The sequence below is a fragment of the Mytilus californianus genome, unplaced genomic scaffold (assembly GCF_021869535.1).
Source record: "Mytilus californianus isolate M0D057914Y unplaced genomic scaffold, xbMytCali1.0.p SCAF_10, whole genome shotgun sequence".
NCBI classification, from domain to species: Eukaryota; Metazoa; Mollusca; class Bivalvia; order Mytilida; family Mytilidae; genus Mytilus; species Mytilus californianus.
In genome coordinates this window covers 9,181,636-9,468,637 of record NW_026262582.1, presented here as the reverse complement: position 1 = coordinate 9,468,637, position 287,002 = coordinate 9,181,636, and the positions used below count along the sequence as shown (strand labels likewise).

The 287,002-nt window shown below is 32.3% G+C and overlaps 3 protein-coding genes across 4 annotated transcripts; all 3 read right to left on the bottom strand.

Moving 5' to 3' along the window:
* Positions 1–46,213: 46,213 nt before the first annotated feature.
* On the bottom strand, positions 46,214–189,413 carry LOC127717568 (titin-like). Of its 2 annotated transcripts, XM_052223255.1 has the most exons (61): positions 189,288–189,413; positions 187,565–187,711; positions 186,829–186,953; positions 185,883–186,119; positions 184,587–184,656; positions 181,452–181,544; positions 180,314–180,409; positions 179,362–179,526; positions 177,822–177,965; positions 172,990–173,167; positions 158,781–158,918; positions 155,357–155,479; positions 153,917–154,153; positions 152,753–152,912; positions 151,516–151,691; positions 150,478–150,941; positions 149,920–150,107; positions 148,841–148,981; positions 146,680–146,855; positions 146,224–146,295; positions 144,324–144,626; positions 143,200–143,250; positions 141,116–141,418; positions 138,462–138,767; positions 135,160–135,477; positions 134,514–134,804; positions 133,763–134,053; positions 133,092–133,394; positions 132,334–132,633; positions 131,209–131,511; positions 130,192–130,491; positions 129,360–129,659; positions 128,407–128,688; positions 125,726–126,028; positions 94,472–94,774; positions 89,887–89,988; positions 88,082–88,384; positions 87,643–87,714; positions 86,738–86,755; positions 83,930–84,229; positions 78,608–78,694; positions 77,910–78,209; positions 77,390–77,533; positions 75,434–75,721; positions 72,613–72,894; positions 71,602–71,619; positions 69,873–70,158; positions 68,225–68,363; positions 67,702–67,901; positions 66,273–66,425; positions 65,410–65,530; positions 63,426–63,885; positions 62,472–62,753; positions 60,368–60,499; positions 59,608–59,766; positions 57,972–58,125; positions 56,251–56,705; positions 55,572–55,647; positions 54,579–54,728; positions 49,292–49,505; positions 46,214–48,742 (listed from the first exon to the last, which is right to left on the bottom strand). In XM_052223255.1, exons 1-61 carry the CDS (start codon positions 189,366–189,368, stop codon positions 48,506–48,508), a joined length of 12,600 nt encoding a protein of 4,199 aa, XP_052079215.1. In that variant the 5' UTR covers positions 189,369–189,413; the 3' UTR covers positions 46,214–48,505. The 2 variants fall into 2 exon arrangements, with proteins under 2 accessions (XP_052079215.1, XP_052079216.1); XM_052223256.1 differs by lacking the exons at positions 177,822–177,965; positions 179,362–179,526; positions 180,314–180,409; ... (4 more) ...; positions 187,565–187,711; positions 189,288–189,413 and adding exons at positions 119,829–119,861; positions 173,295–173,339.
* Positions 189,414–191,714: 2,301 nt separating this feature from the next.
* LOC127718669 (uncharacterized protein MAL13P1.304-like) lies at positions 191,715–214,691 on the bottom strand. The gene is made up of 6 exons (XM_052224721.1): positions 214,589–214,691; positions 205,565–210,070; positions 202,929–203,175; positions 194,991–195,085; positions 191,952–192,155; positions 191,715–191,719 (listed from the first exon to the last, which is right to left on the bottom strand). Exons 1-6 carry the CDS (start codon positions 214,689–214,691, stop codon positions 191,715–191,717), a joined length of 5,160 nt encoding a protein of 1,719 aa, XP_052080681.1.
* A 35,422-nt stretch (positions 214,692–250,113) lies between these two features.
* LOC127718668 (uncharacterized) lies at positions 250,114–253,695 on the bottom strand. Its single transcript, XM_052224720.1, has 4 exons — positions 253,128–253,695; positions 252,065–252,442; positions 250,621–250,727; positions 250,114–250,158 (listed from the first exon to the last, which is right to left on the bottom strand). The coding sequence occupies exons 1-4, from the start codon at positions 253,693–253,695 to the stop codon at positions 250,114–250,116; spliced, it is 1,098 nt and encodes a 365-aa protein (XP_052080680.1).
* Positions 253,696–287,002: the final 33,307 nt, after the last annotated feature.

Genomic DNA, 287,002 nt, shown 5'->3' with positions numbered 1-287,002 from the left:
CTAGCCCCTCTTGTGATCATCTGGTACATCTATTCACATTTTGTGTTATAGATTTCCTGATGAAGGTAAATCCAAGAAAGCGAGTCGAACGCACCAAATCTATATTTTCATGGTGGTTTAAGGCCCTTCATGCCGTGTGGTTGTTTCTCATACTATGTGGGCGCATGTTATACAGTATGGATGTTTTCTATTAAGAAGACTATAGATTAGTGAGTTCCAATTTCTTTACTTGTGGTCTTTAGATGCTGTCTCATTGACCTTTATCCAAATTAATCTTGACATTTTGAATAGTGAAATGATGCAAGGACCCATTTAATTCTTTAGGATCGAAACTAAACGATTAAACTAAGCAATTTTTAGAGAAGGATATATTACCAGTACATCGTCTAAAAATACTGTTTATGGTTCACTATCTGGTTAGAGCTCATTAATATGTGGTTGTAGTACTATGTTTAGAGAAAGAGATACAGCATGTATAAAAATACCATTTAAAGTACATTTTCTGATTAGAAGACAGCAGGACTGGTTGCACTGGTTGCGGCTACTTTTTCCAAAGATAAGCTTAAAGAATTTACATTGTCCATAAGATGTCTGTGAACTAACAAGTGTCAACTCCCTTCAAGTTTCAAGTTCAAAAATGTCTAATCCATTGCTGCGCTTTTAAGGGGTTCCTTTTGCCTGAGTTTTTGATGTTGTATTTTGTACATTTTATCTTTTCAATGGATGAGGTGTCTGTATCCGTAAACGTTTTATCTAGTCACTTTCCTTGAAAATCCTGTTTCTATTCCAAACTTTCATACTTGGTCAAGTTTAAAGAGTTTAAGAATGTATATGTACCGATTCATCTGAATTTGGTTTCCTCTTCAAAGAAGGTGGACATTATGTTTAAGTTGTGTTTCTTTTACTTCAAGTTTTTCTCATACAATCTTGTCAAGGTCATAACTCTTTTTTTATGTTTTTAAACTGGCTTATGATGTTTTACATGAAGGAGTATTACCTAAAATTGAGAATTTGAACTTTGTAATAACATATTTTTTCTATTCTTTGAAATAAGCTTTTTGATATTTGGCACATGTATGCCCTACCTCAAGACGATGTGTCGCGTAATAGGCAGATAACGTATGGCGTTAACCTTCAAGGTCATTTAATTCATTTTTTTTTTTATATCCACCCACAAACCATTTACATTCTTGCTTACCATGGGAAGACCCTTTCAATGAAACTAAGGGTTTGTCGAGGGGGAGAGAAAAAGCCCCGACCCCTCAAATTATAAATTGTTGAATACATAAAAATGGTTCAGGTCCACACCCCTTAACGACATAGTTTTCATTGGCTTATTAAGAACATTCAAGATTACCATAGTTTTGTTCCTGATGGACATGCCCTGCCCCATACTTGTCTTATCATAATCTATTATATGGAAAACATATAAGATTCCCACTCATAAACCATATATGTGTATTTTTATTTGCCATAACAAGACCTTTTACATGCACTTTAGATTTATAACTGCAGCAGAGACATTATTTACATGATAGATAAAACAACTGTCCAGTTACCACTGCCAAAGTGAGCAAAAAGAAAACAAGAAGACTATGGATTGGTTATTTTTTAATTAAAAATACTGATCACTAATTAAAACAAACATGATAATCATAGAAATATGGCGGTTGTTTAGAGAAGGACATACAGCATGTCTAAAATTACCATCGAAAATTCATTTTCTGATCTCAGTTTAATAGGTTCAATTGTACTTGTTTCTACTTGAGAAATAAGATGAACCAGTTTGCATTGCCATTTTTTAAAATTTTTTTATGGAGCTCCATTCTATGTGGTGCCTCATATTACCAGCCATGGTGACTCGGATGACTTGTCAATAAAATATTACCAAAGAAATCTGATTCAATCTATCCATAAAAATTCCGGAAAAAGTGAACATTCTATTTATACTGACCTTTGTTAAAAAGGGGAACTGGTATCTTTACATATAGTGTAGCATTCTTAAAGACTGGTCAATTGGTTCTAAGTTCAAAATATAGTTCCATCAAACACATTTGCACAAAATTGTTACACAATTACCAGTACCATTAAATATCTTTATACATGTACTTCGGCAAATTGTCGATCAGACTTATTTTATTTTTAGATGCTTTTTTATACAATTAATGAGAGAGTGTGAAAAATGACAAAGGACCACAAAACTGTAAACCAAATAAGCACTGATATAGATATCTAAAATTTTTCATCATTTCAATATCCGAAAAAAAACATTGAATATGTTTTCTTAGAAATGATTAAAAATCAAATAAAGGAAAAAAGTAGAACAGAGCAATAGACAAATATGTGAATTAGTCTGTCAGGGTCAGACAAAAATTGTTATTTTCCAAGCTATTTATAATTTAACACATTTATTAGAAATTAATTCAAAGATTTTCAAATAAGAATTGTTTACTGTAATATATCAGAAATATATTTCGACAAAATTAAGTTGGCTTTATGACATCACATAACCTCTGTAGAAATCCTTAAATTCATCTAATGAAAAGATAAAATGAATAAAATCTTTCCTTTTAAATATTACAAGCTTGTATGATCCCCAAAAATGTTATCGAAAAGAACAGCATAGTGTTATATATAAATCAATAGTAATCTAAAAATATTATTCCTGAGTCATACACAGAATTCTTTCAGAAATTAATGTTTATAGGAGTTATGTCCCTTTGATTGTCAGTCAAAATAGGTGTAGTTGAAGCACAATATAAATGATTCATTAATCTTCAAAATCTGTCAGAATAGTTAGCATCATACATAGAGCAGTGTATCAATTATGCATATATTTCAAAGCATAACTTATCCATAATCTTATAACTGATCATTTTAGTATCAAAAATAATGCCAAAGTCACTTGCCTTGTGCCAAATATTTATGAAAAAAAATTCACAAAAACATTGGTTGACATTATATAATTGGGATGAATACAAAACAATAAAAATAAATGTTTGTTTAGAAATTATTCTTGCACCACATATGGAAAACATTGATTTGTATATATTTCTTGTACTTGCAAGTAAAGGATCTGATGACAAAAAATTTAGTTTTTTGAAACAGAACAAGAATGTCATCATAGTACACGGATGCCCCACTCGCACTATCATTGTCTATGTTCAGTGGACCATGAAATTCGGATCAAAACTCTAATTTGGCATTAAAATTAGAAAGATCATATAATAGCGAACATGTGTACTAAGTTTCAAGTTGATTAGACTTGAACTTCATCAAACACTACCTTGACCAAAAACTTTAACCTGAAGCGGGACAGACGGACGAACTCACAGACCGAAACACATAATGTCCCTCTACTATTGTAGGTGGGGCCTTAAAAAAATACAATATGACATGGTACTAAAAAGGCCTTTTTTTGCAACAGGTAATTGAAATTAAACATTTGTTCTTAATGGAGTCTTTATAATTTTTATAATAAACAAAAAAAGCATTCTGCGTTGCGTTCATTGTTGAAGATAGATGACTCATCATCTTCAGTACCGGAAGTTTCATCGTTCATGTCATAGGACATAAATTACTCATCATTTCGAGTATCTGCAGTTTCAACGTTATTTTCATTGATGAACACAAAAGACTCATCCACTTTATTACCCGAAGTATCATTGTTGCTTCCGTTATCATGGTGGAACGAAGACTCTTCATCAACTGGCATTTCATGGGTAGTATATTCTATATTTGGTATTTCAGTCTCGTAGTCAGTGGATACTGATGTATTAGACGCCTGGACGTCTCCAACTACACCAGAGTCGACCACTCTTAGTTTAGAATTAATAAGGGGTGTTATCTCAAACTGTGATTCAGCGACTCGGTCTGCGATCGATTTGTTTGAATCTTTGATATATGATATCAAGCTTGAACACAAGGCAAATGACAGTACAACAGCTTTACCGGATGGAACACATAGTCCTATGACATTGCGACTGTGTGAATCAATACAATAAAGTATCCCTTGAGCCTTTTTTAAACCGATAGTTGAACCAGGGTGTAAATGAAAGAGGTTTCACTCTGTGCTAATGATTGATGTATTGCAGACTCTAAAGTAAATGTTAAAGCGTCAGAATTGTCCCTTTCCTGTTCCACAAGTCCACTCATCGGATCTTTCAATGTAATAGCGTAACTTTCGTTTTCAATACAAATATTCTCCGGAAACTCCGTTATTAGCATGTAGCCATCGGTAGTACAAACTTTATGGTACAAGTCAGTAACTCTTAGAAGAATATTATCTACTTCATCTCTAGTCTTTGGAAAAGTATTATCCAACATGAAAGCCAATGAAATGCACGTACATTGTCGTCCACCGCCGCCTATATCACCTTCATGCATTGACCCTTTGCAAACCGGCCTAGAATGCAAGCACAAAAATGGCTAACAAGATGAACAACACGGACACGGATGATACACTTGGCAATTTTTAACGGAACTTCCCCATTTTTGCATTCTTGTTAAAGTTCATGTCATTGCTATACACGTATCCAAATGTCGCTCCTCCGACGCGTGGCGATGGAAAGACAATGGAGGGGAGATATACTTGAATTTCTCTAGTGTAGCAGGGGTTGCGGATATAAAGACTGAAAAGGGTTCAAGGGTAATCGTATATACTTACAAACATATACAAGTGATACCATGCCACGCATAAGGGGATGGCAAATAGTGTATAAAACTGCAATTTCTCACAAAAATATTTCGTTGATTTTGCTAAACATTGATTTAATTTTATAACACTAAACAACTGCAAATATACCTTTTCACTGTTTTGGTCTTTTGAAAAATGTTGTTTGTGCTGTATTTAGACCCCTCTACCAAGAAATTTGTTTTGCATGCACACGTATAAGAATTGCGGTTTTTATCCAACGCAATCATAGGTTTGAACGCTGTTTTTAATTTAGACTTGCATTTATAATACTCCGTTCTAGATAGTCAAATCTGACCCCTTCCAAGACAAGGCTAAAAAACATAACCACATTTCAGACAATTTAGCTGAAAATGCAACTCCGTTTATCGGAACATACCCGGTATCATATATATAGTGAGTGCCCCCTACCACCCACCCCATGTAGATGTAGAATGGCCATTGGGGAAGTGTCACACAAAACGACCATTTCATGTATAGATTTACTTACCGTTTTTGTTGTTTAAAAAAGGTTTCCAAGACACCTTGAGATGATTTAAAGGTATTTTGACGCTTTTGTTTTGACGTCGACATCTTTGACGATTTCACTATATCACGTCAACAACAATGGATACTAATCGCAGAGTCGAATACGGAGGAGAAACGAAATTTTACGGATCACCCATCGGATGGGGGAATCAGTATAAAAAGAAATCTGAGTATGTGTTTAATTAATGAATATGATAAATTTCCATATTCAATACAATATCAGCAGATTACGATATTTTTTTAATGAAAAGGGGGGGCGGGGGCGTACGCCCATTACGCCCTCACCTGGACCCGTTCCTGAATGCAAAAGTTTAAAAATCAATAGACTAAGACTGAGGGGACGGGGCCAAATAATCTCCATGGAATGAGAAATACTTGGATGTGCCAATACTAATACAACTGCATACCAAGTAGCACGGACCTACTACTACAAATCATTCTCCATAAACATGACCTAAACACAAACTACTACATTGTTGGTCCTGACACCATCTACGGAAACAGCAGGCCGGGAAAAAAACTCATCTATGCCGTGCCGATCAGCATCCATGTTTAGCATTCTGTGCGAGTCCTTAAGATCAAAGTTACAACACTTCTGAGGTTTCTAAAGGAGCTTTCCTGTTAAGTGAATTAAATTCTGTTGTTGACTCATTAATTGTTGGAACAACCCTTGTATAAATAAATGGGGAATGTGCCCGTTGGACACAGATGATGCCCCGGCTTGCATATCATATAAAGTTATAAAGGGACATAACTGAAAAACAGTAAGAGTGATGCTACCCAAATTTGTACTTTGTCTGAGTTTAATTGTAATAAGTATTGTGTTTAAGTTTCATAACATTTGGTTGAGGCAAACCTATTTTAGAGGACGGAAACAAACAATTCAGCTATTTTTTTCATGTATAAGGGGGAATAACTCTAGAACAGTCAAAGTAACGCTACTCAAATTCAAGCTTGATCTGCATTTTGTAGTATGAAGCATTGTGTATAAGTTTCATGACAATTGGTAAAGGTAAACTTAACTTGGAGAACGGAAACGAAAAATTCAGCATTTCAATTGTAAACGATCATAACTCTGGAACGGTTAAAGTCACACCACCAAAATTCAAATTTGATCTGTGTGTTGTGATAATAAGCACTGTGTATAAGTTTTATAACATTTGGTTGAGGCAAACTAAAGTTGGAGAACGGAAACCAACTTTGGGACGTACGGACAGACATACAGACGGACTAGGGTAAAACTTAATGCCCCACCGCTATGGTGGGGGCATAAAAATGTGACAATAAGAAATTAACATTTCCTTTTGGATATAAGAATACTTGCATTCAATTTCCCTGGTGGGTCTTTCTTCAGCAGAAATAAACTGTTAACACAGATATGTCTCCCCTTTTTGTTATTTCGATAATGCAAATGTTGAAATTAAAATAGCAATACTTTTAACATGTAAGTAATGCATAAATTCAAAGTCAATGAACCATGACTGAAGGTAAAGTGCTGAACAACATAAGTCATTCCCTTTGAATAAACAAACCTAAACACAAACATTAACTTGTTATCTATGTAAAAGTGTCAAAGTCAATGGACCATGACTGAGGGGTCAGGATCAAATTTTCTCCATGGAAATGACATGTGCTAATGCTGATACAACTGCATACCAAATATCATTGACCTACACCTATTGGGTCCCCTTAAACTAGACCTAATCACTAACTTGTTCATTGTTGACGCCGGAAACAGCATACCTATGTCTCGCTTTGTGACTCCCGTCAAGGCGAGACAATGAAAGAGTGTGAAAAATAACAAAGGACCACAAAACTGTAAACCAAATAAGCACTGATATAGATATCTAAAATTTTTCATCATTTCAATATCCGAAAAATAACATTGAATAGGTTTTCTTAGAAATGATTAAAAATCAAATAAAGGAAAGTAGTAGAACATAACAACAGACAAATACGTGAATTAGTCTGTCAGGGTCAGACAAAATTGTTATTTTCCAAGCTATTTATAATTTAACACATTAATTAGAAATTAATTCAAAGATTTTAAAATAAGAATTCTTTACTGTAGTATATCAGAAATATATTTAGACAAAATTAAAGTTGGCTTTATGACATCACATAACCTCTGTAGAAATCCTTAAATTCATCTAATGAAAAGATAAAATGAATAAAATCTTTCTTTTTAAATATTACAAGCTTGTATGATTCCAAAAAAAGTTATTGAAAAGAACAACATAGTGTTATATATAAATCAATAGTAATCTAAAAATATTATTCCTGAGTCATACACAGAATTCATTCAGAAATTAATGTTTATAGGAGTTATGTCCCTTTGATTGTCAGTCAAAATAGGTGTAGTTGAAGCACATTATAAATGATTCATTAATCTTCAAAATCTGTCAGAATAGTTAGCATCATATATAGAGCAGTGTATCAATTATGCATATATTTCAAAGCATAACTTATCTTATAACTGATCATTTTAGTATACAAAATAATGCCAAAGTCACGTGCCCTGTGCCAAATATTTATGAAAAAAAAATCACAAAAACATTGATTGACATTATATATTTGGGATGAATACAAAACAATAAAAATAAATGTTTGCTTAGAAATTATTCTTGCACCACATAAGGAAAACATTGATTTGTATATATTTCTTGTACTTGCAAGTAAAGGATCTGATGACAAATAGTTTTTTGAAACAGAACAAGAATGTGTCCATAGTGCACGGATGCCCCACTCTCACTATCATTGTCTATGTTCAGTGGACCGTGAAATTTAGATCGAAACTTTTATTTTGGCATTAAAATTAGAAAGATCATATAATAGGGAACATGTGTACTAAGTTTCAAGTTGATTGGACTTCAACTTCATCAAAAACTACCTTGACCAAAAACTTTAACTTGAAGCGGGATAAACGGACGGACGCACAGACCGAAACATATATTGTCCCTCTACTATTGTAGGTGGGGCCTAAAAAAATACAATAGGACATGGTACTAAAAAGGCTTGCATTTGCAACAGGTAATTGAAATTAAACATTTGTTCTTAATGGAGTCTTTTGATTTTTTACAATAAATAAAACAAGCATTCTTTGAGTATTGCCTGGCAATACCTATTCCCCTACCGGTTAAAAATTCATTGTACTGGAACAAAATGCTTACTTGATCTATAACTTGTCATGATAAAACTATATACCAATTATCAAATCAATATCTTCAAGCGGGACGAAAAAAAGTGAGGAAAACTGATTATTTTTGTGAATTTTCAAAGTCCAAGGACCATAACTCTGCACAAATAATTAGACCGGACTAAAATTCGAACTTGATCTGTAACTTGTCATAATAAAAATATATATCAATCATCAAATCAATATCTTCAAGCATGACAAAAAAAAGTGCGGAAAACTTATTATTTGAGTGAATTTTCTAAGTTCAAGGACCATAACTCTGCACAAAATCGTTATACTGGAACAAAATTCTAACTTGAACTGTAACTTGTCATGATAAAACAATACACCAAATATAAAAATCAATATATTCAAGCACGAAGAAAAAAAGTGTGGAAAACTGATTTGCGGGACTGACGGATGGACAGACAGACAGACAGACAGACAGACGTAGTGCAAACCTAAAGTCCCCTGCGACTTCGTCGGTAGGGGACTAATTACAAGGAATTTAGATGAGAAAATTTGCATCTTTTCCAGACATTGTCAATTATGACTCATATCTAATGATTAAAAGTAGTATTTGATTTTGTACCCCTATTTAAAATAATTTATACTCAATTTAGAAGATAAAAAGTAGCTGTTAAAATGAACAACCAATGTATTCACTCATTTGTTGGTATTATTTTTTAAGCAACCATAAATTATTAACAGCAAAAAGTGATAATTTAGAATTCATTTCTTATACAGTTTCAAGTATTGACTGGTTTCAGATGTTTATATCACTGTAATACTCTCTCATGATTTCCAGGTTTAAGTGAAAAAACAATGGCGTCACACCAGTTCTGGAGACCATGATGCTGTCAGGATGTTATCCAGTCTCTTCATGAGAGTGCTGTGAAAAAGAAGGTGTGGTGAGGAGGACAAGAAGAAACAGATGGTAACAATGCCTAAACTCCTGCAAGCTTTCAAGCGCACTGAAAGAGAGATATTGATGTTTCTTTATCTACCGTGCAAAGAACAGTTAAACGGCTGAAATTCTGGTAACTATTTTAATATAGATATTTTGATACTATTTTCATTTTTTTTTGTATTTTTTTGGGGGAAAGAGGGGATGTACAATTGTTGAAATGTCGTAAAGGTGCTGCACGGAAGGGTGATATGTGTTTTCTCTGTCATTGCATTCTTCGTCACAAGGATCTCAGTATGCAGCAGTTTCTTGAACTGATGGACACAGAAACATGAATTGTACTTCAATAGCATTGCTTGCTGTAATTGACTTGTCGCTTAAGTTGATTCTTTTCGATCTGGAGAAATCTTGTCAACATTTTCTCATCTAATCTTCTGTTACTGCAGGACTAGTCTGATTCTTATGGCACTGCATGGAGAGACTGCCAAGCTGTTTAACACAGAACAGAAATAAAATAAATCTGAACAATCCTGCATTTCAAAATTTTATATACTTTAAGTTAATTGATTATGAATTGTAATCAAGAAATAATTTTATAAATTTGTTAACTGTGATAATCAAAGCAATTTTAGGAGTAACTGTTTGCTTTCTGAAATTAGGAATAATTAGGTAAATTTGACCTCTAAATGCCATTAAAGTACATTGCTATGTACACACTCATTTATCTGAAAAAGAAAACAAATATATTAGATAAATTGTATTGTAAACAATGATGTTAAATTAAAACATGAAAAGGATATGTCTGAAAGACGCCCCCCCCTTTTTCCCCCTATAAAAAAAATCCCAACCATTATGTACAGTGACCTTTTGTAGTTCTATGTCATTTGGTCTGTGCCGGAGAGTTGTCTCATTGGCAATCATATCACATCTTCTTAGGCCAAAAAAAATAATACATGTGTTTTCTCTAGCCCTACCTACCCTAACACTTTTTATGCCATTTTGGAACAAGCACTGTTAAAGTCAGAATGATTCCCTAGTAGTAACCAACTAAAAAATGTTTGTAAAATAAAATTATATTGCCTACCTACCTACCCTATTTTTGTTTGGCGAAAACACATGTATTTTTTTTGGGGGCCTTATTTTTATATGTAGTCATGTGTCAGATTTCCTTTATTTCTGGCTTCAGAACTCAATATACATGTATGAAACTTTACCCTTAAACAAACTTAATTTCGTAACTTGGAATTACCTTAAGCAATCCAATTATGAATAAAGATTACAATGAAACATTCAAGGATACAAGGATAAGGCTTAACATACAAAAAATGTATGTTCTCGGTAAATACATGTTAGCATACCGTCAACATTTCACTTTAGACTAGAAGAAGTCTCTTCATCACATAAACAGGTCGTGTAAAGTTAAACACAGTTCATCTTCCGTTACGAACCAGAACATTAATAGGTAAAAATTAAAGAGGTGACTGAGTAAAATGAAATTTGGATTTAATTACCATTAAAGACTCTAAGAGTATTAACAAATTACAAAACTGTATAAAACTTTCAAAATCAATCATAATAGTGATAGTTTTATGATTTTTTCAGGACAGGATGCGTTTTAAATGCTTTATAGAATTTTTATTTGTGCGATTGGCTTCTAACCTTTCAGATAATTATTAATTTGTATCAAAACTTAAATACTAGTCTGTTGAGGGATTCTGAATTACACAGTTCAGTGGCGAATCAAGAGGGTGGGGTCTGGTGGGTGGAAACCCCCCTTTTTGTAGATCAATGCTCTTGTGAATGCCATAATTAGGACATATGGACCCCCCCCCCCCTCCCCTTTTAAAAATGGCAGGATCGGCCCCTGCTGTTATCCTATGTGTATCTTATTTTAATTAAGGCATCAATAGATTCAAGACTCCACACATTGAATCTACATGTATGTGAAGTGAACTGAAGGAAAATGAAATATTGACAACAGGAAAACAGTATTGCTCGGTCTAGTTCGCAACGTGTTACCTATTGGAAAAGCAAGTGTTGTGTTTATGAACATCCATGGATTTCATGTATTTGCAATATTAAAGCTTAATCTTTTCCCTGTACATGTAACGCAATTTTGCAGCTTTTATGAAGAACAAAAGTTAATGAAAATGATTCTAGTAGACATGTTTTTTGGAGACACGAGACCAACTCTACACTCTTAATTTCAGTTGACATCACAATTGAGCGTGTATATAGAAAACGGGGCAAGTGCGTTTTAATTGGGCATGTCTGCAGGTCTTGTTTGAGTTGAATGAACTCTTTTTTTTTTGTTCAGTCACATCAGAGATTTAACTAATATTTCAATGGAGTGATTTAGTCAAATAGGAGTCTGAAAGGTGGTGCAGTTCTGTTGTAGAGGTTTTTCTAGAGAGCTATCAAAAGCAAAAAAGTTATTTCATTGATAGTTTCTAAAATATTTGAACTATGAATAGTTTGACATGGACTGCTCATCTTCTTGGATCCATGTCAAATCGTACCCAATTTTTACCGACTCAAAAGAAGTGTACATTTTATCGTCATGCACCTTAAATTAGCATTAACGACATTTGGAAAGATTTTTTACCGTTATATGTGATGAAGGTACCCCATCTCTGGTCTTTAGACTTAATCTCGTGTGATAACCTTGTTTGCCCCTCCCCCTTCTACTTTTTCCACAAAAAATATTCGCTAAAACAAAAACAGGTCGATACCCAACTCGCAGGTACGTTGTTGATTCTTCGGATACAATATTTTGTGTATAATTAAATTTTGATACTTAAAATATATCCGTGCAGACTGAGACTTATGGTCAAGATTTTTTTCATGGACAGAGCACGTGGTTCCATGAGATATGGGTATAGTTCAATATGTTCTCATTGTATATCATATTCGCTAACATCAGTTAAGAATAACTTATATGTTTATAATTGACCAGAGAGAAAACACTATATCAAAATAGTTTTTACAAATGCTCGTTTTGTGAACATGTCTTCTGTTCCGATATTGTGATGGGCGTGTCTGCTACATAAACCGCGCGAAGAAGACGGAAGTTAACGGATATCTGATTGGTTGACGGAATGACTCGGAAAGGGCGGGCACTGTTGAAGTTACAAAAAACAACAACGACTCCCTGTTGTTACCAGGAGACGGAAAATGGCCGACATGACAATGTTAAACCTCCGTAAGGATCGGAAAGTGGGCGGTACATGATGATCAATGGAGCGGTTAGTAAATAAATAAGGTTAAAATGAATGAATGGACAGTTATCGAATGTAATTTCTTGGTCAAATACTTTAAATGATAGCGGTAAAACAGTTGTATTGTTTTTTAGGCGGACAGGACCCCTTGAGTCAGATATAAATTCATCAACAGATATTTAAAAACATGTATGGCATGAAAGACATATTTGTCTATTGTCGTAGACAGTATGTTGACTCCTACGTGTTCCCTGTTGGCTTTATTGTGTTACTTAATTGATTCCTTGTTTTTACGTTTACACACACCCTTTAATACAAACGTATAAAAGACCTTTCTTTCGGCACTATCAAAGCAAATTTGTCTGCCCGAATGTTCGTACAACAATATAACACCGGGAATTTTTAACTTTATCAAAATAAAAGCAGCAACTGCATACGGAATTTATGTTTCGAAGTTTAACCGATATTCAAGGATCAGCGTTTCTAATTAGATTTTCTTGATAGGGTACTGGTTCTGCTCACAAGGAATTAAAAAAAAACTGAAAAATGAGTACGTACATTTTAATTGAAAGTGGCCTAATAAGTCGTGTAGACGCAGCCATGACTTATTCGACCATTTTAAATCTGTGTCACAGAGGACCATTGATACGTTCAACATGTAGCCACAATCCCGTACTCCTTTTCTTGTTAATGACTTACATCAGATTTTCACTCGTTATGAGCAACTAGACAGGTTAACTGATGGAATAAGAGCAGCTTATCCATCCGGATCACATGAGTTCACACCAGATTTTCACTCGTCATGAACAAAAAGACGAGATAACTACTGAAACAAGAACAGCTTATTCATCCGGATCAACTGAGTTCAAATCGAACTTTGTTGCGTTTGTAATATGCAATCATCAGTTTTTCTGAGTTGTATTTAATGACTTTTATTTTGTTTTCGTTCATTAATTTGGTGATGCTGTAGTCCATACTTATTCGATTTAAGAATTGATTACCTCCTTACATACTTTTTGTTTCTGTTAAACAAGCAGTTTTTTTTTCGAAACGAACTTGCGATTACTCAATACATTTGGTTAACAAATATAATTTGTATAATCCATACATACCACAGAACAATTGTGGTGTTTAGTAACGTGGTTAATAGAAAAGTTTTGTCGATATTTTACAATTAAATCGAGATGCCACTAACCCGATGACATTAATTGAAATTATTATACCCGTGTTTTTAATTATAAAGTATTTTGAAACTTTAAATTAAACTATAGTTCCGCCAGGTGTTCATTACTAGAATTTTATCAACTTAAAGGATGATTTTACTGGTAAAAAAAAGATCAAATTATGCTTTGATTGACATTTTTTTTTATCTCAAACTAAATAGATGTAAAAATTAATTTACACGGAACAAAAATAGCTAAATACGAAGCTTTGTTGTAGAGGGAATATCAGAGAGACATATAATAATATATGTCTCTGATGATATCTATAGGTAAAACAAATGTTGGTCAATAAGAATAACAATGTTTTCTGTTATAAACGTCATTGTTTCCTTCCATTTGAAACAGATGTATTTAGTCAAATATTTAGTTAAATAAATTATATACACGTATATTTCAACAATATATACACGTATCATAGCAAACATACACGTAAATATTTACTAAACGCGCATGTTATCCCGAGGTTGACACGAATGGCCTGTACCTAGTCAAAATAATTATGACGCCTTAAAAGGCTATTTAAATGTTATGTTGTGACGCCTTCCTGCGACGTCAGAACTCCGAAGCCATTTTTCCGGTCTGACTTTGAGAGAGAAATTTGCTCCTAACTTTAAGACCCAATTTTGACATGAAATCTTCACTGACGGCTAGAAATGTTTATACATATACAAATTCATACATTTTTGTGTGCTTGTTGGTGCAAATAATTTCCAGATATATCCAAAAGTAATGATAAAATAAGTTGCATTCAATCCGAGATGGCGATGACCTACTTCTTTTTTCAAATGGTTTCCCAGATTTTAAAAGATCCTTCACCTTCGGAGAGCATAAAAAAATTTTCAAACGGAACTCCGTAAAATTTGATGGACCCAAATTTTTGGAATATTCAATTTACATTATCCGGTAATTTAGCGTGTCAAGTTTTACGGAGTTTGATTGAAAATTTATTTGATGTGAAGTTTTATGTAATCAATAGCGTCCTTGCAGACAATGTGCACCATATTGATGAGTTCAGTTTGTAGGTGTTTGCTGGAGAGGTAACTTGAACAACTTAATTTTCCAATGTAAACATGGACTTCGAAGAGGGCCCCAAAAATGAACTGTGGAGTAATATGTACATGTATGTCCAAAACGATACATAATTTCTGAAACCTACTGATCAACCACAAACTGTATTTTCTATCATTCTTGACGTGAAATAATAAACACATTTCTCATTTTGTCCGGCACGGTGACCATGACATTTTATGAATATACAACAATTGATGAATTCCAATATCGTTCAATCTCCAGAAAAAAATCGTTTGCTTTCTGTACGCAAACACGTCCACTTAATAAAAACTGTGTCCAGTCACTGGCATTGCAGAATATCTAAGAATAGCAAATAACATAGTTAGTAGACAAGAAATTGATCCCTGCATTGCATAACAATTCTGCACTACTGTAAATATGTCTACGCCTGTCCCAAGTCAGGATGAGCCTCTGGCCTTTGTTAGTCTTATGTGTCTTTAATTTTAGTTCATTTATATGTTTTGGAGTTTAGTGTGACGTCTATTTTCATTGAACTAGTACACATTTTTGTTTAGGAGCCAGCAGAAGCCCGCTTCCAGGTGCGGGATTTTCTAGCTGTGTTGAAGACCCATTGGTGGCCTTATGCTGTTTCCTGCTTTTTGGTCGGGTTGTTGTCGCTTTGACACATCCCCCATTTCCATTTTCAATTTGCATTTGTAATAAACGTGGTCCTCGCAAAATCGCAACCACTGAAAAAACGTGATCTTTTTTTTTATATACTACCCGCGAAATTCAAATCGGTTCTATCCGATATAAACAACGTAACTAAAAATTACTACGTGTAGAGCACATAAATATATTAACAGGACACACATCGATCGCACATTTTAAACTTTGACAGCACGAATTATGATCAAGTAAGAAAATCGCGAAAAGGCAGCGCGAAAATATTGCGGTTTACAGTAGTTACATATTTCTCGACACGAATATTTTGTTCATTTCAACAGCTTCCAAGAACAACCATCTGGTTATTTTATTGATGTAATAAAAAAGACTTGATATCTGAACTGATCTTTTGTAAGCTCATATTATAAAGCCTTCTTAATATTATAAGATTAATTTAAACGACCAGTTTATTTATTTGATTAATTTAAAGATAAGGTTATGCTTTGAATTTTGGGATATCATAAAACAAAGCTTCCAGCTGATCATTAATTACAGATAGGCTAAAGATACACATTTGATATGCAAACTCATAAGTCGAAAATAAAATAACAATGCCATGGCAAAAAACGAAAAACGACAAAAAGATCAGCAACAGTACACAAAACATAACGAAAAAACCTAAGGCCTGAGCAACACGAACCTCACAAAAACTGGGAGTGATCTCAGGTGCTACAGAAGGGTAAGCAGATCCTGCTCCACATGTAGCATCCGTAAAGGTAAAACGGTAAACACCTTTCTTGTTTTCACTAAGAAATTTCAATAAATTGGAGATGGGCGAAAGATACCAAAGGGACATTCAAACTCATCAATCGAAAATCAACTGACAACGCCATGGCGAAAAAAAAAAGACAAATAGACAAACAGTGTACACAACACAACGTAGAAAACTTAAGATTGCTCAACAGGAACCCCACCAAAATTCGGGATAGATCTCAGATCATGCTCCACATGTGGCACCCGTCGTTTTGCTCATGATAAGTCTCATTCGGTAGGTCAAATTCGGGGAAAAGGAGGACGGGATTGTGGTAAAGACGATTGGAACATATCTGTCGTCATCGGGGAAACAGATATTCCAAAAGGCCAACCAACTCGTAATGGTGTCTGTAACATTTTCGAAGGGATGATTTCAAAGTCACCACTTGGAACTCTTGGTCTAATAGCTTCCATGTGAGCAGGAATCCTCTATCAAGGAAATCATGATAGGAAATGCAAGCCCTAGAATATTGTATCATCTAGGAAATATGTATTCAATATGCAGGCCCTGCTGGAATGTTGCTACATAGAAATGGAAAGTTCGCAATTGGAAAGCTGAAATCATCTCTTCTGTCGTAAAGTTTTGTTCTCAACCTACCTTCATTGTCAATTTCGAGATGTTAGTCAAGATATGAGGCAGAAATAACTGTATCTGTTCTATCCTTTAGTTCGATGGGATAGATGCGTTCAACATAGTCACCCAACTTTGAATTATTTGGTTTGAGGGCATTATCTATATAGCGAAATTAAAGTTAAAGGATAATGCTAGCTTCTTTTCATTCTTCCTTAGAAGCTTCTGTATGAAGTCAGCCTCATATGAGTAAAAGAACAAGTCGACAAGAAGAGGAGCACAGTTGGATTCCATGGGAATGCCGATTGTTTGTTGAAAAACACGTCCTCCAAACGATGATTATGTCAGTTTCAGAGAAATGTTTGTTTGAATCAGAGTTATTTGTTTACAAAGTACGATAAATCCCTACCTAAAACAAGATACTTGTATCTACTGAGATTTTGTAAAACGTCAAGTGTTAATTTTTGAAAGATATATCAGTCCTGATATATTTCCAACACAGAAACTTTTAATCAAAATGAGTTAAATTTTACCTTAGAGGAATTAGATATTGAAATGCAGAAAAAAACTGCTGGTTCCGCTACTCTATCTGTAAGATTTGACCAGCATTGGTATTCCTGGAAATAATTTTGTGATAATAATTTTCTAATGATACAGGAACGATGTATTCTTAACTATAATCCTTAGTGTTGCAATAGTATACCTTGTCTTCAGTGTTATATGAATACTGTTAAATATCGTAAGAATTTTATATCATTACACGTTTAAAATAACTTGGATCTACCAAACGTTTGCTGGAATTCTGGACTTTGGTATTATGTTCTCTACACATTTATCAATGATGCTTTCATCACACATATTCAGACAAAATTGTACGCCACTTAAATCTCAGTTACCACAAACAAGTGTAAAATACTTTGTCTCTTGTTGCAGCTCATAGAATTGATTTTACCCGCTCCGCAAATTGAGGTTTTGCAACCACTATAGAAGGTTCAGTTGGAGAACAATATATACAAGATGAATATGTGCAGTAACTTGGAAAGATTCCCAACCATATTAGAGGCACACAACTTTTTTTACTGGATGTTTCTGTCTTATGCATCAATTTTGTTTGTTAATTTACACCCTTATTGGCATGAAAGGTATCATTATACAACGTGCAAGACCAAAAACATCAGCCGGTATTTCAGCCATTGAAACATTCTCAAATAAAATAACGAAAATTTCAGTTAGTATTGTGTTCGGTTTCAACTATTTACCACTGTTTATAAATGAGCTAGTACCAAAAGGGCCTATCCAATCTAAACTAACGCCTTCACACTTTGCGACTTAAACGATAACAGAACGGTCGTATCACATTTACCATGTAACCAATCCATTTATATATGCTGTATTTGACCATTGTATCAAACATCATTTAAACACATTCTGTCGGTGCACAAAAATGCTAATCAGAATACCAAGTAATCGAAACACAGATTCTAATAATATATATGTTGTTAATCTTTCAAACTGCATGTATTTCTTCGTTACTCAATGGTGAATAATATATACGTTGTTTTACATCATGTTTATCTGTACACTAGTCTTTATATCTTTTATATTTAACATTGCCATTAAAGCGGGAGGTTTGGCTAGCCACAAAACCAGGTTCAACCCACCATTTTTTCTTAAAATGTCCTGTACCAAGTCAGGAAAATGGCTATTGTTATCTTATAGTTCGTTTTTGTGTGTGTTCCATTTTAGTGTTTCTGTTGTGTCTTTTTTCTCCTCTTATATTTGATGTGTTTCCCTCAGTTTTAGTTTGTATCCAGGATTTGTTTTTTTTCAATCGATTTATGAATTTCGAACAGCGGTATACTAATTTTGCCTTTATTTATACTAATTGAACTTGCACCTTTTGTACATGTTTTAGTCGTTAGACAATTCGTTTATTTCCCTCAACGATCAAGTAAGTCTCTATAGCTTATCATAAAATGCAATGTGAATGAAATATATTTAAAATTTATTACATGTTTTATCCAAATTCCTGAATAAAGGTTTAATATTAATTCTCTTGCGTTACAGAAGCATGACTTAATTTCTGAGTCTGGTATTAAATTTTTTTGCCCACAGTATGAGAGATAAAGAAAACAGCGAAGTTTTTGTATAACAATAACATGTTATCCACACTTATATCTCACGGAAACCAACTTATAAAATATAAGAACACAATTCAATTTGTTTTTACCAATTTTAGAATTAATCTTATCGGATTTAAGCTATTCATTAACCATAAAATTCACATAGCTCTAAAACGACAGAGGTTGAAATCTTTAGAATAAAAAAGATAATCTAAGCTTACAATTTTATAATTTAGTACGCCAGACACGCGTTTTGTTTGCATAAGACTCATGAATGGTAATGAACCTATCTTCATAGAACCACGTATATTATTTCGAATCGTGTTAAAAATATAGTCCAGCAAACTTGAGTCATCATGAAAATTATTCAAAAAGTCAGATTCTCAACGGTTTAAGTCTCATAACGACAAATCTATAAGAAATAGAACATCTAAAGGAGCTTTGTAAAATGTTCGTACATATCTAACAAACCAAACTTGAGTTATTTAGAGACATGATCTAGTTAGACCTTCACTTTGGTATTAATACTTTCACTTTAGGCTTTCGACTTTAACACTTCACAATGCAATCCCTCGTTTTATTTTTTTTTTAAACTGGGATATTATTGTGATTCGTTTGAAGTTAGAGAAGGTCGGTGTGCATATGTAGCTACATGAAGATATACACTTTGATTCAAAGAAAAGTAATTATCAAGATATCTTCAATAAGCATGATTGAGGTTTTATTTGATAACGTTTAAGTTGAAATTAGGGGAAACATTTTCAAACACACGACTAGATTTCCAATGCAAACACCGGCTCCCTATGGGTGTATATAATACGTTCTTGTTTGTATTATTATTTGTATATGACAAATTCAGTAATAAGATATATGTTTCAGTGGAAAAATCTGTGCACTTTGTCTGTTGAACTCAGTAAAGTACTGCTGAAATTAATTCATAGCTTACACGAAGAATTCGAACAAAGCATTCATTATGATATTAGAATTGATGAACATACATTGAAATGACTGTTTTGATGTTATACCTTTTAAATAATTCTATCAATTTAAGGTATTTTTTACATGTATTTTTTGGCAAGTGAATAATAAATGAATATCATCTTCTTATATAATGCAAACTTTCACAACGCCTGCCTTTTTCCATTGAAAAGGTGTTTATCAAATTAATTTTCTAAAATCAAAATTGTTTATACTTACAACATTAAACATGATTTAACAAATGTTTAAGATGATCTTTAGGACTTATTCTAAATAAAATTCAGGCAATTTATTATTTCTCTATTGAATAAATACATTTCTCTAATTCTTCGTCAATTTATCCTTTTCTGCACCCATTGTATAAAAAAAAATTTAATCAACGTGTGGTTCGTTTGATCTCAGTTCTTCATTGGTTAAAATCCGATTATGACGTCGAATTTTCTTGCTTTCCTCAGAATTTCCTATTGTGACGGCATGAAAAAAGGCGACCATGCCTGATGACGTCACATAGAAAGAACACACCTTTTTGCAGATCATTCGAAAAGAAGGAATAAATTTGCCTGCGTATTGTTTGAAAATCATTAGAGAAACAGATTCCACCACCAAATCTCGTGTAATACGATATTTATCCACTCTCGACAGTTAAATTTTAAATATTTAAAACGCTCGGCGAGCCTCGCGTTTTAAATTTGAAAATTTAACTGTCTCGAGTGGATAAATATCGTATAACACTCGATGCAGTGGTAGAATCTATATGTATATTCAAAATATTCATTACAGAAAAATTTGATAATATTTTTGTTGTCATATAAACATATAACAATTTAATCAAGTTTCTGACAAAAAAAAACAATCATTATAATGCAAAGAAATAACAATTTTATAAGAAATCAAATACATGGAAAAAATTATTAGGTTTTACCCTCAGTTCTAAAATTTTTTTTTTATAAAGGAGCCAGCATTTTAAACCTTGTTATAGAGGTTTATTCATTTCTTTTACTTTTTGTTCTTGGTTTAGATTTTATTCTAGTCAAGGATAAAGGGAAATCATGACTGCATTGAAGTGTTAAAATTATATCACTCACAGGTAAAGTGTCTCAGGTAAAATATATTTGTTTGTCAAATTTAATAACTGTGATTATGACAAGAAAATTCTAAAATAAAATGAAATGATAAAACTAGTTGAACATATAGCTTCCTATCTTTTTTTTTTGTAAAAATTTTCTCATGACTGTTTTGATGTTATACCTTTTAAATAATTCTATCAATTTAAGTTATTTTTTACATGTATTTTTTAGCAAGTGAATAATAAATGAATATCATCTTCTAATATAATGCAAACTTTCACAACGCCTGCCTTTTTCCATTGAAAAGGTGTTTCTCAAATTAATTTTCTAAAATCAAAATCGTTTAAACTTACTGCATTAAACATGATTTAACAAATGTTTAAGATGATCTTTAGGACTTATTCTACATAAAATTAAGGCAATTCAGTATTTCTCTATTGAATAAATACATGTATATTCAAAATATTCATTACAGAAAAATTTGATAATATTTTTGTTGTCATATAAACATATAACAATTTAATCAAGTTTCTGACAAAAAAAAACAAAAACAATCATTATAATGCAAAGAAATAACAATTTTATAAGAAATTAAAACACATGGAATAAAATTATTAGGGTTTACCCTCAGTTCTAATGACTTTTTTTTATAAAGGAGCCAATATTTTAAACCTTGTTATAGAGGTTTATTCATTTCTTTTACTTTTTGTTCTTGGTTAAGATTTTATTCATAAACTGGTCAGAGACATAATTATGAGAAAGTACACAATTTTCAAATAGATTATCTCTAAGTTGTTATGTCAATTTTACAAACAATTCTATCCTTTTTAGGAATTTTTATCCACCATTTTCTATTTCTAAATTATGACCACTAATACTTTACTGATTTAAGCATTTAAGTTTACTATTTTCCTCATAAGTTTTTATTTCATTTTCAAAAATATTCTTATTTTTTTTCTTAAAATTCATTTTTAATCAAGGGCTTTAAAGAATCTAATTCATTCAAGTCCCTGCAATTATTAACTTTATCTAAAAGGCCTGAGTTGAGTGAAATATTCTTTGCAAATGTATACCAAGAATATGTATCATGCATATGCCAGTCCTGCAGTTTCGACAATATAATACACAGAACAAAAAAGTGATTTAATTAATAGACCATAAAAATGTCACAATCTATATAGGAGTGTACTTTTTTTTTTCTGGAGACAAATTTTGCCTGTTAACTGACAAAATTAGCAAAACTGAAGATAACATATTTGATAAGTTTACAATTATTTCAAAAATCAAGACAATTTTTTCTTTAAATAATTTCTTTTCATAAGATTTACTTTATTCAGATCAATATAGAGATAAGAACATTTTTCATTATGATTAGCATATATCAAAATTTGATAATAACTAGGTAGCCATTTGGAAAATTTAAGTCTCCAGTGATTCTTCATGCACAACTCCAGTTTTGAGATTTGGAAAAATATAAAAGATAAACAAAAATAGTTTATTCCTATACCAGATAATGATATTTTTAGATTCTTTTTTATATAAAAGATAAACAAAAATAGTTTATTCCTATACCATATAATGATATTTTTAGTTTTCCTGAATAATAATCATGAAAATAGATTGTACAATTTTTTTTAACAAAAATTTATTGTAAAAGGATTGATATTCATGATATTGATAATTTTAATTAGTTCAGAAACAGGCTTGTTAAATTACTTGCTTCATGGTTCCTTTAAACATATCATTTGCATGAGTTATAAGTTATAATTAATTATAATTCATTTAGTAATGCAAACAAACAATTGAATACCATGTACATCACGTACAATAACTTTTTTTTACTGTAAAAATAATTATTAAAGCATTCTCTGTTTTGTTTTCAAATGCTAGTCAATAACTTTACTTATCTTTGAATTTTTGTCATTTCTACTCAAGATTCTTTCGAAGAAGAAATTAAAAGAATAAGAAGCAAAAAAACAAATAAAAATAACATTATAAAAAAAGGAAAATATGTAAATTTAAAGACAGAAAAATCAACAATTGATATGAATTAACAAAGACTAAAACAACATTCTATTCTACATTTTAAAGAAAAGGTGATATGTCAATTTGAGAAGAAACCTGAGTTACCTGTACAGGTAAATTTTAATGAAACATACAAGCTGAAAACTTTAACCCTGATTGATTTCAACGGGTAACATAATTAGATAAAACATTAACCTTTGTTTTATGACCCCAATAAATGGCCAACATCTCAAGATTGAATACCCCAATAAATGGCCAACATTCGATGGTGACCATACAAGAGGGTGGACATAACTAAGAGGAAGTCACAGGTTGTACTGTAGGTTTGGTCTGAATAGGTCTTATTTTGAATTAGCCATTGTTTTGGTCGTTCTACAATGATGTAGCTGACAACAAAAATGTTGCTAAATCATTTATTACTATTGATTCTTGTTTTAACGAGGATGCTGATGAGCGACAAGAATTCTATTTTGTAATCTTTCTAATTCTACCTGTGCTGTTACTTGAGCAATTAATGGGGAGTTATTCCAAGAGAAGATGTTACTTGAATAAGGTAATCCTGTATATAAGATAGAGACCATAATTTTGAATTTCATGAAATTCTTTTTTCTAAATTAAATTGTTTAGAAAAAGGTCTATCAACTGATGATGATATATGTGTCACTAAGGGATTCTTTAACAACAGAGACAGAATCATAGTAGAACAGGAGAACCATCCTGATCATTTTCTCCATAGTTCAAAACCACTATGAGGCATCGATTTAAGGAAAGTTATTGCAAAACAGATCTTTCAATAAATCTAGGATTGATTTCGTCTAGCTTAGATTCATAGGTGGCACTCAAAATAAAACAGCTGCAGGACTTATCAAATACGAATGTAAAGAGTATTAAACACCTTATGTTTTTTCAAACTATAGTCGAGGGCAGAAGAAAAATTGATAACACCAAAATTATGTTTTTAAACATTTATGTATTCGGTAAACATGAAGCCATACATGACCAATTCAAATTTAATTAAGGAAATACCAATAAATATCTGCATCCAGCTTCATGTTCCAACGAATTTGTACTATCCTCGGCATCTACACGTCTATGATCAGTAATACAGATCTAAATGAATAAAAATCTACTTAGAACATGAATACAATGAAAACAAGTACGACAGAACAGACGTATTAATACTTAATAAGTTTTAAATTGAAGTTTTGATTTTCATTGATAAATTGTGTTTTAATGACGTCGTTGAACACGAATACAAAGCTTTTTAAACTATAAACGTTTTTGGCTGTACATGTAAAAAAACTGATTTCATAAGGAATATCCTCAATTTTACGGTGATGTTGTTTACCGAACCAACAAATTTATATACGATCCGTGTAAACTTATCAATCCTTTAAATCAACTTATTCTAAAAGGTTACCAATTCACACTGTAATGACATATTTGAATATTATTTTTATTGGTATCAATATTGATTTTGTTATCAGTAAACTAAAATCATACGAATAGTTTTGTTATACACATATGCACTTAAACGGTACTACAATCTGTCGATCCTTTATTTTGGCATTGCACAATGTCATCTTTTTCTCTGAATGTTATTGACGTATTTAGACTAAATCCATTGGATGTTGGATGTTTACTGATTAATATTTTTGTCTTAGATACACGACTTTTTTTATTAGTTGTTATTGGCTTTGAACTAGCTGTCAGTAACTGCGAGTACTCTGAGATCTGTACTTAGTGTCCTTTTTGTTGTTAGGGATGAGCGATGGATATATACCCTGCCACGTCTGGTCTGTGTTTAAGTTTGACGTTTGTCTGCTTTGTATCGATCTAATAAGTTAAGCCTTTTTCAACTGATTTTTATGGTTTGTTCTTATGTTGTGCAGTTACACCACTGTCCCAGGTTAGGGGTAGGGTTGAGCGCTCACAAACATGTTTAACCCCGCCACATTCTGTATGTGCCTGTCACAAGTCCGGAGCATGTAGTTCGGTGGTTGTCGTTGGTTTATGTCTTGTCATATTTGTTCTTCGTATATTGTTTTGTTATAAATTAGGCCGTTAGTTTTTCTCAATTGAATTGTTTTATAATTTTCATGTTAGGGCCTTTTATAGCCGACTATACGGTATGGGTTTTTCTCATTGTAGAAGGCTGTACGGTTGCCTATAATTGCTTACATCCACTTTATTGAACGTTGGTGGATAGTTGTCTTAATGTTAATCATACCTCATCTCCTTATTTTTATATTTATTTTGAATAACCAAATCGCTATGCAATCTTAACTGAGTCACTTAATAGAAAGGATTTAGCAGATTTTTGTTAGAAGTGGTTTTGAGAAATTATTCTATTTTATACGATAAATCCCATTCAATAATTATCATCATCGGATGGAAAACATTACAGCACTAGTAGCATATAATTTCGATGGAAATCTTCTTTTTATCTGAAACTAATTGACTAATTTGAACCAAACATGGCGGAAACAATAAATGTGATGTCATGGCTGCCTCAGTCAGATTTGATTCTAATTGATCGGTTTAAAATCTTAAAACTTACAACTCCCGTTTAAACTTTGTGAGGCAAACGATCTGTTTCTAGGGGCCCCAAAATTCAATACAAATGTTTTTCTTTATTAATTAATCGTGGATCTGGCAGACATTCAGTTTACCTTCTGGCTATAGCCATTTGTCCAGTGGTACCTTGGTTGTTATTATCAGAAAGGCGACTCTTCAAAGTTTCTGTGTCTGTAACATTTCGGTTTAACGAGTATAGGTTGTTTGCCTGTTGTTCAATCTTCTACCTGTAGAGTCACAGAAATTTTTATAAAGGTTTAAACAAATCCTTTCATCTAAAACTACATGACAAAATTCAAATGTTTAATTACTGATGCCCGACAGACTAATATCTTATGAACCTCTGAAGGATGTTATTTTAATCTTTTCATCTAAAACTACATGACAAAATTCTAATATTTAAGTATTGATGCCCGACAGACTAATGTCTTTTGAACCTCTGAAGGATGTTATTTGGAATATTTGAAATACTTTTTGATTTTCGTATTTAAATGGCCTTGTCATACCTCCTCCTTTGTTAAACTTTGATGCCGATAGGAATTTTAAAAATGCAGCGAATAAAGATTAAAGTTTTCCTGGAAACCGTATGGGAAATCAGATCTTGATTTAACTTTTAATGATATGTTTCAATAAAGGCAACAGTAGTATACCGTTGTTCGAAATTCATAAATCGATTGAGAAAAAAACAAATCCGGGTTACAAACTAAAACTGAGGGAAACACATCAAATGTATATGACATACAGTAATTCTCTTTAGATAGAACTTATTAAGTCTTATAACGTTGAACAAGCAAAAAGTTGCTTCTCTCATGATTTATGAATTAAGCATACATTTTACAATTTTAACATTTGGGACTTAAATTCATTGTATCAAACAAAGTTTGGTCTCTATTGTCATTACACATCCAGGACTTTTAATCAACACGTTTTGATGTATACTTTTGTTAATCTCAGTTTGGACATTAAATGACATGTTTTAATCTGTAATGTTGGGTCCTCAATGGTTTTTAACTTCGTACCTTTGCTAGTTTTTTTTTACCATTTAACTGATGGGTCTTTTGTATACGAAACGCGCGTGTGGCGTCCAAATCATATGTCTGGTAACTTTGATGAGGTTTTTTACCTAGTTATGGACAATTTCTATTTGTCATGTCTTCTATAATCTCAAGTGTTAGTTTGTACCAGAGTTCCAGTCTCCAACTCGGTCAGTTAAACAGCCTGTTATCATACTTTAATGCTTTCGCATGATGTATGATCAGAGGCATCGCTCTACGCAGTGACATGAAGCCACCCAGTCCGGCCCTTGTTGCACACTGTCTACCTACTAGTATCATCAGTTCCCCAGTGACAGCTACTTTGGTCCTGATGAAAAAGGGGCAAAAAGATATAAGATAAGGATTCATTTCTTAACCAATTATAACCACACTTGACAGATATTTTCCTTTCAATGTCCCTAACAAGCGTGGTCTTAAGCAGGGTTTAAAGTTTACTTACTGTTGTTAGTTTGGTCATGATGAAAAGTATTATATGGTTATTATATAAAATTTCGCAAACCATTTCAAATAAAGGAAAATATATCCCTTAAGCAAATCTCTCATTCCTTCCCATTTCTCAGCATTATATACCATATGTCCATTCATATCGCCTTTACATTCAAATTTGGCTAAACTTTGGTTCTTTTTGGTTTAATCAGCTCATAAACGTTCAAGTAAGGTTTTGAATTTTGAAATATTTTGGTCTCGAACATGTTTCAATTATGACTCGTAGTTTCGCCAACTGAGAGACGAAGTCCCTAGGGGTTCTTTGTTTTCTAAAGAAATTAGAATGAATATATTTTCTATAATTATGTTCAATATGATAAATCTTATTTTCATTAAATGTACGGCTGAAATTTTTTTAAATGTTGTTCTTTTTCGATCTAAATTATATTGAATATCTATATTCCCAACCTGATTAGTAAGGTTAGAGCAGTTAAGGTTAGGGTTGTTTTCTGTTCTTTGGTCGGGTTGTTGACTCTTTGACATATTTCCCGTTTCCATTCTCAATTCTATTAAGAATGTCAAAACAGTGTTCCACTCTTTTATTTCTAGGATTCCACTTTATACTGCAAACTCATGATGTTTTGTATAAGAATCAACGATCTGTCTATAAAACAATGTGTGATTTGCTAAAAAGTTTACTTTCTATTGACAGGTTTAGTCTTTTGAAGATAATTTTCTAGTGTGCGCTTGTATCTCATATATCCCAGTGAACTTGAGATGAAGGATACTACCATGACTACAAGGTATACTTGTATTTTTTTTTTTTTGGTACTGATGACACAGACAGGAGGACGAATTCAAGTTAGAATCTATGACAGCATGACTGTTTCAATTTTCCAATTTTCAGCTTCTCATTTCTCAGCACTAATAAACCCTCTGACCCATTATATTGCGTTTATATATCACAACTAATACAGACTTTATTAACAAGGGCGTGCTCCTTACACAAAAACTGCTTGAACAGAGTTACGAGGAAGAACAACTGAAATCGACACGAAATAAGTTTTACAGTCACCATGACGAATTGGTTGATCGATACGATGTGTCAGTGTCTCAACTCACTAGCGACATGTTTTCGTTGTCTTGGATATTTAGATACCAACAGAGTCGTCTGATCTGTAATTTTACCGATTGTTTCCTTTTCTTGATTGTGACATTGTGACTGAGTGTGAACTCGCATTGCGGGTGATGCATGCATAGCAGGAGACACTTTACCTGTTGACACACCTGGTCTTGGTCTATTTGGAGTTTATGCAGATCAATCCGTTTTAGTTTGTTACCTTGATTTTTTATCTGTTTAATCCATTTGCAGAAAGTTGATGAGCCAAGATTATGTCAAAGAACGTCTCGTCCTTTTTCTAAAATAATTCATTGGAAGATACCAAGATCTTGTTGATAAATATTCCGTATTAACTTCACAAATAATACATGATGGTCTTGAAGTATAGATTCTAGGTACTGACGTTGTTTATCATCTTAAATACGTGTTATAGTACATTTTTATCTTTACTGTTTAGGCCATTTTTTGTTAATATACTTTAGGTGTGGCTAAGTACTTATACATCCCGCCATTGTGTTATTTTTATAGTTAATTTTGTTTTATTGTGCTATGGTCAATTTAGTACTCTTGTCTTTCATTTTAGCTATATACTTTGTCTATAGAGTGTCTACATACCTTTTTTTTTTTGTTGAAACAGTTTTTTGTTTTATAGTGATTAAAATTATATTACAATGTTGACTGCTGTACCCCAATTTTTGACTTTTTTACCTAGTATGACTGTTTGTTTTGCTCACACATCGTTGTCAATATAATGGAATTATATGCGACTGTCATACAAGTGAGAGGTTAAGCTAGCTATAAAACCAGGTTTAATCCACCATTTTCGACATAAGGAAACGCCTGTTACAAGTCAGGAATATGGCAGTTGTTTTCCATTCGTTTGGTGTGTTCGAGCTTTTGATTTTGCCATTTGATAAAGGACTTTCCGTTTTGAATTTTCCTTGGAGTTCTGTATTTTTGCTATTTTACTTTTTAATTGCATACAAGCGGTAACTGGTTCCCGGAAGTTTGGTAGTACATAAACAGGTACTTCTGATCCTAACAATATGCTAAATATGCCATCCTACTTCAATTTCATATAGAGTTTTTTATTTTCATTCTAAAAAAAAAAAATCAACAAGGGTTCTTAAGTGATCACAAGTCCTAAAACTTTCATTTGATACCAATATGATCGAGATATTTTACTTGTTTAAAAAGTTTTACGATTATGCAACTGAAGTGTTTTGATTAAAATATGAACTACTTTCTGATGTGTTTGAGCTTTTGATTTTGCCATTTGATAAGGGACTTTCCGTATTGAATTTTCCTTGAAGTTCGTTTTTTTTTTTGTAATTTACTTTTTATGAGATTTGGAGATTTGAGCATCGGTGAACTGTTGCCTAAATTTTAAACATGACAATTTTGAAATGGCATATTATTGACTTGAAAGAAATATCAATGCTTGTAATAACTAAGATTTTTTTACTATTTTGCCCGACTGTAAAAGCTATGAATTATCCTACCTCATATATCTAATAAAAAGCTATAACAAGGGTTTACGTTTTCATGATATGTACAGATATTGTTAATTCTAATAAATCGTAAAGCAGATAACTTCTGGTATCCAGTTACATCATTAGGGATACGAAGTTATCGAAATCATCCTTTGTTATATTATGAACATACAATACGTGAATGGTTACTTTAGTTATTGCTATTCCAGGTAAATAATAGGTGGAATACAACCCAATAGTCAATACATATGTGTTATAATGGCTTACTGATTATAAAATCTGAATAATTAAACATCACATTACTGTCATTGTAAACATAAAAGTCAGAAAACGTACAGCATTTCGATTTCTAACTTCAAATAAACACTTTCAACATTTGGTGAAAATTGGTATATGTATCGTTTAAAGAGTTCAATGTGAAAAAGACATTGTGGCATAGATGGAAAATGAAACGATAAGAACTTTGAATGAATTTAATAATGAAGTAAGGATAAAACTGTTAGCTCCATTGACCTATCTCCTTATACTAACAATTATTGGAATTCCGGGTAACATCTTTGTCATAGTCATTTTTCGGACGTACAAGAACAATGTTCACAGGACAATCATTTTGAATATAGCAATCATAGATTTTTTATTCTGTCTTATTGGAATACCATTTAACATTTGTAGAATTTTATTTTATTATACGTTCAAAATAACATGGATCTGCCAAATATTAGCGGGAGTTCTTGATTTTGGAATTATGTATTCTACACATTTATTGATGTTGATTGCATTCCATAGATACAGACAACTCTTCATGATGTTTAAACCACAAATAAACACAAGAAATGTCAAGTACTTCATCGTCTGTTGTTTTATCATAGGAATAGCTGTAGCAACTTTTCAGATTGCAGTTTTACAACCTCTGGAAGAAATTCAGCTTAGAAATAATATAACAGGAACTATTTGCGCCGTAACTTGGAAGCATTCCCCATTTTACTGGAAGGTGTACAATTTCTTTCTCACAGGTCTGTTTCTTTCTTACTCTGTTATTTTGTTTGTAATTTATGGTCGGATCGGAAGGAAAATTATCGTTCGACGTATTCGCGGATCAAAACAAAACTCTGGAATGAACGTTAATTCAATGCCAAGTGGTTTGTCGAATAAAATGACAAAGATTTCTTTTGCAGTCAGTATTGTCTTTATTCTAAGCTACTTGCCATTGTATATCAATGAACTTCTTTCAAAAGCAATAAATGAACCTGAACTTAAACCAATAGAATTAAGCGTTTTGAAGATAGTGGAAAGATCGTATATTCTAAACCATGTTGCAAATCCATTTATATATGCCTATTTTGACAAACGTTTCAGACAGAAACTGTTCAAAGTTCTCAAATCATGTTGTCTGGTGTGTGAAACCCGACATGAACATCAATGGAGAAACGATAGCGAAAACAATGTATATTCAGTTCAGACTTCAGAGATAATAGGCACAAAATTATGATGTATGTTTTCCGTATCTTTGGCAAGCACAAATGAATTATGTATTATTTTTTTCCGTATCTCTGGCAAGCACAAATTTATGATTTATGATCATTTTTCAGTATCGTTGGCAGGCACAAATTTATATTGTATGATATTTTTTCCGCATCTGTGGCAGGCACAAATTTATATTGTATGATATTTTTTCCGCATCTGTGGCAAGCACAAATTTATGATGTTTGATAGTTTTGCCGTTTATGTGGCTCGGAATATATCAACTTGTACATATTCAGACCCATCCGTTTGTATTTGTATTATATTTATTGTTTTATGATAATTGTATGATCTGCTGGACACATAGAAAAGCCAAGTAGTGAAATTCTATTTATAGTTTCGCATATTTTATCCAGCGATAACTCTAACGCTTTCTGAAGAAAACGGTAACAAGATAAACAGCATACGGGGAGATGATTCACATATGGGAAAGTGCTTGGTTATAAAAAGCAAAATAACTGTTCTATATTATACCAAATATCTTATCGACATGTAGCGAAAAAAGCTAAAATTAGAAACACAAGAAGGGGAAGAAAAATATCATCACAACAAATTTTAAAAGTCTTTCCACGGACAGGTGTCAAAAATCTAATTATATGATTTCAGGCCATATTGTTTTCAATCTGTATGGCTGAAATGCTTGAATCGTACTATTAACTGTAAATCAAACGTATGTAAAGATAACAGATGGTTAATCGTTTGTTTTGACTGGGAGTTGGTGACAAAAGACGACGTAACATATCGTTAAATACTGAAGTACTCCATATCCTGTTTGAATCGAATAGTTTAGTGAAATGCCTTTTGATTTGCTTTGATATTATGCTGAAATGTTTTTGAAATAAATAATGATTCACATCGGCAATCTATATCTTTATAAGGAACTCAAAAGAATTATATGTAAATATCAAAATAATCAGATAAATTCTAGCTCTTATTGATAGACAGTAATGTCAATATAGATTCTACCACTGCATCGAGTGTGATACGATATTCATCAACTCGAGACATTTAAATTTTAAAATTTAAAACGCGAGACTCGCCATGCGTTTTTTAAAAATAATTAAAATTTAACTGTCTAGAGTGAATAAACATCGTATTGCACTAGAATTTGTGGTTGAATCTTTTTCTCTAATTTTCATGCTTTTTTAACATTTCTCGATCGGTGTGAGAAAAACATTTCTTATCTCTAGAGAAAATTTTGTTTTCTACAAACTATTGATTGAAATTTAATTATAACGTCAAATTTTCTTGGTTTCTTATAAACTTCTTTTTGTGACGTCATGAAAAAGGTGACCATGCCTGATGAAGTCACATATAAAGAACACAACTTTCTGCAAATCTTGAAAACAAAAAGGATAAACTTTGTTTAGATATCGTCTAAAAGTCATTAGAGAATCAGATTTCACCACTATAACTCGTGTATAACGATATTTCTCCACTCTAAACAGTTAAATTTAAATAATTCAAAAAGCATGGCAAGCCTCGCGCTTTAAATATAAAAATTTAACTGTCACGGGTGGAGAAATATCGTAACACGCATGATGCAGTGGTGGAATATATATTTCTCTGATGATTTGAAGATGATATGCAGAAAACTTAATCCTTCTTTTCGAATGTTTGTAAAAAAAAGTGTTCTTTCTATGTGACGTCATCAGGCATGGACTTCTTTTTTCGTGACGTCACATAGGAATTTCAGAGAAAAGCAAGAAAATCTGACGTCATAATTGAATTTCGACCAATAAAGAACTGAGATCAAACGAACCATACGCTGATTATATAAAAATAATCAACAAGTCAGGAAAAGGATAAATCGGGTAAGATAAACTCATCATAAATGCAAGGATTGAAACCTTGTACGCCAGACGGGTGTTTCGACAACTAAAGACTCATCTGTAACTCTCGAATCAAAAAAAAGTTAAAAAGGCTAAATAAAGTACGAAGTTGAAGAGCATTGAGGACCCACTAATAAAAGAAACAGGTTTACCCGATTTTTTAAATTTTAGAATGTTTTAGGTTATCTTTGTTTTATATATTTGGCGCTCAAATTCCGATATTGTGAAGACATGTAATTGTCACAACCCTTGCACTTATGGTAATTTCCGAACTTTATAAAAAGGCTAATTGGATATTATACACAGACACAAAAAGGATATTAAAAAAAATGTATCAAACTTTAAAAAAATCGCAAAAGTACGATATTCCCCGAGTTCAATAGTGCAACTTATGGAATACTGGTCAAAATTATGGTACCAAGTTCTTGATGTCCATGGATGATACTCATTTGACAGTTTCCTTCTAGGAGTTCAACATTGACATCGTAGATAGAACGAGAGCAACGATTTTACCATTAAAGTCATGTACAGTGGCGTTTTCAACATGCATTTGAAATTATGCCACCAAGTTAATGGTATATTGAAAGAAAATTCCACCAATCAGAATTGAGGTCTCCGCACAGAGATTTAAAACTGACGAAGACGTAATTGAAAAAAATAATTATGATGTCAATGCGTTTAAAAAGCTAGGGACCGGTAGTTACTAAATATGTAGCAGGAATTGCATACCTAGGTTAAGTTAACCTTTGGTTTTTGGCATGTCGTTTAATATTTAGTTTTCTGTGATGTTTTGTATAATGTATTTTCTCCGTTTGTCATGGCGATGTATATCCTTCTACAGCATTTGATTATATATTGCTTTCTCGTTTGGAATGATGTTTTAGTAAACATTTCCAATTATTCGTTAGGTATGAACATACTACCGCCAATTATATCAAATCTAAGTTCATGATACTTTGGCACATCAATATCTTAATCAATTCATAACTAAATCGAACAAGTAAATGTCAATTCATGTCAAAACTATACCTTATCCTGACGTGTCCTAAAAAATCAACATACCTCTAATTGCAAATGAAAGCGCACTAGTTCCATGAAGTGTGGATCTATAAACACTGGTACTTCTGATCTGAGCAACAGGAGAAATATGTCCTTCTATTCTAACTTTATATATTTTATTTATTATTCAATAGAATCTTTTAACAAGGGTTCAACAGTGATCCAACGTCCTTAAACTTTCATTTGATACCAAGATTATCTAAATATTTTACTTATTGACAAAGTTACACGTATGAACTAGTTTGTTTAAAATGTGCAAGTTTTTTTAATGACCGGTCCCGGATAAGTGGTACTTTACCTGCTGTGGAGATTGAATAGATATAGATTTTTCCACTTTATTCTATCAAGCCACGCCTTTGATAGTTAAACCCCCTCTTCTGCCTGTTTTGCTGCCTTTTATTCTTGTTTGCTAATGCATGGTTGTACTCTGTTGCTTTTGTTTATGAAAATAAGGAGATGTGGTACATATTATAGGAATCTACTGTTGCGTGTAAAATCAATAATTGATTGCATCTACTGTGTAACTAGAGAAAGATTTAGAATTTGCGTTACTAATTTATTTAAATTGGAAAGTATGTTTGAGTTGTTATCATAATCAATAGTCATTTTCCTGGACCATTGTTTTAGAATTTTATGTTTTATTTCAGGGTTATACATGAGGTCTGTCAGCAGGCAATATACATATAAGCACTGTTCCATGTAAAGGGGAAGGTTAGCCGCCTGCAAACATGTTTAACCCCGCCTTATTCTGTTTGTATCTGTCCCGAGTAAGGTCACATATATTTGCTAACTTCTACGTTATTTTGTCTGTGGTAGATAGTTGTCTCATTGGCAATCATACCACATCTTCTTTTTTTATATTGATGTCCCTGAGAGAGCACAATGACTTAAAAAAATACTCTGCCTTAAGATATCACTACGATCTTACACAAACCAGTGAGACGCTTACATACTACAGAGACAACAATATCATCATTTGCCTCACTGCCTACTTTGGGTCCTCAATGCTCTTCAACGTCGTACATAATTTGACCTTTTTAACGTTTTTGATTCGAGAGTCACTGATGAGTCTTTTGTAGACGAAACGCGCATCTGGTGTACAAATTTCTAATACGGGTGTCTGTGTTGATTTTATTGTAAACATGCATGTTTAAAAAAAACATCATGGTGATGACTCGAACCCATCGAATGAAAAAATAAAAGGCTATAAGATATGTTAACCCAAACCACTTCAAGATATGTATACAAAGTCAGGAATAGGACAATTATATTCATGTGTTTAATTATGCTTTCCTGTTTTTGTAGGAATTTTGAATTTTAATTTTTATGATGACCTTTAGTTGAGTTATATGGTTATTTCCTTTCCTAGTCAAGTAATACTATTGCTTTATCAAAATATGAAATGCCAGACAACTTTCAAAATAAATCGTAAAAGAATATATAAAAGAATATACGTTAATAGCAAATCTGTCATATTACAAAGTTCTGAAAATTCTTCCATTCACTTGTTTTATGAAATTACAAGTTGATTAATTGATACAATATTAAAGGTATAATTTTTCCTATGATAGTTATGAGAATGATTCTATTTAACGTAAGGGGGTATTGCAGAATGATATAATATTGCTTTTGAACCATGCATTCAAGAACCAAAAACGTGAACTGTGAATAATGGGAAATAACACGACAGAAGTAAACACGTTAGAATAATTGATTAGTGAAATAAGGAGAAAGTCATTAATTTACCTATTGCTATTACCGTTATTGGAATTCTGCGAAATTTCTTTGTGATTATCATTTTAGCACTCACAAACGGGATGTTTACAGGACACTTATTGCTAATATGACATTTATTGACTTTTCAGGCAGTCTTATTGGAGTTCCTTTCAATATACTTAGAATTTTGTATCATTATACATTCAAAGCCACCTGTGTGTGTAAAATATTTGCTGGAGTGCTTGACTTTGGTATTCTACACATCCGTTGACGCTAATAGCATTGCATATATACAGACAAATTTATATGCATTTGAAATCACTTCTTTGAAGGAAAATTATATTCGGTGCAGTTTCAGGAAAAAAATTACTTTTTTTTGTTTGTTTTTGTATTGTTTTTGTTTTTTCTTCAGTTTTAAAAATATTTCATTATTAATCACCTGTTACATAAACCCTAACTTGTTCAGGGAAGAAACTAAGGTGGCCCTGCATTTTTACAGAATCTCAATTGTCGAGGAAAATGCAAACGAAAAAAAAAACAACTCCCATTATGAATAATCATATTGTATCTATATATTTATACATCACGCCATATGTAATCATTTGGAAAAAGTATCTATTCTATCTGTGTATATACATTTTTTTCTCATTAAAATTGCCTGTATATTTAACGATGTTTAACAGTGTTTCGATTTTAGTTGCGATTCATTTTGTAGCGGTTATATGTTTTATACACACGACATTTCATCGGAAAATCTTTATTTTCCCTCAAATTGCACCGATTGTAAGCTTGATTTTACCTGTTTTAGTCCTTCTTGACCCAGTACCAGAATATCCTACCTCAGATTAGGTAACATGTCGCAAAAATTATATACTCCGGAGTCAAAAGTCGGTTAGTAATTTCTTCATAGATACCAGGATTAAAATTTTGTACCACAGACGCGCGTTTCGTCTAGAAAAGAATCATCGGTGACGCTCAAATCAAAAAAATTAAAAAGGACAAATAAAGTGCGAAGTTGAAGAGCATTGAGTACCCGAAATTCCTTAAGGTTTAACCAAATACAGCTAAGGTAATCTATTCCTGGGGTAGAAAATCCTTAGTATTTCGAAAAATTCAAAGTATTGTAAACAGTTGATTTATAAAAATGACCATATCAATGATAATTCATGTCAACACAGAAGTGTCGACTATTGGGCTAGTGATACCCACGGGCAGGAAAGTCCACCTGTAGTGGCATTAACCCAGTGGTTGTAGATACCAGGATTGAAATAGACCCTCGTCCTTTTCAAATGGACATTATACGGCTATAAAACTATCAAAATTTAATCGCAAAACCGGTATAATCTATGACATATTTTTGTAATTTTATTTTCTTGAATTCAACACAATGCATGTTTAAACACCAACATCGAACAAATTGTCAAGCAATGACAACCTATTTGCTTAAATCATTTCTTCACATGCTCCGTTGGTGTACAATATTTACAATCTACACTCAGATTTTTAATTGAGTAGGAAAAAAATAAGACGTAGTATGATATTTTAGCACACATTATAGTGAAAATTAGTTACAAGATTAAAATTTGCCCTCGCAGGAACTTAACAAAAATTAACCTAATCAAAAGTTTCGTTTAATGATACTAACGTTTTTACAGTAAATATAAAGGTCCAGCTTTCTCGAAAATAAAGATTTTGTTTAAAATTTGCAACTTGAAGTTAATTACGGTAATACGTGTTGAGTGCTTCTAAATATGTATCGTATCATTGAACATTAACTTTTTAATGTAACTATTTATTTAACAATTGCAAATTATCGTTTTATTTAATTAGACTTTTTTTATGAATTAGCTGAATATCAGATTCTTTTCTTGTATTCTGTATGAATATATGAAATTGCTGCTCCACAATGTAGACGCAAGAATAATAAACGTATACCTTCTTTTTTCGTGTAACCTCGGAAACTTTCCCAATGCTTTGCAATAAGTTTAATTTTTTCCCTCGGTTTTGGTTTGTCACCCAGATTTGTTTCAGTTAAATCGATTTATGACTATTGAATAACGGTATACTACTGTTGCATTTATTTATGTTATTGATTGTAACTATAGTAAATTAAAGCTTTAAATTCATATATGAAAATACTTGATGACATGTTTATTGTTTTAATATTATAAAAATACAAACAGGCGATTAAGTTACCTAGCACGATCATTGATGCTACAATGTTCAATACAGCTGGGAATAACTACTTAATAAAAATTAAAATAACAAAAATACCGAACTCCGAGTAACATTCTAAACGGAAAGTCCCTAAGCAAATGGCAAAATCAAAAGCTCAAACACATCAAACGAATGGATAAAAACTTTCATATTCCTGACTTGGTACAGGTATTTTCTTATGTAGAAAATGGTGGATTAAATCTGGTTTTATAGCTAGCTAAACCTCTCACTTGTATGATGTTTCTAAAGCTTTTCATAAACTCATCTATAGAACTGAAATCAACACAATTGTTGTCACTAAAACGTAGGTAAAAATAGAATAGACACAATGAAAATTTTTATATCTTGGAGAATATAACAAATACACAAAAGAAAATTATGGACTTCACTCATATATGTTATGCTTCATTGATATTATTGGAAGCTATCTTCATTTATTTATCAAAAGTATGTTTATAGGAATAATCCTATACATTGAAATGATCATAGAACTGACATTTTGTTTTATTTTTTTTTTTTTATTTACAATATGTTTCTTAGTTCCCGAATTGCCTGAAATATTTTCTATTGCACTTTAGGAATCTATCATAATTAATCAAATTCTACCGGGAAAGTCTTAGACTTCGAATGATAATCAAACGTTTAACATGTTTACAGCCTTTGAAATGTGCCTAGGATAATTTATTGCCTTTTTATCATAAATATGAAAGAATATGGTATGCCCCTTAATTACTATGATATCACATAAGTTGTTGACGTAGTTCTATGCGACAAATATCAAATGATACAAATGGCCCCTTTTTTGGGTAAATAATACGATCTTCAGTTTAAAAGTTATTTTGAAAATTTGATTAAGATAGCCGTTAATTTGTTGTTTTCTTTGAAATTATGTATATACCAATTCTGTATACGTACATTGTGTAATATTCTGTGTGAGTTGATTTGGCTGAGATAGTCACCCTTTTTTTTTTTTTTTTTTTTAAAGTTTTGTAAATTTTAGATTTCTGGTATGGTCGTACATCATTTCTTCATCTATATTGTAATGGTGACACTTTACTGGTAACACCTTTGGTAGAATTAATTCTGTATGTGGGTCCTTCATTTCTGCATTCTTTATATTCTGAGATCATTTTTCTCCATTCTTTATATTGTTTTCCCATTGTTCTGTATTCTAGCCATTTCAATTGATATTTTATTGTATGTCTTTTTATGTTGTAATCTTATACCACTGTTTCAGGTTATGATGAAGGTTGGCGCCTGTTCAAACGTTTAAAGCCGCTGCATTTTTATGCATCTGTCAGGAGCCTGTTGTTCAGTGGTTGTCGTTTGTTGGTGTGGTTCATAAGTGTGTCTCGTTTCTCGTTTTTTATATAGTTTAGACCGTTGGTTTTCCTGTTTGAATTGTTTTACACTGGTCTTTTTAGAGCCCTTTAGATTGCTTTTCGGTGTGAGCCAAGGCATCGTGTTGAAGACCGTTCTTTGAGCTAAAATTGTTTACTTTTTACACATTGTGACTTGGATGGAGAGTTGTCTCATTGGCACTCATACCACATCTTCTTATTTATATTTATATTCTAACACATACCGGAGAAACCAGGCATTACATTAATCTGTGTCTATACAAAATGTTCAACCTTTAAACAATTACCATAGCGGCGCTTCTACGATACTTGTGTAATTTAGGTATCCCGTAGAGGGATTTCAACTGTTAAATAAATTTCAAATTATCATAAACAAGGTTCATACACAACTACGTGCTATCTTTAATACACCACTTTTATTAGAATTTGATATTTTCCCTTTATAGTGGAACAACACATAAAAACTACAAAGACTGTAAAGAGGAAAATATATCTTTTGAAGAAAATAATTTATGACTCGGATTTATTTCAAACTACAAATCCTAAAGACTTTGTAGCAATTAAAAAAAAAATCATTGTGATGAAAACCGAATAACAATGGTACTTTGCGAATCAAATGAAACAAGATATTTCTATCTAATTAATGTAATTTTGACATATTGACTTTTAACAATGGTGTTAAATTGAGATTTACTGTTGCTGTTACATCATGATATCTATTTGTTATTAGGTCGTCCCCTCTTTCCATGGAAAAATCTTCTAATTTCATTCTGATTATTTGTTTTTTTTATTCCGCCACTTTTGTGTCTGAAATGTTGCCATTGTTTCGCAACATGTCGATGAGATATTTGGTACATGTGTATATGATATCAAACAGTTATTGTGATTTTGAAACTTTTTAACCGAACACTTTTCCATAAAAGAGTTATTTCCTCGTATTTCTTGTTTGGTTTTCTTGTTAAAGCGTGAAGGTAAATTCAGAAAAGCGCTTCGGAAGCATGAAGGTATTAAACGTGTTGTTTTCAATTTTTTACATCACTGGGTCGATACCTCTGCTGGTGGACTATCAGTCACCGAGGGTATCATCAGCTCAGTAGTCAGTACTTTGGTACTGACATGATTTATAACAAACTTTTCTAAAATTGTCCGTTTATAAATTTTGAAATTATAAAGAAACTAAGGTTTCAACTCCCCCAGGCAAAGTTGACCTTAGATAAATTTGGCTATTTGTTTTAGGTATTTTTGTTACATAGCTCTTCAACTGTTTCGGTACTTATACATCCCTCGGATTTCAAATGCTGTCATTGAGCGTTCCTGATGAAGGTAAATCCAGAAAAGCGCTTCGGACGCATGAAGTTATTAAACGTGTTGTTTTCAATTTTTTATAGCTTGAAGCGGTATTAAAAGGCAAATTTATAAATTTTAAAAATGTTTAATGTAAATGATCATCCTCAATTTCCATTCAGAAGGTGTGAAACGACTGACAAAAACGTAACGTCCATTAAAACTAGATTAAAACGTAAATTTTCGACTCGTTGAGTTTTTGTGTGTATGACAAAAATCATATTCTGATGAACTTACCGCTAAGTTTATTCCAATACGTCTCTCACATGTGCAGCATCGGTTGATGACGAAAATGGCGGTCACGTCAAACCATTATAGCAGTTGAAGGCCAACACTGACAGATTCCGTCCGCAAGAGAAATAAACAGCAAGTATCAAGCAATTATAACAAGACAAGGATAGCATTAGGAAATCAGTGGAACCTTTGGAATAGAATTAAAGACTCTCCGAACTTCCAGAATCACGCCGATGTGGCACGAGTTCTACTGGGTAGGTAATTATTAAGAAAAACGTGTTAATTCAATCTTAAATACATGAAAAGACGCATTTGCGGTAAATTTTAAGTTAAGTTTCAATGTTTAACAAATTGAGATGGTGTTATTCAATGATTACATTATAAGATGCAAGACAAGATAAATGTAAACAAACGATGATTTTGTAAGGACTCAAGAAGGAGAAAACGAGTAGCAAAATGAATTTTATCAGTGAATTAACTAAGTATCCAATACTTTTATCATTTTATGACTTTCTCTGAACATGTATATGAACATAATTGCAATTTCAAAATCTGATAAGGAGAAAATAATCCATATGGCAAATTGATCTGATTGGACTTAAGTTATAGTTACATGTGTTGAACAGTGGAGTTGAACGAGCTTTGCAGTATAAATAACATATATACCGATTTATTACATTATTTTGTATGCCAACAACATTGTCAATCAATAGCTCTTTGAAACGTTCTCTTGTATATATAGAGAGCCCTTATAGAAGTTATAAGTTTGTTACTTTTAACTTACAAAACTTTCCTCTTTCCAGGCGTCACGCTATTTGGGTTTTAATGGTAGATCTTTGAATGTTTCTGTTTTAAATCTATTAATTTTTTTTTCACAAATGTTCGTTTTTTCAGGATGATCTGTTAAATTTGGACTGAATCTGTTCGGTTACATATTATAATTATAAGAGTTTTGTAATCCTTTTTTTGTGTTTGACATGAGTGGTATTTTAGGTAACTCATAAACCGTACGTCATAGAGACCTAGGGGCTTTCAATATACGATCCTTGGTTAAGAAGCAGAAATTGAAGTGAAGATGATCTTATAGATTTTAAACTTGTTATCGTAAATCCTCAGACACCGTTACAGTTATCGACAACAGGTTTTTGTCAAATTGTAAGTTACGACATGACGCTACGTCAATACATTTGGGTCGAGGTGCTCTGCTGATTTTTTTAATAGTACTGTTCTCCCCTTATATATTCAAAATCACCTTTTGGTAGTATAACTTCTTAACCATACAAATTATGTACCTTGGGTCTTTTGGGATTAAAGACATGACATTTGACCTTGAAATTGAAGTCAAGGTTAAAATTATATGGTCTATCTAGATTTGATCTTTGCTATAACTTTATACTGGTATATCAAAAAAGTAAGGTCTTTCACATCAACTGGATGACATATGACCTGAAAACAGATCAAGCGGAAGCGACCTTGTGTAAACTGGGAGTGGCAATTTTTTCACTAATTTCATGTTAAACAACATAGAAACCATATATATTTCAGAATCAGTGTGAATCAATCTTTCACATGAACAGAAGTGACATTTTGTAAACCAGAATTAGCAAATTTTATTGGAAGAAGTATATGGAAATCAAATTATTTTTATCGAATCAGCTATTATATGACAACAGAAGTGGCATTTTGTACACCGGAAGTAGCCAAATATATCACCATTATCTCAAGAAAAAGTATATAGAAACCATATATTTTTCGAAGCATTGTAATAAAAGCCATCATATGACATCAGAAGTGACATTTTGTGCTCCAGAAGTAGTCAATTATCTCCCTCTTTTTAAAGGGAAATTTATAAGAAGCCATTTATTTTTGGAATCAGTGAAAAGTGAAAAGCTATTAGATGACACCGGAAGTGACTGATGTATACCGGAAGTAGCTGATCATTTCCCTTATTTTAAAGAATAGACTATATTTTTCCCATCTGTGTAATCTTCGGGCACCGTCGTTTTTGTTTCAAAGATTATTTTTCATAATTAAAAAACGTTTTTACATATCTGTATAAAAGTTTTTGAAAAGGAATTATTAACATGGGCGCTGAAAAGACCTTCAACTATTCTCTGAAAATGTTTTTATTCTAATTTCATTTTTGTTTTGTCATTAATATAACTCAGTTCTACAAATTGCAGATCTAACCTTATTGGGGAACTTCACACGAAGAATATGTAGTGAGTATGTGAAACCACGATGGAGAAAGTTTCCACATCTTCAGACGTACATATAGACAATATTTTTTATAATAATTTGTTTTTAAATGATGCGAATGTTTGATACAACCAAGGAAATGTACAACGACGGAAATTGAATTAAAAGTAGCCTCAGGAGTCCCACAAGGGACTGCACTTATGTCACATAAATGATCTCCAGGACACTGTAAATTCTTCAGTACGGTTGTTCGCTGATGACCGTTTGCTATATAGAACCATCAAAATAGAAAAAAGACAACAAACTACTGCAAGAGGATCCAGCAACCCTAGAGGAATGGGCAAATAAATGGGGAATGCAATTTAATGTCAAAAATACAACATCTTAAGCATTTAAGACAAAATCCAGAGATTTTATACATTCAATGGTCATATTCTCCAACAAGTCCAGAAAAACCTATACCTAGTAGTGCAAATGTCAAAAGATTCGAAGTTGACCACACACATAACAAATGTAGCAAAAAAAGCAAATTCAACCCTGGGTTTTCTGAGAATGTACCTAAGATACTGTCCACAGGAATGTAAGAAAACTGCTTACATTTTACTAGTATGTCCAACGATGGAATATACAGCTACAGTATGGAACCATACAGTGCAGCAGATGCCATTAAGCTAGAAAGAATACAACGACAAGCAGCAAGGTCCATAACAGGCGACTACAATACAAGAGAAAATGGATGCATATAAAACATGCTTGTCATACTAGGACTACAAGAACTACAACATAGAAGTACGAGCCAAAAGCTTATATTTTTGTACAAGGTGGTTGAAGGGCTAGTTCCTGCTACTAATCTAGACGAATTCTTAAAATCAACAAGACCAAGAAGAACCATCACAGCCAAAAGGTCCAATAACTATTGTAGAAAAATAAGTGAGAAACAATACTAGGTGTTTTGACACACAAACTAGTAGAACACCACAATATGCCAACTCATTCTTTGTGTCTACGATAATCGACTGGAACCATCTAGAAGACAAAGTTGTGCGCGCAACAAGCGTAGAGCTTTAAATCTGCTCTCATGAACTGTCAATACATAGACGGCGCCTTCATCCCATTGTATAAAAGCCAGTATTGGTTCCTACGACGTTGAAATACAGATAAAGATTTTTAACAGAGGTTTCCAAACATAACTTTTACACAGAATGAAGTTTCGAAAGGAGTAGTTAATAAAGCTTCTTGCAGATGTGATGAATACCCAACGGCTTTTGTATAAATAGGTCTTTAATAGAGACATCATGTAGAGTAGGTGATGTAAAATAACGACGTGTGTTTGCCGAGAAGGAGAGTTAAAAAAGTATTCTTTTTCACCGAGCTGCATAAAAATATCAATTCATTACGGATATACAATGGATAAACAACATTTATAACAAAAATATGTGTCAAAAGGATATTACGCCCTGCTCGCATATTATCTTCTTTCCATATTCAGTGTTCCGTTAAATCTTGGTCACAACCCTAATTTGGTATATCTGAGATTACTATATGGACATATCTACTAAAAGTTTCACTTAATAATGAAGTTTCAAGATGATATGATCATTAACTACCTAAATCCAAAACTAAATCTGCCTTGAACCAAAACTTTGACCCATCACATTACTATGTTCAGTGAACAACTGTAAAATCTGGTCCAAAACCCTAATTTGACATATGTGTTAAACAGTGGTTCACTTCATAATGAACATATGTACTAAGTTTCAAGTTGATGTGACCAGAAACTACCATTAACCAAAACTTAAATCTACCTTCAACCTAGACTTTTACCTATGTTTGTATGTTCAGTAACCATAAAATCTGCGTAAAAAACCTCAATTGACATATATTTTTAACATTACACATGATAATGAGCATGTGTAATGTGTTTCAAGTTAATGTGACTACAAACTGTCTTCAACTGAAACTATAACCTACCTAAAACCAGATAATTAACCAGTTCTTACAAAATTCCAGGTTATTTGGTAGTTGGTTCATTGCTGTGAAATTAAAGAAATTAATTAATAGGTAAAAAAAGCAAGATTTTTCAGTTTTTATTAAATTCAGATAGTCATCTTTAATTATTTCTATAACTTTTTCAAATCAACTTGGATTTTCATAAAACTATACAGCTATCTCAATTATACATTGATCTTACTGAATCCCAGGTCGTTATGTATTTTGGTGTATTGCTATCAAATTTAAGGATTTAATCAATAGGTAAAAAAAATGCAAGAATTTTCAGTTTTGATTAAATTCAGATAGTCATCTTTAAATTTTTTTATAAATATTTCAAAGCAACTTGGGTTTTCATCAAAATCTACAGCTATCTCCATTATATAAATATCTTAAAAAATACCAGGTTATTTGTCAATTTGGTTTATTACTGTCAAATAAATTAAACTACATAGGTTTCATGGTTATATACAATAGTTATATAACTATCTTTTTAATGAGGTTACAACAGCCAACAAAATCACTGAAATTGTTTAATAAAATTGAGAATGGAAATGGGGAATATGTCAAAGAGACAGCAACCTGACCAAAGAGCAGGCAACACACAAAGGCCACCAAAGGGTCTTCAACGCAGTGAGAAAATCCTGTACCCGTAACCTTATATTAGAAATATATCTATTATTATAATTTGGGATGTAGTATATATAACATACATCAAAAGCGGATAAAAAAATTAAAGAAATGAATAAAATTGTTCTGATTAGTGGTGAAGTATAAAGTAATACCTCCTGCTTGGGGCAAACTCATTAAAAACATCACAACCTGGTCAGAGAGTATTAAATTCTAAATAACATTCATTCAAAATTGCAACATTAAATCGCAAGGCCTTTTGCATTCACTAGATAAGTAATACACGAGTTAAAGAAAAATAGGGCTTTCTTTTTACCTGTAAAACACATGTATACTGATGTAATTATTCTACATGTACAAAAGCTGCAGTGACATTATTTTCAATTATATAACAACTGTCCAGTTACCTTGGTCAAAGTGAGCAAAAAGAAAACAAGAAAACTATGGTTTGGTTGTGTTTTAATAAATAATAGTATCACTAATTAAAACAAACATGATAATCATAGAAATACGGCGGTGTAAGCGCTACTACAATGTTCAGAGAAGGACAAACAGCATGTCTAAATATACCAATGAAAGTTCAAATGGTATGGTTGTACTTAAGAATACTTTAGAAAGAGGCTAGGCCAGTTGGCATTGTCATTTTTCATTGTTTTAAGGAGCTCTGTTTATGTGGTGCCATAGACTATATGTCACTCAAATATGATCAATAAAGTCTTAATCAAACTATCCAAATAAATATGGGACGAATTGGACATGCAACTTATATTGATCTTGGAAAAAAATTAATTTCAATGGTATATCTAAATACAGTGTTTAATTCTTCAAGACTTGACAACAAGTTCTAAGATCTTAAAGCCTAGTTCCATCAAAAACATTTGCACAAAATTGTCACACATTTATCAGTACCACAAAGTATCTTTATACTCAGGTAAATTGTATTTAAGACCAGCTTATTTTAAGATGTTTTTTTTTACATTAGGTAAACCTTTTTTTAAATTCTTTTCACCTGTCCAAATGGGGATCTCCTCATGTCCTTCTCTATAACGTCCTGAGGAAATCTTCATAATTTTTTACACTTCAAGTCAAGGAAATTAAAGCAAAACAGGACATAAAAGTATTAACATTGTTTTGGGATAACACTTTTAACACTGTAAAGTAAACCTTTCTGAAATGATTGTTACATATTATGGCAAATGATGTACAAATACAATAATGTCACATCAAATAATGTAATTAAAATGGACAGTCCAGTTACATTGCAAACACTGGTGTTACATCAGAACTTTTTTCCAGAGCAATGATACAATGCCAAAGATACAGATCTTATATCATACACGGTATATCAACAAAGACGCTGGTGCAATATGTTTCCGTGCAATAATGTCGCACAAAAGGAACGACTGTCATATCATGCAATTATGTAACACCAGAAATATTGGTGAAACAATACAAACGATGATCATTTATGAATATGTTTTGCAAGTCATAAGTTCTCCAGTAATAATAATTAACCAATACACTAACTAACTCGTAACAATAAATAATTAAGTAATATACATTTTAAAATACACACATATTGTGGATTATAAATATAAATTAAGTTTTCTTAATCCTAGATCACAGACAAAACTTTCCAAATTCTAATGACAGAATAAGAAATCACAGAATTAAATCGTAAAATTTGTATTACTAATGTTTTATAAAAAACACAGCTACCTTAAGTTAGTAATACATGTAATAAATACCTTAAACAACCAACCTTACAATTTGATTTTATAATAATTAAACATACAGAGTTACTTTAAAGTTAGTTGTACCTCTCTTATAATCACTCCTAAAACAAGGCAGATTTGTTTTTAGAGCTTGTCAAGTAATCACTGGTAGATTAAAACCATATTTTGTTCTTAATTTACTTGGATGATTTTCCTACTTCATGTCCTCTTTTTAATTTTAAATCCCTCCCTTCCATTAACGAGAGGAAAACAAGAAAATTTTAGTGATAGTCGTAGGCTGTGTTTTTGACGAAAATATTAGCAATACACAGAGATATATAAATACATGAAAAGTAACAATTGAGATGATATTAATTTTCTAGTGACATGATTGTGTCTAAGAATCTTGTTTCTACATCATATTCAGACTAAGTGTGTATAAAATGAGATGAATGAGCCTAAAAACTTTCTACAGCAAACTTCTAAAAAAGCAGGGTATTAAGGAATCCATACCATAACTGTTCACATGATCACTGTTAAGTCCAGGACATAAAATCCATATCTATTATCAACCCCTTCACTCCTATAAACTTCATATTTCCCTGGTAAACTTCAGATACAGTATGTAATTAAAATACTTTGATAAAATGTTTTAATATGCATTATTACATATAGACGTACTATTGAATGTAAACGATTCTAAAAATTAAGTAAACACAAAAAAAAAATTCGCCCTGAAGTATCTATTTGTCAACATGGTGTTTAATATTTGCACTTTCTCATCTCCACAAACATGTATCAGACCCACAGGACAAATCTTGTAATAAGCAAGCCAATAATAATTAACATGTAATTTAATTAGATTAACCCTGTCTAAAGTGGAAAAATTTATCTCAAGAAACATAAATTAATTTTAGATGCTTGTTCTTGGGCAGTAGGTTTGCAGAGACAAGAACATACATATTTAAACCATTTGTTCTATGACACTTTAATGTCAATATCTAATGTCAGAAGTGCTTTTAATTTAATTCTTTGCTTTTAAATGCATCTTCAAGGGCTTCTGTTACCATGGTTTCAGCTACTTTATCAATAGCATTTTGTTGTGACTCAATTATGTCATCATTTTTTTCTGACATCACAGGGCTATTGTTCTCTTGTGATATCACTTGGCTGTCATCTTTTTGTGTTTCAGTTTTGATATTTTCCTTCGCCTCTGATGTTTGCTCTGTTTCGGTCTTTGTAGGTACTTCGGTTTTCTACAAAATTATAAAACAGAAGAAAGTTAGTCTAAAATTAAAATCCAATCTTCATATAATCACCTTTTTACCTTTGCTGAAGGGGGCAGGACCTTCCGTACAAATATTCCAGCTCTTTATACCCAAACCACCCCCCCCCCCCCCTTCTTTTTGAAGAAACCTCAAACCTTAATTTTTAAGTGAACAAAAACTAAAATAAAGAAATATTTAAAGGCATTTTTATGAAATATGAATATACTCAGATCATACAAATGTGCTATTTGCAAAAATCTTAATCTCATGTATGCTGTAAAAGAACAACACATTGTCATAGCAGCTACTGCACATGTCTTTTTTTTTGTAACAAAGCGCAGGTTTTTTTCTGCAGACCATCACATTATTCAACATTTTTGTCTATAATACATTTTTTTTTTCAAGAAAATTTTCACATGTTTAACAGACAGAGCAAAAATTATAAATTTGAATTGTTCAAATAAATTGTTAATTCTCTCTTTCTCCCTGATTTAACACAGATAAAACCACAGGGATTTATCCTTTCAAAGTATGCACCTTTTCTTTTTTAACTGTAAATTCATCAATTTCTTTTTCCGTTTCTGGTAGCTCCTCTGGCATCCATATTCCTAGAATTCCTCTCTCTCTGTAAAGGTCAGCAAATGACCTCAGTTTAGCAGTGGTGAATACAGCTTCCTGTCTAGCCTTTACTGTTGTGTCTGCAACCTGTAACCATTTGTCTTCTAAACAATCTTCCACAGACATACGATTACTGTAAAAACCAATAAACCAATCAGCCTTTTGTTGTTCAATAACAGATTTTTTTGTATGCATTACTTTTCCTATAAGTGATGTTAATGTCATAAGGGCCAAACTAGGTTCAATTACCAATGAGTAAAGGAAGAAGGGATGTGATATTATTTTTTAAAGAGCCTCAAAAAATGAACCTTTGCAATTTTTCAATAATTTAATAATTATTTGTATATTTGATATAAAAATGAGGAGATGTGGTATGATTGCAAATGAGACAACTATCCACCAAAGTACAAATGAAGTGGATTAAGCAATTATAGGCAACCATATGGCCTTCAACCATGAGAAAAAAAACCATAAAGTATAGTCTGCTATAAAAGGCCCCGACATGAAAAAAATGAACAATCCAATTGAGAAAACTGACGGCCTAATTTATCACAAAACAATTTACGAAAAAAAAGAAAGAACGGCCATGAATCGACAATAACGACTGAATTACAGGTTCCTGACTTAGGACAGGCACATATAGAATGTGGTGATGTTAAACATGTTTGAAGGGTGCAAACCCTTCCCCCTAACCTGGGACAGTGGTGTAGTAGTACAACATAAGAAAAAAACTATAACAAACTGTTATCACAGAGATATGTCTCGCCTTTTTGTAATTTGATAATGCAAATGTTGAAATCAAAATAGCAATACTTTAACATGTAAGTTATGCAAATATTCAAAGTCCATGAACCATGACTGAAGGTACATGGCTAAACAATCTCCATGGAATGAGATGTGCCAATGCTAATACAACTGCATACCAAATACCATTGACTTATTATAAGTCGTTCCCTTTAAACAAACATTAACTTGTAAACTATGTAAAAGTTTCAAAGTTAATGAACCATGATCAGGGGTGGGGCTATATAATCTCCATGGAAACGATACTTGCAAATGCCAATAAATTTGCATACCAAATATCATTCACTTAACATTAGCAGTTCATCTTAAACTGATCTAATCACAAACTAATACATGTAAACTAAGCAAAAGTTTCAAAGTAAATATTGCCACTGGACGTTAATCAACCAACAATCAATCATCAAAGTAAATAGACCATGACTGAGGGGGCAGGGCCAAATATTCTCCATGGAAATGAGATGTGCTAATGCTTATACAACTGAACACCAAGTAACATTGGCCTACCACTAATGGTTCCCCTTGAACTGACCTAATCACAAACTAATACATGTTAACTTAGCAAAATTTTCAAAGTCTATAGACCATGACTAAGGGGGTGGAGCCAAATAATCTCCATGGAAATGAGATATGCCAATGCTTATACAACTGCATACCAAGTATCATTGACTTACCACTAGTGGTTCTCCATAAATTGACCTAATCACAAACTAATACATGTAAACTATGAAAAGTTTCAAAGTCAATAGACCTTGACTGAGGGGGCGGGGCCAAATAATCTCCATGGTAATGAGATGTGCCAATGCTAATACAACTGCATACCAAATATCATTGACCTATCACTAGTGGTTCGCCATGAACTAGACCTAATTACAAACTAATACATTGTTGACGCCGCCGCCGCCTTCGCCAACGCTGGAAACAGCATACCTATGTCTCGCTTTTTTACTATGTCAAGGCGAGACAAAAATGAGGCCATAAAAAAGAATATGTTTGTTTGTCCTAACCCTACCTACCTAGAAAATAGCTGCCTTCTCAAAATCTTTTATTGTCCTGATGTGAAAAAGTTTTTTATTTTTATCAGATAGGCATTAAGAATAAAAAATATCTGACACTTCAATTTCTCTTTGCCGAAAAAAAAAGAAAATGTCTACCTACCTACCCACTGTCTCTACCTTTGGGTTGGGTTTGGGCAAACCAAAATTTTGTTAAGGGATCATAGATTTATTCTAACGAGGAAGCTCCAAGCATGCTCGGAGGATGCTCAGAGCTTTTTCAGTAGGCTCTTCTCTGCAGTTTATGTGAAAATAATTATCATGATCCATTAAGATGTCAATCAAATCTACACCACTTCTATAATAAGGAAAGTAGAGCATTATAGAGGAAGCTCAATTAACACCTGTGTAAACATCTAATCTATTCAAATACATTTTGCCTGAAATTTTACAAAACTATAGAATAGATTAGAAATTCTTCAACAGTACTGTGTAATGCTTGGAAAGAAATCTCATGTCTCCACAAAAAGTGAAAGCCATTTAACAAAAAATATACAATTATTATATTTTTAAAATAATCATTTCTTTTTTTATAATAAAAAAAAATCTCAAATTTTATAATTAGATGATATGATTTAAAAATAGTTTATATTATATAATATGCTACATAAAAGTTATCAAGACACAAACAACAGTCAGTGGGCGATACTAAACGAGTTATTTTTTTTAGTTACTTATATTAATAGGTATTTTTTGTTTTTTTTTAATTATTTGATATAATCTCAATTGTTATTTTAAATGTCAAAAGTGGACTAAATGTAGTTTTTAAGAATTTTTATATCATTTCATTAAGTGAAATTAAGTATTTATCCAACTTGAGATGAGTATAGAGAGATTACTTTAAAAATAATGACAAAAATATTACTTTTATAAATTATTTTATACATCTTCGAAAAACTAAGCATACTTACAATTATTTAAGGAACATATGTAATTGTTTTTGATAAATATTTCAAATTGTAAATAACTTCAAGTCTTAATTAAATCACAAGGTTCCATCCATTTATATTTGTTCATCTCTAAGATTTTGAAGGAAAATGTTATTTTAATAGCCCAAAGAGACCAATCTATGACCAAGAAGTGTGGCATCAGAAAGGCAATTAGTGTTTCAGGAGGATTTAAATAGTTTTATACTGCATGGGGAAAATAACCAGACGTGAAAATTTGTTAAAGCTTGTAAAACCTGTATGAATGGACACCTATAGAAATAATATTAACAGAAGTTACTTATTCATGATATATAAGTAATATTTGAAACAACCTTGTTTTCAATATAACTTGTATAGGTTATTTTGAAAATTACTAGTTTAAGTAATGCCCTTAACTAAACAATGGTATTTTTTTTATAAAATAGCAAAGTTAGTTTTTTATATAAAATATTTTTGCAATTTTAGGGGACATGACTACTAAAGCTTGTAAACAGAGAAAAAAAAAGGGGATAGAATTTGGTTGGTTAATTCTGGTGATGTCTTCTTTCTTATATGCACTGAAAAATTATGTTGTTTTATTACTATAGTACAGGACAAGAAAAAACTTTACTCATGTCAAGTATTTCTTTATTTAAAACATAGATAAATTCTGCACATATTTTTGGAAAAATACCAATTAAACAAAGACTGATAGGGGGAAACAATTTTATATTAGATTTTCATTCAAGTACAGGTCAGGATAAAACTTCACTTATATAATTATGCTAAGTATTTCTTTATTTAAAATAAAACCAAATCTGCACAATTATAAAAAAAATGACAATTAAAGTGAGACGTACTAGAGGGAAAACAATGGTGGTATTACCTCCTCAACTTTTCTTAGAGTAGCCATAATTTTTTTTATAAAAAACTAACTTTGCTATTTTATAAAAAAAAAAAAAATGTCATTGTTTTAATAGTTAGGGGCATTACTTAAACAAGTAATTTTCAGAATTACTTATACAAGTTACATTGAAAACAAGGTTGTTTCAAATATTACTTATATATCATGAATAAGTAACTTCTGTTAATATTATTTCTATAGGTCTCCATTCATACAGGTTTTACAAGCTTTACCAAATTTTCACATCTGGTTATTTTCCCCATGCAGTATAAAACTATTTAAATCCTCCTGAAACACTAATTGCCTTTCTGATGCCACACTTCTTGGTCATAGATTGGTCTCTTGGGGCTATTAAAATAACATTTTCCTTTAAAATCTTAGATATGAACAAATATAAATGGATGGAACTTTGTGATTTAATTAAGACGAAGTTATTTATAATTTGAAATCTTTATCAAAAAAATTTACATATGTTCCTTAAATAATTGTAAGTATGCTTAGTTTTTCGAAGATGTATAAAATAATTTATAAAAGTAATATTTTTGTCATTATTTTTAAAGTAATCTCTCTATACTCATCTCAAGTTGGATAAATACTTAATTTTACTTAATGAAATGATGACAAAATTCTTAAAAACTACATTTAGTCCACTTTTGACATTTAAAATAACTATTGAGTTTATATCAAATAATTAAAAAAAAACAAAAAATACCTATTAATATATATTAAGTAACTAAAAAAAATAACTTGTTTAGTATCGCCCCCTGACTGTTGTTTGTGTCTTGATAACTTTTATGTAGCATATTATATAATATAAACTATATTTAAATCATATCATCTAATTATAAGATTTGAGAATTTTTTTTATTATAAAAAAAGAAATGATTAATAAATATAATAATTGTATATTTTTTGTAATATGACTTTCACTTTTTTTGTGGAGACTTGAGATTTCTTTCCAAGCATTACACAGTACTGTTGAAGAATTTCTTATCTTTTCTATAATTTGTAAAATGTCATGCAAAATGTATTTGAATAGATCAGTTGTTTACACAGGTGTTAATTGAGCTTCCTCTATAATGCTCTACTTTCCTTATTATAGAAGTGGTGTAGATTTGATTGACATCTTAATGGATCATGATAATTATTTTCACATAAACTGCAGAGAAGAGCCTACTGAAAAAGCTCCGAGCATCCTCGGAGCATGCTCGGAGCTTCCTCGTAAGAATAAATCTATGATCCCTAAGTGTGTCCTGAGTCAATTTAAGAATTCCTACAATAGCTTTACTGTTGAACTACATGTATGGACATCAATGAATCTGTTTTGTCATATTCTTGCTGGAAATCACAAAACTTTCAATAAATATAACAGTTTGACACAAAAATACAAACTACTTAGAAATAAATTTATCGTAAGATACACATACAATGAACAGTCATACCCATCACTATGATGGTCAAAATTTACACAAGTTTGATGTATGAGGACAATATTTTTCTTCATAGGGGGTTATGTTAACCTTGTTTATAGTTCTTACTTTGGTATTCTTTTCATTATCCTGTTCATAAACCTAAGAGCATCTCTTGTTATATTGTCATACAATGAATGGGCATCATATCGACTGTATGCTATGTTAAAATATGTCTCTTCTACACTTGAGGCTCTGAAGGGTGAGTCGCCACTAAGTCTGTAATAAAAACAACACAAAATGCTGAAAAAATTATTCAAAGTACAGAAATGAAAATGAACTTTTGCAGTTAGTGATGATGGTGGTTCAAAATCTGTTGGTTGAATGTCTGAGGCATTTTAAAGTTCTGTAAGGGTCAATATTGGCCTTTCATATTTTTACAAATTGAAAAATATTGAGTTTGGTTTATTGATAAACAATTTAATTCTGGATGCAACACGTCTTCTGATTGGCTGAAAGTTTTCTGTCTATCAGCTCATTGACATAATTTTGTCATGTGACCGTGACGTCATTAACGTTTTTTTTATGATTAACTCCTTAAAAATGGAATTTAGAATTAAATTATAAGGACTAACTGTAATATTTTTTCTGTCTATTCAAAATAACCTAAAAAATGTGGTGCACACTTTTAAATAACGTGCTACGCGGATTATTCAGTGTGCACCACATTTTTGATGTTATTTTGAATAGACAGAAAAATATTACAGTCAGTCCTTATAATTTAATTCTAAATTCCATTTAAAGAATAAAGCATTACAATTCACATTGAAACCAAAATTTTATACTTCACTGGATTTTAATGACAAACAAAGGAACTGTAAAAAAAAAAGCATTTTTTTCATTGTTTGACCACAATTCTTCATATATTTCATTGAAAAATTCTACCAATTTTTTCAAATGCTTGTGATTGAAAAAACAAACACACAGATCTTTCTTTATTCTCCCATAATTTGATTGCATTCTACATTACCTATAAAAGAAAATACTTCATTTAGGAACAATATATTTTGATATTCAACAGCCAGCATCCTTAAGGCTATGCATAGCTTATGTTTTACTTACAGAAGAAAACTGAGGACACCAACAGTCCAAATATCAGCTGAATATGAAGTTATCTTCCTTGTCACAACTTCAGGAGCTAAAAATAAAAATGAAGAAAAATATGCATTACCTGTTACTGACTCGGTCATATAGCTTTCAAGAATGCAACTCTTGCAATATTTTGGACACAAAAATTCATGTATTCTTTGGGTACTGCAGAGGATACTTTAACATTTCAGCAAATCAAATGTTATTTTTCTATTTTCTTTTGATGAATGGAAACTGCTTAATAACAACGGACTATGACGACAATGACTGAAACCAAGTGATGAGAAAAGCTCACTTGGTCTTTTGGCCAGGTGAGTTAAAAAAAGAAATGTTTTTATATTCTCAATAATGCAGAAAATTTCTATATTAAGTTATGTAAGACAATATTGTTTGCCCAAGCTTAATTTCGTTTCTTATTTCTATTGTATTTACAACCAAATATTATAACTATGTCTTATTTAAGTCTCCATTGTTTTGTGGAGTTGCTGTCTCATAAGGACATATCCCACATCTATAATTCATACCATAAAAACAGAAATAAAATCAAAAGTACATAATGAAAAAGGGTACCAATAACTTAAATTTTGATTACACTGATGTTTATACAACCAACTTATTAATTTTAAACCTTCTAACTTTTTGAAATATTTACCAATGAAATCGGGATATCCCTCACAAGGGACAACTTCTCCATTGCCAGACACTTTCCTTGCATGACTGAACCCGCATATCTTCACATCCAAATGCTGTCTGCTTCTCATAACCACACTGCTTGGTTGTAGATTCAAATGAACCACACCCACATGATGTAAATATTGCACACCTTCCAAAATCTGACGTATCACTATGGCAACCATGTCTTCTGAATATTTTGACTTGAAAGCAAAATGCTGCAAAACATTTACACCACACAAATATTCAGTGATGATATAAAGCTTCTCACTGAATAAGAATCCATCATACAATCTGATGACTTTTTCATGGTTCATTAATTTCAATATTTCAAATTCTGTTGAACTTTTGTCTTTGTCACATGGAATTATTTTTGCAGCATAGGATCTCTTTGTTGAAGTATTCTCTGCAATTTTAATTTCAGAAAATTTTCCACTGAAATGAAACAAAATGCAAAAATACAGTATGAGTTTAGCCATTACGGAGCAACATATAAATTTTTGAACATTTTAACATCCCAAAATTAATAACTTTGTTTTTTCAGACTGAGATTGACTAGTATTCAATTGCAATACAGTAATGTAATTTAACAGATAGTTCGGCTAAAAAGGTCTTATAAGAGTTTTATGGACGTTTTCAATTAAAACATAAGATTGAGACTAAGAGTCTGGCATCAATATATTCAAGGTGCACTTCTAAAAATTTTCAGTTCATCCAGCTTTACAGTGAAGAACATCCATCACAAGTGAATCATAATATACTTACCTATCATACCATCTGAATTATCTCCCTTGGTAGGCATTAATACTGCCCAAAGCTTTGTTGTTCATATGTATCTTTGTTACCAGTCTCATTGCATTTATCTATGTTGATAGGGTATTGTCCATTGACAGATGGGGATCCACAATTTTTAAAAAGGGGAGGGGGCCACCAATGTAAGGAGTGGGATGTGTAAAAAGTCTATGCATTAACAACAGATGTAGCTTTATAAGGGGGTCATGCACTGAGGGGGTGTCAACATGGGATGTTGTGTACACCTGTAGCCGGGCTTTGAAAAACACTCCCATTCATATATTGAAGTTTTGTGAAATACATTTCATGGAAAATCATAACACATTCACATACTTCTCAGTTATCACATATACAATTTTTGACATCTAAACTTGATTTATACAAAAATCTAGTCGAAAGATGAAAATTACTGACCCATTGATGTTTTACCTTGGTGAAATTACAACCCATTGCTATATTTGACGTATCAATAAAGGGTCTAATCCCAGCACGTCTGTGTATACCTTCATGTAGGAAGAGACCCCTTGTGGGCCCAGGACTTTTTTCATAAATATATTCCAAGCTTCAATGTAACACAGATTATTCTACTTCTGTTTCATGTGAGCGCTTTCTAAAACTGACATTTACAAAGGTATTACAGATTAAACAATTTATCTCACCTTACCAAGGTCCCTCCTTTTAAAATGTTCAAGCCTTGTATTGGGATTTCTGTTCAATATAAGAAATAGGTTCTTTAAGCTTGGCTATTTTTATGAAAAGGTGTGAGCCAGCAACTTTCTTTCCAATGAATGTTTTAACCCACTTATCATATTCTCTGTTGTTTGTGTTTTCTTACTTCAGACCATCTCTTCCTCTCTCTCCTAAATATTCATACAATATTTTCTCTTATGTGATGTTATGAAGCGTTACCTATAAACTGTTTCTGTAAGCTGGTATTTTTCACTGAAGGATCCCTCGGTTAGTTGTACTGGACCAATAGATGGCAGTGATGGCATCAGATGCACACCACTTTGTCTTGCCAGGATTGCACTGGTGTACTCATCCAATACAATTTTATCCCCATCTGAAAATTTAAACAATATTCTGTAAAAACAGATATTTAGACAACTGTCAGTTTTTAAAGTCTGGTGAAATGAGTTACATAATTTTATGAGGATCTTTTTAAGGAATGTTGTGAAAAATCATTTAAATCTAAGATACAGTTAAGGTGGTACCAAACACCTTGACTTAAATTAATTTGGCTTGTTTAATTTTCATAAAATTTCGACAAAATATTTACTTTGACTCTTTGATAAAAATGTAAAAATTTGAAAAAACTTGAACCACACACTTTATCGGAAAAATTTCATTGGATATATAGCAGTTTGACAAACACTAATTTTGATCATTTAGAAGCTTAATATTTTCTTAACAATAAAGCGTGATTAAAACGTTCTAATAGGTCCCAGACCACAATTAATGATCCCACTTTTCATTGTCCACGAATATAAATCCTTTTAATTAGTGTATTTTTTCTTAATTTTTTATCTTTCCCTTCCTCACTCATTTCTTAGGTTTTTTTTGGGATGGAAATGAAAGAAGAGAGGTGAAATAAACTTTTGGATGTTGTATTTTAACTGATTTTGATATGGAAAGAGTGATTAGGCCAGGTACAAAAAGGTGATATTTACAGTTTTCGGAACATCTCTTGACTTGTCCATAGGGGTATGGATGTGTATTGGCTAAATTTGTAAGATACTGGGGTGCAATCTTTCTGAATGTTGGATATATGTTTGGACTAGTACTGTACTTTACACACACAAAATATTTGACAAAAAGAATCGGTGCAATTATTTTAATGAAACAAAACGTTATAAAGAACTAATAGAGAATTTAATTGTGGTCTGTGGCCAGCTGATTTTTACAGAGTTATCTCCCTGTAGTGTTATGTACCACCTTAAGGTTAATACTCTTCAACTTGATACTTGATTCAGCCTTCCATCTGTTTTGTTTCAAGCACCACTTATGAGTATTATATAAATGAAACACACATCTGGCGTGTTTTAATACTTAACAGATTTTTAAAAAGCTGTGAGTAAAATTGAAATTGAAATGACTAGCTGCATGATAATTTTAATTTTTTTCCTATTTCAAATTTCACTAACATATTGGATATTAACACTAGGGTTTTTCTTTTCTAAATAGCTTCTCTTCCATGGTATTTGCTAAAAAGTATTTGTCCTTAAAAATCTTGATTTTTTGTTTATTTAGTTAAATGTTGCGGTTTTTGCTCTGATTTTGAATGCTCGAATTAACCTTCTAGATTGGTTTTGGTATTTGTAATTTACAGAGATGTCATATTCAGGAGTGGTATTTGTAAAAGATACCAGTCTTGAAAAGAAATTTCATTTCCCTAGTTACTTATAAAATGTTATCTTCTCTCCATTGGTATTTCTTGCAAATTACCCCCTGAACATGATGCATCAGTTCAAAATTTCAGTATTTTTTCATTTGCAAATCACAACTTGAACAGGATGCAAGTAGAATAAATTTATAGATGCTTTACCTTCAGCTGTTACAATTTCAGGGGAAGCAACACTGTAAGCACTGAAACCAAACTGGTTTAAAGCACAAACTCTGAATCTGTAAGATGTATTGGGCACCATATCTTTTACAATTGTACACTCATCAATGGGGTGTGCAACAGTCAACCAAGAATTTTCATCTGTAAAGAAAACAAATGTAAAATATCTAAACAAGGTTCAAAATTCAAATAAAGGTTAAAGAAATAACTTTTCTATAGATTTCGTAGCTGAGACTACTTATTGTGGCTCAAAACTTTCTGAATTTTCCAAAAGGATAGTGTGGGCTAAATAAATACAAATCTCAAAGAAAGGAGTATATCCAATATGTGTAATTTTGGATGAATATAAACTTATTTCTTCCACGTAATTTCCTGACCAATGGATTACAGACAATACTTTCCATGCATTATGAAGACATTCTATACTTACAAGTGTGACATTTGTTGACACATAATTACCAAAGGGAGATCACCTCACATAACTTATCTTAGTTTACTGATTTATACCATAAGTTAAGGGAAATAACTCTTACAAATCACTGGCATGTTGTGCCAACTATTTTACATGAATATATTCTAAGCTTCGAAGTAACATAGATTATTTTAACTTATGTCACAAGAATGCTTAAAAAGCATTAATGAAACTAACCATTGAAAATGCGTAACTGATTCAAATATCTATCTCAACCCAGGTTTAAGTTATTAAAATGGTCATACATGAAAAAATACTCAATAAAATTACTTGTTTTTCTGCAGTCAACTCTGTATCCTGTGATGTAAGAGTTTCCATTGGTTGTTGGAGGTTCCCATAGCAACAAAGCTTGTGTTGATGATACTTGTGTTGCCACTGGTCTGCTTGGCTGACTAGGAACATCTTCAATGTGAAAATATTGTGCTTGTATAATACAACTTCTTAATCAAACTCTTTTAAAGTGTTTCATTAGATTCAAACTATTAATGTATGAAAATTGAAGTCATAAATGTACAAGTAACACAAATCTATATCCTATATCCTCATATTAAAGGGACATTGTTACAATTTGGACCAAAAAATAAAGTATGATTTTTGTTTGTTTCAAACATTAATAAAAGCAGAATATTGAAATAAGAGTTAACTAACAGCACCAGTTTGGTTGAATTTTTTTAAAATAAGCTGAAAAAACATCTTTGATATATCATTTTCTTGCAAGACAAATACTACCACATTTGGGCCCATATGCATGCAATCTTTAATTTGAGTTAAAGATTGGTTGTACATGTGTTCAGCATGTTCAGTGATTAAATAGAACAAAATATCAAAATTGATTTGAAACAAATGAGCAACAAGGAAAGACAATCTTGTTGACTGATTCTGCTAAAAAACTAGAGGCTCACCTAGGTCTATGTGCATCTTCAACAATAGTTACTCTTCATCATATTAGACTAGAACATAATTCATGACTAAAGTCTCTTTTTTTTTTTGTTGAACATGTAGTGCTGTTCTTTTGTTTCTGTTTAGAGTTTCTATCTAACTTCTTTAGTTTTTGCCAAAAACACAAAAAGGCTAAAAATTACATTTAAGAGCAATTACTCCTATAAGGAGAGAACTGACAATATTATCTATACTGATCTTTTTGCTTTTTAAAAATTCTATCTATACACATGTATATTAGTTTTCAAAATAATAGCAGTGAGAAGGCAAAGTAAAAAAAATGGTAAATATCGTCTTTAAGGACCAATAACATCAACAACTGTTTGACTGATGATTTCTGCCATGATGGCTTATTTGTAGATCTTGTCTTGCTGATCATTTTTGCAATTTAAAGTTTCTGTCTATCTATAATAATTTTCAAGATAATAGTCAAAAATGAAATAAATTGGTAAAATTTGTTAAAATAAAGCAATTACTCTTATAAGAGGTCATCTGACAGGTTTGATGTAAATAAACAGTGGGTAGATCTCATCATTCTGAACAATTTTGTCTCTGTCAGATTTTCTTTATCTATAGTTTTCAAGACATTAAACAAAACTTGTATTTTACCCCTGTGCTCTATTTTTAGCCATGTTGGTTGGTAGGCAGGGTCATCAGAAACAATTCTTAAACTAGATGATGATTGTGGCAAAAGGAGTAGAGCTACTAACCCCAATAAACAGCCTTGTAAATAAAGTTAACTGACAACAACAGACAACGGACACCAAGTGATGGCTAAAGTTCATACTGGCCCTTTGAGCTAAAAATGAAGATGGCTCCTTTAATACAACCATCAAGAGTTCTTTGATCCCTATAGAACTGATTTTCTATCTAGAAAACTGATTACGAAATTAACCAATATCCAGCTAAAAAACAGCACTGAAAGTATCATTGTCAATATAGAATGTGTTCAATTATTATTGAAATTTACAAACTGACAACAGTGTGACATTAATCAATGTGATTTATGTACATTAAAAATGTACTATAACACAATGTTGACTGCTGTAACCCTATTTTTGACATTTTTACCTATTGTGTCTGTTACTTTTGTTCACGCATCGTTGTCAATATAATGGAACTTGATGCGACTGTCATACAAGTGAGTGGTTTAGCTAGCTATAAAACCAGGTTCAATCCACCATTTTCGACATAAGAAAATGCCTGTACCAAGTCAGGAATATGACAGTTGTTATCCATTCTTTTGATGTGTTTGAGCTTTTGATTTTGCCATTTGATTAGGGACTTTCCTTTTGAGTTTTCCTCGGAGTTCAGTATTTTTGTGATTTTACATGTAACTAGTAACAATTAAAATGCAAAAAAAATATTATTGCCTGCTTCATTAAAAATGCATAATACTAATATCTTAGTTTGAAGTATTAAATATTAAAGTTACCTCCAACCAAGACTCTAGCAGCTGCAGTAGCTTTTCCTCCTTTACTTCTCACAACACATTTGTATATTCCAGAATCATATGGTTTAGCAGAGACAACTGTCAGCAAAGTGCCATTGTCTGTTACTTTAATATAAATACGACTACTCTCAGATACTAGTTCTTCATTCCTGTACCACGTTACTGCTGGAGGTTCGTCAATATCCAAAGTGCACCTTAGGACAATATTTTCTCCAGGAGTAAAAGCAAGATCATGGAACTTGGTCACAATCTGTGGATTTTCATCTGAAATCAAATTTCATTCAATATCAAATATTTTGAAGTTTCAAATACATGTATTCGGTGTGAGCCAAGGCTCCGTGTTGAAGACCGTAATTTGACCTATAATGGTTTACTTTTATAAATTTTGACTTGGATGGAGAGTTGTCTCATTGGCAGTCATACCACATCTTCTTATATCTATCAGTCAGACTCTTAAGAAATTCACATTGTGAGCAGGAAAATATACCACAAATACAATGCTCTTTATCAAGTAAGTACTCTGGATTCTTTATAATTAGTAGACTACATTTTCAATATAATGTAGAGAGAATTGCCAATCATACCACATCTTTTTATTTTTATTTTGACAATTTGTTATAGGATGTGGCATAAGCAGATGAAGCTGGGTGCAAAATATCAATTAACTATGACTTTTAGTTGCTGAGAAAATTTGTGACAGTAAGTGTAATGCACAGATGAATGGAAAAACAGATAGAAGTTAACCAGTATAACCTCACTTAGTGGAGCAGGGATATAAAAATTGTTTACAACTAAAGAATAGCAGGATCAATTTCTTATTTTGTTTTATAACATGACTTTTGTATTACTTAGAGACATTGAATAACTTTTTGTATTTCCATAATAATATAAAATTGTCAACAATTTAGAAAACAACCAATCAAAAAGCATCAATACCTTTCGTATCATCTTTAGGAAATAGATCTTTTGAAGCCTTCTTCCTCTGCTTTACATCATCAGCTACTACCCCATATTGTAATTCTTTACGTAAACACGGATCCTCATGGATATCCCGATCTGCTTCCATCACTGATGTTTTTCGTCTGACTGTTGCCTCCACGTCCTCATCATCCACATCTGTCATCCTGCGTGTGGTCCTCAATCCAGGGACTCTTGCTAAGTACTCAGCCTCCGTCAGTGGCACAACTTTAGCCCCTGGACCTCTGTGGTATCTGTTTTGCCAGTCATACCAGGATTCCTCGTCTACATATTCACCAAAGTATTCACAATCAGGGTATGTTTGACTTCCTGATTCATTATCTTTGGATGTTGTGAATGGGGTTACAGGGACTGTTTGCTCAAGAACAGATGTCAGACAGTGTAACTGTGGTATGCTTCTTAAACTTGATACTTTTCTCTGCAAAAAGATAAAACAAATTCACTTACAGCATGTTCAGTTATTTTTACGGTGTATAGTTTTTTCACTATTTTCATATGAAAGCACCACAAGAATATGTGTCAAATAGACACCATGCCCCACTCATACTTTTACATTTCCATGTTCACTGAACCCTGATATCTTTGTTGAAACCTTAATTTGGCAAGATTCTATTTAAGAATTGAATGCTTTTTTTTGTTATTTAATTGGGGTGTAGCAATAGCACTTCAGACTAAAAGTGTGTTTACTGCGAATCAACGCTTTTACAACCCTATATCAAAGTACTGAAGTACTGAACATCGGATGACTGCAAGTTCTTGTGGATGGCCACAAGCACTTGTCTCAGAAAAAAAAATCACATCTTTATACCTGAAAGTGAGGTTAATGTACAGATATAATTTCTTTTTCTTAGACAAGTTCCTACGTGGATGATGAATAAATGACAGGGAATTCAACCTCACCGTAATAAATATGATATTGAAGTATACTCTGGTTTGTTGTTCTATATTATATTAATATTTTTATATTACAGTTACATGTATATATAATTTTCATCCATTTGTATATCATTCTATTCTACTATATTAATAATAGTGCAGTGCAAGTGCATGGTGGACACTCTTCTGTAATGATTCGATTTTTCTAATAGATTGGATTTGAGTAGGCATTCATATTTTCCTGCCAAACTTTCAATCTCCCATGCAGAGTTATCAGTCCTCGCTCTCTCATTTTTGAGATATTCTTCCGCAATTTTCTGTACGTGTGCATAGATACTAAAGATTTTTTACTTATATATATATTTTTAACGACAAAACATTTTCATATTATTAATTTATGTTCTAAAAAAAATATTTTTAGGAGTATCCATTGAAAAAATGAAATTATAACAAGCGATAAGGAATGTTATTTTGCACTCGATAATGTCCGCGTATTTATCATGTTTATAGATCGGTTACAATCCCAACACGAAAGTTACGTAATGGAAATCTATGCGACAGCAATACACCGGAATGCCCTCACGGTCATTCGATGTAAAAATTACAAAAAAAAAATCATTTGATTATTACAATTACATTTATATTCTACAATCATTAAATTACCAGTAATATCAAAATTTCATTTGTTTACTCTGCATTTTTGTGATGTTGTTATGGGAAGAGCATGCTGTCATGAATGTTGCATTTTATTAGAAATAAAATATAATTTTACAATGCCTGGCAATTGTTTTCAGTATTAAAGTATAAAAGTATAAATTCTTATGAAACATATTAGTAATGTAATAATATGTATTTAGAAACAGTTCACATCATAATGAATATGTGTACAAACTTTCTAGTTGATGTGGCCAAAACTTCAAGGTGTGCTACCTTCAACCAAAACTATAGTTTACATAAACTTAACTTTTTCATAAAAATCAATTCGCATGTCTGAAAATCTATGAAAAACTGGAAGTCAAGTAAACAAATAAATTTAAGATTCGGTGTATCCTTGACCATTACATACCTGTGCTAAATCACTAGCTTGGAATGAAACAAGTGGGCCAAGGTCAAGTGGACTGTTGCTCTTCTCTGCTGACTCTTTTATCCAAGAATGTTGTAAACATTCAGCAGCTGTTAATCTATCACTGTAAACAGGAAAAATATCTTAGTTATACCAAGTCTAAAAATAGCATTTATTGTTAATACTGAAATTGAATACATTCATTTGTTTTCGTAATTAACAATTTTTGTGAATTGAGGGAATATTTCACTTTGAAATCGTGGATATTTGATTTTGTGGTTTTGCCAAAATCTGCCCACAAGCTTATAGAAAATTTGTTCCTTGGTTAAAGAGTTAAATTCCCAGTTAACCTTTACCAATGAAATCCATGAAAATTGAGATAACTAAAATGTACTATTGACTACCAATTCTCTTGTACTATAAAATTTGAAATTATTGAGTGCATTTTTATTTTGATTGTTGATTCTACGATTCTGTTGGAATTATAGACAAAATATATGTGTTCAATCTAAACCTAATAGTGAGAGGTGAAAACTATAATCACATGCACTGACCAGTGATCATATAAATTTATTTCAATGATATTTTAAAATGCAGAATAAATATTTCTCAGACAAGTTCATTTATTGGTAATTTTCATGAGCAATTCATTTACACATCTTTTACAAAAATAATGTAAATAGAAATCATAAAAATATGTAAGCTTATATGAGTACATACAAAAATGCCGCAAAGTTGGATGGAAAGGGCTCAACATGACAATAAGTAACTTGGAAAATAAACATTCATAAGACAGTAAGCTGATCTGACTCTCAAATCACAACGAGGCACTTATAGAGCTATACACTGAACACTTTCATCCTTACCATGGATCAACTACTAAAAGTTCTGCTAAGAAGTCTATAGCATCCTCTGACACATGTTTGAAATTCTCCTCCAATGGGTTTATTTTGCCTTCCATCACTTTCTTCAATGTTTCAGAATAATTGTCTCCCCTTAATGGAGATACACCACTCAATCTGAAATGAACACAATTACAAACATTTATATTTTGGGAATTTCATGTATAACAAGAAACATATAATACAAAGGAAAGTATTCGATAAAAAAGCATGCTGATTAAAATGTGGACTCTCTAAGCATCTTTATTCATAAAAGAGAGTCAGTTCAGGGACAGTTTATATATCCACAAAATTTTTAAATGCTTTCTATCAGAAGTTGAATTCTTGATTAAATGTTAAACTGTGAAGGGAAGGGAAGTTTTATATTCTGAACTATTAATAAGATGTCACAATGTTAACAAATAAATAAACTGTTGACACAGAGATATGTCTCCCTGGTCAGCAGAAACTCGAAATAAGATAATCTGATAGACAGCATCACTGCTAATCAATTCAAAATTGCTGGACCATGACCTAGGGAGCATGGCCTCGAAATAGTCGCCAAACTGATATGTACTGATAGTAATGCAACTTTATAGAAATCATACCTGCCAACTTTACAAAATCTCCATGGGGGATTTTAAGCGCAATAGGACATAATACTCCTCTTATATTGTCATAAGTGTTCTTAATTTACTACAGTATTGATTGAATGAGTATATATGTGCTTGAATACCCTTTTAACTCATTTGAATGCCTGTTTTGAGGTGTTCAGCTTATATATTAAAAAATTTAAAAATTCAGGTCAACACCTCTCATGGGGGATATCCCCATAAATCGGGATAGTTGGCAGGTCTGAGAAATTTCATTGATCTATCACAAAAAGTTCATATCCAACTAACTTAAGCAGAAAACTTAGCATTGAAAATTACTTATCGATTGAAAGTCTCTTGACATTGACCAGGGGGCATGGCCTTTAAATAGTTGTCAAACTGATATGTACTGATTGTAATGCAACTGTATACAAATTATCATTGATCTATCACAAGTAGTTCCTATCAAACTGACTTAAGCAGAAAACTTAACAATTGTTGATGCATCCTTTGCAAGCAATGCTGCCAGAAAAGCAACACCTATGTCTCGCTTTCAACGGCTTTCATCCCAGGCTAGACAAAAAAAGAGGCTTGATACTCTAATTATCATCTGCTGAAGTTGCAGCAATATTCTTCAACAGGGGACACAACTTCATAACTTTGAATCATCAAGGGGAGATAACCATACCCAGAAAATATCAAAATATTGCATAACAACATAGTAAATGGTCATGATATGATTCAAAGGTTTGTTTTATTTGGGGCAGATAATTACAGGTAACCAAATGCTTATTGCTAAAGTGATCTTTAGCTTTACTTACAAAATATAAGTCAGAATGCCAACACTCCACATATCTGATGCTGAGGAAACAGTTTCATTTTTAATCTGTTCAGGGGAGGTAAATTCTTCTGTGCCATAGTTTAACTTGACATCATAATCCACAGACATGTGACGAGACAGTCCGAAGTCTATCAGTTTGATCTGATCTGAATCGGGGGTTGAGAGGAAAATATTTGATGGCTGGAAAAAATATTATATAAGTTATTTTAGATTTCTTAAAGTTTTAGGGAAAAAATGATGTAAAATTTTCATTTCAAAATTTTAAATGTCAATTCAAGACTGATAAAATGGATAAATGGTCCTACTCCGTCTTTATCCTTAAATATTATGGAAACAACAAAATCAGCTGCAAAACTAAACAATATTAAAAAGATATTTATACAGTATTACTCTATTTTCAGTGCATCAGGAAATGTTCACGTGTGTCTAATGTTCACTTAAAATTTGTTAATGGTAGGAATTTTAGAAATTCCCTATAAAAACTACTTGAAAATATTTTTTACCTTGATATCAAGATGAGCAATGCTTGATGCATGGATATTTCTGAGCACTTCCAAGAGCTGCTTGACATACTTCACAGCCTCACTTTCAGTCCATTTGTCCTGGGACAAGATGTGGTCTATCAGTGATCTCCCTTTGACACTGATGAAATTGGTTAAGGAAATATGTAAGCGTCCTATTTTTCTCTTTTCTTGATCTTTTTTGCCTACTTATTTTCTAATCTTTCTCTTTTTATTTTTAATTATCTTTATTTTGGCCATTAATCTCTATTCTGTAAACTCATTTAAAACTAAATCTTTCCTGGGAGAGTGACTAATTTTTTTCCTGAAGACCAAAGAAGGCAAGTGAGAAGTCCAAATGGGTTCTTAAAATTGCATAGAAATATATTTACTACTGATAAGAAAAGGGCTATAAAATCTTTATTAAAGTTATGTGCACCAAATTTATTTAATATGGAAAAAAATCTGAATTTTGGCATTTTGACTGAATCAGCTATTCACAGACTTCTAAAGAGAATTGTTTCTTTTTTATGATAGCACTTTAATAGGTGGTCAGATTAATAACTAAGGCCTACCCTCTACACAATCTACATAAAACTTTACACTCTGACATCCTGCTGGTCAATGAATGAGTCAAGAAATCTGGCAAAAACAATGGTCTTTCCAAGAAAGTACCCATTGTTTTGGGCATGAAAACAAAACTCGGACAATCTTACTGTGAAAGTCTGTGCCTATTGTATTTGTACTCGTGTGATGTAAATATAAATAAACTAAGTTTTAGAAAAAATCAAACTCAAAACAATCTAACAAAATAATTAAAATTAGAAGTCTGTGAACATCAAATCTAAATTGTTAGTTTTAGAGAGGATACTGCACACATCATAACATAGGATAGGATAGGATACTGCACACATCATAACATAGGATAGGATAGGATACTACACATGTAATTACAATCAGTACTACACACTCCATGCTTCTGTACTACCATTTAAGTATCATGCACTTAGCTGCAATTAAAAATCAAACATTTTTTTAAAAAGATTGATAAAGCACAATTACACATCAGATCATAAAAATGCATGTTAATTAAGAAGAAGTTTAATGACACATACATTGTAGACATTGGTAATTATATACCACATCTTTATTTTTACATAACTAGGTAAAGCAGTGCTACAATATTCCCCTTTGTACTAATGATGTAATGTAAGAGTTTATCCTTTAATATTGATGAAAGGAGTCAAACTATTTTGATAAACCATCAAAGGAAATAACTACATTGAAAAGAGAATTTCTCCATAAAATTTGTCTTCATTTCATGAAGATATTGTGCTTTCCAGGCTAAATATTTGTTATTACACAGGATTAGAGATACTTATCAACAGAAATTGAACAAAAATAAATAAGAGTTCTCTGCAATTTCATTTTTTTGAAAACTACCTAACATACCTTTCGACAGAAACTTGTCTTTATTCAGTAAAGGATACTTTCCAAACCAAGGCATACCTTTTTAAAAAATTTAAAAACGCAGCAACATATACAGAAATAATCACCATTCACCTTTTCAAATCTATTCTGCATCTTCAAAGGTCATGCATAAATCACTCAACCATGCAATCTCAAACCATTCATGCAGATCGTAGGATACAGTTCCATTACAATGACCAACTGTCTCTCCGACTGGAAAGCATCAATTACGGATGGAACACGTTGGTTATTAATATGACGTAAATTGTTCAATTCATGTCCAAAGAAAAATTTCAGTTCCTCATTGCATGCTGGGATCATTTTAGCTGCATATTCCTTTCCAGATGATTTCTGTATTACTCTTCTGACAATTCCATGCCGACCTCGGCCTAACTCCTCAAGTGGATAGTAATAATCTTCAAACACAGCCTCACGGAAAGATATTTGTTTGGTTGTTGTCTCAAGTTCTACAAATTAAAGTATATATTTGACAACCTTGGCCGCTGTGGCTTGGTAAATAACATAATTCTACCTATATGGTTCAGCTTATCATGAAAAAATTAAGGATCATCTATGTGGTAACTCTTAAAACCTCCAAAGTGGGAGATTCCCTTTGCAGAATTATTTTTTAAGTGGGAGATAACATGTAATCAAGATTTGCTGATGAGCAATTTTTATGAAAGAAAATAAAGCCACCAACATCAGATTTCTTTAGAGGGTAGACATGCTTCTTGTTATTGATGATATTTTATTTTACTCTTCACAATTTCATGTTCCGGTATTTTGATTCAATTTTTAATATTAACTTTCAAATAAATCCAATCATTAAAGAATGCCAGGTAGCCATGATACTCTTTATTATGTGAACAAATAAGGTTTCCATGACAGTATGCTAATGTTTTGATATTGTTGTTTGTCTTTTCATTGCTTTTCTTTTTTGGCCATGATATATTGCCTTTTAATTCACCTTATCATTTTTGATTGTACTCTTGAAATTGTTTCTCTCTTTCTACAAGATAGATAACTAAATAATGTCAAATAATATTGAAAAAAAGAAACACTTTTTTTTTAAAAGTCAGAGAACTGAACTCCCTTTCATGAAGACAGGTTATGAAGCAATTTCCTTTTTTTTTTTTTTATTTGCAATAAATTTCAAAAAGTCATTACATGTAATGATGTTAAAGTGTCTAAGGAACCTTCTACATATGAATATATCAATAAAATAAAAAAAAATACATATAAATCATGTCGTTTGTTTTCAGCTAAAAACTAGAAAACATTAGAATACAACAGAATAAAGAAGGAAAATTACTTAATTCACTGGAAACTAAATCAAATATCTCACACATTAGTGGAATAGATACTATTCAAGTGACCATATCTAAATAATTATTGACTGAACCATTTCATGTGCCAACCAAATTTTCTGCAAGTAGTCAAATCTATTTTAATTTAGCAAAACATGCAAACTTGGATGGAGAGTTGTCTCATTGGCACTCATACCATATCTTCTTATATCTATAAAAGGTGTATTAAAAAAATGTTAGTTAACTTAAATCCTGCTGTTTCACTACCAAATACTGATTTAATTATCTAACAATCTTTTTAATAGCTCAAAAAAAAAATAAAGTAAATTAAATTTGCAGAAAAAATGGTTAAGACTGATATGGTTTTTGGTATGATGGGAGAAATAATTAATCTACCCAGCATAGCCATGATAATGTAATGGAAAACAAAGAGATATGAAAGGATTTTCTAATGGGGAATACAAAATATTTTAAATTGAGTTCAATGGATCTTGAATATGTCTTAAAATGTGATATAATATTAACATGCTGGCACACAGAATGAGGTCATTATGGAAAAGGGATGTTGCTATGGAAACTGATTTTCTTCTACAGGATTTTTACCTTCATTATCACTATCATCTGAAAATTTCAATAATTTTTGTCAGTAAATTTTCCTAATACTAGACAGACAATAACTAGCATTCTCAATATTTCTGGTGTTTTTTTACAAAACTGAGAAATAATCAAACAAATCAGTCTGTATTTACAACATAATTTTGCTATATGAGAAGAAAATAAAATTTCAAAAAATATATCTTATAAATGATATTTCACTTAATGGCTTATTCTATGATAAAAACAGTTACACTCTGATACATCATCATTTATAATCAACACATTTAAATACAAAGACTGAGAATAATGTTTTTTATTGTGGAAGAAAAATTTATTCAAACTTGAAGAATTGATCAGCAATGTTAACATTGCATCTTTTATTTTTTTGTTATTTTCTTATACTAGAAACCAACTTACTTTCAAGGTTATAATTATTTGCATTTTTACTCTGTAGACCTTTTAATATATCCATAGGTCTAGTAATTTTGCAACCAAAAACTAAAACATAAAGTATCTCATGAATTCAGCTGATGTCATAAAAAGCTCAGTTACTGAAAAATCTGTTTGAAATTGCAAATTCTATGTTACGGGTTTTTGTTTTGTTTTCATGAAATCTTACAAACCATCAATTTAGACACTTCTTGATATAAGAGATCATTATTTATGAATGTATTTTCAATAAAAGTTACCGGTATATGAATGCTTATACCTCAGAAAAAATAAGATAGATAATCAGCTGTAACACTGAACATACAAAGTGACGTCAGATAGCATAGTGACTTACTGTGGATTCATTATTATTCATTGGATACCAATTTTCGTGGATTTCGTGGGTACAGGTAAACCACGAAATTAATTTTTCAAACGATTTACAAATATAAGGTTATACGCAGACTTTGGCAAAACCACGAAATCAAATATCCATAAAATTTTCCTCAATCCACAAGATTGGTACCCAGGAAAGTAAATGAATCCACAGTAGCAAACATGCCATTCCGATTGATTAATTTCACCTACCATCAACAAACAGATTTGAAGAAGATATGGATTTTCCTGCCACATTTTCAGCCACACATGTGTACAAGCCACTATCCAATGAAATGACATCATTCAGACTTAAAGACCATTGGTTTGGTTTGGTATGTTGTATCTTCAATCGGCTGGTTTCAGTTATTGGTCGGGTATCTTTCATCCAACGTATCTTGGGATATGGAATGCCATCTACTTTACAGTCAAACCTACCACTCTTGTGGCTGTCTAGGTACATGTCTTCTGTCGGTTCAATAAATGTTGGTGCATCTAGAAATAAAAAATAAAAATATAGATTACTGAGGATCCATTATCATTCGTGGGATATCAATTTTTTTTTATTTCTTAGATACAGGTTAAGTATGAATTTAAATGTTCAACTATTAACAAGTTTTCAAAAGAGATGTATGCTGACTTTGGAAAAAACCATGAAATAAAACATTTACAATCATAAATATCTCAATCAACGGAAATAGATAAATCCATAGAACCATCAAACATTACATTGCTTTTTTACAGGCATTAATTATATATAGATTCTACCACTGCATCGAGTGTGATACGATATTTATCCACTCGAGACAGTTAAATTTTCAAATTTAAAACGCGAGGCGCACCGAGCGTTTTAAATATTTAAAATTTAACTGTCGAGAGTGGATAAATATCGTATTACACGAGATTTGGTGGTGGAATCTGTTTCTCTAATGATTTTCAAACAATACGCAGGTAAATTTATTCCTTCTTTTCGAATGATCTGCAAAAAGATGTGTTCTTTCTATGTGACGTCATCAGGCATGGTCCCCTTTTTTCATGCCATCACAATAGGAAATTCAGAGGAAAGCAAGAAAATTCGACGTCACAATCGTATTTTAACCAATGAAGAACTGAGATCAAACGAACCACATGTTGATTAAATTTTTTTATACAATCGGTGCAGAAAGGGATAAATTGATGAAGAATTAGAGAAAATATGTAATCACACAGATATGTCTCACCACTGTAACCTAATCACAAAATTTAACAATTGTTGATGCTATCAATCCATCAACACCTTTAACAGAACACATACGTTAGGTTTCAATATCTATGAGAAGAAATCTGCTCTATCTCAAATAGACAGCAATTCAGATATGATAGGCAACAAGCTAGAAGAAATCAAATATGACAGGTAACAAGCTAAATGACATCTGATATGATATGCAAACAAGTTAGAAGACATCTGATATGATAGGCAACAATCTAGAAGACGTCTGATATAAAAGGCAACAAGCTAGATGACATCAGATATGAAAGGTAACAAGCTAGATGACATCAGATATGAAAGGTAACAAGCTAAAAGACATCACATATGACTGCCAAAAAGCTAGATGACATCAGATATGACAAGCAACAAGCTAGAAGACATTAGATATGAAAAGCAACAAGCTAGAAGACATCAGATATGAAAAGCAACAAGCTAGAAGACATCAGATATGATAGGCAACAAGCTAAAAGACATCAGATATGACAAGCAATAAATTTGAAGACATCAGATATGAAAAGCAACAAGCTAGAAGACATCAGATATGAAAGGTAACAAGCTAAAAGACATCAGATATGATAGGCAACAAGCTAAAAGACATCAGATATGACAAGCAATAAATTTGAAGACATCAGATATGAAAAGCAACAAGCTAGAAGACATCAGACATGAAAGGAAACAAGCTAGAAGACATCTGATATGATAGGCAACAAGCTAGAAGACATCAGATATGATAGGCAACAAGCTAGAAGACATCAGATATGAAAGACAACAAGCTAGATGACATCTGATATGATAGTCAACAAGCTAGAAGACAGTGATAGTCAACAAGCTAGAAGTCATCAGATATGATAGGAAACAAGCTAGAAGACATCAGATATGAAAGGCAACAAGCTAGAAGACATCTGATATGATAGGCAACAAGCTAGAAGACATCAGATATGATAGGCAACAAACTAGAAGACATCAGATATGATAGGCAACAAGCTAGAAGACATCAGATATGAAAGACAACAAGCTAGATGACATCTGATATGATAGTCAACAAGCTAGAAGACAGTGATAGTCAACAAGCTAGAAGACATCAGATATGATAGGAAACAAGCTAGAAGACATCAGATATGAAAGGCAACAAGCTAGAAGACATCAGATATGAAAGACAGCAAGCTAGAAGACATCAGATATGATAGTCAACAAGCTAGAAGACATCAGATATGATAGGCAACAAGCTAGAAGACATCAGATATGATAGTCAACAAGCTAAAAGACATCAGATATGATAGGCAACAAGCTAGAAGACATCTGATATGATCGGCAACAAGCTAGAAGACATCAGATATGATAGGCAACAAGCTAGAAGACATCAGATATGAAAGACAACAAGCTAGAAGACATCAGATATGAAAGACAACAAGCTAGAAGACATCAGATATGATAGGCAACAAGCTAGAAGACATCAGATATGAAAGGCAACAAGATAAAAGACATTAACATTGAGAAGTCACTATTGTTAATCACAATAACTCCAACTTTTATAAATGAGAATTGTGTAAGAACATGTATTGTAAAAAAGTATACTTACAATAATTGTGTAAATATATAAAAAATGCATTGTGTCGAAAATGGAAAAAAAGTTCATGAACTTGGAATTTTTGGTTAAGTGATATCACTATGGTACACAAACACACAGATCTATTTATTTATTTAATCTAATCTATTTATAACCTTTCTTTCCTACATATTTTTGACATAGCTTGGCATCATTTTTGAACACCAATAATTACTAACCTGCATATTCTAGTTGTACAATTATAATTTTAATGCCATTGTCGTTTTCCACTGTACATTTATATTCTCCAATGTCATCCAAACAGAGGTTAAATATGTCAAGGGTGATAACTCCACTTGGTGTTATGATAGATTTATATTTGTTTTTATCAGACAAGTTATTTCCCTTGAATGTCCATTCTATAACAGGAAGTGGGAAACCCCTGACAGCTAGGTTGATTCTGGCTGTTTTCCCTAATACACCATACTGTAACTCCTCCACTGTTGATTTAAATTCTGGTGGCATACCTGTAAAAATAACAATCAAGAAAATGAACACAATTCTATAGTTGCTAGCATCTATGTCATTTAGTCTCTGGTGGATAGTTGTTTCATTGGCAATCATACCACATCTCCATATTTTTTATTTGGTTAATTTTTTGGTAGATTTTAAATGAGGATGATAGGTACAATAAATCATTGTAGTAATAAAGGCTATCTTAAATAGAGAATATCACATGACTTTTTCAGTATCACACTGGAATCAAACTGAGACACCATAATGATCCCCAGAGTGCTGCTGAGGGTTGATATGGTGTGTGACATTGAAAAAGCCATATATCTTATACATTTTATGATATACTTCATGTAGACGTTATTCACACAATATTATGTAATAAAGATTAGGGGTTTGATAAAGCTTTTGCAGCCTTGACTGATATTGATATCATCAGGAATGCCTGATACATCAGGATTGACATTGATAATATTACACATACAATTTACTTGTACAATGTATTTACTACTAAGTTTAGTAAATATAAAAGAAGTTTATACATCAACTTACTCTGTAAAAATAATCTTTATTAATTATTATTCCAATAAAATGAAATTTTTCTTGTTTTATCAAAATGAATATAATACTCAATGTTAATCATGAAAGTATAGCAAATGGTAAAATTAAAATTACCCAAATTCCAAATACTATGAACACTGTACAGAATATAAAATTTAGAAAACTAAACACATCTTTGCATGCATCGGAAATAAACACATTTATTCTAAAACCAGTTGTTGGCATGATACGGGTTATGTTCTTCTCATATATTTTATGATGGTATGATACTAAACCCCTAACGGGAGGGATTGTACTTGATTTTCATATGATGAAGACAGTTTAATTGAGGTCTGGAGCTGGCATGTCAGTAACTGTTAGTAGTCATTTGTTCATTTATGTATCATTGTCATTTTGCTAAGTTTCTTTTGTTACCTATTCTGACATCGGACTTGGACTTCTTTTAAACTGAGTTTTACTGTGCGTATTGCTATATGTTTCTTTTCTACATTGGCTAGAGGTATAGGGGGAGGGTTGAGATCTCACAAAACATGTTTAACCCTGCCGCATTTTTGCGCCTGTCCCAAGTCAGGAGCCTCTGGCCTTTGTTAGTCTAGTATGTTTTTTAATTTTAGTTCTTTTATATGTTTTGGAGTTTAGTGTGACGTCCATTTTCACTGAACTAGCACACAATTTTAGTTAGGGGCCAGCTGAGGACCACCTCCGGGTGCGGGATTTTCTCATTGCAATGAAGACCCATTGGTGGCCTTTGGCTGTTGTCTGCTCTTTGGTCGGGTTGTTGTCTCTTTGACATATTCCCCATTTCCATTCTCAATTTTACAAATTAGTAATAGAGAGAAAACTGAAGAAAAGCGGTCTCTACACACAATAGCTCCAAAGGAGCTTTGTTTGTTGAAGCTATATTAATTATGTGTATCAGCAGGAAGATATGACAACTGAAAAGTACCAAAACACATAAATAATTGTGCCTGGTGTCAATTCATAGCCTAGAATGCTGCTAATTAGGAGTTTTGGCATTACCTACTTTTTATTAAACATAATCAAATAGCTGAACAAACTTTGCAAAAGGGAGATATAAACCTAGTAAAACCTGATGATTTTAAAGTGTGAATAATACATACCACTTCTGTACATGTCATCACTTTCATCAAGTGATATCTGCCTGCTGAGGACAAGTGGACTCTCTATAGAGGATCTTCGAGACATCCTTGGTGTTCCACTGTCCCGGGACTGTGATCTGCTGAATACTGGGGGTACATAGTCATCTATAAAATCAAGGAAATTTTAAGCTTTATAATTATAATTCATCCAATGGAATGAATGAATGAACGGATATGGTATATTAATTCCCAACAGAAAATCTTGACACTCTTAAAAGTAAAGGAACAGGGTTTTTATTCTATTTCTAAAAACACTCATTAGTCTTTTAAACAAAGATGAAAACAACTTTTTTAAGTATCCTGTAAAATATTTCAGCATCTGAATACCATAAAATAAGAAATATAATGGAACAAATGTACAATGCCTGACTAATTCCCTGCCATGTAAAATCAATGCAGAAAGAATTAATTTGTTTCTGTACATAATCATTCAAATTTTAAGTTTCCTCATGAAAATAAAATTAATATTTAAACAGCATACCTCTGACATTGATTACACTGCAAGGCATTGTGGGATCACTAGCACCAAACTGGTTTTTGGCTCGGATTCTAAACATGTAATCACGTTCTGGGTTCAATCCAGTCACATCATATTCATTGTCTACTAAATTATCAGCGAGAACTGTCCAAGTTGAATGTGGTGGCTCCCGTTTTTCTACCATATATTTTAATGAAGAACCTTTAACATAGGATGGCACACGTGCAGGACCCCACGTCAATAGCAAGTTTCCTCCGTAGTGATTGGTAATTAGAGGTCGGGAGGACGACATCCTAGGTGGCACTGAAACAGGGATGAGATCATAAGAAACAGTTTAGTTGGAAAAAAATGTAATAAACACCAACTACATTTTTAAATATTCACAATCTTCATTCCCTTGAAGAAAAAGAAACAATAGAACAAAATCACTTTAAAAATGCATAAAAAAAACCTCAATTCAAAACTCATTATATTATCAAAATAAATAAGTCCTGTATCAAATACTTTATGCGAAGCTTCACATTACCTTTAATTGTAAGTCCCAACCATCCTACCTATGACCTTCAATCTTTACTTTTCATTGGCCTTAGTACTAACCTCCTTGAGGAGGAGTTTCTCTGATTTTTGCCTATGGAATATCAAGGTGTGTAACCTCTGACCTTTAACCTTTACCTGAACGGTTCTTTGACCTTAATACTAACCTCCTTTAGGAGCAGCATCTCTGATTTTTGCCTGTGGAATTTCAAGGTCCTCTCTTTTTAAGTCTATCAGTGGTCTTTTTACTTTGTCTGGAAAATACCAAAACCATATTTTTTAACTACAACAATTAGTTCTCTATCTCTGCCCTGTGGTAAAGTGAACAATTAGTTCTCTACCTCTGCCCTGTGGTAAAGTGAACAATTAGTTCTCTACCTCTGCCCTGTGGCAAAGTGAACAATTAGTTCTCTACCTCTGCCCTGTGGTAAAGTGAACAGTTAGTTCTCTACCTCTGCCCTGTGACAAAGTGAACAATTAGTTCTCAACCTCTGCCCTGTGACAAAGTGAACAGTTAGTTCTTTACCGCTGCCCTGTGGTAAAGTGAACAATTAGTTCTCTACATCTGCCCTGTGGCAAAGTGAATAAAATGCTCCGCAGGGCGCAGCTTGATACGACCGCAGAGGTCGAACCCTGAACAGTTGGGGGAAGTATGGACACAACATTCAAGCTTGATACAGCTTTGGATTTGGATTGTGATTAAATATTTGACACAGCATAGGTTTCTAACACAGATTGAATGTGGTCTAAGAACTTAAAAATTTTAAATTGGACATTCACCTATTATGGTCCAATATCCAAAATCTAAATACATGGATAGATTCAGCATATCAAAGAACCCCAATAATTCAATTTTTGATGAAATCAAACAAAGTTTAATTTTGGACCCTTTTGACCACAATGTGAACAAAGTTGATAACGGGGCCCAAAAATCAAAAATCTAAATACATGGTTAGATTCAGCATATCAAAGAACCCCATATATTCAATTTTTGTTGAAATCAAACAAAGTTTAATTTTGGACCCCGATTTGGACCAACTTGAAAACTGGGCCCATAATCAAAAATATAAATACATGTTTAGATTCAGCATATCAAAGAACCCTAAGAATTCAATTTTTGTTAAAATCAAACTAAGTTTAATTTTGGACCCTTTGGACCTAAATGTAGACCAATTTGAAAACGGAACCAAAAATTAAGAATCTAAATACACGGTTAGATTCGGCATATCAAAGAACCCCAATAATTCAATTTTTGATGAAATCAAACAAAGTTTAATTTTGGACCCTTTTGACCTCAATGTGGACAAAGTTGAAAACGGAACCAAAAATTAAGAATCTAAATAAACGGTTAGATTCAGCATATCAAAGAACCCCATATATTCAATTTTTGTTGAAATCAAACAAAGTTTAATTTTGGACCCCGATTTGGACCAACTTGAAAACTGGGCCCATAATCAAAAATCTAAATACATGTTTAGATTCAGCATATCAAAGAACCCTAAGAATTCAATTTTTGTTAAAATCAAACTAAGTTTAATTTTGGACCCTTTGGACCTTAATGTAGACCAATTTGAAAACGGAACCAAAAATTAAGAATCTAAATAAACGGTTAGATTCGGCATATCAAAGAACCCCAATAATTCAATTTTTGATGAAATCAAACAAAGTTTAATTTTGGACCCTTTTGACCTCAATGTGGACAAAGTTGATAGGGGGGCCCAAAAATCAAAAATCTAAATACATGGTTAGATTCAGCATATCAAAGAACCCCATATATTCAATTTTTGTTGAAATCAAACAAAGTTTAATTTTGGACCCCGATTTGGACCAACTTGAAAACTGGGCCCATAATCAAAAATATAAATACATGTTTAGATTCAGCATATCAAAGAACCCTAAGAATTCAATTTTTGTTAAAATCAAACTAAGTTTAATTTTGGACCCTTTGGACCTTAATGTAGACCAATTTGAAAACGGAACCAAAAATTAAGAATCTAAATACACGGTTAGATTCGGCATATCAAAGAACCCCAATAATTCAATTTTTGATGAAATCAAACAAAGTTTAATTTTGGACCCTTTTGACCTCAATGTGGACAAAGTTGATAACGGGGCCCAAAAATCAAAAATCTAAATACATGGTTTGATTCAGCATATCAAAGAACCCCATATATTCAATTTTTGTTGAAATCAAACAAAGTTTAATTTTGGACCCCGATTTGGACCAACTTGAAAACTGGGCCCATAATCAAAAATCTAAATACATGTTTAGATTCAGCATATCAAAGAACCCTAAGAATTCAATTTTTGTTAAAATCAAACTAAGTTTAATTTTGGACCCTTTGGACCTTAATGTAGACCAATTTGAAAACGGAACCAAAATTTAAGAATCTAAATACACAGTTAGATTGGGCATATCAAAGAACCCCAATAATTCAATTTTTGATGAAATCAAACAAAGTTTAATTTTGGACCCTTTGGACCTCAATGTGGACCAATTTAAAAACGGGGCCCAAAATCCAAAAACTAAATACACGGTTAGATTCAGCATATTAAAGAACCCCATGAAATCAAGAATAAAACCCCATTGAAATTGGTCAAGAAATAAGCAATTTATAGGAAGTATCTTCTTTTGCACAATCCTGTGCTATTAAATATTTCTTGCTATTGCGCAATACTGTACAATTGACAATTTCTTGCTATTGCGCAATATTGTGCTATTGGATATTTCTTGCTATTGCGCAATACTGTGCAATTGAAGATTTCTTGCTATTGCGCAATACTGTGCAATTGACAATTTCTTGCTATTGCGCAATACTGTGCAATTGACAATTTCTTGCTATTGCGCAATACTGTGCAATTGAAGATTTCTTGCTATTGCGCAATACTGTGCAATTGAAGATTTCTTGCTATTGTGCAATACTGTGCAATTGAAAATTTCTTGCTATTGCACAATACTTATTATATAATAATTTACACATCCTGTTTGGTGTGTATCTCCTACCATATCATTATTATTTGATTTTAAATATAAATCAGAAATAACCAACTTATAATGGAAAATTTTAAAAGAAACAAAAAAGGAAAAAAAGAAAAAAAAGGAAAAAAAAATAAATCCCCCCCCAAAATTTTTTGAACCCCCATTATGATTCATCACCCCCAAACTCAATCCCAGCCTTCCCTTTGTGATATGGAACCTTGTAGTACAATTTCAGAAAGATCCATACACTTACACACAAGTTATTGTCATGAAACTAGAAAAATGCTTGTTTTTTGCCCCTTTTTTGGCCCCTAATTCCTAAAATTTGGAGGCAATTACCCCCAAAATCAATCCCAGCATTCCTTTAGTGATATGGAACCTTGTGGTACAATGTCAGAGAGATCCATACACTAACACACAAGTTATGTCTGGAAGTTACAAAAATGCTTATTTTTGGCCCCTTTTTGGCCCCTAATTCCTTTACTGTTATTACCATAACCCCCAAAATCAATCCCAACCTTCCTTTTGTGGTATTGAACCTTGTGGTAAAATTTCATAAAGATCCATTCACTTAAACTAAAGTTAGAGTGCGAAAACCAATGTGTCTTCGGACGACGCCAGACGACGCCGGACGACGACGACGACGACGACGACGCCGGACGACGACACGCCGGACGACGACGACGCTAACGTCATACCAATATACGACCACAAAAAATTTTTTGCGGTCGTATAACAATTAGTTCTTAACCTCTGCCCTGTGACAAAGTGAACAGTTAGTTCTTTACCGCTGCCCTGTGGCAAAGTGAAGGCATGTTCTTGTAACAACCTCAGATAATCTGATGAAAGATTAAAAAAAAAGAAAAGGATTACTGTAAAGGAGTAGGTCCGGTAAGGGCCGATTTTGGCCTCAAAATTCAGGTTTATCTGATGAAAGATTTTGGACACTTTTTAAACACTTAAGTGTCTACTTCAGTCGATTCAATTAGTTTATGTGAAAGATTTGAACTGATTTAGTCATTAAAGACGTTCAAATTCAAGCTTAAATATGAAAAATCTATTAAATATGCCATAATATGTCACTTTTCAGATGGTTTTTGTCTTCTTTCCAATAAATAGCTAAAAATTTACAATTTAACAATTTTGTAAAACTGCCATATTTTGGGGCCAAAAAGGGCTCTTACTGGGCCTAGTCCTTTAGAAATTTTTTCTAAAGTTTTTATATTTGCAAAAAATGTGATGGGATAAATTTCGTAATAATAAAAACTCATATTTCAAATTTTGAAAGCATTATTAGTGTGCAGCATTTCTTGAAATCTCAATAATCAATCTTACATATCTGTCAACACTTCAACATTTACAATAATAAATCCACACAAATAATTAAAAATTTACAGTTATTGATTGATAATGGTTTAACGCTGTGTCGACACACCTGTGATATGTTAAGATTAGGGAAAATGGAGATGTGGATTGACCGAGGTATTGGCTTTGGAAAAATTGAAGGCCAGTTTTTGGAGGAAAAAAACAATACAAACAGTATATAAGAAGGCGTCAGCTGTGTTTTCAAGGAGTGCAAGAATTGAGGGATTGTGTTGTTACCATGGATACAGAGAGGCACACTTTACATACCCTGTAATGTTTGTATTAGATTTCGTACATCCTCAAGTTTTAGTTCTGACTCCTCCTCCTCTGTAAACATATACATTCTCAAATATTTGTACCTTTTCATTGGTATTTTTATTTTCATACATTTCATAATTGTTTTTTTTTTTAAGAAAACAAGTAAAACACAATTACAGTTAACCAATATGGTTTCTGGTATACCCTCTTTTTATCCACCAAGTTTTAAAAGAGTTAGGGCTATTCCATTAAAATGTATGTGGGAGGGTAGAAAGGGAAGTTTAATTATTGAATGTGGGTCATGGTTTTTTTTTCAGTATGCGTCCATTACCGTTATGCAAAATTATTAGAAAAAATGGTTCTTTGTTGTAGGGATATTTTGAAAGTCCCTTCCTACCCTCCCACATACATTTTAATGGAATAGCCCTTATATCCTATCTGGCATTTGTCTGGGTACATTTTTTCATATAAAAATTGAAAACTTCTTATTCAACCTTTGAAAATCGTGAAAGTCAAAATGCCAGTTTTTCGAAACTTTTTATATAATTTTTTTAAACCTAAATTAACCTCAGTTGTTCAGTGATACTCAGATCTGAAGTTTACTTTTGCTCTATTTTTAGCAGCTGTCAAACAGTATTAACTTGCTTTAATCCTTCAAAACTATATGATTTTTTACAAAGGAAACTTCCAGTGAATACATACCCTGGTGTAAGTCTTGCACAAATGGGAGACAACTCATTTTTATATGTATATAATACATACTAATTCCTATCAAAATTTGAATGCATAACTGCTTTGTTTCTAAATTTGTAATTTCTTCAGGGAAATTAACGATTCAACATTTCCCCCATAATTCATTAACCGTTGCCATGAATTCAGACAATACCTTTATTTCTATCCAGAGAAATAGCCAATGTAGGATCACTGCAACCAAACTGGGTTTCTGCCTTTACTCTAAACTGGTAACTCATATTAGGATTAAGTCCCTCAAGAAGGAATTTGGTATCAATAATTCCACTCTGGAAGTGTGAGAAACCTGGCATATTGTCTTCTTTAATCTCCACAATGTATGTGATGGGAACTTTTTTGGCATAGGCTGGTATCCTGGCAGACAACCAGTGTAACATTGCTCTCTCCCCTGTCACGCTTGTCAGTCGCGGTGTTTCCATTGGTAATTTAGGTGGGACTGTAAATCAGAGTAGATTTTGTCAGACAATATTTATTCCAAGAGGTATTCCAAAAATAACTGTATTGATTTTTTATCTTAACACTCAGAATTAAGTCACTATTTTGTAACCCAAAATGTTTTTTTGTAAAAAAAAAATGTGCTGTACCTTTTTGTTATTTTATTTGTTATAGTAGCATATGGTTACTTCTGGATATCTTTTAATGGATTGTACCTTTCGAAAAACTGTAAACCAACTAATGTTCACAAGCCCTTTTCAAGTGACTTGAAGTAGAAAAAAATTGTGCATGTCCCACTTAGATCTTTTCTAGCATAACTGCATCATTGAATTTAGAAAAATCATGAAAATAGGTCACTAAAAGTATGCTAATCACAAAATAAAGTATCCACACAGAAATAAATTGGTTTACAGTATACAACTATGATGTCATGTATAACTTAAAATAACAATAACAGCAGAACAAGACAAAAGTTTTGAAATGAATGCTTAAAACCTTGCATCTTGTGCTAACAGCTTTGAAATTTTGCATGAATATTTTTTTCAAAGCACAGAATAGGCACATAAGTACACAAGCAACATTTATGAGTAAAATTTGAATGAAATTAATCTTATACACATACAAGATTTGCTACAATTATTAACAAAATGGTTTAACCTAAAATTTTCTTTTAATGAACTTCTGCATGAATATAAAAACTTGAAATAAATAGTGTAGGGGGCAATCATATTTTTTTTAAACTTCAAAAGTATGATGAAATGAAATTAGATAAAAAAAAAAAAAAAGATATTTTCAAAGTTTATTATTTATAATTTATCCTGTCTAAAATCATTAAAAAATTAGTGGATTTAGTTTCAAAATTATCTATAACTTCAAAAGCAAATAATCAAACTTTTCTATTTTATATTAATGATTAAATGCTATCATCTGCTATGACCAATTTAATATGATATGGTTAATCATGATAGTTATAAATTATGTATTACTTCTGTATATTTACAGAATCTAGGTTTTTCTAAAACTATTATAATTTATTAGTACAAATTTTTATCAAAAAGTGGAAAAATACTTCCTTGAATATCAAAATTAAACATTCTTTTACACCAAGTGAAAATATTAGTTATAATAATTTCTATAAACCTAGTTTAGTTAAGATCAATCTTAACATTAATTATCTCCCCTGAGTTTAAAGGGGAATTTATCCACTTACATTTTTTTCAAATTGTTTAATTTTACAACAAATACAGAAAGGATACAATAGATTGTTTACTGCAACAATACAAAACAGAAAGGCAGAGAGAATACAACAATAAACATCTCTTATACATTTTCTTATAAATTAGGTACAACAAAGAAGAAATATTTGGAAGGATATTTTTTTTATAAATGGAACATATTTCAACGTGAGTTGTCAGTATGGTTCATGCTCCGATGTTATTCTAACTCCAAAAAAGTAGTCCATGTAAACTGCAATATAAGAATTAGCGGCTCACACCATGCTGGCAAATTGTGATTAAAAAAGTGCTGAAATAGTTATAAAGAAATGAAGCACCTCTACTGAATAAAGCAGATTCTATAGACTCCATATCAGTTTTGAAAATCAATCAATAAAAAATTATCCAAAATACATCTTTTCTTTGCTAAAGAATTCAATTTACTTCAAATGTTTTCAAATAATTAAATCCCTAAATGTTGATTTTTATTCCATACATTTAAATGGTTTTATCCCTCAATCTGTATACTAATCTTTGTGGTTATATCAAAGTCTGTTGTTAGCTATTCATCACCATGTCTAACATAGGGGGATCCAGGGGGGGGGGAAGTGGGGGCCTGGGCCCCCCTTTTGTGGGAAAATTTGGTTGATTATATAGGGAATTACTGAAGCATGACTGGAGTGGCCCCCCTTAGGTCAGTCAGCTGGCCCCTCCTTATAAAAAGTTCTGGATCCGCCACTGTCTAATGATTTAAAAGTCCAGCATATACTTCCCACTAAACAGTATGTAAGTACTTTGATTTAGATCTGCTTTACCAGATAGAGGCAATGTATTAGCCAATCAGATGGATGAATTGTATAAAATTCAAGTAAGTTGACATTTGAATCAGTAATTATTCCTACATAAAAGAGTTAACAGATAAATCATATAGGAAGCATTAGTACAACTTCCAATACATTTTTTCCCAATTCTTTAATTTGTGTAAAAGGAAAAGTTACTAGAAATAAACTGATTCAAATATGTTAGACTTTGGAAAATCTGACAGCATATAATTTAACAAGAACAAGGCACAAACTTAAGTTCTTAACTATATTTCTTAAATTGGTTTTCACAAAATACCAAAATCATTTGAATCTTTGATTTTCATTTCTTTGCTTATTTTTGAACTGACAAGTTGCAAAGAAATAAGTGAATACAGCCTTGACATGATATAAATATTTTTTTTAATAATTCTATAAATATTTTGTGCCTTGTTATAAGTTTAAAGTCATTCTGGAATGTCAGTACCACTGTACCTTCTTCAATAGGAGCTTCTGAAATACAATTTAATTATCTTTGTCAATCTATTAATTTCTACAGTCAACCATCTCAGAAAGCAAAAATATTTTCTCAAAAAACAGCGACTTATTTGTGTCACTATAAATATAAAATTACAGCATCAAAAGTAACCCTTGTATTCATGAAAATTTAAATCGCCATCAGTTTTATCTGCATCCTATTTCAAATCATAAGCCATTTTCCTCTATTCTTCATTGCTTTTTGCCCATTATTCTGTATTCTTTAGATTTTAGCACTGTAATATTCTCTATTCTTAATGATTGCTAATTTTTCTCTTTTCTTATTATTTTTTTTTTTTTGCTCATCATTCTTTATTCTGTAAACTTCATTCAGACTCTCATACTGTACTGTTCAGACATTGCTAAAGCATATATATTTTGAAATCATAATCTAGATCTACTTGAAATTTTTTTACGCATCAATACTGCAACTATTATATCAATATTTAAGATACTTAAAATTGCAATATGGTAGACGTCCTTTTAGACCCTCTGCAGATGAAAAAGCATAGACATCCAAGAAAAGTAGTTGAAGAGGAGTTTTGTCTCCTAATCACCATATTCTTTTTCTAAATTTATTAACAATTGCATGACTCTGAAACCATGGAAACAAAGCAAACAAAAAAGGTTGCCCTATCCACATATTTTCCCCATTTACCAAGTATGCTTGTTTTGCTCTCCCTGTGTGTATATAGTTTCATTCACCGGTTGCCATGAGCATGCAAAAATTTAAAAAAAAAATGAATTTCATAATTGACACATTCTGATAACTTCAAATTAATATAACTGTACATGTAAATTATATATTATGTCACATGTCACTTTGAACAGTTGACATAGAGCATGGTGAACTTTGACCTTACCACAATCTCCAAGGGTAACAAATGGAACTTCATAGTCAGAGTCATATTCATCATCATAAAACTGTTCTACCTCTGAAAATATAAATAAATCAATATAAGGGACTTAAGTGAATACAAAATATAATGTAAACTGGTACTTTTCATTCCAATCTTGTTTGCATACATTAAAATCTGGTATCTTGTCAAACTATTATCTATGAATGCTGTAATTGACACATACATTTATATTCAAATTGATATAAGCAGCCACATGGTACAATTTTTGGCAGAGCTGTTTGATTTAAACTTGAACTTGCTCTGGAAAGGAAGAAAAAATAGCATTGTAATTCAAAATTAAACAATGGTATCTGATGCATTGGTCCTTACTATTGTATTCAGCCCTAATTCTGAACGTACAATTCATGCACCCTTAGTCATGTATAAGAAGAAAAATTCTTACCTATAGGTCTGTATAGAGAAACAGGAAGTGTTGCCTCACTACTTCCAAATTCATTGTGGGCCCTGATTCTGAACATATAATCAATCTCAGGATGTATATCTTTTAATGTATGTGAAAGACCAGTAAGACCAGCTTCAACATCCCTCCATTCAAAATTTGGTGGATTCTTCACTTCAATACTGTATGTGATTGGGTACTTTTCTCTGGTTCTTTCTGGTACCTGTGCAGGTTTCCATCGCAGGGATACAGTTGATGGACCATTCTCTGTCATATCTGGTTTATCTAATGGCAGTCTTGGTGGAACTAGATAGTAATTAACAAGGAAGTTAATATTAGTTTTATTTTTTACCCCTGTCTTTTTACAAATTTCTTATATCAATTTTGAGAGCATGCAAACATGTTTTTCCATGCCACATTCTGTATGTGCCTATCCAAAGTCAGGAGCCTGAAATTCAGGGGTTGTTGTCAGTTGTTGTCTATCATATTTGTTTTTACGGTTCAGAAATCAGGCAGTTGGTTTTCTTGTTTGAATTGTTCTACATTTTGTCAATATGGCTTTGTATAGATTAATGTACAGTATGGGTTTTGCCCATTGTTGGTATGGGTTTTGCCCATTGTTGGTATGGGTTTTGCTCATTGTTGGTATGGGTTTTGCTCATTGTTGGTATTGGTTTTGCCCATTGTTGGTATGGGTTTTGCTCATTGTTGGTATGGGTTTTGCCCATTGTTGGTATGGGTTTTGCCCATTGTTGGTATGGGTTTTGCTCATTGTTGGTATGGGTTTTGCTCATTGTTGGTATGGGTTTTGCTCATTGTTGGTATGAGTTTTGCTTATTGTTGAAGTCTGTACTGTGATTGTTTACCATTATGTCATTTGGTATCTGGAGGATAGTTGTCTCATTGGAAATCAAACCACATCTTATTATTTGTATATTTGAATGTCCTCAATTTGTAATAGAAGTAACTTAAACATTAGACATATTCCAGTTGTATCTATCCTGTGCAAATCATTTCATCTCATGTTTTGAGTCAAGCTCTTGTTGCTAAATCTGAAGTAATGTTTGTACAACAGGTGTAACATGATCAGAAGGATTTGCTTACCTTTTGAGGGCACCAGATATCACCCAAAGTTTTTGACAGGGTTAGTGTTGCTCAGTCTTAAAAAGTTTGCTGTTTGTGTTGGTTGTTTTACCCCCTTCAACTTAGTCTTTTGATTTTTTAAAGCAGTTCTATATATCTTTTGTTTTATTAATTACTTGAAGTAAATTTTGGTCATAAAAACATGCTGAACTAAAGCTTAAAAAATAATTATTATAATTTGGGGTGTAATGACTGTAATCAGATAATCTTAATTAGCTACTAAGATATCATTTATAATACAGATGATCATTCTGTATGTGCCTATCCAAAGTCTGAAGCCTGTAAGTCAGTGGTTCTTCTGTATGTGCCTGTCCAAAGTCTGGAGCCTTAAGTCAGTGGTTGTTGTTTGTATATCATTTTTGTATCTCGTTTATTGTTTTGTACATAAATCAGGCAGTTAGTTTTCTCATTTAAATTTTTACATTTGTCATTTTAGGCATTTATAGCTCATGTATTTTTATACAAATCAGAAACCAGATGATGGATCTCTTAAATATAATAGCCCTTATTTTGAAAAAAAGAAAGTCAAGTTGCTCTACTGTTAAATCATATTCTGGTATTTAATTCATTTTAGAAATTCTCTCTAGTTTTTGCCAGGGGTCTGTGGGGCATATCCAGAATTCGAAAATTCCCTCTACATCCCCTAAATCAACCACTGTACTTACTGAATGTCGTTAGGTGGTCAACATAGCATCTGGACGGTACAGAATAATCCTGCTCAAACAATTTATAATCCACAGTCTTCCTAGGAGTTCTGGGTGATGGTGCTGTAAACATCAATGATTTATATTTTTAATTATTATGTGATTGATGATACAATGAACTACCCATTCAAGCTTGGTATATTCATAATATCATGTACACTTAAATTTCTTAAATATAATTCAACTTCCGTAGCAAGATCGTATGTCTTGTAATTCTTAAAGTTCTATGTTTAACGATCTGTTGTCCAGTTTTGAGCTTCTGTCCTTGTTTGGAAGTTGAAATATCACCATGACGAAATTTCCACTATAATTTCTTAAATAATCATTCAACTTTCGAAGCAAGATCGTAGACTCTCAGAAAATTCTTGAAGTTCTGTGTTTCACGATTAGTTGTCCAGATTCGAGGTTTGGTTCTTGCTGTTCAAGCTCTAAGGTTAATATTAAATTTCATCAAGATGCCAGATAACTGTTAAAAGCCAATCAGATGATTACATCATAACAATACTATATCTACAGTGATTCCAAAAATGTCAGATTTTCAGTTTCCAAACATGTTTTTTGTTTTGGCCATATTTTACTAGACTTTTGTTCCCATAAAAAGTAAAATTGCTGAAACACCAATTTTTAGTTGTCCCAACTACCGATATCTGACAATTCTTCAAAATGACTGCATTTAATATCTTCTATTTCATAAACTGAATGTTCAAAGGATCACACTGATAAGATATAAGCATTACCGCCAATGAATATATAAAGAATGCATGCAACGTTCAATGTACATCAAAACTAAAAATTCAATAATTAAAAAGTTTTCAAATGCAATTTTTGTATATTACTATATACTGTTAACCAACTTATTTTCACAATTAGCCCTTTCTAGTCAAATTTCCGACGATTTATTTTTTAGTTTTTCTTTCTATCCATATTATATGTTGATGTATTCATACAGGAGAAGCACCTCAATTTAAATGATTAATGCTACAAATTATATTTTGCTTCATTTTTCAAAAAAAGTCACACAAATAAATCACCTGTGAAAATTTGTTGGTTTACAGTAAGAAGTTACATTAAAAAATTGTCTAAACTGAACTTTTTGGAACTGAAAATTTTGTCCATATTGGACAGGTGTTTTGTTTACACAGGTTTAAGTATTAAAGAATGTTCTTTCCAATCCTGTTACAAGAGTGCAGTTTAGACTGATTTTTGGTTTAAGCATGTTTCTGTTATGCAGGTTTCACTGTATATACAAATGCAGATTCTTAATGTTATAACATTACATCATTAGTTAAGTGACAGCTGTTCATTCATTAACAACATTGCAACAACCAAAATGTGTCTATTCCAAGCCAGGAGCCTCTAGTAAAACAAACAAACTGTGTCTATTCCAAGCCAGGAGCCTCTAGTCAACAAACAAACTGTGTCTATTTCAAGCCAGGAGCCTCTAGTCAACAAACAAACTGTGTCTATTCCAAGCCAGCAGCCTCTAGTCAACAAACAAAATGTTTCTTTTCCAAGCTAGGAGCCTCTAGTCAACAAACAAACTGTCTACTAGTATTCCAAGCCAGGAGCCTCTAGTCAACAAACAAACCGTCTATTTCAAGCCAGAAGCCTCTAGTCAACAAACAAACTGTGTCTATTCCAAGCCAGGAGCCTCTAGTCAACAAACAAACTGTCTATTCAAAGCCAGGAGCCTCTAGTCAACAAACAAACTGTGTCTATTCCATGCCAGGAGCCTCTAGTCAACAAACAAACTGTGTCTATTCCAAGCAAGGAGCCTCTAGTCAACAAACAAACTGTGTCTATTCCAAGCCAGGAGCCTCTAGTCAACAAACAAACTGTCTATTCCAAGCAAGGAGCCTCTAGTCAACAAACAAACTGTGTCTATTCCAAGCAAGGAGCCTCTAGTCAACAAACAAACTGTGTCTATTCCAAGCAAGGAGCCTCTAGTCTAGTTGTTATAATGGTCTCCCTAGTGAATAAATCTTTTTCTTGACTGAACACAGTCAGGTTAAACCAATCAAAAAACAGGAACATAAGCATTGCATCTCACTAGGCAAATTAAGTAGCATTAACAATTCATGGGTTAACTTTTTTGACCAATTGGTTAGTTCAATTTTATTTTGTAAAACTAAAGGTTGACCTAAAAATTTCTAATGATCAGAAATAAGTATACAGTCAAACCTGCTATAAAGGTCACATTTTTTTTAGCCGAAACCTGTCTTGTCAAGTCATCTTTTTCTTGTCCCACTGTTCTAATACCTATGTATTATAAACCTGAATTCAAAAGTCACTCTCACCCTGAACATGCATGAAATATTTGCCAATGGACATTTAGCAACCAACAATCAATCAATCAAAAGTCACTCCTCTTATAAGGTCAATTTTGTTTGGTCCTAAGGATGACCTTTACAATTTATATACAGGTTTGACTGTACATGTGAAAAAAATTAAAACAGGTGAAATCACTCTATATCTATCAAAATTCCACCAGACTAATTAGGATTCAATGTCAATGTCAATATTTTGTTAAACATGTTAAATGTCTCACTAAAATAAAAACACAACCAATCACCAGTATAAAGGAAAAGCATTTATGGCTGATGTTAAATCTGTAAATAAAAGTAATACTTATAATACTGAACCAAAAGTGCAGAAATAAATAAAATGAAAGCATGCAAAAAGGAAAGAAAAATAATGATGTCAAAAATAATTAGTCGACTTAAAAATAGAAACTTTATGTATGAGAAATTCATGCATCATGAGGAGATGTGGAAGACGTCATTAAAATAACTCAGATCAATCATTAAGATTGCGAGGTCAAACACGTTTAGGGTGTGATTGAGGTCACAAGTCATAAATTTATTGGAAATGGACAGGAAAAAAGTTATAAATTTCAATGCTAGGATCTTTTACTCATTAAGACTGTAAGGTCAAAAACTTTTAGATTGAAATCAAAAGTTCAGAAATTTTTTTTGGTAATAGACAGGGAAAGAAGTGATAAATTTCAAGGTCGAAGGTCAAAGATCAACCAGAGATTAATCAAGGTTTATTTTGGTGTCAAAGATCAGGAGTTCAGGATGGGAGATTTTTTTTACCTTGAAAATCATTTTCATCAGTATCAGAATCATCATTATCATTTTTGTAAGAGTTAGAAGAATAATCATGTGACAATTCTGGATCATCATTGAGTTTAACTTTATCTTCTTTCATATCAGTCTCAATTGCTTCATTATTATTTTGATTATCAGCGTCATGTGACTTAACACTCTTGGTGTTTTCAAGGTCAAGACTCTGGGTGGTTCTAAGGTCATCTTTGACACATATGCCGTTTTTGTTTGAATCTAAGCAGTCATCTATTTCCCTCAGATTAGTAAATATTTTGTTTTCTAATTTCAGTGGTAAATTGTTCAAATCAACATTTTTGTTTTCAATATCAACTTCATTTGCTGAAAGAAAACAAATACACAAATATATTTAAACACAATATGATATAATTGAACAAAAGCATTAAAATCAACAGCCAAGTTAGATAAAAATATCAAATAGCTAGATTAGTAGTAAAGAATATTCTGTTACTAATCCCTAATATAACAATCAATTGTAACAAAAGTCCTCTTACAATGTTTTATACTGCTACAATATTACATTTCTTTGATATAAAATGTACATTTAAAATGTAAAAATAGAAAAAATACAGAGTACAGTTAATTCAGAAATTATTGCGTGCATTTATTTTTGCAATTTTTGAAGAATGGACATAAATGCGAGATAAATTATTGCGATTTCAGTAAAAGCTGCATACAGATATATGCATCAGATATCAGAATGCGAGTTCTTATTATTGCGATAATCACCCAGTCACATTATTCACATTAATAAAAACCTCGCTATAATTTCTTAATTCACAGTAATCTATCATAAAAGTTTTTCTTTCAATCATATTTACTTAAATAAGGTCATAATTAAGTTGTCTCTTTTGAATTATTTCACTTTTTTCTTCAACAATCAATAATTGAAGGATTTTGCTGAAATAAATGCTAAAACCACAGCTACCTTAAAAGGTCTATCAGATTCATTTATTTTCGTCGGTACCAATTTCTGTGATTGAGTAAAATTTTAAGGATATTGATTTTGTGATTTTGCAAAAAGCCAAGGCTCCCTGTTGAAGACCATACTTTGACCTATATTGGTTTACTTTTATATATTTTGACTTGGATGGAGAGTTGTCTCATTGGCACTCATACCACATCTTCTTATATCTATATATAGAAAATTTGTTCTTTGTTGACAGTGGCGGATCAAAAGGGGGTGGTTCCAGCGGTTGGAAACCCCCCTTTTTTTTGGACGATCAATGCATTTGAATGGGGACATATAGTTGGAATCCCCCCTTCATCCTGGGTTGGGAACCCCCCCTTTTTAAAATGGGTGGATCTGCCCCTCGTTGAACATTTAAATGTGTGGTGTACCTATACCTTCTACCCACAAAATCAACACAAAGTTGTACCCCGCCAATAATAATAATAAATCTCCCGTAATAAAAACCTACTTGGTGATTTGTAGTATGATATTGGTGGTGTTGGTGCACTGACGTCACCATTTTGTGACTCTGCCCTAATTCTGAACAGGTAATCCTTCTTGGGCATGAGGTCAGTAATTGTATGTTCAGTCATGGTTATTCCCCTTGCTAGAGGGCGCCAGTTTCTGTAAGGAGCTTCCTGTTGCTCTATCTGGTAGCTGATGGGATCACTATGACGATATGGTGGTGTGTAAACTCTCTGCCAACGTAGTCTGGCACTAGTTGAGTCTTCATCAATAATCTCGGGTCTTGTAATAGGTACTCCAGGGCGAACTGTAAAAAAAATAATTTTAAAATAATTTAATGAGATTTTAGATAATTTTTCATCAAATCTTACTTTTGAACAGTCACTTTTTGAGGAAAAGTTTTGATGAACTTACTTCAGTAATTTGTAAATAAGTTAAATGTTTCATGTATAGATTTGATGCTGAACAAATCTGGCTTAAGTGTCAGTATAACAAATAAATTACTTTTTCTGACACCAGTGTTTGTACAGGCTAAAAGAATTAAAATCTTTCCTGAAATTCAAAGAACCTTGAAAGTACATGTATCAAACACTACAAAAAATATAATACACATATCCATTAGACCAACATCATTGACAAGATAGATATAATGTCCCTGGAAAAATGGTTCCTCAATTCATTTATGTTCGTTATATCGAACTCATTCAAGGTCTTTATCACAACGAGACCTTCAATGACATTTAAAATGAATCTGAAAATACCTGCACATTTCCCTACCAAAAAAAATTGTGCAAAATATTTTATTTTAATGATAATCATCTCATGCTTAAAGGCTTCAGATGCACCGAATTTTAAAAATGTTTTTTTTCATTATCATGCAAGTTATTGATGAGAAAATTCATTCATTAAGATTCAGAGTGAATACAAAATCATGAAGATGTTTTCCAGTTGATATTCCCCATACTTACATGTGAAAGTGCAAAGAGAGATGACATATATATATATCAGATGTGTCAATCATTTTCAATCTCAAGATTTCTTTTCCTTTTCCTATTCCATTCTCATTCAAAATCTTACTGTAGATAACTTACCTTTGTTTTCCTGATTCTACATCAAGCTAAAAGTTCTTTTATCTTTAAATAATTTGAACTTTCCAATTTCCTCATTCATATTCGTTGCCAAAACATCACTTAATCTTTCAAATTAATTTAAAACAATCTTTGAGATGTCCGGTTACTAGAAGTATCCAAAATATACACTAAACAGCTTTTATCATTTCAGCAATCTGTAAGGGGGTGGGACAATGTTAATGCAAGAACATAAAAAAGAATTGAATTTCAAAGCCAGTATTACATGCTAAAATAAAACTTTAAAGCTTGTTGGTGGGGATTGGATAAACACAATATTGAAAACTAAAGATTGAGCTACAAAAAGCTCCTGAAGGGTAAACCAGGTCCTGTTCCTTTAGTTTCGGGAAAAGGGGGGGGGGGGGGGGGGGGGGAATAAAAAACCAGAAGTCTGATTCTCAGACAACACCATGAAATAGAAGTTTCTTCATAATATAAGTTCCACTCATTATAAATGTTCTGGAATACTATTTCCACTGGAACAAATATTAAAGCATTTGTTTCTCACAGAATAAATGATATAGAATATTTGTTCCACCAGGAACAGATGTTATGGCATTGTTTATAACAAAGTTTCCAGGGGGACATCTGTTAGGCCGAATATGTAAATGTTGACACTATGACCAAAACTAAAATAGACATACAACAGCCGACATAAAATTATACTGGAAACTAAAAATTGAGCAACACAAACCCAGGAGTGAACTCAGGTGCTATGTAAGGGTGAAATAAACAGTTCCTATTCTATTAGTGGCACATGTCATTTTTCTCCTTACAAGCAAAAATCTGGTGATATTGATGTCACATTCTGTGATGTCATAAACATTAAACAAGGAAAGAAGGTGGCTATGATAATTGGTCACTTTTTTCTAAGATCATCCAACATAACATTGGTATGGTATATTTGTCAATATTTTGTCATTTTTGGTCACCTAATCAGTTGCTAAAGACTTTATGTAAAATCTAGATGTCTTTTGAAGTTTTCCATGTTTTTAGTTGCTGATTCATTAAATGTAAAACAAAGAAAAAAAAAGCTTTGGCATGAATATGAAAAGCACAATAATTTGGTTATCCTGAGTCTGTATGACAGATAAAAACAATAGATAAAGGTTAAGCACATGGTGATAATTATCAATAAATAGTAGCTCCACTTGTGTTCTACCGTCAATACACATTACACTGTAATACAACCCCTCTAGCTTGACTATTTACTCAAGAAAACAGCTGTATACATTGTGTACAACAATAGGCATTAATTTTTAAAGACTGCAAAACAAAACAGGGGTTCCCTCTGATGGACATTTTCAAGTGAAAGATTTGATGTAAAGATACACAATAACTTTGTCAAATATCATTTTGGTTCTCCATTATTTTTCAAACTTATTTTTCACATATTATGTTACGGGTCTCTAATTATTTTTCAAACTTATTTTTCACATATTTAATAACTTTATTAAAGTCTGATGACCTCTTGAAAGAGTATTTCTTTGCATAATTTTCTCCATCATAAATTTAAGTAACATCTCGACTGAATTTCATAAACATACATTTTCAGAACTTCAACACCTAAATTTGTAGAAGATGAAGAATTGCCCAACAAAGCAAAGACTTTTGATTTTGGGAAAATATGTTTAGGTATGCATATCTATTTAGTAATTATATAAGAGTAAAACATTTTCTTTCTAGTCTGCTTTATGACTGACGACGTTATACACATTATTGGATCGATAGGGGGGGTTTCTAGGGGTACAGAACCCACTTTTTATGATTTTTTAAAATCATTTTAAAAGTGCAGTAAAAATTTTTTAAACATGTACTTCAATATACCGGTAACAAAAATTTACTGCCATAAGGGGATCATCTGCCAAAGAAAATGACAAGAGGCCAATCAATATTTTCTATTCAATGTTTATATCATTTCCAATGATTCCTACATCAACATCAGCAAAATATTTATTGTTCCTGGCTGTACAATGTATATGCTATATTTATAACTCACTTTGATGTGGGAGAGATAGATAAATGCAATCTTTGATACTTATAATGACTCTGATGAGGTAGAGAGAATGAAGTGTAAAAGTATTGTAACAATCAGAACAGTAAATTACAATCAAACATAATAAACCACTTTCAATAGATGAGAGGATCTAGGAAAGCAGGTACAAGTGCACTACATGTACTATACCATTATCATTAATACATGTGCAAAAATGTAATACAATAAAAGATTGATAGATTTCTTATGTCCAGAGTCAAATATTACATGAATATTCAGGATGACTACACTTTAATGTCATTTTGAATATAAATGGATAGTAAATGTTTAACGTCCAGTGATAAATACTTCATGAATATTCAGAATGAGCATAATTCAAGTTAGCGTGTTTTGGAAATACACACTGCATGCGCCGAGAGAGCCAAATGTTTAGCGTGTATTTAAAGATAATATTGTAACCTATTTGAATTTGATAAAAAGCTTTGAAAATAGCTATAACATGAGAACTATGAGAGGAATATCTTTCCAATGAAGTAAAGCAAGATGAGGAAAAAGTGAAATTTGAAGTAAAAAAGATTGTTGGTTTGGTGGAGTTAGAGATCATGTTCAGAACTTTCTGGAATAATTGAGCCATTTGCTTTAACAAAATAAACACAGTTTAAATATTCACACCCAGATCAAAATGTGAGGATCTAAATCACCTGTATATCCTATTGGCAATTTCAGAAAATATTATCATAGATGTTCCAGATCCTATCGTATAAGGAAAATTAATTTAGACTACTAAGTCTTACTATAGAAAGCCAGTAATTCAAAAATCTTCTGCAATGCGTTTGACGAATCATGTCTAACCAAAATATAACACTTCCATACTACAACTTCTGATTCAAGTGTTTTTGAAGATGAAAACTTGGTGCAATTCTAACTTTTCCTTGTTTTTGTATGCTTAATTGAAAATGAACTCATCATGAGTCATGCTATACAAATTTTTGCTTTATGATTAATCAACAGACTTTTCCTACATTTAAAAAAGAAAGCTTGTTTTTGCTTGCTTTTATTTCTTCAAACTTTCTATGTTGTAAAAGATTTAATTCAAAGTAAAAAATATTATTGATATTTCATTAGGTCACAATTAGCCTATACTAAACTTTGGGTAATGATTGACATTCCGCTCATCTGTTTGTAAAAAAAATCTTTACTTTTAGCAGAAAATTCTTATAATTTATCTCATGAAAAGTTAAATCATTCATGCATCTTTACTTCATTATAGACATGATAAAGGGAGTAGGAGAGGGTATCATCCACAATTCCCAAAATATTTAAGGTTGAATCCCAAATTTCTGAGAAAAAAAATAAAGCATTCTTTCCCAGATTCAAAAAAAATTAAGGTGGTACATAACACTACAGGGAGATAACTCTGTAAATATCAGCTGAATGTTTTAATTACGTTCTATTGTTAAGGAAACATTAAGCTTCTCAATGATCAAAATTAGTGTTTGTCAAACTGCTATATATCCAATGAAATGTTTCCGATAAAGTGTGTGGTTCAAGTTCTTTTGAAAATATTATATAAACGAGCCAATTTAATTTTAGTCAAGGTGTTTGGTACCACCTTAATCATTAATTCAAGAGTCCTGATACCTTTCAATCACGAATTCCCACAAAAATAAAGGCAAAACTCCAACATTCTGAAAAATTTTGTCACTCCGCCCTCATTGTATAATGAAGAAAGTAAACTGTGAGACTTTTCATCACAGGGGCATACAAATGACCATGTTCAACATCCAGAAAATATGGAAGAACAACGACAGATGGATGGTAGGACAGATATGGGTTTAACATATGCTTCATCCCCCCTTAACTTTTCAATGGAGAGGCTTATAAAGATCCCATGTAAAATAAATATGAAAAATATGAAAATTTGTATACCAAGCCTTTTGTGAGGTTTTAGAAATACAGGATATTCATACCTCGTATTATCATTATTATTAGAATATAGAATGCATTAGTCTTCTAGCAATATCCTAACGTTTTTGTCTACGAAATATTCAGATTGCTGATCTTTGATAGTCTCGGTTAAATTTATTCATAACTTTAGTAGATTGTTGGCGATTTAGAGCCTGAAATATTGTACAGACATATTTTAATTGTTCAAGATCTTAATTTACCTCTAAATGATTAAATTATTTTACGGTATTTTGTGTTGTTCGTTGCTGTTTCATTGATCCTACACAACATCTCTCCATATACTTTTATATATTTTTTTTTCTATATTTAATTTCTTTTCGAAATACTTAAAAATTATTTCAATGGGAAAGAAAATAATTAACTTCGTTTTCAGGGATTACCTGAATGCAAAAACTTTAAGGATATTAGATTGTTGACCCATCCAAACCAGGAATGGCCAGTAGTAAAAATATTTCTGTTCTTTAAACTACTCAGTGCAACAAGTACAAAATTAAGGAGATGCTTGACAATGAGACAACTCTCCACCAGAGTCCAAATGACGTGGATATTTTAAGCAATTATACTATACAGCTTATATAACAAGGTCTGTCTTACCTTATATAACATTTGTCCATTAACCATAACAAACTTTAAGATTTTACAGAACTGCCAAAATTATTTACTGGTAGGTAATTAAAGCAATAAGCAAGATATACATGTACCATAAGCACAACTTGACCAATTTGCTTACGATTAATGGGTCAGTTTGCCAAAAATCAATTAGCCATGCAGTAAAAAACATTTATCACAAAACATAAAAATCATAAAAACTGTGGGATAATGAGACAAAACACACTGAATTTGTACTTTTATGCCTTGATGATGAGACCATAAGATGTTCTCCATTACGTACATGCAATCAATCTGTCAACTTGTATATCAGTCATAGGTTAAAAACAATTAGATGAAAGAGCATTGTTATCATCCAAATATAAGATACTGTTATGACGCAATTAAAACATGTGGAAAAGCATGTCTTAAGATAAATTGTTGACAGGTGTGTTTCATAAAGACTTTCATTCTTTAACTGTTTTACCTGATGCCTTCCTTCAGGTGTATATAACAAACAGTACAGGGGTGTTTAACGACCTTTAGTAACATGTCATGGTTGGAGATGACACTTTTAACTGGACAGCAGGCAGTCAAATCGATCATATTAAAGCATGTTTCATTAAAAAATGTCTCTGCATTGGATTTTTTAGTTATTTCTAAAAATACAAAAATTCTACAAAATGGATTATCTCCCTTATACAATAAAAAAACTCAAATAATGGCAGTAAATAAGGAGCTTCCCTGCTTACTAAGTTCCACAGAAAAATGCATGTTTCACACCATTTCAAATATGAAGTATCATGTAGTTTCTACCAATATTTAGATTTCAACAACGGAAGATGTTTTCATAGATATTCTTACTCCAGTAAAAACAGATTACTAGTATTTTTTTGCACTAATGCGCTATATATAAAACTTGTATACTAATGCCTTCCAATTTTTACAAGTAATTTCTTGCCACACATCAGGATTGAAATTTTCAATTGATACCTGGTAAATGCACAATGATAAATGAAGGGTCAATCACAAGCATTAATTGGAGAATATGCAATCAAAAAAATATGATGTTTGGTTTGGAAATTGGCCCTAAAATTTCACCAAAATTTATGGAAAGAAATTATTACCAAAAGTACTTGATTGGGAAAGTAGGTATTAAAAAATACATAATAAGCTATGAATAAAAAAAACATGACCTCCCCCCCCCCCCCCCCCCCCCCCCCCCCCCCCCCAAAGATGATTCTTTGGAAGAAGTGGGGTCTGCATTTCAATTTCAATGTAACAAGTACCTGTGATACAGAAAACTTCTGGAGTACTTATGTATACATTAAAATAAATACTTCCATCCCAACCCCCTAAATCTCATTACTTAATTTCTCTAGATCAACAATTACTTTGAGAACCAAAGGATGCTTCATAACCATGATAACCACTTGTTTTATGTCTTATCTAAAAACTTTATATACACATAAAGATATAAATTCAAATATTCTTTTAAACTAAAGATATTTAAAAAATAAATAATGGTTTTAAAAGTTAAAAGGAGAGGAAACACACTTTTTACCGAATCTTCAGAAAATCAAATCCCAATCAGAAGTCAGCCATATTTCTGTGTAGCACATGTTTCACATCTAAATAAAGTGTGTGATTCCATAGTAATAACAAAGTTCATCTGATACAGAGGCTCACCAGGGGGTATTGTGTAATCACCAAGGCTTGACATGTGGGGTGTAATAATGATTCCATCAATATTGCTAATTAAAACATGATTTTTGTATCATGTAAACAATCATTTATTGTCACCTACATTTTTCACTATATATCTTACACCAAGACATTTGTATTGGCATTTGCATTTGGATCTTTACAAACAAAATTGTGAAGTGTAATTGAAAGATATTCAGAATTGTCTAAAATTTATATTTGTTTATCTAGTGATAGTTTTGTCTAAAGTCATTTTTGTTGTCTTCTGATGTAAACATACCTACAATTCTTTAAAATCTTATTTCATTTCATTTTAAATCTATAATATATCATACCTCATAAGTTCGGAGATCTTTGTTTTACCGTTTCCAATTTCATTTTACAAACAAACGTCACATGATAACGTCAGAAATCTATGCCGTGTTGAGATCAGTACAACATCGTCATATGGATGATGCCACCTTACAGTAGGTTTTCATCAGGGTGAGGAAGTAAAACTAGAACAGCATGGTTGACTTTAATAGGTGGAAATCTAATTAAATCATAACATTTGCTTAATTCGCCTGTGTAATATTATAATCTAGGCATGTGCATAAAAAAAATGTCAAGTGATACGACTTTTTCAATCTCCACATTGAAACAACTACTAACCTGGAAATCTATTGAATTACCTGACAATAAATAAAACTGATTGAATCATTCGAAAATAAAAACCTCTTTTATAAAAGTTTTAACCAAACATTCTGGCTAACAATAATTCTTCAACATAAAAACCCAAGTATTTGTTTTCCTATTAAAATCCTTTTAAAAATATAATGTTGACATGACGAACAAATTCAGTAGTTCAGTGGTTGTAGTTGGTTCATGTCTGTCATATTTGTTTTTCATAAATTGTTTTGTTATTAATTAAGCCGTTAGTTTTCTCAATTGAATTGTTTCATATTTTTCATGTCAGGGCCTTTTATAGGCGACTATACAGTAAGGGTTTTTTTCCTTGTTGAAGGCCATACTGTTGCCTTTTATAATTGCTTAAATCCACTTCATTTGAACTTAGGGGGATAGTTGTCTCATTGGTAATCATACCACATCTCCTTATTTTTATAAAGAAGATGACGAGTATATGTCCATGAGACACCAACCCAACACCACAAATAACCTAAAGATAAATTAAGGGAGCTACCATTTGATTTTTATGGAGGGGGAGGGGGGCTAGGATGAAAAATTTTGTTCTGCATTTTTTTTTTAGTTGTAATCCCTGTCCTGCCTTCTTATTTTTCACTCTCTTCGGTCCTGCCCTTTTTTTTTTTATTAGTTTATCATGACTTTTTTACATAAATTGTCATTCTGTCTTTTTTTTTTTGCCAAGTTGCTCATCCTGCCTTCATTTTTTACTCACAACTCCTGTCCTGCTTTTTTTCAAATTTCATCCTAGCCCCCCACCACTATAAAAATCAAATGGTAGCTCCCTAAGTCAACATAAAGTTTTCGACAACTGAAAATATGTCAAGCTCTACATTATCTTAAGCCTAAACTATATCATTTCAATCAACAAGAAATTGGTGTATTGCATGTATAAGAGTTTTACAAGATTTACAAAAACGTACAGTAATTTGTAAAGATTTGGCCACCACTTCTCCCTTCCCCCTAAAATTGCCTTTCAGCATCTAAATTGAGAAATCAAAAGAAAAAAACCATTCTAATATAAATTATTACCCTGGGGTATTTCATAACCATGATAACTTTGGTTAAAAACAACTTAATCCCAGACATGTAATTATACAATTATTTACACAGAACAGATGTGAAACACATCATATACTAATTATAATGTAGATAAATCATATTTGACCTTATCTGACCTTGAGAAATCTCATCAGACTAACCTGTTTAATTGGAAGGAGATTATATAACATGGAAAATATTTATGAGACAACTGTAAATGCTTTAAAAATAAGATATTATGATTGCAACATTGTATTTATGTTGAAACTTGCCAAAAAAATTGCAAGTATGTTAGAAGTTATTTTCTGCAAACCTTAACAGATCCAGTAATTAGGTTTTGTAAAGAAATTAAAAAGGCCTGTAACCAAGAACTCTGTTGAATTAAAAAGGTACTTTATATAATAATAATAAGGTGTCAACTCTCTATATATGAACAGAAGCCTCAACATATTAAATAAACTGTTATCACAGAGATATGTCTCGCCTTTTTGTATAAATTTTGATAATGCAAATGTTGAAATTAAAATAGCAATACTTTAACATGTAAGTAATGCAAATATTCAAAGTCGATGAACCATGACTGAATGTACATGGCTAAACAATCTCCATGGAATGAGATGTGCCAATGCTAATACAACTGCATACCAAATACCATTGACTTATTATAAGTCGTTCCCTTTAAACAAACCTAAACACAAACATTAACTTGTAAACTATGTAAAAGTTTCAAAGTTAATGAACCATGATCAGGGGTGGGGCTATATAATCTCCATGGAAAGGATACTTGCAAATGCCAATAAATTTGCATACCAAATATCAATGACTTAACATTAGCAGTTCATCTTAAACTGATCTAATCACAAACTAATACATGTAAACTAAGCAAAAGTTTCAAAGTAAATAGACCATGACTGAGGGGCGGGGCCAAATATTCTCCATGGAAATGAGATGTGCTAATGCTTATACAACTGAACACCAATTAACATTGGCCTACCACTAATGATTCCCCTTGAACTGACCTAATCATCAACTAATACATGTAAACTTAGCAAAATTTTCAAAATCTATAGACCATGATTAAGGGGGCGGAGCCAAATAATCTCCATGGAAATGAGATATGCCCATGCTTATACAACTGCATACCAAATATCATTGACCTACCACTAATGGTTCCCCATAAATTGACCTAATCACAAACTAATACATGTTAACAATGAAAAGTTTCAAAGTCAATAGACCTTGACTGAGGGGGTAGGGCCAAATAATCTCCATGGTAATGAGATGTGCCAATGCTAATACAACTGCATACCAAATATCATTGACCTTCCACTCCTGGTTCACAATGAACTAGACCTAATCACAAACTAATACATTGTTGACGCCGCTGTCGCCGTCACAGCCGCCGCTGCCAGAAACAGCATACCTATGTCTTGCTTTTTGACTCCGTCAAGGCGAGACAAAAACTGAAACCTCTCTATGAAGATCGTCTCATGAAAGGTCAAGGTTAAATACTTCCAAAATTGTTCCCCATGAAGAAATGACATTTCAATCTTTGTCTCAATGAGGAAAAAAATACCAATTTCTCAAATTTTCAATACTTTTTACTTCTTAGTACTCTCTCCTGTAAAAATTGACAAAAATTTGTCAAACATTGTTTTTTGGTATAGTAAAGCCTCAGAGAGTAAATCGTATCAAACTGTTTTAAAGAATCTAAATTTTCAAATTGATTCACTAATCTGATTTAAAAAAAATAAAACTTAATGCCGGCTCCGCTACGGTAGGTGCATAAAAATAAGCATTAATACTTTAATTGCAAGGTAGATAAAGTATAATAGAAAAGAATGCCATTTTTAGTTAAGGTTCTGCCACAAATCTTCTGCCAAATGTAATTATCCTCAAGAGGAAGATCTCTCACTTTTAAAACTTGAAAAGTTCAAACCATAATGTTTTAAAAACAGAACTACTTCCATTGGAGTAATACAATCTTATATTAAATATACCTATTTTTGTGAAAGAAATACCAAGGTACATTCACGTCACTTTCATGACCTTCTAGCACCTGCAGATTTCAACTTAAGAAAAGGAACCAAGATGAAGAACTAGAATATTTTGATATTCTGGGAGGGGAGATAACTTAAAGTTTCATGTTTCTAAAGATAATATACAGTGAGCATCATTCTCCTCTGTGTACAACAGACTTTAATATAATAAAAGTTTTGCGCTTTGGTGTAAGAATGTAACCTGAATAAATCAGTCCCTCCCGTGATCGACTCTCCCACTCACATTATTGCAGCCATCTTAAAGCAGTGGAATATAACATCTGAATTATTCGGGTTAGTAAGAATGTTGGATAATCATTTTACCACAATGTATAAAGGAAGACAAGACTGAAAGGACTTACCCCTAAATTTGAAAGGAAAAAAATTGGGTTGATTAAAGATCAAGCTTATTGTTTAGGATATTTGAAGCTTGAGATGACAATCAAATCCACCAAAAACACAAATTAGTTCTGTTAAAGTGGTACATAACACTACAGGGAGATAACTCTGTAAAAATCAGCTGAACGTTTTAATCACATTCTATTGTAAAGGAAAGATTAAGCTTCTCAATGATCAAAACTAGTGTTTTTCAAACTGCTAAATATCCAATGAAAGTTTTTCGATAAAGTGTGTAGTTCAAATTTTTTGAAATTTTTATATTTTTGTCAAAGGGTCAAAGTAAATATTTTGTCAAAATTTTATGAAAATTAAACGAGCCAAATTAATTTTAGTCAAGATGTTTGGTACCACCTTAAAAGTATAATTAAACTCTTGTCAAAACACAATTAAACTCTGTCAAAACACAATCTCTTTCTTGACGGTTTTATATGAATGTATCTAATTCAGAGGAAGACTTCAAAGCAAATATGTTTTAAAAGTAAAAAGCACACCCAGCATAATCACGTTTCTTTCTAACAGTATAGAATGTTAGTGTTAGCAGAACCTTCTAATGAATGATTCATTAATTAATTGATTGGTTTTAACACCATTTTCAGCACCGTTTGCTATTTCTTGGTGGTCAGTTTTTATTGGAGCAGGAAGCTGCAGTGCCTGGAGAGAATCACCCACCTTGGGTTGGAAAACTGACAATCCTAGTCAATTAAGATTGGAGTCAAGAGCACCTGCCACATGCGGATTCAAACTGACAACCTTAGTGTTGACTGGCTAGTGATACAGAAGTTCAACTATTTTGACTACTCAGCCACTGAGGTCCCCTAAACTGTTTATGACAACAAATCCATAAACTAAAAGCAAAGGAAAACACTTTTATCAATGTTCATCATCTCAAAGTCACAGTTAGGACGTCTATAAGAAGCAAAGCTCACATGAAATACATAACCAAATACCTTAAGGGAAATCAAGATATTTGTTACAGGTAAGTATGCAGAGCTCTTCCAAGTTGTTATGGGAACAAAGTCTGCTACAGAAAAGGAAATTCAACCACCCTAAAAATACCAAATGTAACATTACATTATAAAAAAGACAATACTTGTGTTCAATGTTGTTTAACGTATGAGGTGAAAACACATATTAAGATACCACATCTTCTTATTTTCATAAGTTACTGGAGTTGGAAAACTACTCAGGAAATATAAGTAATATTTTCTTCCTGTCAACAAAAGAATTGCAGATTATGTTTTCAAGGTAAAATGGTGTAAGAAAACTGCAGCAATTTGGGATGCTACTGAACCACCATGAAAAAATACAAGATAATATTTCTTCCTGTCAAAAAAGAATGTCAATACATGTAGAGTATGTTAATATAATCATCAAGGTAGACAAAAGGATAACTTTCCATGCTGATATCTAATCATCAGTATGTGTGATCTTGTCTGTTAATCGCATGAGTAGAAAAAAATGAGGATAGAATAACTGGATGTGAAATTAGATAGGAACCAACACTGTGAACCCCCTACCCCATTAAATAAAAACTAGAGCCTCACTCTGACATGAGTCTATAGCTATGTGTATCTTCAGCAATAGCCACTTTCCAAATTTATAAAACTAGAATAAAATTCTTTTTTTGCTGATCATATTTGTTGTTTAACTCTACTATAGTTTTTGTCACAATTAACAAAAATGGGTAAAAATTATCATCATTTAAGGGTAATAACTCCTTTATTGAATGGACTAACTCTTTCAGCTGTGTAACTTATTTGTAGATCTTGTCTTGCTGATCATTTTTGCTGTTTGAAGTTTCATTTTTTCGCTACTATAGTTTTTGCTTGGGCAATAATAAACTCCTTTCAGTACCGGTAATTGTCTAAAGATTTCAGCCATGTTGACTTAAAAATAGATCTAGTCTTGCTATTAAATTTTCTTACTTAAAAGTTTCTTTATATCTATTATAGTTTTCAAGGTAACAGGCAAAATTGAAACAAAAGGTCATATAAGGGCAAATATTCCTAAAAGGAGCCAACTGACAATATCTACTTTGTTGACCTTCTAGTAGATCATCTTGCAGATCATTTTTGTTATTTAAAGTTTCTCTTTATCTATTATTGTTTTCAAGATAATAGGCAAACATGCAAAAAATAGGCATAAAATGAATACATATTTTCTACATTTTGTAAAGTAATGATTGAATTGTCTGGGGATTTTAAGCCAAAACAGATTAGCTTTCAAATGAAACATATAATTTTTAAACCCTGTATCATTAAGGAGTCCCACGCTATTTTATATTGAGTACCACCTTCAGGTAAAAATGTTGATGGTAAAATGTAAACAAAAAAGTAAAATAACAAAAATACCGAACTCCAAGGAAAATTCAAAACGGAAAGTACTTTAACAAATAGCAAAATCAAAAGCTCAAACACATCAAACACCTGTCATATTTAGAAAATGGTGGATCAAACCTGATTTTACTTTTATAGCTAGCTAAACCTCTCACTTTTATGACAGTCACATAGAATTCCATTATATTGACAATAATGAGTGAGCAAAACAAACAGACATAATTATAGGTAAAAATGTCAAAATTTGGGGTACATGGCAGTCAACATTGTGTTATAATCTAAAGCACTATTAAAACAAATAACTGTAGCAACAAAGAAAAACAAAATGGCATAATATTAGACACTAATATTGCACTTCTGTAACTTGATGTCAAATATTTTAGTGTCAAAATAATTTACCTGGTTAATAAACTAAATCCTATGCTGTATAAACATTTCAAATGGAAGCAAAAACTGGACAGAAGTAGCCTGCATCCTACACACAAGATTTTATGGACAAATGTCATATCATTTACAGATGTTAAGGTGATAACTGACCATGGTTATACTGATAATCTTTAATTAATCCTGATTAATAAGTCAAGGTCAGGACTGTAAGTCTGTTGTTATGTTGATCTTTTGTGTAACATTATTGGTCAGATGAAGTTGATCATGTTCTTTGCAATAGCTGAGTGAATGCCAAAAATTGCTATATCAGCAAATATCAAACTATTGCTAGAATAATTAATTACTCTTGTTCTTATCTGTTTGATTTTTACAGATATACTAAGTACCAAAAGAAATGTGGCACATCATATTTCAAACCCCTATGGACACTTTTTGAAAACAATATATACAACATTTTTCTTGGCATTCCTTAATTGAAAACTGGTTATACACTTCTCAGAGTGCATGGTCTCACATCAACTTTTTACAGTTCCCAAATTTTCAAGTATCTACATAGTAATTGAAATTAAAACTCACAGGTTCCATGCATAAATTTGATCAAATGGAAAGGATATAATTGTTTAACTGCATCGCTTTTTTTTTTACAATATTTGCAAGAGTGGTTAATTTTTGTAAAAAAAATAATATTCAAATGGTAAATATTAACATTTGGTAAAAATATGCACAACAGAAATTGGTCAAGTTCATATATATGCTTCTGAAAATGTTAGAAATGTTTTGCAAAACTAAATCCAAAAAAAAAATGAATAGCAAATATTTGTGTCAAGCTTTTACTAGTGAGGAACTGACATTTATAACACAAAAAGTCCAAAAAAGAGATGTAAGTGGAAGTTGGAAAAAACAGCCAGGATTTCATTTGGGTCTAGAAAACAGAGTGTGTTGTTCAACAAACTAAGTATTCAAGTCAGTTAGATGAGGTGGAATTGATAAGGCCAATTTTTCAACCCCTTGAATTCATATTCAAATAGTGTTATAAATATACAATTGAAAAACATCCTTCAGATGTTCATAAGACATTATTTCAGTCTGTCTGACATCAGTAATTATATATTTGAAATTTGTTTTACATTTTGTCATTAGAGGTTCAAACTTCTCACATTTACTGCAAACAACAATAAGAGTGTACGCGTTGAAATGTCTCTACTATGAAGGTTTGACAACAAGTATTACATAAACTTAGTATTATCAATGATCCATGTAAATGTGTCAAGGTCAGATGATCCCTGCTAGACAGACATGTATACCTTACAATCATTCAATACACCACATATAGTTGACCTTATAGTACCTGAGAAACAGATACAACCATGAAAACTTAACATTGACCAATGAACCATGAAAATGAGGTCCAGGTCATATGAAACCTGCAAAAAAGACATGTATGCCTTACAGTCATTCCATTCACCAAATATAGTGGTTATGTTGCTAATAGTATCTGAAAAATAGACCAAATCACAAAGACTAATTGTCCAATGAACCATGAAAACAGGTCAAAGTCAGATGAAACCTGCCAGACATGTACACCTTACAATCATATCTTACAAAACAAGAGGCTCTCAAGAGCCTGAATCGCTCACCTGTAATTTTTTGTTTAAATCTTTCATCAATGATTATTTTTGCTTTTTAATATATATTAATGAGTGGCTTAAAAATGCCATTTAAATGTTCTTTGTATTTATCATTTTCTCCAAAAGCCAAAAAGGGGCCTCGGTGGCCGAGTGGTCTAATTTGTTACTACTGTAATCACTAGCCAGTCAACAATGAGGTTGTGAGTTCGAACACTGCTCGTGAGGGTGCACTCGACTCCAATCTTAATTGACTAGGATTGTCAGTTTTCCTATCGAAGGTTGGTGGTTTTCTCCGGGCGCTCCAGCTTCCTCCACCAATAAAAACTGACCCCCACGAAATAGCCCAAAAGCAGTGCTTAAAAGTGGCGTTAAAACACCAAAAATCAAATCAAATCAAATCAAAAGCCAAAAAATGCACTTTACCCCTATGTTCCATTTTAGCCATAGTGGCTATGTTTCTTGATGTACATGGAAATAAAATACAAAATTTATACTAGATACTCTGAAACACATTCAGCCCAAGTTTGGCTGAAATTGATTCAGCAGTTTCAAAGGAGAAGATTTTTTAAATTAAGCAAACTAGATGAACAAATTGTGAAAAATTGTCTTTAAAGGACAATAACTCCTTAAGGGGTCAATTGACAATTTTGGTTATAAAACTTATTAGTAGATCTTACTTTGCTGAACATTTTTGCTGTTTACAGTTTATCTTTATCTATAATAATATTCAAGATAATAACCAATAAACTGCTTCGCTGAGCGCAGCTGGATACGCCCGCAGAGGTCTAACCCTGAACAGTTGGGGCAAAAATGGACACAATATTCAAGTTTGATACAGGTCTGAATTTGGATTGTAATTAAATATTTGACATACATCTATTATAGGTTTCTGAATAAATGTAGTCAAAGAACTTGAAGTTGGTTATATGAATTGAATTTATATTCAATTAAAGATTTCTTGCTGTTGTGCAATACACTGTGCTGTTGCGCAATACTTAGTAAATCTGTTGTCAGACTATAAACAAATAAAATTTATAAAATTCTAAAGGAAGCTTACATCAATAGATATAAACATTTCCCCAAAGTTTCATACGAATTGCTGAAAGTATTTTTGAGTTTTTGTCTGAAAACTGGAAAATCCCCCTTTTTTAATGAATAAAACCCATAATTCGGAAATGTAAAATCTAAAATTTATAAAATTCTAAAGGGAGCTTACATCAATAGATATCAACAATTCATCAAAGTTTCATGAGAACTGCTGAAAGAATTTTTGAGTTACTGTCCGAAAACTGGAAAATCCCCCTTTTTTTTATGAATAAAACCCCATAACTCGGAAACGTAAAATTTAAAATTTATAAAAATCCAAAGGGAGCTCATGTCAATAGATATAAACAATTAACCAAAATTTCTTGCAAGTTGGTGAAAGCATTCTTGAGTTATTGTCCGAAAACTGGAAAAATCCCCCTTTTTTTAATGAATAAAACCCCATAACTCGGAAACGTAAAATCTAAAATTTATAAAAAATGAAAGGGAGCTCACGTCAATAGATATAAACAATTCACCAAAGTTTTAATCAAATTGGTTAAAGCGTTTTTGAGTTAATGTCCGACATGTTGACGACGGACGGACGGACAGACGGACGGACAGACGGACGTACAACGGTATACCATAATAAAAATTTCCTTATAATCATCAATTCAGGGGCAATAACCTAAAAATCAGATACCCGATTTGGCTGATAATTTCAGGGCTTTAATTTCTTGTCTGATTTGCTCTAAATGCTTTAGTTTTTGAGATACATTAGTCAAAAACTGCATTTTACCCTATGTTCTATTTTTAGCCATGGTGGCCATGTTTTCTGAGGAAACAGAAAATAAAACTCAAACTTTATTCTAGATAACCTAAGAATCATTCAGCTTAAGTTTGGTTTAATTTGGTTCAGTAGTTTCAGAGGTGAAGATTTTTTAAAGTTAGAAAACATGATAAACACATTGTGTAAAATTGTCCTTAAAAGGCAATAACTCCTTAAGGGGTCAATTGACAATTTTGGTCGTATAAACTTATTTGTAGATCTTACTTTGCTAAACATTTTTGCTGTGTACAGTTTATCTTTATCTATAATATTCAAGATAATAACCAATAAAATGCTCCGCAGGGCGCAGCTTGATACGACCGCAGAGGTCGAACCCTGAACAGTTGGGCCAAGTATGGACACAACATTCAAGCTTGATACAGCTTTGCATTTGGATTGTGATTAAATATTTGACACAGCATAGGTTTCTGACACAGAATGAATGTGGTCTAAGAACTTAAAAATTTTAAATTGGACATTCACCTATTATGGTCCAATATCCAAAATCTAAATACATGGTTAGATTCAGCATATCAAAGAACCCCAAGAATTCAATTTTTGATGAAATCAAACAAAGTTTAATTTTGGACCCTTTTGACCTCAATGTGGACAAAGTTGATAACGGGGCCCAAAAATCAAAAATCTAAATACATGGTTAGATTCAGCATATCAAACAACCTCATATATTCAATTTTTGTTGAAATCAAACAAAGTTTAATTTTGGACCCCGATTTGGACCAACTTGAAAACTGGGCCCATAATCAAAAATCTAAATACATGTTTAGATTCAGCATATCAAAGAACCCTAAGAATTCATTTTTTGTTAAAATCAAACTAAGTTTAATTTTGGACCCTTTGGACCTTAATGTAGACCAATTTGAAAATGGAACCAAAAATTAAGAATCTAAATACACGGTTAGATTCGGCATATCAAAGAACCCCAATAATTCAATTTTTGATGAAATCAAACAAAGTTTAATTTTGGACCCTTTGGACCTCAATGTGGACCAATTTAAAAACGGGGCCCAAAATCCAAAAACTAAATACACGGTTAGATTCAGCATTATTATCAGATATTATAGAACCCCAAGAATTCAAGAATAAAACCCCATTGAAATTGGTCAAGAAATAAGCAATTATACGAAGTTCTTTTGCACAATACTGTGCAATTAAATATTTCTTGCTATTGCGCAATACTGTACAATTGACAATTTCTTGCTATTGCGCAATATTGTGCTATTGAATATTTCTTGCTATTGCGCAATACTGTGCAATTGAAAATTTCTTGCTATTGTGCAATACTGTGCAATTGAAGATTTCTTGCTATTGTGCAATACTGTGCAATTGAAAATTTCTTGCTATTGCACAATACTTACTATATAATAATTTACACATCCTGTTTGGTGTGTATCTCCTACCATATTATTATTATTTGCTTTTAAATATAAATCAGAAATAACCAATTTTAAAGGAAAATTTTAAAAGAAAAAAAAAAGGAAAAAAAGAAAAAAAAGGAAAAAAAAAAAATCCCCCCCCAAATTTTTTGAATCCCCTTATGATTCATCACCCCCAAACTCAATCCCAGCCTTCCCTTTGTGGTATGGTACCTTGCAGTACAATTTCAGAGAGATCCATACACTTGAACACAAGTTATTGTCTGGAATTTAGAAAAATGTGTTTTTTGGGCCCTTTTTGGCCCCAAATTCCTAAACATTTAGGGCAATTACCCCCAAACTCAAACCCAGCTTTCCCTTTGTGATATGAAACCTTGCAGTACAATTTCAGAAAGATCCATACACTTACACACAAGTTATTGTCCTGAAACTAGAAAAATGCTTATTTTTGGCCCCTTTTTGGCCCCCAATTCCTAAACGTTTCGGCAATTACCCCCAAACTCAATTCCAGCTTTCCTTTTGTGATATGGAACCTTGTAGTACAATTTCAGAAAGATCCATATACTTACACACAAGTTATTGTCATGAAACTAGAAAAATGCTTGTTTTTTGCCCCTTTTTTTGCCCCTAATTCCTAAAATGTTGAGGCAATTACCCCCAAAATCAATCCCAGCATTCCTTTTGTGATATGGAACCTTGTGGTACAATGTCAGAGAGATCCATACACTAACACACAAGTTATGTCTGGAAGTTACAAAAATGCTTATTTTTGGCCCCTTTTTGGCCCCTAATTCCTTTACTGTTAGTACCATAACCCCCAAAATCAATCCCAACCTTCCTTTTGTGGTATTGAACCTTGTGGTAAAATTTCATAGAGATCCATTCACTTAAACTAAAGTTAGAGTGCGAAAACCAATGTGTCTTCGGACGACGCCGGACGACGACGACTACGACGCCAACGTCATACCAATATACGACCACAAAAATTTTTTTGCGGTCGTATAAAAACTGCAAAATTTCCTTAAAATTACCAATTTAGTGGCAGCAACCCAAATATGGGTTGTTAGATTCATCTGAAAATTTCAGGGCTGATAGAACTTGACCTAATGCACATTTTTACCCCATGTCAGATTTGCTTTAGTATTTGAGATATAAGCCAAACTGCATTTTACCCCTATGTTCTATTTTTAGCCATGACGGTCATGTTTTTTCGAAGAAACAGAAAATAAAACACAAACTTTATTCTAGATACCCTTAAGGATCATTCAGCTTAAGTTTGGTTGGAATTGGTTCATTAGTTTCAGAGTAGAAGATGTTTGAAATAGTTTACACCAGACGGACGACAACGACGGACGCCAAGTGATGGCAAAAGCTCACATTTCCTTTGGAAAGGTGAGCTAAAAATACAGCCATTCTGTTGCTTATATTATCTGAGAAACAGACCAAACATTAAATCTAATATTGACCATGAAAATAAGGTCAAGGTTAGATGAAACCTGCCAGTCAGACATGTACACCTAGGTTACATTCATTCCATACACCAAATAAAGTTGACATATTGCTGTAAGTGTCAGAGATACAGACTTGATCGCAAACCTTAACCTTGATCATTGTTCCATGAAATGAGGTCAAGGTCACGTGAACCCTGTCTAACAGACATGTAGACTTTTTTGTAATGATCCCATTTACCAAATATAATTATCCTATTACTCATAATGTGATGAATGGTATGTATTGTATAGTCTTTTTTATGTAATTCTTTATTAAATGTAGTTTACTAAATAAAATTGAGAATGGAAATGGGGAATGTGTCAAAGAGACAACAACCAGACCGAAGAGCAGAAAACAGCAGAAGGCCGTCAATGGGTCTTCAACACAGCGAGAAAATCTTGCACCCGGGATACTGTATGTTTAAAGATGTTTTGTCTCCTGTTGTGCATTTCAAAAGCTATTGTGAGCTAACAAAGTTACAAGATCAAACATCAACAGTATGATGAAAGATTGAATATATAAAAATATGCAGATGTGGTATGATTGACAATGAGACAACTATCCACCAGAATCCAAATGATGTGGATGTTAGCAATTATAGGTCACCATATGGCTTTCAACAACAAGCAAAACCAATACTGAATAGTCATGCATGCAGCTATAAAAGTCCACACCATAACAAAATGTGAAACAATTCAAACAAGAAAACCAGCAGCCTGATTTATGCTGAAACAATACAGCCTGATTTATGATAAAACAATGAACCAAAACAAATACCACAGAGATTAAACAAAGACAACCACTGGTTTACAGGCTCCTGACTTAGGACAGGCTCATAAATGTGGCCCGGTTAAATATGTTTGTCATTCAATAGAAAGCATCAATGTGACACATCTCAATTGAATTTTGTAATCAAACCCTTCAAGGTCATCCAGAATTTAACCTGGCAAGGTCATTCTTTTACATGATACTCAACTGAGCAGCAATTGTACTGAATGATAAATTGGGTCCTAAGCCCTGTCAATACGGAAAATCTACACAATATGCAAACCACTGAATATAAAGCAAACAAAATTCCAGTCTAATTAAATTAGTCTTGGATGAACTAGTATACTCAATTCTCTTTTTGAAGTATGGTAAATTATGACCCTTTCATGAAACAAACATTTATTATCTAAATGATATTGACTTCATCAACCCATCTCTTGTATCATAAATATATATTCTATATAGAAGAGAAAGGAGATGTTTTATGAATGCCAATGAGACAAATATCTACCAGAGGCTAAAGGATGAGGATAATCACAACCATAGGGCACAGAGTACTGCCTTCAACATGGATTTAATTATGATTTGTATCATACCTGCTCCTTAAATGTCAAACATGTAATACTGGCTGATACAGCAATTTTTTGAAATTTCTTATTTTATTTGTTTCTTTATCATTATACAAATACAACATATTGTTATGTTTCAGCTACTTGCAGAAAGTGCAAAATTTTGTCTTACCTAGGACTTTTATAGATTATTATTTGGTATGGATTTTGCTCATTGTTAAAGGCCATACAGTGTGAGTTATATTTGTGAACATCCTGGTCCTTAGGTCTCTGGTGGATAGTTATCTCACAAAAAAAAAATCACATAATTACAGACAGGAATTGATGACAGCAACATCATACGTAAACAGCAAGATTTCCTAAATGGCAATTGTTAAGCTAATTTTTTGTGCTGTAAAATTAGATGCTTGTTTTCATGGATTTTATAATTCTGTACTATAACTCATCAAGATGAATTATTAAAAGTATGTTATTCGCTTAAACTTAGATTATACCCTACAAATTCAAATGCTTGTTATATAGTTTTTACTCAAACTTCACCATAACAAACAACAGTTGACACAATAAAACATCTTACCTTTTGCAATAACTCAAAATTGTTGTCATTTTCAAATGAAACATGCCGGATGATGCACATGTATTTAAAAAAAAAAATATTGTAACCTAAAATATATTATTTCTGAGATACAGACGTAATAAAAAAACTTAAACCTATTACCACTGAAATATGAAAATGAGGCTAACCAGTTCTCAAAACACACAAATTTGGTTAACCTAGTGGAAAGTGGAGGAAAAATAAAATAATTTGTTAACACTTTTGCCACCAGATAAGTAATACATAAGTCTTGATTTGGGAATCTTTCTTGGCAAACAATTTTGACATTATAATTTTCTGGCAGGATTTCAATAGTAATGAAAATTAATACATGGGTTTTTCTCATTGTTGTAGGCTATATAGTGACCTATAACTGGTTATATTCACGTCATTTGAACTCCAGTGGATAATTGTCTAATTGGCAATCATATCACATCTTATCTTTACATAAATATTAATTTTCAGGTTCTTTCAGGTCTTTACCCAAATGAACATACAATATTTATAAACTGTGATAGGATATGTCTAAACAAAGAACGTAAAACCTCAGAAGCAACTACTTGTCTTAAATCATTTTGTTAAAATCTTCCATATTAAAATTCTGTTATTGCACATCCATGAAGTGTGCTACTGGACGTAAATAAGACTGACAGCCAGAGTAATTACTTGGCTTCTTCAGAATTGGCAGGATCATGAATATTGCCATAAAAGTCTTAGAAAGCTTACAGATTCTTTAACCTTATCCTCCATTAATACTCAACAGTTCTTGATATTAATATCAAACCATAGAAAATATAAAATAAACAGCATTTCATGTGTTGGGTTTAGTGAAAAGTGAAGAAAACGTAAACAAATGTTAAGAATTAAAGAAACAACTACTTAAAACATAACCAATAAAAAGTGCTGTCAATGTCCTTCGTTAGCTTAAAGAAGAGAACATTATTAATATGTATGTACAAATATGATGAAATGATAAGAAGAATTAAGGAAGAATGCAACATTTTATCATTATCTAGAGCATTGCAGAGGCATCTAGGAATTTGATGGAAAAGAAGAGGACAAAATTATCAGCTGAAAAAGTAGTATAATTCTTTCCTTAATACTTCGATATTATCTAACTTTAGTTTGATACTGGGAACACAAGTTACATAAATTATCTCCCCTGATTATCTACATTGCTAAATTATCTCCCCTGATTATCTACATTGCTAAATTATGTCCCCTGATTAACCCCAATTGCTAAATTTATCACCCCTGTTTAGTCACTTTTCTAAATACATCTCCCCTGCTAATTTCATTCATAGTTTATCCTTCTAAAAATAAATTCAGATTAATAATAAAGATAAAGATGTCTGTAATGAAGAAAAAAACATAATTATGAAGACTAAAAAATCTTGAAAAAAAAAAAAAAAAAATCATTCATTCAGAAATTAATTTATTTGCAATATTTTCAAGATTCCTGATTTTACTACAAATCATATTAGTTGATAATAAATTTTTTAATACAAGAATTACACCAGAGGGAAGGTGTGGTAAAAATATACAGTTAAATAGAAATTATGAGAAAAACAGGTAATATTTCAGGAAATTTAGGAAATATTAAGTTTGAAATAACTGAGGAATGAGGTTAAAATATTGAAATTATACAATATGTATTAAGGATTGATTATTAAAGTAAGACTATGAAAAATTGTATTTCATTTCATTAAAAATCATGCTCAGTATGAAAATGAATTGGATCTTGAAAATGAGAGAAAAAGAATAAAATTCCATGCGTCCTGCAATTCTTGCATCATTTCATTATGCTTGTACAAGTCAGTCATAAACAGAAACTTGTCATGTATTAAACAACTTAAAAGGTATCCAACACACATTGTATATGGTTATTTCAAAGATGGATATACAGAGTTATTTCCCCTGTTCAATTTTCATATCTCTCTGCTTTGAAATAGTCATATTTTCAATTGAAGAAAATCACTTTCCTGTGTAAGGAAAAAGGATGGTAAAAATTTCTGAAGGAGAAGACATCTGTCTAATAGAAAGTGTTCTGAAAAATTAACATAACACTATTAATAACTTTTGCGTGTCTGAAGTGTATTTTCACCAGGAACACTCGAGTGTTCTGAAAAATGAAAGTTACATGGTTTATAAATTTTGAGTGTCAGAAGCGTACCTTAACATGTTTTAATAACTAGAAATGTTAAGAGCCATATGATCAAAAGGGACTAAAGAATTTTAGTATATCAGTTCTAATGACAAAAAAGAAATCGTCATTTTTTCCAATTTTTCTCTTTTTCACTTTTTCAGTCCAAAATAATTTTGTCTTATTATTGTGGAAGACATAAAGAGATGAATAGTAACACATTTGTTTTTGAATAAACTTTGGGTAACTGTCTTATATTACATCAATACTGATTTACTATTTTTTAATCTCTAACCTCAGGGACGCATGACATTTATAAAGGGCTATTTTCATTTCTTCAAAAAGGGGGAGGTGAAATGTTGAAAAAAGTCTCCAACTGTGGTCTACTTTCCCAGTAGTGGAAGAAGGATCTGAATCCAGAAAGTGATTTTCTATAGCATGTTAGCTTAAATATATTCAAGCTGATTTTTCATCAAATTGGCACCACTCCATTTCAAGTAAGAAATTATTTCAATGATTTAGAATTTAGTTTTTTAAATCTAAAAATTTCTAATACTGAATTAAAATAAGCTTGATTATAAAGAGTAAAGTAATTATTTTTTTTTTCAATTAGAAGCCATTGTAACAGGAAGTCATGATCGAACAAATGTTTTACCATTTAAGTCTGCCAGCAGTTGTAAATAAACACCTGAAAGATTGAGATATAGATTAAAACATTAAGAAAACAACAAATGGGGTTCAACTTTTATTGCAAACAAAACTATACTTGTATAATTGCAAACAATTCTATGTTGCACAGTAATTATTGCACACGAAACATATTGCACTCTTCCCCGGTACTTTTTGCAAACAAAACTATACTGCATTGCACATATTGCAAAATTAAACTAAAATTGCATTTATTTATTGCAAACGAAACTATTATCACACTGAATCTTTTGCAAACTAGATTTGACTATTTATAGGATATATATATATATATGAACATTACTGCATTCCAAATACTTATTTGTATAGTAAGAAGTTAAGTACAGACAATTTCAACACACATTTACATAGAATAAAAATAACAAGTAAAAACAACAGGATAGATAAAAAGCACCATTTTTTAAATAATATTAGTATCACAGAGTCAGTTCATTCTCGTGCAAAGGAAAATATTTAACAAAAAATTAATAAATAACTTTTTTCTTTAACAACATTTTAACATACTCATAACTTTTTATGCTTAATTTAATTGCATCATCATTTTTGAAATTAAAACATCATCACAGTATTTAGTATAACATATCGCCATGCTTCGTTTCCTAAAAAAATCACCTTTCTCGCTTTTTTCCTTTTGTAATTCATTTTTTCAATCAACATCATATTCTTCTTGAATTCCACATTTTCCTGTTATATTACACCTTCTAGAGGTGTAGTTCATATATCAACACTCCCATGACAGTCTTCTACTACAGGGTGTTAAATGACCTTGACTGGCTATGAAGCCCTTTCACGGTCGGCTAATTATGTATCCATGACAGTCAAAAAATATTCAGAATTAACACATCGTGTCTTTTTCTGAGTGAGAGCTGTTTATCATGTTTTGGTGTTTTATCACAGAAACTTATCATAACTAATTATTAACATCCCATTTTATTATTTCTTTTTCATTCTCTTTCATCACTTCTCTACAGTAAAACCTAATCATAACTTGTTAAATCATTTTTCCATTACGAAATGTATCATTTATTCTTTAAAGTTTATCACCATGCAGCGTTCCTTTCCAAAAGATTTTCTTGAATCAACAAAATTAAATTACCAAAATTTATATTCATCATTTTTCTTCCAAATAAATACCAATTAACTATTTTTTTTCCCAAGCAATCAAAATTATACCAAAAATTTCTCTTTTGTGTTTTTGTTGCAACAAATCGAAATTATGCCAAAAAAATGTTAAAAAAGTCAAAGATTCTCAAAATTTTTAACAGATTTTACTGTATTAGAAGAAGAAATTAATATAATGAGATTACTAACAACAAGGTTAAGTAAAACCTGAGAAAACATATAAATAAAAATATGGAGAAATAAATAAATCTATTTATAAAATATAATCTGTACACTACAAAAGTATATAAATTTGGTAAAAACTTAAAATATACAAAAATCTCTAACAAAGACTGGAAAAAAACAAAGCAGTTGAACATTTTAAGACAGTGTTTTTTATTAAAGCATGATATTAATATAATATGATATAACATATTTCTGTATCGTTACATTACATATTTCTGTAAGGTTACATATTTCTGTAAGGTTATATTATATATTTCTGTAAGGTTACATATTTCTGTATGGTTACATTTCATATTTCTGTAAGGTTATATTGTATATTTCTGAATGGTAAAATTACATATTTCAGTAAGATATTAAGAAATAATAAACAACTTTAAAGCATTAAACTGTTAAAACATAATTTTTATAATTGACGACAAGGTTTTTTTTTAACGACCTTGACAACCCATGAGGGTCTTGCACGGTCGGCTTTTGTAATTAATCAGCGCATTACACAAAATTTATATGCAAAATTTCAAATACCAAAGGTTCATGTAAATAGTAAATTTCAGAAACATTTTTTGTTTTCTTTACGCGCAAGTCTGTATTCAAACTATTTTTAAAAGAATTTGTACGTCAAATCAAAAAAACATTTCAAAGTCAGCTATCTTTTTTTAACTGTCAAATTTTCACAATGTATTAAATAGAACTGATAAAAAAATACAGAAAGAACATACAGATGGTTGCATGAAATACAGTTGCCAATTATGTTTTTGTCACATTTTCTATATAAAAATCACAAAACACTTTAAACCACAAACAGGATGAAATATAGTATACATCATTAACAAAATACATATAAATATGCACACAAAAAAAATCAAAAAAATCACATTACACTCGGAAGAAATACACATTGTAACTTCAAATCATCTTACAATACAAACACTTTTTAATTACCTATGTATTCACAACATTCCAGATAAGGCTGTTCTATTTAAATATACATGCTTCTTAAGTGATGGCACTTTAACCATTTTTAAACTTAAACAACCCAATGAAGCAATTTCAAAACAGAAATGATGCATGTGTAAAATTTCATGAAGACCTATTCAAACAATTGTCAGGTTTTTGAAATCAGTTTGGTTCAGTTGAAACTGCTTAATCGAGGTGTCATTTTGTTAGATTTGCCCCTATATGGTTTTAGGATCTTTAAATATTTCAAATTTCTTTAGAAAACTTATAATAATACTTACCAATTACTTTTCCAGGATTTTTATTAATTGAAACAGCAGTTTAAGGGACCCAGCAATAAATGTAATTTCTGAGTGCCATGAATTTTTGAATTGATAAATTCTAATTGAAATACTGTATATATTTAGATAGATAGTTCTTGTGACTGTGATAAAAATTTTAATTTGAAAATGGGGCTGTATTTCAAATTCATAGATCACATTTGCAAAATTATGAAGTAAATTTTCATGTCATGACAAACAATCCTTTAATAAAAAAAAAAAATTGCAGTTAACAACAAAATCAAACAGATTCATAATTATCTCCCCTTTTGAGATTTTTTCAATGTGGCTATTTTTCAAAAACACAAGTTACAAAACATGACAAAAAAAAAACCACAGACACATATATATAAAGTATGATTGATATAACTTGTATAATGTAACAGCACCAATTTTGCATAACATTTTATATCATAGCACCAACTGCATAAAGTATTTTACATGTACATGTATATATGACAAATTTGTCATCAAAATATCTAAAAAATGCCTATGTTTTCAAAAATGTTGATTATCTAATGAGTCAAGTAGACACGCTCTATATGTACTAAACATTTCATTTTATCTAAATATTCTTTAAAAATAATACATTTTTCTACTAATTTCAATTTTTGTTTTCAGTTTGTGAAAATGATATTAACTGAAAGTGTCTAATTTTCGAATGTCATCTAAGTGAAATCTATTAAAAACCGGTAAATTTCTAAAATAAAGCTAACGGATGAAAGAATGTAAGAAAAGTATGAAAACTAACAATTGTCTCATATGCTATCGTAAGCTGCATAAAACTTTAAAGCTAGTAAAAAATGACAGTATCAAAATATTCTCTACATCTTTTTGTACAGTGTTTAAACATTTAACGATTATATTTTTTTTTTGCTTTGTTAATTTATAAAAGGTGATAGTAATTTTGCAATATGATTTTCATAATGTTAGTGATTTTAAATCTTTCTTTTAATTATTCATTTACATCAGAGAATATTTTTTATTGGATATTCCAGAATTGAATAATACCATTGCTGAAAAATATTTTCAGCACCATCAGCACTTTGTTATGTAAAGTTGTAATAAAAAATACTTCACCAAAACAATGCTTCCTTCAATTGTTAATTAACAATTATGGAATATCCTAAATATAGAAATTCTCTCCACAAAATCTAATAACATGTTTGTATAATATAAACAATCTTTTTCTTTACAAGCTTATACCTTTGTCTGTCCATATATTTTCTAATTCTCCTTTAAATATTCATGTTGAATTATTAATAAAAATAATATCAAATATCAGTCTAGTTAAACAATCAAGCAATATGTTTTTTGAATCTGTCCACAGTTGCTCTGATCCATGCTGGTTTTCCCTTTTCCAAAACATCTGAGGGTTTCCGAATGACATCAGCTGACCCCGCACTTGAAATTGATGAAGCACGGTGTCTAAATCCAGGAACCATGGGATTTCTGCTTGAGCCAGCACTACTTACAGAGGACGTTCTCATTCTGGTTGGCATATTGTGTCCTGTACCGACACTACTGCTGATAGAAGATGTTCTTTCCCGCACAATAAAATAAGTTTCTGACGGAGCGGGACTAGAAGCTTTGGATCGTGCAGGGGATGGAAATCTAGCAGGTGTAGCCCTGGATGGACTGGATTTTCTGAAAGAAGGTGGGGTTCTAGGAATGGATCGAGCTGGTGTTGAACCTCTGCTCATAGGAACAGGAATATCACGGAAACACTTGGTATTTGGGGTATATGATGTGTAAGTTACATTCTTTTGTTTAGGTTTTGGCATAGAATCAGAAGACAGAACTGATGACCTCCTTGGGCGCCCCATACGTCCACTCTCTGCTATAGAGCCTCTATTGGAGACAGAAGGTGTTGGAACTGAACTTCCAGATGCAGCTGATGAACTTCTGATTCTTGGAACGTATGGTCTAGATGTGTCTGGGATACTCTCCATCAATACTGGAGTGGAACTTCTCTGGAACGATGATGATCTGCCTGTTACTGATCTACTTCTAGATCTGGAACTAAAGGTTGATTTGGTATCCACTCCTGGTTTGTGGAACTTCATATCTGTCGAAACTGAGTAACTCCTACGTGGATTACTAGATGACAAGTCTGAGAGACTTCCTCTTCTGTCAGAAGATAGGTTACGATTGACTGATTGCATGAACTTTGACATGGTGCTGGATATTTGGGATGATATTCCAATAGGTGGCAGAGATGGAGCTCTACTGACAGACCTTCTGTTTGATATACTAGATGAGCGTGATGCTGCATCATGGTAGACTGCCTGACCAATCTGAGAAAGCGACCTATGTCGAGAGTCAGAACGACTTCTCTGTAATAATTCTTTATTGTCTGTCTTTTTAATTATGTCTGCTTCTCCTGTGCCAGAGTCACCATGCCAAGAGGATGACCTTCTTTGTTCTTCCTGTTTTTTGGGTGGTGATGCTTTACGGGTTGGTTTTTTCTCATAAGTTATTGTTGGTTCTCGTTTAGAGTACAGTTTGCGATCCTTGAATTTTGACATTGAACTAGATCCTGTATACCTTTTCATAGGTGATGGACTTTCCCTTCGGCTTGAAGCAAGATCACTTATCCTTGATCTTAATGTAATGTCATCCAAAGTGTAACTATTTGGTCTTGGTCTGTAAAGTTCCGACGAGGATCGTTTGGGTATATCACTAGTGTATGGTGAATCATACCTGTAGTCTTTTAATGGTTTGTAAGAGAAAAGTTCTCTGCTTGGAGTTCTTTCAAATGTCTTTGTACCAACAGAGTATCTTCTTATACTAGTCAAATCAGCCATACTACTACTAATACTTGATTTTGGTGCTTTTGGCAATGGTTTGGTTTCTTTTTTACGGAACTTCTCTAAAGTGCTCATAAAGTCAGGTTTCTTGTCTTTTACAGCTACTTTGGGTTTTTTCTGCTCTGTCAGGAATTTATCTCTCCTAGATCTAGGACTAAGAGGTGGTAATTCGACTTTTCCAAAATTTTTCAGCCCTTCTTCAAATTTCCTGACCTGTTGAAGCAAAGCAGTCTTTTTCTTATCTAAATTCTGTATATTATCTAAGAATTTTTGCTGTTTAGATCTAAGATTGTTAGTACTAAGTGGTGCAACATTCTGGCTAGATCGTGCTACAGTGGGTGCACTTATAGTCGTGCTACGATTACTGCTATGGCTACGATTAGGAATATATGAGGATAAAACATGGGACTCACTTGGTCTGCGGTAAACAGGGACATGTTGGGAGGGTTGGGACAGGCCGGAAGGATATTCTCCACGGATTCTGAAGACATAATCTTGATTCCTCTGTAGATTCTTCACACGGTATGATGTGTCTGATATTCCGCTAGCAACAGGAAGCCAGTCATATCTTGGAAGCTGTTGAGCCTCTATAAGGAAAGCAAGTGGCTTGTCATCAGCACTGTAAGCGGGGATGTCAACCATTCGCCAACTTAAGTCAACGTAATCGTCGTCAACATTGACTACATCCACACCTGCTAAGGGCAGCCTTGGAATCACTACAACGAAAGATAGAACAAAATATTTTTCATGAAAGATGCATCCAAATGCATTTTAGTACAATCAATGAATGTTTTTCCAAAATTCAGTAATTAGGAGATTTTTTTTAGTTATTATAAAATTTTAAAAAAGCTTCCATTACATTTTTTTTAAAACATTAGTTTGGAAAAATTCTTGAAAACCGGAAAACATTTAATGATCAAAACCATTCAATCACTTAATACTTTACAATACAGCAATAAAAGTAAAACTTAGACCCAAAATAATTCTAAACATATTTAAAAGTAGAACAGTTCCGAACTTATAATGCTAACCAGACTTTAGACTGCTGAATGAAATCATAACCAAAGAAACTAGAAAAACTGTAACAAAGAGCTCAAAAATTCAGCCTACCCCCTGTTCTTACCCTAACTACTAATAATCATACCCTTTGAGCCATTTGATTGAATTGATCACCTCTTAATCGATCATGATGAATGAATACGATAGATATGATCTTGAGTCTTGAAAGAAAGAGAGCCAGTTATTTGAATTGATCAACTCTTATTGATCATAACGACTGAATATGACTGAAGGATCCTGTCAGACACTTGAAAATCAGTAGAGCCAGTTGAGTGATATAGTAAAGTCAATGTTTTTCTAAGAGGTACGTACAAAATTATTTGGATTTTAAAGTGCCAATCTGCCTAAGAATCAGGCAGTGGTGAAAACATGACAAACAAAAACCCACTTAAGTTGACATTGATTTATGTTTTAATTGTATAATGGTGCACGACTATAACATTCGTTTCCTTTTCCTGTTCTGGTAATTCAAGATATAATTTGGTTGAAATGAACTAAAAATTACCAATTCAGGGGAGCTAACTCTGTAATTTGTCATCATTTTAACCAAAAGTTTTCCAAAGATTTCTCCAATTACCAGACAAGCAGAAATGAAAGACCTATCGTTTCTAACTCAGGATGAGGGTAACTTCAAAATAGGATGGTTAGGTCAATAGGTTTTTTTCTGTCATGTTTTGATTTTTTTTTTTTAAATTGCCCGATTCTTACAAAGATTGGCATATAAAAAATTTAAAATAGGAGGTGCATAAAGCAAGTAGGTAGTGAGGACTTTCTGAAGCCACCCTTAACAAATTCTTTGTTTGATGTTGCCTACCCATGCCTTCTAGGGTTTGGTAGGTAGGTAGGGATCTTATTTCCTTTTTTTGGCCAACAACATAAGTTACATGTTTTAGAGCACAAAGAAAACCTTTAAAAAAAATTTGAAACGATTTGTGTCATAAATTTTTCTGGTAGGCTGTTTTTTTAGGTGGGTAGGTAGGCAACATCAAACAATTTTAATTCTATTTTTTGGCCTGGATGTTTTCTTTGAAAGTTATCTGTTATATAAAAGAAATGTCTTTACATAGTGACTAGTGTGAATGAATGAAAAAAGAAATACAAAAGAAAGGACATAACAATTTATATATATTATAAATTTTAAACTCAATAATTTGCATTTATTTTATTTACATAAGCTATATCATCAGTAAAGCTTACTTCCGAATAAATACCACATTTTAGCACAGTGATTTGATAAAGAGAAAATTTTTTCCAATTGACCAATCTCAAGTTGTTTATTTACGAATAAAATGACCTGAAGTAAATCTGCATAAATGAAGTCATTGAAAAATAGGTTCTTACTGTGATGTAATAACATAAGCATTGTGACAGAGGAAATATACACAAAAATGCCAGAATTTGTCGTCTATTACTTCATGTTATATACACATGGGTACACTAAACAGAGTCGTAGATAAGGAATAAATAAATGCATTAAGTGTAATTTAGGCCCCAATAAATCATTTGGCTCTCAAATATTGCTGTATGTTCACATTGACCATTTTCATTTTTTTTTAAATGGCAAAACACAGAAATAATCCATTCAGAAATTCCAGTGTCGAACCCATTTTACAAATCAATATCTTGGTCAAGGATTTTAAGTAGTTATAATTCCATGTCCAATGTGGTTGAGCAATATATTAAAAAAAAACACTGGACTTAAATGGCATATTGGTTGGTCTCATGTCAGGTAAAAAAGAAAAGAACAGTAGCCTCCCTTTATGATAAGCAAAATAAAAAATGGCCTATCTATGTGAAATTGTTCCTCTATTGCTTTTGGTTTTAATATATTTTCAGAATAGATTTTAAATCTTTATTGAAGTTGATGTCTATATTTATTCTGTCATAATGGTAAAATGATGAATAATTTGATGGCCATAATAAATTTCAACCAGGAAACTTTTTGAGTCTTTTTAAATTGCATACCAATCATACCAACTCTATATAGTCTAACGCTTGGAGTTCTTTTTTTTCATTCTTAGAATTCACTGCTTACCTGATCTTCTGTGTAGAGGTACAGAATACACATAGTCTGTTGGTCCTTTCTCAGTGATTCCACGAACACGGAACTCATAATCTTGTTTAGGTTTCAGTCCCGTCACTTTGTGTGTAGTACCATAAATGTCTGTTGTCACAGGTCGCCAGTCTGGTACTGAAGATTCTCTTAGTTCTAATCTGTATCTCCTTGGAGTTATGGTTCCTGCATAGGGTTGCCATGACAACCTGACAGAGTCAGATTCAACATCATACAGTTGTGGTCTAGTAATAGGTGCCCTTGCTGAAAATAAACATTCAAATTTTTTTTTTAGTATAACATTACAAAGTGGATTATTTTTGCCTATCTTAACCAAATGATAAATAAAAGCCTAAATCTATTATGTTTACTGCTAACACTTAAGTTTATAAAGCATTGGCAAATAAAATTTTGAAATTAAGACACCCAACAGATATTGAGTTCTGGTTGGATCAATGGTTCCATGGTAGATATTTGAAAAAGCTTATGACGAACAACAATATGAATGATTAGCTCATATGGCTTAAATGAGAAGGACAGGCTAATAAAAATGCTGCTGAAAGAAAAAACAGGATGTGAGAAAACAGAAAATTCTTTTTCAATGGTTAAACCAGTAAATATAGAGTGATAACTGTCTTAAGATTGCAGTGTTTACAGATGGACCACAAGGAATAATTTTTATTAAATGCCTCTAGGGTTTTGAACAAGTTTATCTTTCAGAAACTCTTAAGATGAAGAATACACTTTCTTTGATTTAAGATCATAATGTCTAAACAGATCTACAGAAGGTAGTCTCTATCCCCGCCGTATCACCCTTCCTCCTTAATAATAATATTTATGCTTACCCCAATGTACTTGTAAATATAAAATATGAACGTTCACTCAGAGCACTTTCTGTCTATGACCTTGTACAACATAATAATATTTACACTTACTTCTATATCTGCTTGTAGATATTGGATAGGAAGGTTCACTCAATGCACTTTCTGCCTGTGCTCTTACTCGAAGGATGTAATCATTTTCTGGAGACAACCCAGTCAGACGGTAGCTTGTATCTGGTATATCTCTGGCAAGTGATCTCCAGGTGCGTTTAACTGGTTCCCAGCTCTCAATGTGGTATTTCAATGGTTTGCCAGCAAATGGCGCCATTTGTTTTGGTTTCCAACGTAACATTAGGGATGATCTGGTGTCGTCAAATTCAGAAATTTCAGGAATATCAATTGGTGATCTGAAATCTAAAAACAAAAAAATATACAGTAATATTTTTCTAGGTTACAAACTAAAATATGAATACAAGTTTTCCATTTCCAAAAATTGAACTAGTCCAAGAAAAAAAATTTGTAAAGCCTAACATAGTTGTGCAATGGAAATCTCCACTCGAGAAAAAACATAATAAATTATATTTGCACAATAGTATCATATAATATTCTGTAGAACTTCACTGATATTGGTTCACTGCCAAATGAACAATTGCAGATAATGTAGTTCCTAAATGCATTTAACCATCATTAACTGTTGTAAATGAAACAACTTTATCTAATGACTTTGCCATAGAGTCTTGCCAGAGCAATTTATATGCCAAGGGCTTTCAATATAAAAATAAGAAGAAGTGGTATGAATGCCAATCAGTTTGTTTAAATTGCTTTTGATAAAATCTACCATCGGATAGGTAAATAAATAAGTCACTGCTGTAAAATAGGTTAATGAATAGGTCACTGCTGTAAAATAGATTAATAAATAGGTCACTGCTGTCAAATGATAACTTACCTGACAATCTTGTCAGTCTGACTGTGTTAGTTGGCTGACTGACACCATATATATTTTCTGCCTGAACACGGAAACAGTAGTCACGATCTGAATGAAGGTTGGTCACATGGTATGATGTGTATGGTATCCTTCGATATAATGGACGCCAGGTTGTTGAGTGAGGTTCCTGGACATAGATTGTGTATGTCACAGGCGAATCACTAAGGTAGTGTGGGACATCTGCTGGTCTCCATGACAACATCAGTGAGCCATGACCAATGTCATAGATCATTGGTTCATCTTTAGGCATTCTTGGTGGAACTAAGAAAAACGAAAATCATGATGCTAGTGTTATTAATTTAATTTGCAACCCCATGTTCCTTGCATAACTCCTTATGCTGGCAGACATATATCAAGAAGGAATTTTATCTGAAAAGTAGCTGTCCAGAGAAACAGAGGAAAACATTACTTTGTATCAATGGAAAATGTATGAATTGATCTTAAATTTCATGTAAAGAATTTGGAAATGATGATGAATGTCTTTTTTGTGTTGGTTGATTGCTGTTCCAATGAATTATTCCCCATATCTTCTTTTTTTTTTTCAAATTGTCCATATTTTGTATAAACCCATTTTTGTAATTAGTTTTAAAATATCAAAAAAATTATTCAAGATGTTTTGTACTTTTATTTATGAAAAATTGTGTCATTTTGAGTCCCACCCACTACTAGGCACCACTTGGATGGATCCATTAGTGGTACGTTGCAATACAAATTTTCTGACCCAACATACCCTCACTTTCAAGTTCATCTATTCTTATTTTCTTATCTTTCTGGTCTTCTCACTTTCACAACTTATCTAATGACTTACTGTATAACGGTTCTCATCATGAATATGAATGACATATTTGCCGTTGGATGTAAAGCAAGCATCAATCAATCACATACAAAATAATGTATTAAAAGGTGTAAGTAAATCAAAATAAACAGTAGAACTTGGTATACTTTGAAGAACATAGTACAAAATGAAAGAACACTTACCTGCACGCCTTCTAATTTGTACCAATGGTGTAGGCTCACTATAACCATACTTGTTGATAGCTCTGACACGGAAGTTATACTCTCGATCTGGATGTAGATTTGTTACATGGAAGTCAGTGTGTGGTATACCATCGACAAGGATTACCCAGTCAGATCGAGGGAGCTCCTGGACTTCAAGTCTGTATGTTACTGGAGCATAATCTGTTATCTTTGAGGGTAACTGAACAGCTCGCCATTGTAGATGGACGGAGTTAGGGCTCATTTCTGATATGTAGGGCTGTTCATTTGGCATCTTTGGAGGTCCTATAACATTAAACATGGAACTATTGAAAAACTTGTTTTAGGGTCTATCCAACATATAATAAAATTTGGTTCCTCTGCATCTTTGGAAGTGACCTACACCATTAAACATGAAAATATTAATAAACTCATTGTAGGGTTTATCTCACATATAAAAAACTTGGTTCTTCAGCATCTTTGGAGTCCTACAAATACTGAACATGAAACTAGTGATAAACTGATTGTAGGGTATATAAAGGTCACATCAATGAGACCAGAGAAAACTGTCCTTATAAGAGAGATGAACTTTGAACAGGAAGTCCAAGACAATAGGTATTCCACAAACAACAATTAATCCACAGTAACTGGCTTCTGTCAACTCATTTATTTTCGTCGATACCAATTTTTTGTGGATAAGAATAAATTGTATTTTCTTTGAAACTCAATTTTGCTGTTTTCGGAAATCCTGCATTCAAGCCTATAGGAAATTTGTATTTTGTTGAATACTGTGGATTCATTTATTTTCGTGGGTACCAATTTTCGTGGATTGATAAAAACCTGCATTTTCATGTATATTTAATTTCGTGGTTTTGCCAAAATCTGCATACAACCCTAAAGAAAATTTGCAGTTCGTTGAACATTTAAATTCGTGGTTTACCTGTCCAAGAAATCCACAAAAATTGGTATCTAACGAAAAATAATGAATCCAAAGTATTTGGTTTCCTGGTTCACCTATACCCACGAAATCAATGAAAGCTAGTGCCACACAGACAATAATATAAACAGCAGTAATTCATAATTCAAACTGAAAACAAAGCTTAAACATATGAAAATTATAATAATTACCAGCTCTGTGTGTCAGGTACACTGGTGCTGATGGTTCACCGAAAACATCACCAACGTGACCTCTGACCCTGAAGAAGTATTCCCTGTCAGGGCGAAGTCCAGTAACTTGGTAATTTGTTCCATTGATACCAGTCAAAAATGGAGTCCATGGACCAACTCCTGGTCTGTCTTGCATCTCTATGCTGTAAGTCACCTTTGGTGGAAATTTGAAGTCACCTTGAATCTCTGCAGGTTGCCATGATAACAAAACAGAATCACCATAGATGTTGGAAATAATTGGCTCACGCCTAAGCATTGGCACTGGAAAGCATAAATAATGAGTTTATCAAAATCATAGACATTTGTGATAATTATTTTGTTTGCATGTCACTTTAAGACTTTGGAATATCTTATTGTGTGGTTTTGTAAGTTTCCAATATAATCTAAAATCTCACTTTAAGATAGTTTTAAACCATAACTTTTTCTCACTATAAAATTGCTCATTAAAAAAGAAGAATGATTAATCTTAGTATAAAGTTATCATAAATTGCATGAATGACCTTCAAGGCACTGTAAATTCAGAAATTATAACAATGTTTTTATTATTGCAAAAATTGTGACAGACTGATATTGTTTCACAAAAATTAAAAATTGCATTTTTGAATTTCTATAGCATTCTTTGTATACAGCATTTCCTGAAATACCACATTTGTATCCGTTGTTCAACAATAAGACATGCATGCAATAATTTCTAAATTTACAGAGTTAATTTTTTTTACCAGGTTTTCTATAAAATGTAGCAGGCATTGTAGGTTCCCCAATGCCATAATCTGTCTGAGGTCTGACACGAAACTGGTACTCTTTTAGTGGACTTAGTCCCTTTACAATATACGATGTGTCCAAGATGTTACGCATGAGTGGAGTCCAGTCGTAACTAGGAAGTGTCCTCATGTCAACGATGTAACGTATTGGTACTGGTGTCCTTGGATACATTGGGATATCTGCTGGTTTCCATGACAACTTGATTGAATCGTCTCCAAAGGGAGTAATGGTTGGTTCGTGTGGTCTGAACCTTGGTTTAACTGCAAAATATAAATTATATAATTATTTCTTATATTACATTGTTAAATTCCTGTAAGACTTGTGTATCAGTTTTGTGGACAAAGTTTTTCAGAGTATTAATTAATAAACCTACCAGTTCAATTTCAAAGTTCTGTAAACTGTCAGTGGGCAAAAATTCAAATACCATGTATTTACTCCTTTAATTTTCCATATTTTAAAGTATATATGTTTTCCATATCTCATATTTTAAAACATATATGTTTTTCCATATTTTATATTTTAAAGTATATAAGTTTTACATTTTTTATATATGTTTACCATATATCAAAGTACATATGCATAACCTCTATTGTGAAAAGTTTCTGTCCACCATAGACAGGGATCTTACCTGGCATAGAGGTAATTGTAACAGGTGGCAGTGGTTCCCAGTAATCAGAACCTGAGTAAGGAACAATTCTGAAACTATAATCTCTACTCGGTTGTAATCCTGTCACATGATATCGGGTATCTGCAACATCAGACACCAGAGGGCGCCAATCCACACTTGGAGGTTCTTGCATTTCAATACGGTACATAATTGGTAAGTGTGTGTCAACATAAGGTCGTCTCCATGACAACATGAAAGAGTCTGGTTTATAATCAAGGATTTCTGGTTGACTTGGAAGGAAAGTTCTAGGAGCTGGAAAAGGATGGGAGATAACTCATCACAAAGGATAAAAATCAGATCATGCATACAGATAATGTTTAATGCTTCAGATAAACATAACATTTTTGCAAAAATTTCAAAACTAGAAGTACTTACTTTTAGTCAGCAATACCAAACAAATCATGTTATTTCTTATTGACAACATGTACTGTGGATTCATTTGTTTTTGTGTGTATCAATTTTCTTGGATTAAGGAAAAATTGAATCTTTGTGGTTTTGCAAATTAACAAAATATAACATGAAAACTTCAAAAGACATAATAGAGAAATTTGTCAAGGATGAAAGCTCATGCTCACAACACAGGAAAGGAAAACAGTGATACATTAAGTAAAACCAACATTGATACCTATTCCAATTATAAATTGTAGAGTCATCTTTATACAAAACCCAATATTAAAAAAATCTGTCTAATCTTCTGCTTAATCGTACATACCTGGCAGGGAGGTGAGAGACACTGGAGGCAAGGGTTCCAAGGTTCCTGCTCGTGTTTCTGGAACCACTCGGAACATGTAGTCCCTGCTTGGTCCAAGTCCTCTGATGGGATATCTAGTATCAGGAATACCAGTAGCCAATGGTTTCCATGCCAAACTGGGTGGAGCTTGAAGTTCAACTCTGTATCTGATTGGCTCTGTAGTGCTGATCCTTGGAGGTTGCCATGCCAACTGTAGTGCATCACTTTCATCATACACAATTTGTGGATATTCTGACAAAACACGGCTTGGACCTATGGATAATAAGGCTGCTACTTAGTCATGTAAATGTTAATAAGTGAATTTATACTAGAAGAAGAGATTTTGCAAGCTATTAAAGGGGCATAGACATTAGACAAACTGCAGAATGCATTGAAATTTCAGCCATATTTAAAGAATTTTTTTTTTAAAATACAAATATAATTAAGGAAAAGGAATATAGTTTCCAATAAACTACAACACAAACCTATTCCACTGTCATATTTTGAAAGGGTAAAGCCATAAAAAATCAAAAGCTATGGAGAGAAAATGTGCCACTAGTTTGGTTCAGGTAAACAAGAAAAATCACTGCAATTTTTGTCTGTAAATGTATGATTACAATTAATTTACCTGGCAGAGGTCTACGATAAGAAACTGGCAATGTGTATGATGGTGGACTAACTCCATAAGAGCTGAGAGCTCGGACTCTGAAATGATAGTCTCTATCTGGTATGAGGTCTGTCACCCTGTATCTGGTAGTCGGTAGCCCACTTACAATTGGACGCCATTCATCCAATGGTGGTTCATTCATCTCAATCATATAGAGAAGAGGTTGTTCATCAGTACCGTAGGGTGGTATTTCCACTCTATTCCATCGTAAACGTATTCCGTCAAAGTCAACATCCTGGTCTTCAAGTTCAAATGAATCAATTGGTGCCATTGAAGTTGCTAAAATATAATTATGCATGGTTTAAAATTTGAGCGATTAACTTATTTAACAAGATAAGTATTTGTAATCATGAATACTTCAGTATAACTTTAATGCTTATCGTAAGATTTTTTGTGAAAAGAAATTCAGGAGTCTTTAATTTTATTCTCTTTTCTCTTTATCACAAAGAATATTTTCATCTTTTATATATCCAGTTGGACTAAATTTTGACATAAATTTGTCTGTACTACCATTACAAATTTTCTTCTCAACCATTGCTTTTTTTTTAATCAAATTTGGGTCATACGGACAGTAGAGAAAATTTCTATAAATTATCATCCTGACCCCCACAATCTCTTTCTATTTTACATTTCAGTAATTCAAAATGGAAAATGTTATTTCTGAACCTGAAATTTTTTTTTTTCAGGAAGTTATCACATTTTAAAAAGTTACTGTCACAACCTAAACTAGAGGCTCTAAAGAGCCTGTGTCGCTCACCTTGGTCTTTGTGAATATTAAACAAAGGACGCAGATGGATTCATGACAAAATTGTGTTTTGGTGATGGTGATGTCTTTGTACATCTTAATTTACTGAACATTTTTCCTGCTTACAATTATCTCTATCTATAATTAACTTGGCCCAGTAGTTTCAGAGGAGAAGATTTTTGTAAAAGATTACTAAGATTTACGAAAAAATGTTTAAAAATTGACTATAAAGGGCAATAACTCCTAAAGGGGTCAACTGACAATTTCGGTCATGTTGACTTATTTGTAGATCTTACTTTGCCGACATTTATTGTTTTTTACAGTTTATCTCTATCTATAATAATATTCAAGATAATAACCAAAAACAGCAAAATTACCTTAAAATTACCAATTCAGGGGCAGCAACCCAACAACGGGTTCTCCGATTCATCTGAAAATTTCAGGGCAGATAGATCTTGACCTGATAAACAATGTTACTTCATGTCAGATTTGCTTTAAATGCTTTGGTTTTTGAGTTAAAAGCCAAAAACTGAATTTTACCCCCATGTTCTATTTTTAGCTGTGGCGGCCATCTTGGTTGGTTGACCAGGTCACGCCACACATTTTTAAAACTAGATAACCAAATGATGATTGTGGCCAAGTTTGGTTTAATTTGGCCACGTAGTTTCAGAGGAGAAGATTTTTGTAAAAGATTACTAAGATTTACGAAAAATTGTTAAAAATTGACTATAAAGGGCAATAACTCCTAAAGGGGTCAACTGACCATTTCAGTCATGTTGACTTATTTGTTAATCTTACTTTGCTGAACATTACTCCTAAAGGGGTCAACTGACCATTTCGGTTATATTGACTTATTTGTAAATCTTACTTTGCTGAACATTATTGCTGTTTACAGTTTATCTCTATCTATAATAATATTCAAGATAATAACCAAAAACAGCAAAATTTCCTTAAAATTACCAATTCAGGGGCAGCAACCCAATAACGGGTTGTCCTATTCATCTGAAAATTTCAGGGCAGATAGATCTTGACCTGATGAACAATTTTACCCCATGTCAGATTTGCTCTTAATGCTTTGGTTTTTGAGTTATAAGCCAAAAACTGCATTTTACCCCTATGTTCTATTTTTAGCAATGGCGACCATCTTGGTAGGTTGGCGGGGTCATCGGACACATTTTTTAAACTAGATACTTGAATGATGATTGTGTTTAAGTTTGGGTGCATTTGGCCCAGTAGTTTCAGAGGAGAAGATTTTTGTAAAAGTTTACGGACGACGGACGACGGACGCAGGACGACGGACGCAAAGTGATGAGAAAAGCTCACTTGACCTTTCAGGTCAGGTGAGCTAATAAAATTGACATCTTGTAATAAGATTAACTAAATAAATGGGGAATGTTTCTTTGGGACACAGATGATGCCCCTGCTTACATATTAAGTTATAAAAGAACACAACTCAAGAACGGTAAAAGTGACGCTACCCAAATTTGTACTTGATCTGAGTTGTGTGGTAATAAGCATTGTGTATACATTTCATAACATTTAGTTGAGGCACTCTTAGGTTAAAGAACAGAAACGAAGAATTCATCAATTTTTCCATTTATAAAAGCACATAATTATAGAACAGTAAAAGTGACGCCATTAAAATTCGAACTTGATCTGTGTTTTCTGGTAATTAGCATTGTGCATAAGTTTCATAACATTTAGTTGAGGCAAACTAAAGTTAGAGAACAGAAACGAATATTCCTCAGCAGTTTTTCCATTTGTAAAGGGGCATAAATCTAGAAAGGTAAAAGTGAGGCCACCAAAATTCAAACTGGATCAGTGTTTTGTGGTAATGAGCATTGTGTATAAGTATCATAACATTAGGTTGAAGCAAACTAAAGTTAGAGAATGGAAACAAAACTTCAGCCATTTTTCCTTTTGTAAAGGGGCATTACTCTAGAACGGTAAAAGTGACAACACCGAAATTCAAACTTGATCCGTCTTTTGTGGTAAGAAGCATTGTGTATAGGTATCTTAACATTTGGTTGAGGCAAACTAAAGTTAGACAACAGAAACGAAAAATTCAGCAATTTTTCTATTTGTAAGGGCTATTCCATTAAAATATATGTGGGAGGGTAGGAAGGGAAGTTTAATTAATGAATGTCGGTCATGGGTCTTTTTTCAGTATGCGTCTATTACCATTATGCAAAATTATCTAAAAAATGGTTCTTGGTTGTAGGGACATTTTTAAAGTCCCTTCCTACCCTCCCACATACATTTTAATGAAATAGCCCTAAAGGGGCATAACTCTAAAACGGTAAAAGTGATGCCACCAAAATTCACACTTGATCTGTGTTTTGTGGTAATAAGCATTGTGTATAAGTTTCATATCATTTGGTAGAGGCAAACTAAAGTTAGAGAACGGAAACCAACTTTGGGACATACATATGTACGTACAGACGGACAAGGGTAAAACTTAATGCCCCCTCTGCTACGACGGGGGCATAAAAATTAATATTTTCAACTGTAAACTTACCAACAGTTCTGTAAACTGATGTCACTGGTGAAGGCTCAGAGACCTTACCCAACGGAGTACGGGCCCTGACCCTAAATTTATAGTCCTGGCCTGGTTCTAAGTCAGACACAACATAGACAGTTCCTGGTATGTCTCTTGCAACAGTGGACCATTCTCTGACAGGTGGTGCCTGCATTTCTATCATGTACATTAGGTCTTTGTCATTAGCTGAGAATGATGGCACATCGACACGTTCCCATCGTAATTTGACCATGTGTGGTTCCATTTCTGTTATCTCTGGTCTTGAAATGGGGACACCTGGGAACGCTGGAATTATTAAATGCAAAATGAAATAATGACCTATCCAAATTTTGGTCTGTTTGAATAAATTATTATTAAATTGAGTGAACTTGAAATTGTTTGAATTTCGATTTGAAATGTTTGTATGGAGTTTTATATAACTCTTTATGCATATGCTTGTGTAATGCATTTTTTTCAATTATTCAATTTAATTGAATGCCAAATCCTAAAATTCATCAAATATACTTATTTCTTCATCTTGTCTTCAAAAAATTATTTTATTGTCAAAAAATTATTTTATTGTCAAAATTTGACAACCACTTGCACTACTGTCTTTTAACAAATAAAAAAAAAATCCTGTTTCACTGTATCTTTTCATTTTACCCTGTTTTTATTGCACTTTTGGTACTTGATTTTAAGAAATCGAAACATGTTTACTTTATATGTGTAAAGATTCTATTAGTTCTTTAATTTGCCCAATATTGTAAAAAAGATTCCTTCAATTAAACAAATCCCCTCGATGATCTCGTGGTAGCATGTTCGCCTCGAGTGCTGAAGATCGTGGGTTCAAACCCTGGCCGGGTCAAACTAAAGACTTTATAATTTGTATTTGCTGCTTCTCCGCTAAGCACACAGCATTAACGAGTAAGAGCAAAGACTGGTTGGCTTGGAGTCAGAGTAATGTGTCAGGGTAAGGTGACATGTCTACTTGCGGACTGTTACCTTGTGAACTAGCACATTAAAAATCCTGTTCAGCTTTTTATGTCGTTCTAGTACAAAGCAGGGTTAATATTCATATCACATTAACAAGTTCTCGTCCTGAATATTCATATTAATTTGCTGATGGACATTAAGCAGCCATCCATCCATCCATCATCAATCAAACAACATTTAAACTGATTTTACTCAACAATATAAAGTCGCCTCTTTTTTTGCCGATCTTCCAATGACTGTGCTGACAGCTAATTTTACCTAAGCTTACTGATCCCTGTTACCATTGGACGATTTAAAATACTGTAAACCAACTAATTGTTTGTGTGTAAAAAAGTAGAATGAATAAAGATTGTCACAAACATATAAAACTTGGATCTTCACAAGTATGACTAAAAATTATGAAAATAAATCACTGTGAAGTTGACTACAAAGGGCTAACATGAAAAGAAGTGTCCACAAAAATTTGGTTTACAGAGCAAGGGTCCGGAAACGGTCATATTTGCCAGTCATGTCCTAAGATGAAAGTATTTGTCCTAAACGAGTAATTGGGATTTAGGACAAATTTTATTTTTTTACAGAAGTAATTTCGGTCATTTCATTGACTCAATGTTTGAAATCGGATTTCTTAGTCGCCATTTTGCACTTGTGATCACTTGTTTTTGTTTATAATCCCTTTCCTGTAATAAAACTGCCACTACAGTAGTTTGATAATCCTGAGGGCCCTCCTAATATCTATATCAATGCCTCCGGGAAACATTGGCTGATGATCGCTAATCACTTTTTACCTGTGGTTTTAATTCACACCTGACAGTGATCACAAGCTCAGAATAATATCTTTAAAACATTAAAGTTTCCTGACAAGTGTATTCATTATTTATTTACCTTTCATCAAAGACAGTCATCAATTCTGATTTATAAATTAAATCTAAATTTACATAGAAAAAAGTATTTTTTCATGAGTAACACATGTGCTTTATTTACTATGTAATACGCATGCGTGAAATTGTCTTCAGCAAATTTAATATTTAATCGTAAAATGCAAATTGATTTCATGCTAAATTAAACGAGTGCAACTATTATCTGTTATATTCAAACACTTTTAAAGGTAATAAAATAAAAAAGCCATAAAAAGCCGGTGATTTCCTGTCAATTTGATAAACAAAACAAATCCCGGATATGAATCCGGAATTATTCGTACATTAAAATATCGCAAACTTCCGGTTTTAACTTTTGTCAAATCGAAAGAAACGTAAGCCATGTCTGAGAAATTAACCATTTTGAGTCATTAAAATCATTTAATTTTAGACTGTTGCCTTCCCTAAACTGTCCTTCATGGTAATGGTAAGACATTTACTTAGTAAATGCGATGAAACAGCAATACAAGTTCGCCATGTTCGTTGATGCTATGAATATAGTCAAGTTGATATCGACAATTTGAAAAGGGGCACCAACTTTTCAAACATCTCAAAATGACCGAAATTGTCTGGAAAAATTTCCGGATCCTTGTTAAAGAGGTCATCTTATTCAGATAAAAAAAGAACCAGATTCACTCACTTAAGTCAAATCTTTTTCATTTGGATCTATATCAAACACAAAATTAATTTCACTGTAGCAGTGAAATTGATTTCAAAGGAATATTTTATTACAGCATCTTTGTGTACCTTTTGCTCTTGGAATCCAAATAGATTCTGTAGGTTCACTGAGACCATATTTATTCTCAGCACGGACCCTGATATTATAGTCCCTGTCTGACAGGAGGTCTGATAAATAATGACTTGTATCTGTTAGTCTGCTACTCAAAGGCAGCCAATCAGTTGCTGGAAGTTCTTGGGCTTCCAATCGGTATGACACTGGGGGTGCAGTCTTTACTGCAGGTGGTACATAAGCTGGTTGCCATGCCAACTTGACTGAATCTGTTCCAAAGTCAGCTATCAATGGTTTTGATTTTGGAAGTTCTGGAGGTCCTATAAGTTAAAAATGTATACAGTTATGAGTTAAAAATGTATACAGTTATGAGTTAAAAACATTGTTTCCCTGATTTAACAAAAAACTTACTATTTCATCAAACTCACAGCATCTATTCATAGTGCCATATTATGTTACCAATCATCAGCAGTATATAGACCACATATTCAGTTCTATATAGAAATTTTATTCATACACGGTAATATTGCATTCAGTTTAAAATACTGTATAATAAAATGCTCCGCTGGGCGCAGCTTGATACGACTGGAGAGGTCGAACCCTGAACAGTTGGGGCAAGTATGGATACAACATTCATGCTGATACAGCACTGAATTTGGATTGTGATTAAATATTTGACACAGCATAGGTTTCTGACACAGAATGAATGTGGTCTAAGAACTTAAACATTTTTAATTTACCTATTCAATCCGTATCAATTTATTTGCTTTATATATAAATCAGAAATAACCAATTTAAAATGGAAAATTTTAAAGAAAAAAAAAGGAAAAAAAGGGGGAAAAAAATCCCTCCCTCAAATTTTTTGAACCCCCTAATGATTCATCAACCCCAAACTCAATCCCAGCCTTCCCTTTGTGGTATGGTACCTTGCAGTACAATTTCAGAGAGATCCATACACTTGAACACAAGTTATTGTCTGGAAACTAGAAAAATGCTTGTTTTTAGGCCCCTTTTTGGCCCCAAATTCCTAAACGTTTAGGGGAATTACCCCCAAACTCAATCCCAGCTTTCCCTTTGTGATATGGAACCTTGTAGTACAATTTCATAAAGATCCATACACTTACACACAAGTTATTGTCCTGAAACTAGAAAAATGCTTGTTTTTTTCCCCTTTTTGGCCCCTTATTCCTAAAATTTTGAGGCAATTACCCCTAAAATCAATCCCAGCATTCCCTTTGTGATATGGAACCTTGTGGTACAATGTCAGAGAGATCCATACACTAATACACAAGTTATGTCTGGAAGTTACAAAAATGCTTATTTTTTACCCCTTTTTGGCCCCTAATTCCTTAACTGTTGGTACCATAACCCCCAAAATCAATCCCAACCTTCCTTTTGTGGTATTGAACCTTATGGTAAAATTTCATAGAGATCCATTCACTCAAACTAAAGTTAGAGTGCGAAAACCAATGGGTCTGCCGATGACGACGACAACGTCATACCAATATACGACCGCAAAATATTTTTGCGGTCATATAAAAAATCTGAACTTTGACAACAATCAAATTTTACCAAAAAAAAAAGATTAGCAAAAGTCTGCAACATTTTTAGGGATGTAATTACAGTGACTCATGGGAAATGAACAGGAATATATTATGGTAGGTTCTAAACACAAAGTGACAAGGGTTGGATCATATTTTATCACATCTGGGAAGAGCTTGAAAGTACAGACAATTGGCTGTCACTAAACACTGTATGTGAATGAATGTGAAATTAAAATCTTCATTTCTTGTGCTGTGCATATTGTCCTGTCTTGTGTTTAAACATTTTTTCAAACAACTTTCCTAAATTGTTAATCTGTAGAATTATGTTGGGCAGACCCATAAGTAGTCTCTGGCTGTTGACAATCTTCTTGAAATAATAAAGAGTCAAGAGGAACTGTGAATATTTTTTTTTAATTTTGTGTCATTACATTTACCCTGCATCTATTTTATCAATTTAAATTAAGATACAAATGCCTTCAAACAAGAAAACAAGAAACAAAAAATAATAAAATCTGAATCTGTCATTCAGTATGTAAAAAGATTTAAATGTTACTTACTCTTAAACTGGGGTACCTTTGATTTCATACTGTCGACAAAGTCATCAACTTCTGAAAAAAAAAGAAAACAGTTATGATAGCAGTGCCAGTGGCAGAATTTTTTTATTTTACAATGAGATCAAGTCAAAAACTGAAATTTTAGAAATTATTGTGAGGTTTTTATCAATGCGACTCGGTGAGTATCACAATGATAAGAACTTGCATTCTGTTATCTGATAAATTTATCTGCATTCAGATTTTCTTGAAATCGCAATAATTAATCTCCAATTTTTGTCCATTGAATTCTTAAAAAAATTCGCAATAATACATGCACACAATAATTTCTGAATTTAAAGTACATGTACAAAATGTATATCTTAAAACTTTGAAATTTTCCCCCTTTAGTGTCTGAAATTTTGTTATTAGAATATTTTTCATGATTTCAAAATTCTGTTTTTTGTTTCTACAGGAATTTGGATTTTTTTTATCTCCAAAACATATCTTTCAATTAATTATAAAATATAAGGAAAGTATCTAATACGAATGGTATGAACTTTAACTCAATCTGTTCCTTCACAATAGGAAAATTTAATTCAAGAGACTTGCAGTGGAACAAGTTCTACTTGGAAATAGTTAAAAGCCGTTTGTACTTTGAATATTTTGTGGAGAAGATCACTCAACTGTGTCAGTCAAATGCAAGGGTGTAGTATTATCTATTTAGTTTATAGATCAAACTAATAGTGCTGTTGGCCATCTTGAACTAGCAATGAGATGTGAGCTTTAGGTCTTACTGTGTTTATGAGCTAAGGAAATGCAATACAATTGCTGTTCCTGTTCTTTTGTTTCTGTCCAGTGCATGCTGGGATTTTGAGATACTTGGAATTCATTTATTTTCATGTAAAGAAGAAAATTGTGTTTTTGTATATATTTGATTTTGTGAATTTGCCAAAGTCTGCAGACATTTTACAAGCCTACAGAAAATTTGAACTGGGTTGGATATTTAAATTCATGGTTTACCTTTACCCACGAAATTTGTATCTTACGAATAATAACCAATCCAAGGTATGAATTAATACACCACATCCCTCCCATTATAAATATAATGTCCATGAAAATTGTAAAAGAAATCCGAGTGTCATTTATACCTGGTCTTGGTCTTTCTAACATGGCTGGTGTTGTTGCATCACTGACCCCAAACTGGTTCTCGGCTCTCACTCGGAAATCATAATCTCTCTGTGGTCTGAGGTTTCTCAGCAGATGAGTGTTTCCATGGATACCAGATGCTAATTTTCTCCAGTCAGCATCAGGAAGTTCTCTCCCTTCAATGAGGTATTTGATATTTTTGCTGTCAGGTGAGAGAGCAGAGGTCAATACTGGTTGCCATGTCAACCTGGTGGATTCTGGTCTTATATCACTGATGGTTGGTTTTTCATATGGCATTGTGGGAACTGAAAATAGCAATAATTTTGCAGTCATATAAAAATGTGTACACTTGTAACGAGAGGAATATGGTGGACATACAATTTGGCAACATTGTTTCTTGTTTTTTGGTAAAAAATTTGTGTTTTTGAGATGTCAAAAACTAAAATTAAGGAAATGTTCTCATTTTCACAGCATTTGTTGATTATGACTTCAGAAATGCTGTGTCAAATAAGATAGGTTATAAAAATTTATATATGTAAAAATTCCTTTTTTTGTGCATTCAATTTTTGATTAAATTATTCCTTGACACATTTATAGTGTTGAAGGTTCATTAATGTCTAGAAACAAAAAGGACAAATAAAACAGTTTTTTGAAAATCAGAAATTTTACAAAAACAAGAATGCATGTCTTATTGTTCTAAGCATACTCCACTAGTATTCAAAGTATCTGAAAACAGGAAGTAGAGGTCCCACAGAAACAAATACTGGAGAAATGCATGACGAAAAATGTTAAGTTCAATAAACTGGCCAAATATGAATTCATCCATCTTATCAGTGATTCCTGACAAAAATGTGTGACAAAAATATTTGTTGGACATGGACAGAGAAGATGATTGTAATATAGCCCCCCTTTTAGATTGGGGTTTAGATGTCACACCACCAATTCACTCAACATAAAAGTAGTCCTACTCTGACAAAACATAGTGCTTTTGATTACCGGTATGTTGTTACCTTATAACTAGCAAATGAAGTTACATGACTGTAGCATTTTCTGATTGAGAATTATATTTTGATTTTTGAGCCTAAATTTACTTGTGCATGAACTTGCTATACAATTTTAGGGTAGATGTGCTCAATATTATTCTAATAAAAGGTTTTAGTAATTCAACATGATATTTTTAGTAGTAGGGGACTTCTCAAACATCATTTGTCACTACAAGACTTTAAACATTGGATGAAAATTTGATGTAGAAAGTTGATACATGTATAATTATAGATTATCGTTGGTCATCTCAACGAGATTGATTTTCTCGCTTGAGCCGGTACGGCAAAAGTGAGAAAAACAATCGAGTTGAAATGACCAATGATAATCTGTTTATCGCTATTTTACCTATGACGACGTTGTTAATTTCATTGACAACGGCGCGTGCGCCCTTAGTTTCTAGCGATAATTTTTCATATCACTCTACTGTGCTGAGATAGGAAATTATCAGTCAGTAAGATCAAAGGAAAATTTCGTAAAATAGCGATAATCCAGGATATACATGGTTTTCATGAAGTTAAACTTAATGTAAAATATTTAGTGAGTTACGAAATATGAAAAATATTGTTGAATATATAGGGATTTTGAATTGGTGGTCTGACACCTTTAAACATTCATACCAGTTAATACTTTGTTATCATTGCTATATTTTCTATAAATTTAGGGATAATGCCTATCATTCAAAGACGATTGATTGTTGGTTGCTTAATGTCCAGTGGCAAATATTTCATGCATGTTCAGGACGAATCATTCAAAGAAACATATTTCATTGCCTGCATATACACATTAATACATGGTTTAATAAATACCACTTTGGAAAAAGAGAGGTATCCAAATTTCGATACTTAAATATAGACTAACCTTCACCTGTTCCTCTTCTTATAAGTGGTGTAATAGATGACTCCCTCTCAAAGTATTCTCCTGCCTTCAAAGCTAAAAAGTTAAATATCATATAAAGTATTTATGTTTTATAATCTTGTTTTTCTTTATAATAAATGCTTGTCAATACAATATCAGCTTTTAAAGAAACCCATAGACAAGTAACCTAGTACCTTTAAACTTTAATTTTTTTCAATTTAATTATATCTCATGCAACCAATATTTGATATTGTAAACCATTTCAATATATTTGGTCCTGTGCATATAATCTTTCCATCTCAACATCATGGAACTTTTTTAATCTCATTGTATGTTTGAGTATAGGCTCATCGTCAAAGAGGATGTCTTGAACTTCAGTTGTTTGACCGAAAAATCTGGCCCATATTTTAGAATCTTTCATCAATCTTGCTGAAAATATATTTTTATTGTAATATTTACCTTCAGTCAGTTTCATGTAAGCTGTACAGGTGTTTTCTCCAGCAGCATTGGCAACGATACATGTATAAAGCCCCTGGTCACGATCTTTGGCACCCCTGATGGTCAAGTAACAGTTACCACCATCTTTTGATATTAAGTAATGACCATCATTTGTCAGATTTCTGCCGTCTTTTTTCCTAAAATTTGAAAATCAATTTCAACTATATTCACCACAACTAAACTAGAGGCTCTAAAGAGCCTGTGTCGCTCACCTTGGTCTATGTGCATATTAAACAAAGGACACAGATGGATTCATGACAAAATTGTGTTTTGGTGATGGTGATGTGTTTGTGAACTTACTTTACTGATCATTATTGCTGCTTACAATTATCTCTATCTATAATGAACTTGGCTCAGTAGTTACAGTGGAAAATATTTTGTAAAAATTTACAAAAATTTACAAAATTTATGAAAATTGTAAAAAATTGACTATAAAGGGCAATAACTCCTTAAGGGGTCAATTGACATTTTTGGTCATGTTGACTTATTTGTAGATCTTACTTTGCTGTACATTATTGCTGTTTACAGTTTATCTCTATCTATAATAATATTCAAGATAATAACCAAAAGCTGCAAAATTTTCTTAAAATTACCAATTCAGGGGCAGTAACCGAACAACATGTTGCCTGATTGGTCTGAAAATTTCAGGGCAGATAGATCTGGACCTAATGAACAATTATATCCTGTCATATTTGCTCTAAATGCTTTGGTTTCAGAGATATGAGCCAAAAACTGCATTTTACCCTATGTACAAATTTTTTAGCCATGTCAGCCATCTTGGTTCGCGGGCGGGGTCATCGGACACATTTTTTAAACTAGATACCCTAATGATGATTGTGGACAAGTTTGGTTAAATTTGTCTTAGTAGTTTCAGAGGAGATATTTTTGTAAAAGATTACAAAATTTACGAAAAATGGTTAAAAATTGACTATAAAGGGCAATAACTCCTTAAGGGGGTCAACTGACAATTTTGGTCATGTTGACTCATTTGTAGATCTTACTTTGCTGAACATTATTGCTGTTTACAGTTTATCTCTATCTATAATAATATTCAAGATAATAACCAAAAAAGGCAAAATTTCCTTAAAATTACCAATTCAGGGACTCATCTGAAAATTTATCTGAAAGGCAGATAGATCTTGACCTGATAAACAATATTACCCCATGTCAGATTTGCTCTAAATGCTTTGGTTTCAGAGATATAAGCCAAAATCTACATTTTACCTCGGTGTTCTATTTTTAGCCATGGCGGCCACCTTGGTTGGTTCGCCAGGTCACCAGACACATTTTTTAAACTAGATACCCCAATGATGATTGTGGCCAAGTTTGGTTAAATTTAGTTTCAGAGGAGAAGATTTTTGTAAAAGTTAACGGACGACAGACGATGGACGACAGACGAGGGACGACGGACGCCAAGTGATGAGAAAAGCTCACTTGGCCCTTTGGGCCAGGTGAGCTAAAAAACTACCAGCAGATCTTTGCTATCATAATCTCACTACTTTAGTTTAATTACTGTGGATTCATTATTTTTCGTTGGTATCACTTTTGAGGTTTGAATAATATAATGTACTCCTTTCCAGCAAAATTAAAAGGCTTAAAACATTACAAATTCATATTATCAGTAATATAAGACAAATGTACTCTCAAACCTCACTGGGCACTGGTGGCAGAGTGGTCTAAGTAGTTCATCTGCAGTGATCACTAGACTGTGAACTCTAAGGCTGTGAGTTCTAACCCTGCTTGAGTTTGCCTCTGATCTTAACTGACTAGGATTAACACTTTTCCTGCAGAAAGTTGTGGTTTTCTCTGGGTACTCTGGTTTCTTCCACCAATAAAGGCTGGCTGCCATAAAATAGCCAACAGTTCTAAAAATGGCTTTATGCATCAACAATCAATCAAACTAGGGTAGTCACACTTGGTTGTTTCAAAATCAACAATAAATTTTGAAGTTCCCTCAGTCTTTTCAGTTACTCCTAAATGCTGCATGTTTAGCGGAGAAACAGAAAATACCAATTTTCAAGTCTTGTTTGAAATGAACTGGGATCAAAGCCACGACCTCCAGCACTCCAGGCGGTTGAAGCACATTGAATAACTACTGGTATTACCATAATTCCAAGCTTACCATGTGACTGTTGGTTCCGGTATTCCCATCACTCTACATTCAAACTTTCCGTCTTTTCCTGTAGGAATGGAAGTATCTTCTATTTTCTTTATGAATGTTGGTAAATAGCCATATTTGGCATCAAAATCTTTCTGTGTGAATCTATAAATAAAGGTACTTGTAAAAAAAATCAAAATGGGTCTGTGATGTTGATCCCCTTAGCTAGAGATGGATAACACATGAATTGTGCGTGTCAAGTTATTTAAAGGAAAAGAATGTCAACATTGAAAGTGAAACAAAGGTAAATCATTTGACAGACTGATTCATTCCACAAAAAATCATACTTATACAGGTAAAAACGACAATTAACATATAATTAAACAGACCTAGAAAAATTCAATTGCACGCTTTCGCTATCTTATCTATATCTTTATCTATGTTTATATTCCTTATATGGCCATAGGAGGTCTTCGGAGGTCAAATCAATAGTTAATTAGATGGTGTCTAGACTAAAATACACATGAAACGAAGTTACATATTATCGAGCCCATGCCCAGTAAATTGTTTATTTTAGACTTTTTATAATTTGGATAAATGTTTTACATTGTTCTAAATTGAATATGAGAATTTGAGTCAAATCGGTGAACATGAATTTGACAGCTAGTAGATAGATATAAGAAGATGTGGTATGAGTGCCAATGAGACAACTCTCCATCCAAGTCAAAATTTATAAAAGTAAACCATTATAGGTCACAGTACGGTCTTCAACACGGAGCCTTGGCTCACACCTAACAGTAAGCTATAAAGGGCCCCAAAAAATTACTAGTGTAAAACCATTCAAACGGGAAAACCAACGGTCTAATCTATATAAAAAACGAGAAAAGTGCCCATTTAACAAACTTTCTTGTGAGAACATTTTGTAAAATTTGCAGGTTTTAAAACAATTTTACTCAGGCTGACCTCAAGATTTTTCATAGGTAAAGTGACCTAACAATGTTTTTAAATGGCTGTTTATAAAAGAGAAAAGTTGCCAAATAAAAAAAGAAAAAAAGAAAGATTAACTCAAGTAAAGTTTTTGTTGTAAAATAAACTACACATACTTTGGTTCTTCTGGTTTTTCTGATGCCCTTCTGGACTCTCTAACGAGGAGGTTTCCACTGGAGTAGACTTCTCCCTCAGTGTTCACAGCTTTACATGTGATCTTACCATCATCATCTAGAATCAAGTCTTCAATGGTCAGTCTATAGACATCTCCGTCCTGGCTAATTTTAAATCTTCTGCGAGTTTCCTATAGAAAAATTTGAATGACTTATTTGAGTAAATCACAAATATGAATTAGAAAAAAAACTTTTTTGACTATATACTGAAGTTATGACTTAAAATTTTTGATGCAGAAACTAGTCCTTTGTAGTAAATTTTCAGCAATATAAGAAAAACAAATTACAATTTATTTAATAAAGTCAGTTTCATAGTTCTTTTCCTCTTCTTTTTTACAGATAAAAATAATTTATTAAATCACATGTTTATGCACCTATCCAAAGTTGGAATTTGTCAAAAGAATGAAATCAAGAATCTTCAATTACAATTTTTCATCAATCCAGGAAATTGGTTAAATTGAAAATATACTTGGAAAACATCAAATTAAATTGAATACTTACTGATATTGGTTTATGATTAAATAACCATGTCACCTTCGGTGGTGGTTCACCTATCACAACAACTTCAAAAGTGACACCTTCTCCCGTTCTGACATTTTGGTCAGATAGTTTCCTTAAAAATTTTGGCAATACCGGTACATTCTTGATCTTTTCACTGAGAACATTTAATCCAGCACTACATGAGGCCTCTCCAAGGGCATTCTTCAGATTACAAGTGTATGTACCAAGGTCATTTGAGGTCACTTCCTTAATACATAGACCGATCAAGTTTTTCTCTTGTAAAACGTGAACATTGTCATTTGGTATAATTTCAATGTCATTAAACAGCCATTTGATTGTTGGAAATGGACGGCCATCAATAAGGCACTGTAATTCAGCAGGCACGCCCTCTGTCAATGTTTGGTCATAAAATCTTGTCAGGAACTGCGGTGAAATGTCACCTTCCTCCTGCTGATCATGAAAAGCTGTGAAAATAAAACAAAAAGATGAATATTTTTTTTTTTAATTTATGAAATTACATTTGGAATAAAGGTCAATGAAATAATTAATCCACTAAGTATAGAGGCTTATATAGTTATAATGAATATGTTGTATTTAATGTATCATTTGATAAAAGCTTGTCAAACCAAATATTTTATTCACTTGTTTTCAAAAAACTGATGTGCAGCAGCAAAATAATGACCCGTCTCAAAGACTCAAACATGTCCTTTGATCACCTTTTTTCTCCAAGACAGCCATTAGTGCAAAATGCATAGATTTAAATCAATAGTGGAAGTGGCAAATTCTAAGGAAAACAAAAAAGTACTTTTTAGAGTAGACAATTTGATGTATAAAGAAAACAGAATAAGTAGAGAAACCTAAAAGACAACTATATTTTAGTTTAGTCTTACCAATGACATTGAGATAAGCTTCTGTAATGGCCTCTCCATATTTTTTGAAGAGTTAATGACCAAGAATAGCATTTTTTCTATCAAAGGGTGAAGCTAATGCTGTCTACATCCTGACCTGAATCAGCCATCGATAGATCTAATTACTTACCAATGACATTGAGATAAGCTTCTGTCATAGCCTCTCCATATTTGTTGTGAGCCCAGCATGTGTATCTTCCCATGTCCTCCTTGACAACATTCTGGATTAGAAGGGAATAGATTTCATTGTTGAAGTTTAGTAGTTTGTATCTGTCGTTTGGCTCCACTACTTTTCCATCTTTCATCCTGTAAAATATATCAATATTAATGTCATCTTATTGTCAAATACTGTGGATACATTATAACTCATGGGATACCAAATTTCGTGGATTTCGTGGGTAAAGGTGAAACACTTTAAAGGTTCAACAAAGTAAACATTTCTAAAGGCTTGTATGCAGACTTTGACCAAACCACAAAATCAAATTTCCAACGAAAGTACCATTTTTCCTCTGTCACGAAATAGAAGTTCCTTCATAATATTAGTTCCAAATGGAAAAAGTATTCTGGAATATTATATCCAGCGGAATAAATATTACAGTATACGTTCCTAACGGAATAAATGGTATAGAATATTTCTTCCAACTGGAACAGATATTATGGCATTGTTTATAACAAAGTTTCTAGTGGAACATCTGTTAGGCGGAACAAATATACGTTGACACCTCAATCCATGAAAATTGGTTCCTACGAAAATCAAAGAATCCAAAGTAAACAATAACATTCTCAACAGTGTATTTCATTTTTAATATCATAACTTAAAATGACATAACAAATTTGGGTATGGATAGGTTTCCATATGACATAATTTCAGTTTGAGTTAATTCCCATGGCTTACCATTTTGGAGGACTATTGGTTGATTTTTTTTCAATTTGACTAATCAAATTGAAACAAAGTGTACAAGTAAGTCTGATAAGAGATCCTTACTAGATCATAGTGAGGAATCAAGCAAGGCTAAAGGGAATTAAAATCATTCAGAAAACAACTTATCATAAAGTTTACTGGTCTGTATAACAAATGGAATTTCACTGATTTATGAAGCAATTTGTGCACTTAGACCTCCAACATGCAACAAACAACAAAAGGGAAATAACTCTTGCCCAAATTGTGTGAATGGAACATCTATAATATTTTTTGTTATTTCCATAGTTAAAGACAAAAAATATACTTCTGACAAATTAATGAAGATTATAAGTAACTGTTTCAGAGCAATTTGTTGAAGGACTTTGGAAGTAAGAGGTATGAATATAAGATAAAATTCAAGAAAATCCACCAAATTCTGATGACTTTCATATAGAGTTATTCTTACCATACAATCTCAGGTTTAGGGTATGCTACCACACGACAGTCAAAACGAGCCAATCGACCCTCTTCTACCTGACAACTGTTCATCTGGAAGAAGTATGCTGGGGTCTGGTACTTTGAGTCTGATAGTCCTTCTTTGTATTTGTTCAGCAAGGCTGGTTGGACTAAAAAAGTATATATATAATTATCATCACCATTTGTTTTTTCTTCAGTAAGACAGGGTATATAAATTTAGGGACTGTTTTCGTGTATTGGTTTGACTAAGATAAAAAAAAAAAAGAAAAAAAGAGAGAAATTTTACCGAATCTAATTTTGCAACTCCCTAAGGCAAATATGAAAGTAGATGATTTTGGACATTCGTTGAATGGCCTTTATAGTTTTATATGAATAAAAGAAGATGTGAAGATACATGCTATCAGTATCATACCTGTCAACATCTGGAAGTGAAAGTGCATTCAGGAAAAAAATATCAGATTATAACACATAAAAACTTTTTTCAGCTGAATTTAAGTATCTTCGTCTAAATGGGTTTCTAAATATTTCCCGGGTTGCTGTCTCATTGATGAACCACTCAAATCTAATGTTATTCATACTCCTAATTTGGCTTTGAGCATCAACGAAGAGACGTAACTTATTGAAAAGTGTATCCAGTGCAAGAAAGCTTGTACTGATTAATGCTTTTGTATTAATGCTTTTGTAATGGGACCAATAATCACAGTGCTTGTGAGCACTGAAGGGTAAAGATAACTTTCATTTTGCAATGTAAACTTAACATTAAACATTGAATTGAAATGTAACATTTCGGAAATATTTTTGAATTAGAGTTATCTTCCTTAGTCTACAATTGTAGTTGAACTTGACCCTTTTTTTAGAACAGATAAATTCATTGGCCATTTACAACTCGTGTAATTTTAAATATAATAGTATACTTTACAAGTATAGTTCTACACTTATACATTAGTTTATAACTTGAATATATCTGAGCATATATCAATAATCAATTGTTTGATATTAGACTGGATATGTTCTGAGGAATGTTCATCTCACTACACTATGTTGTCTGAACTCTCAAAGGTAGAGATAAGACTTGGATGATGTTGCTATCAAGCCAGGGACATTATGGTTTTGATTGCATTTCATATAATCTTTATCACAAAAAATGACTTACCTTCTCCTACATATAATTCTGTCGTGCTGATTGTGGACCCATTAACATTCATAGCTCTGGCCGTATATAGGCCTGTGTCCCCTTTTCTGATGTCGGTAAACTCGAGTATGTGTGTGGCCCCATCTGTGATGACCTTACAATGGTCTGATTCAAACAATGGTCTGTTATTCTTCAACCAGAGGACTTTTGGTTGTGGTATTCCAGCAACTTCACATTCTAGCTTTGCTGTGGAATTTTCTGCAAAGAAAATAATAAATAATAGTAAAAATGTTTAATGCTTTTCGTCATTTTTCTTTTGTTAAATCAATCCAATAAAATTGAGAATGGAAATGGGGAATGTATCAAAGAGACAACAACCCGACCAAAGAGCAGAAAACAGCTGAAGGCCAGCAATGGGTCTTCAACACAGCGAGAAAATCCTGCACATTTGATTGAAATCAGTTAAATATTCCCTTAAAATTCAGTTAACCTAACATTTATCTAAAGAAATAAAGTAATTTGCAGTTAGAACTTTTAGACTGCATGGTCACCTTTTGAGAAACCTTTAAGAAATTGCCATCAAGAATAAATATTCTTTTATCTTTGTAAAAAGGCTCCAATAAATAGATATCACAATGTGTTGTTATTATAGTTAATTTTACATGAAATTAATTCAAAACAGAACTTCCATGGATGACTTGAGTAAAATGTATGTACAAAATGGAATTCTGACACCATACAGGGCTTCTGAAAAGCACCATAGGTATCATGGGAAGCCAAATTACCAAAATTACATGGGAGAGAAATATACTATTCTTTGTCAGTCAGATTTTTGTTTGTTTATTGTTTTATCAAAAATCAGGCTTATATTTTTCTCATTGGAATTGTTTTTCATTTTTTCATGTCTGTGCCTTTCATAGCTTACAGTATTAGAAAAATAGACCAAAACACAAAAACTTAACTTAAACCACTAAACCATGAAAATGAGGTCAAGGTGAGAAGTTGGACATGTACACCTTACAATCATTCCATACACCAAATATAGTAGACCTATTGCTTATAGTATCTCATATATGGACTTGACCAAGAAAACTTAAAGAAATCACCATTACAAAAAATCTTAACTTTTTTTTCAAGTAGTCACTAAACCATGAAAATGAGGTCAAGGACAAAGGACATATGACAGACAGAAACTTCATAACATAAGGTATCTATATACAAAGTATGAAGCATCCAGGTCTTCTACCTTCTGAAATATTAAGCTTGTAGTTAGTTAACGCCGCCGTGGCCGCTGGATCACTATCCCTATGTCAAGCTTTCTGCGACAAAAGCCGCAGGCTCGACAAAAATCATTCAGTGACCTATAGTTGCTTCCTTCCACTTCATTTAGTCTCTGGTGAATAGTTGTCTCATTGGCAATCATACAATATCTCCTTATTTTCAAATGTAAAATTAACCAACCTTCTACAATAGTTTTTTGTAGTTTCCTTTTAAATACAGGTCTTGTTGTTCCATCCTCAAATTCAGCTGCTACATATCTGTCTCCAACTAGGTCCTTCCTTGTGGTCCCTAGTATATTGAAATCTAAAAATATAAACAGTCCCTATTATACATCTGTCTCTTACTAGGTCCTTCCTTGTGGACCCTAGTATATAGAAATCTGAAAATATAAACAGTCCCTTTTATACCTCTGTCTCCAACTAGGTCCTTGCTTGTGGTCCCTAGTATATTGAAATCTAAAAATATAAACAGTCCCTATTATACATCTGTCTCTAACTAGGTCCTTCCTTGTGGTCCCTAGTATATTGAAATCTAAAAATATAAACAGTCCCTATTATACATCTGTCTCTTACTAGGTCCTTCCTTGTGGACCCTAGTATATAGAAATCTGAAAATATAAACAGTCCCTTTTATACCTCTGTCTCCAACTAGGTCCTTGCTTGTGGTCCCTAGTATATTGAAATCTAAAAATATAAACAGTCCCTATTATACATCTGTCTCTAACTAGGTCCTTCCTTGTGGACCCTAGTATATAGAAATCTGAAAATATAAACAGTCCCTTTTATACCTCTGTCTCCAACTAGGTCCTTGCTTGTGGTCCCTAGTATATTGAAATCTAAAAATATAAACAGTCCCTATTATACATCTGTCTCTAACTAGGTCCTTGCTTGTGGTCCCTAGTATATTGAAATCTAAAAATATAAACAGTCCCTTTTATACCTCTGTCTCCAACTAGGTCCTTCCTTGTGGTCCCTAGTATATTGAAATCTAAAAATATAAACAGTCCCTATTATACATCTGTCTCTTACTAGGTCCTTCCTTGTGGACCCTAGTATATAGAAATCTGAAAATATAAACAGTCCCTTTTATACCTCTGTCTCCAACTAGGTCCTGGCTTGTGGTCCCTAGTATATTGAAATCTAAAAATATAAACAGTCCCTATTATACATCAGTCTCTAACTAGGTCCTTCCTTGTGGACCCTAGTATATAGAAATCTGAAAATATAAACAGTCCCTTTTATACCTCTGTCTCCAACTAGGTCCTTGCTTGTGGTCCCTAGTATATTGAAATCTAAAAATATAAACAGTCCCTATTATACATCTGTCTCTAACTAGGTCCTTCCTTGTGGTCCCTAGTATATTGAAATCTAAAAATATAAACAGTCCCTATTATACATCTGCCTCTAACTAGGTCCTTCCTTGTGGTCCCTAGTATATTGAAATCTAAAAATATAAACAGTCCCTATTATACATCTGTCTCTAACTAGGTCCTTGCTTGTGGTCCCTAGTATATTGAAATCTAAAAATATAAACAGTCCCTATTATACATCTGTCTCCAACTAGGTCCTTCCTTGTGGACCCTAGTATATTGAAATCTAAAAATATAAACAGTCCCTATTATACATCTGTCTCTAACTAGGTCCTTGCTTGTGGTCCCTAGTATATTGAAATCTAAAAATATAAACAGTCCCTATTATACATCAGTCTCTAACTAGGTCCTTCCTTGTGGACCCTAGTATATTGAAATCTAAAAATATAAACAGTCCCTTTTATACCTCTGTCTCCAACGAGGTCCTTCCTGGTGGTCCCTAGTATATTGAAATCTAAAAATATAAACAGTCTATATTATACCTCTGTCTCCAACTAGGTCCTTCCTTGTGGTCCCTAGTATATAGAAATCTGGAATAAACAGTCATTAGAATACTTTAATCCTGAAAATTCAGTCTACAGTGGAGCAAATTTTCCTTTTGTAGTAGGTAAATGAAAATCTGAAAAAGTGGCAAATTTTGTTGAATAATCAATTAGTCAAAACATCGTGTCTATAGGAACATGAATTTTGAATATTGTACTTTTGGAATATCATTATGGTGATTTTGTTCAAATCAAGATTCATACCTCCCTTAGAAGGAGACATGTCTTGTGGGAGGAACGTAAATAATAAAACTGCTTCGCTGAGCGCAGCTGGATACGGCCGCAGAGGTCCAACCCTGAACAGTTGGGGCAAAAATGGACACAATATTCAAGCTTGATACAGGTCTGAATTTGGATTGTAATTAAATATTTGACATATTATAGGTTTCTGAATAAATGTAGTCAAAGAACTTGAAATTGGTTATATGAATTAAATTTATATTCAATTAAAGATTTCTTGCTGTTGTGCAATACACTGTGCTGTTGCGCAATACTTAGTAAATCTGTTGTTAGACTATAAACAAACAATAACTTCTCAATAATATATCAGAAATTTATAAAAAACTAAAGGGAGGTTATCTTAATAGATATAAATCAGTCAATTTGTCTGAAAACTGGAAAATCACCCTTTTTGTACTGAATAAAACCCCATAAATCGTAAACGTATAGTCTAAAATTTAAAAAAATCAAAAGGGAGCTCATGTCAATAGAAATAAACAATTCACCAAAGTTTCTTGCAAATTGGTGAAATTGTTTTTGAGTTATTGTCGAACAACTGGAAAATCCCCCCTATTTTAATGAATAAAACCCCATACCTCGGAAATGTAAAATCTAAAATTTATAAAATTCTAAAGGGAGCTTACATCAATACTGAATAGATATCAACAATTCACCAAAGTCTCTAAAAAAATTGCTGAAAGCATTTTTGAGTTATTGTCCAAAAACTGGAAAATCCCCTTTTTGTAATGAATAAAACCCCATAAATCGGAAAAATATAGTCTAAAATTTATAAAAGTCCAAAGGGAGCTCGTGTCAATAGAAATAAACAATTCACCAAAGTTTCTTGCAAATTGGTGAAATTGTTTTTGAGTTATCATCCACAAACTGGAAAATCCCCCCTTTTTTAATGAATAAAACCCCAAAACTCGGAAATGGTAAATCAGAAATTTATAAAAAATGAAAGGGAGCTCTCCTCAATAGTTAAAAACAATTCACCAAAGTTTCATGCATATTGGTTAAAGTGTTTTTGAGTTAATGTCCGACATGTTGACAACGGACAGATGGACAGACGGACAGACGGACAGACAGACGGTCAAAGGTATACCATAATATGTCCCGTAAACGGGCGTATAAAAACAGGAGAGTCTCCCCTCTAATTGGTTAGCCTGGTTTACATAGGCTCATATAAACTCATAAACAAAAATGTGTCAATAGTACTCGGATGCCCCACTCGCACTATCATTTTCTACATTCAGTGGACCGTGGAATTGGGGTCAAAACTCTAATTTGGCATTAAAATTAGAGCGATCATATCATGGGGAACATGTGTACAAAGTTTCAAATTGATTGGACTTCAACTTCATCAAAAACTACCTTGACCAACTTTAACCTGAAGCAGGACAGACAGACGAACGGACACAGAGACGGAAAACATAAAGCCCCTAGGTGGGGTATAAAAAGAAAAAATACAAACCATCAGAACTTCTGTCTGATTCAACTTCCACTGAGTCAATATTTTTTACCAGTTTGGATTTTTTTGGTGTGGACGTTAGGTTCTTCCCTTTTAATTTCTGTTTGAATTCTGGCATGGTTAATGTTTCTTCTTGTAATTCTGAAAAGATAAAAGAGTTTCATATCATAATATATATATATATATATAAAGTACAGATATGTTGAAACTTCACTGGAATCTAGCTATCAAACCGTCTATCAAGGATGCTGTGACAGACAGACAGACAGACAGACAGACAGACAGTATATAAACTAAAACTTTATAAAATACATCATTGGGAAAAAAAATAATTCACAGTTGTTTTAGAAACAGGAGAAAGTGGTAAATATTATTTTTCAATTAAATCTGCATCTCTCAATCTTTAGTTAAAAGTTCTAAAATACTGATATATATACCTTATAATAAGTTACCCTTCTGATCCTCTCATAACTGACTCCATAAATTGGAATAGCTAAAAGTTACCCTAATCAGAGCCTCAATGCATGTAAACATGAATGAAGACCAGACTAGTAGATGTTTTACTGTACAAATTATATTGCACTGTCTGTGTAATCATAATATCACTTTGGAAAATACTTTGTAACCCTGGCAACATGTACATCATCAGAAAGAAAACAATACACCCATAATCAAATTTATGCCAAAACATCAAGACATAAACTTCAGAATATTGGTACAAAAGATAGAAAAGATAAAAATCTACAAAACAACGAAGATTGTGTCTTTACCAAAAATAGTTCAAACCTTGAATCTCAACATGTTAATGTCTTGTAAATCATAACAACTTCCTCTCCAACTCATAGTCATATCTTAATAATTTTAATATAATGAGACATTAATTGTCCTCCTGTATCCCTGTTTACCAGCAGGTTAATGTCTCGTAAATCAAAACAACCTCCTCTGAGCACATAACTTAGCAATTTTATAATGGGACATCCCATAAAATTGTATGCACATTTAGCTTGAACAATGAAAAATAACTTTTAAACAAGGAATTTTTTAAATCTGGAATAATTTTGAATTCTGGAAAATTGATAAGAAATTAATATATGATGAAAACTAAACCAATTTATGAGGGTTAGCCATGGCTAAGGGGGGTTAGTTAGTTCATACTGAAATATCTGTGAAAGTAACATTAACATTAGCCATGCATTCATGACTAACCCTCTTTAATTAGGTTAGTTTTCATCATAAATTTCTTATCAATTGTTCAAAATTCAAAATTAATCCAGATTCAAATAATTCCTTGCTTTTAAGCTTTTAATGCAATTTTTTTTAAATGAGAAAAAAAATGTCAAGAAATTTCCTTTTTTTCCTGTCATAAAGTACAAAGATAAAACCAAACTTAAAGCTTCCAATAAATAAAATTCCCCAAAAAATGTATAGCACCATGATTTTTGTTATTATTTCTAATGGAAGGAACTTCTATTCTTTTTAAACTAAGGCTTAATTAATAAACAAGCCAAGAATCTTTGGTAAATGAATCTGATGAATGGCAATCAATATCAAGTGACAATTCTTCTTAGAAATCATTCTGCCGAAAATGAACCACTTCGTTTGGGAGGCTTGAATAAAAAATACAGAAAAAAATATTCAAAAATCTTTTAATTGTTTGCATTCCTATTTCCATGTACATAAAAAAACTTCCTGTTCTAATTATGTGAATTATGAGGAATTACAATGTTAGATTTTCTATAAGAGTACCTGGTACCTCTACCAACCTGTTACCTATGATGTATTAACATCATTCCTGTTTGTCAAGGTGAATTATTGATCTGCTAAGATAGAGGTTATATCAGTAGCTAACAGAAAATCATGAAATGCATAGGTTTTTTTTTTATAGACATGATATTATGGGTGCACCTGATTGCTAATTGTATGAAATTGATTTTGATAATTTTTTAAAATCTGTTTTATGCAATCTTTCAAAATCTTCTGATCTTTTAGTCAAAATAAAATTTTACTTCATAAGTAAGTACAGAACTCACAATGCATAAATTATACGATTTTTCCTAAAGAAATATTGCCTAATAGCAAAGAACAGTATAATGTCTTTTCAAATTTTATTGTGTTGTTGAGTTGCTGTCCACTTGAAGTTTACCTAAAATGTCTGTTGATTTTCTATGTTTCTTAATTGAATATTTGAAGGTAAAATACTACTAAATACATAAACATAACTTTCCATTAATTTATCCACTCGTTTTTTGCCACAACATTTGACTTATAAATGAGTTTGAATATCCCTTTGGTATAGTTTGTCTCTCTTTTAAACCTGTTTTTCTGGTAGTATTATACACTTCCAACTTGTTACTTGAAATATAATACTTCTACAAATTTTACTTGTGCTATTATACTTTTAACTTTTTACTTGTAATATTATACTTCCAACTTCTAAATGGTAGTATACACCCCTTAATTTGTACTACCAGAATTTATACTCGTTCCTAAAAAGTATCAAATCAATTTAATTTGATAAATATAGATTCTACCACTGCAATGAGTGTAATACGATATTTATCCACTCGAGACAGTTAAATATTTAAAATTTAACTGTCGAGAGTGGATAAATATCCGTATTACACGAGATTTGGTGGTGGAATCTGTTTCTCTAATGATTTTCAAACAATACGCAGGCAAATTTATTCCTTCTTTTCGAATGATCTGCAAAAAGATGTGTTCTTTCTATGTGACATCATCAGGCATGGTCGCCTTTTTTCATGCCGTCACAATAGGAAATTCATAGGAAAGCAAGAAAATTCGACGTCATAATCGGATTTTAACCAATGAAGAACTGAGATCAAACGAACCACACATTGATTAAATTTTTGTTATACAATGGGTGCAGAAAGGGATAAATTGACGAAGAATTAGAGAAAATAATATATACACCTAATAAAACTAATATTGTTTAATATTAAAAATAAATGGGGAATGTGTCCCATAATGTGTCCATGGGACACAGATGATGCCCCCGCTTGCATATCAAATAAAGTTATAAAGGGACATAACTAAAGAACGGCAAAAGTGACGCTACCCAAATTTGTTCTTGATCTGAGTTTTGTGGTAATAAGTATTGTGTATAAGTTTCATAACATTTGGTTGAGGCAAACTTAAGTTAGAGAACGGGAACGAAAAATTCAGCAATTTTTCCATTTGTAAAGTGTCATAACTCTAGAACAGTAAAAGTGACACCACCAAAATTCAAACTTGATCTGTATTTTGTAGTAATAAGCATTGTGTATAAGTTACATATTATTTGGTTGAGGCAAACTAAAGTAAGAGAAAGGAAACAAAAATTCAGCAATTTTCCAATTTGTGAAGGGGCATAACTCTAGAATGGTTACAGTGACACCACACAAATTCATACTTGATCTGTATTTTGTGGTAATAAGCATTGTGTATAAGTTTCATAACATTTGGTTGAGGCAAACTAAAGTTAGAGAATGGAAATTATAAAAAGGCATTACTCTAGAACGGTTAAAGAGACGCCACCAAAATTCAAACTTGATCTGTGTTTTGTAGTAATAAGCATTGTGTATAAGTTTCATAACATTTGGTTGAGGCAAACTCAAGTAAGAGAACAGAAATGAAAAATTCAGCAATTTTTCCATTTGTAAAGGGGCATAACTCTAGAACGGTGAAAGCGACGTCACCAAAATTCAAACTTGATCTGTGTTTTATGGTAATAAGCATTTTGTATAAGTTTCATAACATTTGGTTGAGGCAAACTAAAGTTATAGAAAGGAAATGAAAAATTCAGCAATTTTTCCATTTAAAAAGGGGCATAACTCTAGAACGGTTAAAGCGACGTCATCAAAATTCAAAGTTGATCTGTGTTTTATGGTAATAAGCATTTTGTATAAGTTTCATAACATTTGGTTGAGGCAAACTAAAGTTAGAGAATGGAAACGAAAAATTCAGCAATTTTTCCATTTGTAAAAGGGCATAACTCTAGAACGGTTAAAGCGACGTCATCAAAATTTAAATTTGATCTGTGTTTTATGGTAATAACCATTTTGTATAAGTTTCATAACATTTGGTTGAGGCAAACTAACGGAAACCAACTTTGGGACGTACGTACGTACATACGGACGGACAAGGGTAAATTTAATGCCCCCACCGCTACGGCGGGGGCATAAAAATTATATAACCCTATAGCTAAATACTATTCCAAAAACCTCTCTAATATTGTAACTTATGATAACTGTCCTAGGACGTCCCTGAATTTGCATAGGCATTATATAGTAAAACTGCTGAATATAGATGGAATTTTTCAACAACAAAAAACAAGACTGTATTAAAATGTCCACTTTTTAGTCTAATTTGTTGTCTTTTAATGAAATGAAGTTATATACCATACTGCTATAGTTAAATTTCTGGATATCCTTATGGAGCCCCATATAACAGCTAATCAAAGAAATCATAACAAGTAATCATCACTAATTGTAGCATATAAATATCAGACAGAGGTGTGATTTGGTATTCTTTTGACCTTGTCAAGGTTATCTTATATAAATAATATTTTGCTTCTTATGACCATTCATTTATCAATAAAGTTAATATAATTTTGAAAGGCTTGAGTAATTTTACTATTTTTGCAATTTCACCCGCCATATAGTGCTTCTTATCATACCTAATAATTAACATGATTAACTACCAAAGATCTGACTTCCACTAAGGCATGACATAACTAAGACAACCACTGACTGGAAGATATGCACATGTTACATGACTATATGTCAGGGTTAAACTTCTCGATCTTGCAACAGTTCTTGCAAATTAATCAGAACAAATATTATCAATATTTCAGACGTCCCCTCTAAAGTCTTTTATAGAGTCAGATTAAGTTAACATAGATCAATGTTCATATTGTTGAAGTATTGAAGTACAGCAGCAAATATTTGAATATACAGGACCTGATTTTCATTTATGAACAAAGTAAATACTTTGAGCTTGCAATCAGTAACTTCTATGATACAATACTATAAATTCAGAAACGAAAGGTTTTTATAAATGCGAATAATGCGACTGGGTGAGTATCGCAATAATCTCACATTCTGATATCTGATACATATATCTGTATGCAGCTTTTCCAAAAATCGCAATAATTATTCTTGCATTTTTGTCCATTCTTCAAAAATCGCAATAATAAATGCAAGCCAAAATTTCTGAATTTGCCCTATTGTTTACTCATAGCCATGCCATACCTAAATTTTGTTGTTCCAAACAGATCTCATCTAATACATCAGTTTATAAGAATTTTTTGCTACAATCTATAATATGTAACAGCATTAGACATGATTAGTCATTAAAATACCTTAGGTCTGCCATATCATAAAAAAAATGACTATGATCTCCCAAAACAAGTGACCCAAATAGATTTGATGAATCATTATTTGATTTTGGTTACAGTAGCCTAATTAATTAAACAAAGAGTTCTTTGATGGCTGACTTTATCTCACAATGTTTCAGGTAAAAATTCAAAAAACAAAATTTTATAAAACAGATTAACCAATTCCAGGAGAGGTACTGGAATTGCATAATCTACAAAGTATATTTTTTCTTAAAGAAATAATAAAATCCCTGTTTTCACAGAGAGCCCTGTCTGTGACTGCTCACACATTTAGAAAAATAAAACCTCTACACTAAAAACATATTAAACAGCATTACAATGTTTTCCTTGCAGTGGTCTAAAATTTATTGCTTGAAATATTTTATAAGCATGTAGGTAAGTGATTATATTCCAAGGAATTATTGCGAACCAAATGAAACTTTTCCACAGAGTCATCTCCTCTTGGTCTATCTATTTAAACTTTTGTCAGTTCTATTGTTCCATTGAATAAATACAATAGCTATTGTTCTCTGTGTAGTTTATTCACTTCCATCACTCATTGATTAATTTACCTGAGTAAAAAAAATATCTTCTGAATAGATGAAAATACATGTTTCAACTCACAAAACATTATGTGATGTTGTATTTATTCAATATCAATAATATATTTTCAATCTGTTCAATTATAACCACTATTTAATCATAAAACAAAATTTTTAGCATTGTTCTTACTGAAATTTGTATTTTTTTGTTTCTGTTCAGTTATATAATACATTTAAGAAGGCCTTAATTTAAACATTGTCATTTTCCAGTTTTTATTTTTCAAACACACAAAAAAAAAAATTTCAACAGAAACATGCAATGTTGAAAATTTTGTCAGAAATCAACTTTTATATATAATGTTTAACTCTGTTGAAAAGTTTCATTTGGTTTGCAATGAATGTAGTTTTAGTTCTATGTACAAAGTGTGCTAATGGTACACTTATAACCATGGGTTAACCAAAATTCATCTACATCAAATTATATAATTGATGTTTACACTGATAATAAGATGTGTATTGAAACTTATCAATGATCTGAAAAGATATCAAATCTGTTACCATGGAAACAGATGATACATCAATCATCATGATCAAATTCCACAATTTCTTTAAAATTCCTTAACAATGAAACATCAATACGTAGGTGTGCCCAGCTTCATGATAGAAGAGAATGAAATTTCTATTTCTAACTTGTTACATCTTGGTCTAAAATTAGATTTGCATGATAAAATAATTGAGAACATTAAATTTAGAAATTTATTTTTTTTTGGCATTTATCCCTTTCTCCTCAGTATTCATTATTATTCATGGGATACCAACATGACCAATCTTTTTGGATTTGGTGGCTATAAGTAAACAGCAAATTTAAACCCTCAACAAGTTACATATATCTATAAGCCAATAATCAAACTTGTGCAAACCCACAAAATCAAATATCCACGAAAATATAATTTTTCCTCCATCCATGAAAATAAATTAATCAACAGTAGCTTACTGCAACAATTGTTTTTTTGTAATTTCTTAAACTAAGATGATGTATTTATATAAGAGAATATCTCAGTGTGACATTTTCTCCATAATTTTATTCAAGTTATTTTGCTTCTAGCAAAAGTCGCAAGATCTTGTGTTTAACATAAAAATAAGGAGATGTGTTAGGATCGATTGCCAATGAGACAACTATCCACCAGAGTTCAAATACTGTATAATACCTCTAGATCTTGTGTTTAACATAAAAATAAGGAGATGTGTTAGGATTGATTGCCAATGAGACAACTATCCACCAGAGTTCAAATACTGTATAATACCTCTAGATCTTGTGTTTAACGGTTAACATAAAAATAAGGAGATGTGTTAGGATCGATTGCCAATGAGACAACTATCCACCAGAGTTCAAATACTGTATAATACCTCTAGATCTTGTGTTTAACATAAAAATAAGGAGATGTGTTAGGATCGATTGCCAAGGATACAACTATCCACCAGAGTTCAAATACTGTATAATACCTCTAGATCTTGTGTTTAACATAAAAATAAGGAGATGTGTTAGGATTGATTGCCAAGGATACAACTATCCACCAGAGTTCAAATACTGTATAATACCTCTAGATCTTGTGTTTAACATAAAAATAAGGAGATGTGTTAGGATTGATTGCCAAGGATACAACTATCCACCAGAGTTCAAATACTGTATAATACCTCTAGATCTTGTGTTTAACATAAAAATAAGGAGATGTGTTAGGATTGATTGCCAAGGATACAACTATCCACCAGAGTTCAAATACTGTATAATACCTCTAGATCTTGTGTTTAACATAAAAATAAGGAGATGTGTTAGGATTGATTGCCAAGGATACAACTATCCACCAGAGTTCAAATACTGTATAATACCTCTAGATCTTGTGTTTAACATAAAAATAAGGAGATGTGTTAGGATTGATTGCCAAGGATACAACTATCCACCAGAGTTCAAATACTGTATAATACCTCTAGATCTTGTGTTTAACAAAAAAATAAGGAGATGTGTTAGGATCGATTGCCAATGAGACAACTATCCACCAGAGTTCAAATACTGTATAATACCTCTAGATCTTGTGTTTAACATAAAAATAAGGAGATGTGTTAGGATCGATTGCCAATGAGACAACTATCCACCAGAGTTCAAATACTGTATAATACCTCTAGATCTTGTGTTTAACATAAAAATAAGGAGATGTGTTAGGATTGATTGCCAAGGATACAACTATCCACCAGAGTTCAAATACTGTATAATACCTCTAGATCTTGTGTTTAACATAAAAATAAGGAGATGTGTTAGGATTGATTGCCAAGGATACAACTATCCACCAGAGTTCAAATACTGTATAATACCTCTAGATCTTGTGTTTAACATAAAAATAAGGAGATGTGTTAGGATTGATTGCCAATGAGACAACTATCCACCAGAGTTCAAATACTGTATAATACCTCTAGATCTTGTGTTTAACATAAAAATAAGGAGATGTGTTAGGATTGATTGCCAAGGATACAACTATCCACCAGAGTTCAAATACTGTATAATACCTCTAGATCTTGTGTTTAACATAAAAATAAGGAGATGTGTTAGGATTGATTGCCAAGGATACAACTATCCACCAGAGTTCAAATACTGTATAATACCTCTAGATCTTGTGTTTAACAAAAAAATAAGGAGATGTGTTAGGATCGATTGCCAATGAGACAACTATCCACCAGAGTTCAAATACTGTATAATACCTCTAGATCTTGTGTTTAACATAAAAATAAGGAGATGTGTTAGGATCGATTGCCAATGAGACAACTATCCACCAGAGTTCAAATACTGTATAATACCTCTAGATCTTGTGTTTAACATAAAAATAAGGAGATGTGTTAGGATTGATTGCCAAGGATACAACTATCCACCAGAGTTCAAATACTGTATAATACCTCTAGATCTTGTGTTTAACATAAAAATAAGGAGATGTGTTAGGATTGATTGCCAAGGATACAACTATCCACCAGAGTTCAAATACTGTATAATACCTCTAGATCTTGTGTTTAACATAAAAATAAGGAGATGTGTTAGGATTGATTGCCAATGAGACAACTATCCACCAGAGTTCAAATACTGTATAATACCTCTAGATCTTGTGTTTAACATAAAAATAAGGAGATGTGTTAGGATTGATTGCCAAGGATACAACTATCCACCAGAGTTCAAATACTGTATAATACCTCTAGATCTTGTGTTTAACATAAAAATAAGGAGATGTGTTAGGATTGATTGCCAAGGATACAACTATCCACCAGAGTTCAAATACTGTATAATACCTCTAGATCTTGTGTTTAACATAAAAATAAGGAGATGTGTTAGGATTGATTGCCAATGAGACAACTTTCCACCAGAGTTCAAATACTGTAAAATACCTCTAGATCTTGTGTTCAATATAAAAATAAGCAGATGTGGTATGATCGATTGCAAATGAGACAACTATCCACCAGAGTTGAAAAATGACGAAAATTTACACAATTATACATCACTGTACAGCCTTCAACGTAATTTGTGCTATTTACCCTGTTCTTACTAAATTTTCATCATGTGATTGATCACATACTTTTTTCTGGAAATACCAGTCATACATGTATGCAAAGAAATGTGGAAAAATTCTAGGTTGATGACACACTTATCATTGACTGAGTAATCCCTCTAAGGGATAGGAATGATCCTGCTATGATTCCACATTCAAAATAATCTCAATTAAATGGGATTTTTCATCTTCTAAGATTTTTTGTCATTATTGTGTGGAGGGGGATCATAGGAAGTTCTATCAATTTCCATGCATCTAGTAGTGTTAATTGAATTTTAAGGGGTTATGGACCCAATCCCACCTTGCTACTATGGCCCAGTACCAATGTGGTATATCCACATCAAATATGTATTCATCACAAGATTTTTTCACCACAATTATATCCAGATCTGGAATTGAAACAGTCCATTCCATGTACAGTAACTGTGACATATATTTTTACAACAGTTTATTTTAAAAAGAGGGGTTCCAGTTTTATAGACAAATCATACATGTGGTTAGAATAATAATCATTTTAAAAATTAAAATGGAAACTATCTACTCACAACATTAAAATAAAAGGTATGAATTAGCATAAACATTTGTTTCAGAATGGTCTTATTTTGAAAAAAAATCGTAATGGGTTCCACGGAACCCTGTGTCTCTCCTACGATTGCTGCTGTCAGTGTAAAAGTGTAATGTTGATTCATTCGTTCAGTGTATGTTTACTTGTTTTTGTTAATATGTCTTTTTGATTGAGTTAAACTATTTCAATTGATATTTTATAGTGTGTCTTTCTATGATGTAATTTTAGACTACTATTTCAGGTTAGAGTGAAGGTTGGCACCTGTTAAAACGTTCAAACCTGCCGCATTTGTTTACACCTGTCCTAAGTCAGAAACCTGTTTCAGTGGTTGTGTTTTGTTGATATGGTTCTTAAGTCTTTCTTGTTTCTCGTTTTTTATATAGATTAGACCGTTGGTTTTCCTGTTTGAATTGTTTTACACTAGTCATTTTGGGGCCCGTTATAGCTTGCTGTTCGGTGTGAGCCAAGGCTCTGTGTTGAAGGCTATACTTTGACCTATAATTGTTTACTTTTTACACATTGTGACTTGGATGCAGAGTCATACCACATCTTCTTTTTTATATTAAAAAGTGAGTCCATTTATCAGTAAAATACAGAATTTAAAAAAAAAATCAAATTTTTTTTTTAGATGCTATTTCTTGGTCTTGAAGATAAGCTTCTGTCCAAGTTTCATAACAATCCATGAAAGTTTACAAACTTATCATGTCAAAAAAACTTGATCCCAGACTGTCTGTAAATGTTAACTGTAAAAGTCCATTTATCAGTAAAATACGGTAAAATGAAAATAAATGCTGTATTTTGGTCATTTACAAGCTTCTGTCCAAATTTCATAAAATTCCATGAAGGTTGGACAAAATTATTGATGACTGTAAAACTTTAACCTTAGACTGAATCTGAATGTTAACTGTAAAAAAACTAAGTCCATTTATCAGTAAAATATGGAAAAATGAAAATGAATATTTTCAAATTTTTGCTCTGGATACTGTCTTTTAGTCATAAACAAACTTCTGTCCAAATTTCATAAAATTCCATGAAGGTTTGACAAAGTTATTGATGTCTAAAAAAACTTGAACCACAGACTGAACCTAAATGTTGATGCCGCTGACGCTGAAGACGGAATCTATGAATGCTATGTCTCGCTTTCATGACATAAATGTTGCAAGCTCGACAATAAAACGGGAGTTCAGGCAGCATTTAAACAATTTTAACTTAGTCTGGGTAAATGCATTGATACAATCCCCTCAAGTGAGACCTCCAATGGTATGAAACCACTTTCATGGTTCAGATAGGGTGGTCTAAAATCAGACGAAGACTACTTTATCAGGTTCTTAAAATCAAAATTTAATATACAAACAATGTAGGTAATTATCACAAATCTATTTATAACTTCCAAATAAATTGCACAGACTCAATCAGACAAAATTGTTTTCATTAATAGATATATTACTTTGATTTGTTTACAGATTATTAGCACTTGATTTGATTGCATAAGATTTAGACCATATGTTTTTAATGGTTGTGTTTTATCAATACCAACTGAACATTGCATAAAACTAATTGTTCTATCATGATCATGAGTGTGGCATAATGGAATGCATCTGATTTGATTTTTATGTGCATTCTGTTTACACCAAAAATTATATATCTATTAACCAATTTTCTACCAAAAAATTAGTCTAGTTTTCTATTAACTACTGCAGAAGATTGAGGAAAATTTATATTTTCGTGGATTTTTGATTTCATGGTTTTGCCAAAGTCTGCATACAACCCTATAGAAAATTTGTACTTTGTTGACCATTAAAATTTGTGGTTCAACTGAACACATGAAAACACAAAAATTGGTATTTCACAAATAATAATGAATTTACAGTAATCAGTCCAGTTTGAATTCTACCTAAGAGCTTTTAAAAGAATTGTTATAGGTATTGAATTCATGTATCTCAGGTGTCAGACAGCACTGAAGTTCCATAGGAGCCATTATAGGTTCAACACTTGACATTCCTTTCAATACATTAAAGTAGAATTGTACATTAACATGTAAATTGGTGTTCATATGCATGGTTTTGGTTGTTATACACTTTGTGTTTAGAATATGGTTGCAAGCAAAAATCTATCAAGAGGCCTCGGTGGCTGAGTGGTCTAAGTAGTACTGTAATCACTAGTCAGTCAACACTGAGTTTGTGAGTTCTAACCCCCCTCATGCGGGTGCACTCGACTCCAATCTTAATTGACTAGGATTGTCAGTTTTCCTATCGAAGGTCGTGGTTTACTCAGGGCACTCCGGTTTCCTCCACCAATAAAAACTGGCCACCACGAAATAGCCCAAATGTGGCGCTTAAAAGTAGCGTTAAAACACCAACAATCAATCAATCAATCAAATCTATCATCAGATGTCAGGATTCTATGATATACACAGTACTATAATTTTTATAATAACGTTTTGATTTTATTATACTACAGCACTATATGACTACTGACCAGACAGAATAAATGATCTTTAACCAACTGATTAGTTCAAGCTACTTAAATTAAATAAAAGAACTATAGTTTAAAATTTATCACCAAAAATCAGTACAAAATCAAGGAAAATCAGTACAATAATCAGGGGAAAATCACTTTCTGCCGTACTTGGTTATAGGTAGTGCTATAGGATCTCAATATAAAAATAAGGAGATGTGTTATGATTGCCAATGAGACAACTATCAACCAAAGTTCAAATGAAGTGGATGTATGCAATTATACGGCCTTCAACAATGAGAAAAATCCATACCGTATGGTCGGATATAAAAGTCCCTGATATGAAAAATATGAAACAATTCAATTGAGAAAACTAACAATTCATTTTAAGTCTTATGTTAAAAATTCTATCCTTGAACATGTTATATAGTGTCAACAGTCAGGGATATAACTCTATAGGGTTATTACAGAAAAATAACATACATTTGTTATTGTGGACTAAAAAATCAAAGAACTGTGATAACATATGTATGTTACATGTTTCAAAGGGACAATATACATCATTAGTTTAGTTAAAATGTATAAAAGTTCTATTGATATTACTTTTGTCTATATTTATACTTAACTATTGAAAGATATAACAGTTCATAGTTTGCCAATTTTTCATAGTACACCTATATGTTATTACAGAAAAAATATGCCTGTAATAACTAAAGGGTGTTATCACAGCTTCTGTATATCACTTCAAAGCATTTGCTCAGACATACATCATGCTTAATTACAATGTATTTTAATTTATTGTAAGAAATAATGACCAGAGCATGTAATGAGGTTCTGCGCAAGTTTCTCAGTAATTCCCAAGTGTCTTGTATAATAAGTTACATTCCTTTAATAACCTAGCCTTGTTATCACAGCTAAGTTTATCCCTTAATAGCCTCGTCTCATTGATTTACCATGGTTAATCAAAAATGAATTAATTTAATTAAAAAATTAGTTATCAAGGCTATGCATTTAGTTTCTGCCAAAGTCTCAAGAGTTCTCTAGAGCCCACTATAAATGAAATAATTTTACAAATAACAAACATATGTTATTACAGATTTAGAAAATTTAAGGAATAAAGAGTAGACAACTCATGAAAGTATCTGTAATAACACACACAAGTTATTTTCTGTAATAACCCTATAGAGTTATATCTTTGACTGGTCAATGAACTTTAACAGGATGAACTCAGATGGAGGTTGCAACAAGTCAAGGGTAATTTAAAATAGTATCTATTGTTGACACTCTACATGTTAGGATATTCTAAGTTCCATTTCTTCCAGTAATCCATCAAACTATGGAGAGACAAATATTTCATCTATATTTCTTTTAATTGAAAAGAACCTTAAAATTTCTAATTTCAATTCAAAACTTCAAAAAATATGGTGTGCCTTTTTACCCTTTAATATAAAAGGAGTGACAAAGGGGTGTTCATTTCCCAAATCTGCTTTTTTTATAATATTTCCCCACTTTCCCTTTTTTCTTTATTTTGATCAAATCCCACTTTTCTCCCCTATATATCACATCCCCCTCTTTTATCCCTTTTATCCCACATCTATACTTTTTTTTACCCCCTATACATGCTATATCCCTCTTAGTATCCACATCCCAAGAGTGTGTTACCCCCTCATATATATTTCAATAGACTTACCTAGTTTCTTCTTTGCCTCTCGAATGTCTCTCAGCCAAGCTTGTTTTGCGTGAATATCTTGTACTTGTAGCTTCAGTGATGGTGATGCACTTAATTCCGACAATTTGTCTTCCCACAATTCAATAGTACATGATGATCCATCTGTTTCTTCTTGTTTACCAACAGATAAGTCTTTTAGCTATTTAAAAATAGATATCTATGACATAATAAGTTAAGAAGGCGGAATCAAAAATATTTTACGAAATAGTTGAAGACATGCAGCAAGAATCCTAGATAAAGTAGCACACACAAATCCCAAGATATACCTGTTGGAAATCTGGCATACAAGCAAGAGAGATAAGGAATGCTGATATACAGTAAGATCATAATTATCTAAACATTTGGTTACAGTGTAATACTATTTATCTTAACTGAGATCAGATATAGTGAAATCATGATTGGGTTAAGGTATATCAACATTAAACACTTTTTAATTATAAAGGACAGATACCCTGTTTCCATTCTCAATTTTACCTTTATCCTGCATCTCAATAATCATTTTTTTTCTTTAAATACGTACACAAATGTAAAAATTAAAATAAAACTTTCATAAATGATTGAAATTTATGTAAATCCTAAGTAGATTTTGTTTTATCAGTAATACCACCTAAGATTTAATCTATATAAAATACACACTTGGTTTTTATAACCTAGCATTTCCAATAACTTATTAAAGTGACCTATATTTTGAATGTATATATATTTGTCTCTTTTTCACAAAATATTCAAGCGAAATCTTAAGTTATGCTCATTCATAAACTGATTGGCTGACAAATTTAAAAGATGCCTGAGAAACAAATTGGCTTGTAAATCATCTTAGTTGTGTGCCAAGGTAATTAAAACATAAACAAAAACAAATTTTAACTGATTGTAATTAATCTTTCATCCATTCTTTATGCTATATAAAATATCCTAAAAATATTTTAATGAAAACATTTTTAATCAACATATGAGGCCACAGGTCTGAGGAAGTATAGGCCTTAATGTCAACAAGAGTGCACATGCTGAAATGGTTCGCAAACTATACTGACCATTAATTTTATGTTGATAGTCCTAAATATAAAGTTTTACTACAAGTATCACATTAACATTTACGATCCAAGAAAATGAGGTCAAGGTCAGATAAACCAAGCTGGAAATACATGTACACCTTTAATACAATCATTCCATACACTGAATATAGATGACCTATTGCTTATAGTATAAAAGAAACAGACCAAACCATGGAAATTTTATATTGGCCAATGAACCATGAACATGAGGTAAAGGTCAGATGAACCCTGCCAGACAGACTTGTACACCTTAAAATCATGCCATGCATCAAATATAGTTGACCTATTGCTTATAGTATCTAAGAAACAAAGTTAAGCAGGAAAACTGAACATTGACCAATGAACCATGAAATTGAGGTGAAGGACAGATGATACCTTACAATCATTCCATACACCAAATATAGTTGACATATTGCTTATAAAGTTTAAGAAAACAGACCAAAACACAAACACATAACATTGAGCAATGAACCATGAAAATGAGGTCAAGGTCAAATAAAACCTGCCAGACTGACATGTACATCGTAAAATATTTCCATACACCAAATATAGTTGACCTATTGCATACAGTATTAGAAAAACAGACCACAACAAAAAAATAAATTGATATCTATCAGACAGATCAACCAGGGATAAAAAAGGGGGGGGGGGGATTTTGGTATACAAAAATAATAATGTATCCATAATACATACAGATCAATTCTGATGATACATCCATTTGGCTACGTGGGATGTACATTTATATAGTAATGTCTGGTTGAAATGTTAATATTGAATCAGAGACACAAAATTGGAAGACTGCCATACATGTAGAAGAACCCATTAATTTACTGAATGTGGGATCAATAGTTATTATATTGCAAGGCCTCATCATCAAGTGGCAGTCAAAGTTTCTGCACTTCAGCAAAGTTTCTACACTTCAGCAAAGTTTCTGCACTTCAGCCTAGTTGACCATTTTTTTAAAAACCTTCATAAAAGATTCATTGTATACATTTTTCATTTTTTAAATATGAATGAAATATTTGCCACTAGATATAAAACAAACATCCCACAACTAAATTGTAGAATTGCACCACTATATATATTTTTAACAGTTATAAACAAGTGAAAATGCGAGCTACTGCTCACTGATGATACCCCTGCCGCAACTGGATAATTTTAATAGTGTAAAAATAAAATTAAATAGAATTGACCTGGGTTTCAAAAAAATTAGCTCACAACTGTATCATAACCATGTGTCAATCTGTTGTATATACTGCTAGATATAGTGAAAAATTAGTTCACAACTGTATACTTAGAGTATATTGTAACCACATTTCACCACAAAAATGACATCTTATTTGGTCATGAATTTCCTTCTTTGTATTGCAAGGAATAAGATTTTTTATTTTGGTCCTGATAAAAAATTCCACTTATATTTTATTATAATGTCAGGGAAACTATTCTATAAATTGCTACAAATGGACAACCAGTTGTTTGTACCAAGTTTTATTTATTTAAGTCATTTTCACATATAATCTATGGGAGATAACTCAAATCTACAAATTTTAAAACAGGTTTAATGTTATCTTTTGCTGCAGTAAAATTGTATTAGGACAGAAAATTAAAAAAGTATTCAGGAAAATAATTTTCCAACTGTGAAGTTATAAAGAGAAACCAATATAAAATGCCATTAGAAGCAGGTAAATGTTTAAGAGATAAAACAGAAATTATCTATATTTTTTAATACACAAAATTCAGAAATTTTTGCGATTTTTTTAGTGTAAACAATATCTTATTTTGAAAATAATAACGTAAACATTACAATATTTTTGCGATTCTTTTATCAATGCAAAAATTGAGACAGGATATGTTTCAAAATTTTTTTAAAAAAAATCCCATTTTAAATTTCAATAGCCTTATTTGTATGCAGCAATTTCCTGAAATCGTAATAAATAATCTCAAATTTGTATCCATTGCTCAACAATGTTAACAATAAATGCAGGCAATAATCTTTGAATTAAAACGAATCATATATTAACTTATGTGAAGCTTTGACTACATTTCTTGGAGAGTTTTTAAATACCAATAAATGTTATGATACATTTGCAAAATTTTAAACAGTTTGCAAATGTGTCAGGGCATATGAAACAATTACCCGCTATAAAAAATGTTCAGATTCAGGTGAACCATAAGTTTAAATGTTCAACCAAGTACAAATTGTCTATAGGGCTGTATGCAGACTTTTGTATAACCACAAAATCAAATATCCATGAAAACACGATTTTTTCCTTAATCAACTAAAAACTGGTACCCACAACAATAATCCACAATATTCCTGTTTTACAGCAGATTCCATTGAGTGTGTAGCCAAAGGTAATATCTTTGGTTAGCTTGCTTGTTAGCTGAACCGTGAACTCATTATTAGGTCAGGTATACTACCCTCCTTTCGAAGTAGCATAGTCCAACAGACAGATCGATTGGTTTTCTGTCGGACTAGTCTATTCTTAAAGTAGGGTAGTTTACCTAACCTAACAATGACTTCACGGTTCAGCTAACAAGCAAGCTAACCAAAGATATTACCTTTGGCTACACACTCAATGGAATTTGCTGTAATCAGATTAAAAAAATTGATATCCCATAAGTCTGAAAAATAAACCCAACAGTGTTGGAATTAGATTTTTATGCTGACAAATTTTGGTCCCTTAATGGGATTTGAACTCACACCTTTGATACACTTCAGCACCATATATATATATATACATGTCACATGCTAACTATAATTGAATGACAATTGAATTTAAATTAACAATCTACCATAATGTCATAGACTAATTCAAAATCCTAATACATTCACAACATGCCTGCGACTGTCACAATCCATAGATAATATGCCAGTTCCGGGATACGGTAGTTAGTTGAATCTGTCATGTGACTTCCATCACCACGTGACCAAAATGTAGGCATCGTCACTTCCAACACATGTTGAGCTAACGGGTGAAAAAGTTTGATCTTATATTGCACAAAATATTTGGGAAATGAAAATCTAATAAGTTGGTCCCCCTCTGTTCAGTAGTATGGGAATTAAGATTACGTACTTACGGAACATAAATTATTTCTAGACTACCCTGCAGAATGACAATTCTGAAAGTGTTTGAAGCTTTAATAGTGCAGGGATACAGGCATGCCTTTTACCTACCTAGTAAATCATGGCATAAAGGCGTGCGAAATTGACGATCTTTTCTGGTGAAAGACATGATTCAAGAACTAACCTATAATCCAATAATAATGAATCCATGTAGTAATATATAAAATTTACTTCTATATTCTATTTTTAGTATCATCGGCTTCTTTGCTCTTTTGGTGGGTACATCAGACATAAATTTCAAACCAGACAACTGATGGGATGACATGATGGCCAAGGTGGGTTTCATATAGCTTCAAAGGTTATAAAGAAACAGTTCACAAGTAGCTGTAATAGCTTGAACTATCCTTTTAGGCAAGATGACCTTAATATGGTGTCACAGGCAAAATAATTGTCGGTACAACAAACCTTACAAGTTTAAGATGCTGATCCAGGATTTTAAAAAAGGGGATCCTAGGGCCCCTAAACTAGCCGGACACCCCAGCCCCACCCCTCAAAATCTGTCGCTAAGATCATGATAGCATTCCTTTCTTTAATAACAAACAAAATAACACAGCAATGCATCTGTATTTGAAAGATTTCACTTTCATCAGATCAGTATAAATAAAAATTCTTACCTCTATAATCTTTTCAAATTCTAGCTTTCCTTTTGGATCAGAGGTCATTGGCTTGGTAACCATAATCTTGTCTGGAAATAGTATGACATGTCTGTGACCTTCAGATTCAGATTCTTTGTCTTCCATGACATTGACCAAGTCTTCCTGTTTATCAAATTAAACAAAAGTATATATTTAATGCTAAAATAGTAAACCTAAAACTAAAACTGTGGATTTATTTATTTTCGTGGGTGCCAGTTTTTGTGGATTGAGGAAAATTTGAATTTTCATGGATATTTAATTGTGTGGTTATCCCCAAAGTCTGCATACAACCTTATAGAAAATGTGTAATTCGTTGAACATTTAAATTCATGGCTCACCTGTACCCACAAAATCCACAGAGATTGGTAGCCAATCAATAATAATGAATCCACAGTAGCAACTGAGAAATAGGATTTAGCAGGAAAACTTTATTTTGATCCTTTTACCATGAAAATTATGGTAAATGTCAGACCTCCCTTTTTGTATCCCATACTAAATGAAATACAACTTTTTAGTTACTTTATAAAAAAAAAAGGCTGCGAAATCAAGAATCCACAAAAATTATTCTAAACACACCTTTACTGACAATGAACACTAACGTCTATTGTTGAGGACCAAATATTAACCTCTATTTTAATGTTGTTGGGTCACAGTATCATGGGAGTACAGTAGAAACTCCTGTATAATCCGCAATTTTAATTCCTAAATTCAAACTACCTGACAGGGGTGGTGAAACAACAGTACTGTTAGTCAGAAAAAAAGAGGTTGTCTCCCTTTGATCAAATTAAAGAATTGCAGAGGTATGAAGTAGTGTAGGGAATTTGCATGAAAATTATAAGTGGTTAATCTGAATACTGTAAATTCAGAAATTATTGTGTGCATTTATTATTGCTATTTTTGAAGGATGGACAAAAAAGGGAGATTAATTATTGCGATTTTAGAAAATGCTGCATAGAAATTAGGCTATTGAAATTTAGAATGGGAGTTTTTTTTTCAAAACATATCCTGTCACAATTTTTTGCAATGATCAAAAAATCGCAATAATTTTTGAATTTAGTGTATTGAAATATATAGATAATTTTTGTTATATCTCTTTAACATTTATCTGCTTCTAATGCAGATGTATGTTTCAGATATCAGAATGTGAGTTCTTATTATTGCAATACTCAACAAGTCCTATTATTCCCATTAATAAAAGCCTAGCAAGAATTTCTGAATTTACAGTAATTAAAACAACACACATCATTGTGAACAGTATTGTAGTAGAACATACAGATTCAAAAATACAAAGTACTGTTTGCCAAAAATAGTGTGTATATGTACAAAATGGATATTCTATGGATGTTTAAAGGCATTTATTGCATTTAAAAAGAGGTGTCAAATTTTTCTGTAAATTAATAACCATTTAATCTTTTTTAAATTTTATCAATAATTGGAAATTTTCAAAAATCAATGGATTTTCAATTATAAATCATGATTGGAACATCACTATAATAAAGTCCATTCTTTTTCAACTTACATGTTTTAGGACAGGTCCTAGTTGTTTGACATCACCTTGGTAACCTTCAATTTTATCCAATAAGACGATGTCTTCCATAGTTCTGCAGATCTCCGTTAACATCTGGACAGCAGCCATCAACCCTGAACAATCTCCTCCAGACTGGGCAGTCAGTTTAATCAGTGTCTGTTGACAGAAAGTAAAAACAAATTTCATTATGAACATATTATCAAAGTACACAAGAATTTTGATTTTGAGAAAGAGTTCATATTGGGGAACTTTTTTTTCAGGTCTCTGCTTTGAAAATTATTTACTGCAGAATCCCCAATAACTTAAAGCATCTTTATAACTAGAACATATAACTTTGATAGACTTTGATGGTCCTTCATTTCATAAAGGGGGTACCCAACACTTTGACTAAAATAGATTTGGCTCGTTTAAATTTCATAAAATTTAGACAAAATATTTACTTTGACCTGTTGACAAAAATATCAAAATTTCAAGAAATTTGAACCGCACAATTTACAATTTGGATATATAGCTGTTATACAAACACTAATTTTGATCATTAAGAAGCTTGATTTCTCTTTACTAATAGTATTTGATTAAAATGTTCAGCTGATTTTTAAACAGTTATCTCCCTTAGGTGTTCTGTAACCCTTTAAACAGTATGATTTTTATCTTTTGTTCTTTTAATACTTAAAATAATAATAGGAAAAAAACTTCTTCTAAGATCCTTTTGTCACTTATGGTTCAATGATTGTTGGTTTATAATGCCACTTTCAGCATAATTGGCTATATTGTTGCGGCCAGTTTTTATTTGTGGAGAAAGCCAGAGTCCCCGAGAGATCCCAAAACTTCGGCAGAAAAATTTGCTAATTGACAACCTGTAAACAACAATCAATCAATCACTTATTTTTGTCTAGTATCTCATGTATAAATTGAACAATTTTGTATAAATTATACTACCTACCTTTAGAAGTTCTATATATTCATGAATTCTTTCCAATGGTCTGTTCATCAAATCTTCAAATGCATTCGCTGGATCACCCAAGATCAAACTAAATGCCTACAATATATTAAATCTTTAACAATAAATATATATACACACTTGCTTCCCCTTTCCTGGCAGAAATAGTAGGGAATTAAGGTAGATAGGTTAAATAATTTTATATTTTTAAATGATTTACACAGACTATAAAGGGAAATGTTCTCGACCTTAAATGGGGATTTACCAAAAGTGTTCTGGAATTTAATAGTGCTTATAACCAAAAATGTCCATAAAATGTATTAGGGAAGACATGAAAAATTAGGGTAGGTAGGGAGACAGGAAACACAACTATACTGTTTTTTTGGCCTTGACAACAGTGAACACAAATTAATATTATTGACACTTTACTTTATCTTAAGAAAGATTTGTATTCTATATCTCAGTTTATTTTTTTGTGGTAAAGGTATGTATAAGAAGGTATCTCAAGACTTATGAGGCACGGTCAACTCATCAAATATGAAAATTCATATATTAAGATATTTCAAATTTTGTTCAACTTGTGAAAATAAAAGCTTCCAGGAAGAGGAGCACATCATGTCACATTTTACATGCCAAAATGTGATGTATTAAATTCTAAACAAAAGACTATTTTGGGAACAATTAGACTAAGTTAACATAAAGGATAAGCATATTCCTCAAAATAATATTTTAATTACAAACTACACTCCTACTGTAAATATCTTTTTAAGAGAGGGGTTGTACTCAACATGATTTTCTGTAGGTGGGTATTAAAAGATTTGATAATTTCATTATTTTAATGTCAGTTCTTTCTTGTATTATTACCCTTGATATGGAAATATTTTTTGAATTTTTTTTTTACAGATATGAATTTTAAAAATTTATTTGCAAACAGAAAAAAATTTTGCCACAAACCCTACGTACTTTCTTGTTTGAATATAGCCATATATAAAATACAGACACAATTATCATTCAAATCGAGATTATTTTTCTTTTAAATCACATATCCTTTTTATTGACTAATAGTTAACTAACTTAGTCTTTATAAGTTATGATTTCAGAAAAATCAATTTGATAAAAAAAATTTCAAACACTATCATACCTCCATCAATGCTGCTAATTGATCTGGGTCAGTATCCTTCATTGCTTTGTCATGGTCGGAAACAAATGGAACATACTCACAGAAACTTCCACGCTGAAAAAAATTCTTTATCTTCAAATGCATTTTTTGTGAGGGTTCTTCCAGATTATACGGTGGATTTAAAAGAAATAAGTATTCTCGGGGTGGTTGTATTATCCTATAGACAGGGGTTCAAATCAACATTTGGTACTGGAAGGTCCAGGACCTTTAACGCTCCAAACTGAAAGGTCCACAACCTAAATCCTAGGTCCTACTTTTACATGAAATATTTTATAACTCAGTAACTAAGATAAAAAATTAATGTGCTTTTGATGTTAGGTTATACTGATCTTGTTTCATCATATTTAAAGAACTGCATGTAATGTTTTGTTAAGTTTACAAATATATTGCCAGGCAACCATATACATAAAGCACTACACTGTCAGTGTCACTGTGGTATAGCATGTCCATGATAATAAATGTATTTGTCTTGTATATTATTAATTCCAATAATCCTTTTTTTTTTTTGTATTGGGGAGGGTGTCACTGTGGGTGGTTGTGTTGTCTCAATCATTCACAATTATACCATAATCTCAGGGCTCACACTCTTCAGAATCATAGTGAGAAGTAACTTCTCTTTTTGAAACTGATAGGGAGTAGTGGTGAGATTTGAAAAGAGGGACGAAAGATACCAGAGGGATAGTCAAACTCATAGATCGAAAACAAACTGACAACGCCATGGCCAAAAAAAAAAAAAGACAAACAGACAAATAATAGTATACAGGACAGATGACACAACATAGAAAACTAAAGACTTAGTAACACGTACCCCACCAAAAACTGGGGGTGATCTCAGGTGCTCCGGAAGGGTAAGCAGATCCTGCTCCACATGTGGCACCCGTCGTGTTACTTATGTTATTACAAATCCGGTAAATAGTCTAATTCGGTTGGTCACATTCGTGAAAAGGGAATGGTACTGTAGTTACGACATAAGGAACATATCCGATATCATTTGTGAAACGGTTATTCCATAACGGTCAACCAACTCGTGATGCCGTCCGTAAAATTTACGAAGAGATGATTTCAACTTCACCATTTGGAACTCTTGCTTTAATAGCTTTTTTGTTAGCAGCAATCCTCTATCAAGGAAATCATGATAGGAAATACAAGCCCGGGAATATCGTATCAATTGGGAGATACATACTCCGTATGCAGGCGCTGCTGGAATGTTGCTACATAGAAAGAGGAGTGTTCAAAGTTGCTCGCGACGCTACAATGTTTGGTTTAAACTATAACATAAAGGGCTATATATGTATCTTTCTTTATATTGTTGTTAAATTTATACCCGAGTATACAATTAAAGTAACAGTTCCAATTCAAAGCTGTTTAAGTTTATCATATCTAGTTGCACAATGATTATATTAGTTGTCTTGTTAGAAACTACCAACTAAATATCTAGCACTGATAAAAAAAGAACTTTTTTTATACCAAAAAGGAAAAAAAGTTATTATATCAATTAAAATTCAATTGAAAAACTACTCTGTTATCATGTTTATGAAATTCAGTGTTTCTCATTAAAAAAATATATAAATTTAACAAAATTAAGCTAGGACATAATATAATGATATTAGTATAATAATAGTCCCAGAGTTGAGCAACTTTAATTAATAAATTGAAACAATGCATATACATGAAAATATATACATTATTCAAGTAGATCAAGTATTAAATGCGCGTGGAAAGCGTAATTTTTGCTTTTGGGATCAATATTCTTCTGAATGGGTGGACAGGGGGTACCCTTCTCCCACTTCCCGCCCCCTATCTCCCACCTCCCACTTTTAGAATCTTTTTTTCTCCCCCACCTTTTTGTTGTCTCCCACCTCCCTCAAAAGCTGTCCACCTTTCTCTTCTGCCAGCTGCGCCATTCATGCGTCCGTAGTAATTGTCGTAAGAATCAGGATTTCGTTCATATCTGGCCCGTTTCCGATGAATCCTGTACAAATATTTCAATGGCCGACGAGAAAAATTACAAAAAATAAACGATGTTTGAGAAGCTATTTGGGAGGGAAAATGACGTTTTTAATGCAATACATGGATCACAAATTTACTTAAGGCATCTTTCATTACGTTCTAATAAATTAACAAACTTAATTTGCCGACAGTTGAAATGATTTGAAGTAAGCTCTAGAGGGATATACAATAATAATATGGCTTTGAAATGACGATACTGATAGTTAAAAAAGGTCAGCAAAGTTCATTTTTATTTTCTTTCAAATCGAAGGTCCGTCGGGCGTAGCTAGTCACCAAAATGAAAGTCCGATTGCAATAGTGGAAGGTCACGGACCTCAGACCACCGCTAATTTGAACCCCTGATAGAAATTTATCAGAATTATTAAGAATTTTTGAAATCTAAATAAAAGGTTGCTTGGTATTATCAAAATTTGCCTGCTGACCCTATGTTAATTATATTACATGACATCCATTAGACTTAACGTGGCAGCCAAGTGAATTAACTCAATTTTGTGTCAATTGAAAACTATTTTTAGGGTTTTACTAACTCTTCCAGTTCTACATCAAATAGACATCCAGAGAAGATGAAAATGATAGCAGCAAATTAAATGCATACTCAGGAAGAGAACATGTTAATGCAATATGAATATGAACCCTACTTTATACTAGATCAATATACTTGGCAGGATTTTTAGGGTGTTTGTTCACAAGGCAACAGTCCGCAGGAAGACATGTCACCCTACACGGACACATTATTCTGAATCCTAGCTGACCATTATTTGCTCTTACTCCTTAATACCACATGGTTAGTAAAGAAGCAGCATCTACCAATGTTCAAGAGACTTAATTCATACTTAAGTATCTGACATATCATGCACACATATAACGTACTTGTAATGAGTAAACAGACAGAGATAGAGCATAGTTTTCACCTGAGTTATTGTTTAGTTAAAAAAACATTCTGGTAAAGAGGAGATAACTCAATTTAAATCATATTCTAGGCCTAGTACAAATGCATTATACATCCAATACTTCAAACATAATTTATCTTTCAGTTATCTCCCTTATCCCAATATCCCGTATGAGACATTCATCTGAAATACTCACCTTTTCAGTAAATAGGTCACCAACACTTTCAGCATCATCTTGTGTTTTTAGAAGGCTCGGCAGCAATGTTCTGAATAAATAAATGTGGATTTAAAAAAAAATATTTTCATTTGACTCTGATCTATCCTTTTATAGCAAATAAGATATGAAAATAACTAACATAAAAAAGAAGATGTGGTGTAATTGCCAATGAGACAACTCTTCACAAGAGACCAAATGACACAGAAATTAACAACTGTAGGTCACCGTACGGCCTTCAACAATGAGCAAAGCCCATACCGCACAGTCAGCTATAAAAGGCCCGAAATGACAATGTAAAACAATTCAAACAAGAAAACTAACAGCCTAATTTATGTATAAAAAATGAACGAAAAACAAATACGTATACATAAACGACAACCACTGAATTACAGGCTCCTGACTTGGGACAAGCACATACATACAGAAGGTTAAACATGTTAGCATATTCATTTGAATACACTACACAACAAAGAGTAAGCAGATGATGCATACATAGCATGAGATGCTTTATATGTGGACCAACGGACACAATCTCATTCCATTGGAGTTCATGCTATCTAATCATTTTTCTCTTAGATCGTATATTTCAAATAGATTGACAGGTTTAGAACATCAGTAAACATCTGTCTTTTCTTCTTTATATACAATATATGTACATTGTTGGAAAATATAAAATTTATTTGTACGAGCTTTAGTAACAGGACGAATAGAGAGGCTCGCTTAGCTGTTCTCCTGCTTTGTAGCAAGTACAATTAGATTTTTTATTTCTGACATATATGTACATATATTGTTTTTGTCCTGCAATTTACACCCAGATTTCAAAGAAATCAACATAGTTTAAATGCGGACCGCGAAGAGAACCCCAAAATGAACTGTCAACCAAAAAGAAATATTCACATTACAGCTTGCTCAACATGGAAGCGGGGTAACAGTGAGACTTTATTTGTACAATTACAAGTAAAGCAAAATTTTATTTGAGTACCTGTTATTTGTACAAAAGTTGACTGATTGCTTGAAAAATAATTCAGGATAAATAGCCTTTTACAATTCTGAGCATCTCTGAAACAATAACATCTGAAAATTTCTAAGATGTTAATTAAATATCAAGGGCGGATCCAGGATTTTAAGTTAGGGGGGCACAAAGTTAAAATTTTTGAGGTAAAATTATCGAAATATTCTTTATTAAGCTGAGGACAACCCATGCTTTGCAAAGTTTTGTGGGCGCTCGCCCGCCACACCCCTGCCTGAATCCGCCCCTGAATATTTTTAACTTACTCCTTATGAAACTGGTAAAGCTTTGACAGCTGATCAACTATTTTGTCTTTTTGTTCTGTTGATTCCATGGCAATTTCTCTTTCATTCACAGGTTTTTTGTTTGAGATTTTCCCTTCCTTTATATTTTTCCTGTCTGAAAATTTCCCTTTCGCTAGAGACTGACTGTATGTGTCTATAAGATCCTTCAGATCACAAATATAGTCTGTTTCTGATTCCAATAAATCAGTCAAAATTTTTCTGGAAGTAACAATGGTAGTAATAAAACCTTTACATATCTGTTGGCATCAAATCTTAATTTTACTGTCTGGTAAATAGCAAAATGGTTGTTTCTGTTCAAAATAATAACATACCTTTTTATTGATACACTGAAGCATTTTTATTTAAATAATTGTTGTACTTATCTAGATTATTCTATGTTTTTGATAAGGGAGAGGCTAGCATTTGTGCTACCAAACACTTTTTTTTTTAATTACAAAAAGGCACCAAAACCTATATATTTTTTAATAAATTATCTGTTTACAAAACAAAGATAAAATTCATCTCTAGTTATGAATATCACGCACAGATCCTAAAACATATTAAAATATATCTAAATTAAAATCTACCAAAAAGAGACCAGTGTTGAAAACTTTAAACCTGATACAGAACAGATGAGAAAACATAATGTCCCCACTCACACATTTTCTTACAATTATAGGCATGACAAAGAAAATAATGTATATTTTTATTTCTAATAGAAGGACTGAGAAAAAGATCTTTATTTAAAAAGGCTTAAAACAAAATAATGCCTTTGTATTATCATGACAACATAATGCCTACTATTTATAAGACTTCGGAGCAGGGGATGGCATTAATCTGTTGAATTTCTTATAAGATTAATTTTGCTTTTTCCAATTTAAAGAATTTGTTTCTCAATCACCTTCTCCTTTTTCTATATTTTGCTTACTTTGTTTTAGTTTGTATTTCTTCCTTAGACACAGAATTTTTCCCTTGACCTTGATTCCATCCAGGTATGTTCCCAACATTGTCAACATCTGTGACAACCAACAAGTAGGGAGGAGCATAACATACCTAAAAATGATTCAACATGACACTAGTTTAAGTAAAATCAATAAATCCTAATTACCATTTCATAGTTTTTTTTAAATATTTTAAGTCCACACTTGAAATTTTAGTACTGATGAAGAATGTCACACCCCATCACCACCACCCCACAAAAAAAAACAGTTGCAGTAATAGCAAATAGCAAAACAGGCCTAGAACTTTTAAAAGAGTTGATAGCTTCTCAAATTTAAATACAAGATTTTTCATACTTATTTGTCATAACTCTGAGGTTCAAAATTAAACAATGTTATTTAAAATAGGCAAAAATCATTGACAAAAAAAAAAACAAAAAAACAAGCATTATAGATACAATTTTGGTAGAGGTAATTTAGATTTATTGCTGTAATAGAAATACAGTTGATAGTTCACAAAATAGTGTAAAATTTGTTCGATCTGCAAGTTATCTCCCCCTTAAATGAACAAACTTGGGCAACAGTTATCTCCCCTGGCAACAAATTAAAACCCAGATAAAATAATTATACAAAGAAACGGATTCCAAGATCAAACATTCCTACTTTTTTAACCCCGTATATCACACATCCCAAAATTATGTCACCCCCTTCTCTTTAAACATATACCTTTGTTTGTTCTTGCATGGATTTGACCAACCAATGAGATTCTTTAGATCTGTCCAACACCTCAATTATCTCCCCTTTCTGCAGGTCAATATCATTAAATTCATCATGGTAGTCAGATATGACTTCATATCTTCTCGAAAAACATTCCTGTATAAATAGAGTCTTTATCATAATTGTATAGTAATATTAGTGAATTAAAAGTATTTCTCAATATTGCTTGAAAATGGTGAGCTCTAAAATAACTAATCGAAGAAGTCTAATATAGAAAAATATTCAATGAGTGACTGAACGACACATTCATTCAATGACACTCTTAGCACTAACAATGGTTATCGCTCATGAGTTGAATAATTTTGGATATTTGAATTCTTCAATTTGTTAATCTTTTTATTACAGTGACCATAGGTTTTTTTAATGGAAATATCAAATATAATACAAGAAACTATATCTTTTTCTACTCATTCTCAATTTATTATTTTTGTAAAGTCATCAACACTTTCTTAACAATTCAAATTGTTGAATGATGTCAGAAATGTGAAATTATCGGATTTATTTCACATGTAAAATTATCAGTTTTTATCTAACTCGCAAATCACTGTATTTCGTTGCAACCAATGTAATAATCTGTTATAATAGGTGTGTGTGTGTGTGTGGTGTGTGTGTGTGTTGGGGGGATTACTCACATATAATACCAGTGCTCTATGTATTCCCAGGAAGTTAATGAGCAATGAATGTGAAAAGGCATAATGCTAATGATAAAGCTTGATACATATTTTAGGAAGCTCTGATGTAATTTCAAACATGGCCTTCACATGCAAGAATATTAAAGTTTGAGGTAAATAGGAAATTGATGAAAATTGTATCACAGGATAAGGCATGCTCACATGAAGTTTGATGTCAAATTTCAGGAAGCTCTGTTTTGTATTTCCAGATAAAAATGGAAAGAAAGTTTCATAGGTCAACATAAGGACACTGGACAGACACAAACAGATGAAAAGTAGTATACACAGCAACCTTGGAGTTGGGTATAAGAAAACACTACGCACAAATAATGCTGTGACAAACAAGTACCATGAATACAGGAGACCACTTAAACAAATAGTAATACCAGAAAATAAATTAATAATACTGTAAATGCAGAAATTCTTGAATAAAATTGAGAATGGAAATGGGGAATGTGTCAAAGAGACAACAACCCGACCATAGAGCAGACAACAGCCGAAGACCACCAATGGGTCTTCAATGCAGCGAGAAACTCCCGCACCCGGAGGCGTCCTTCAGCTGGCCCCTAAAAAAATATGTATACTAGTTCAGTGATAATGGACTTCATACTAAACTCCAAATTATACACAGGAAACTAAAATTAAAAATGATACAAGACTAACAAAGGCCAGAGGCTCCTGACTTGGGACAGGGGCAAAAATGCGGCAGGTTTTTTTTTTGTTGTTGTGAATGTTGAACAATGGACAAAAAAGTTTGATTAATCAGTGCAATTACAGAACATGCTGCATTCAAATTTTGCTATCGAAACTTAAAAAGCTACTTTTATTTTCCTGATTCCTATAGCTATCCCATCACAATTTTTCGCAATAAAAACAATTTGTAAAAATGTCTGACTTTACCATAATTATTAAGTATACAAAGTACAAAAATATTCAAACAGTTCAGGCTGTATTACAAGAGCATGTCAGTTAATGTATTTATAGTACTTATACAAACATACATCTGATTCAGACATATCAAGCTGTATAACAGGTGCAGTAGGTTTGTCCACTTTGTCATGACCAGACGCCAAATCCCACATGGCTCTGTCTTCGTCATTATTAATATCTGTAGCTGTCTGTATCTTATCCCCTTTAAAATATAAGGCATACAAAAAATATATAATGTAATGTTTGTGAGTAAGCTAAAGTATCATTTTTATAGAGGACTATAAAACTTAAGAGAAATAACACTTTTTAAAGTCAATAGAACATGTTAAAAAAAATTAATAGCGTATTATATAGTTAAATTGTTTCAACATTGTCGAACAGTCTATCAGACCATTTCAGGAGGGAGAAGAGTTTTTCCCAATTTGAGAGTCTTATACAGTCCTTGAATGGTTCAGCATGTTGCTATTCTGTATGAAGATAAGTTTTCATTTCATTTTATTTCACTATGCCTAATTTATATATAATGTCAATTACTTTGCTCTTTTATAGTTGTGCTTGCTTATGTTATTTGATTTATCATGTTTGTGCTGTGTTTACTTTTATGTTTGCTTTCTCTATTTTTAGTTTGCTTGCAAGACTGTGTTTTTGTGTTTTTGTGATGTTGTATATGCTTGTATATTTGGTAAAAAGCTTTCTAGAACTTATGCTTTGTAGTTGATAACTATACCATATCTAAATAAAGCTTTATTATTTGTATATAATCATACAACAATTCTGGACTCTGCTGTAAAGAGATTTAAAATTGAGAATGGAAATGAAGAATGTGTCAAAGAGACAACAACCCGACCAAAGCAAGGCTTCCAAAACGGTCATATATGCCGGACATTTGTATAATGTCCGGTAAAAGTCCGGCTGGGCAAAGCATGAAACGGTCATCTACTTTTTAGTTTTCAAGGCTTTAAGAGACGTTCATTTTAACATAATTCGCGATCTTTTTGACCCAACGTTTTGCCTTTAACAGCCACACATTTCCGGTCATAAAAGTGACATGATCATTAAGTACTATCAAAACAACCCTACTTTAATACCTTCTCATTTTAATCAAGGCTAATTAGTTCTCAAACAGCTGAAATTTACCTGTTCAGGTGACAGGTAAACTATTTTGAACCGGACATTGATCGGTCTATTCAAAGTTATTTTCTTACATTTCAGCGGTTTGCATCTAATTAATATAGTCAAAAAGATTTAAATTATCAGAAATACGTTTACAAATATGATTTGATGAAAAAATTAAAAAGGTGAAAATGAAAAATCGTCATAACCACGTTGTTTGAACCTAGAGACATGTCTCTGTTTGAACTAGTACACGTGTGCGCAGGTGTGAAATTTAATTATGCATCCTAATTTCTTCAAAAAATGCTTAAATTGTCATTGATACCTTTATCTCACATTTATTTCAAATATTTTCTAGAAGAAATAACGTAGAAAGAGCTACTTCCACTCATTCACGCTTTGCAAACGTACACGGAATTTACATATCCGTCTCTGGTCCATGTTTTACCATTGTCAAGATAACATCCGGTATTAAAACGAAAGTAAAGTTTTTGACAACGGGTTGCACAAATAAAGAGTCTAAGGCAGATATAAGAACGCTGATGTTGCACACTTCGAATGATGCACTGCCAATTTAACAGTTTACGTCAGAACTTCGAATTTGAATCAAAGAAAATTTAATATCGTTTTTTTTAATGTCAATCATTGACATTGGGATGGCCAACTCGGCAACTGATTACCATAATTGCCTTTTGTTTATTTAGCCTTAAGGGATTAAAATTGGGATAATGAATAAAATGTCCGGCTGGCTAAAAATAATTTTGGAAGCTCTGGACCAAAGAGCAGAAAACAGCCCAAGGCCACCAATGGGTCTTCAACACAGCGAGAAAATCCCGCACCCGGAGGCGGGCTTCAGCTGGCCCCTAAACAAAAGTGTTTACTAGTTCAGTGAAAATGGACGTCACACTAAACTCCAAAACATATAAATGAACTAACATGTTTTATAGATTTTATCTACAACTCTTGGCAAATCTATACTTTCCCTGATAAATTGGTTATATTTTTTATTATCAACATATGTGGTTCAATTGCTTTCAAATCTAATTTGTTAAAATCCAATTATTACATCAAATTGTCTTGCCTTTTCATGACCTCAGACGAAGAACACATTAATTTACAGATTGTTGAAAAAGAAAATTATCTTTTGAATTGTTTCACGTTTTTTAATCCCCAGGCTTTTTCTTAAAACTTCTTTATTGTATGGGTTTTGCTTATTGTTGAAGGCTGTACAGTGACCTTTAACTGTTTACATCCTTGTCCTATGGTCATTGTGGATATTGTCTCATTTGCAATCATATTCATACCAAAATTCATAAAAGAAATAGAATAATACAGGTTGTTGTACAGGTCTCATTGATTTATGCCTTACAGCTCTTTTTATTTTATTAACCTGTAAATTAATTTGTAGATGTGGCTCATTTCACAAAGAAATCTTATGAGTAAAAGTTCTCGTAAGTCATGAACATTTCAGTATTACTATGATCGACTTTAGTCGTAAGAATTTTAGTGAAAAGAACCACAGGTTTGTTCCTTGTTTAGAAAAATCCATCCCTTTGCAATTTTCCCCAATAATAAAAACATCACAAAAACTTCTGAATTTACAGTAAAAGTTGAAACCATACCCTGATCAGTGACACAGACAGTGAACTGTACTTGGTTAACCCCAACAGAATTAGAGGCTCTACACATGTAAATTCCAGCATCATCTGGTTCTGTTTGTTGTATAATAAGTTGGCACCTTGTAGAATCTTGTAATATCTCCACCCTCTCCTCTGGGTAGAACAGTTCTCCATTCTTAAACCACACAATCTGTGGGCTAGGATCACCTATAAAAACAAGAATGTGTCCATAGTACAAGGATGCCCCACTCGCACTATCAATTTCTATGTTCAGTGGACCGTGAAATTGGGTTCAAAACTCTAATTTGGCATTAAAATTAGAAAGATCATATCATAGGGAACATGTGTACTAAGTTTCAAGTTGATTGGACTTCCAACTTCATCAAAAACTACCTTGACCAAAAACTTTAACCTGAAGTGGAACAGACGGACGGACGTACGGACAACCGAACAGACGCGCATACCGAAAAACATAATGCCCATAAATGGGGCATAATAAGGAGATGTGGTATGGTTGCCAATGAGACAAGTATGAGGGTGGGTAGGAAGGGGTGTCATCCCAAATTCAAGAAATAATAAAGCATTCTTTCCCAGATCCCGAAAATCAATCTTTAATTCCTGAGTCCCAATAGGTGTTAATCCTGAATTCCCGCAAATATAAAGGTCCAATTCCGACGTCCCGAAAAAGGTCCTTCCACTATCTAACAAAGTCCAAATGATTTAGATTTAAGCAATTATAGGTCACTGAATGGCCTTCAGCAATGAGCAAATTCCATACCATAAAGTCAGTTATCAAACAGTTATTGAACAGGTTTTTCTACCAGTAGGGATTATTATGCTAAACAATTGCAATCAGATGTAAAGTCCCCATTCCATCTTGATGTGGATGCATATTTATGCAGCACAACCAAACAGCCAAACAGCATGGATCTTACTGTATATACTATATGTCAAGCTCTTAGCCACCTAAAGTATAGATTGATTTATTCATTGGTGTTTAAAGACACTTTCAGTACTATTGTCTATTTTGTGACAGTCAGTTTTTATTGGTGGAGGAAGCAAGACTGTCAGGAGAGAACCACTGAGCTTCCACAGGAAAACTGAGAACAATAGCCAATTCAGATTAGAGATGAACACACCTGCCATGTATGGGGTTGAACTCAAAACCGCAGTGTTAACAGGCTAGTGATACAGTAGTTGGACTCTTAGACCACTTGCACACTAAGGCCCCTCCAAAAGTCTTCGTGAATAAATTCAATAGACACATGCCAAACATCAGACATCATGTAAACACCAAACTTCTCAATTTACAAAAAATAAAAATAAACAATGGAATCAACTCAAAAATGGTATAAAAACTGGAGACACATCTGATATTTGGCAGATACAAATGTGTCAAATAGTAAATCTTATCTGCCTTGGTTATCTCCCTTTTTAACTTTTGGAAGAATGACAAAATGCACAGAAAAATATCACACAATTTTAATCTTGGTGATCTTAATCAAAGAGTCCATAAAATTGTGTACTGATTATCTTCCTCGATCATCTCTGATTTTAATATAAACTATACTATATCTATGCCAGTCTGATCTATTTAGATCTAAACATTACATAAGATATATAATATATATAGTATGTATCAAGCTATTCAATGGTATAGATCAAACAAAAACTACTTAAAACTTTATTTTTTCATTTTCATTTTCAACATTGGATTATTGAGATTAACACTTGTTATTCACTGTTAGTAGAAATTCCATCCTATTTAAATTTGGGATTTGCAGGCTGGGATTCTTTTTATTTCATACATTATTTACCTAGAGTCTTTTAAGGGAGACATGGTTAAGTTACTAGTGCTTACGGAAAATAGAAAAAAATAGGGAGGTCATAAAATATAGGGTGGGGCATAAAATTTAAGGTAGGTCTGGTGACAATAAATACAATACTTTTTAATTTTGGCAATATTCTAATTTCTTTGTTATTAATCCTAAAAACTGCATGCTTGACACGGAAGCAGAATTTGAAAACACGTATTTAAAAGTCTTTGCTTTGAACTGTCATGGCTGTACGGAAATGGATCCCATTGTGTACCATTCTGAATGGCATGCTATGAAACCACTTGACCAAAAGACTGTTATAACTATGGGTGTTAGCAAATGCAAATGCATATCTGAATCAGTATCCAAAATTTGTAAGGAAAGACAGCTTTTCTTTTTGGTTAATGGAAGTAAAAAGCTATACATAAGTTATTACAGAATAACAAAATTTTGATTAGAAAATAACTGCATTAGTGACCAGTTCTGTTCAAAACAAGTGAAACTGCGAGCTACTGCTCACTGATGAAACCCCGCCCAAATATTTCGGTAGACAGGAAGTTGTTGAGTGATGAATCTGAAAACACATCACACAGTATAGCTGCCTCATATAAACCCTGAACCAAATTTCAGAAATCCTTGTAATGTAGTTCCTGAGATAAATGTGATGAAAATTTTCAACTACCTGGATGTCATGTGTAAAATGATGTAAGTGTTTGGTAAACAGGAATTTGTTGAGTGATGAATCTGAAAACACCTCACACCATATAGCTGACTTATATAAATCCTGAAACCAAATTTCAGAAATCCTTATGATGTAGTTCCTGAGAAAAATGCAACGAAAAATATTCATGGGACGGACAGACAGACAGACAGAGGTAAAACAGTATTACCCCACTTTTTTAAAGAGGGAGTATAAAAATAAAATTATTTACTAAAATACAGCCGCAAAATAGGTTAGTTTTAAGGAACTGAAAATTCAGAAATTTGTGCATGCATTTATTTTTGTTATTGTTGAGCAGTGGACAAAAAAACATGATTTATTATTTCAATTTCAGGAAAATAATGCTCTGTAGTAAACATGGCATCAAAATTTAAAATGTGAGTTTGGTTTTTTTCCGGCAAAATCTATTATGTCACAATTTTCACAATAATAAAATTCTTCATAAAAATTTCAGAATTTACAGTAATCAACCCCTTGCCAGCTGCAGACAGGGGTTACACTTACCTGTTATCTGACATTCAACATGGATAATGTCCCCTTCTATGACTTCCACATTGCTTGGAGTTTTTAGGAATTCTGGGACACCAGTTTGCTCTTCTCTGCAATATAAGTGATTGTCAAATTTATGTACATTTCGATACATGTACATGATGTATACAACTAATGTGCTCCTATTACTCGACATTTTTTTTTGAAACCAGTTGCAAAAGTATGAAAATTTTTCTTAATTTTGTCATTTAAAAACAAAGAACTGTATAAATGTGAAAACTTTAGCAAATGGGCTATCTTCGTTTATTTCACGATTACGAAAAACAATGTATAAAAATATTCACCAAGGAAAAGTTTAAACAAATCAACAATATTGATATGAAGGGCACATCTTAATAGATGCACAAAAAGTTAATGCATTCAAATTGCGAAATTAACACCCTACATTTTTGTAATGGTAAATGTGCAACTTTTTTTTGAAATTTCACTCAAGATGAAGATTTTGATAATTTTACTAAATGTTGAATGTGTAACAAAAAGGCAAAAATGCTCAATTCACTCAAATATATTGGAGCAAGTACAGAACTCTTTTTGCCAATTTGAAACTTTTGGTTGTATTCACATGGAGCAATATATATATTTTGAGCTAGTTTGAGACATAAGTTATTTAACTTACTGACAATAATATATTACATAACATTTATAACTAGGAAAACTGTCAGTAGAGCTTACCCCTGCTCTAACATTGTATGGATATGGCAACTTTTTATTGGCAAAGTGCTATTTTTGCTCCATAAATGAGGGTCTAGATTGGGTGCTCTTTATTTCTGTATTCTTTAGCTTTTAAGGCTATTTTTCTGTTGTCTATATTTTTTTTTGCCCATGTTCTCTTTTCTTTATATTTTAGCATCTATTCTATTTTTCTTTGGCCAAATTTTCTCTTTTTTTTTATATGTTTTGCCCAATATTCTCTATTCTGTAAACCCCATCCAGATCATCATTTAGGAACCAAAATTATCAAAAATACAATGTATAAGAAAAGATCCCCATTGGTATTATGTCAGAAAGATTCTATGAAAGTTTCATTGAAATTGCATTATATGTCATTGTTTTAGGAAGAGTTGCGTTAAGCTTACAAGATTTCTACCTTTTTGTATATATTTATGGCAAAGTTCATGTTAAGCCATGTTACCTATGGGAAACTACAAAAATCATTTGGTAAAAATATAAACTAGATGCTGCAAGGAGCCTTTATTGCTAACTTTGCATTTTGCATAAAATTAGTAAAATGCAAGAAGAGTATTTCTATTGAATTTATATGGAAAATATGTGATCCAATATCCTGTTGTGCTCATCATTCAGTTTGTCATTTGTGCTCTCTGTATCACTTGCTTTCAAAATATTAACTGACACTCAATTTGGTCAAAAATCATCATTTAGGGACACTAAATACTATAAGGTGAAGCTGAATGATTCAGTCACTTGACTTATTTTATATTTAGATCTTGTCTTGCTGATCAACTTTGATGTTAAAATTTCTTTCTATCTACTATAGTTTTCACCATAAACACAAAATATGGGTAAAATCATATTGTAAGGGCTAAATTTAATTTACTCTCATAAGGAGTTGACTGATGATTTCAGCCATATGCAACAGTTGACATATAAGAAGAAATTATCTAGCTTATTTTTTGAGAATTTTTAAGTTTCTCTCTATATCGATTATGGTTTTCAGATTAGAGCAAAATGCACCTAAAATATAATATAGTAAAGATAATAACAAAATTAACTAGAGGCTCTAAAGAGCCTGTGTTGCTCACCTAGGTTTATGTGCATAATCAACAATGGACTCTCTCCAACATTGTAGACAAAGTCACAAGATTAGAATTCATGACAAAAATTTCTTTTTTGTTGAACTTATATTGCTGATCATTTTGTCTGTAAAGTTTGTCTCTATCTTCCTTAATTTTTGCTCAAAACACAAAAGAGGGTAAACAAATCCTCATTTAAGGGCAATCACTCCTATGAAGAGTGACAGTCTACTAACTTTATCGGCAAAATTTGACTTGTTTGTGGATCTTGCCTTGCTGATCATTTTTGTTATCTAAAATTTCTATTTATCTTTTATAATTTTTATCATATATAAGGCAAAACACAAAATCATTCAAGGGCAGTAACTCCAATAAGGAGTCGTAAAATTTCCTCCATATTGTCTTAAATGTAGATCTTGTCTTGCTTATCATTTTTGCTTAATTAAGTTTCTATCTATTACAATTTTTAAGATATAAGGCAAAAATGCTAAAAATTGGTAAAAATCATTATCCAAGGACAATAACTCTAATTAGGAGTTGACTGACAATTTTGACATTTCATACTTATTCATAGATCTTGTCTTGCTGATCATTTTTGCAACAAAAACTTTCTGTCTATCTATTATAGTTTTCAAGATAAAAGACAAAAATGAAAAAAATGGTAAAATTTGTCATTTAAGGGCAATAACACCTATAAGAAGTCCTCTGACAGTTTTGACTTCATACACAATTGGTAGAGCTCAACATTCTGAACATTTTTGCCCTTGTCAGGTTTTCTCTATAACGGTTTTCAAAATAATAGAGAAAACTTGCATTTTACCCCCTATGTTCTATTTTTAGCAATGTTGGCCATCTTGGTTGGCAGGTGGGGTCATCTTTTTTTAATTTTTTAAACTAAATACCCGAATGATGATTGTGGCCTAGTTTGGTTCAGTAATTTCAGAGGAGAAGGACGACGACAACAGATGATGGATGCAACTTAGTGATGAGATATGCTCAATTGGCCCTTTCGGCCAGGTGAGGTAAAATAAAAAATAATTAAATATTGTAATCATTTACCATAGTTAACTCAAATACAACCAAGCGTAAATTTGCAGAAAATTAGTGCTAAGTGTATTTCAAATTTCTAATTTTTTATAATTTTTTAAGTGAAAAGTTTATGATGCTATCAACTGAATCTTAGAGATTCAGTCTAATTATAGCCCTACTAGCTGAATTGTTTACCATGATAAAAAAGTCAGCAAGTTTAACAGAATCATTTATGTAACCATAACACTAAACACAAGGCGAATCATGCAGTTAAATTATTTGTTGTTGATTCACTGTAAAAATATGATCATTGCTGGTGATTACACTCTGATTCAGTCTAATTTACTAACTTTCTTGGCATTTATGTATTTATAAAATTAGACATTTTATCATTTTGACACCTTCAGAGAGAACATGAAAATAGAAGAATCTTGAAATCCAAAAAAGGTTTTTACTTTTCTGAAACATAAAATGCATTTAAAATTTAATTATCTGCAGACATGCCTGAAATTGAAAACTTTAGTCTTTACCAGGTGCACAAGTAAGTTTGTACATGTACATTCATTTAGTGGTGTAAACCATTCTTGTATATATCTTTCTGATAAACCTTGTGTGTTCTTATTTATTTTGTTTGTCACCTCTAATTTAATTATTTCTAACTCCTTGTTAGTTGCTTTAAGTTTAGAGACACTGTCACGTGTTCAGAGATTTCTTAGTTTCTTGTCGCATTTGGGAATAATGCGGATTGGGGAGAGAAACGTAATTTGGTACTTTAAAGATATAATATAGACAATAGACAATAGGCAATATTTATTAGCACAAACACATTTACATTAAATGGTTATGGCATACAGTATTGAGAAAATAAACTGACAATAGTTAAATTGACTATAATTATATTAGAGTGACAGTGGTTTTCACAGGGGGAAAAAGACCATAAATATGTGTGTATCGACAGTTAGTACTATAATAGAAGACTTCGGAGTTTCATATCATTTACATTCAACATTTTTAATGGGATATTTTTTTTTTACTATCAATGTTGAAACCTCCGAAGTCTTATATAATAGGACTATATCGACAGTTAACACATCAGTTCATGTACAAAAAACAAAAACAAAAATTAGGATACATATTAAAAGAAATATAAGTTATACAGATGTTCTCAATAAAAAACAATCATTAACATACTTTATGGTGATTTTTATAATGACTGGCAGACTGCTATTTAAAAGTGCGGTCATATGCCTCAGTGTTATAGCTGACTGCAATTTAATAAAATTGAAATTCAGATTTTTATTAATATTTTGTATATAGATGTCCTTCAATGATATATAGCATGGACAGACTGACAAGAAATGGTATTCATCCTCAATTTCTTGTCTATTACAGGATATATTTATCTCACGAAAGCAAGGATTTAAAAACCAACTGTGTACAGTAATATACACAAGGGGCGTATCCAGCCATTTTAAAAAGGGGGTTCCAACCCAGGATAGAGGGGGTTCCAAACATATGTTCCCATTCAAAAGCATTGATGGTAAAACAAAAAAGGGGGGAGGGTTCCAACCACCGGAACCCTCCCCACCCTCAGAATATACGTCCTCGACTAAGTTATCTTGTTGAAAACCCTGTATTTGATGTAACCAATGGCTGGTGCATGCTCAATATGCGCTCAAGCGCCTTGAAATTTCATGCAGTTTGAATAGGATATATCAGGGCTGACAACTTTTCATGAAGCAAATGCGTGAGATTTGGCAAAAATTGTAAATATCAGAGAGAAAAAACAATAGATCAAATGAAAATGCCGCCAAATATTAAATTAGACAGCACTGATATATTTGAAAGACTTCTTTATATATGTATAAAAACGACAAATGTTACAGTTTAATCGACCGTGCAAGACCCTCATGGATAGATACTCAAATCGTAAAAAAACTCGTCGTGAAGTTGATGAAATGTCCGGGCGTACCAAAATAATTAAGCCAGGAACATGACAGTTGATTTCCATTCGTTCCGTTGGTTTAGTTATTCTTATTTCCCAAATCTTTCTTTATTTTGTAATTGTTACCCACTTCTAACTTGTTTCCTTCTTTTTCCCCAGATCCCACCTTTTTATGGGCCTTATATCCCGGGACATCCCCACTATTTTACCAAAGGCGTGCCTCCCCAACATTTAAGTAAATTATTGCTTAATGCCTTATCTTATTTCTTAACCTCTATATAGATATAAGAAGATGTGGTATGAGTGCCAATGAGACAACCCTCCATCCAAGTCAAATTCATAAAAGTAAACCATTATAGGTCAAAGTACGGTCTTCAACACGGAGCCTTGGCTCACACCGAACAGCAAGCTATAAAAGGCTATGTATGTATTTGAATGAAATCTTTGTCATTTAAACAGAATTAATTTTCTACAACTTCTGGCAATAGTTTTGAAATAATTGTTTTCTCAGTGTTCGAAAAATAAATACTCACACATAGCATATGTAGGGAACAGATTTCAACTGTTGTATTTGTACTTTATGGATAAAGATTTCTAGAAAATGACACGTCATATAAAAATTATTTCATACTCCCCTAAATTGTTCAAAGAGTAAATAACTACATATGTCAACCGCTTATAAAAACGTTCATGTGTAGGCGAAGTAGTTGCTTTAATGCAACACAGTAGGGGATAGCTGGTGTTAACGGAATAGATAATAACGGGTAAAACTGAAATGAAGAATGGAGAATAACGGGGTGCTAAAATATAAAGAATAATGGACAAATGAAAATAAAGAACAGAAAAAATGGCATAAAAAATAAACTATAGGCTCTAAAGAGCCTGTGTCGCTCACCTTGGTCTATATGCATATTCAACAAAGGACACTCTCCAACATTGTAGACGAGAATAGAATTAATGACAAAAATCTTTGGGTTTTTTTATCTTATATTTCTGATTATTGAAATCTGTTTAGTTTCTCTCTATCTTATTTAGCTTTTGCTCTAAACACAAACGAGAGGGTAAAAAAAAATCCTAATTTAAGGGCAATAACTCCTATAAAGAGTAACAGCCTACTAATTATATCAACAAAATTTGACTTGTTAGTAGGTCTTGTCTTGCTTTTCATTTTTGATTATTTAAGTTTCTAAATATCTATTATAGTTTTTATCGTATAAGGCAAAACGCAAAAAAATGGTTAAAATCGTCACTAAAGGGCAATAACTCCAATAAGGAGTCGTCGGACAATTTTCGCCATTTGTCTTAATTGTAGATCTTGTTTTGCTGATCATTTTTGTTTATTCAAGTCTCTATCTATTATAAGTTTTAAAATATAAGACAAAAATACAAAAAAATGTACAAATCGTCATCAAAGGACAATAACTCTGATAAAGAGTCAACTGACGATTTCAACTATGAGACTTATTTGTATAACTTGTCCTTCTGATCATTTTTGAAATTTAAAGTTTCTCTCTATCTATTATAGTTTTCAAGATAATAAGCAAAAATGAAAAAAGTGGTAAAATTTGTCATTTAAGGGCAATAACTCCTACAGGAAATCGTCTGACAGTTTTGACATATAGACAATTGGTACAGCTCAACATTCTGAACAATTTTACCCTTTTCAGATTTCCTCTATGTATAACTGTTATCAGAATAATAGACAAAACTTGCATTTTACCCCATATGTTCTATTTTTAGCCACGTCGTCTATCTTTGTTAGCAAGCGGGGTCATCGGACACATTTTTTAAACATAGTTTTTATGGCCACCATTGTTCAGAGAATATCACAGGTAGTACTGTAAATACCATAATGATGACTGTGGCCAAGTTTGATTTTATTTGGCCTAGTTGTTTCAGAGGAGAGGATTTTTGTAAAAGATTACAAAAATTTAAGAAAAATTGTTAAAAGTTGACTATAAAGGACAATAACTCCTTAAGAGGTCAATTGACAATTTTGGTCATGTTAACTTATTTGCAGATCTTACTTTGCTGAACATTATTGCTGTTTACAGTTTATCTCTATCTATAATAATATTCAAGATTATAACCAAAAACAGCGAAATTTTCTAAAATTACAAATTTAGGGACAGCAACCCAACAACGGTTTGTCTGATTTGTCTGAAAATTTCAGGGCAGATAGATCTTGACCCGATGAACAATTTTAACACTCTTCAGATTTGCTCTAAATGCTTTGGTTTCAGAGATATTAGCCAAAATCTACATTTTACCTCTATGTTCTATTGTTAGCCATGGCGGCCATCTTGGTTGGTGGGCCGGGTCATTAGACACATTTTTTTAAACTAGATACCCCAATGATGATTGTGGCCAAGTATAGTTAACTTTGGCCCAGTTGTTACAGGGGAGAAGATTTTTGTAAAAGTTAACGACGGACGACGGACGAAGGATGCCAAGTGATGAGAAAAGCTCACTTGGCCCTTTTGGGCCAGGTGAGCTAAAAATGAAGAACCCCAACAAGACCTCGTTAAAACGACGAAAAGTTAACAATAACCGGGTGTTACAGTGTTAGAGCAGAAATTCGCAAAAAACAAGAAAAATAAAGATATATCCTATCATGTGAAGGTCATGCAGTGGTTTAAACATACTCCCATATCCTCCGCTTTATAAGGCGAGCGAAATATAGTGATTTGGAGAGTCCGTCCGTTTGTCTGCTCGTTCGATTGTCCTTCTGTTTTACTTTTGTATCCGCAACTGCTCATGAACGTCTGAACAGACTTTTGTAAAATTCCCAGAATCTTCTTCACGTCATGTACATTTGCACATCATATTACATTTTGTTCATCTCAATGAGTTTTGGGTTTAGTTTGGGATGGCGTGGGCATGGCGTTCGTCATATTTGAACACTATAGTACACTTGTATCCGCTTTTTTTAAACCCCTGGTCATAATTTAAAATATAGTCTTTTACAAGGGTCGGGCTATCATTTTGTGAGCTTTGCTCGCAGTACCAACTACCTCTAGTTTCTAAGCACGGCGTTTTTGTGCTTCTGATTTATTATCGAGTTTTATATGTTGAAACACGGAGACGTATTCACTAAAATGGTGTTAAAGTATTTGTAGATATGCAAATCATTAAAGAGTTATTCAGAATGTTTGCAAAAATATTTACCTTTGATCATTGTTAAATTCGTCTTCTCTAACTGGTGAATTTTTCGCATTTTTTACATAAACCCTGGTCTTTAGGATGTCATTCCCAGATGAATTAACGGCACATATTTCGTATAAACCAGCGTCCTCCTTCATACCATACGGGATCTGAAGAGTCCACGTGTTTTTATCATTTTCTAGTGTTATTCCATCACATATATCCAATGTTTCTCCATCTTTGAAAATAACAACTTCTGGTTCAGGAAACCCTAAACACAAAACCTCTAAATTGAATATATTGTATGCATACATTATGGTAACCATTTAGAAATCAAAATTGTGAAAACATCAGTTGAAAAAAAAGGAATGAAAAAGTATTATGATTGCATTCGCTATAATACCCCCAAAGTAGTATCATGTGAGATAATATACATTCTTAATTGTCAAGTGTTATATGATTTTTGGTCGATATTATGTCTTAGTTTATTTGTAAATAAATAAGGTCAAATCCCAAATTCCGAAAAATTACCGATTTTAGACAGTCGAAGAGAGTCCAACAAGTTGAAAGAAACGAAGAACGACAAAAATACAAAACAAAGTCTACAAAACACAACATGAAAAACTAAAGACTGAGGAACACAAACACCACCAATAACCGAGGATGATAGCAGGTGTCCCCTGAAGAATAAGCAGATACTGCTGCTCATGTGACACAAATTGTTTTTCTCGTGGTGAATAAAAATTGTGTTTCTCCTGGTGAATAAAAATTGTGTTTCTCGTGGTAAATAAAAATTCGGTGTTAAGACTTATTTGGTGATGTCAAATTGTTTGTTGTAACACCTACTGGAAACTTAATATTAGGGAGTTTAAATAATAACATTAAAAGACTTTACAACAATTTTACTTATATCAATTAAATCTTGATGCTATTCAACGCTATATATGTAGCATGACAGTTTTGATACAAAATTACAAATTTTGCTTGTTTTTGTAAAAAGTTGCATCTTTAACATACTTAAATTAGTTATATATTAACGACAAACACAGCTTTACTGTCAATATAATTTTGTTTGTGGTAACGAATACCCCTCTTATTCCCTTTTGCTATAGTAACAAATTTGAAAACATTTGCTAAATAATTTTTATACGACCGCCAAAATGGGGCCCAAATAAGCATTTTTCTAGTTTCCAGACAATTACTTGTGAAATGGTGTATGGATCTCTCTGAAATTATACCACAAGTTACCATATCACAAAGGGGTGGTAAGAATTTGCTTTGTGGGGTTATGGCTCAAACTGTTTAGGAATTAGGGGCAAAAAAGAGGATAAACAAGGGTTTCCAGGTTAATGGACAATTACTTAAGTACAAAAACTAATTTTAAAGCAGTGTAAGGGAGGTAATTCAAACACATATTGTCAAATTACCTCCCTTACACTGCTCGTAAATTATTTATAAAGAAATGTATTGTCTTTAGGTGATTAGCTGTCAATTTATTTTTAGAAGTTATTATTTTAAAAATGTTTAATAAAGGTAATGTAATTATAGCCATGATTATGTATGTGAAGGATTTTTATATTTAGATATTACTATTTAATGTTGCTGATGGGGTTTTTTTAATTTTAGGCATGATTATGATGTCATTCTCTATTTTAAACATTATTTAATTTTAGCCATGATTATGTATGTGAAGGAATTTTATTTTTAGATATTACTATTTAATGTTGCTGATGAAAGTGTTTTAATTTAAGGCATGCTTATGATGTCATTTTCTATTTTAATACTTTTATGATGTATTTAAATGGGTTTTTATGGTTGCAAAGTCCTAGCTGTCAATTTATTTTTAGAAGTTACTTTTAAATGCTGATGAAGGAATTTTATTTTTCGATATTACTATTAAAAATTGCTGATGAAGGTTTTTTTTAAATTTTAGCCATGACTATGATGTCATTTTCTATTTTAATACTTTTATGATGTATTTAAATGGGCTTTTATGGTTAAAAAAAAGCCTATTTCTAGTTTCCAGACAGTAACTTGTGATTAAGTGTATGGATCTCTCTAAAATTGTAATACAAGGTTCCATACTACAAAGGAAAGACTGCAATTGAGTTTGATGGTTAATGCTAAAAGGGGATTCAACAAGTTTGGGGGGAAAGGGGGTGGGGGGTTCCAATTTTTTTTAAAAGGGTTCATATTTTTTTTTTCTTCAAAATTTTCAAAATTTCAAAATTTTTAAAAGTTTCAAGAAGAAATCTTCAATTGCACAGCATTAGATTTTTAAGATCTTTGACCACATTTATTTTGTGTCAGAAACCGATATTATGTCAAAAATTTGATCACAATCCAAATTCAGATAGTATCAAGCTTGAATATTGTGTCCAAATTTGCCCCAACTGTTCAGGGTTCGACCACTGCGGTCGTATCAGGCTGCGCTCAGCGAAGCATTTTTTTTTTTTTTTTTGCTATCCTTAGGTCTGTAAGATTTTAGTAATATGTTAAGAAATACACCATTATGTTTTTATATCAAAAGTTCTCACGTAAATCGATATACAGTGAAAAATATTGAGATTTTTTTTAAATGGACATAGTATATGAAATAAATTAAAGGAATACTGGCCTTACCACACTTTTCAATGAGATTTTTTAAACTATATATTTACCTGTAATGGTCCATTGAAGAATGATCTCTTCACCATCGATTGCTGTGATGCTACTTGGTCCTTTCACAATTCGTGGTATTTGCTCCGTTCCAGTTTCAATAGGTTGATCATAATTACGAAGCTTGCTAAAACTTTGAAGGACATCTATGTTTTGAAGGTTAATGCGTTCCACAACTCCATCCGTATCTGTTACAGTAAGATCAATCAAAGATGGCCTCTTTGGTTTCTTAACGGTATGTTCTTCCACAGACTCTGGGCTTAGAGAATTGACTGATTCTGCAATTTGGGAAACGGTTCCCTCTTCGCTGATTGGTGACAGTAAAATACGCGCCTCCTTTCCAGGAACAACCGCCAGTATGTTTACGAAATCATTGAAATCAATATCTTCCAATTCTGGTGGGGATGCATTCTGTTGTGTATTTGTTTCGGCTGCAATACGGCCCATAAGGGACGCCAATGATTGGTTATCACCAATGAATAAAGTATTCGGTAGTGCGGGTCTTGTATCCGATAAACTTTCTAGACCAATACTTTCATCATTGACTTCGTCGTAAGCAGGTATTGAATGTAGCTGTTGTAATGTTTTGATACCATGTCTTTTCTCAAACTCGTCACATGCGAGATCTAGTTCTTCGTTGACACTAGTGTCGTATATATTCATTTCATCATTAGATTTTTGGTTGTCGTTCATGCTATTTTTGTTGATACTCTTGTTGACTTTATTATCATTCCTTTTTTTGTGTATATTGAATTTTTCAATATTTTCGTCTGCCTTCGAATTGCCAGTCGAACTGAGGCTAAATATTTCCTCATCTTTAATCGTATTGTTTATTATTGAATCTGATACGCCGTTTTTACAATCATTATCGTCTGATAGTTCTGGTGACGTATTTTCTTCCAAAACTGGAAGTTGTTTCTTTCTCGAGGCGTCATTAATTACATATGCGCTAAGGTCCAGTTGTTTCAGGATGTCACATCTTTCTTCCTCAATTTCCTCCACCGAAACATCAGATTCGTCGTCAATGTATTCGTCAGAGGAATAAGGTGTGTCTCTAAGATGAACTGTTAACAGGTCTGATTCATCATTCTCATTCTTTTCATGTTTCGAAGACCTGTCGTTTTCGTGCTTTCCAAGTGATCTAAATTTCTCATTATAATCCTGAATGATTTTGTTACTTTCTTCAACATGCGTTTGGTCATCTCCCAGAGCAAAAAGCTGTTCAGTTTTATTATCTTTGTTTCTGTCTATTGGTGGACCATTCTGTTTAAGTATGTCACTGCCCTGATATTGATTATCAATATCCTTTTCACTCAATGACTCATCCATTTTACCTTTAGTGTCAAGAGATACACTTATATCATTGTCCGCCAATAATTGCATTCTGTTGTCTTTGATAGAAAGAGATTTGTCGATATTAACATCAACCAATTGCTCACCCGCCCTATCTTTGTTAGGAGATTCATTAACATCAATATCAGCCACTAGGCAATCAATTGTATCCTTTATACTTAATGTGTTGGTTTCTATATCCGACAATATCCCACTTGCTTTATCCTTGTAAGGAAATTCATCAATATCAATATCAGACACCAACTCACCAATTACCTCTTTGATAAGCGATTGATCGATATCAAAATCCGACAATATACCAATATTTTTATCCTTATTAGGAAATTCATCAATATCATTATCAGATGCCAGTTCACCAATCTCATCTTTGGTAGGAGATTGATCGATATAAAAATCAGTCGAAATACCAATGCCTTTTTCTTTGTTAGATTTATCAATATCAGTATCATAAACTAGCTCACCAATTTGATCCTTGATCGATTCTTCGATATTTAAATCAATTGTCGGATCCTTGTGAGAAGATTCATTGATATCAAAATCTGCCACCAGTCCGCCAATATCGTCACTGTTTCCTTCTCCTTTAAGTGATGTATCACTATCCGTCAATAAACCACGTGTCGTCTTCTTGGTAGGAGATTCAGTGATGTCGAAATCAATATCAGCCACTATCCCTCCAGTCTCATCCGTATCAAGAAATTTTTCGACACAATTATCTGTCACAAGATTAGGGACTTTGTCGTTTGAATAAGCAGATTTGTCGATCTCCGAATTGTTCAATATCCAGCTGGTTTTATCTTTGGTTAACAGCGATTCGTCATCATCGTTATCCGTCAGTAATTTATTTCCTTTATTCTCTATACAGATAGATTCCTCAGTATCAATATCTGTCTTTAATTTTTCCTTTACATCATTGTTTGAAGTGGACACACCGGTTGGGTTGTCTTGTCGTGTTTCAGTATCGAGTATTTCATCCCCGATGTCGCAGTTTAATTGATTAGAGTCCATTTTGATTTTGTCTGTATCAGCTTGACTTTCTATTTTGAATCCAAGAATATTTTCGGAAATTTTACTTTTGCCATCCGATTCTTTTTCTGTGGTTTTGTGCGATTGGCGAGAATCTTCATCTTTGATTTTATTTTCTTGATTTAAGCCCGATTCTTTTCCATTTTGAATATCTTCAATGCGGTTGTCAGTTGTAAGGTCACCAATCTTGCTAGATTTCTCCTCAAATTTACATAAGAAAAAATTCTCATCATCGATATTTTGATACGAGAGGGCGTCCAAGTTTGTTTCGGAAAGACTATAATCATCGAAACTTTCGTACATGGACCAGCTCTCTGCCGACTTCAAAGAAAGTGTGTTACTCCTAGTTTCATCTAACAAAGGTTTCTTCAAATGTAAATTTGGACGAATCTCTGCTAAAATACGATGCTCTTCGTCGTCCGAATGAAACACGTGCTCTCCGTCATTGCTAACATTGTCATTGGCAAAATCAACATTATCTTTTCCTTTGTTTTCGGCTGATTTAACGAATGTTATGTCCTCCGATTTATTGAAAGCCTTTTCCACTGTAGTTGTGTTTTCGATGTTACTACAATCTGTTTCTTGACAGTGGTCCAGTTTTTCATTCCTTTCATCGTTGATCTTACCATCACAACTCAAATTTTGTTCAGTTTTGTTGTCTGTTCGGTCAATATGTGAAATGTCATTTTGTCCAGCAGTATCACACATATTATCTTTTCCGATGCTGTTACGAACATCATTACTGGTAGATTTACTGTCATCTACAATGTCTACATTCTGGTACGAAAATGCATCAAAATTTGACTCTGAAAGAGTACAGTCATGACCACTGTCATAAACTGACCAACTTTCAGCCGAAAACGTGTTACTTGTGGTTTCGTCAAATAATTGCTTTTTCAGGTGTAAGTTTGGACGAATTTCTGCCAGTATCTTGTGTTCTTCTTCGTCCGAATGAAAAATATCCTCTCCATCGTCCTCGCTGTTAATGTTTTGTGCATCAAATTGAGTGTTCTTTTCTTCAATTGTATTTGGCTTCTGTTTTGGTTGATGACTTGTGATGCCATTTTTTAACCTGTCATTTATTAATCTAGTTTTGGTGTTTTGTACAAAGCTTTCAACCTCACTTTCATTTCCACATATTGGTTTGTCATCAGTTTCTGTTTTGCCGTCATTATCTGGATATCCAATTTTGTCGATGTTGTATGAAGGTTTGTCGACTTCCGAAACACTATTTTGATCTTCCATTTTCGAAGTACTAGAAGAAGTTTTGTTGTCGAAAGGGTCAACATTTATTCCACATGGAGACACCTTATCATTGGAAATGTTTGTCGTCGATTCAAGCTTTTCATTATTTATGTGGTTTTCACTTTTTATGAATTGATCATCGACAAGGTCATCACAGGAAGGACTTTTTTTAGCACGTTTTTTGTTATGTTGTTCCGAATGTTTTCGAGTTGCTCTTTTTTTGTCTCCCATATGATCTACATCTTCATCTGATGACGTAGGAGAATAATCATCGTCTGCTATTCCACTGTCTCCTGTCAACCTCCTCGTGCGGTTGAATTCGTCGTCTGCTTTAAGAAAACTTGCAAGCTCCTCCACCGTATCTTCCAGTCCGGCATGAAGATCTTCGTCGTCACTCACTTCATCGATAGATATCGTTATTTTGCCTCCTTTGTTTTCATTTTGCTGTTTTATGGAACTACTCGACGAAAAATTGCCGCTATCTGTTTCAGCTAAATCTACGTTTTGTGCTTTTCCACTGTCATCAATACCTTTTTCGTCTAAACATTGAGACGGAAGTCCGGTTTCAAACATGTTTTGATTTGGAGTAATATTATCATCTGATATATCAATCTCATTCGGTTCAGAACCAAGAAAGGAGATTTTTCTCATTCCACCTTCGACCGTAGCACTCCCAGTAGAAACAGCCTTCATAGATATCTGGCGGATTCCATTCGGCGATAAAGAGCGATTAATTTGATCCATGCTTAGAAAATCATCCAAGCTTTCTGTCTTGTCTAAGTTTACCAGAACCAAGGGTCTTTTATTGCTATCTTTTCTCGAACCAGATTGATCGAAAGTCATTCTGTGGACTGTCAATGTGTCATCAGTCTTGTCAGTATCTATACCTGCAAATAAATGAATAAGTGAAAGTCTTTGATTGTTTTCGAAAGTTATTTTACCTTGACTATTTCATTTTAGAGTTGTCATTCATGTGTATAAGTATATAAGTTCTTAATTCATAGTATGATATCGTGATGTACATGTGAGCAGTACAAAATCGTGGATATTTATCGTGGATTTTTACGAAAATGATTTTTCGTCTGAAAAGAGAAAATGTTGTAAATGATTATCAACAGAAAGTTCTATTATTTATAAGCATGTTGCACTTTAAAGTTTAATAAAAATTGTGTAAATGTTAAATATGTTTTTGTAAAATTTGCAAATTTCGCAATGTATTTATATTTCCAGTTCGTAGGAAATAAGAAAAATGCCGGGCAAGGAATTATAGCTTTGCATGAGGGAGATATATTCCTCAATTTAAATTAATTTACAAATTTATTTAACAGCAAATTTCAATAACACAATATCTGTACAAGTTTTGCAAAAGCTGACTATTTCCATTTTTGCCTGGGAGTAGAAAAAAAAACCATAGTAATTCGTATGATTTGAAACTTTATGAACAGTTGATATTTCATATCAGAACAAATATGTTGACAACTGAGATGGTAATTCAAAAAGGGACGGATTTGACTCGGTGGGTGTCTTATAACTTAGAAAAAGTTCGCTAAGATAGCATACACTCATCTTTTCTTACAAAACGCATTTGCATATAGGTTTTTCGATGGAAATTGAAAAAAAAATGACAAAGTAATCGCATAGAGACTTGATGATACAAATTGTTTCCATATCATAAATACTGTGCATTATTCTTCTTTAAGCAAAAAAATAATATCCAGTCTGTTTAGTCCCAAAATCCTTTTACATATGTAAAATATCCCTTAATAACAGTCATTGACAAATTTCTTTTCAAGCGTTATGCCCTTTTATAGTAAAAAAATATTTCAAATTAATGGTTTCTGATTGAAACAATTTAGATTGTTTTGAAACCATTCTTGTCATAATTACCTAAAAATGCGTATCAAGTTATATTTTCAGCTTTGAAATTCTTCTGGTTTAAAATTTTGTCCGTTAGCAAATCAGCAAAAAAAAAATAAAAAAATGGAGGGGTAGAAGCTGCGATATTTGAAGATGATTAATTTTGTTTGTTTTGATAAATAGGATACACATACGTAAAAATTAACAAAATGGCAGTTTCAGTCAGGTTAATCATGGAAGTAATATTTAAATATTACTTCCATGGGTTAATTTACGTTATGTCTCTTTTTGAATTGAACGAACTCGTATCAAGGACGTCAGAAACCTTTAAATACTCTTCTCAAAGATTTTCTTTAAAATATATTGAAATTCAGGAGCACCTTTTTACCAATATGAACTAATTTACCACCATTTAAGCTCCAGGAGCGAACTAGACACAAAATTGTTGTGGGCATGCACCGAAATTGATATTCTCAAGTTATGTAAAACTGTAAAATACTGTATAGATATAGAACTAGACATATATTGTAGGTCAGTTATCAGGAATAGTTCATTAAATGATTATAAGTCGATAAAGAACTTCTTAAAAAAGATTGCATGAGTCACATAAAGTATCGTCTTTGAAATTATCTGATTGATGCTGTTAACCCCGAAATGTAAGTGTAGATTTTAACTTGATTTTAACTTGATATACATTGTATTACTATGCAGTTTAATTTTAGCTAACATTAAAGTTTTATTTTTAGATGAAGGATTGAATCAAATTTAGACACATGATGTGACCAATCTTATACAGAAGATGGATAGATTGATTGATTGCTTGCTATTTAACGCCAGTACTATTGTGCTATTTCGTGATAGTCATTTCTTTTTTATTAGTGGAGGAAGTCGGAGTTCCCGATGAGAATAACCGACCTTCTGAAGGAAAACTGACGATCCTAGTCAATTATGATTGAAGTCGAGCTACAGAAAATAGACATAAACTGTCTAGAATCCAGGAGAATTTATTATGAATTGAAACAGGAAATACGATATTTACTGGAATACCATTATTTTTCTAAGCTATCAACACTATGCACAGCAAATAGTTATTTTTTATCAATAATTTCTATTTCCATTTGTTTGAATGTAGTTATTATTGGTTTTTAGATTTGATATGACGTAGTTCGACTTGAAGGGGGCTAAATCTAGGCCTCATAATACAAGATCATTAAAAGTTGATAAAATATCATTATTGTTGATATTATAGGGGGCTGATTTTCTACAAATATGACATTGAAGTTTACAAGTGAAAATGACAAAAACCATAAGTTAAAATAAGTCAGACAACTCAAGGTCATAAGGACGAACAACAATCCACAAACACAACATAGAAAACCAAAGATTAAGCAAAATAAACCCAACTGCCGTGTACCTTCCTGATGTATTGTTTGTCAGTGACCTCTTACTAATAGTGTAGTTAGTGCCCAATTTATTTTTATTCGTTTGAATCTTTATAAGTTTTAGAAAAACTTAAATTGGAAAAAGATTGAAAATTAAATGACAAATTTTAATACATTTTTTAGAATAATTTAATTGTTGTACTGGTTTAACACATTATATTACCTCTTAGAGTTCTTTATCATTTCTAAGTTTTTCACTCTAAATAAAATTGAAAATGGAAATCGGGAATGTGTCAAAGAGTCAACAACCCGACCAAAGAGCAAATAAATGGGGAATGTGTCCATGGGACACAGATGATGCCCCCGCTTGTCTTATCATATAAAGTTATAAAGGGACATAACTGAAAAACGGTAATAGTGACGCTACCCAAAGGACAAGGTACGATAAGCCTCCGTTTTGGCCCCCCTATTTTCTCATTTTTCAAAATAAGCTACTTATTAGTTTGAAATATTCCCTTAGGTTTGAAGTTTGTTAGGATGAACTTCAAAACCATTAATTTCAGCAACAAGGTGAGGTGAGGGGGTGAAAGGGCATCAAAAACGCCAAAAGTAGGAAAAATTACGATTTTTGGCCTGTGTTTCTTAAAATTTAGTAGAGTGCGACTACGTGACCCGGAGAAAATTATGGCGATCTAGACAGCAAAAACAGTGATAATGACATTGTAATAAAAAAAAATCCTGGGTCACGTTGGCGCAGGCACTTAAAAACTAAAAAACGTTGTATGGAACACCTCCAAAGTGAATAATAATTACAATATCTGAATAATAACGGTAAGTTTACCCCCTCACCTCACCCAGTTGCTGAAATTAATGGTTTTGAAGTTCATCCAAACAAACTTCAAACCTCAGTTGTACTTTATCTGAGTTTTGTGGTCATAACAATTGTGTATAAGTTTCATAACATTTGGTTGAGGCAAACTTATGTTAAGAGAACGGAAACGAAAAATTCACCAATTTGTAAAGGGGCATAACTCTAGAACAATAAGAGTGACAGCCCCCCCCAAAAAACAAACTTGATCTGTATTTTGTAGTAATAAGCATAATTGTGTGTAAGTTTCATAACATTTGTTGAGGCTACCTTAAGTTAGAGAACAGAAACAAAAAAATCAGCAATTTTTCCATTTGTAAAGGGACATAACTCTAGAACGGTTAAAGTGACACCACCAAAATTCAAACTTGACCTGTATTTTGTGGTTATAAGCATTGTGTATAGGTTTCATAACATTTGGTAGAGGCAAACTTAAGATGGAGAACGGCAACGAAAAATTCAGTAATATTTCCATTTGTAAAGGGGCATAACTCTAGAACGGCTACAGAGACGCCACCAAAATTCAAACTTGATCTGTATTTTGTGATAATAAGCATTGTGTATAAATTTCATAACATTTGGTTGAGGCAATCTAAAGTTAGAGAACGGAAACCAATTTTGGGTCGTACGGACGTACATACGGACGGACAAGAGTAAAACTTAATGCCCCCTCCGCAACGACGGGGGCATAAAAACAGTCGAACTCCACCAATGGGTCTTCAACACAGCGAGAAAATCCCGCACCCGGAGGAAGGCTTCAGCTGGCCCCTAAACAAAAATGTGTACTAGTTCAGTGAAAATGTCTATTTGTGTGTAATACAGGAACACGAGTTATTTAGAGTGTATAATTCATTTCGAATTGGTTTTCTAATAACACGTTTCTTTGTCTGTTTTTGCTTGTTTTTTTCGTAAAAAGGCGAAGAAAGACAAACAAAATCATAGCAAAAAGAACAAACAAAAATAGACAAACAACGATCATCAAAACACTGCACAGAAAACAAAACGTGAATATTGAACAACACGAACGACAGCAAAAGCAGAAGGTGAACTCAGATGTCCCAGAAGGGTAATTTGTCTCTACGAACGACACCAAAACCAGAAAGTGAACTCAGTTGTCCCCGAAGGGTAATTTGTCTCTACGAACGACACAAAAACCAGAAGGTGAACTCAGTTGTCCCGGAAGGGTAATTTGTCCCTATCTTCCTACATTAGAGTTGCAGTTCGTGATTATTACCATTTCTATCGTAAATATTACTTTCAAAACTACTTTTTTATTGATATTCATGATTAATATTTACCTTTGACCTTTAGAAGGGCAGTTGTCGAAGCCCATCCTTCTGAGTTCACTGCCAAACATTGGTAGCTACCGACGTCAGCGTATGTCACGTTTTCTATTTCCATGGTAACATAACCATCGACAGAATAATCGAATTTGTATCGATCAGTTTTTGTTATGTTCATGTCATCTTTCAACCACGTGATTCGAGGTGTTGGATAACCTATGACCCTGCATTCAAACCGTTTGCTGCTACCAAAGGAGGCAAGGGTATCTTCAGGCATGGTTCCTTTTCTGAAAATAGAACGCATAATTTATTCATAACTTGGTACATTTTATATGTTTACAGTATTGTATTAATTCATTTAAGTGTAGTAATATTTGTTTTTGCCTCAGGTATTGATGTCAAAATAGAGTTTCAATACATTGGTTGGTTTTTGGTTGCTTAACGTCCAGTGACAAATATTTCATGCATATTCAGGACGATTAACAATATATACAGGAGGAAAGTCATGTAATAGGGATCGACAGGGATGAAGGTTGGGAAATTTGGACTGCCACTGTAAAATGAGGGTAAATTGGATAGGGACAGAAATTTAGCCTTGTGACAGGCCACCTAAGGACTATCTCAAAGAGTTGTCGCAAGGGTTCTTCGAAGCATCATATTTAACGTCTCCGTTCTGACCGGACGTGGCTGCGTATCTATCTATACCACACAGCCAATCGGACTTCCCACTTTTGCAACAGTTTAACTGCAGGTCGGAAGCTAAGAAGACCCAGTCACCCGTGGGGACTTGTTAAGAAGGGAAATACATATAATTTTCAGTATGAAGTGCTTCCTCGCTTCATACAAGATTTTCTTCTGTCAACTCTTTTACACCCCAATAACATTACAAAAAGAAGCATTGAATTCTTAAATGAATATTGAGAATACTATAATTATAATAATAAAAGTATTTTCTGAAGTTTATGGATTATGCAGTGGTTTTGAATGGTGATTATTATCTCTGATGTGTCCCTTTCACATAAACAGGTAATACATGTGCATTTGCAAAATTGAACCATGTCGGGGCCTTTTATAACTTGCTATGAGGTATGGTTTTGCTCATTGATGTAAGCCACACGGTGACGTATAGTTGCGAACTTCATTTGGTCTCTGTTAGATGTTTGTTTCGTTTTCAATTATAATACATCTTCTTATTTTTATACAAAACAATCGTCTCGACTCGTATGTGACAGAAATCTATATTCTACCACAATATACTACTGATTTTAATATGTGTACAAATAAATTTCAGTGGGAAACTTGTGGGAAAAAAACAGAGAAGATACGAAAGAGTGCCAACAATAACCCAAAACCATAAATCGATTGAAAGGAAGCAATACCATGACCAAAATAAATGACAACGAAAAGACAAACAATTGTCTACAAAACACTGCACACAATTTTGCCTCTCTGTATTCCGAATAGCTTTGGCGGGAAATCATGTGCGATAAATTAACCAAGGTATGATTTATTTAGAATTATCCAACTTGTCAGAATCTATTTAGATTCGCGAAGAATAAGAGAAGTAGAAGTGTGAATAATTCATTTTCTATGTTGTTGATTATATATCACACGTACACCAGCAGCCATCAATCAATTTATCAATGTTTTCCGTTAATATTTTGATATTATTAGCATAGGCTATAATATAGACGGTCGCTTTCAAGTGTAACCAATTAAACAAATCATACAGGAATCTCAATATATTGAGTTCGAAACACTTTTCTGGATCAACTCAATTTAGATTTGGTAATCATTATAAACACAAATTGGTCAATGTATGGACAAAAAGGGTGTCTTGTATACTTTAGTGTGACTGCAACACTACAAAAATGCAAAATTAATGAATTCAATATGCTGATTTGAACAACATACAAGTGCAGGCTCCATATCGACCCGATTCGACTAAAACAATTGGTGGAAATATCATGATGTGTAGGGGCAGTTGCGAATAGATTAAAAAAGGGACAACGAATCTTCTATTAAAATTGTTTGATACAAGCAGAGACAAACAAACTTGTACAAGGTTCCTGACTTGGTATGGGTAAACTAACACATATGTAATGATATGCGACATATATTTATATTCTACGAACATATCCAACAACCACACGAGGTTCGTTAGACATATTTAAAACGTGAAGCTTGCTAAGTATGGTTCTCTCATGATTTATTGCAAAACTCCTAAGTATATTTCGAATGGATATTTACGGGTAGGCATACGCGTCTATATAAAATTACCAATGTGACCGTTTGGACGTCAACAATGATCAAAACCTATACCGAATAGATGGCTATGAAAGGCCACGACATGACAAAATGTCAAAAAAATCAATTCAAACGAAAAAAAAAACCAAAAAACTAACAACCTGATTTTTGACGAAACAATAAACGAAAAACAGATACAATAGAATAAAAGATCTCTGACGTGGGACAGGCACATAAAGAATGTGGTGACGTTAATATAAAAATAAGATGTGATATATTGTCAATGAGACAACTCTTCACAAGATACCACATGACACAGACATTAACAAATATAGGTCACTGTACGGCCTTCAACAATGAGTAAAACCCATATCGCATTGTCAGCTACAAAAAGCACCGAAACGACAAATGTAAAACAATTCAAACGAGAAAACTAACGGCCTTATTTATGTACAAAATAATGAACGAAAAACAAATATTTTATACAGCAACAATTGACAACCACTAAATTACAGGCTCTTGACTTTGTACAGGCACATACAGAATTTGGCGGGGTTAAACTAGTTTGAAGGCGCCAATTGCAACCCTCCCCTAACTTGGGACAGTGGTGTAACAGTACAACATAAGAACAAACTATAAAAATCAGTTGAAAAGGGCTTAACTCATCAGATGGATACAAAGCAGAAATATATCTAACAAAAATACAGAGTGGATGTGGCAGGGTACTTATACATCCCCAAAACAAAAAGACACTAAGTACAGATATAAGAGTACTCGCAGTTACTGACAGCTAGTTCAAAGCCAATAACAACTAAAAAATATCATGCATCTAAGACTAAAACATCAATCAGTACACATCCAACATCCAATGAATTTAGTGTAAAGACGTCATTAACATTTAGAGAAAAACAAGACTTTGTGCAATGCCAAGATACAGGTATCGACGGATTGCAGAGCCATGAATGTGCATGAGTATATAAAAATAATATTTAGTTTGATTTCAATTTACGGATAACAAAATCAATATTAGTACCAATAAAAACAATATTCAAAGAAAAAATTATAGTGTTGTTTTGGTAACCTTTTAGAATAAGTTTATTTAAAGGATCGATAAGTTTACCCAGATCGTATATAAATTTCAGAGCTCGGTAAACAACATCTCCGTAAAAAATTAAGATGTGCTATCCCGTTTGAAATAAGTTTTCTACAGGTACAACCAAACTTCCAAACAAAATCTTTGTCTATGGAAGAATTTAGTAAAGGTTTTAAGTAATTTGTGGAAACGAAATACCTGACTTTATAATTTACCAGTAATACATAGGTTGCGTTAATTGAAATCCAAAACGTCACAACAGACACGAGCATAGCGAACGAGTTGTGATATAACACTGTAAGATGGTACCAAAGGAAAATCACCGTCCAAAAAAGGAAAATTAACAATAGGGAACGAAAAATCGTCCCTTTTGTCGTAAATTTTAGTATTATAGAGTTTCCCATGTAAAACTGAAATATCTAAATCTTGGAAAGGACAGTTATTACCGTTTATAGCTGATCTATTTAAAGGAAGTTCCTTGGGGTAAATTTCGGCAGTATATCTAGAAAATGTTTTATCATTTACTGTAAAAATATCATTAAGGTAACGGTAAGTGTTGTTGAATTTATCAATAAAATGTAATTTAGACGAGTCTTTACTGAGTTTGGTCATTAACTGTGATTCATAACAGTATAAGAACAAACCTGCTATTAAAGGGGACCAACTGGTGCCCATAGGAATATCTAACATATTTACCTTTCTCATTAAAGAAGAAGACTTTAAATGAGTTGCAGCAAATGTATTTGCTTTCAGATAAACCAAACAACCATTCAATTAAATAGGAAAACTTTTGTTTTATAAGATTGTGTGGAAGTATAGTGTAAAGAGTTGAAAAGTCAAAACTGCCAATAGAATCAAAAGGACCATCAAAAGCACGTAATTTATCTAAAAAATCCAAAGAATGTTTTACACTCCAAAAATAGTTAATTTCACTACTTTCATATGTTTTATTACAAAAGTTAATGATAAGTTCTTTGGTTGTAGTTAAAGAACTGGTTAAAAGCACGGAAAAATTAGTTGTAGAACACTAAGTAGAGGCCGCGATGAAACGATATTAACCATGTTTGTGGGCGCGTTTGATAGTAGGAATTTATCGGTATACAGATGTGGATAGTCTTCTGTACATGAATTGTATAAACTTTAAAATCTTGGTTTAAACGAAAAATTTACAAAAGAGCAATTATTTGTTTGCATTTTACCGGAAACTTTTTAAAGCTTGTTTATTCCAAGAATCCTGATTGGATTATAAAATTCGCTTCCGGTGTTGATTATATTTTAGCAGTAATCCAGATTACATGCACTGTGACGGACACAAGTTCAGTGCAGTCGTTTATATTTTTGCCGTTTCGGATATGTTGATAATAAATAGATCATCCAGCTTAGTTATTAATTAACGATTATTTCAATGAAAACAAAAATGTTTCCTGGTAAATATTTTTGAATAGAGTGGAACACCTGGCAGATTTTTGTGTAGATATTAAAATATTTATGTTATTAACGTCTTTAAGACAAATATTGATATTTAGTGTATAAGCGTGGGTGATTTATGATACGCACTTTCCGTGTCTTTGAATATTTTGTTTGATTTATACCCGACTTGTCTTGGCCATGCTAACTCTGGCCGATTTACACCTTGACAGACCGGTGAAGAGACAGTTAATGTTATAGCCGAAGATTTCTTTTTCTGTCCTTAAAAAGAAGTTTCTGTTGTTTGATTGCCGTCTTATTGATGTATACCCGAAATATCTTTTAATTCATAAGCACATAAAGTGTTTTAATTGAAAATCTTGGGTGATGTGTTCTTTTTCCAAGTGAGAGAATGATTAATTATTGTGTGCCTAATGTTCAGTGGCAAATATTTCATGTGTATTCAGGACAAGAAAAAGAAACAACAAATCAAATAAGAAGGATATGCTTAGTTGGTCGGCTTATATCGTGAAGCTGGATGACGGAGAATTTGAACTGCCAGTGAGAAGATGATTACCTTGCCGGACACTGAAATGTGCGGCACTTTTGCAGCATGGGGCATTTCAACTCAACGCTCACTTACCTGTCGGTATTAACTGCTTATTTAAAAGCGTCTAAAAGCGAAAGGAGGGGGGAGGGACTCATCCCCCTGAATACACAGATCACTTGCAGATGATACAGCTATACGGTAGAAGTCTATGAATTTTAAACTTTATTTCTTTATCCAACACGCTTGTGATATCTTACATATTGTACTGTGCGTACCACTTGAATTGCATGGAAAACACATACAAATAATAGATCCGTTTATTTCCGCTTAACATTTATTGCCAGTAAACTATTTCTCTCTCTTTTCTCCTTATTGTAGCATGTGGTAAGATGAGTATGATGAATGGATTTAAACTATAAATAGCAACAAAATAGTAAAAAAAAACACCAAACAAAATACGTTTATTTACATAAACCGATAAATTCAACATAAAGCAGAAAATCTGAAGTCTATACAGTGTAAGATGGCGATAAGAAAGTCCAAAAATAGATAAGAAATCTACTTCGAAGATCTTTACTATCAAAATCTAGTATTTTGTGTTTTCTGTATACAATTTTCTGCAAAGCGCCAACTATTTCCACAAAATTTATTTTAATCAACTGTTAATTGTATATTAGTAGGGTTTAAATTTGTATGTAGATATAAGAAAATGTGGTATGAGTGCCAATGAGACAACGATCCATCTAAGTCACAATTTGTAAAAGTTCAACCTCAGAGTTCAACACGGAACCTTGGCTCACACAAAACAGCAAGCTATAAAGGGCCCCAAAAATGACTAGTGTAAAACCATTCAAACAGGAAAACCAACGGTCTAATCTGTGTTTGCAGTATATCGTTCCAATAATTAGATTGAAAATATACTGTCAGCTTTAATGCCATTTATTTTTATATAAAAGATATATCCGTTTTTCACAAATGTTTTGAGCTTACGTAAGCAAACCCAGTATTGCTCATGTAAGTATACTTGTAAAACAAACCAATCTGACCGATACACTTGATAATCTGGCAAGCATATGCAGTTGATTAAATATGTGTTCAATTTCATTTTTATACTTTTTTCCCATCAGTTAGCATTTTCATCTTTATCGAAAACAAAAGCAATTTATTTCCTTCAAATTGGGGAGCGATAATCGATCATCAAGATCAGATGTTTGAAATTATGCATTATCTCTCTGATAAGAAATCATGATAGTTTGAAAACAGAAACATTCCCAAGTGATCCAAGTTAATTTATATGTAGTAAATTACAAAATTGTAATATGAATCGAAATGCGTAGCTTTCTTGGTAAATCGGTGCAAAACAAGTTTTGAAAGCGTCAGAAAAGTGCCAATAATCGTTAATTAATTTGATTATTCACTGAAAGACTTTGATTCGAATACATATCTGTTATATTAGCTTGATCGTTATTTCTAATTGGAGTTCCTCCTTTCACGTTCATAAATACACCTGTTCAATTTTGTTGTTGCATGGGGGTCTGGAAAGGGTGGGGTGGGGGTCCTTCAATTCTATATTTTGTAATTTTTTAAGCCATTTTTCTTTTTTCTTTATAAATTTTGCTCATTTTTCACTATTCTTTATATTTATGCACCTCATTATTCTCTATTTTTTGTTTAATTTTTTTAGCCAATTTTTCTCTGTTCTTTATTTTTTCCCCCCATTTTTTATCTAGTATTGGCCTATTATTCTGTATTCTCTTAACCACATCCAGACCCTGTTATACGGGTCTTGATAGAAATCGTTATTCAGTTTTCAAAGAAAACCTCCGCCGTTTTGATTTATAAATATATAATAATTTTTTTAACTTTATTGCAAAACATGAAACCCTGGCGGGTTAAAATGCAAACATAGTACATTGTATACACAAGTGACAAGAAACATAATACAAAAATATAAAAATAAGAAGATGTGGTATGATTGCCAATGAGACAACTCTGCACAAGAGACCAAATGACATAGAAATTAACAACTATTAAGACCGATCTTTGACGTATTCTAAATCTATATTGTATTGTTTTTATTTTCGAAATATTTTATTTGCAAAATATGGCAAAACGATTAGACAAAAGTTAGCCAAACTTAGATCGTCTTATTATAAGATGCAATATTTTTTTAGAATAGAATTTCAAAGCATGCAAATACATGCATGTATTTAAATTCATAATTACAAAATTCAAATCATCAGACGCTGTAGTTTAAGAGAAATATAAACAAACACATTTTTTTTTTATCTTTTATTTGTTTTTCAGTAGACAGGATTTTACATACCCCCATATACTACCACCTGACAAGTTAAAGAAAGGAACGATATAAAGAAAAACAAAGAAACAAATCATGCAGGTGTATGTATGTATTGATTACTACATTATAATTATACAGTCATGATTAAACAAGGAGCCTTGGTCTTTTTAACAGAGTGGATAGTTTCCATTTATTTCTCCTTCGTCCATTTGTCAGCTTAGTTTGCTACTGTACTACCATATGTTATGTAGGCTGTGTTTGGATATACGCCTAAGGCAGCCTATGGTTACCCATAGGTATCTTTGGGTACCAATGGTTTGATATTTTGATATATAGAATATCAAACCAAAGGTACCTATGGATAACCATAGGCCACCTCTAGCGTATATCCAAACACAGCCGTAGTGTGTATATGTAAGCTACTCAGTTGTCACAGTTTTTCATTGAAAACTTGTCTTCTGCATTCAAAATTTACCTTAAAAATTTAGAAGAGACGCCTATATATATAAATAAACACTAACTTAAAGCATCGTGGCGGCCAGTTTGTATAGGCTTAAGAAGCCGGAGTACCCATTTGTTGAACCACCGACCTTTGACAGGAAAACTCGCAATCCTAGGCTGTGTTTGGATATACGCCTAAGGCAGCCTATGGTTACCCATAGGTATCTTTGGGTACCAATGGTTTGATATTTTGATATATAGAATATCAAACCAAAGGTACCCATGGATAACCATAGGCCACCTCTGGCGTATATCCAAACACAGCCCTAATTACTTAAGATAGGAGTCGAACGCACCTGTCACGAGCTGGGTTCAACTCTCAACCTTAGTGTTCACAGGCTAGTGATAACTGTATATGAACCTTTTAGACCAGATGGCAACCGAGGCCCATACAGTTGAAGAAAACACAAATAAATTCTTTGACGTTTATTTTGTTTGTCGGTCCCTATTAGTATAGATATTTAACATGGTACTCTGTTTGTTTGTTTCAAATCTTAGTTTCTATTCTATTAGCATATACGAAAAAACCTTGTTCTAATGTTCCAGCTTGATCACACTCGTTAGAAATCGTCCGATACATCCTTGAAATGAATAATTTGTGCATGTACGGACTTATTTTTTCTTCAATCTTTCTACGAGTAGACAACGTAAATACGCTTGTCTCTTCCAATTTTATAGAAATGGAAATATCCGAAGTGGAAAATTATAACACACAAAAATTGGGAAATATTAGCAAATAAACAATTCTAAAAAGGATATTCTTGAATTGCTGTTTTTCTTCTTCAAAGTCACTGGAAGTTCTTGAAGGATAAATGAAGGTTAGATCAAGACGGCTTCTAGTTCTTGAAGGACAAAATGAAAACGCTTTCTGTTAGGTCAAGACAGCTTCTAGTGTTTAGTTAGATCTAGGCAGATACTTGCTACGCATCTTATTGTAGGAATGCCTTGTAATTTTTCCAAAATGACGAATACCAAAGTAAAATTGTTATCCTAGGCGACATGAAAATTAAAACAAAACCGATATAAATTTTAAAGAAATACCACGGTTACAAATTAAAAAAATCGGAGATAATATACATCTGTGTAAAATAACTCAAATTATATGCCTTCATGCAAATTGAAAATATCAAATCCAGGTTTGAATGTATTTACAACACAAGGTATTGTTGTAGATAAAATGTCTATCACATATTTTAACCACTACAACTTTGCGTAATGTCCAAATCAAATATGAGGATCTCGATGGGTTTTGGGATTTTACAGAATAGAGAATAATAGACAAAACAAATGGAATAAAAGTCAAACAAATAAAGAATTGAGAATAATGGAAAGGGGGGGGGGGGGAGGATCCATCTAGATCCTCATTTATTTCAAGGGTGTATCTGATGATTTCTAACGGTTGTTAAAGCTTGAACAGTAGAAAGGGGCTGTTTCTCAGATGCTAATAGAATAGAAACTAAGACGAAACAAACAAAACAGCGCCATGTTAACAATATATAATTATAATATGGCCTGACAAACACACCTATCGTCAAAGTAGTTCTAAACAAATAAATGTTAAGTTTTCTCGTTTGAAACTTTTTCCATTTGTCATTTCGGGGCCTTTTTGTACATCTCACTATGCGGTATTTTTGCACTTGTACGATTTTATCATTATAACTTTACAATATTGAAAATGTACTTAAATAATATAGTACTAATCTAGTATTCTGCTATTTGAATATTATAATACAACAGTACTACAAATGTAGTATGAGTTTTAAGTACGAGATTTGATAGATTGATTGGTGTTTAACGCTACTTTCAGCACTACTGGCTATTTTGTGGCGGTCATTATTTATTGGTGGAGAAAGTCGTAATGTCCGAAGAGAACCAACTACCTTCGGCAGGAAAACTGACAATCCTTGTCAATTAAGATTCGAGTCGAGCACGCCTGCCACGTGCGGGGTTCGAACTCAGTTGTGATGAATGTGATACACAGTAGTTGAATTACTTAGACCACTCGGCCACCAATGCCCTTTTTATAGATTTGTACCTCTGTTGTGTAGTAATGCAGGCACAATCAATATATAGTACGTCTTTGTTGTGTAGTAATGCAGGCGCAATCAATACATAGCACGTCTTTATAACTATAATTTGATAGAAAATTTTACTGAAAGTGTAATAATTTTGCACCTAAAATATACTATACATTAAAAGTATAAAACTGTTCCTCACAACTCGAAGTTAAAATCAATTACTTAAGGAAGTCAGAGTGCCGGAGAAGAACCATTGACCTTCGGTAGAAAATTTGACAATCCTTGTCAATTTAAAATTGGAGTCGAACTCACCTGCCGCGTGCGGGGTTCGAACTCTCAACCTCAGTGAATACAGGCTATTAATACAGTAGATAAGATGAACTACTTGGACCTTTCGGCCACCGAGGTCCCGTCCAGACAGGAAATTCTAGTGTTAAATAGCTAAAAAAAAAATGAATAGACAAAATAAATGAATGAAGTAAATATACTTACATTCGTCGAAACTTTATCCAAAATGCATTATTTTTAAATTACATCCATCGGTGAGGCGTTGATGCTATTTACTCCTCGTTAACGGATATTGAATGTTAATACAAATGATGTGTTTATTCCAAACGTTTTGGTATTTATGTTTTTCTGACATGAATCTTGACTTTTCGACCTTATTAATTTTTCTCTGTAAGCAAAGATAAAGATAGCAACGGAGTTGATGCAGCAATGGGAAATAGTTTGTTTTATCTACTTTTATACTAAGTTAAAATGTTATCATGAGGATGATAAGACAACTTAGTGACGCAATAAGTATCTTTCTTTTATTTTACATTAAAATAACCATCTTTTTCTTGATTTTTGATTTTATAAGAATTCATTTAATTAGTTAATTTTTTTTATATGAAATTTTTTTGATGAATACATGTTCAATCGCCATGTTGTATGTATACAGTTACATTTCAAGTAGTATAGAGGAAATACAAAGGTTGAAGAATAATAACGAAATCATTAAGGTCATTCTACAACACATAGAGGACGCTTGCAGTACATTATTTATCTCTTCTTCTGGAGATGAAATGATGCCATTGTAAACAGATAAACAGCATTTATTTAAAAATAAATAATAAATAAAGATCTTTAGATCTATAATATAAAGAAAATACTTAAAAAGAAAAAAGAAAAACCCCATAAAATACGCATTTACAAGAAAAACAAAACTTATTATATGAATAATAACTTATTTAGAGGAAGATCAGGGGTTTGAGGGTTGTTGGGGAGATAGGGAGATGGTGATAGACGTGTGTGTGTGTGTGTGTGTGTGGGGGGGGGGGTTTGAGTAGGGGCAACACGAATTTTTCCGCAATAGCATTTATCAAATTTTCAATTTATTAAGATGTAATAAAACTACTTTTTTAAACCAAAATATCTTTAAAGACACCAATTTTATAGAACTAAAACAACAACTTAATGAATTTGATGCTTCTGAAATTATAATTAAGTTATCAAGCCGCGCGTTTCCCTTTAATCAGACTCATTCAAATGTGTTTTGTGTTTTCGAAGGGGGATGACACGGGAGTGCTCAGTCCTAAATCCGGCTTTTTATGTATTTTATTTCCACTTCCCACTTTATTCCTTCTTTTTGCCAGATCTCACTTATCTTAACCTCCCATATCCGACATCTCCACTCTTTAATAAGTCAAATGACAAAATGTTTTTTTTTATATATTTTCCATACTTACCCTCAGAATCGGTTTATACTATTTTCATTTCACGCTTGTGCAGTTTTTCTTCGATCACGGTTACCGTATTTATCTAGCACTTACGCTGAGTGATTGTCGAATTTCCAACGACAGTGTCATGGTAAGGTCACTACATACGAAAAAGCTGTCCGCGAAGTAAAATACGGGAAAACAATAATTCAATAGCAGTACATTTCTGAAGATTTGTAAAAAATAAAGGATTTTTTTTAATTAAAGAAAGTTTATGTACCGTGTTTACAATAAAACACACCCATTGTAGTATATATTACATGCCCATTCTAGTATATAAAACATACCCATTATAGTATATAAAACATACCCATTATAGTATATAAAACACACCCATTATAATATATAAAACATACCCATTCTAGTATATAAAACACACCCATTATAGTATATAAAACATACCCATTCTAGTATATAAAACATACCCATTCTAGTATATAAAACATACCCATTATAGTATATAAAACATACCCATTCTAGTATATAAAACATACCCATTCTAGTATATAAAACATACCCATTCTAGTATATAAAACATACCCATTCTAGTATATAAAACATACCCATTCTAGTATATAAAACATACCCATTCTAGTATATAAAACACACCCATTCTAGTATATAAAACATACCCATTATAGTATATAAAACATACCCATTCTAGTATATAAAACATGCCCATTCTAGTATATAAAACATACCCATTCTAGTATATAAAACATACCCATTCTAGTATGTAAAACGCGCCCATTCTAGTATATAAAACATACCCATTATAGTATATAAAACACACCCATTCTAGTATATAAAACATGCCCATTCTAGTATATAAAACATACCCATTATAGTATATAAAACAAACCCATTATAGTATATAAAACATGCCCATTCTAGTATATAAAACATACCCATTCTAGTATATAAAACATACCCATTCTAGTATATAAAACATACCCATTCTAGTATATAAAACATACCCATTATAATATATAAAACATGCCCATTCTAGTATATAAAACATACCCATTATAGTATATAAAACATGCCCATTCTAGTATATAAAACATACCCATTCCAGTTTAACAAACACAACTTTATTTCAATTCATCAATAAAACGAAAAGGGAAGAAATACAAAAAATCATTTCGGTATGTCTTGTTTTAGGTTGATTTGTAAGTTAAAGTATTAAATATCACACGATGTAATTGCTCAAAAAGACTGCATTGTTTTCTTATAGGAATACGATGCCATTTTTGTTTCTATTCATATTTAATAATAAGAGAATTGGCAACACTTTGAATTCACAGCTATGAAACAATTATAATTAGTTGTATTGCGAATATTTCTTTTAAAAGCTTCTACATGCAAGTAAAATTGAAATCCTTTCCTCGGAAGTTTATTTGTACCTTAAGCAATATCTGTGCAACATATACTAGTGTGTTATTTGTCGTATATCAAATTCTGTCACATTTCCCTGACATTTATGAGGGTCTGGATTGGGTTAACCGAATAAAGAATAATGGGCCAATTCTACACAAAAATGAACCAAAAAATATAAGGAATAGCAATTAATGGGGTGCTAAATACACGATATCTGGACAGTGTTGAAAATTATAGAATGTATTTGACAAGCATTACAAACAGAGAGAAAATCGAGGCGCTCGCCGAGCTTTTCTCCTGTTTCGTAGCGAGTTCAAATAAATTTTGTATTTTCCTACAATGTACGAATATGATTTTATTCTGCAATTTAACATTAAGTTCAAATGTATAGTTTCTTTTCAGTCCCAGTCGTTGAATTTGTTTTTGAATGAAATCGACATGACTTAAACGTGGACCGCATTGAACTGTGATGTAAACAGTTATTTGAACATAACAGTACGTTCGGAACAGAAGCAGGATACCAGAAGATCTTAAACGTCTAGCATACGTTTATCGCTTCGTGGTATCTGTACTCCTGTATTTGAATAGTAAATAGGTCGAGTGCCTGATGAAATATAAAGAATAGAGAATAATGGGTAAAATCTATAAAGAAAGAGAAAGAGGGCGTATACAATTAAAAGACTCTCATTCTGATCCTTGTTTATTACCGAATTTATAACCGAATGCGACATATCATCTGCTTTTGAATTACACGAGTAGCACGACAGGGCAAATAGTAGAGCAGGAATTGCGTATTTTTCCGCGGCACTGATTTCTCCCCTGGACTTTGGTGGGTTCATATTGCTCGGTTTAAGTATTCTGTACACTGTATGTTGTTTGTCTTTTTGTCCGTTTTGTCCTGTTTTCTTCTCTCTGTCTTCCTAAGACTTTTTATGGTATTTGTTTGTTCCCCATTTGCACTCTTTTCCCTCCTAGATGCATAGCTAGACTTTTATTAAATAAAAATGAAAAAAAAATGAAAAAAAAAAATAGAGAGCATTGCATTTTTTGTCGTCTTAAGGGAGATAACTCAAGACTTTTGAAAAGAAAAAAAGCAAATAAATTGATTCTCAAGAAAAAAAGAAAAAGAGATCCATACACCGACAAAAGTTGAATAACTGGTCGGTGCCTAATGATTTTGTTGCCTGATGATTTACTAGATATCATTATAACAAAAATAAGGAGATGTGCCTTTATCGTTAATGGGACAGCTATCCACCAAATACCATGAGAGAGGATGTAAACAACTATAGTTCACTTCTCAGCCTTCAACACTGAGCAAAACCAAAACCGTATAGTAAACTATAATTAAGAAGCCTGGTCATGACAAAATGTGACACAATTCAAACAAGAAAACCAACGTTCTTGTAACAATTACATTCAGTTCATATATTTTTTATGGTACATACACATATTATTTTAATATATGTGTATCATCAACTGTTTCTTTTTTATTATATATGTAGTTATGCATGTAAAAATCCTTGCTACTCTGAGCATATAGTTATTAAATTGTATTAATGCGTATTTTCATTAGTTTTTAAATATCGTGTAACATTCTGCGTACTCAATGTATCCTCCCAATTTTTGAATATAAGGTTTTTACCTTACCTTAGCTGTATTTGGCAAAACTTTTAGGAATTTTTGGACCTCAGTGCCCTTCAACTTCGTACTTTATTTGGCCTTTTTAACTTCTTTTTAATCGAGCGTCACTGATGAGTCTTTTGTAGATGAAACGCGCGTCTGGCGCAAATACAAAATTTCAATCCTGGTATCAATGATGAGTTTATTCACAGGTTTCATTATGTGTTCATGCTTTATTATGGCCAACTATACTTTATAAAAATATGATTGCAACACAGAACATTGTGTATTTTAGCATACAAATGCAGATGTTGTACCTTGCAGATCAGCTGGTTTTTTTTCACGTAAAGGATAATAATTGTACTTACCATGTAGTAACACCAATATTTAGTAGATAACTGTATTGTATTTTACGGTTGGCCTGTGTTTTTCGTAGGTTCTATTGTCTCAAATGCTCCTGTGGCGCAGTTTCTGCGTCTGTGTTTATTTAATAAAGTTCTAAAATTCAAATTGAGCTACCCTTGGGTAAACGGATATTTGCGATAGTAAAAGCTAGGCATACGTAGGCCAAGCTTAAATTACAATATAGTTATTTCCTATCTAATGCAAAATTGCATTATATTAATTAATAAATATTCAATTTTTAAATATAATTTAGGTGTAAAAATCAAATGAATTGAAAATTCAGTAAAAACATTGTTCTAATCTTTGGAAATTAACCAGTTTGACGTCTCACGATACTATTTCGGCGTCAAACGTAAACACGAGACACGTGTGGGCTTAATATACGCCTCAAAACAAAATGCGATTTGACAAAAAAGATAATTTCAGACGAGACATCGGCTTATTCAATCATTAAAGAAATCCCATACCAATGTCAACAAATAATTTACGCTCGGAATAAATCGAATATAACGACCCAGGCCATGTTAAAATTTTCAACAAATCCATGGCTCGCATAAATTATTTATTAAGTCTACAATGTTGGAGAGTGGCCTTATTTTCAGGTATTCAGGTGAGAGATACACGTTCTTCAGAGCCTCCAGTTTCTATAGTTGACACAATGTTTATTAACTCCAGAAAAATTTATAAAAACTTAAGGTATAGGTAATTGTTATATTTGTATGTCTTCTTGTTAAGAAAATGTTTCTTTCATATCAATAACTGAATATAAGTTAATGCTTATTATTTATAACCAGTGAATTCATTCGCAAGAAAATCATGTGTGGATCATGTTTTGTTGAAACAAATGTTACATGGGCTTGTGGGGATTTACTCGACCTTCTCTGTCCATACCACCTTGGGCACTCGAATTTAGGGAAACTGTTTAACTTTCAAAAATGTCTGATAGAACTATTAGTTGTTATTTTCTTTGAAGTAGCTTTACAAATTTTTCTGTGCATCGTGATGATCGATGAGTTAAGGTATTTACAACTGATTTGTATACAGTCTTTTCTTATGTTGTGTTGTTACACAACTGTCCCAGGTTAGAAGAGGATTGAGTGCTCACAAACATGTTTTACCCAGCCGCATTCTATATGTACGTGTATCAAGTTAGGAGCCTGTTATTTAGTGGTTGCTGCTGGTGGCTGTCTGCCATACCTGTCTATCGTTTATTGTTGTGTCATAAATCAGGCAGTTTGTTTTTTCATTTCAATTGTTTCACATTTTGTCATAACGGGGCTCTTTATACATGGGTTTTAGTCATTGTTAAAGGCCAGGCGGTGACCTATAATTGCACTATTCTACTTCATTTGGAGACTGTTGGATAGTTGTCTCATTTGCAATCATACTACATCTCACATTATCAGGAACTATTAAAAAAAATGCAAATAAGATTAAATGGGAATCTTAAAGAAAAAGTATCAACAACAATTTCCTCAAATAACCATTTACATTAAGATTAATGTGTAAACATGTCCTTACTTTAGACCGGCAAACAAACCATGTGGTAAGTTTAGTCATCATTTATATTCGAGGCTTCAATATGTACAGGGCATTAGGAAATAGTACTATAATATGAATAAAAAGTACTAATACATCAATACTGTACTAAACTATCAATTATACATAATTCGGTATTCAAAGGAATGCATTTGAAAGCAAACGCACAATATTTAATTTACTTCGAATATTAAACCATGCAATCTTGCAATGTAATATCGGCGGCTGTTCCTCGGAGTGATGCTCATACAACAGCAGAGTCATAAAAGTACAAGAAGACGTGATATCTTGAAACGCGCAGTAAAACAGGTCAGAAAAATTAATGTTGTTTAAAGTATTTATTAGCAAACTGATGTTAGTACTAAGAAATCAAATGCAGTGATTGATCAGCAAAAGTATAATTGTAACCTTTGTTTAATTGTTAATGGACTTTGCAAGATTTTGCAAAACTTTTAAGATAATTTTTTTGTCTAAATACTTCGTTTGATTTGTCCTTCCTATAGGTGACGACTTGTCAGAAGAGTTCCTACAAGAGTGTTTCTCTACTAGGAACACCGCCTCGGTGTTCTTGTGGTAGCGTGTTCACCTCGAGTATGGGAGGTCGTGGGTTCGAAACCCGGCCGTGTCAAACCAAAGACTTTAGAAATGGTATTTGCTGTTTTTGCTCTAAGCACGCAGCATTAAGGAGAAAAAGCAAGGCCTGGATCGTTGGAGTGAGAATAATGTGTCTGGGTAGAATGACATGTGGACGTGTTGGTATAGAACAAAGCAGGGTAAATATTCATATAAAATTTACATGTTTTCGTCCTGCATATGCATTTAATTTGTCGCTTGACGTTAAACAGCCATCCACTATTATCAATATCGTTCCCAAATGCAAATGATGAGTCTCAGAAGCTTGGTATCTTTGATGAGTTTTCAATCATTTCTTGTCGTCTGGTTTATTTGTATATCTAAAAAGTCATGCAGACGATAGGAAATGTAATTGCTATAATTTTAATGAAAGCATTCATAGAGTAAATAGTGAAGCATCTTTGAAATGTAATAATATAATTTTAAATTGATGTACATAAAGACAATGCAAACACTATTTCAAATGAGATAATATTTATTGCTGTACATAAAGCCAATGCAAACAATCAAATAAGATTACGCTATTTGCAAATTGCTAAACATGGAAGGTGGCTCGTGTGTCTTCCTCCATCTTGGATTTAGAAGTAGCAGATGATAATTGGTCTAGATCTTTAATGAAATGTGCACATTTTGAGAGTAGTATGTAATTCATGTGTAAAATTTTTCAATTTTATATAGAAAATTATGTGTTTTATCATATTTACGGCTGTAAAAACGCGATATTTTTGTTTGATTCATTTTTTTAACTTTGCCACATAAGGGGAGATAACTCAGATAGTAGGGGAGGTAATTCAGATAAAGTAATTTTTATAATAGAAAGTGTTGTGAATTTACTTATTTTAATATGTAGCAAGGAAACAAGTCCGGTGACATCATTTTTTCATTTTTTAATTTGAAAGCATGTTATAAGAGCTATCTTCTTACATTTTATCTTAAAATTCTATGGTGTAGTTTTCTTTTTATCACACAAAATTAGATTTTCCATGCATAATCTATACAAAATCTGACAATTTTGCACAACCTGGATCGTGAAAAAAAGTCCGGTGACCCATACTTTTTATCATATTTTGGAAAAAAGCATGATAAAAACTACCTTTTGACAAATTATGGATTTTAATTAAGACCCCCCATCCACCTTAACCAGTTTTCTAAATTTCTTTTGTTTTCCTTTCTTGTATCATTTTGGTTGTCTTATTGGTGCATACTCCATATCTGACTTTCCACATGCATATGCTTCTCTGTAATTTGGCAGAAGACTTATGATATACTATGGGAACGAACTGTGCGCCTCTCCTTGCCGACTTCTTCTTATTTTCATATGAATCGGAGTTCCTTCAGACACTTGTCAAAAACAAGAAGATCAAAGAAGACAGGTTATTTAATTTCACTTTCAGATATATTGATGATGTTCTTTCCATAAACAATCCGAACTTTTCTGATTGGGTTCCATTAATATATCCCCCAGAACTAGAAATTAAAGAAACAACAGGCACGGCTTCCTCCGCCTCATTTTTAGACTTATACCTCAAATACACAGTCATCTCAGTACCAGAATCTATGACAAACGAGACGATTTTAATATTGAAATTATAAATTTCCTCCACCTTAGTAGCAATATACCAACTTCAACTGCATATGGGATATACATTTCCCAACTTATTCGGTATTTCAAGAGCTTGCAGCTCCTACTCAGACTATGTAAAACGTCACCAGTGTCTGAGCAGAAAGTTAATGAACCAGGGGTATGTCAAAGAACGTCTCGTCTTTTTTTCTAAAACAGTTCATCGGAAGGTACCAAGACCTTTTTGATAAATATTCCGTATCAACTTCACAAATAACACACGATGGTCTTGAAGTATAGATTCAGCGTACTGACGTTGTTTATCATCTTAATAACGTGTTATATTCTTTTATTTGTCTTTATTGATATTACTTTTACTGTTAAGTCTGTTTTTTGTGATATCCATTTGACGTGACTCTGTACTTATGTAACCCGTCATACTTTGAACGACAAAATTATTTTATTTTTATTAATATTACTTTTACTGTTAAGTTTGTTTTTTGTGATATCCATTTGACGTGACTCTGTACTTATGTATCCCGTTATACTTTGAACGACAAAATTATTTTATATCTACCTGTGTGACGTCAAACGCGCGATTCTACGCCAGTACTTAAAATCTTTCAATCCTTTATGGGTGGATTTTACATAGATAAATAAAATCGTATAATAAAAAAGCAAAATGATGATGTTTAATTTGATGTATGCCTTATTGTGCTTCTTTGTTACATTTGTTTGTTTTTATAGTGATTAAGATGTTAACACAATGTTGACTGCTGTACCCTTATTTTTGACATTTTTACCTATTGTGTCTTTTTGTTTTGTTCACGAATCGTTGTCAATATAATGGAACTAGATGCGACTGTCATACAAGTGAGAGGTTTAGCTAGCTATAAAACCAGGTTCAATCCACCATTTTCTACATAAGAAAATGCCTGTACCAAGTCAGGAATATGACCATTCGTTTGATGTGTTTGAGCTTTTGATTTTGCCATTTGATTAGGAACTTTCCTTTTTGAATTTTCCTCGGAGTTCAGTATTTTTGTGATTGTACTTTTTATTGTACATGTTGTACAAGACAGAGTCACATATATCTTCATAAATGTGTTAATATTAGACTATAAAGTATGTGATCCTATGCATCCTGATGCAAATATGTTTTCTTAATTATCTTGAACTATTCAATTCATTAATGTACAAATAATTATGTCTAACTATAAAAGGGAAGGTTTAGATACTAAGGCTGTTTTTTAGAAATGAAATTTTGACTACGCATGATTTGATTCAAACTAAAGCTAAATTCTAAATGATATAAAAAGATAAATATAATAATAAAAAGCTTATTTTTAACTATTTTCAGTACTACAAAATCTTTTTTTACATTATGCGTGTTTATAAAATTTCATTATTTATGCATTCAGCTGTCCTGTGGTAGTAAATAAGAAAGCAATATTTACTGGAAACCCATCTCCTCGACAATAATTGTGTTAAACTGATGTAGGATTATGTAACAGATGGATACACATGTTTGTATGAAGCTTACAAGATTTCATGACTATTTTATTTTTCTTCTTATCTTTTTTTATTCCAGGACTAACCATCAAAAATAATTAGTTGAAAAATGTGCTTGGAACAATAACCTGATTACAGTTTTTTTTTTCAAAGGTTAAGGCTAATGACCAAAACTATTACTAAGAAACAAAAAGAGGACACAACTGTACAAATTCCGTAATCGTGTTACCTTATATATATATTCCTAAAACTAAATTGTACAAAAACGTAATAGGAATTTCCTGGGTGCATATAATTAACAGGAATAACTGCTGTAGGTCAATTCATTTGTAACAACAGCAAAAAAGGTCATTTAAAGATGTTTTCGGCGAAAAGTACTTTTATTCGACACCAATTTGTGAGTTTGATGTATATCAAATGACTAAATCATATATTACAAAGTGATTATCTCATTGATGGAATAAAATGGTCCCGCAGGTAAGCACTTTCGACACCAATTTGTGAATTTGATGTATATCAAATGACCAAATGATATATTACAAGGTGATTATCTCATTGATGGAATAAAATGGTCCTGCAGGTAAGCATTTCTGATTCTTTATTGTCAAGCATTACATCGAATAAAATTGTTACCTCAGATATTGCGAGCATTATCTGAGCATTGTTTTGCTAACGGGGATATATATATCATCCTTGGGGTAAAAAATGATTTCGAATGCACCTAATATACAAAGTGTTATTTTCATAAATTATCATTGTTTTAAAGAATAAGGTTTGTATAGGAATGTCACATCATAATGTTTAAACTGTGACATGTAAATAATTTCGAATACTAAGTTGACAAACAAACAATAAAGAATGTATTTGTCCTTAACCCATGTAAAGATGACTATAACTACGGGAACATAAACAATCCAAAAGCTAGGGGAAAAATGGATTTATTAAAAAAAAAGTTTGATAGACCTGTATCGGGAACTTTTTCCAGATGTAATGCGATACACTTGGCGGAAGAAAAATTCTTTAAAAGAGACTAGATTATAATTTGTTCTTCTTACTGAAAACTTTCTTTACAGTCTCAAATATTGTTATGGACGCCAAGCTATCGATCAGATCACTCTATGATTTTAGAATTAACCCTTTCATTGGAAGAAAAGGTTTATGGAAGTTTAGCAACTCTTATTATATGATATAGAATATATAACTACTGTAAGGCAAAAAATATATGAAGTAAAAAAATATAGTGTCCTTAAGTTTATAATTTGGAAAATATTGACGAAATACATAACAAAGCTATTAATTTCTAAATTAACCGTCAGCGTTTGATTGACACTCTTTTGATGAAAATTAGGGGGAAAACAATTTCATATTCAAGTTACAAAAAAAAAAAGCAAGACTGAAAAAGGGAAATAAATCTCCGAAATGAAGTACTTTCAATAAACAAACTGGAAGCAAAAAAAACATGTGCTTGAAATTTTACGAATACGAGAACTAAAAGGGAAATCAGTAAGGTCATGTGTCCAGTAATTACAGGAAGGAGAAATATCGTTTAATTGTTTGCTTATAATCCTGAAATTTTATGAACACATTTATTCATAAAATAGAGAAAGAAAATGGGGAAATTATTACAGAACCGAAATATATTTAAAAGGAAGTTACATATTTTCATGACAAATATAGTTAAGAAAGAGTTTTTCAGTTCTGGTGTTGATTATATAAGACACATTTATACATGTTATATGACGATAAACAACTATTTTTGGAAAGATGTACTAAGATCAAAGGAAATGATAATTAAAAAAGCGAGAAACTTCACTTATGATTCATTTTCATAAAATCCACTGTGGTTTAGTAATAGCATTAAGATTGGCCATAAATAAGTATTTCATTGATAAGTGGTATATGCTGTGTACATGATTTTATTGACCAAAATGGATCTTATATTTCTTTTGACTAATTTAAGCATAACTATAACATTAACATACATTTCTGAAATATAACTGTGTCATGTCGGCAGTGAAAGGGGCATAAAATTCTTTCGTACAGGATCTTACAGATTATTTTGTCCTCTTACACCATCATGTCTACAAATATTTTTTAAGCACTGTAAAGGATCAAAAAATATGTATTCTGTACGGACTAGAAATAATGTTATTCCTACTCGACAGTTAAAGTGTTTAAAATGTTAGATGAACAGAACCTGAACTGTAAATTGTTTTTCAGACTACCTTTTGCTGTTACTTAAAATAGTAAATTACAGTGGTTGTAATACAGGATTAATCATTGCATTATTGCAACAAATCAATATCTAGTTAATAATCTTATTGGTGATCCTTTAGTACATTTCATAAAACAAAAAACAGTTCTTTTGGAATTGCATAAATATACAAAATTTTCTACAGGATATTGGTAATTGGTTTCTTTCCGATGGAATAAGTCTCCCAATGAATAAATTAAACTCCCAACAACCCATACAAAATGATTTTTCCTTGTATTAAACATTATATGTATACTTCTAGATGCTTAAAAAAGAATCCTGTATTGCAAACAATTAAGATAAAGCTGAAGGATATGTACCCATTAGAAAGTATGGTAGTTGTAAAAAAAAAATAGATGAATTTGACAATGTATGGACATATTTGTAAAACCCTGTTATCAAATACATGCTAATCATACAAGTATTAACCAGTGTTCTAAAGAAAATGTATATTATTTCCAACTATAATGTATATATAATGATAATTTTGTGGATTTTACATGTATAATATTGTATTTATGTCATGTATATGCTGTAATTGGTTGGAAAAAAAAAAGAAAAAGAAAAATCAATAAACAATAAACAATAAGTATTTTAAACAATCAATCAAGTTCAGTTAGTTTATTAAGGGATGTTTATTGCTGTTTTTTTCCTGAGTTCAGGAAATGTTTGAATGGGTAAAGACGTTTTAAGAAGCACTCGATACTAAACACACAATTAAAAAAATATATATTTGTACTTCATGATCGAGCATTGTTTACTAACAACCAACTTACACTTTTAAACAATTATTGAAAATGTAAAGTACTGTACAATACTCGTTGAAAATTTTTAGGACTATGAGTTGTAGAGATTACCCATATAAACATTACTTCTAAACATAAACATAAAGTAAACCTGTATTTTTCCATTTTTAAATAACAATTTTGTTTTGTAAGAATGTTTTAAAACGGAAACGAAGCATATATACATGCGGATATATAAAATTGTTTGCCTAAATATTGTTTTGAACGCCATAATGTGCATTGATAATTTTGCAATCAATCCTATGTTAACCAAAAATTATAAATTCAGTTTCAATGTCTATATTGTATGTTCATTGCTACCTCTTGGAATATCCCTGTGTATACAAACAAAGACATCCAACTTATAAACAGGAGTCAAAGCAAGTCGGCCAAAACGTTTTCAATGATTCTGATATTTTTGCCAATGTTGTTGAAAGCCTTGCCAATGTCTCTCAGGGATGGTCGGATATTATGTAACGAGCAAATGTTAGACTTCCACTCTTGAAGAATATGGCGATTAAGTTTCACTAAATCTCTTTCTGTTTGTCTGTATTTGATCTCCTCCCATGTTCGAAATTCCAAACCAAGCTCAATAAGAAATGGCAGCGAGTTGTTTCCCACTAACGGGGCGACTCTGTCCAGATGTTCTTCTGTAGGAACCAAGTCCCATTTTTCTGGTTCTTGGTCTATCAAATGCAAATGAAAATATCGGTACAAATGTGCTCCCGATAAGACAACATTGAATTATAACACAATGTTGACTACTGTAACCCTATTTTGACATTTTTACCTATTATGCATTGTTGTCAATATAATGGAATTTTATGCGACTGTCATACAAGTGAGAGGTTCAGCTAGCTATAAAACCAGGTTTAATTCACCATTTTCTAATTAAGGAAATGTCGGTAACAATTCAGGAATAGGACCGTTGTTTTCCGTTCGTTTTTATGTGTTTGAGCTTTTGATTTTGCCATTTGAAATGGGACTTCCATTTTGAATTTTCCTTGGAGTTCGGTATTTTTGTTATTTTACTTTTTTGTGAATGTAAATAGTATTCGCTTATATTTCATTGTCTCCTTTTAAATTGCAAAAGCTTTGTGCAACTTGATTATTTACTAGTAACACATAAAATAAGTTAATTGAAATGCAAAACGTCTCTACAGACACGGGCATAACGAACAAGTTGGGATATATAAACACCGTAAGATGGTGTTAAAGGAACATCACCGTCCCAAAAAAAACTAACAATAGGAACGAAAAGTTATCCCTTTTGTCGTAAATTTGTGTGTACATTTTCTCGTGTAAAACTAAAATTTGGACATTTAGAAAAGGGCAGTAATTACAGTTTATATTTTATTTATTTTATATAAGACAGTGCCTTTGGTTTAATTTCTGCAGTGTATTTAAAATCATTGATTATTGAACGAAACAATACGATGAAGATAATAGAAAGTGTTGTTGAATTTATCAGTGAAATTGAATTTAGACGAGTCTTTACTGAGTTTTACCATAAACTGTGTTTCAAAACGGTACAGAAACAAGTTTGCTTTTAAAGGGGCGCAATTGGCGCCAAAAGAAATACCTACGACCTGTCGATAAACTATTTTGTCGAAACTTACATAAATGTTGTCATTAAAAAAATTAAAAGAACAATTATTCTTTTTATCTCCAATCTATTGTTCATATTGTTAAACTTACCGAACTCTGTAAGATTGTCTCTAACCACCTAAATGAAATGAAAATAAAAAATCAACATCTCAGACAATAAAACATGGAGTCTGCAATTTTATTGGATTTGTTTTCCCTGTGCAATTCATGTGTAAACAACTTACAAAGCAAACTTTCATTTAAAGCAATTGTCTGTAAAAATTATTCGATAGTTACAAATAATATCTTCAAATTGGAAGAATATATGAACGACTATAAATATAACTCACCTTGCAAAGAGAGTGTATGGTCTGTATTTTTCCAACTTCAGCCGCTTTTCTGATGTTATTAAATGTTAAATTAGAACACTGGACGGATCTTAGGAGTGCTTCAAATTTTAATCTCTCTGGTTCCTCTCCAAATGTTACATACAGATCATCCCATGTTTGATATTCCATCCCAAGATGAATTGCCAACTCTTTGGTTTCATTTATGCTGTACTGCATTGACAATCGACGTAGGTGAATAACTGAAGGAGTCTGTTCTAAGAACTCAGTATCGGTCACTGAAATGTTCATAGAGTCAAAGATTATCAATATGTAAACGGGACTGTATATTGTCTTATAATGAAATGTAAAACTCTAATTAATTGAACGAGCATTACCACTAATGGTTTTCCATAAGTAGGAGATAGTAGTCAACAGATTCATCAAAGTCATATAATACTATTACTCTGTGGGTAGGAATAAGTGTATCTTTCACAATCAAGCAATTGGTTATGATATTTGGTGGAGTTTATTATAGAAACACATGTTGAAAGGACATAAATCTGATCACACTTTATGATAATTCTATATACTGTGGATTCATTATTATTCGTTGGATACCAATTTTCGTGGATTTCGTGGGTAAAAGTGAACCACGAAATTAAATGTTCAACGAATGATAAATTTTCTATAGGCTTGTATGCAGACTCTCGCAAAACCACGAAATCAAATATCCACGAACATGTAACTTTTCCTTAATCCACTAAAATTGGTACACACGAAAATAAATGAATCCACAGTATTATATGTCATTGTCTCTTCTAAATTGCAGCTGCATAGGCAACACGATTGAAGAATATTTTATTCTATAAAAAACTTGGTACAACTTTCATATTAAAGAATGTTAACTTGTGTGTATATTACAGCTAGCTTTAAACGAGGTTAAACCCATTGTGTTCTTTAAAAACGGTCTGTTCCAAACACGGAATATGACAATTGCCGATGGTACTAAATTAGCAACTGCATCGGTATTGGCATGATTAGAATGAAGGCTTTGAGCGTAAATATCGATTTCATAAAAGTTTGTCAATTTTCGTAGTTGTTAAACAAAAGAAAAGGTTAATCCCTTTTTTTTAAATGCTCTCAAATGCCGATTTGTAAAGTCTTCAAACTTTTCTCTTTTATTTAGCATACACAACGTAGTTTTCTATAGATCACTTTATGTACCTTTAAAAAAATGTAACTGATTTCAAATAAAGGTTTGCATGAATTGATAAAAACTGATAAACCTAAAGAATAGATATGTTATAGATACTAGTAATGCATTTTAAAGGTTTTAATAAGTTTGTATAAAGTGGTGCTTTTGTTCTCTGGTGTCATGCCATTTACTGCAGATATACAGATAAACAAGAATAACAATAAATTATTCAGAATAATTTTGCTCTCTTTTGTCTGCAATACACATTTTTTCTTCAAGAATTGAGAATGAGGATCACATAATAAATCCCCCGCCTTCATTAAATTGTGTTGTGGTTCCCTCATTGAAAATTAGAAAGTTTGTAGCTAAAACCAGAATTCAGTCTTATAATTGGAGGAAATGGTTGTTTCTGCTTTAAATCATTAAATATTAACAATGGAAATTGTACAGTAAAATAACGTTTGGACACAACACAAAGCAATTAAATGTAATACGTAACCAGTTGTTGTCATTGTATCCAGGGTAAATTATGACCTAACACAAGTCATTATTCTATGCCCTATAGCACATTTCAAGGAAACAAGGTATCGTTCGGGTTGTTTCTTCAAAATAAAGACCTATCGTTCTGAAGTATAACTCCACATACGTATATAGAAAGTGGTCGCTGTCATTCAAATCATGCATTGGCGTATTAAGAGATACTTGATTTCAAACAGTAACAGATAAAACAAAATGTTTTTGTCTTTCATTTTGTCATGCCGGGCCTTTTAAAATGTACTATAAAGTTTGAGTTTTGATCATTGTTGAAGACCTCTTGGAGAACCATTGTTCTTAACCTTTTCATCCTTTAGTCTCTTAAAGATAATTGTCTCATTGACGATAGTTCAGCATCTCCTTATTTCTATACACAAGATTAAAAAACAGCATTAAAATCCTTGGATGCAATCATGCGATAGATTAGTCATACAAAATATACATCACCTGGGCATCCTTTTCCACATTGAGTTTCGTCCTGAAATATACATTACAATCAAATAAGTCAATGAGTTATAAAAGTAAGAAGAAACAAAAGGGTACTAAAATAAAATGACACACAACACTTTGGCAAAAAAAAAACGAAACTCACTTAACAGAAGACTAATGATTTAGTAAGATCAAAAGTAGAAAATGAATTCAGGATTCCGGAGCAATGAACGATTTACCAGATCCTAAAATAATTATGAGTTTTTGAAAACATGTATATGAGCCAAAGTTTTCGTTCAATACATCTTGAAACAAAATATCTTTTTTGAGTAGGGCATTGGATATATACAAACATTACTATCAAGATCCCACAATCCAAGAGGTTGGAAGTCTTTATGCAAATATTTAAGACACAATTTTTGTATACTGATATATACCTACATACTTATATATTTTCAACATCTGAAGGATGGTAAATCTGTAATATATATTTTTTTAAATTTTCGAAATCAAGAGGCCAACTCATATCTTCTAGTTCTAAAATTTGGGTACCGTCATATGACTTTATTATTAGTTACATAGTGTGCTAGTAACCTAATACGAAATATATGCGGTCCGTAAGAGCGAAGCTCGAATCCCCATATGGAATTTACTGACCCAATATATATATCGTATTAGATCACTAGCACACTGTGTAACGAATTTATCTTACCGATTATCTTAACATGTGGTATGTAGTCTAGTGGCCTATCAAAGTGATCAAGTCTTCAATACCGTTAGTATTAAGAACCTACTTCCATTGGTCTATACAAAAAAATGCCAACAATAAAAACTTGTTAGCTTTAAATGTGTTTTAAGAATTTATTTTTAATCGTTCATCGTCAATTTCTTCGTCTGTTGAAACCTTTCAGATTTTTCCTCAACACCGTGTTGTTTTTTTAAAGGGACTTACACCACTACTAACCGTGTATTAAAATAAGCCCAGCCTACTAACCCCATATGACATATACACTATTCCTAGAAATGTATAGGAGGTAAGATAAGATTATTGACAGAGTTGTTGTTTAGAATATCCCGATGGAACAAATATTATCAAACATGTTTATCTATCCTAATATTGAGAGATATTACACGTGTCCCGGAGATACATTATAGTCTGTTTGTTTAAAAATACCATGTATATCTATCGTAATATTGAGAGAACAAACATGTGCCACGATGAAACAGTATTTATACAGAAAATTGGATCATGTATACATTGTATATTTAATGACATTATAGTAAAGTGCTACGCTATTAGAATAAATTTGTTAAAATATTAAAACATTATTCTTTTATTTATATGTTGCAAGATATTAATATTGAGGCCATGGCACTTTTATGATGACATGGATAGTCATCAATATGATCATATCTAAAAATTAGCTACTCACAAAACTTTGAATTGGTTGAAATACTATTTTCTACCCTAGGAATAGATTACCTTAGCTGTATTTGGCAAAACCCTTCGAAAATGTGTCTCCGGAAAGCTCTTCAACTTCGTATCTTATTTAGCCTTTTACATTTTTTGTTTCGAGCGTCACTGGTGAGTCTGTTGCAGACGAAACGCGCGTGTGGCGTACACAATTACAAGCCAGGTATCTTTAATGTTTTTTTTTATAAACACGACACGTTTAAAGTGTAAGATAGGTATAGCAAAATGCAAATTTTCTTTTGCATTTGCTATGGATTTACAATTTTTGTAAATTCTCTGTTACGTTTTAACTTTTCAATATTACAATTGAAATGTACAAAGTATTAATGGTTTATTCAAAACACATTTATAACGTAAAGAATTAAAGTTTTGTAAATAATTGATTGTACAGATATGCATACAAAGTTAAAAAAAAGCAGAAGTTTTTAAAACTATTCATACAACTTATTGTCTAGTTTATTTACTTGTTTTTACCTTGTGTATTGCCCACGACGACATCATATCTTTGGTGTGCTCAATTCCGTGTTTTGGACATATCCATGAACCATCTTGTTCTTGAAGTGTCGACATTGAAAAGAGACAAGGATCATCAGATGAACTGCAACACAAACTCAGATTGAAAGAGCCTTTGCTGGCAACAGAATCTGTACTGCTGGTCTTTACGTAAAGCTGACTTATTTTCTCGAGTGCAACAGCTAAACATTCACGAATACTAGATGCAAGATCTCTCATAATAAGTGTTCGATTCCTCAAGTGAACAAGACGGACAACGATTATCTCATTATCACAGTTAACACACATATCTAGAGATTGGTCAATATTAAATACAGCTGTCCGATGAAATAGCATTTCATCGTCCTTCTTTCCGTATTTTTTCAGTGCAAAAATACTCAAGCAGTAACTGATGAACCTAAAGGATAAAGCCGGTGGTATCATTGAGGAAGAGTGACTAAAAGCTATGGCGATATTACTCTGAGTGAATGTCGGCGACATAAGATAACCAGTTGTGTCATTGCTTCTAACCATGCTGGCCACGTAGTAGAATTCAGATGGTATACGTTTTTGTGTCTTATCATATCGTTTTGGTTCAACCAGTATATCAAGATGTGTCATGACTCCCAATAAATATTCCTTATGGTTTTGAAATTTATTGTACCTTTTCTTCTTCCAGATATCTTCTATAGACATCTTCTCTATTGTGCCTTTCTTACTCATCAAATCCCAAGATTCCTGCCTCATTCTGTCACCTTCACAGAATTTCCTATCAGTAACAATCGATTTGAAGGCATCAATCAGGTGTGTCGGTGAAATAATGATGTGTTGATCCAAATTGGCTTCGTCAAAGTATAAGATGCGTCCAACAGAGTGCTGAAATTTTAGAAATACTTTCAATTCCTGTTCAGTTAATGGTCTAACAGGTTGAAGGGAATTCATCTTTTCCATTTGCTTCATTGTTATCAAAGGAATGTTACGACTTAGAAGTGAATCAAATTCCCATTCAAGAGGAATAAAGCATTTGGGAAGATTCTGACCCCATGTCGGTTGCTTCATGGCTTGCTCAGTTATGATCTTTTTGATTTGCGCCATTTCCGGATCACGTTTGCTTTTTGCATTTACAAAAATTTGCTCTTTAATGACTAAATGAGACTGCAATGGACTTCCAATAAACATCTTCTCTATATCATGAAACATTTGCTGTCGTCTTGGTTCAATTTCTTTCTGTAAACAAACAGTCTTGAGTTTTGTTAATTTGCATTTTTTAAATAAATCGATACAACATTTCTTTACCAGTTTTTTGTTCTATGTTAATTTGTGTTGGGGAAGAATTTAATTTCTCCATTTTTTTTAACTCAAATAGTTCCAATTGACATTCTAATGTTATTCATCTTTTTATGTTTAGTAGGTTCAAGGAATGCGTTAAACAATTTCTTTCACTCACAACTCATATTGTAAATACAACCGTTGTCTTTTTCTTCGTATCGGAATAATTATAATGAGCTGTTTACTTTGTTTTAATATGTGACCACTCTAACTTCACGCGAGGGCATTGCGTCTAAAAATCACTATAAAAATTAAATAAAAATATGTTTTAATGGGTTGGGGTGTTCCGGTATATATCAATGAGGCAATATTCCTCGTTTTAATTCAGTCATATACATAGATAAAACAAAACTGTTTCCATGAAGTATATATCGTATGTATATATATAAGTACTTCTGAAACAATGACAACTCTATGACAGATTTTATCCATCGGATCACCAGTAATGGTGATACAAGGCTGGAAACACATTCTGTATATATAATTCATCTAAATAACAGCCCAACAATGTTAGATCTGTAAATTTTCGTAAGCAAATATTTGTTCTTCCCTGGCCGGGATTCGAACTCATGCTACTGAGATATCGTGGCCGGGATTCGAACTCATGCTACTAAGATATCGTGGCCGGGATTCGAACTCATGCTACTGAGATATCGTGGCACCAAATATATTGGTGCCACGATATCTCAATAGCATGAGTTCGAATCCCGGCCAGGGAAGAAAAAAAATTTGCTCCCGCAAATTTACAGATCTAACATTGTTGGGCTGTTATTTAGACGAATCGTATATGCATGAGTTCGAATCCCGGCGAGGGAAGAACAAAAAATTTGCGAAAGCAAATTTACAGATCTAACATTGTTGGGCTGATGTTTAGACGAGTTGTATATATATATACAAGTCTAAGTTGAAAACAACGTTCAAACCTATGATTGCGTTGGATAAAAACCGCAATTTTTATACGTGTGCATGCAAAACAAATTTCTTGGTAGAGTGGTCTAAATACAGCACAAACAACATTTTCCAAAAGACCAAAAAAGTGAAAAAGTATATTTTAAGTATATTATAAAACGCATTTGACTAGCAGGTCGAACAACGGATGTTCGTAAACCCTGCTGACTGCCATGGCGATTGCCAAATAAACAGATCACCAGATGTAAAAATGGATCTTAATTTATTAATAATATACCAAACAGAAAACAATAAACTTGCGGAAAAGATGGTATACCGCAAACATAAGGTGCAAAAATTTGTATATATATATATTCAAATTCTTATTTACTAATCAAGCATCAAATATATTTTCTTGGCCTTAACAATCGTCAAGAGCAGTGTATGTAGATTTTTTTTAATATGCTTAGACAAAGGCAAATCAACATTTTTAACCCGTGTTAAAAAAGACCGGTGGATATCAAGTTGAATTTAAACAAAAGAAATCCATTGAAAGATAATAGATTGATTTCTAAAGCCTTAATTTGTATCTTTGTTCATTGACACCCTTTAAATGTCTTCCAAAACCTGACTTTACTTACGGATCTTTAAAATGAACAATCGCACAAAACTTTTAAAATTGTGTGTATGTTATCTGGTTCTCAACTATAACTCGCGAAATATTCTAATATAATTCTTTTATAGTTGTTATTGACTAATACAAATTCGCCCGGAAAACAATCAGACAATAATTTAAATTTTTTTTAAGGCTAAAACGAATGTTAAGTGATGCGTATTTGTAAGTTATACGATTTTTCTTCTTGATACAACTTTCAAGTGCAGAATTGTGAAAACTTTAAAGTAGATCGAATGTAAATACATGTATCCTTATCCGTTTTCAAAAGCTAAAATGACAGCGTGTCATCTCTGCAATGCCGATCCTTTTCATCAAAACGTGTTATAGGGAAACAATTATGTCAAAGTAAACTCATACCTGTAGAATATATTTAAAATAAAAAAAGGTATTATTTGACACATGGCCAAATTTTAATATTTTCCTCAATGATGTTTATTGAAGCTTTCCGTCTGTGTTGTTCTTTAGTTCCAGGAGGGTGACTTAATTTTGAAGATACCAGGAAAGAGGTTTTGAATTGTTTTGCATTATTTTTTGGCTCACGCTGCTTCATCTAGTCATAGATTTTATTAATGAATTTAACATATTGGTTAAGAATAGTGAATACCTATCAGTGCACGTTTCCTGTAAATAGACTTCTAAACAAATGAGTTTAAAGACAAACTTAACAATTGTTGGTGTGATAAACCAAGGAATACCGAAATAATTTGATTGAGGAACAGGAAATGGCCACAAAAAATAAGAGTTAAATGAGATTTTGGTCTACATGTGGTGACAAAGAACTAGTGTTGTATGATCAAATGATTTTGAAGTAAAGCGTTATAGATTAACCAGGAACAAATATTGGTTAAGCATAAACAATTCTAAAAAGTGTTAGAAGAAACTTAAAGGTTTTCGCATGATCTCACAAATCAAAGGCTGTCACAGATCATATAATTTCACATAAAATATCTTTTTCTTTCTTTGATTTTCAGTTATTTATTTTGTAATATCTCCACTTAAGTTTTGACGAAATGAAGTACTTATTTGTTGAGGAACTGTTACAACTAATTTGATTCCAGCGTCACTAAATAGTCTCATGCAGGAAAAACGCACGTCTTGAAATGTCATCCCCGAATGTATCACCAGCCTTGAAATCAGCACCATGACATGATATTGACGGTCATTTGTATTATCAATTGCTTACAACAATTTGGATTATTCCATCAGGTAAGAATGGTCTACCCGTAGCCGTATTTGGCATCTTTTTGGGATTTTTTTAATTGTTTATGTTCATTAACTTCTTACTTGTTTTTTTTTTCTATTCTTCTTTCATGTGATCGCAACTGATGAGTCCGATGTAGACCAAATACGCGTTTGGCATACTAAGACATAATTGTGTCTGTAGTCTCTGATTGGTCTCTTCGAGTCGACAAATACATTTGTCTTAAACACGTCAGTTTGATTATATATGATGCTTTAGGGGTTTTGCCACGGACTCCTATTCCGTATTTTCTGAATATAATCAACAATTCATATACAACGACACATTAAGCAATTAGTACAACTAACGTATGTTTTAGCCCAGTTCATTGCTATTTAGTTAGCTTCAAGAAGACGTAGCGTTTCTTGGAAGGAGAATAAGCTTACTGAATTGCATAAATAAAGGCAACAGTAGTATACCGGTGTTCAAAAGTCATAAATCGATTGAGAGAAAACAAATCCGGGTTACAAACTAAAACCGAGGGAAACACATCAACTATAAGAGGAAAACAAAGGAACAACAGGAACACTGAAGTGCAACAAAAAAAAAACGCCAACATACATAGAAACGAACTATTTGATAACAACTGCCATATTTCTGACTTAGTACAGGACATTTTAAGAAAAAAATGGTGGGTTAAACCTGGTTTTATGGCTAGCCAAACCTCCCGCTTATATGACAATGTTAAAAAATATCGCTGAAATGACAACACTAATTGACAGAAATACAGCACAAACATAAGCAAGAACACTCATCACAGAGAAACAAACAAATAATATAATAGTCGAGACAACATGCAAACCGCAGAACAACAACGAACATCTTCCATCAACGACAAACACCACAGGATATCACAAACAGTGACGCACTTACGTAACGAACATGCAATCTCGAACTTTATACAATTATTTTCACAATACCAGTCCAAACAATTTTCATGACAATGATGGTATTGAAAGGCAATTTTATAATTATTTGGACTACAAACGATAAGACATAACACATTATCTAACCGAAACAATAACAACATCAAAAATAAATGTAACCGGAGAGCATGATACTTTTTACAAAATCGCTTGTCTTCCTTACTTCCTTAGCTCAACTGCTTACGGCTGACTAAGTATCTACTAATGAAGGGAAGCAATCCCGTCACACTTCCCCCCACCTCAAGAGTCGTCATACCATTACACACATACACTAGCTAGATACCCTCTCTAACTACCATGGGTTTTTTTTGTTGGGCGCCAAATGTAACCGGGATTATAATAAAGTATTTACAAAGATACCGATCTCCAAAATGAGGAAGTCCATCAAAACTGAAAAAAATCATACGTTACACTACAACAATCAACGGAATAATGGAAAGCTACTGTCATATTTCTGACCTGGTACAGGAATTTTCTCGAATATTCCTAACTTGGTACTGAAATTGTCCTGAGAAAATGGTGGGTTACTCTTGGTTTCGTATAGCTACCTAAACCTGCAACTTCTATGACAGTAGATAATAGCTCCGTTATAATGACAAAATTTGGTAAATAATCCATGAAAAAAAAACTCTTGCGTCCGAATCGCACATCTGGGCCCACCTGAACAAGGAACGCACAAAGTTAAAAACCTGATTGCTGGATGTACAAATACCGAGTCACGCCATCAGGCATACAAGCAAAAAAAAACATAACAGTTCAAAGACAAATAAATGGAAACTTGAAATGTAAATAACAAGATACACAACTAAAGCACCTCAAATCTATATTTTAAGATCATCTGGTATTATTTTTGAAGTAGACACTGAATATTTGTCTATAAGGTCTTCGTACTTTCTGATGAACGTTTTGGGTTAATTCTCTAAATTTAATAGCTAATAATAGTAATAATTTTAAAACCTGATTCATTACGATATATTCACTCTCAAACTGATTAGCTGTAAAAATCAAAATACATCGTTTTCTTTTTCTGATATATCATGTACATTCATTATTATTTTTAAGATTTAAAGCTAGAAAAAAGTAGCTGTGATTCTTTTCAAACGAACATTATTTATTTAAAAAGTAAAGTCTTTGGATATTGCAGGACACAACAATTACATAACATTTATGTTTCACGAGAATCCGTTGGTTTGATTGGCTAACATCAATTCCGCGCTTCATACAAAACGTGCTTCGGTCAACACTTCTACATCGCAATAAAAGTACAAAAAGAAGCATTCATTTCTTAAATAAAGAAGTGGCCACATTTTGTTATCAATATTGATATATCACCCCTCTTTTGTTGTTGTTGCTATATGAACTCAAAAAAATTCATACTTACAGCTTCTAATTTATCCTTATGAGTTAAGACAATCATGATTTTAGGAAATCCTGGTCCACTTCCTTTACAATATGTTACTATGGTATTTATCCAAAATCTAAGGTAATCTAGAAAGAAATAGTGAAATGATATCCTCAGCACTTTTAATAGCACACATGTTAATGAAGTTTTACACTAACTCATTATCGCCATCTTCAAAAATCTTTAGAAAGTTTAGAATGGTGATGTAAATGTATTTATGTACAATTCATTATGTTCTAAAAAAGCAGTTTATATGAGTATGGCAAATATCAAATTAATATATACATTACGAATTAATTTGTACTTGGTCAAAACGGCATTGTTCATCATAATACCATGTCAAACCTGGTAAGAAAACATTTTAAATGATATAATAATAATACTGTCTTAATGACAGAAGTCTTAAACAAGGCTAACGTGTGTATTACTTTTAATTTTAATTTGATTATAGGAAAATAAACAATTTCTCATGTAACTTATAAACTGTTAAAGAATCATTAATAACGATACCCTCAATCATGATCTAACACATTTAAAGACCGATATTTTGAAAAACAGTTTAGTTTTCAATCCAATTGTATATATTTGTAAAGTAATAAGGTAATGTAAGATCGCATAAGGTCAAGAAGAATGTACACATAACATAACATAAAGGTTCCACGACAATTGTTTGTTCTATAATTTGTTATATAATTGCTGCAGAAATAAGGAGAACCAAATTATATTAAACATAATCAATTTGAAAATTTCTCTATTTTGTTTCCCCTCGATATTAACCTAGATATGGAGTTTGCTCTAATGGTCTTAATTGATACCTGTATTTTTAATAAATGCCATTGTGAATCAATTCTTTATCATTTTTGTAATAGTGGAAGGGAAGTGAACTTTTTTTCCACTTCCTTTATGCAATTTGGACAACAGTTATTTACCGAAGTTCAAATCTCATAAGTCGATTTAAAAGATATAAATTACGGTAACAAACAAAAACTGAGTGTATAGTATCAACTTCAAAGGAATCGAGACCATGAGGGGACGATATGGTAAGCATCTACTGATATGTATGTATTACAAGCCGTGCAAATTGATACTTAGTCAACATATCGCATTTGTGAATAGACCCAATATTTTAGGTTACAAATCATATAACTATTCTAATATCTAAAGATCTTAGACCGCTAAATACATGTCTCTATTGATTTCAGGCATAGACACATCTACCGGAAAAAAGAAACCAAATGAACCATGAGCATGTATGTGTTGCTACATTATATTCTCAAAGATAATCTTTTAATTTCGTTTTGTGTTATCACAAAATTAAAATGTTTATCTTCGATAAATATCAATTATATAAATTCAAAACTGAGATTGTTTGACAGCAATCTGATTAATATACATTAAAACCTCTTTACGACAATATCATTACCTCGTGCAGTTTTACCTCCACTCTTTCCAGGCAGATATTGTTCAAACGGGCATGGATCATCAAGGGTTCTACTACCATCTAATACTATCAAGTAAATGGCTCGATACGTAAGAAATGTTTGGTGGGTGCTATAGAAGACATCTTGGCCTCCAAAATCCCAAATGATAACTGGAGCTATTTTTTTCTGGTGTAATTTCTTCTTTCCAGCTTTCACCGATTCCTTCAAAAATCTGTCTTTTGTCATGGACACCTTTATTTCCGTCACATCTTTTTGAACACCAAATATCTTCTTTAACTTGTCAATGATGCCATGATCTTTAACTACTTCAGTAGTAGTACTAATTTCATGAGATTTGATGTGTGATTTTGAATGACTTTCTACAATTAAAAACACAACGTTTAATCTATATACATGACTTAAGTATGATCAAATTTTGTTAGAAAAAGCAGATCAACAGAATGAAAGAGAAACATTTCTTATTATATGTTATAATATATGATTTATAGCAAACTTTTTTCCTTTGTATTTGTTTTGAACATTTTGGAAACAAACAATTAATTTGAATCCAGTCTGAAAGAAATACTCCATTCGTATCGCAATTTTCTTGTCAATAGGATAGAAAGGCTGAATACAAAATAAATGTCTAATATCAATATTTTAGTAAAAAACATCTGAAGATCTTTTCTTTTCTAAATGTTTCATGTGTACCCACTTGTGACATTTTTAAAAAAGAGGGACGAAAGATACCAGAGGGACAGTCAAACTTATAGATCGAAAAGAAACTGACAACGCCATGGCCAAAAATAAAAAGACAAACAGACATATAATAGTACAGATGACACAACATAGAAAAAGACTAAGCAACACGAAGCCCACCAAAAACTGGGGGTAATCTCAGGTGCTCCGGAAGGGTAAGCAGATCCTGCTCCACAGTTGCTACCGCCATAGAATGCTTAAACGTTTAACCAACATTTGTACAGATTTTAAGTAAGTATGTTTCGAATATCTGTATAAGGGATCATAACTGTTCATATGACGTGAATATACATTATGAAAACATACCTGCACGAGAGAACTCTCCCTTTTCTCTTGCAGAAACAGGTGATTCCTTTAGTGGAACCATATGTTCATCTGAACTGTTTTCTATAGTTTCCAACCGGTCTATCAGAGGAGTAACTACTAGTTTGGCTCTTCGCTGTATTTCGTCAGTAGATTCCCTAGGTATGACAGGACATTTTTCTTTTGTTGCCTTTGTTTTAGTTTGCTTCTCTATAAATACATCTGCCTTTCTAATATCATCCAAGGTACTACTATAATATTGGTTTTTTAAACATTTATCCTGGACAAGGCCTGCATCACTCTCAGAACGAATGTAAATGACCTCATCTCTATTTATTTTTCCATGTTCAAGCAAGACATCATTCACAATTTCAATTCTATCAATTATATCTAGATCATTTGCGAGGGTTTTTTCTTTCAATGACAAAAATGTTATGCAATGGGCTGAATCTGTAGTTGAAGATAACAGATTTTCAGACGTAAAGTCTTGACTAGCTAGTCTATCAGAACTTTTTTCATCTCGATCTGTCAGCTTACCGTCCAGTTCGAATCCATATGACGTGCCTCCCATTTTTGGCAAAGAACTAGAGATGACTTCTGCTGATAATTGTAAATGCAAAACACAATTTTTGATACGTGAATGAATGAATATATGGTATATCATAAACTAAATATTTTATAAAATCCTAAAAGTATACTTCGCTTTTAACTTTAACACCATTTAATCATTGAAAAGTATTTAAAACTCATGATACAAATTTCATACCACGTTACTTCAAGTTCACCATCTCGATTCGGATAATTTTTTTTTCAGTTCAAAAGATGAATTGTATCATCCTTTATTCGAAAAGCACTTTTTTGTAGAATAAATGGTATTAGAAGCACCATGAACTTATATCATTCATTTTTAGAATAAAATATATTTGAAAGACTAAAATCATAACTCTTCTAAAAAAAGAATTTGTTTTGACTCTCAAACAGGGTCACATACTTCTGGTAGGATTATTGAATATGACGCCTGAAACTGATAAATGTATGTAATTTCGTTTTTGTATATTTTACTTTATTATAGCCATACCTGAATAAAATATTTCTCTTCTGTCTATCACGAATTGTCAATTTTATATTGTTCATGAATGCAAATAATTATCCTCTCCATTGATTTGCATATTTCACCATGATTTGATATCATTACTGAATGTTCATCAGTTCATGAAAGTACAAGAACATGTACATACAGCCATGTATATGCATTTACAAGGTGTCTAATACACGATCCGTTAAACCCCTAGTTGAAAGTTGCAATCCTCATTATTATGTTGCCAATGTGATTAATTTCAAGTTGTTCTCATAATTGCTAACGTGAAAGTGTGAAAATAGCATCTTATGCATAATAGCCATACCTAATTTAGAAAGTTTGTTTTAGTTGTTTTGGAAAAAACAGATGATTCATTTGATGAAATCACATTTCAACGGATTCATCTGGTATAATGTCACTTACAAACTTTCCTCTCCAATTGTCAGCGTTGTCGTTCATGTTTCGTGACTTACCTTCAGATTGCCGTAAAGATCTACTAATTGCTACTTCTGATAATGTAAAACCTTTAAATATAAAAAGAAACATGTTATAATATTTCTTTGAACATGTTGAATTTTATTATCGTGTAATATGTAATCTATCAATACGTCTGAAAAATAAATAAATATCTGATCATAAAATTAGCACCATCTAGAAATAAAGATGTATGATATAACACTAAGGAGCTGTAGCATGATTGCCAATGATACAATTATCCAACAAATACCAAATGCAGATGAGGTAAGCAACTATAGATCAGCGTATAGCCTTCAACAATGATCACACGTTTACCACTTTAAGTAAGTTATTTAGGCTAGGCGGGAAAAATTGTGAACATTTCAAAGGAGAAAACCAACGGCTCTTTCTATAATAATACAAGACACATGATATGGCTGACAGCGACAAAAGACCCATTGTGTTGAAGACCCATTGGTGGCCTTCTGCTGTTTTCTGCTATTTGGTCGGGTTGTTGTCTCTTTAACACATTCCCCATTTCCATTCTCAGCTTTATTTTAAATACTCATATACAGGTTCAGACTTGGAAGAGGCGCATACATATTGTGGCGGGGTCAAACGTGCTTGCAAGCAGCATTCAAACCTCATCTAACCTGGGACAGTATTGTTACAGTAGGTAATAGGAACAAACTGTAGAAATAATCTCATGGAAATGTCTTAATTTAACAAAACACCAAAAACAAATAAAAAGACAAAAATTACCGATCTAAAAGTAATCATAGTAACTGAAGGCTAGTTCAAAGCAAATTACACCTAGACTACAATCATAACCCTTCGGAACAAAAATATTCCGCAACACCCATCTTAATTGTTAGTTTGAAGACGTCATAAAAGCATGACCTTGTGCCATGCCAAAACACGTGTCGATTGCATATACAAGTCGTGATATCAATTACATAAATGTTGTCCTGTTTAAATTTATTAATAACAAAACAAATCTAAGTACCACTAAATACTATGTAAAAAATCTAATTGCGGTATCAAATTAATAACCTTCATGAATAAGCTATTCAAAAAGATGATTAAGTCAACAAAGCTCGTTTCAAATTTACCAGATCTATAAACAAAATCATCGTAACAAATAGAACCGTATAAATAAAGACAACTGTTATAGTAGTATACCGCTGTTCAATAGTCATAAATCGATTAAGCGAAAACAAATCCGGGTTACAAACTAAAACCGAGGGAAACACATCAACTATAAGAGGAAAACAACAAAACAACAGAAATACTGAACTGCAACAAAAACAAACGCCAACATACATAGCAACGAACTATTTGATAACAACTGCCATATTCCTGACTTGTTACAGGACATTTTAAGAAAAAATGGTAGGTTGAACCTGGTTTTATGGCTAGCCAAACCTCCCGCTTATATGGCAATGTTAAAAAATATCGCTAAAATGACAACACTTTATGACAGGCATACAGCACAAACAAACGCAAGAACACTCAGCACAGAGAAACGCACAAATGAATAATATAATAGTCGTTAAAACATGTAAACCTCAGAATAACAACGAACATCTTCCATGAACGACAGCACAGGACAAAACAAACAGTGACGTAATTTTGTGACGCGTATATAATCTTGAAATTCATATAATTATTTTCGCAATACTAGTCCAAACAATAATCTTGATTATGGCGGTATTGAAAAGTTGTTTTAAATAAATGTTGTGATGACGTCATAATAATTTGGACTAACACAATACTTTATCCACGGAAAATGGAAATTAACTCGACTGTACTGACAAATAAGACATATGTGAAACGACCGAAAATACAGAATTCAAACCACAAACAATAAAACATAACATAATATCCAACCGAACCCACAACAGAAACATCATAACTAAATACATGAATGTTGGATGTATAAATACCGAGACACATCGTATAGCAATGCAAATTCACACTCGGCAAAACAGTCATATTCGGTAATAGGTCACGTTCGGTACTTAGCAGACAGACGACATAGATGTTAAACCACAATCTAAGACGAAGTAAAAATGTCGTTAGTTAGTTAAGACACAGACACATCGTAAAGATCAACCAATTCATGATGGTGTCCATAAAATTTACGGAGTGTCATTTATAATCTTTCCTCCTCATAACTCTGTTGGAGCAGTTTCTGTGAAAGGAGCACACTCCTGTACATGAAGTCCGTATAGTGTGAACATGCACGAGCATAACGTATCAATTGAGATATGTAAACACCATACGACGGAGCAGAGGGTATGTTACTGCTGAGAAATGGGAAATTGATAATAGGGAAGTTGAAATCATCCCGTTTGTCATAGATTTTAGTGTGAAGTCGTCCATCTGTGTCAATATAAATGAAAAGATCAAGGTATAAAGCAGTCCTTCTAGTATCAGTAGTTTCCTTAATGTCAAGTTCACTGGGATATATGAGATACAAGTACTGACTGAAGTGAAACCCGTTAAGGTCATCGACAAATACAGTCAAACTTCCGAACCACATCTGTGCATTTAGAAAAGTTAAGTAAAGGTTTAAAGGACCGCTTGGTAACGAAATCCCTGATTTTTTTACTTACAAGTAATACATTTTGATTAGTTAAAAGATGCATTGTATCGATCTCTGTTCATAATACGCTTGTTTTCAGAATCAATAATATCAGATGTACTCAAGAATTACATTATTTTTTTTTAGAATATAATTTGTTTGATCAGTATAAGGTGCTCGCTCAACAGTTGATCACGAAGTATGATGTGACTAGTCAAAGTTGACGTCAATAAAACAATATAGGCAATCAGATTCCGAATAATTTGAAAAATAGCGTCACGTTTGAATTTCGATACAATCACTGAAATTCAGTGTAAAAATTCGTTTAACATGTAAGTAGGGAAACCTAATTAGGCGGTATATTGTCTTGAGATTCCAGAACTGTCGTCCGATATGTACTGCTGTGATTGTATACTTTTTCAGATTGTGACATTTTGACATCCCAAATATTTTTTTTTTTAGATTGAATTGTGTCTTCTTAACCGCGGTATGAGATTACAACTTCGGTAAAGTAGTTTTTCCTTAACAAAAGGAACATACAAAAACATAAACTAAAATTCAAAAACTGATTAGCATAAGACAAAAATAAAGGTAAGAAATAAACAACAAAAGTTGATAGTTTAAAAATTTGAAATAAAAAAGATCAATAGCGCAACCTATTTGTGTACCTGTGTTTTACCGTGTACTGTCTTATGTCGTTTTTTATGTCATAAAATGTTTATTTGTTAATTGTTAAATTTCGTCTAAATGCCAGATTTTTTCTTCTTTGCTTGTAAATATTGACAACTCATGTACAGTCAGACCGTTGTTGGGCTAAATATATTGTATAAATCTCTGGGAATTGCAAAATTCTAAATGTTCGCCTCTAGATACCTTTTTTTTCTTTTTAGAACTAGCGTGTTTATATTTTTTGTGGTAACCATTGCTTATCAGAGGGATCTTACTTAGACAACATTATTTTGTCTTATTAAACGACCAAAACACAATCAGGTGGGGATATTGTGTGTCATACGAACACTACATATGTGTAATTATAAAAATGTGTAGAATATTAATAAACCTTTCTAAAAACACTTTAGGAATATAAAACATGGGTCTACGGACACTACAGGTCTACGGACAAAATTTTCATCAACACCGACAAAAATTTTGTCCTATCTGCCAGGATCTGTGAATTTATTTTCATTCTATCCATCAGTCAGCAATAGAAATGACATTTGAAGATAATTATCTACTTAAAGTGATATATCCAACACCTTTCAAAATAAGTCATTTCATATCAAAGATGTCATTTTAGAATTTATCCGATAAAATTTTATTATTTCATATATTTACAATCCGTAAAATCCTCATAAGACCTAAATAAATTTCTTATTAGGTAACGAAAGATTTATACATGAAAACCAAAGTAGTTAATTCCTGCAAATTTACCATTTTAATGAAAAATAAAAGTGATACACCATAACGCCACAAATATGTCCTTTTTGAGGTGTTTGGCAGCTTTCAACGCGTTCAAAAGGCACGAACCCAGCATTGTTATATACCGATAGAAAGAACACATTGCTGGCAAACTGGATTTTCTTTTTTCAACAATATACAATCAAATGAAATAAAAATAATATTTCCATAACACTGTGTCATTTGAATTTCCCCACCTTATTGTGTTTTAGCCGTAAAGAGAAAGTGTACGAATAGGGCGGTACTTTGGATTTTATGATTTGTTTATGATTTAAAACTCCATTGGAATCTAAAAAAATAAAAGATGTAATATAAATGACATCACCTAAAAATGTTTTACGACAACTATAAATCAACAGAAAACAATTTCTTAATAGTATCGCATTATTCAATTGGTCTCTCAAATAGAAATATCCCGACAGAGTTTTCACACTGCATGGATGTTCTTAATGAACTCTGTCAAATCTTGTTTTGGTTAAAAGGAACAATATATATCTAGAATTAAAGCGATTGCAAATAACTTGAATAATATACCATAACTTATCACGAAATATTAGTTATAATTAATACATTTCTAAAAGTTCCATCGTTTGAACCCTATAAACAGAGCATTGTAAACATTGGGCCTTGTGTGGATGTCCCTGGAATGTCCAGAAGCAGTAACACACCCTCTGCCCCGTAGTATATCAAAATAACTGTTCTCATTAATACAAGTAATGTATATATCTGTTTTAATAATTTTACATTTAATAAAAAAATTATTCGACTAAACATTCTCTGTTTTGACAGCGACACTTGAAACAAAAACTGGTATTCGATCGATATCCAATCAAAGGAGACAAAAATTGGCTGTGCTAACAGAATAGTACATTGCTTTTTTTCTATGTAATGCGAATTATCTCAGAATACCAGTTCTACTCTGTTTAAAAATATCGATAAATAACTTTAAAAAAAAAACAACACACAAATGGTAGATCTGTTTAAAGAAAAGAATAATAATAATATCTATACTTATTTAGAAGGATATAGAAATACAATCCATTCTGAGATACCGCTATTAAAGTTTTGAATGACAATATGTATGATGCTCTTCAGTAACTACCAGATTTAAACTGACCAAAAAGGTTATTCCGGGTTTTAATATACAAAACCACGTTTCGAACGTGTGTCTCAATAAAAAAAAGGAAACATTTGTCACTCTTGACTAACGCGTACTATTTTTAGTGAAAGAATATGCATATTGATCACGTATATGCGACATAAGTCATCCTGATATACCAATAACACTAGTGTCCAATGTTTGATTTTAATGTAAAGGAACTTTTACCACTCAGAATTAAATTAGAGAAAAGGTTAGTTTATCGATGTTCAAATGTCATAAATCAATTACACTAACACAAATCAAGGTAAAAACCTAAAAAGTGAGAAACTCACACGAGCCCCAAAAAGGAGCAAGACGGCTGCACCGAAAATAAGCTCCTACTATGCATGTATCACCTGACATGCAAATAAACATTCAGTCAAAATGCTACTATCAGGAATTGAGAACAATTGGTAGTTTACAGATTAGACGACTTTTATAATATCTAAAGATCTTACATCGAGAAAACATGTCGCTAGTAAGTTAAGACTCGGACATTATAACGGTCAACCAATTTTTCATGTCGACTGGGAGGCTTTTGTAGGGTCAACTATTGTCGTTTTTCCCCATTATTCTGTTGGAGTAGTTAAAATTTGCGTCAGGAGCACATCCTGTAGAATTTGAATAATAAACATGCACGAGCATAATGTACATGTAATAATTGAGATAAGCAAAGGCCTTACGAATTAGCAAATAGTATTTTACATTTAAGACTTGGGAATTTGACAACTTGAAAGCTGAAACTGTCATGTTTGTTATAAATTATAGTATGAAGTTGTCAATATGCTACCAAACTGAAAGACTGAACATGACTTAATAATAAAGTGTTCAGACTTACTTATATGTGGATTATATAGTGACAGAATATCCTCAATATAACTGAAAGTAAACTTAAACACTTGTTAGTATCGTTATTTTCAAGATCACAGGGATATATGCGATGCAATTCTCAAACGTATCCGTTGAAATTATTCACAATTGTTCTAACCTTGGGGAGGGAAATGTGTTGTTTTGATTTATTGCTGTCTCAATCATATTTACCCTGAATTTCCTTCAGTCATTTGTTTTCATCTTTTTATGATTTATTAATATAAATAAATACACTAAGATTGTTTATGATAAGATATGACTAGAACATCTCTTGCGCGCACTTCAAGAAATTTGACCCAGAATAATTTCATTCGATATACAGTAATTTGACAAACAAATTTGATCATTGAAAAGCTAGATTTCACTTTACTTATAATATGTGATTAAAACGTTCAGCTGATGTTTAAAGAGTTAACTCCCTTAGGTGTTCTGTAACCCCTTAAATATCTTCACTTCATAAAAAAACATTACCTTGTTTACCGGGCATCCATTCTTCAGTTTCACGGTCGATAAAGGACAAACCATTATACAAATCAATCCCATCTGTAGATATTCTGATTTTAGTCGGTCCTTTTCCAACGAGATATCTTGCAATTGTAGTTTTACCAGTTCCTTGTTCGCCGGCTAACATAACACGAGCTTCATAATGATTGTATCCTTCTTCCTTTAACAAACTTGCAAAAATGTTTGCTGATTTTTTGTCGAAATCTTTAACCTCTATGGGTAAGCCTGATAATTTATAATTTATTTCACAATTATACATGTATATACAGTTGTCATGAAACATGTATGTCTGTTAAAGTTCTGGTAAATACACATGTAATTAATCGAAAAAAAAAATTTGCAAGAAAACAATACTTTTGAGCAAGAAGGATTCGAAATGATTTAAACATGTTATTTGAAATGATGAAAGACAATACAATGGAAATAAGAAAAATAATGTAAACTTGGAACATTCAAAGCACCATGTTTCCCGATAGCACAACAGAAGAACTTACAATTTAAACGGATAAAGTTAAAAAGTTAAATCGAAATACATCGATTGACATCATCAATAAAATATCACCCAAGTACAGGACTACTGATGTCGTAGCTATTCAGGCTGTTTTGTACTGTTGTCGGTCAGTACCTGCATTTAAAATTTATTGTAATTTTGATAAACATGATAACTGAATTCCGTTTAATGCAACTTACGCAAATTTCGAACATTGATTTATGTTCTTTTAGTGTTGATTGACTTCTTATTATGTTTATATGAAAATGCATTAAGAAGAAAGGAAATAAGACCAACATAACAGACAAATAGACAACTTACCCATCTGCCAACATTCTGCATATTCCTTAAAAAAATTTCAATCGGCTTTATTTTTACTGTAACAATTGTTTAAAACAATCTTAAAAAACCTAACACATACACACAAACGAAGACACAAACAAATTCACCTTCAAAAAAGAAGGAAAACGATAAAGATGCAAATAACAATCACAAAATAAAAAATGTCGTTATTTTCCTTACCAACAAAATTATATTATAGAATCACAGTAAATGTATATATTAATTTTTATAATTTGAGCCTTAAATATTCCATTAAATATTTATTTTTTTTTAATTTTTTTTTAATTTTGCTTATTTTATTGAGATCTGTACATTTGTGTTTTTTTAGAAAGATCAAGTACCGGTACCTTATTCCGGCTTATATACAGCTGTCAGTATTTGTTAGTATTATACATACAATATTGCATACTTATCAAGTGATATAACATGTCAGAAATATCAGTTAAGAAGATTACCATTACGACTATCCAATACAATTATTTAATATAACAAATGCACAGGTTATCAAAAATATAGAGTTGATGTAGTTTAAGTTATAAAATATGAAGTAGATTTGTAAGCAATCAAACAGATTTTTGTTAATTGAAAAGTTGCTTCGTTTGTTTTAGTTTTGTATTTGCACATATGAACTTTTTAGTATCTTCTCATAAAAGTACAAGTATATCATATGGCAATTATATTTCTACTAAACTATGTAGACATACACATCGTGAATATAACGGATCAATTACTGAAAAATATGGCAAAAGTATTTTAACTCTTGATAAAAATATCTACTCTTTTATTTAAACATCAATTATTTTTTTTCAATGCGGTATAGATACTTTATTTTAATTTGCACTGCCTGCAATGTAAAAGCTTTTAAAATTATTTGCAGTTGGAAATATCCCAAACAATTTTTTTTATAGTGAATGGAACACTTTAGCCATAAGACAAAAACCAAGAGTCTATTTCATCAATGAATGTTTGTACAATCACATAATTTCAAATATGTTCAATTGTTTCTGCTTTTTCTTCGCAAAAAGTACAGTTCGGATTCTCAATAACATTAATTTTATTCAAAAATCTTTTTCTGCCTAAAATATGCCGGGTTATACTATATTGTAACCGCTGTAGTTTGAACTTTTTTTAATATTAATTTCTTTTTCATCATATTCTAAAAGTTCATTTAATTTATTCTGACCCGTTGAAACTATATGATTTCCTATAAATAGTTGATACATGTATTTTGTTCCACTTGATTTTAAAAAAAAACCAAAGAAAGGAAAAATGAAGTGTCTAGTTTATAATAATCAAATACGTAACACTAAATTCCTGCATTCTTTACAGTAGGAATTATACTGAAATTGCATTTCATAACATTTCTGTCATTATTGAATTTTGCTTCTAACTGTTCAAAACTGAGAATTTTTCCAGCATCTGCAACAATGTCATTAAAGAAAAAAATAATCTTTTTTGAACCATGTTTTATAAATTCAGGTTTATTCTCTATTTTTATACATTTGTTCATCCACAGTTGCCTTGACAAAAACAAAATTTTCACGTACAGTATTTTTTTTTTATCAACAATAGTGTAAATGGAAAACAGCATGGCAATTTTTTTTTCTTTCATATTTTCTTTGATTTTTTTTTCTTTATCTATTATGGAAAATAAAATAGTTTTTTTCCATTCACAACAAGATTGAAAAAGTTTTCTAACCTATATAGATTTAAGGACTGTGATGAAGGAGCTTAGGTTGATCATCGTCAACTCACCTTCAATGTAGTCCTTTTATAACAGCTCCTTCGTGACTCTATGAACAGGTAAATTCCAAATGAATGAAAAAAAGTGCGTTACTCTTTTTAATCATTTCTTGATTTATATTTAAGAATGTAACCCTCAGATGATTCTGGACAGGTAAAATCAGACATTTCACAACTGTGACTTTACCTATTACTGTAAGATTTCTTGTTGGATATATCGTAATTAGACTTTTATTTGCAAAATATTCTTGTTATATTTAATGTTAATGAAGACCAACATCAAAATTAATTCCCAATAGTATCATTTTTGTTTTGGACAAGTAATATCACTACAGTATTGTGTACACACAATCCAAACTACCTGTATTCTTGAGAAGAAAAAAAATTTAGCCTTGGCGGTTTTGCATATCAATCAAAATAAGTCAATGTTTAATTTAATGACTGTTCACTTCCATCTATAATAAGTGAATTATCATGTTTATTCTATTCTATTCACAGTTATACCAATGATATTTCTATTCCTCCCCAATATCTGAATCTCAAAATTTCTGCACAAAGGTAGGGCGATAAGGGATCCCCTTGTCTACCACCACATCCTACTTGAAAAAAGTCTTTACGATGTTTACCCCGAATGACTGCAGATAAAATATTATTATAAAACACTTTAGCATAGTTGATAATAGATGCATCAACATTAAAAATTGTGATACTGATAACAGAAAGTCCCAAGATAAAGAATCAAATACTTGTTCAAAATCAATTAAAAGCAACCATCCTGAATGTTATTTTCCTCTGTATACTATAAAATAGCATATTCAATCTAATGTTATATCCAATAAAACTTCCACTGGTGAAACCAGTTTGATCCAAACCAATTAGTTTGCCTAAAGTTTTGTTTAAATTTACTACCAATAACTCCTGAACCAATTTTATATACAGTATTCAGCAAGGAGATAGGTCTCCAGTTTATAAAGTAAATATTTTGGTATATTTTCTTTTGGTAAGCATGTAATGATTCCCTGCCTTTGAGTTACTGATATGTGTCCTAAATTGTAACCCCCCCAATTTAAAGAGATTTAACCACAAAAGATTTCAAATCTTTCATAAAAATTAAAAATAAAAAATATTCTGTTGAAAAAACATATGACCCTTAAGATTTGTTATTATTCATATTCTGCAAAAGAGGGACGAAAGATACCAGAGGGACAGTCAAACTCATAGATCGAAAACAAACTGACAACGCCATGGCCAAAAATAAAAAGACAAACAGACAAATAATAGTACAGATGACACAACATAGAAAACTAAAGACTAAGCAACACGAACCCCACCAAAAACTGGGGGTGATCTCAGGTGCTCCGGAAGGGTAAGCAGATCCTGCTCCACATGTGGCACCCGTCGTGTTGCTTATGTTATTACAAATCAGGTAAATAGTCTAATTCGGTAAGTCACATTCGTGAAAAGGGAAGTGTATTGTAGTTACCACATAAGGAATAATTAACGGTAATTCCATAACGGTCAACCAACTCGTGATGGCGTCCGTAAAATTTACGAAGGGATGATTTCAACTTCACCATTTGGAACTCTTGGTTTAATGCTTCCTTGTGAGCAGCAATCCTCTATTAATGAAATCATGATAGGAAACACAAGCCCGGGAATATCGTATCAATTGGGAGATATATACTCCGTATGCAGGTGCTGCTGGAATGTTGCTACATAGAAATGGAAAGTTCACAATTGGGAAGCTGAAATCATCTCTTTTGTGGTAAAGTTTTGTTTTCAACGGACCCTCATTGTCAATTTCTAGATGTAAGTCAAGATATGAGGCAGACTTAACTGTATCTGTAGTATCCTTTATCTCTAGTTCGATGGGATAGATTCGTTCAACATAGTCACCAAATTTTGTATTATTTAGTGAGAGAACATCATCTATATAGCTGCAAAGTAATGCTGGCTTCAATTACAGTTATCTCCCCTTCTGTATCAACTGTTCATCTACTGATAATTTATCAAAATTTAAATCTGCTAAGTCTCTGTCGAAACCACTCACTTTACACCCATTGCCATTATAATCTCTTTTTTTGTATAAATTTTCATTAAAGTCTGTTGTCTCCTTTAAAATTTAAAATTGGTTTGTATTGATTTTCCAATCATCCTTTTTTACTTTGGGAATTAGTTTGCTTGTACAATTTTGTGATTCAAGACGACAAAATTACTTTGTAGGTTTTTCACCCTCTTCAATCCACTGTACTCTAGAGTGTATAGTTTCTGGCTTCCTCTCTTATACTTTTAATTCTCGTTTTTTTCAAATTTCAAAGCTGTGTACTAAGTTTCCTTCTCGTAGCTTCTAATAAATAAATATCACAAAATAAATGTTTTTCTTGTTGATTCTTTAATTTTTCTTATAGCTTGAATAAGAAATAATTTTACCTCTAATTTCCAACAAAAAAGAACCGATGCACCATATTGTTTTTTAACATCTGAAATCTTATCTTTAACGACATGTATGTAGTCAATATCATAAAGTAATGAATTGTTGAAATCTATACATCTTGAACAAAAGATTAATTTCAAATTCTAAAACTCCCATGGAATGGTCTGAACGAATAAGAAAAAAATCAAGACGTGCTTGTTTGAATGAGAATTTGTTTTCTTCAAGTGTATCTGTGTTAATCAGGAAAGTTTTCTCTGAAAGGGTACAAAGGGACCAGTTGTCCATAATTTCGAGAAGTTAATGTCTGTCATTCGGGTTATGTTGTCGTTTGTTGGTGAGGTTCATAAGTGTTTCTCGTTTTTATATAGATTAGACCGTTGGTTTTCCTGTTTGAATTGTTTTAAACCAGTCGTTTTGGAGACTTTTATAGCTTACTGTTCGGTGTGAGCCAAGGCTCCGTGTTGAAGGCCGTACTTTGACCTATGATGGTTTACTTTTTACACATTGTTACTAGGATGGATAGTTGTCTCATTGGCACTCAAACAACATCTTCTTATTTATATGTAAATAATTGCAGTAATAAATACTGTAAATTCAGAAATTATTGCGTGGTTTTTATTATAATAATTGCAAATAAAGCGACTCATTGAGAATCGCAATAATAAGAACTCGCATTCTAATATCTTGTGCATATAGCTTTGTGTAGCTTTTCCTAAAATTACAATAATTAAAATACCATTTTTGCCCATTCTTCATAAATCGCAATAATAAATGCACGCAATAAATTCTGAATTAACAGTATATGGATCTAATAATAAATTGAAGTAACCACAATGCGAGTAAATTTAGTTTCCAAAATCGTCAATACCATTCATAATCTGATCATAAAAATTAGGAATATCTAAATTCAGACTATAAAGTGACAAAAGTGTAAGTTTCTGTTAATCTTTTATAACATGAACTGTTAATTTATTGCCATTCAAATATATTATTTTCTCTTTTAGCACTCTAAATTCTATATATTATTATACAAAACTGATACGCCTCGTGATGTAGAGGTAAACAAAAACCACTTCACATGTACATATCAATTCTTACAAAGTATTGAAAATACAAGTTCATCAGGCAACCAATTTAAAAAAAGGTTGTCTTTTTATAACTGTTGAAATACTGAATAAAAAATAACTACAAAACTAAGATGACTAGCATCATTTTATTTTTGAAGTAAAATATTTTTTTTTTTCAAATTCTAGCGTCCTAATTTCTTTTTAGTTATATATATGAAACAAACATGTTTTGTTACATAACAAAGCCTTTCTCGTGAAATTGTTTTCAATATATCTCATTAATAAGATAACTCCTTTAAATTTATCCCAATTTAACATCTATAAATTGTCTTAAATATTCAAAGTACACCCCAGACCTAAATTGTCTGAGTCTTAAGTTGATGTCATCGTACATTCAAAATTTTATCTTCGCACCACTTTCTGTTCTACCATGTACACCATAATTAAAATAACAAACTGATTCTAGCCGATGAATATGCTCCACATTTTTTTGGGTGACATCATCTACAAATTTCACCTTCCCATTCAACTGATTCCTAACAGAGAGGACACTGAATCTTGTATCTTCTACAGGGGATCATTTTCAATAGATTTTGCCTCTACTTTCTCTTTCATTTCTTGGATAGTTTTCTCTAGTGATGACTCGAACTCACTAAACAATTTTTCCACAATGCAACTTACAAAATTTCTAAGTCTGAAGACTTGAGTTCTTTTTCCTTTAGGTTTCGGTTCTGTATCACCTGTATTATCCCTTTTAGCTGCCAGTTATGTCTGATAACTCTTTACTGTTTTACTCTTTTTAAAGTATTACTTTCTCCAGCAATAACGACCACATAAGTGTGAATATTAATCTATATAAAATTAAAATTGAGGATGGAAATGGGGAATGTTTCAAAGAGACAACAACCCGACCATAGAGCAGACAACAGCCGAAGGCCACCAATGCAGCGAGAAACTCCCGCACCCGGAGTATGTTCAATACTTTTTTAAGATATTTCACTCTTGATGAAAAAAAAACAATTTTCCATATGGTATCATTGTTTAATGTATCTACAGGTAAATCATTCCAATTTGAATGAAAAAGAATCACAAAAATATGTAAAACTACCTTTGATTAAAATAGAACTTTGCAAAAGAGAGAGACTGTGGGGTTTTTAGACGGCGGCTTTCCAGTTGGAAACGTTACCTACATGTAAGTTTACAGAAGGAAGAAGTACTTTATGTTTTTGTTCTGTTTGGATTTGAGTTTTAAGATAAATAACATAATGTGTCGCGTATTTGTGTTTTTTTTTTTATTATTAAGAAGACTTTTTTGTTAAATAAACTGAATGTGACTTTTTTCCTTTGTTAAACTGGTTATTTCAAGCATTCCTGTCAAGTTTTGTCATAATCAGTTCAATAGTTTGAGAAAAATCTAGTATAATGTAAGACGACATCTACAGCGATTCGAGCTAAATTTCTTCGAAAAATCCAAACCAAGCCGCATCATGATAGAATATAGTGTGGACCAATAAATGATCAAATATTTATCTCATCTGCCTACAAACAGTTGAATATGATACAAAAGATGACTTTAGGATGATAAATACTACTAATGGATCTCTTTGTCTTCCTTATAAGGTCTCTTTTGGTCCATTTATACCTCACATTCATCAAAATTTCTACTTTATAGGCCAATAAATAAAAATTTTGGGGTAACTTTCACTCATTTATGATAGAAATGTTATAATAAATGATTAATTGAAGTATTCAAGCTGAATGAACTATCCGTATAAAAGTTTACTGTCTCCAAGGAGGTTTCAATAAGTCCTTACGTAAAACTTAAATTTACGCCGCGTTCCAGAGAGGGACATAAAAAGCTTCTCTTTTGGTGAATAATTTGTTGTTACTGCTTTAAAAATAATTTCATTTACTTAAAACTATATATTTATTAAAGTATTTCTTAGGAAACATTTTCTAGTATAGCAGAATATAAGAAAAAAGGAGAAAAAGCTCCCCAAAACTCTAAGTATGGCTTATTCTGTCAACTAATATTCATGGTAAAGTCCTATTTCAGGGAAATTTTCTCATAAAATGTGTTTTGGAGACTCAATCCACTCAGAATATTTCATTATTAGTAATATTTCACTTAAATAGCAAGAAATTTTAACACATGAGAGTACTCACAAGGTCAAAGGTGCATGTACAGCTTCCCATATTAGGTGTAATACCACCATTGATTTTCCCCTATTAGTCTTTGTTAAATTTGCACTTTTCAAAAAATTGTTCAGAATTTATCTTTGTTTCAAATAAAGAAATACTTGGCATGAGTAAAGTTTGATCCTGTCCAGTACTATAGAAAAAATTTCACATAACATTTCATTGCATATAAGAAAATAACCATCACTGGAAGTTAACCAATCAAATTTCCCCCCTTTTTTAACCTGTATACAAGCTTTAGTAACCATGTAACCTCAAGTTTCCAAAATATTCTATAGAAACCCCAAATAAAAAAATAATGGTGCTTTGAAATACCCAAGATATATGTTTATGACCCAGAAATGTTTTACTGCAATGAAATGTAGGATCAATTACCTACAACTGTCAAATTCAAGGGAATATTTTTTTCGACCTATTTTCGTATGCAACCGGATGTGACGTACTATGATTTGGTGGTATTACACCTTTACAGAGTTAACTGCTTGGAGGCCATCTTAATTCGATAAATTTACATAGCATTTGAAATATATGTATACGAACGAAGTGTTTTTGGATGAAAAGTGAAATTCTATGTCAAATCTTACAAGCTGTTGGAAAAACCTACAAGTGGTTATAGGAGTCGATAAATAAATTAAAAAAATCTTAAATCAGATACAATTTTGTTGTAATTGCTAAACATGTTGGTCACTAACATACATTTAGGCAACAGTATGTTAACGTCTTATTAATCGTTTAAAAGAGAGGCGAAAGATACCAAAGGGACATTCAACTTCACAAGTCGAAAATAAACTGACAACGCCATGACTAAAACAGAAAAAGACAAACAAACAAACAATAGTACACAAAACACAACATAGAAAACTAAAAACTGAGCAACACGAACCCCACCAATATTTGGGGTGATATTAGGTGCTCCGGAAGGGTAAGCAGATCCTGCTCCACATGTGGCACCGTCGTGTTGCTCATGTTAGTAGAAACCCGGCAATTCGGTAGGTCATATTCGGGAAAGGGCGAGGGGGGATTGAAGTTACGACATTAGGAACATTCCCGCTATCATCTGTGAAACGGATATTCCATAACGGTAAACTAACTCGTGATGGCGTCCGTAAAATTTACGAAGGTATGAATTCAACTCCACCACTTGAAACTCTTGGTTTAATAGTTTCCTTGTGAGCAGCAACCTCTGTCAGGGAAATCATGATAGGAAATACAGGCCCTGGAATATCGTATCAACTGGGAGATATATACTCCGTATGCAGACGCTGCTTGAATGTTGCTACCTAGAAATGGAAAGTTCACAATTGGAAAGCTGAAATCATCTCTTTTGTCGTAAAGTTTTAAAGAAGATACAAACCAGGGTCAACACACAAAATTGGGGGAATCGCATGAACACCATCGGGAGCGACATCGGGTTTGTCGACTTAATATCACCCTCTATGTGCATCCTCGCATAACAAGTTCAACAAAATTCTTTCATATTTCTCAAATGAAATTAAGAAAAAATAATCAGAAAGGTTTTGTATTAGGTTTTTATGAACATTTTTTTGATTTCTTTTGTTCTTTTAGGTTTGTCCCTCTTCATCTTTTTAATAAGCTTTGAATTTTAAATACCTAGGCTTCGACCATCATTGAAGAGACATTGAATGTTGAAATGCGCATCTGGTGCAGAACAATTGATATCGTTTATATTATGACAATTTTTTTTTAGTATACCAATGAAATAATAAATCGGTACATGAATGAAGATTTTCGAATGATTGGTTAGACAATATACATAGGAATGTAAAATGAAACACCTGTCAGATGTAATATTCAAAGATACAACTTTGTGTACATTCTAAGGCGGAATAAATAATATGGGCCTTTAAACGTTAACTTACCTTAAGAAGTTGTCTTGTTTTTATGTTTTCTTTAAATATGACCCGTGATCCTTCTATCTGTTCGAATAGATCTAAAGGAGTCTTGCCCTGTAATAAACATGTAATTAAGATAGATAACTAGCACTTTGCGAAACTGTAGTCTTCTTAAATCACGTGTAAGGGTTACATCCTAAAAGGTAACTTTTAAAACAATAAATGATTTTGACCTGATGAAGTCATATGCGTTAGCAAACTCTTAGTCGCAATCGCCGATTGGCTAGTCGTTTTATTACATGTGGTATGTCAAAGTAGACATAATATCCTTAACCAAAATGTTTTGTGAACTTAAGAATATTTTTATTATCGGAGAATTTGAGCCATAACTCTTTAAGTACAGGATAACATGAGGAATTTTATGCAAACAGTAAAATAACAAAAATACAGAACTCAGAGGACAATTCAAAACGGAAAGTTCCTAAACCAATGGCAAAATCAAAAGCTCAACCACATCAAACGAATGGAAAATAACTGTCGTATTCCTGCCTTGGTACAGGCATTTCCTTATGTAGAAAATGGTGGATAAAACCTGGTTTTATAGCTAGCTATAGCTTTCACTTGTACGACAGTCGCATAAAATTCCATTATATTGACACCAATGTGAGAACAAAACAAACAGACATCATAGGTAAAAATGTCAACAATAAGGGTACAGCAGTCAACATTGTGTTATAATCTTATTCACTATAAAAACAAACATATATGCCAACCAAGAAAAACAAAAAAGCATATAGTCAAAATATAGCAAAAAAGAAAGACAAGAATACAAAAATTTACCATAGCACAATAACACAATGACTGGATGTATAAGTACCGATGCAAGTCAACGGGATATTACCAAAAATAAAATTGACAGTAAAGGTAATAATTTACAAAGACAAATAAAAGAACTCTATAACACGTTATTAAGATGATAAACAACGTCAGTTCCTAGAATCTAAACTTCAAGAACATTGTGTATTATTTGTGAAGTTGATACGGAATATTTATCGACAAGGTCTTGGTATCTTCCGTTGATTTTTTTTAGAAAAAGGACGAGACGTTCTTTGACATAACTCTGGTTCATCAACTTTTTGCTCTGACACTGGTGACGTTTTATAAAGTCTGAGTAGCAGCTGTTGCTCTAGAATACCGAATAAGTTAGGAAATGCATATCCCATATGCAGGTTGGGGAAATTGATAATTTCAAAATTAGATTCGTCTCGTTTGTCTTAGATTCTGGTACTGAGATGATCGCTTATATCCAATTCGAGGTATAAGTCTGAAAATGAGGTAGAGGAAGCCGTATTTGTTGTTTCTTTAATTTCTAGTTCTGGAGGATATATCAATGGAACCCAATCAGAAAAGTTTGGATTGTTAAGGGAAAGAACATAATCAATATATCTGAATGTGAAATTAAATGATCTGGCTTCTTTGATCTTCGTGTTTTTGACAAATGTCTGAAGGAACTCTGACTCATATGAAAATAAGAAAAGGTCGGCAATGAGATTTGCACAGTTTGTTCCCATAAAAATGCCGACAATTTGTTGAAAAAATCTAACTCCAAATTCAACAAATATGTTGTCAATTAGAAACTCCAGCATACTGATAACTTTATCCTCTGTGCAGCATAGTTTACCTTTTTGTTCACTATTAACAAAATATGCCGTATGGTATCCCAAAGTAATAAATTTATAGCGTATGCTACCATTTTTATGTTGGAAAGCATTGCGGATTATTTTTTTTAGACGATTTTTCAATTTCACATGGGGAATGGTGGAATACAGGGTTGAAAAAATCAAAAGTTTTGAAAGAACTTATTTCAGAGAAAGATCGAGATTTAAAATTATCCAGAAGTTCTTTAGAGTTTTTTAGAATTCACATATGGTTAATACAACTACACGAGTAAACAGTTTCAAAGTATTTCTGAAAACAAAGCAACATATACATATCCTTCCGTAACATTTTACACACTTTTTATTCTGCTTATAGTTTGTGCTTTTTGTTCATATACCCCAATTCGAATTTGTCAGTTGTCATGGTTATTGATTTAATTATTTTGTAAACAATCGTGAAGAAATCATGTCTTGATCTTGAACTTGCTTTGCTTTCTTTATATCGTAGTCAAATAATTCATCATGCAATTCAAGTAAATACAATATGTTTTATTTTTCCAAATTAAATGTTATGAACACGAGCTTACATCTTAGGGTTAAGTCAACCTGAATATTTCACAAACAGGCAATATACAATGAGGTAAATAAGATACATTTTGTTCTTAATCTATTATACTTTTGAATCATGGAATTTTTCCGAAGGCTGTGAAATCGCACTTTTAAATACCATTGTACCATTTAAAATTTTTGACATTTAGGCAAGTGACATTTTCGAAAAACCTCTTAGTTTTTGGCTTTAATGCACCAGCCTAACATACGGCTATATTCGATATCATTCGAAACCTTATTATCTGTACTATCTGCTTGCCCGGTCGTCGATAATTCGTATGATGCAATTGCAATTAAATCAAGGTCTAAGGTCTAAAATGGACATTTCTAAATTTGGCAAAAATTAAGCAAACTTACAATTTCCAGTCCTTATATGACATTATTTTCCTAAAACTCATATGAATCTTATAGAGCATGATTCAATATTGCACAATTAAAACAAATTTGAAGGTTACTTGTGCAATATTCACAGATAATTATTAATCTTAAAAATCCCTCAAAAATGATCAAAATGCTCTTCAATCAAAATATTTTGGGGAAATCAAAAGCTGTATGCCCCAAAAAAATTCGAATGCATAGTTTATTTCTCAAGGGAAAGTTTGTTCATCAATCTAAACTGCAATTGATTATTCTAGTTCTGGAAATAGCTTTCTATTGAACTTTTTTAAGTTGCTCAAAATAGCGTAATCTGTAAAGAGTCACTTCTATGCTTTTGTATTTTAAGTAAAACACATCGGTTGTACTCAATATCAGAATGAACTGAATTTACCATAATTTAAGAACGCGAGAAAGAAAGAAACATACTAGGTATATATACTAAGATATTCTTTTCGAAGCCTTAAATTATTTACGTCCTTGAATCACGCTGAAATGCAAACATGACCTTGCTCCTAATTCGATTGCAAACTTGATAGAGGTTACTTAAATTGAAAGTACTCGATCGTCTTTCCAAAATATCAACGAACAAGAAATAATTCTACTACTGTTTTGGTTTAAAAAGTGTTAAATATGTAAAGAGGTTTAATCTTGTTCCCTATCCAAATGAATACTGTTGCACTTTTTGCTTTTAAATCACAAATCCCGGTAAGTATATATGTAAGCACATTATCAGATAGTTGTTTTATTAAGTATAAATTATTTCTGGAACTTCAGAATATTGACGAAATGAAATCAAATGAACAAATTATAGGATGCAATGCATTATTATCTGAGAGAAAGGTTATTTTACTTATGTTAAGATACAGTTTTAGGGGGATTTCGTTTTAATATATACATGTAATATATATAAGAAGAAAAAGTTTAAAAAAAATAAAAAAATAGAAATACCACTTTATCATTAAAACAATGCAATTGTTTGATTTTGTTTTAAGTACAGAGATTGTCAGCTAAACAATAGTCCAGGGTTGTGGATATATTAACAATACTCTGTGTGTGATTGTCTAACTGACAATAAACTCTAGTACAAAGAATAGTGGCACCGTCATGGAAAAGGATTTAGCACATGCTTCTATTCTGAAATATATGAGCTTAATGTGTTTTTTCTTTGTTTTGATTATGTATTCATTATTTTCGAATAATATGACTGTAATTGTCAGTTTGAGAGAATCGGAAAGTGATATTGTATTTTCTTTTGTTCGTACTTTTTTTTAACATATACTGTTACATTATTAAGACATATTTGAATGACACCGTGATAGATAAGGTTGTAGAAAGTGCTTCTCTTCTTAAATATATGAGCGGAATGTGTTGTTTTTGTATTTAGTTTTTCTTAATTTCTAATAATATGACCGTAATTGTCGGTTTGTGAGACTCTTACAGTGTTTTTCCCTTATTTTTTTTAATATATACTGTTAGATTATTAAGGGTCGGAGTTTACTACTAATCTTTAATAGACCAGAGCGTTTGACTTGAATATTTGAGACTTGTTAACATCAATGGCGTGCATTGCGTGGTCAGTTACGTACATGTGTTTAAAAGATGATTGATTCACTGATGTATAACACAGGTAGGCAAAGTATATTTGAGTAAGCTCAATGGACCGACACAAAGGTGAAATGTGCAATGCACATGTTACTTGCTTATCGTAATTTTATGGATATTATAAAAGCTTTCAGATTAGTGTGAGTTTTTGTTTTGTTTTGTAATGGGCAATAATCGAAGTTGAGAGTATACCTTATCAATACATCATGTACACAGGTTACAAATACATATTTATTTTATCTTTAAGGATATATTCATATGAATATATCGATAAAATTTATTTGAGAGTCTTCCTTATTTTCTTATAATTATATTAGTTTCCCGTAAATAGTAATGCACGGGACTAAAAGTATGTGTGTATCCGGGAAAAAGGTTTCAATGAGAGAATTATGACTCTTTGATTTTTTGACCTTTTAAACATCTGTTTTCTTTGCGCATCATATTTTGAGCAGAGAAAAAGAAAGTGTACAACATCGTCCTTGACTTAACTATGTTCTTAAATTTCACTTGGACTTTTTCCTATTTTGTAAAGATATCTATTGACATTAGTAGACCCATATCTTAATCTGAATATAATTTGTTCATTTTCTCTTTTCATTTATAGAATATTAATCTTAAAAGATACATTATTTTGAATTGAGTGTAGTGATCTCCCTTTGGGTTGTTTGACCACTGTATTTGTCATATGTGTTTGAATATATTTTTGTTAAACATTTGATGTGTTCCTTAAATAGAGGAATTTGACAATGTATTGTACATTTATCAGGAGCCACTTTAACTGTCTGATCTGCAAATTCAATTTTTATTTTTTTCCAACGTGGCTTGGGATCATCTCAAATATTATGTTACCACGTAGTTTGACTAACTGGTTGTGTAAAAATATCATACAATCAATATTTTTTCACCTTAAATAAATTGCTCTTAGGGCATGGAGAGCTGATAAAGAGTCGACATATATAATCACATTATTTGGTTTAAATTATCCTACCCATATAAGAGACAGAAAATTGCCATAAGCTCACAAGTAAAAATTGACATATGCATAGGCAGTTTAAAACTGTTTTGTATTCCCATTACAGGAATAGCAAATGCACATGAGGTAATATTGGAATTAGGATCTTTATATCCGTCCGTATATATTTTTAAAATCTAGCGATATTGCGTATCAATCATGAAGTTATTTTAACTTCTAATTAAGTGTGGATTGTCCCTTTTAGAGATGAGCATTGAGTGTGCTGAACATACATTATTTAATTATTTGTTTCATGGTTCTTCTATTTTGATGGAATTCACTCTGATTGGGTGAGTAAATATGATTTGTTTTCAAAGTACAATCGCAGTCTCATCTTTTCCATAATTTTTACAAAATTATATGATAAAGCTATTGGTCTATAGGCATGTGGGTTACTTGAATCGTTCCCCTTTTTAAAATTTTGAATTATTATTGAATGTTCTCAAGTCAGAAGAAGATCTTGTAAGAACCAAATTCTGTAACAGAGTAAAAGAAGTACACCAGGTGATTTATCACTAAAGGTTTTAAACATACTATGGGTAACCTTATCTTTACAAGGAGATGTATCTGATATATCAGCAATAGCATCTTGTAATTCATTAACAGTCAATGGTTCAATATAACTTTGGGAACTTTCAAAAAAGCGTTCTTTGAAGTTTTAGGCTCTTCAGCTTCAATATGTTCTTTGAGGGATATAAATGCTTCTGAATAGTTGCTTGTACTGCTTACATTGGCAAATGCCTTAGCCAATGAATTAGCCTTTTTTTAGTCGATTCATATACAATGTTATTATTGTTGTAAATCAAAGTTGGCATACATATAGAATTAGAGAAATAATTATTTTACCCGTCATTCTAGCTCTTAACTGTTTTCCACACTTGGCATATATTATAATTATTATCATTTAAGCCACTGCAGTTGCTGTGTTATTTTAATCTAATTTTTTCATTCCTTATCCTTTTCTTTGTTTAATAACTAATCATGCCCTCCCCAGTGTGACGGGCCATGTTACCAACTTTATTACGCTCTTTGGCCACCATTGTGCAATTTTGATTCCACCAAGGTACCTCTGGTTTATCATGTTCTCTTCTTTACTTAGTAGGGATGTGCTCACCAGCAATTGTAATAATAGTATTAGTGAGATGAATACATGATTCATCAATATCATTGGTAACCATGCTCTCACTTAGCTATTTATTACATGATCTGGCGAACCCATCCCAATCTGCTTTTTTGTAGTTCCAAATCAACTCGTGTTCGCTGTTTGAAGACGAGGAGTTTTGATGCAATGTTAATTGTTTTACAAAATGATCACTTCCATATAAGGATTTATTGTCTAATGTCAATGTTATTTGATGTGAAAGCTGTACACTAGAAATTGATATATCAATACATGACAAGTGTAGATCGGAGGGGGTTTTGTCTGGTACCGAATCCATCCAGAACTTTAATATTATTGGTACTAAGAGCAATTTGCAATGAGTTACCTTATGGGTCAGTTTTATTACTACTCCATAGATAATGATGAGCATTAAAGTCACCACAGATAATAAAATTACCTTCAAATTGATTTAAGAGATTTATAAAATCATCTGATGATGCATCATATCAGCTGATAATGGTCACCATATCATTGTTTATTTTAATCTGAGCAATTGAAGTATTTGTTTCTTAGAATATGGAATATCTACTTTGACATATATAGCTGTGCCATCCCCCTTAACTGAGTTATCTGCAACCATGCAAAAGTAAAATAACAAAAATACCGTACTCCATGGAAAATTCAAAACGGAAAGTCCCTCATCAAATGGCAAAATCAAAAGCTCAACCACATCAAACGAATGGAAAATAACTGTCATATTCCTGACTTGGTACAGGAATTTCCTTATGTAGAAAATGGTGAATTAAACCTGAGTTTAAAGCTAGCTAAACCTCTCACTTGTATGAAAGAGGGACGAAAGATACAAGAGGGACAGTCAAACTCATAGATCGAAAACAAACTGACAACGCCATGGCCAAAAGTAAAAGGACAAACAGACAAATATTAGTACAGATGACACAACATAGAAAACTAAAGACAAAGCAACACGAATCCCACCAAAAACTGGGGGTGATCTCAGGTGCTCCGGAAGGGTAAGCAGATCCTGCTCCACATGTGGCACCCGTCGTGTTGCTTATGTTATTACAAATCCGGTAAATAGTTTAATTCGGTAAGTCACATTAGTGAAAAGGGAAGGGTATTGTAGTTACGACATAAGGAACATATCCGATATCATCTGTGAAACGGTTATTCCATAACGGTCAACCAAATTGTGATGGCGTCCGTAAAATTTACGAAGGGATGATTTCAACTTCACCATTTGGAACTCTTGGTTTAATAGCTTCCTTGTGAGCGGCAATCCTCTATCAAGGAAAGCATGCTAGGAAATACAAGCTCAGGAATATCGTATCAGTCGCATAAAATTCCATTATATTGACACCAATGTGTGAACAAAACAAACAGACGTTATAGGTAAACTTGTCAACAATAAGGGTACAGCAGTCAACATTGTGTTATAATCTTTATCACTATAAAATCACAAATATTTCAACAAAGAAAAACAAAATGGCATATAGACACAGCACATAAGCAAAATTGAAAGACAATAATAAAAAAAATGACCATAGCACAATAACACAATGGCTGGATGTATAAGTACCGAGCCACACCATACAGATATTACCAAAAATGGACTAAAGAGTAAAGGGTAATTATTTACAAAGACAAATAAAAGAATACTATAACACGTAATTAAGATGATAAACAACGTCAGTACCTAGAATCTATACTTCAAGACCATTATGTATTATTTGTGAAGTTGATACGGAACATTTATCAACAAGGTCTTGGTATATTCCGATGAACCGTTTAAGAAGAAGGAGGAGACTTTCTGTGACATAACCCTGGTTCATCAACTTCCTGATCAGACATTGGTGACGTTTTATAAAGTCTGAGTAGCAGCTGTAAGTTCTTCAATTCGAATGAGTTTGGAAATGTATATCCCATATGCAGGTGAAGTTGTACTATTGTTACTAATGTGGGGGAAATTGATATTTTCAGAATTAAAATCGTCTCGTTTGTCATAGATTATGATACTGAGTTGACCGCTTATGTCGAATTCGAGGTATTAGTCTTAAAATGAGTCGGAGGAAGCCGTGTCCGTTGTTTCTTTAATTTATATTTCTGGAGGAAATATTATTGGAAGCAAATCAGAAAAGTTTGGTTTGTTAATGGAAAGAACATAATCAATATATCTGAATGTGAACTTGAATGGTCTGGCTTCTTTGATCTTCTTGTTTTTGACAAGTGTCTGAGGGAACTCCGACGCATGTGAAAATAGGATGAGTTCCACAAGGAGAGGCGCACATTTCGTTGCCATAGGAATGTCGATAATTTGTTGAAAAAGTCTACCTCTAAATTCAACAAATACCAATGTTCAATGTAATGTTCATTGAAGCCATGAAGGACTTCGCCAAAATCTCATCCTTGTCAAATGATATGCTTTTGTATGTGGGATTACCAGAGTGATCATTTATTCTAAATTCTTTTACAAGACTCTCGAAGTAGTACGATTTACATAAAAATACACTATTACTTGAAGCTTTTTCCGCATGAACTATAACATATTTATCGCGAAGAGATGGTAGATGTTTCATAGCTTCTTTGTCTCTGAAAACGGACTTTGGTCGATTATTCAGACAGTTTTCAACTGATGAATTCGACGTTTTATCAGAGACCTGACTGTTTTGACCAATCCTTCAAAGTGTCCAGTTCAACTTCTTCTCGTTTAGCCCATACTCTGGCGTAGTATTCAATGGAACCCATAATTATTTTGAAGTTATGGTTCCAATTGATGTGTTTGGGTTCTCTAAACATGATATATCACCTATTGGAGATGTTCATATTGAGTCACAGGGTGTGGCCATGCAGTGTTTACTATCTCAAAATAGATTTGCGTTTTCCTAAATTGTTAGTACATTGCATTTGTCGGGATGAAATGTCATTTTCCACTTTGTTTCCCAGATAGCTTGTTTGTTGAGGTCCGCTTGAAAGTTCGTACCGTTTGTGTCTGAAGCAATGGTAAGATATACTATGGTATCGTCGGCTTAGAGTCTAACCTATGAGCGAATACATTCTGGCATGTCTTTTATGTAGAAGAGGAATTTATGTACAAGAGGAACAAATTGGGTACCAGTACTGAACCTTGTGGGACCCCTGATTCTACGGTGATTGTATCAGATTTTTCCCTTCTACAAATACCACTTGTTTCATGTCAGAAAATAAATATTCTGTATCCATTTGTTTGTTTTAAATCTGATGAAAAAGTGTTCCAGTTTGTGTGTTAGTAGACTATGACTTACTTCATCGAACGCTCTTGAAAAATCCATAATTAGGCAGTCTTTTTGTTTCCCTGCATCTATGTTTAACGTGATATCATTGATAAAGTCGATCAGTTATGTTTTACAGGATAGGCCTCTCCTGAATCTATGTTGAAGTGGGTAAAGTAGTGTATGTTTGTCGGCATGGGTCATTATGTGGCTTGTTACAATGTGCTCTATGATTTTGGTAAGTGAGACTGGACGGTGGTTTATTGCGTCAAACCTTTTTCCCTTCTTGAATATCGTTAAATAGCTTCCTTGTGAGCAGCATCACTGTATCATTGATATCATGGATATCATGATAGGAAATACAAGTCCTTGAATATCGTACCAATGGGAGATATATACTTCGTATGCAGGCAGTGCAGGGATGGTGCTACATAGAAATGAAAAGTTAACAATGAGGAAGCTGAAATTTTCTCTTTTGTCGTAAAGTTTTGTTTTCAACCGACCCTCATTTTCGATTTCAAGATGTGTATTCATTGAGCCATTAATTTATTTAATTCTGATTTGTATCAACGATATCACAGTCGTAATCTATTCGGAAAGAGTATCTACGTAGTCTTTCTAGCGTTTAACCCAAAAGCCTGGCAAAATCCTTCACTGAATCCATCAGTATTTTGAAGTTGTGTTTCCAATTGATGGATTTAGGCTCTCGATAATTCGGGACTTTGGATAACACATTTCTCAGAGATTTGTTATTTACAATGTTTAAGTCACGAGTAATAACATGGCTAGTTGGATTATATATGAAAGGGGAACTAGCACAGGTGAATCAGGAGGATTATACATGAAGTCGTCAATATTGAGATCCTGCAACAACTGTTTGTAATTGAAAACTTTAGTTTCAATTGGTTTGGTATAGGTATAAAAAATGATAGATACAGACTAATCTTTAAAATTTGGAGGCATTTTCGAATGCACTGATTTATGATGGAGGATATTGCCCAAGTTGATGGCATCGAGACTTTTCGTGGCAAAGGAAAGTTTAACAAAAATTTTCATCTTATCCAATGTGAACTGGTTTGAAAATTCAGTGACTGGCAATATCCGAGATGATAAGTTTGTATTGGTTTGAAAGGGGGCTGGTAACAGTGGTTTTCAAACAGAAGTTGACATTTTGAAAGGGGAAATGAATAAAGCTTCGTGCGAATGTTATGAATACCTAACGGTTTGTATGAATGGCAGCAGGTGATTCATGTTCATCACATTCACCTAGTAACAGGAAGGACTAGACAGAATACCTGTACCATCAATTGTGTCAATGCAATCATATGGTTTCGGAGTTTGCATTAGTGGAATCCATTTGTCAAGATGAGGATTGCTAGTCCAGTGGTATACTTTTACGATGATGCGAACTTGTATAGAAAGGATTGAATGATCAGGTTGATTAAAATGCTGGTAAACAATGTCGCTTGAATTATTGCTGATGTCTGATCTAGGACCGCATATACGTTAAGTAAGACTTCCTTTCGTTTCACCGAAATATACCAATCCGCAAAAAAGAGGCGAAAGATACCAAAGGGTCATTCATACTCATAAATCGAAAATAGACTGACAACGCCATTGAAGAAGAAAAAAAAAAGACTAACAGACAAACAACAGTTCACAAAACACAACATAAAAAACTAAAGACTGAGCAACAGGGACCAAACCAAAAAATGGGGTGATCTCAGGTGCCCAGGAAGGGTAAGCAGATCCTGCTTCACATGTGTCATCCGTCGTTTATGTTAGTACAAACCCAGTAATAAGTTTAATTCGGTAGGTCACATTCGGGGAAAACGGGACGGGATTGTAGTAACGACATTAGGAATATATTCGCTATCATCTGTGAAACGGATAATCCATAACGGTCAACCAACTCGTGACAGCGTCCGTAGAATTTACGAAGGGATGAATTCAACTTCACCACTTGGAACTCTTGTTTTAACTGCGTCCTTGTGAACAGCAACCCACTATCAAGGAAATCATGATAGGAAATACAAGCCCTGGAATATCGTATCGCAAATGTTACACTCTAATCTGTAGTCGAAATTTGTTGATTCAAAATTCAGATATCGCAACATCTGGTAAAGAAAGATTGTCTAGTATATTATCTTATGAATTGAGCATCTGTTATTTACATTTTAAAGGTTTCGAAGTTTTCGGTTTTACATTTAAAAATGAGACAGTGTTGTTCAGAGTCATTAAAGATTGAAGTAAAAGGATAATGCTAACTTCTTTTCTTTCTTCCTAAGAAGTATACATTCAACCTCATATGAAAAAAAGGAGCAAGTCGACAAGAAGAGGAGCATAGTTGGTTCCCATGTGAAAGCCGTTTGCTTGTTGAAAATAACGTCTTTCCAACGTAACAAATATGTAATAATGGTGCATTCCTTCTGGTCGCATTGTTTTTATACTCATATGAAGAGCACACAGGCCTTCATAATAACAAAATTCTTAAATTCACATTCAGAAATATTGATGAATTCCTGTCTCTTGAATGCTTGCATCTCATATATCCTCAATTGAACGATACTACTTAACTTTAAAGGTATGCACTATATCTTTCAAAATATTTTCTTTGATATTGACACTTTTGATATTTGATATAAAAGAGTGTTGCTTTCATGTTTCCAATTGTCAATTTTCTTCCTATTATTCAGCTGTAACATACACAAATGCCCCATTGTATGATGAATTCATATCCGAATAAGTCAATTATGTCTGTAAAAATTAACACTATGCGGAATCCACTCACAGGGATGTTGTTATTTTTTTTTACAAAAAAAAAAAACCTCTTCAGACAGAGATAAGAGGAAAAACGAATGAAAACAACACTGCATAAGCAATTGATTGACCGATTTGATGTGTCTATGTCTAAACTCAAAAGCAAAATTTTCCTTGGGCATTAGATCTTTCGATACTAGAATCGTCGTCTGATCTTTCAATTTTCCGTTTTTTTCCTATTTCCAATCGTATGGTGGGTGATGCATGCTAATCAGAACACGCAAACCCTGTCGGAACACCAGTTCAAGCTCCTAACTGAGTTGATGATATCCTCTGGTTTTGCTTAAACCTTGATTTGTAGTATGGTAATGGATCGATGGAATCTGAACATCGATATACTAGTTTAAAAGGTATTTTCATATCAGATAAAAGTGTTGTTATATATCAAACCTGTTGCATGTATTGTTTATGTCACAAGAGCTGCACTATTGTAATGATATTCCATTTTTAAACATGTTTTTGTCTGATTGAAAAGATTTTTTATAATTGATAGTAATATATCATCATAAGTTAATGAATTAACAAAACAAAAACAAAAATCACCAAACAATTAATCCAAATTCACTGAGCTGTTGGCAGATTGAAACCAGGTTTGTTTTTTCACAGTTCGTAGTAATAACAATGTTTACCAGACAGGCGCATACACTTGTTCATGTATATCTACAATCATATTTCAACATATTTCTTATATGTTTATTTGGATTGTTTAGAGAATATGCCGTGAGAACCACGACATTTTTGTTCGTTTTAATTTTTCTTATACTTACACCATTGCACTGGTAGGGTCCATGCATCATATGTCAAAGCGTTCTTGAAATTCATTGTTGCATATTTCATTTAGGTTACATTGAATATGAACAGTTTGGTTAATCTTAAAAACGATTAAAGGCATATATCAGTGTACGTTTTTGAACATGTAAACCATGACTGTAAAAATACGTAGTAGAAACATATTGTAAAGTAAACATCTAACATATCATAGTAATGTTTATAGCCTGAATGTTTTTATCATTTTTCATGGTTTTAAATTATTTAAGAGTTCGAAAATGTAGGCACTTTAATAAAATATAAATAAGAAGATGTGGTATGAGTGCCAATGAGACAACTCTCCATCCAAGTCACAATGTGTAAAAGTAAACAAATTATAGGTCAAAGTACGGCCTTCAACACGGAGCCTTGGCTTACACCTAATAACAAGCTATAAAGGGCCCCAAAATGACTAGTGTAAAACAATTCAAACAAGAAAACCAACGGTATAATCTATATAACATTTTTCATTTTTTAAACATTGCCTAAAAAAGTTAAAGCAAAAGTTAAACAATGATGGTTAATAAACCTGAAAAATCACAAACGTTCATAAAAATCGACCGTTTGAAATTCACAAAACCCTTTTAAAAATTGAAAACAACATGTTTAATAATTTCATGCGTCCGAAGCTCTTTTCTGGATTTACCTTCATCAGGAACGCTCAAAGCCAAACATTTGACATCCGAGGATGCATAAGTACCGAAACAGTTGAAGAGCTATGTGACAAAAATAAGTTAAACAAAATAGCCAAATTCATCTAAGGTCAACTTTGCCTGAGGGAGTTGAAACCTTAGTTTTTTTATAATTTCAAAATTTATAAACTGACAATTTTAGGAAGGTTATTTATAAATCATGTCAGTACCGAAGTACTGACTACTGAGCTGATGTTTAACAATTGGACTTTAAGACAATAGAACAAAGAAAAGTTTTGAACAAATATAATAACCTTCTACAGTGTCTACTTGCATTATTTGCGTGTTTGTAAGTGAAAATCGTATGGTCCAAATAATAACTGCAGTCAAGATCATATCGTCTACGCTATTAACGATGGTATTTAAAAACTCACAATATACAAATAAGTACAGCCCATCGCGCAGCATTAAAACATGATAACATTATTACTCAGCACATTTTTTCCAGTTTAAATTTACCCCATCCTTTCAAAATTAAATGATGCAAAGAGTCATTCCAAAAACTAATCAATAAATTATTATTTTAGAAGTATTTCATGTTTGAATAAAACTGTTCTCCCCCTTTTTCAACTTATGATTTATTTTAATCTTTAAACTACAATGTAATTCCTTAATTCAATACTTGGTGATCACTTTTCATAAATGCTGCTGCATCATTCTAGTAAACAAAATAAACAACACAAATGCTTGGTCACTGTTTCAATAACTGTTATGTCAAAACGGTGAAATGACTTTCAAGACCATTGTAAGGGTTATCTAACATACCCCAGATCTAACCCCTGATACTAAATCAATTAATATTTCTCTAAAACTTTCTCATTTTATTCTCTGTTTTCTTTTTTAAACTTTCATTTGAATTAAACATTGTTAAACGTGAAGACAATAGGATTGATTTAAAGTTTTTATCTACACGCATGCTCACATTATTTTCTATTTTAATTCAGTTCTTTTACCTCATTGTCTTTTTCGTCCGGATTACACCCACTGTCTAGTATAAGTCGAATGACGTCTGGATCCACAAATTCGTTCAAAGCAGCAACATGCAATGCTGTTCTCCCCTAGAAAAAAACCGATAGTTTCATTAACATCTTTTCATTATTTCATTTGTCGTTTGTGCACATATATCGTAGGACATTAATTATTCTTCGTGTTTTGATAAAACATGTTGATATACATGTTTCAAGGTGGTTTTTGTTTTTGTTTTTAAGTTGACACACAGTTCATAACAAATTCAAGGCAGCAAGTTCGATCAAACAATTTTAAAGGTTGATGGGAAAAACTTGTCATTCGTCAAATATGTGTGTAGATAAATATTACATATAATATTTGTATCCCACCTTTTACTAGTATGTATATGTGTTAATTGCAAAAAAAAAAATGTTTTGTACTGCAAACAAACTGAAAACGTGTCTGAATTTTGTATCCTAGTATCATGTATATATCATATCAAAATGAAATAAAACTTTCCGGAGATTGGTTTTGCATATTAAAACAACTATTCAAAGTGTTAGCAGCATCAAGAAGATATAACATTACTTAATCTTAACTTATAACAAGGGAGGTTTGCAAAATCTTAACAACAACAAAAAACACAACAACAAAAACAAAGTATGTTGAAAAAAACCCGGAAATAGCCATATTATTGACAGTTAAATAATACTGGATGTTTACGTGTGAACATGCTCATTCTTTGGAATTGCGGACAACAAA

Excerpts from the sequence above, each read along its gene's own strand:
- LOC127717568 (XM_052223255.1), bottom strand. The coding sequence starts at position 189,368 with ATGTGGGATTTGGCGTCTGGTCATGACAAAGTGGACAAACCTACTGCA. Across the intron at positions 186,954-187,564 it reads CCATGCAAGAACAAACAAAG|GTATGTTATGCTCCTCCCTA; the intron begins GTATATGTTTAA and ends AATCATTTTTAG. Across the intron at positions 150,942-151,515 it reads AGCTTATCTCAATGTCATTG|CTTTTCATGATCAGCAGGAG; the intron begins GTAAGTAATTAG and ends TTATTTTCACAG.
- LOC127718669 (XM_052224721.1), bottom strand. The coding sequence starts at position 214,691 with ATGGAAATAGAAAACGTGACATACGCTGACGTCGGTAGCTACCAATGT. Across the intron at positions 203,176-205,564 it reads TCTTCAATGGACCATTACAG|GGTTTCCTGAACCAGAAGTT; the intron begins GTAAATATATAG and ends TTTTGTGTTTAG. Across the intron at positions 192,156-194,990 it reads TGTTGAATGTCAGATAACAG|GTGATCCTAGCCCACAGATT; the intron begins GTAAGTGTAACC and ends TTGTTTTTATAG.
- LOC127718668 (XM_052224720.1), bottom strand. The coding sequence starts at position 253,695 with ATGGGAGGCACGTCATATGGATTCGAACTGGACGGTAAGCTGACAGAT. Across the intron at positions 250,728-252,064 it reads TGGAGGTAAAACTGCACGAG|ATTACCTTAGATTTTGGATA; the intron begins GTAATGATATTG and ends ATTTCTTTCTAG. Across the intron at positions 250,159-250,620 it reads ATAAGGATAAATTAGAAGCT|AGAATTAACCCAAAACGTTC; the intron begins GTAAGTATGAAT and ends TATTAAATTTAG.